We start from the raw sequence: 280,950 nt of genomic DNA on the forward strand, positions 1-280,950 counted from the left end.
ACTAAGCCCAAAAAAAACATCCTTTTAAGTGGTCCCAATTGGAGTATAATTAATAGATTCAAAAGTATATATTCAGCATTTTTCCGAGACCAATTCCATTTTAGAAAGAGTCAATTCAACTAACCAATCGGGACCAGCTCCAATGGCAGAACTATGACTTCAAATCACAAGCTAGCTGTGGACCACTGATTATTCACAATTTCTACTCCTCCTTGAGGTTGTCTTCCTTAATTAGCGCGCACTTAGGTCAAGTAATTACTTGGCATATGTGAAGGAAAAATTCTAAAATCAATTTAATGGACTAATAATAGTAAATATGTAAATGTATATTAAAAGGTATAAACAGTACATAAAAATATGTATTTTTAATCTTCTGGTGAATTGACAATAATAAGACCGATACGTGAAAAGGAGCCTACAAGTATCCACCCGATTAGTTGGAAAGAATTCTGGAACACCGTGAGGAAAGTTAGGTGTTAAGAAAAGGTCCCCACTCCCCACAATAAGGGAAAAAGGCTCCCACAACTAATGGGAAGCACCTGGATGGGAACTTGGGCCGTGTTAATAGCTTAATTATTTTGCACTTTTTTTTTTTGGGTTGGGGGGTGGGGAGGTGGCGTGTACACAATTATTTTGCACTTTCAATAGGAGTACTATTTTATTTGACTTTTGGAATAAATAATTAAGATCTAATCAAACAAGCTCATTGAAATTTGGTAAACTTTAGACAAATTACCCTCTTAAAAATGGTGCATGTCACAAGCAAGTCACACTATTAATTAATCAAAAGTGCTACACATATAATGGTCGTGTAAAACACAACATACAACCAATCTTTGGCCATTCATTGTCATAATAAATGGTCAGGATTCACTAGAATTCTTCCCCATAAAAGTTAGACTGTTCTTTGGAAGAGTTTTTCTAAAATCTAGACCGTTCAAATATATCTAGACAGTCAAAATTACGCACACAACCAACACAACGGTAGTACAAGTAGCATTTTTGTTAATTAAAATATTTAGCAACGCGTAGATTTCCATTTTCTCCCTCAATTCTCACGTGATCTTCTCTTACCTCTCTATCAATGTCAACAGTTTATAAAGCTCGAAAAATCAAAAACTTGTCGGCAGTGGAAAACATGTACTTATTTTTTATAATGAAAATTTATTTCTTGGGTTATTTGTTTCTCATAGGACGACACTATCCTTTATTGCACCAAGAATTTAATTTTTGGGTCCTAGATCTGGGTTTTTGCTCTTGAATCCGGCCGGCTTGGGCGACGATTTTTAAGCTCTCCAACGGAGACAGTAAAAGTGTCAAGATGCAGCCACTGGCACACGATAATTAATGCGGTGGGACCAGATTCAGTGACGACCATCCACCCACCTCCACAAGCGAGAGTAATGGGTCCGGCATCGAGATTGAACCACTTTTCTTGTATTTTTGTAAAACATTTCTTCAAGTAAGCACTCAATTCTCTACTCCCACATACTAAAGGTCCACACGGCCGACCGCGTCACACTAATTATTATTATTTTTTTAGTGAGATTCTATTAAAATAGTTAATTTAATATCGAGCAAGTTGACCCTTTATTAGATCTCTCTTAGTATTTTTTAATATGCAACGTTTGATGCATGTACGATTTCAACTATAATATATATTTTGGCATCTTACCCATTGCATGGAAAGTTCACTTCTTAACTGTATACCCTTTAAATTTCTTTTCCTTGTCTCCACTCCTACAAATAGACCTCCAAACACTCCATTTCTCCACACCAATCCACTCTTTCTCCGCCTCTACACATTCAAACTACTCTCTCTCTCTCTCTCTCTCTCTCTCTCTCTCTCTCTCTCTCTCTCTCTCAGAAGATAGACACTCTCCCTCTCTTGCTTGGTGATGGGGATAGAAGGAGTAGAGAAGAGGTATGCTCTACTGCTGGCATGTAAGGACTCAGAGTACGTGAAGGAGGTGTACGGAGGGTACTTCAAGGTGTTTGTGGCAACATTTGGGGAGGAAGGGGAGAGGTGGGATTTGTTCAGGGTTGTCGAAGGCGAATTCCCGGAGATGAACGAGCTCGAAAACTATGATGGGTTTGTGGTCAGTGGAAGCCCTTTCGATGCTTATGGGAACGAGTATTGGATTCTCAAGCTTTGCTTTCTCTTGCAAACCTTGGACGCCATGAGAAAGAAAGTCCTTGGTATTTGCTTTGGTCACCAGGTACGAGACTATTCGGTATCGTTTTTGTTTTCTTTTTTTTATTTGTATTTTCATATAATTTGTTTTTGGGTAATTTTTACGAAAACCCATTTTTTTTAGAAAACAAGAACTAACCTCGTATCGTTGTTGCATAGTATTTTTCGATTCTTAGAAAATCCCGAAACATCTGTTTTGGCCATCTGTTTTCCATTAATTTTCATGAAAATGACCGTTTTTTTGGAAAAGAAATATTAAAATTGTGTTTTCATTTGTAAAACAAATTAATAGTATCCAATAACAACAGCCGTTTTTTATTATTATTTTGCGTTGATAAGGATAGCATGAATGATGAGAAATGATTTTTAATTTTTTAATTTTTTAATTTTTTAATTTTTTTTGTGAATCATGTTTATATGTAGGTTTTGTGCAGAGCATTGGGAGGAAAAGTTGGGAAGGCTGGGAGTGGTTGGGACATTGGGCTAAGAAAAGTGAGAATTGTGAAAGACTTCTCCCCATGTGCCTTCCTTGATGACTTGGACGATTTCCCACCAGCCCTTTCTATCATCGAATGCCACCAAGATGAGGTTTCTCTCTCCTCCCTCTTTCTCTCTCCAAACTTACATTTATTTATTGTCATGTGTCTGAATCAAGACGCAAAATATGTTAAGATTCTAATATACTCTCTCTAACCCATAGCTTTAAATTGGAGACTCTAAGACCCCGTTCATTCGAGGTTTTAGGTTTTGGGTTTTAATCATTACCCTTTTTTTCTTCGGTCATTATTTCATTTTTCTTTTTATTCTTTCTAATCATTACCCCTATTTTCAATCATTACTATATTTCTATTTATTCTTATTACCTATAAATCTAAATTCAAAATCCCAAAACGAACGGAGTAAGTTTTTTTTTTAAGGCTCATGTGGTGTTTTGCCATCTCCAATAAACCTTCATCTCCAACTTAATTTGATGTCAAATTAAAAGTATTTTAAAGTACAAAACACATACATTTTGAATTTCAACATGCCAAGAACTAGATTTAGGGTGAGGAGACGAATTTGAGGAGATGGTGTGGAGCTGAATCCACGTTGAATTTGACACTCCACTTGAAATTATTAGAGTTGGATCAAAGGAGGATGTCAAATTAATTTCCCGTTTCTACATCAGATAAAATTTGAAGTCATGGGTTGAAAATGCACGCTAACATGTCAAATATAAGAAGCTAATAAGCAATGCTACTTAACGAGCCCTATAAACAGTGCTTTTTGGGGGGACTAAAATTCTATCACTAATGCAATTACAAATTTTCATAAAACACAGGTTTGGGAAGTGCCAGTGGGGGCTGAAGTGATAGCAATTTCAGACAAAACAGGAGTTGAGATGTTCACTATCGGAGACCACATCCTGGGTATCCAAGGTCACCCTGAGTACACCAAAGACATTCTTAACAATCTCATCGATCGCCTTCTCAACACTTCCTGCATAGAGGTAACCATTTTTATTTTTTTTTCTTTTTGTGTTTTTTCCATTTATGAATTTGTATTAGAAATTTTTGGATGCCGAACGGGTACTCGTCGGCAATCCCATTCGCGAGAGGGAAAATAGAGGGAATAAATCTGAACCGTCCAAAACATGTTTGAATGGCTGGGATCAGGGCCGGATCTGAGATTTTGGAGGCCTAAGACGATCTTCGAAAGTGAGGCCCTTAATAATTGTAAACGAAAATCAAATAAAAAGTCGATCACATTGAATAATTTTGATTTGGATATAGTATTTGTTTGTAATGAGAAGTACCGGTGTAGTAGCGTTTAAGGGGAAAAAAGATGCATATACATCTACCACACTGAATAATTTTGAAGGGCCTCAGAGATTTTTGGCGATCCTAGACCTTTTACTCCTCATTTTTGTTTTTTTTGTTTTCTTTTTTCCTACATTTCGTGTTCCATTTTTCTAGGCCATTGGGGCTTAAGTATAAAATGTCTTCTTGGGTTTGAAATTGGGCCCTAAAACAACACATATATAGTCTTAAAAATAAATGGAGGCCTCTTTTTTGACATTTTTTGGGGCTTAAGGCCCACGCCTCTTGGGCCTTAGCCCAGAACCGACAGTGACTGGGATCATCGATAGGGCACCACGTGTGTGTGGTACCTGCCGGCACTCAAAAATATTCTCAATTTGTATGTATATAATTTCGACCACAGATCCAGGAAGGGTGAGTCTCAAAACAATTATTAAAGTTTGGGAGATGGGATAGAACCGAAAGTTACGTGAAAATGAGATGACAACCAACTAACCGACTAGCGCGAGAAAATTTTCAATGCAACGGTTATTTGCAACGCCTCTTTCCGTTTCTGTTCTTTCTTGCTTAATTTTTTAGACTAATGTTCGGTAATTTAATTAATTACAGAAAGGATTCGCCGACGATGCAAGGTCGAAATTGCAGATAGCCGAACCGGACCGGAAATGCTGGGAAAGGATTTGCAAGATGTTTCTCAAGGGGAGATAGAACAACTTATTTTTTCCTCGCGCCGGGTTCCTAATTTTTCTTTTTCGATTCGACTACTCGAAGATGAGTTGTATTTTTTTGCCAAAAAAAGTTCATAATAGCGTATATTAGGATCTGATAGTGAAGTTATCAAAATGTATGAGCTAGCCTATGTACTGACTTTAGAAATGTGGAGAGAAATTGATCAAATCCGGGAAACTTCACTTTGTTTTTCCTTGAAGAAGATCGCAGTCGTTGATATAGAGAAGATCCGAGAATCGCGCCGAGCACCTTACTTAATCCAATAACTCCGCAAACAAACCCGAAAAGACTACTTAAGCGGGAAACTTCACTTTCAAGGACCACGTTTTTGGGCCAAGTTGGAAATGAGACACAAACTTCACTTTGAAGTATTTGCGGACTTGAATAAGCCACGAGAATCTTGGTATATCAACCATCGAAGGATAGCCGCAGTGGGCCAGTTAGCTGAGGTTTCAATGATGGATAATTGGATTTCATCGAGAAAAAATAATTATGGAAAATTGGGTGGCGAAAGGACTTGATGTTCGCAAAATGTGCGTGGATGATATATATTGGATAAATTTTATAGCAGAGTAGTATTTGACTTAATTCGGAAAATGGAGTTGATATCTTATTTGACGTTGTCTAACCAAATCAAACCGAGCTTTGTGTTCAAGTCAATTGGAACATAACTTTCATTAATTGGGGATTGGTTATTAAGATTTGTCATTATTATATATATCATAAAACTTCTTTTAAGGGCGCCTTTACCGTATTAAAGTGAGGACGCCTCTTTCCCGTTCAATTTGCGATGATTCGAGCCGTTCAATGTGTTCAGAACGTGATTTTAAGGGTACTCGCGCTGAAATCAGCAAAAAAATGACTGGCAATGGCTTCATCCGAGTATTTTTTGTTTGTTTTTTATCAAACGGTTCAAATAAAAATTGCTCAGATGAAGCGCTTTCCGGTCTTCTTTTTTTTTGCTGATTTTACGTGGGTACCCTTAAAATCACGTTCTGAACACATTGAGCGGCTTGGATCATCGAAATTTGATTGGAAAAGGAGAGAAAAAGGGACGTCCGCAACTTAACTAAAATAAGTGCGCCCTTGTGAGAAGCAAACTGTTATAGTACAGATCAGCACATATGAGCACAAGGATTATGGGTAGTACTTAAGATGATAGATAAGGGTTATTTCGTCTTCATATTACTAACTGATTGGAGAAGGTGAAATGAATATCTTGCAAATTGTGGGTCCTTTCATTTTGCTCTCGCTTTAAATGGGTCTCCGCTAGTGGACGGTAGAATTGATCTCCCAGATTTAATCGATACGTGTATAAATTGATTCGGATACCCGGTTATAAACAAAATAATACTTAGCATATAATGCATCCAAGTAGGTATCTCCAAATAGCTAGTTTAACTAATGCAAAAAGTAATTTTTTTTTTCTTCTAAAAAATGGTTATTTCTCAAAATACTTGAGTAAAAGTAAAAAGAATTTATTTTTCCAAATCCTCTCGTTGAGACAAATCGATAACCCAAAAAAATTTGACGCAAAATTAACAAATGCAAAAAAAATCAAATAAGGACAAAATTCTCATATTTAAGTTAAGCTCATAAGAATGCAACCTAAAAGTGAGTTGAATAATTTTGAGTTGTTATACATTTGTTGGGCTATGACTTAAATCCGAACATTCTAGAGCACAGCTGGATTCTCCAGTTGATTGGATGGTCATGATTATGCTATTTCAATCAGCCCAGCCCTGCCTTTATACTGAGCGGAAAGGAAATATTACTGAGAAGAATATGACTTTCATATATCTTAGCCGTCACCATACCTAATTGTGAGAAAATGAACAAGGAGGGAAAGATGTAGACATCGGGGTCAGAATTTGCTCTCAACACCAAATAATTATGTGCAGGAGATTTTGTCCATGGCACATACGTCAGGACCGGAATTAAAGTCTCATCACGTCATCACGTGTTATGAGTACAAAAGAGTATGTTAATTAGCTCCAACAAGCGGTTATATATGGAGATTTGAACGCAAACATTGAGCTAAAAACTTCCAAGTATTTACACATTAAACCAACCACTTTATCGTTCAAGGAGTTGATCAGAGGCAATTAGCTACCCTACCCTAACCTAACAGCTCCAACTGACAACCACCCAACTAACTGATAATTACTCTTTGTAAGCACTCCTCATTCTTAGAGTTGGGGTGCCAGCGATCATGTCACGACATAGTTTGGGTGGTGTTGATGGGCCACACTCGACGTTGATACTGCGATTCAAACCGTTCATATGAAGATACACGTTGATTGCCTAGAGCATTCACCAAAAGAATTCAATTAATAGGATTTTGTTATCTATGTGAATTGATCGCATTCGTTCTGTAGAAAACGAACGACCAATATAGTTTTAACCATTGATCGCGTTTTTCTTTTTTTAGGAAAAAAAACACACAAACGAATTGTTTAACTTAGATCACCTAACTCGAGAAAGTACCAAGCTATTAAGGAAATATCAAGAGTAGTGGATCCCGATTAAGATACAAGTACCGCATTTCTTCTATGCCCATAAACTTTTACGAAATTCCCTAAGAGCATGTACACCAGTGTGGAAGTAAATTACCTATGAACAGTTAACAATATTAGTTTTAGTTATCAACTTTTTTATTTGCCCCTACACCAACCGTGTCTATTTTGCCTAATTTCAATTAAAATATATATTTTTTTCACTCCACCCCTTCTACAGTCCCTCCTCTTTCCCTTGCCCGAAAACCCACCACTCCATGGCCATGGCCGTTCCCTGCGCACCATCCGCTCCAACCTCTACCGCACCCGCTCCTTCCCGTCGACCAACCCCCCTAATCAACCAATTTCTATCTCGAAATCGATTTTGTTCCTGATTTTAGGAGCCCAATCGAGTGTGTTCAAGTTCAATTTGTTGCTGCGAGCTTCGGTTTGTCGATTGTTGTTGTTGGGTGTTGTTTGTATCTACCTGAAATCACCCAATAATTACACCCCGGAAATGATCAATCATCAAACAAGAACTTGAAAACCCAGAACAAAAAAAGAGCAAATAAAAAAAAACCCACAACTTACTTCAACCTGGTACCGAATGATTCATGAAAACCCTTGAGCTTTTTGTTGAAAACATTATGGGTTTTGAGCGATTTCTTCATACTCAGCTTCAGCAGGAGGATAAGATTTCTTGTATTCGGGATTGGAGGAGTTGGGTTGCCCGCAGATGAAAAGGAGAAGTGAAGAACGGAAGAGAGAGAGAGGAGGAGGAGGAGGAGGAGGAGAGAGAATCAATAATTGTTTAAAGGATGGCTATGAACAGTTCCTCAGTAATAATACCGAACCATTCTATCAAAGCTATTTTACCTTTGGTTTTTGCTAATCTGGTGCAGGTCACTTTTGTAGCTTTCCCTCTCTATTTTACCTAATATTCCCTGTATAATTAGACTGGTGTACATGCCCTAATATGGAAGTCAATTTGGCTTATGACCAAATCAAAACCCTTTAACAAAAGTCAAAATTCTCCGTGAGAAAAGAAAGAAAAAGAAAAGATACTCAGAACATTGAATACTTCAAATCAACTGGAAGTCAAAATTTTGTCTGTTGATCTGTTCTACCAATTATTCAACTAGCAGAGGCCATTAAGAGCATCCGCAACGGTAATAATCAAAATATGTCATGTCAGCATTTGATTATCCATTTATTCCATAATCAAACTTAACAACCTTAACTTCTACATTAATTATTTTTGCATTCCTAACAAAAAAAAAACCCCACAATACACAATGCACATCTGTCCAATCGCAAATGAGTTCGAATCATTTATCCGACCACACCAAATTATATGTCTCGATAAAACGATTCCAATGTGGGGTCTTTTTGAGTTATTGAGTTTGGGTTATTGGTAAAAGTTGTTCGGTTTGGTTATGGAACGGGTGGAATTTGATTATTTGCTAAAAGACTTATAACTTTGTTTATTATATAATGTGGGGTGTTTTTTAAGCATTATTAAATTTGCTTATCTACACCCATTTACTTATTACAATGAATATGCTCTAACAGGCCCGATAAATAGAAGTTTTCTCTATCTAGTCTCGGGTTTGAAAACCTTGTAAAAGTGATATCAATTTCTATGTAGCAATGCATATAGATTTTGTCGAAACTTTTTTTAATAACTCTGTTGTCCGGAATTTTATCCAAACTTTCATTGCCCCCATATTATTGGATGGTGAGATTAATTAGGCTTCTAGGGAGCACTCGAAGTGCACACAAACTCTGACCGGGGACCTTGATTAGTATTTAAGAAAAGGTCAGCTAGTTTGAATTAGCGTTCTTTACAATCTGCACAGCGGCAGGTCAAATGCCATATGTTCGTTCAATGCCGGGTGGATACCACATGGTGTCCACTCGGTACATCCGAGCTATACAATGCAATTTTGAACGGCTCAGATTTAAAAAGAGAAAAAGAAGAGAGAAGAGAAGGGATGAGAGGAGAGAGAAGATTTTAATTTGAACCGTCTAAAAGTACATCGGACGGCTCGGTAAATTGATTGTATATATAATTGCAGATAATTATTGGTAATTCAATTTTTTCCTGTATAATACGTTTCATTTTTTCGATCACGTCTTTCATGTTTTTTTTTTATGTTTCTTTTTTTTAATGTAAGTAACTTGTCTTTCATTTTACTCCATCTAAATTCTTAGTAGCTAATCACTTTTAGCTTTTATAAACAAATTCTTCCACTGTAGCTTTTCAACGTTTATCCGTCTGAAATCCACCACACAAATATATACACATATGTGACCTGTTTGTTTGTTTTGGAAAGTAGAATATTCATCTTGATTATAACAAAATCAAATGGGCGTTGCACACCCTCTTGCCTTAATATTGCTCCCACTCGGCCAAAATCCTGACCCTACCACTGAATACAGTACGCATGAATCATTATACAGCAATTACATGTAAGAAGGGTATTTTGGCCCTTTGCCTCTTTTGTGTTCACTATTAAGAGGAATGTATTACAAAAAAACTAAGCTTCCTGAAATAAATTGCTCTCAGGAATTGCAGTTTGTTGATTTCTAAGCAAGCAGGTGATGATTGGTGTTCTCCGGCGTTTCGAACCCCAACAAATGTTGATCTTATCGATCTTTCTTTTAGTCCCGAGAAAACCTTGACAGTTTGGAGCAGCACAATGACAGATGACTTCAGGCCCGAATTGCACAAATCTACAAAGGCAAATATCACACAACTCTTATTCTTCCTCTGCAACATATGTTCCTCTGCAACTCCAGTTATAGGACACAATGAATTATAGAAACAGCTAAACCCTGTTGATCTATACATCTACTTCTCAACCAGTTACGAATTTAAGAGCAAAAACCATGTAAACCATAACAGAAATCGCAGGCCAAGATCTTTCTACGAATATCTTGGAACTAAACACTCATATGACTCATATCTAAGGAGAGAAGGCAACATGTAGTGAGCCGGAATGGCAGACCGTACCCATATTCTATTTAGACGGGCCTGTCAAACCAGGAAGGCCATCAGCCCAGTAGCTGAACCCAGGCAGCTGAAGGGCCATTCGGCCTGTCACGTAGTGGGCAGGGCAAAGTGTTGGGCTAAGGCGCTTGAGGCCAAACGCTACAAGATGATGTGCCACATCATGGCCAGGTGGCTCTGTTCAGCCACATCACACTTACCTACATGGCGTTCAGCAATCGTCATGCATGACGTCAAAGCGCAAGGCGGTTATTTGTGACGTCATAAGGTATGGATAGGTCATTAGCTAGATTCTCTTGTGGACATGATTTATAATAAATACATGTGATAAAAGAGAAACCCCTATTTTTGGTTTCTCTTGTGTGCAATAGACTCTTTATCCTCCCTGATTTTCTTTCTTCTACACTGATGATTTTTTGACACAGCAACCTCCACGACCATGTCGATAAGGTGGCATATAAGGATCAAATATATCAAATGCCATATTTTCTCTACATGCACATCGCGCATGCCCCATTACTTCTACCACAACACAATGAACTAATTAGAGGGATAAAAACGAGAAAATACACAACACTGTATGACCAACAAACAATAATAACTGGAGAGCAAAATTAGAGCATACCGGTAATCATATGTTAATGGTTCGCCAATTTTAATAGATCTACCAGCAAAGACACCAACACGTGTTTCACCCTCAACTTGCCTTCAGAAAGAACAAATATTATTGTCAAAACTTATTGATAAAAAAATGTTTTATGCCTCGACTGCAATAGACAGGCTAAATAGATACAATAAACTCACAAGAGAATGCAGATAGCAAGTCATTTAGGCTCACAGTAAATCTGTTACCAAAACCAGCAAGGTGACACTGTAAGGTCATTGTCAATCATCCAGAAAATGACATGAGACCGACAACCCATTTCAACGGTAATCCAATCTAGACTCACAAAAGTATTACAGTGAAAATGACATGAGACCGACAACCCATTTCAATGGTAGTCCAATCTAGACTCACAAAAGTACGACACTGTAAGGTCATATAAAACCAGGTTGCATTTCAATACTTATAGCATGGTAATACCTGTACAATGGAGTTAAGACCACCGGGAACTGGAAATGTGGTCGGATGAAGAATTGCAAATAGATAAGAAATGGTGGAACCATGGAACACAAAAAAAACACCCTTACTAAAGTGAGAAGCCAATGTCTTGTAAAAGATTTTATTGTTAAGCTATAGCTGACATCCATCTCCGAGAAAGAATAGGGTCCCCAAACAATTGATCTTCAAAAGTAGTTGTGAAGTTGTTAATACTAACCATTTTTCCAGCTTACAGTTGGGATCACAACTATGATTTAGAAAGCGAGAAGAATTCCCCTTGAAGGTTGCATCAATTGTGAAGTCTTTTCGAATTTCACACATGTAGAAATTCTGGACACCTCTGTACTTCATGTCCCAAAGCCTTTGTTCACACATAGCATCATCAATAACTGCCGCACAGATCAACATTTCAAGGCTCACAGAAGAACGACAAAAATTTAAATTTCAGCTTCAAAAGAATATCAGTAGCATTTCGTATTATCTGCAGTTCCGAATAAAATGGAAAAACATAAAAAGTGTGAACCAAAGGATTTTGTATCTGGTGAAGTTGAAGATACATAGTCAAGCCCTCGTGGATCTAAAGTTTGAAAATGATCTATACCAGAAGAGAACTATAGTACAGTTTGCCTAGTGAATGAGGGGCTCCCTTACAAAGCAGAATGCCGAGATTTAGTTTCACTGCTGCAAGCTGCAGCTTCACCTTGCAATGTTTCCTTCTCAGTTAATACCACTTATCAATGTTCTAAAAATTGCTAGGCGCTAGTCAAGCAGAAGAGGGCTTGCCTAGCGCCGAGGTGCCGACTAGTCAGCCGCCTAGCCGGGGACTACTCAGCCAACTTTTAGAACACTGCCACTTACTTTAAGTAAAAGCCAAGGTCCTCTGAAAAAAGCCAAGCCCGAAGTGAATTCATAACTTCACACAGGGCTTGAGTCGCCCACCCTTGTCAAAGTACTCGATTTGTGGCCAAAACAATGAACTCTTGGGTGCTTTAGTTATGAAAACTATCACGTACATATCTAGTACATTAAACATGGAGAAAGAAAAAAGTGTAGAAGAATCCTGACGACCAAATGAACAGTACAGAAAGTGAAGGAAAAAAAAAGAAAGAAAGACATGCATTGCATCTTTGACATTTTGGAAGCCTATACTAGCATGTTGTCAGGGGAAGGGGGAGATGATGCAGGGGATTGAATTGTTGACCCAACATGAGAGTCAAAGCCCATCCACTGGGACTGCTTTGGCTCCAGAAATGGCAACTCAGTATATCAAGCAAGAGTGAACAACGAAAGTGAAAGCATGATGCAGTGGTTAATGCCACATGGATACCTAAACGCTTATTAGATGAAAAAGGAGAGAAATTGAGATGCAAGACCATGAACATCTTAACCAAACTGAAGTAACTGAGGACGTGCTTATTCAACTATTACAGGAAACTTTGGGTTATGCTGATGTATCTTGAAATACCAGGTAAAGAAGGTACCTTCCCCAATATACTCTATGACAAAATCACCTTGATTTATGCATTCACCTGCCTCTACTCCCCAACCGCAAAATTCCGTCTGGGAAAAAATTCAAGCATGCCATTAATGAGATTAATTTACCCTATTCAAAAACTTTACAATGACAATTAATGTGATTATGGAGAATAGTTTATACCTTCACAATTTTGACTTTCTTCTCTTTGCGAAATGGTCTGTTTGTACACATTTCTGAGCAACGACAAGCCTTTGAGCAGCTTATACATTGAACCCTATTGGTGATGATATATGACATAAGACTCTCTATAACCCAAAAGACTTGAGGTTCATGTAAAATAATGTCAATATATGAGTTCATAAAACATAAATCGACCATAAAGGTCAAAAACCAAACAAATTACAGAAGAAAGGTTAAAGTACTAAACATAAAATGTGATAGAGTACTAGTGCCCTGGGATGGGTCTGTACCGCCATGTACTCTTCTGCTATCGCCTATCGCAATAAGATGATATGACTTTCAGATGCAATTACTGCTATTCTTAATGTAGTATTTATGTAGAACCGGCATTGTGTTGTAACACCTGTCCTGTCACCAGTCTAGATTCAAGAAAAAACTCATAGTTGCTTCATATTTTTTTCAAAGTTGTTATCAGTGATTTTATTGGATAGTTTAACCATATGCAGTCCGTATGTAGATTAGAAACAGCCATGGGACTAGGAAATCATCATCCAAATTTAAAAATTAAAGTAGTGGTCGATATCATTAAGATGATTCCTGAAAGGAACTAAACTTTAAGTAATCATTGACAGATGTGAATAATGGTCAAGTACGCGAATTTTGATAAGAGTCCCTATGTAATATTTTTTCCTTTCATCAAAAAAATAATAATAATAAAAGTGGACTTTTGAATCCTAATTTTTTAAGATGTAAAGGTCCCAAGAAACTAACTAGCAGAACAACTATTGCATAGATTACCAAATGTACTTCTCCAAGGAGACAAACTTTGGATGACTGTTAAATTTACATTACCTGCAAACACAGTCTTCAGAGCATTGAGTAGAATTGCAATGCGTGCAACCAATGTCCCCATCAACATCATTGCGCTTTTTCTTGATAAGGTACACATCTAATTCAGTCAAGGACAACAATATGGGAGAAAATAATACATACTCAATCTGAAGAAAATAAATTTAACCATCAAACTGTAGCAAAACCAATAGGCCCCATGCCAGATGTGAGAGAAACTCAATGCTTTTTCAGATCAAGCATAGTTAAAGGACTAATGTTGATATTGATCAAAGACAGCACGCTTTGGATACTGCGCCTGATGTGCACATATGGAGGTGGCTCCAGTCTAGTCTCCATCGCGTCTCTCCAAGTAAAGTCAATCTTGAACTCCTCTTCAATGTATGGTAGAGGCAAACGATAAAATATTTCCTAAATTTGAGCGATGAAAAAGTTAGCTTTTGCATCCAGGCATCAGTACCTTAAATTATGGAAGTAGAATAGTTGGTACTTGGTACCATTTTGTAGTTCATTTTCTCTACTCTGGTTGTCAAAAAATTTTGGAAAATGAAACAAAGAAGTTATATTTTTTTTCAGTTGGATACATTCTGGACACTCTAGGACACGTTGGGAACATTCCAAGGACATGTTCAAGGACACGTGAAGGACACATTAAGAAGTTAAAATGCAATCATGAAACTGGGCTCAAACTGAAAGTTTCCGTGGAGGTTTAATCACATTTTTTTGTATTTTGAAAGTGTGAGTACTATTTGTGTTTCTTATCTTAATACGATGGACATAATTTTGTCAATAGCATAATAATTCCTAGAAACACTAGAATATAAATACATGTTGTTGGCTTGTCTGTAACATGTTTGCGTCCTAATTATTTGAGATATGATGTCTCCGCTTGTCCTTTTTGTGTCCATGTCTTGTGTCCATATCCATGTTTCTTAAGTTACCTCCCTTCATACTCCGCTTCTCTGGCTACTTCTCGCCCCACTAGTTACCAAAGATGTTTTCTTGCTTTGGTTATAGAAACGTGTAAGCATACCAACCGTGTAATTTTGTTTGTTGAAGAGAAAAAAGTGAATATGTTTCTCTTATTTCTGCATACAAAAAGCAAAAACCTGGATTTGTTGTCAATCGCCAGTACGACTTGAAGGAAGTAGCAGTTATGCGTAAGAAAAGATGTTTCGTACGGGGATTAAACTTGAAATTCAAATACAACTGCTGATTAAATTCTGTAGGTTAAGTTATTTAATTTTGATATTTAAAGTAAAAGCAAAAAATAGCAATTTCCTCAAGCATTTTAATCTATACGTTGAAAAACAAATAGTGTCAGATTACTAAAACTCTGACCTCTATGCTGCTTGTTGGGGCTGCATGCTGCTCATTCAACAAGATAGATTAGTCCTGTCAGCCACTAGAATCAATAAAAGATGCGAAAAACGATAAACAAAAGAGAGATATGCAGTATCAAAGCTACAAGTAAGTGGCCATTGTGAACAGCGATTGGTTCTTCTGATCATGACCTCAAATACAAAGTTCAGCCAGTCATGAAGCAACCAGCAAGAGAACTTTTAAAATCACTAACCAATAATCATTTAATTGTTCAAAAGCAAAAGCTTGAGATAACAAACCTTGAACGTGTTGCCACAAGTAAATGACTAAATGCTTGAACTAATGCATAAGAATTAAGAAGCAATAATGCTTCATATGAAGAAAAAAAAAACCCTCAGCATTACGCTAATAAAAAGTGGCAGGGCAATTTCCATGATATAAAACAGTAACTACGAGAGTAAAATCCAGAAACTATCTAAGACAAAGAAAAACCATTCTGGTGAAGGAAAGAAGAGATTGACCTTCTCCAACCGCCAATCATCAGGATGTCGCCAGCAAACAGCTCGGCCAGGTTGATTATTCAGATGAACAACACCCTCTGGAAATGCAGCACACTTGTCATGTGATGCTACCATGCATCGGACACAACGCCAGAAGGACTTCTGTTTGCATAAGTAGCATGCCTATAGGAGAAAGATGTCAATGCGAGTGATACATCACAACATTAAAAGCACAGCAGTCGCAAAACATGGATTCACATTCAGAAACAATATAGGAAGGAACTTCATATGATGACCACAAAGAAACTTTATCACATAGACATAACTTGATGGAAACAGTATAACCACTTAAATTAGCAGTAATAAAATTCACTACAAGTTTTGACAAAAAAATTGACGATCAACCAAAAAGAGGACACATCAATAAGAATAACCCTGAAACAATAACCAATCAAGGCAGGAGCAAGCAATTTTGACAAAAAATTGAGGTCACAACATTCAAGCAGTACATGAACAAAGCAAACGCCGTGACTAGATAATGGAGCCTAAAAACTACAAGTAAAAGCTAGAAGCGGAATGGAGAGAACTTACATGCTGAAGACATGTAACTCTCTTCAAAGAGGATGACCAACATTTTTCTCTTGCACATGATGAGTGGAAAACAGCTTGACAACCATTAACGGAGCATAACACTTCCTCCCCAGGATGGATTGACAGTTGGCAAACCCGACACTCAACCTGCAATAGATTAACAACAACTTTCACGCACCATATTGTCAGCCCGAAACTGACCTACAACATAGAACAACGAAGTTTAAATAGGGATTAACACTGACTGGAAATGGATCTCTACTACGTAAGCATTGATGTAGAAAAATATAACAGAAAACATGGTACATAACAATTTCAATCTTAACACTTCTGCTATCCACGAGCCCGAGTTTGACGACAACATTCATGAAATTCACTTAATTCACTTCAGCATGAAATCCCCAACATTCAGAAGTATTCATCCAGCGTATGGGACATCTAAAAGCAGGCTTTTATGTTGTATTTGTTAAAAAGAGTTTGACTTTTTGCCAACCTGATTCCCGAGTTAAGCATTTTTTGCTTTCCTACTTCTTTACAAAGAACTGGGGGTAATAGGTTGGCTTTTAGCTTATCTGTTGGGGTTGTTTTAGGTGGATTTCAGCTACAATAGAGAAGTCGAACACGTGAACTTGTTGTTGCCCTTCCAAACTCTGTTAAACAAACGACCTGGGCAAGTGGCCTAGTGGTCATGTCGTGTAGTACCAGGTTCAAGCTTATGGAACACATTGGCACCCTAAGTTGAAATCAAACTAACCCATTAACCCTCAACCCACATCCAAAAAAAAACCTTCTTGAACAGATGTAAGACTTTCTTCTTCAAAAACAGAGTAACCCACAAAAAATTTAACATTTTTCAGCATTACACGACTTCATTGCCAAACAATACGTCACAAAGATTTCAAAAGACCATCAATGGGAAATAAGAATTTACCAGCCGCGGCGCGCCCATGAGGAACGGAAGGAAGCATTTCCGCTCAGCCACTCCAGACTCAACCTTATTTTCTACCCATGCCTTCACATAATCATCTAAACACTTATTATTATTTTCCACCGTCATCTTGCCGACTCCTCTGGTCTTCCTCGAAACCCTAACCTCATTCCCATTGCTCACTGGAAGGGGCAAATCGCAATCACCCTCTATGACTAGGGTTTTGACCGGTTTTGGGGTCATAGGGCTGGACGAATCGCGTTGATCGGAGACCGGTTTGAGGGTAGGGGTGAGAGGGAGAGGTAGGGGAGGGGAGTTGAAGAGAATGCCCAGGTCAGGCATTGTCGATTGGAAACCCTAGAAGCCCCTTTTAGTAGTTAGGGCTGGAGATAGGGCTGATTTGGGTTTCGGTACTTCAATCGCACTGAGAGAGAGAGAGAGAGAGAGAGAGAGAGAGAGAGAGAGAGAGAGAGAGAGAGAGGGAACGTTCGTGATGCACTGTACTGACTACTGAGAGAAATTAGGAGAGAGAGAAAGAGAGAGTGAAATGGGAGATCTCATTAAGGGCGCGCTTTGGCGGGAAAGATGAAATTTGTAGTTGCAGAGGCGCGGTGACGAAATTACTACTAACGTTCTCTCCGTAAACGGGACCAGGGGTACTGTAGTGCCCTGTACTGTACGTGTAGTGCAATCAATTTGGCCGTTCATTTCGGCAATGAACGGCTAGAATTTTCATTCGAATAATTGACGGTTAAGATTGGTAAGAGCTCGGATTAAATCCAAGTCATCTGTGCTGAGATGGATAGCCAGATGGGTTCACTACAACCCTTCCTATTCCCCATAAGTGAGCCAAGTTTTGTTAAGCTCGAGTTCGGCTCTTAATGAACTGAGCCACTAACGAATTGCGGTTAGTCATTTACAAAACAAGTTTCTTTAATCAAACTGAACCTCCTTAACGAGCCGAGCTTTTATCGAACAAGCTGAGCTTCACTCGACTCATTTACTATAAACGAGTTAAAAATTCGAGCTCGAGCTCGGTTAGTTTTACAGCCCTAGTGCTTTTGGGACACCTAAGACATGGTGTTTCGGGCCACATTTTCACTGCACGTTGTTGTGGTACCTAAGACTATATATGTGGAGTCCACATTAATGTGCGAAGAAAAATGAAAATAAGACTACATGTAGCACCACGTGGCCTCTTAAGACGAGTAATTATTCAATGCTTTGAGGCACCGCCGTATAGTGTTTTAGGGCCCTTCAGCACTACACGGATATGAGATTCGCCCACATTGTCATGAGTCCTGCATGAATGTGTAATTCTGAAGGTCCAAGGATACATATGGTGGTACCTTAGAGCAGCAGTGGTTCTAGAGTTTTAGTTTAACTGTACCAAAAACATTAAAAAAAAAAAAAAGAGAGATTTATATACAAAGCTCTATATGAAATGAATTTTTTTTATTATGATTGAAAATGAATTATGCTTAAATTATTTTGTTTTGTTGAGTTATATTATGTATGTACTCACAAATTGAAGTGAATTTTTCTTTTTACTTTGACTGCTCATGGACTAGTGTCGACAATATGAAAAAGTATGAAAGAAAAATCAGATTATAAATAAAAAAAAATACAAAATTTAAGTGCATTTTTCGAGTCCAGGGGTGGAGCCGCCCCTGCCCAAGAGCATTGGATGATTTTTCTCTCTAAATATTAGAGGCATATGGGACATTAGTTACATCTTCTCTGGAACATGTTTCTCTTGTCGTTCATCATCGCCATGACTTGTAAATAATTGACAGAGTGATCTTTCATGTCGAATATCTGATTCAATAGAGATTCCAAAGAAAATTTGGCGATTTTCTGGACTTGAGTTTCAGTAGCAATTTTAGGGTTTTCTGGACCTAAGTTTCACTGGGGTGAAATTTGGTTGGTCTGATAATTTTCCAGGCTGCTAATGTAATTTTATGTTTCAAGGGGGTGGCTTCCATTCTTTGGAATATACAAGTTTCTTGAAAATTTGGGAAGATGAAACTGTGTTGTTTGAGCTCTCTATAGTGGCGGCATTTTTTGAAATTCTATTGTTGGACTGAGCTTTGGAATGGTTAATTTACACATTTACAATGATAATTGTCTGTGCTATATATGGCTTGAAGCCAGTGGTCTGCTTGGGTGTTACAGGTGGTATCAGAGCCATCCATGTGCACGACCATGTGGGCCTTGGAGTTTGGTTTGATTTGGTTGTTGGTTTGATTTGTATTGGTGATTATAATGCTCAACCCCTCGCGAGGGCGCGAGGCTATAAAGTTGGGGAGATTGTAACACCCCGTCCCACATCGGAAGTCTACATGGATGATCTTGGGCATATAATAAATCTTGTGGGCTACTACTAGTACCTTGTGCTTAAGCTTTTGGGCCATGTGGTGTGGCTTGTGGATCAAAATCAAGGTATTGGGCCAATGGTCTGCTTGGGGTGTTACAAGTGGTATCAGAACCATCCATGTGCACGACCATGTGGGCCTTGGAGTTTGGTTTGATTTGGTTGTTAGTTTGATTTGTATTGGTGATTATAGTGCTCAACCCCTCGCGAGGGCGCGAGACTATAAAGTTGGGGAGATTGTAACACCCCGTCCCACATCGAAAGTCTACATGGATGATCTTGGGCATATAATAAATCTTGTGGGCTACTACTAATACCTTGTGCTTAAGCTTTTGGGCCATGTGGTGTGGCTTGTGGATCAAAATTAGGGTACTGGGCCAGTGGTCTGCTCGGGGCGTTACAAGTGGTATCAGAGCCATCCATGTGCACGACCATGTGGGCCTTGGAGTTTGGTTTGATTTGGTTGTTAGTTTGATTTGTATTGGTGATTATAGTACTCAACCTCGCGAGGCTATAAAGTTGGGGAGATTGTAACACCCCGTCCCACATCGGAAGTCTACATGGATGATCTTAGGCATATAACAAACCTTGTGGGCTACTACTAGTAGTACCTTGTGCTTAAGCTTTTGGGCCATGTGGTGTAGCTTGTGGATCAAAATCAAGTTACTGGACCAGTGATCTGCTTGGGGTGTTACAGCTGCAATGAAATTTGTTTGTTTTAGGAATCTCTTAATGTTAAATTGACCTGCGTAGGAGTAATGGAGTACTAATTGTTTGGCTTAAAAATGCAATGTCATGGTACTTTCTGTGCAATATTTCTCTAGCTAGAATGCTAGGAGAAGCTAGGTGTGAAGTCACTAAAAATGGTGCAACAACAGTTACCCCCGTCCCAACTGACCTACTAACTATTTGTCTAACTACGTGGCTCAAAAGTTATCAAGTTAAAACACAACCAAATCCCACTCCCCCACTTAACGCCCCAGGGCCAAAACAAGATGGATACCACACCCGCATTTTATATTAACGAAAAAGATAATCATAGCTCTAATAGCAATAATCAATTTCCGGCTTGTCGTGATCAATCGGACTAAAAGTTGGCTTCGCCTCCAGAGTCCCACTTGTTGGCCGGAATGAAGCCAGGAAATACTACAAGAGCATATGTCCAAAACAAAAAATATATATTAGAGCATGGGGGACCTAGCTTATTTGTCGTGTAGCTAGTGATGCTTGAAGAGATAAATGGTGCTCTGTGTATTAGAGCATCCGTGCACTACGAGCAGGGCCGGCCCAAGGTATTTAAGTGTTTAAGGCCTGTTCTAAGAATGGTGCCATTATTTGTCATGTAGCTAGTGATGCTTGAAGAGATAAATGGTGCTCTGTATATTAGAGCATCCATGCACTACGAGCAGGGCCGGCCCAAGGCATTTAAGTGTCTAAGGCTTGTTCTAAGAATGGTGCCATAAACACTTGACAATTTTTACGGGAAAAAAAAAAATCAGAGAAAGCCAAAACTATAGTATTAAATCCACTTTGCCAATTGAGTATTTTCTCTGTCGATGTGGGACAAACAAGTTGCAAAATAAAGCCTCCCACCTATAGTCTCACATCATTAGTTGAAGGAAACAATGAAGGTAAGAATCTTTTGTAAGTTAAAAGTCCTACTGCCTCGGTATTAATGTTTAAGAGACTAGGCCTTGCTTCTGAAACTTGGGCTGAACATTTCCTAAAAAGAGTCCTATCCAATCCAAATACTAAAAAAATTTGAGGTGCCCCAAAAATTAGACATCTTGGAGATGCTGAAGGCCCAGGCCTTGTGGGTCTTGTGCCTGGGCTTGGTGTGACTACGAGGAATTTAAAATAACTTTTTACATATTAAAGTGCCTCCACATAGCTAAATTTAGAGTTCATTTCACTTAGTTGAGGTGTAGTTAGGCAATAAACTCACGTGAAGTATTATGGGCTATATAGCTAAAAGTCTAATTAGTTACAAAAATTAAAATAATGAATTAATTTGTTGAAGGTCCACGCTTGCATGGCTAGAACGTAACACTTTAACATTAGCTAAATTTAGCTCATATATTAACATATACAAAATTGAGGTGGGACACGTCTTTGTACAATCTGAATTCTCCACTGTTGACAAGTTGAATGCGAACAAATTAAAATACCATGGGTCCATAAAACATTGCACAGGTCTAAGCTTCGTGCTTATCTGCAATATTGCATCAGTCCTTTTTATTTTTATTTTTATCTCCTTATTGTTTTGTTACTATTGGGATTCAAGGCTCGGTTTGGTTTGGTTTGATTTATTGTTTTGTTACTACAGTTGTATTATGCCCCCCGCCAGTGAATGGTGTTGAGGTGTGTGTATGATGGATCCATTGATTCATATTCTCATCAAAATTTTGTGGTTGCCCTAAATTGCGCGTGCGGGCAACCCTAGATTGCGCACGCGGGCAACCGATCACAAGTATAAATTTATACAAATTTAACTTCTTCATGTAGAAACTTTATATCTATCTCAAAATCAATTGGCAATGAGTGGAGAGATCTCAAATGTTATTAAGTAATCACTCATTCCACTCCCAAGCAATGTGAGACTCTATTTTCTTAACATCTCCCCTCACGTGTAGCCGCGTTTGAGTTCTGTCACGTGTGACCACTTTTGGGTCATATCATCGTGCAGCATTTTTTTGCTGGCCTGTCATCGTGAGGTGTGGATTGTGAATTTTATAAAATGTGGGGTGGAACGGGCCCCGCTCTGATACCATGTATAAACTTTATGTCCATCTCAAAACCAATTGGCAAAGAGTGGAGAGGTCCCAAATGTTATTAAATAATCACTCATTCCACTCCCAAGCAACGTGTTTCTACATGATATCAGAGCGGGGCCCGTTCCACCCCACATTTTATAAAATTCACAATCCACACCCACAATAACAAACCAGCAAAAAAAGGCTGCACGATGATAGGATCCAAAGTGGCCACACGTGACAGAACTCAAACGCGGCTGCACGTGAAGGGGGATGTTAAGAAAATAGAGTCCCACATTGCTTGGGTGTGGAATGGGTGATCACTTAATAACATTTGGGACCTCTCCACTCTTTGCCAATTGATTTTGAGATGGACATAAAGTTTCTACACAGTGTAGGTTGATCTCCACATTATGCTACCCTAGCAGTTTAGAGCCTGTTTGTTCACTGAATTAAATAAGAATGGTGGCTACATAGTCCATGAGATTAACTAATCCGGATGTATATGCCTACCAAACACAGGACCAGCTACTTCCAGATTAAGCAAATAATCTATCCAACCATGTACGTGCAGCAAACAATAGGCTCTAAGGGCTCGTTTGGATGCCACACTATGAAGGGGTATTTGTAACGCCCCCAATTTTGGGTACGTTAAAGAAGGCAATTTCATTGAAAATCTAAATAGAGTCTAGCTGAATATTACAACATAATTCTCTCAAGAGTACTTTATTAAACAAAAGGAGGGTAGACTAGGGTTCCTATCTACTGCTCCGCCTCTTCTTCCATTCTGGCCAGCGCCTCGGCTCCGAAAACTTCCAAGGTATAATGTTCACCCTGTCCATCTATGAGGTCTGACATATTATACCGGCGTCGCCACCAATATAATATGTCAGGGTCACCAAAGGTAACACCGTGAGCTTACAAAAGCTCAATAGAGTAAACCCTACCCACTAACTCATAACTTACAAACAGTAATCATATACGATGAATAGTAACAACCACACATCCACATTCACTATTCAAGTATCGTTGGTGTCCATATTTTTCTGTGTTTCTCCTACGCAATTTATCGTAGACCGTGTCTCCATTTTCACTTTTCATAACCAAATCAACATTTTCAAAATCCGTTTTTAACACACCCAACCTCGGTTCCGCCGTTTCGGGTTCCCGAGTATCCTCACAATGGTTCCGCCGCACCGGGTTCCCATTGGCACACATTTGCATTGGCTCCTCTCCGCGGATAACCAAGCCACACACCCAACCTCGGTTCTGCCGTTCCGGGTTCCCGAGTATCCTCACAATGGTTCCGCCGTCCCGGGTTTCCATTGGCACACAAACACACACCACACAATGGGTTACCATGTCCGGCCACATTGCGGTTTCCAAAATATTTTACCCTTTCAAAACACGCCTTTTCGTTAACCACACCTTAGGTGTCATGTTTCTAACTTTTTCGATTTCCGTGTCACGTTTTCATGCATAGATTCCGCGGTAGGACTTTTCACAAAAAAAAATAAGCATAAATCATTCATTGAAACTACACTAGCAAGATCATGTTGGGGATTCGAACGTCCAAACCCACAAGCAAACGCACACAATCGAAGAACAAATCAAGAACAGAAAACAATATAAAGTAAGAAAAGAACAAGACACAGAGATTACGTGGTTCCGACTTAAGCTGATTGCTTAATCGTACGTCCACGGGGTGCTGGGGTGTTTCACTATGATGAAAATATGTCAGAGTTACAAAAAAGAGGCAGCCCTAGCTTTGCTTTTATATGTGCAAACAAGCTAATACTAGAAAACCCTAAAAAACGCTAAAACCTGCGTTGGGCGGGACCCAAAACCTTCCGGGTCATTTTTACTGCGACTCTAAAATTGTCTTCACATCTCAACAATCTCCCACTTGAAGACATGATTAGACATCCAGCCAATCATCAACTATCATTAACACCACCAGCACCCAGCCTCCCACTCAAGCTTGGAGACCCACAGAAGCTGAACAAGACTTCAGCTTCTCCACAGTAACCACCTTCGTAAACATGTCTGCCGGATTATCCCTTGTGTGAATCTTCTCCAAAGTGAACTGCCCATCCTCCAATAAAGAGCGAATAAAGTGATACTTTATGTCAATATGCTTGGTCCTCGAATGAAAAGCTGCGTTCTTTGCCAGATGTATTGCACTCTGACTATCGCTAAACAATTTGCAATTGTCCTGTTCCTTACCCAACTCTTTCATGAAGCTCCTTAGCCATACCATCTCCTTGCATGCCTCCGTGGCTGCAACATACTCCGCCTCTGTTGTGGAAATAGTCACTATTTTCTGTAGCCGCGAGACCCAATCAACTGCTGCACTCCCCAGTGTAAAAACATACCCAGTAGTGCTCTTCCTGCTGTCAATGTCCCCTGCTAAATCCGAATCCACATATCCTTGCAAACAAATATCAGAACCTCCAAAACACAAAGCCAAATCAGAAGTACCTCTCAGATACCGCAAAATCCACTTGACTGCCTCCCAATGCTCCTTGCCTGGATTTGCCATAAACCTGCTGACAACTCCCACTGCTTGAGCAATGTCTGGCCTTGTGCTAACCATAGCATACATCAAGCTGCCTACCGCCGAGGCATATGGAACTTTGGCCATGTAGTTCTTTTCTTCATCAGTTACTGCCCCTTTTTCCCTTGAAAGCTTGAAGTGACTTGCCAACGGTGTGCTAACGGGCTTAGCACCTTCCATGTTGAACCTTTTGAGCACCTTTTCAACATATTCCTCCTGTGACAACTTCAACTTTCGGTTCACCCTGTCCCTACTGATTCGCATCCCAAGGATTTTCTTTGCAGAACCCAAATCCTTCATTGCAAACTCCCTGGACAGCTGTGCCTTGAGATTAGCAATCTCATCCATGCTTGAACCTGCAACAAGCATATCATCTACATACAACAAAAGTATGAGATACGATTTACCAAGCTTCTTAAAATAACAACAGTGATCCCCATGACATCTACTGAACCCCGTATTTGTCATAAAGGTATCAAACCTTTTATTCCACTGCCTAGGCGCCTGCTTCAACCCATACAGACTCCTTCGAAGCTTACATACCTGATCCTCTTTTCCATTGACAACAAAACCCTCTGGCTGATGCATATAAATATCCTCCTCCAAATCCCCATGAAGGAAAGCAGTTTTAACATCTAACTGCTCTAAGTGCAAATTCTCAACAGCCACAATATTAAGGACACATCTGATAGTACAAATCTTTACCACAGGAGAAAAGATTTCGGTGTAGTCAATACCTGGTTTCTGCTCAAAACCCTTTACTACCAACCTCGCCTTGTACCGTTTGCTCCCATCAGATTCTTCCTTAAGCCTGTATACCCATTTGTTGTGCAAAGCTCTCTTCCCCTTGGGCAACTGAACCAAGTCCCAAGTCTGGTTTGATGAGAGAGAATCCATCTCATCATCCATTGCTCGCTCCCACTCTCCCCTGGTCTCCACCTGTAATGCTTCCTTAAAACATTCTGGTTCACCACTATCAGTTAACAACAAATAGTGTAAAGCAGGAGAATAACGCATTGGTGGTTTAACGGTACGTGTAGACCTCCTGAGTGGAGGAGTCTGTGGATCTGCCTGTGGAGTAGGTTGTATATTAATATCCTGAGACTGTAAGACATTACTGTCAGGGATCCCCTCAAACTCTACAAAGTCTGAATTTTCTTTAGCCTCATCGGGTTGATTCTGTCTATTTCTATACAAAACAGACTCATTAAATACCACATCCATACTCCTGCGTGTTTTCCGATTTTCAAAATCATATAGCCTATACCCATAGCTATCAGTACCATAGCCTATGAACACGCACTTTCGAGACTTAGCATCAAGTTTACCCCTATCACTCGATTCAATATGCATATAGGCCATGCAACCAAATACTCGTAAATGAGATAAATTTACCTCTTTACCTGACCAAGTCTCCTCCGGCAATCCATTGTTCAAAGGAACTGAAGGTCCCCTGTTGATCAAATACGCCGCTGTATTTACTGCGTCAGCCCAGAATTGCTTAGGTAACCCAGCATGTAACCTCATGCTCCTTGCGCGCTCTAGGATCGTCCTATTCATGCGCTCAGCAACTCCATTCTGCCTTGGCTTCTTTGGGATCGTTTTCAACCTTCGAATCCCATTTGCAGCACAGTAAGCCTCAAACTCACCATCACAATACTCGCCGCCATTATCAGATTTCAGACACTTCAATTTCTTTCCTGTTTCATTCTCAACTAATGCTTTCCAATTCTTGAAAACACCAAACACATCAGATTTATGCTTGAGAAAATAAACCCATAATTTTCTAGTAGCATCATCAATGAAAGTAACAAAATAACATGAGCCACCAAGAGAAGATACCTGAGATGGTCCCCACACGTCTGTATGAACCAACTCCAACTTCTCTAATTTTAGAGTTTTTGCCACCTTTGTAAAGCTAACTTTCCTCTGTTTCCCGAAGATGCAATCCTCACAGAAGTCCAAGTCCAGCGACTTACAACCCGGCAATTTCCCTTTTGACAACATTACTTTCATCCCCTTTTCGCTCATGTGACCCAGCCTACGATGCCACGTAGTACAATTAACCACTGATGCTGCCACTGCGATGCTACAGTAAGTACCCGAAGATACATATAAGGTTCCTTCCTTTTTACCGCGAGCCACAACCAGTGCCCCTTTGCTCATCTTCCAAGCGTCTGATGTAAACGATGTGACCACTCCACCCTCTGACAACTGACCCACCGAAATAAGATTCCTTGTTAGACTAGGCACATGTCTAACATCCTTCAATTTCAGTACTGTCCCGTCTGTCTGAGTCATATACACATCCCCTTTCCCAATTATGTTGCAAGATTCATCATCACCCAGATAAACTTTTCCAAAGTTTCCCTGCACATAATTCTGTAGCACATCCATGCGTGAAGTAGCATGGAATGAGGCTCCCGAGTCTACAATCCAAGACTCATCGCGAGAATCCAGCGAACAAATCAAGGCTTCATTATCCGATTCCTCAGAAACATTTACAGTGTTCTTACCCCCCTGATTATTCCCGTTCTGCTGCTTTTTCGGTGGTGCCTTACAGTCTCGCTTCCAATGCCCCAACTGACCACAGTTCCAACAACCTTCAGGTTTCACTTCTCTAGTACGAGATTTACTCCTGCCCCTGTTCTTGGAACTCCCTCTTCCCTTGCCCTTGTTGCCTCCCCTATTTGCAGACCTGCCTCTGTCCTCTATACTAAGTGCTGAACCCGAAGCAACATCCTCACCTGATGCTCTCCTCCTAGCCTCTTCTCCTAATATCAATCCAGTAACATCCTCCAATTTAATTGTTGCAGACCCGGAGGAATTACTCACTGCCACGACAAGTCCATTCCAACTTTCTGGCAAACTCGATAGTAGAACAAGAGCTCTAATCTCATCATCAAAATTAATACCCACGGATTCTAACTGATTCGTGACCGTATTAAATTCATTCAGATGTTCAGCAACAATAGAGTTTTCAGGCATCTTTAGGTTAAACAATTTTTTCATAAGATATACCTTGTTCACCGCAGAAGGTTTCTCGTACATCTTTTCTAGGGCTTTGAACAAATCTGCTGTAGTCTTTTCTTTGGCAATATTCGACGCAACCGACGGCGCGAGGCTCAATCGCACAGTCCCCAAAGCTTTGCGATCCAAAATATCCCAATCTGCTTGCTTTATGCTTTCTGGTTTTGTGCCACTGATCGGATGATATAGATCCTTCTGATACAAAATATCCTCCATCTGCATCTTCCAGAAAGCATAGTTTGTACCATTGAACTTCTCGATCTTGTATTTTTCTTCAGCCATTGTGTAAACCCTTGACCTCCTAACCCGGAGCTCTGATACCAGTTGTTGGGGATTCGAACGTCCAAACCCACAAGCAAACGCACACAATCGAAGAACAAATCAAGAACAGAAAACAATATAAAGTAAGAAAAGAACAAGACACAGAGATTACGTGGTTCCGACTTAAGCTGATTGCTTAATCGTACGTCCACGGGGTGCTGGGGTGTTTCACTATGATGAAAATATGTCAGAGTTACAAAAAAGAGGCAGCCCTAGCTTTGCTTTTATATGTGCAAACAAGCTAATACTAGAAAACCCTAAAAAACGCTAAAACCTGCGTTGGGCGGGACCCAAAACCTTCCGGGTCATTTTTACTGCGACTCTAAAATTGTCTTCACATCTCAACAGATCATTCAACTCAATCTTACTAAGCATGCTCGAAGAGATCAAAATATGAATACTTCAAATCAAGCGTTAAAATCTTATCTTTTGAAAATCGTTCTTTCTTTCTTTTGTGGAAAGTTCAATACAACATATGTTTATTTAAGACAAAGTCATTTATCTAACATGCTCGTACTTCCATTAGCGAGATAAACTTATTCACAATCATGCATTTTAAACGATAGATAACTTTATCTACTTGAAACTAAACAATAGATAACTTTATCTACTTAAGGAAAACGATAAGAATATTGATACTTTGAATCAAGAACATTCTACTTTCTAACGTACGATTCTATGCTATACGTAGAGTTTAGGGGACAAGGGGTTCTACTTATACTTAGGGAAGTAAGTAGAGAAAATCTACCTTGATCCGAAACTAGTCGGGGCCGAATAAGCTAGTTGGAAGTTTTCTACGGGCGGTGAAACTCGCAAATGTGGACCAAACTTTGGATGGCAGTAACTCGGTCAATATTTGGCCGAATATGATTGTTCTTGGGTCGAAATTGAAGCTCTCGAAGTGCTCTACAACTTTTGTTGCCCCTAGGAGAGGATCTAGGCCATCTTTGACACTTTGGGCCGGTTCGTTTCTTTCTTTCATTTATCATTTGTGAACCCATTTGAGCCTCTCGCATGATATCTTTTTCTTGTTAAACTCCACCATCTATAATGTGTCTTGAGAAGGCTTAATTAATTATGTGGAGGTGAACTATTAACAAAAGATGGGGTAAGCGGAGTTGGTCATAGAGCTTTGTTTATGGTAGTCCTTCAAAAAGTATCAAAAATAAAAATAAAAATAAAAAAGGATATGAACCAGAAAAAAAAAATTGAATTGAAAAAAAAGAGGACACCAAGCTTATTGAAGAATGTGTAATTGATATTATTTTGAAAGGATGTTGAAGGATAGGAAAGAGAGATGTGGCGAAGTTGAAAAAAGAGAGAGAATGAGAAGAGGGCACTTTGTGAAAAAACATGCCCTAGCTGAGTTATTGTGAGCCTATTCTCAGACACTTGAATATTTTACCCTAGCCTTATTACATTTTCCCTTACCTAAAGCTACAACCAGAATTGAAAGTCCTATTTGATCCTAGGGGCAATGGGATGTGGATTGATGGAAAGAGAGAGTTTCTGATGCTTGCATTTCGTTCATGAGATCATGTGTCCAGTTTATAGAGCATTCTTTCGTGTCTTTGTGTGCGGAATACTTTGTTTTCATGTTGCATAACTTCCACCCGCACATGTTGAGAGTACATAATATGCACCTTGTTTCGAGTGAATTCATTTGTTGAGTGCATGACATGGTGAGATTTGAAGTCGAGACTCGGTCCTGAGAGAATTTTTAGTTGTTACTCACCTTGCGACCGAGGCCCTTATTCAGACACGTTAAGTGTAGGTGCCATGGCTTATTTTTATGATTTGATAGCCTCTAGAACTACTCTTGCCTGGTATGTTTCTGCGATGGTTTCATTTCCTTTGCTTGAGATATCAATGAGTTGTTTACAGGTTTTTGGGTCTTATGTGAAAAAGATTCACAGTGTTTGTGGGAGTTCATTGCTGTAAACCCTCACGAGACTACACTCGTCCTCTAGGGATCGCCTAGGGGTTTAAAAGGCTTGTTGCACGGGCAAAGTGCAATCGTGAATCCTACGAAAGTGGCGTAGTTCGAATTTATCTTAATTCTTTTCTTTGCTCGGGACTAGCAAAGTGTAAGTTGGGGGGTGTGATAAGTGCCAAAATATACATATTTTGGCCCTCCAAACTACATTTATTAGTCATCTATTCTTGTTATTTTATAATTATTTTGTTCATTTTTCTGTTTATAGATTGCTCGAGTTCGGTTTCCAAGATTTTGGATAAAAGCAGAAGTTAAGAGAAGTCTGGGGTTAAAGTGCAAAGTGCTTTAAAGTTGAATTACTGAATTCTATTACATATATAGCCCAATGGAGCTTTGTGTAATTATTGCATGTTTTACACTATATAAAGAATGCAACACTGACTACAGCAGCATTTTCGGAAGAACGGGGAATTGGGTTTCAACGTCAGCAGCAGCTTTGGCCGTGGAAAAGAAAACGTGGACGAGCGCAAGCTTTCAAGCCTACTGATCATGGAGATCACATTAGCGCCTTCCGATTCTCTTTTCCGTTCCATGAGCAACTAATTTTCTCTCTTAGGGTGTGATGAAACCCCAACCAAGTAACTATGTTTTTATGTTGATTTTGGATTTCGATTGCCGAAACGATGGTTGTATAACATTGAGACTTGTTTTTATGATTCACCGTTATTCTTCCAATCTAGTATTATGTATTTGTTTTCTGTGATTGCAAATACATAGTTATACACCGATATTCTTCGTGCATGAAATTGAGAATTAGAATAATCTATGCCTAGGAAAGACGAATCGTGCCTAGATTAATTAGTTATAAATCGAAGACGATTCGTGCCAACCGAAGATAGATTATGTCCGGTTTTCAATCACATGCAATTTTCTTGGCGATATCACTAGGGCTTGTAGCTTTTAGTGAATCAATGTCGTTTTGGTAGTCGGTTTCTTAAATTAATATAATCGTTTGGTTACGAAGTTAAGGTGGATTCGAAACCCTAAGACCTTTCCCATATTTGAAATCAAACATCTCTCTTGCTTTTAATTACTTAGATAACTTTAGTTAATCAAAATCCAATCACTCTTTCTTGAATTGAATTAGGAATTAATTTTAGAAATACAACAACTTAGCCTCTTGATCTCCGTGGTACGATACCTGGACTTAAACCACTATTCTATTTGAATTGAGGTTTTCGCTCAGTTTTAATTATTTATTTTTGGTGTGAAAAACGACCTACCAGGCTACAAGATACGTCCGGGTACAATCTAAATCCTCAAATGTCTGAGTCTGACAAGAAGCCAATAACGGCACCAGGGTGTTCACTCACAGCTGGGGGATTAATGAACCAAATTAAAGTGATAAACTCGCCTCCTTGTCTTAATTTCTGGAAGTGGCTATTTTTCTGACCATAACCTGTGTCAGCGTGAGTTAAATCGCGTAGCATCCTCAACCACGTCTGTTTGATTATTTCCCATCTCTCTGGCTTCTCCTTTTCCTTCAAACGGCTGGCAATGCCACTACTGATATGTCTACTTCTCAGCAGAAGACGGCAAGCCGTGTCTGCGTCACGTGCATTCCTTATATGATAACCCCGACGGGAGAGGGTATGCTCCTCCAAATTAAGAAGCGCTCCAACATTGGGCAACAGAGAATGGTGCATTGTAAGTAGATACATCATGTAGTCTGACAGAGCTTTGGACACTTCCCTGTTTTGCTTCCGCGACGATGAAGAGTCGGATCTTGAGGGATCATCTTCCACACCTCCATCCCATTCCTTTTCTTGACGGTAGCACATTTCTGTTGCCAAGTGCATGCTAGTAATTATCGGGGGAGAAGTATCCATGTGTAACATCCTCCAAATTTCGTCCGATTGACTGGTTATGTTGGCGGATGTTCTTGCATCAATAAAAGGAACAAAAATCTCTGAAAGCGCGTCGTATACCCGAGGATGTACAGAATATGCAGTCTTGTGTCGATATCTCTTCCACTTCTCCTCATACTTACGCCATAACACCGACCTGATTATTTTTGTACTGGGACTTTGAACATCAGTTGTTTGTCCAACTTTGAGCCAATAACCAATTAGATCAAATTGCCCCATCGTACGAGACCAGTTTTTCTTCTTGTTGAAAAGGCATGGAAATCTCTTACTCAACCACGTCACCCATTCCTTCTTACCCTGTGCAATTAGCCAAAGCATCATCCAATTGGAGGAAAATATTACAATGGCTGCATAAATCTCCAAAGCTACAGCTCCTACAATTAATACCCCTGTAATTGCAACATCAACCTCATGCCATTTCTCTTCTTCCCTGGTCTTTAAAAGCACAATCTGAATGGTTAATCCTACTAACACACTCACCGTACATCCAAAACTGATACAACGCATAATAAAACCTCCCTTACTGTATATTAATGTGGCCATTGTATATAACATATCATACATGGGTAAAATGGAGTGGAATAAGGCTACCATGCTAAGGCATTTGTGGGCTCTATGCAAAAAAGCTGATCTTCTTTGGGTAAAATGGGTCCACACCTATATCATAAAAGGTCAATGTTTATGGTCTATGGATATCCCTATTGATGCTTCTTGGACTATTAGGAAAGTGCTTGGCCTTAGAAGCGTTGGACAGCCTTTAATTCAATATAAGGTTGGCAATGGTCAAGGTACCTTCTTGTGGCTTGACAATTGGCACCCTCTTGGCCCTTTATTCAACAGATTTGGAGAGAGTGTTGTCTTTAACCTTGGCAGATCATTACATTCAAAGGTGTCTTCTATTGTTCATAATGGGGTCTGGAAATGGCCACGGCAGAGGAATAGGGTCACTCAAACTATCATGTCTCAGACTCCTAATTTCAAGCCAATTTGTGGAGAGGAGGATTCGGTTGTTTGGCTCCCTCACCCAACTGGGTATTCTGTCAACTCGGCTTGGGAAGCTATTCGGACTAAACTTCCTAAACAACAGTGGACTAAGATTGTTTGGTTTAGCAGGAACGTTCCTCGTTGGGCTTTTATTTTATGGTTAGCAATCCAGCATAAATTGAGTACAAAAGATAGACTGTTTAGTTGGGGCATGAATGTGGCTGTGGGCTGTGTTTTCTGTGCTACTGGATTGGAATCTCATCACCATCTTTTTTTCCAATGCCCTGTGTCTTGTTCTGTGTGGCATAGTATTTGGTGTAAGTCTTCTAATAGTCAAGTGCCCCGTTTGTTAGCTGATGTGATTGCTTGGTATATTCAGAATGTTCACAGTAATAGCTTCCGAAGTGTGATTTTGAAGACTTCTTTGGCTGCTACAGTATACAGTTTGTGGTTGGAACGGAATAAAAGAGTTTTTCAACACCAAGCCCTCCCTCAAGACCGGTTGCTTCTCCACATTATCAATTCTATAAGGAATTCTCTTAGCTCTAAGAGGGGTGTGAAGCCTACTCAGGAAAACAAGGTTTTATGTGATAGTTGGCAGCTTTCCGGAAATTTTTTTGATCTAGTTAGATGAATTGTTTTGTTTTGTTATGTCCTTGCTGTATAGATATAGTATAGTGATTTAGTGCATAGTGTGATTCTTTGTAAAAGTCAGTGTATAGCAGGGGTATGCCCCTAAGAGGTTGTAATGTGTTTCGTGCTTTTATGAAAGGAGTGCTTATCCAAAAAAAAAAAAAAAAACATATCATACATGAGTCCCATTGCAACCTCCATTGCATCCCACAAAATATTAGCTTCCATATGAAGAAGCACTCTGTCGTAAGTCACCCATTTAGTTAACCCCTCACGCTCCAAATAATCAGCCATAAAGTAATTCAGATGTTCATGAGCCACAACTAAAACCCTCACATAGTCATGACCCTGGGTTGGATATTTATCTCTAAGACTACCGAAGGGTCTTCTATGTAAGTATATTTCGTGGCTCACCGACATGAGAACCCACGTTCTCTCACTGTACTTGATAACTCCTGCTACTAACGCCGGAAGTGACATAAACGAGAACCATAAATTTTTCCACGACATTAGAATGACGTAAATTGCCACTGAAAGTTGAACCACTAACCCTAGTAGGTGCCTCAACCACAACTGATTATCTTCCAACGAATAAGCAGTTATGCTGTCAGGCCCACCAAGGTGTAATAGAAGCAACGGTGCCCATAAGGCCCACAATACGTTGATTTTTTCAGTATCGTCTAGAGCATCAGATAGTTTGCCAAGAGCAACCGTCGCTACCCAGTCTGCCATTAAATAGGTAGACCAAACAAGGACACTTATCCACACCGATGATATAGATTTTCTTCGGCTACCAAATATGGAAAGAATTATTTGTAGGGTGAAACTTAGTAGAACCAATACTCGAAGATCCCACGTGTCCCAGAGTCTCCGCACCCATGTTGGAATCGTATCCATCTCACCCTAACCGTTTGTCTTCCTCATCATGTCAACATACGGGAAACAAAAGTTAATTAAATGAGAGAAATCAGACCAATAATGTTTATTTTATTATTTTCAAATAGTTTACAAGATTCATTCTAAATTAATTAGCAAAATAAATTTAGAGGAATTAAATATTCATCCTTGTAAACCATACCACAACTCTTTGAACTTATGTTTTCATCCTCTTAGTGTGTGAATTACCTTTCTTACCATTTTTACTATGGTATACATAAAATGTATGGTATTGTATTTCCTAATGTAGTGGGATTTGAAGTATCGATATAGATACTTAAGGATATCTTCTAGACCATTCCTTTCTATATAATCCACTGTTTCAAACTATAAATTCCATTTCTCTTCCTCTTCATCCTTCTCCATCAATTTAAAATTTATCATAAATGCTGAAGCAATTTGCCATGACTACCGAATTGATTCAATTTGAATGGATTGATTCAATCAAGTCAAATCGATCATGTAGGCTTTTTTATAATTTACCATGAAATATGTTTTGGGTTAATGCATCATGAATACTGGTTTGACTCATATTTGAATTTAATATCGATTTTTTTTTTGCACATTTTAGGAAAATGTTTCTGCAAATATCCTAAGTTCAACATAACAACCATTTCGACCTAAATTTAGGCACAAAAAATCAGGTAACCAATGGATTGAAATAGACCATGTACTTACATGACAAATTTAGGCAAATATTCTATGATTTTCTAAGTTAAGCATAAAATTAGGCGCAACAAACAAGCAAATATTGTATTACTCGAATATATCATATTCTTCATGACACATTTTATGAAAATATTCCAAAATATTTCCATACAGCACAACAGCCATTTGTGAACAAATTTGAAAACAAAAAAATGGCAAACTATGCAGCCAAATATACCATCTATTTCATGACAAATTTTTGCAAATTAGTTTGACACGATTGACTAGATCATGTACCTTCAAATAGACCATGTACAAATTTATTCAAATATTCCATGATTTCCTAAGTTATGTATAACAATCATTTCGGCACTAAAGTAGGTGCAACATGAATACAAAAATCACACTATTCGAAAATGAAAAATAAAGAAGGGAAAGGGGAAAAAGAACAAAAAAAGCCCACATGCATTACTTGGATTCTGTTTCCTTTAATTTTCTTCAATCTAAACAAGTCTATAAAATAATCCGTTCCCACCCAAAAAATGCCGGTCACGCTTAATTTTTGGCGATCACACTATTCACAACACACCATGAATCGCGTTTAACGTCCAGTGAGTGGCTCTAAGGCTCCAGCGAGAGTTTTTGACGCTCGAGTCTCATCAACCATCCTCTTGTCCACCATTTTTCTATTTGTATATATCGTCTTCTTCTCCACCGTTTTTTGTCCTACTCAACAACAATGGAGGATTCGAAATGGGTCTTGGCGATGGAGGTTGGATAGAGGACGGCAACAGTGATGCAGGAGTTCATTGTTCACTGACGGAGGACGGTCGACGATGGAGGATGGACGAGTTGACTGTTCACTGGCGGAGGATGGAGGACAAACGGTGGAGGATGGAAGACAAAATCGACCGAGGACGAGAAATTCTAGGGTGTATTATCTAGAGGAAGTCTATATAGGCTGGTGGTCTTTCCATATGAACTTATAACAGTATTTGGAAAGCCTTAATTTTATGGATTTGATATCAGTTACAATTTGAAAAAGGAAGACTCAACCAAAAATCTCTCATATTTATATTTTTTGAGCTCAAGGAGAAACACTTTTGCAATCAAACATAAAGACAAATGTGCTCTATTAAAGTGCCTAAAACCTTAGGATACCCTATGAAAGTGCTTAAATCACTAAAATTCTATCATAGAAAGTACATTCTAAAACCTTATGAAAGTGCCTAAACATATTTTGGCTTTATGGCTAGAAAACTCAAAAAGTTGAAGGATCTCCATTGAAAATTATTTTACTGGCATTCTTCCTCTTAATAAAAACTATTTTACCGTCCTTATGGCTAATTTTCCCTTTGAAAAATCTTAATTAGGAACTCAATTAAAGTTTACTTTTAGATCCCAAATTTCTTTGTCTTATATAGTATCCAAATTATAGGGGAATTTAGTAAATGGAGGGTATATTTAGGTTTATTCAAATTTTGAGATGAAAACATAACCGTTTAAAATGACTGGGATGAAAATTTACGGCGCCCTATAAAAAAGGACCACTATTTATGTACCCCTAAATTTTTTTTTCACCTCAAATAATACTTTAAATCTCTTAAAAGTTACCCAATATACTTTTTTTACATGCTTATATTTAGCTTAATTAATGGGGTAATACCCATCTTTTAATTCTAAAAAACTCATAAGGTCGAACGACCCCGCAATTCAACACACAACGTGTCGCAAAGTTGAAAAAATATTTTATTATACTGGATTAAATATAATTTACTCGTGGTAAGGTGTGTGCCACCTTTTTTTAGACAAAAACAAAATTGAACCAAATTCGATTCATTCGGCCACTAACGTATGTTTTCAAGTTTTTTTTAAAATTTTATTTTACTAATGCACTGTGTCTCAAACCAGTTTACTCGCACTTCAAAGTAATCCATCACACGTGAGGGATGAGTTGATCTCAAGAGTTGATGGCAAAGAAATCAAACATGTGACCTTAAATTATGTTTGCATTGTCAATTCTCTTGGAATGTCTGGTCTATAATCTTGGATTGGTGGCATGTATCGTGGGTATGCCCGCTTTCGTTGTCAGACCTGGCCCTATGGTGGTTTGATTCCAGGTTTCGGAACTTAGAGAAAAGTGTGTGGGAAGTGTCTTTTTATGCTACGTTGTGATCCTTGTGGTTAGCTCGGAATAACTATGTGTTCAACAATGCTAACGCGAGTATTGAGGAGGTGGGGGAATTGGTAAAAACAAGAATCGCAATGTGGATGAAAGCTAAGTTTGCAATCAAGATTTATTCGGTGGAGGAGTTTAAGGTGTTTCTTGATGGTGTTCGTAGGCTAAAATTGTAGTTCTTGTTGAGGTTTGAGTTCATTCAACACTCTGTTGGATGGGCTTCTATGTTTGCTGTATTTTTGTATTTCCCTCGATGTACTCTTTCGAGCTTTAATAAAAGTTTCGTTTGCCGAGAAAAAAAAAATTATGTCTTCCAGTTATTGAGACACGTGGTGTGTGAAAATGACTATATATTTAATTTGCAAATAAAGCAATTAATGAGATCAAACTCCTACTTTCACTTTTGAAAACATTAAATATCGCTCCATAATATCATTTTTCAAAAAAAATAAAAAATTAACCACATCGTTTTAACGTTTAATTATCACATTTCCCATAGCTTGTTACAAATTCAAGTAAATCCCAATTTACATCTTTATATTCGGAAGTACCAAAAAAACAAACTCAAGTAAACTTAGAAATTCAGAATAATCACCACAAGTAAAGAGAGACTCGGAGTAAATATCTAGAGAAAGTGAAAGGATTATGAAAAAAACCTGATAATCCTTCAGTGCGACCAAATTAACAGTGGATTAATCCAATGGGGCTGTCAAATAAATTAAAAAAACAAAAACAAAACAACAATACCGTTAGTTATCTAGGAGCATCTCAACAAAAAAAAGTGAACAAAAATGTAACAAACAAGTACCAAATCTAAAACAAAAGTTAAGCTGGAACACTAATTTTCAAAAAAAAAATAAAAAAAAAATAATAATAATAATAACCAAAGGACTACTAGAGCAGCAATAAGTGATGTGCAAATTAGCAACTGGGACCAAATACTTGGTTTATTTTTCTTATTAAAAGAAATACTCAAAGCCCAAAACATCTTTGAATATTAATCGTACGGTAAGTAATTAACGAGCAACATATGTTGAAGTTTTTATTCCCACATTATAACCGATAATGTACAACATAATTTCAAAATTATTGTACGTCGTCTCTAACTCGAAGCAAAATGGAACGAATTTTTCTAATTCCAGTTATGATTGAACTATAGATTAGAATGACCTCAAAAGGAGGACTGCAAAATTTCATACTAAACATTATAATTTGTTTGTCAATATCACAATAATAAGGACAAAAGTTCAAATGAAAAAAATATGCGTTACTTACTAGACACATTACACTTTGGGCTCATCTAAGCCACCAAATTTAGTTAATATATTCTAGAGGCTACTTCATCTATATAGCTAATTGGTTTTAGGTTCAAACCCTCTAAGAAATTTAACAGATTAAATTACAACTTTCCAATATGGCAGTTATCGTTTTAAACTTTTCTAGATATCAAGTTAAGGCCATTCATTAGTTGAAAGGGTTTGAGAACAAATAATTAAATATTGTTATTGTGTAATACTTACAAGACAATCTCGAGGGATAGTTCAGTTAGTGATCGGTCAGGATGGAGGGGCTTTCTATCTCGAGATTTTAGATTCGACTCTCCTGTATTGCGAAAAAACCCTTGGGGTACTCAACCATGCGTAAAAATCCTTTGTATTAGCAAAGGCTGGTGGGGGCCCGTAGAGATTTAGTCCCATGATGCGCGCAAGCTGATTCAAATACACTCTGTGTTACCCCCCAAAAAATACTTACAAGCCTGACCCAAAACCAATCTGACACAGATGCGCACAAGTCGACCCAAACATATGAGTTATTAAAAAAAATAATAAATTGTGACCTCACCCGGCCTTGCATCCGAGCCCGCCCCCTCACCTAATTAATTGAAAACATAGCACATAAAATGCAAGCATATTACATACAATTAAGAACACGTATGGTGAGTACTTATTGAATTTGTTGCCCCGCTATTCGCAAGGAAGATTTGTAAGGAATCACACAAGGAAAAACGCGTTTAGACCCATTCCAGGTCTCGCAAAAATATAAAAAAATATCTATAAATTTTTGAATATTATTAAGTTCGCCCCTTACGAATCCAAAATTTATGGATATTTTTCTAGATTTTTGTGAGACCCGAAATAGGCCCAAATGTGCATGTTTTTCCTTGCGTGGTTCCCTACAAATCTTCCTTGCGATTAGAATTTTCGAACTCAAAAACATATACATAGTTAATACATAAGTCTCAGGGATATTCCAAGTGATCTGACGCTGCGGACGAATCCCACAGAATACGAAAATTGAAATTTTGAAGCAAGGAAATGCAAAAGTAAATGTCCAAAACAACGTAGTAATTCTTAATCATTAAGAAATAATATATATATACTCTATAAAAAGAAAAAAGAAGATGTTCCTCTTGGTAAAAATGTGGTACCTTGCTTGTCGTGTAGCTTGTGATGAATTGGAAAAGAATGTAAAGACCCGGTATTTTTAATAAATAATAATAATTTCCAAAACAAAATTAATATTTTGCTCGTAATTTTATTTAATGCAAAAAAATTATTTATGTCGTCACGCTAATTTTATTTCCGTAATCGATTGTGCGCACACGTATCCAACGAGTAATTTTCTTAGTGTGTGCATGAGTGGCACTGGATCATTTTTCCCAACCCAAATCAATACTCCATCACCCTCTCCCTCTGCCAGATTCGGCAGCCCCACTCCCCCGCCATGCCTCCTGTCCAATCCAACAACTTCAACACTCCACCTCCCACTCCACTTTTCTTTTTCTTGTTCCTATTATATACATACATACACTTGTACATAACTCACACACACATACACGAGACAGAGAGAAAGACAGCCATCTCCACCACCTTCGGCCAATCCCCTCCCCACCACCGGACTCCACCATAACCACCGCCCCACCTCTCCGCCACCTCCATTTTCCGTAGACCACCGAGCACCAACCGGGCCACTACCTCTATCGCCACCCGAGCATCACCACCGTAGTCCATCTCTTCACCACCGGAATCCCACCGCCACCGTACATCATCATCTCCATCAACCGGGTCACCATCAACCGAGCTCCGCCGTGGCTCCGACCGCCACCAAACCTCTTCGTAAATTTTCTCGCCGGACGAGAGGTAGTCCGAACTCACCTCCCTAAATATATATTATGTTTCGTATTGATTGTTTCATGTTTCGGTATGATAATAATCAAACCCACCGTTGTCGGTCGAGCCGGCCGAGATCCTCTGTTTTTCCGAAATGAAACAGTAGCTCGGGAAAACTTGGTTGAAAAATTAGTTGTAATAATTACAGTTTAGTCCCTCATGATTGAAGAGCTTACAAATCTATTTCGTGAGTAGTTAAAGTTAATATTAAGCCCCAAAGTTAATTAATTTTCGATTCCGACACTGCCGGCCGAACCGATCGAAACCCACTGTTTTTCCCAAAAATGGTAGCCTCTGGATTTGAAAAATTCTCAGAATATTTACAGTTTAGTCCCTCAAGTTAGATTAGTTTATAAATCTAACCCTTGAAAATTTAAGACTAAGATTATAAGTCCCGAGGTGATTAAGAGTAAATCGTAGACTTTAGTTTCAAAAAAAGAAAAGAGACAATAAAAGGAGTAACTTAATTTACATCGCAAGGTTAAATAGTTTTAGCATGTTAGTATGTTTAGTTGGATCACTGAATCGCATGATTAAATTAAACGTATGATAAATTAATATGTGTTTAGTTTTATTGCATGATTTGTTATTATCGCGAATTTAATTGTTGTTAGTCTGTGAGCATGTTTCGAAAAATGTTGAACTGTGAAATATTGTTATATTGATAGTTTGGACAAATAGGTTCCTGGGTTGGTTGCGATGTGCGGACTTATCATCTTAAACGTTGAAATAGGGTTAACTGAAAATGGAATAAAGTGAGAGGCTGTGATTGTGATTCCGGACAAGGAATCCGGGGATTGAATTGTGATTCCGGACAAGGAATCCGGGGATTAAATTGTTGGAGGTTGATTGGTGGTGATTTGTTGAAAGCGTTGATTTACGAACCCTGAGTACGACATGGTGGTGATCGGCTCTCGGATGTTTGGGACGGGACATAAGGGTGGTATTGTGCTTGTGTCACAACCCGGGCTTGAATGTGCTCGCGTGCGCATCCGGTGAAGTTTTATCCGAACTTATGGTCGCGGATGGGATACCGGGTATATAACTTAGGTATTTTTCATCCGGATCTGGAAAAGGGGAGTCGGACCACACCAGTGCCTTACGCCAGAGGTTATGGGTAGGAACGGATCTGTGGATAAGATCCGAGATTTTACTTAGGTTAAAGAATAGTGATGAAATAATGGATTTGTTATCTTCTAATGTTATTCTTATTGCATTGATGGTATTTTTATTGCATTCCTATTATATATCTTGTTGCTTGTAAGTTATGGGTTCGGGTGGGTTTTGGCTACTGAGTGTCATTGCTCACGGTACTATGTTGCCCTGGTAACTCGAATGCCAGGTAGCGAAGACGGAGCAGAAGTGTCGTACGATTCGATCGAGTTCAATCCTATTGTGAAAGAAGCTGAAAACCTTGGTTTCCGTGTGCATAGTCGCTCTGATTAATTTAAGTCGACTTTATTTTGGAAGCTTCTAAGTTTATTTGGAAATTGTAATATGTTGATTTATTCAAAACGATTGTAATATAATGACATATGCTTTTAAACTAGTGACGAAGTAAATTTATAAATTTCTTTTGTGAAAATAATCTTTTAAATATTTTTTAATGTCTTCGAATTTTCGGGGCGTTACAATTGGTATCAGAGCTTTAGGCTCAAAACCTCGGCCATGGGTAGAATGGGTAGAACCATAGGATATTGGTCCGTTGCACAAATGAGAATTGAGTTTAAGTTTACCGTCCCAAATTGGGTGGAATTCTTTCAAAACAATCTTCGGATTGAAGCAAGGCGCGGAATTGGCAGTACAGCCGAGCTGGGAATTTCCGAACAATTGGATGATGACTTAAATTAAGAATCGAATGTGGAACTTAGAAACTTGAAAATATTTTGGTGTTAGTAAACCTTTGCGGCCCGTCTTGGATAAATATTTTCTCACGCCTCTTAAGGGACGAGAGCGGAACCTAGCATCGAGTGCCGAATACAACCCCACTAGGCGCGGCAAAACCGCACCCTCCAAACTTCAAATTTCAAAATTTAAATTTCAAATCTTTTCCCTCCACAACACCCCCTTTTCCGCCTATATATATCACACCACCACTTCCATCTCTTCATCTCCCTCACCATCTTAACCCCTCCAAATCGCAATCCTATCGTACCGAGCCATGGCAACCCGACGACGAGGATTTCCGGAAGACGCCGTGTTCCGAGAAATCGAGCTAGCCGAACTAACCATAACAATCCAAACCCTTTGGATGCAACTCTTCATCCTCATCTTGTTTGGTGCGGTACTTACAATAGGCATGCCACGGTGGTTCGCCGAGAACAACCGTCTCAACACCTTCTGGTACTGGACTCTCGTCGTGGCCGTCGCACTCGCAGCGTTCATAAAGGAATACGAACGTCGTTTGCGCCAAGCTTTCGATGAAAGATGGTAGGAAATCTCGAGGAGGGCGAGACCGAAGACGCCAATTAGGCATATCTTAGGCCGACCTTGGAGCAATAGTAATCCTTCGGGATATAGGATGTCGGAAGCTAGGATCACTTCTGTTTAAGAATCTCCTAAGTTGTACTCTTTCTATGTTGATAATAAAAGCCTTATTGCGATTACTACTTGTTCTTATATGATATCTTTGGTATTAGGATATGGTCCTGATAGCCGTAGTTGTATTTGTGGCATTAGGGCAAAAAGGAACCTTTTGGTAGTAGTAAGTAGGATCTTTCCAACTTGTACTAAGAAAAACCTTATCCTTGTCCCTACTTGCCGTTGTAGTAGAATTCTATGCTTATGATTGTATCTCTCTTTTACCTATGAAAAGTTCGCTTTATTTTAAAGAGTACTGTTGCATATTACTTGGAAAACTACTTTCAATTCTAAAAGGAAAATGGAGTATTTGCATGTCATTGTATAGAAAAATTTAATTTTTTTTTTATTTTTGCAATTTCAAAATCCTTTGCTACGAATCCGTAGTAGAAACCCTTTAACAACTCCACATGAACACTACTGCCGACGACGCCCACGTTATCAACATGTTTACGCCAATCTCGAGGTTAACGCAACACGAAGCCCTATGTGATACCGAGTAACATGGAGGTCATGCAACTTCTACATGTGATTGACACATCGACTATTTTGACACCCCAACCTCCAACGTCGTACACCCCTCGAGAAAGTAGATAGATTGACGAATAAAAACATGATGTTGTCAGAGATTCGAAATCATCACCCAGCTATATACTATGCAAACTGAATTCAACAACGGCACCATCATAGTTCAAACAAACCAGGAAGAGCTCAAGGTCGTGAATATCTGAGAAAGCGGCAACCATTCTCTTGCAATGAAGTTCTATTTTTGTTTTAAGGGGGATAGACGAGCTATTGACGATTATTCATCTAAGTCTCCATTCTCACTCAATCGATTGTATCCTAATTGCCCGCTACCTTCAATCTCTCCTAGCTCTTCTTAAAATCACCTTCATTATGGCTTTCCATTGTTAGAGCTGCAACTTCAACTAAAGCTCAAATCGTTGAACTCTTTGTCTATTCCAAGCACCTAACTCTCGTGACATTTTCTTTTGTGAGTTGGGTATTCCTAAAGATCATTTTGTTCCAACCTTTCTTGATTTGATTGTGAAGTCAACAGTTTACTCAATTATGAGTATAACCTTTCTGATCCATTGAATACTGCATGTTTGGAGCACTCCTCGTTTATTTTGATCAGCGCACTATCAGCTATCTACAACCTTCAATTCTTTTAATATCACAATAAGATATGTGTCTGACCTTACAAAACTCTAATTCCGTAAACGTAGTTCAATTTTCAATGTTGGAGTTGTCAAATCCTCGGACGCACCTATTATTGTTATGCTTCACTTTCTTTGAGCTTTGTATCATGCCTTGAGCTAATACGATTCAATCATCGTTCTATTAGTGACTTTTTCTATTTTTGGATTCAAAAGTCATTGTTTACTCTTCACTCGTGCCCCTTATTTTTTTTCTTTCTTTTAAATAACTAGAGTTAGATGCTTGTTTTGGAAACACATTTGGCCAATGTGGTGCAAAATAAATATCTAGTTCGGTTTCATTGTCGGACCTTGTAATCCTTCAGAACTTATTGTGGTAGATCTAAATTTCTTAAGAGAACCCACCTTATTTATTCCATTGCAATGTTTTGAAGCCCAAGTACTTGTTTGTTTCACTCGCTTGTTAAATCTTTAATCAACATTATTAATTGCAATGATGGAACTTTTCAATTCCAAATCATTGAGTTACTTTGGTTAACTTAATCCTCATTGTCCTCATGTTCCAACTCCAACTCAAACCTAATTGAACCTCAATTCGTGGAAGATGAACTATTCGTACTTTCTATTTGGTGGTATGACCTTTGGACATTTGGCTCATGTTGAAACCTTTTGAACATTTCTGTAATCTTCTCATTCCTTTTGGAGAAAAGTATCATCCACCATCTAAGAGGTTAGGGAATCTTATAGTAGACTTTACATCAATGAGGTTATTCGATTGCACGAAGTGCTGGCATCTAAAGTTTCTAATCGACACCCCGTTTCACCTCAAACTTTTGGGGAAGCCTGCAGAAAGCATTGGGAACAGATATCCGCCTGAGCATAGCTTTTCACTCTCAAACTGATGAACAATTTGAGAGGACGATTCAAACCCTGGAGGACATGCTTCGAGTTTTTGTGTAGGATTTTAAAGGGAGTAAGGAGAAACACCTACCGCTGGTGGAGTTTGCCAATAACAACAGTTACCAAGTTAGTATCAGGATGGCCCCTTATGAAACACTGTACGAACGACCATGCTGATCGCCCATCTGTTGAATCAAGGTTAGAGAAGACGTTTTGCTTGGACCTGAACTAGTCCGAGAAACTATTGAGAAGGTAAAGGTGATCAGGGAGTGACTTTTGATCGCGCGGAACAGACAAAAGGGTTATGTTGATAAGAGAGTGAGGCCTTTGATGTTTAATGTGGGAGATCATGTGTTCCTGAAAATCAAGCCGCATCGTGGGATCATCTGATTTGTCAAGAAAGAGAAAATATTGCCTCGCTACATTGGTCCGTTCAAAATCTTGAAGCAAATTGGAGAAGTAACCTATCGCCTCGCTTTACCGCCACAGATCGCCAAAGTTCGCGACGTCTTTCATGTTTCTATGCTACAGAAGTATATGGCCCAGCCCACCCATGTGCTCAATTGGGCGGAAGTCACAGTACTGGATGAGAATACTACTTTTGAAGAACAATCGGTGGAAATTCAAAATCGTGGAGAAAAAGTTACCCGAGGGCGAACAATTGAATTAGTCAAAGTCTTATGGAGGCACCGAGGACTAGAGGAATCAATTTGGGAACGTGAGGACACAATGAAGGCAAACTACCTGTAGCTGTTTCAAATCGAAGCTACATCTTAATTTCGAGGACGAAATTGTTTTAAGGGGGATAGATTGTAAAGACCCGGTATTTTTAATAAATAATAATAATTTCCAAAACAAAATTAATATTTTGCTCGTAATTTTATTTAATGCAAAAAAATTATTTATGTCGTCACGCTAATTTTATTTCCGTAATCGATTGTGCGCACACGTATCCAACGAGTAATTTTCTTAGTGTGTGCATGAGTGGCACTGGATCATTTTTCCCAACCCAAATCAATACTCCATCACCCTCTCCCTCTGCCAGATTCGGCAGCCCCACTCCCCCGCCATGCCTCCTGTCCAATCCAACAACTTCAACACTCCACCTCCCACTCCACTTTTCTTTTTCTTGTTCCTATTATATACATACATACACTTGTACATAACTCACACACACATACACGAGACAGAGAGAAAGACAGCCATCTCCACCACCTTCGGCCAATCCCCTCCCCACCACCGGACTCCACCATAACCACCGCCCCACCTCTCCGCCACCTCCATTTTCCGTAGACCACCGAGCACCAACCGGGCCACTACCTCTATCGCCACCCGAGCATCACCACCGTAGTCCATCTCTTCACCACCGGAATCCCACCGCCACCGTACATCATCATCTCCATCAACCGGGTCACCATCAACCGAGCTCCGCCGTGGCTCCGACCGCCACCAAACCTCTTCGTAAATTTTCTCGCCGGACGAGAGGTAGTCCGAACTCACCTCCCTAAATATATATTATGTTTCGTATTGATTGTTTCATGTTTCGGTATGATAATAATCAAACCCACCGTTGTCGGTCGAGCCGGCCGAGATCCTCTGTTTTTCCGAAATGAAACAGTAGCTCGGGAAAACTTGGTTGAAAAATTAGTTGTAATAATTACAGTTTAGTCCCTCATGATTGAAGAGCTTACAAATCTATTTCGTGAGTAGTTAAAGTTAATATTAAGCCCCAAAGTTAATTAATTTTCGATTCCGACACTGCCGGCCGAACCGATCGAAACCCACTGTTTTTCCCAAAAATGGTAGCCTCTGGATTTGAAAAATTCTCAGAATATTTACAGTTTAGTCCCTCAAGTTAGATTAGTTTATAAATCTAACCCTTGAAAATTTAAGACTAAGATTATAAGTCCCGAGGTGATTAAGAGTAAATCGTAGACTTTAGTTTCAAAAAAAGAAAAGAGACAATAAAAGGAGTAACTTAATTTACATCGCAAGGTTAAATAGTTTTAGCATGTTAGTATGTTTAGTTGGATCACTGAATCGCATGATTAAATTAAACGTATGATAAATTAATATGTGTTTAGTTTTATTGCATGATTTGTTATTATCGCGAATTTAATTGTTGTTAGTCTGTGAGCATGTTTCGAAAAATGTTGAACTGTGAAATATTGTTATATTGATAGTTTGGACAAATAGGTTCCTGGGTTGGTTGCGATGTGCGGACTTATCATCTTAAACGTTGAAATAGGGTTAACTGAAAATGGAATAAAGTGAGAGGCTGTGATTGTGATTCCGGACAAGGAATCCGGGGATTGAATTGTGATTCCGGACAAGGAATCCGGGGATTAAATTGTTGGAGGTTGATTGGTGGTGATTTGTTGAAAGCGTTGATTTACGAACCCTGAGTACGACATGGTGGTGATCGGCTCTCGGATGTTTGGGACGGGACATAAGGGTGGTATTGTGCTTGTGTCACAACCCGGGCTTGAATGTGCTCGCGTGCGCATCCGGTGAAGTTTTATCCGAACTTATGGTCGCGGATGGGATACCGGGTATATAACTTAGGTATTTTTCATCCGGATCTGGAAAAGGGGAGTCGGACCACACCAGTGCCTTACGCCAGAGGTTATGGGTAGGAACGGATCTGTGGATAAGATCCGAGATTTCACTTAGGTTAAAGAATAGTGATGAAATAATGGATTTGTTATCTTCTAATGTTATTCTTATTGCATTGATGGTATTTTTATTGCATTCCTATTATATATCTTGTTGCTTGTAAGTTATGGGTTCGGGTGGGTTTTGGCTACTGAGTGTCATTGCTCACGGTACTATGTTGCCCTGGTAACTCGAATGCCAGGTAGCGAAGACGGAGCAAAAGTGTCGTACGATTCGATCGAGTTCAATCCTATTGTGAAAGAAGCTGAAAACCTTGGTTTCCGTGTGCATAGTCGCTCTGATTAATTTAAGTCGACTTTATTTTGGAAGCTTCTAAGTTTATTTGGAAATTGTAATATGTTGATTTATTCAAAACGATTGTAATATAATGACATATGCTTTTAAACTAGTGACGAAGTAAATTTATAAATTTCTTTTGTGAAAATAATCTTTTAAATATTTTTTAATTTCTTCGAATTTTCGGGGCGTTACAAAGAAAACATATAATATACGGTGCTCTGTATATTAGCTCCCACTACTATCACTATCATCATATTTATAGGATAAAAAATTACCGAAGAAGGAACAAAAGAAGGGAAAGAAGTGATTCCTTGCTTGGAATAGATTTAAAGTAAAGAAAAGAGAGAGAGAGAGAGAGAGAGAGAGAGAGAGAGAGAGAGAGAGAGAGAGAGAGAACAAATTACTTAACTAGTTTGGAATAGAATAAATCATTTGCTGGTTTGAAGACGGAAGATGGGCGGGACCCTTCTATGCGCAATAAAAAGCCAAAACGAAGAAACAAAATGTACGCAAATTAAAGCCAGCATCAATAAACTATGTCAAATGCTTCCCCCATTCCTGCGCAACTGTGGAATATCCATTTCTTGAGGGAGCATGCAACGGATCAAAAAAAATAAAAAAAAAGGGAGCACGCAAGTACCTCAAGTGTTTTTTTTGGTTCACTTATAACCGTCGAAAGCCAAGCAGGAACAACAGCTTTTCGCACGTTATGTTCAACCAGTATGCTTATTAGATTATTTGAAATGTACGAAAATTGTACAATCAAAGGTATTGCATCAATACTTTGCTACGAATATGAAATAGAAAAGCTACCTATATATGAACATAAATTCTTATTTTCACGCGAAATCGTCATTCTAAAGTAGTATTGTTTAAACACTACAGATACATTGGGATCGATTCTCGTTTCGCTTGAGACGCATGTAATTATCTTCCATGCACCACCGCACGTAATCTCACATTCCTTTTTGTTACAAACATAAATCATGTCCACAAATCGCATCAAAACATTGCAAACTTGGGCTTTCCCCAGGGTTGGCTCTGCATTGCCTGATCACAAGGATTCCCCACAGTTGTTCCGACAGGCTTTGAAACAAGGGGAGTTAATCCAACTCACTAACCGTTGCACAGAATTCTAATTGTTTCTTTCACCTCTCTAGGAGTTAAATGCCACTGGGCTATGTCCATTTCACTAAAAAAAAAATATTAGAGAGACCCGATTTCCCGATCTATTATATATATTCGCCAAAGAGCAGAGGACCGTACGGAACCCTAGCTTTAGCTGAATGATGGGGTGATCTACGAACAGGATTTACTGCAACCATTGGAGGAATATTCACAGGTGGGGCAATATCCCCACATGATCATTGAAATTTGAAACCCACCATTGGAACTGATCCAAACACTGGAATTGTGGATTGGGAAACGTTCATGAAGTTGGTTACTCAATTTCACCAAGCAGGGTCTCTCATTGAACTATATGACTTGCGATTTGTAGCAGTTGAGCGACATTTTGGAAAAGCTTCTTGCCATCCTTCGTCAGGCACTTCATCTTGCACAGTGTCACTTCATCTTGCACAGTGTCATCGTTTTGGTTCTTTGCCGTCCGATCCGCTAGAATTAAATCCAGTTTCACATCTTTAGATTCTGCGGACGAGGTACAGAACTACAGATTCGTCCTCTGTTCCAGAAATGTTCTCTTTGTTACTAGTGTTTTCTGAAACATGATTATTAGGTGATAATATTTCTTCCTTCTGATATTCACTAGAGTTGCTTATTCTCTCGAACACGTTTCTCTTACCGTTCAACATCTCCAGGACTTGTAAATGGTTGACATGGCGATCTTTCAGGGCGGATATTTGATCTGAGAGAGATTCCAAAGAAAATTTGGCGATTTTCTGGACCTAAGTTTCACTGGGGGGATACTTATGTAATTTTATGTTTCAAGGCGGTGGCTTCCATTTCTTTGGAATGTACAAGTTTCTTGACAATTTGGGAAGATGAAACTGTGTCGTTTGAGCTCTCTATAGTGGCGTTGTTTGAAATTCTATTGTTGGACTGAGCATTGGAATGGTTTAAGAATGAAATGTCCTGGTACTTTCTGTGCATTAATTAATCTCTCAAAAGGAAGACAAAGATTAAATGGATAAATAGTACAACAACATACGCCACGCGAGATTCAGAATATTAGGAAGGCAAGCCGCCAACCAATACAATAAGGACCAAAGGAATTAATAGGGATAAAAAATGCCCTATCCCAAACAATAAAACACTCAAATTAAGCTTCGAAACCCAACCAAAAAGCACTTACAAATGGAAAGATGCAACCTGAGAAAATCGATGCAAGACACAAATTTAAACACAACCAAATTCTACTTAATGACCAGAGCCAAAACAACCAACAAACAAAAGGACCGAAAATGGCTACAAGATACCACATCTGTATTTTATCGAAAAAATACCATAGCTACAATAACTTTAATCTCAGGGGCACATCTAATGGCAGTAATCAATTTCCCTACTCGTCGTGATCAATCGATGCAAGACACATGTTTGTTTGTTTTTTTTTGCCAATATTGTATAGTTTGCGGGGTTAGCGGGCCGGGCTGGACATGGTTGGACATGGCCATAAGTAGTTTTGCTGCGGAGAGGCTGTTTGGTCCATGAGATTAACTAATCCGGGTGAATGTGCCTACCAAACACCGGACCAGCTTTTTTCGCTGTAAATAATCTATCCAGCCACGTGCAACTAATAACAAATTGATGTTTGACACAGTGGAGAGAGTAAACTGAGCATATGCAAGAGACACTTTTCAACTCACAAAAAACTTTAAAATTCACAAATAACTAGTAACATTTGTGTGTATGAGAATTAAGAGTGCGAATGCAGAGCGAGAATTAAGAGCATAAGCGAAGGTCATTTTTGAAGAATTATGTGACTAACATTTGTGTGTGGGAGGGGAAGGAGGGAGATGGAGGCGGCGGCTTTTTTAGGGTTAGAGAGAGAGAGTTAAGGCGGAGTCGGTTTAATATATGGGGGATTAATGAACCAAATTAAAGTGAGAAGCTCGCCTCCTTGTCTTAATTGCTGGAAGTGGCAATTTGACCGAGCGAAACCCTTTAGACCGCGAGTTGCAGATTTTAGCATCCTCAACCACATTAGTTTGATAATTTCCCATCTCTTTGCCTTCTCATTTCCCTTCAAACGTTCGACAATCAAACTCCATACATCGTTGAGCCTCAGCAAATTACGGCAAGTCGCATTTACGTCATCTGCTGCATTCCCTGCAAGAATTAACTGATCGAAGAGGGTCCTCTCTAAAGCACGAACTGATCCAACATTGGGCAACAATGAAGGGTGCATCATAATTAGATACATCATGTAATCTGACAGAGCTTTGGACACTTCGCTGTTTTGCTTCCACAACAACGAGTCGGATCCATAGGGACCATCTTCACCACCTGCATCCCATTCCATTTCTAAACGGTAGCATATTTGTGTTGCCAAGTGCAAGCTCGTAATTTGCCTGACAAAATTACCCCGTGCATCATGTTCTGCTATCGTCCAAATTTCGCGCAATTCACTGGTTAAGCTATCGGAGATTAACCTAGGATCAATCTGAGGTTCATCATTATGACGAAGCTGTAAAATTGCGTTGTATAGCGAAGGATGTACAGCATATTCAGTCTTGTGTAGATATCTATTCCACTTCTCCTCATAATTATGCCCCAACACTGACCCGATTATTTTTCTAATTGGACTTTTTCTCTTAGGTGGTAAACTTCTAAATGGACTTTGAAAAACTTTGAGACAATAACTAAGTACATCAAATTGCCCAATCATAATTTCAGACCAGTTTTTCTTCTTGTTGAAAAGGCATGGAAATCTTTGACTCAACCACGTCACCCATTCCCCTCTACCCTGTTTAATTAGCCAAAGCATCATCCAATTGGAGGAAAATATCACAATGGCTGCATAAATCTCCAAAGCTAGAGCTCCTACAGTTAATACCCCTGTAATTGCAATATCAATCTCATGCCAATCATCATCTTCTTCTTCCCTGGTCTTTAAAAGTACAATCTGAATGGTTAATCCTAGAAACACATTCACCGTACATCCAAAGCTGATACATCGCATAAGAAAACCTTTCTTACGGTATATTACGGCGGCCTTTGTATACAACAAGTCGTACACGAGTCCCATTTGAACCCCCAGTGCATCCCACAAAATAATAGCTTCCATGCTATCCCAGTGGTTGGCCCATCGATCGTCTATCGCACCTAAAGTACCGCCCCCCTGATCCAAATACCACATAAACCGATCCAGATGTTCGTAAGCCATAACTAAAACCCGCACATAGTCATGACCCTCGGTTGGATATTTATCGCTAAGACTGCCGTAGGGTCTTCTATGTAAGTATTTCTCATCGCTCACCCTCTTGAGAACCAATGTTCTCTCCCCGTACTTGATAACTCCCGCTACTAACGCCGGAAGCGACATAAATGAGAACCATGAATTTTTCCACGACATTAGAATGACGTAAATCGCAGCAGAAAGTTGAACCACTAATCCCATAAGGTGCCTCAACCACAATTGATTATCTTCCAATGAATAAGCAGTTATGGTGTCTGGCCCACCAAGGTGTAACAGAAGCAAAGGTGCCCATAAGGTCCATAATACATTACTTTTTTGGCGATCACCTTGGACATTTGAAAGTTTGCCAAGAGCAACTGTTGCTATCCAGTCTGCCATTAAGTAGGCCGACCAAACAAGGACACTAATCCACACCGATGATATATATTTTCTCCGGCTGCCAAATATGGAAAGAATTATTTGTAGGATGAAACTAAGGAGAACCAGTACTCGAAGATCCCATATATCCCAGAGTCTCCGCACCCATGTTGGAATCGGATCCATGTCACCCTAACCGTTCTTCTTTCTCATCATAACAACACACGGGAAACAAAAAGTTAATTAAATGAGAGAAATCTGACCAATAATGTTTATTTTATTATTTTCAAATACTCCGTAATTTACAAGATTCACTCTAAACTAGTTAGAAAAATAATTTTTTGTTTCGCCTCAAATATTACTCTAAATTTCTAAAAGTTGCCCAATAGCCTATTTTTACATGCTTGTACTAATGCGCGCCCAATTCATCCAAGATTTGTGACTATAGGTAATATCCATTTTTTAGTTCTTGAAATCTAATAAGGTCAATGGACCTCGCAATTCAACACATATAACGTCAACACTGCCCGAAAAGTTGAAAAAAATATTTTATTGTATCAGATTAAAAATAAAGTATTCTGGGTACGGTGTGTGCCACATTTTTAAGACGTAAACAAAATTGAACCAAATTCGAGTCAGCAACTGGGAGCAAAATACTTGGTTTATTTCTTATAAAGAAATACTCAAAGCGAAAAACTTCTTTGAATATTAATCCGTAGGATAACAGATAGTTTGTTTGTCGATATCACAAGATAGTTTGTTTGTCGATATCACAATATTAATAAACACAAATGTTCAAAAAACAAAAAGGAATCCTAATATTTAAAATGTTTCAGCATAGCTTACATACAACCACAAATGAAAATATTACTGTATGTTTTATTAAACATAGACATTACACTGGAGTTTTAGGTTCCGTTTTTTTGTTTGCCTCACGGGTTTTGCTTAGGTTTTTAAATTTTTTGTGAATAGGTATTTGCTTTGCGGTTTGTTCAAATTTTCTTTCTGGTGTTTTGGTTTATGGTGTTGCTGCTGGGGGTTTGCCTTTTGGTCTTTGGGTTAGTTTGGTGCGGTGGGCGTCTTGCCTTCCTTTCGGTCTCGGGTGGCTTCATGCCAGTATGCCCTAGATCTGTTTAATCTTTGTAATCTTTTATAAGGATTTAATAAATCTTTTTTGCTGAGAAAAAGCATAGACATTACACTTTGGGCTGAAAAAAATACTCCACGGTCCACTGACTAGTTTCTAGAGCCCTTCCTAAAGGGCAATTGAGCACCTGCTCAACCAAGGCAAAAGGGATTGAAATGTGGGCTCAAATGGTTGAGATTTTTAAGCCCTTAATTTCCATAAATATGATGAACTTGAGCTAATTTTGAGTCTTGCTGGGAGAGAAATCTTTAGATGAAAGTGACCTCACCTGGCCTGGTGCATCCTTTTGGTCGTTGGATAATGATAAACTTAAGGATTTTGAATTTGGCACTACAAAATTTATTGTCGGCTCTCCAAAAGTAGTGTGCCAAAATCAATCCCTATTGTTAGAGACAAAGAGGAAATGGAATTGAAGAGGAAGGGGTCAAAGCCAGAGGGTCGCGTCTTATTATTTCGGTGCAGTATGTTGATGATTGGGAGCTGAATAGTTTTGTGGCTGCCATTCTATGTATGGCTGTATAAGTATATTGCAGGGGCATATTTAGCTAAGGTGCCGGTATAGGAGGGTCACGTGATCCTTCTGAAATTATCGCGGTTTTTTTTTTTTTTTTTTTTTTGTGTGAATCAAAAAAGAAAGTAATATACATAGAACTACCCAAAACATAAGAAGATCTATGTCTAGTTCAAGTGGTAAGATCTTGGGTTATAGCCTGAAGTGGAAAAAAAAAGTTTTTTCTAAACTTGCAGCTAATGAGGGTTGAAGAACTGTCCATCAAAAGCTTATATAGTTGTAGTACCACAAAATCAACACATACAATGCTACCATTTATACAAATAAAAATGTAATAAATGATCTAGTAAAACTACAGAAATACTAGTGCATTCATTTTTTGTTCTCGTTATATTTTTTTTGAACGCATGTTCTTGTTATATTGGATAGTGAGTATTTTTTATTAAGTTTATGCTCGAAAGGTGACCACTCTGTACAAAATTTTTGAATCCATCACTGTAAGTATGTATGTGCATGTCTTGTATGAGTGTGGGAAGAAGAGGGGAAAAAAGAGAGAGATCGAGCAGAGGGAAGAGTGAACCCCCCCCCCCCCCCCCCCCCCCCCCCCGGGATATATATGTACGTGTGTGCGAGAGTGAGGTGAATTGTAGTCGTAATTTGTGAGATTCATAAAAGTAGAGTTTGATGTTTGGTTGTGTGAATTCTCTCTTGATTCCTATCACATCCGAGCCCCCTACGTGAAAAACTTCAACCCGTATGTGGAGTCTTTCTTTCCCCCTCAAAGCATCTTCACTTCTTACTCAAATTTTTACTCAAGTAAAAACTTGATGTTGTGGTTGAACCAAATCTGGTGTTCCGACCACCATTAGCAAGCACCACCTGCTACCACTAGCAACCACCGCTTAGAAATTTGGTAAAGGATTTGAGTTCAAACCAAATTTGATGAAAATTTTGAGTACGTAAAACCCAAAATTGGTATGGGTTTGAGTAAGGAGTGGATGTGAATTTTGGGGGATTTTCACTCAAATTTGAGTTTTAGTAAGGATTTGGTGAAAGAGCAGAGATGCTCTATGTCCACCATTTCTCCACACCCCTCCTTTTTTTTTTTTTTTCACGGAAAACCAAACCAGTTCATAGAATCTCAAGATGCTGCCTCTCAAAAAAAAAAAAAAAAACTCAAGATGTCTATTTATAGACAACCAAACGGAGCATAAAAAACAAACATATCCCATACGATTAACAACACATATGGTGATCATTTATTGAATTTGTTGGATTCCACTCAAAACCTACAGATCCTAATACATCAGTCTCAAGTATATCCCGACTAAATCGAAATTTTGAAGCAAGGAAATACAAAAGTAAAAAATGTCAAAAGCACTAGTTATATATCCTTAATCATTAAAAACATATTAATTGCTCTGTATCCAAAAATAAAATAAAATATCATCTTGGAAGAATGTGGTACCTTGTCGTGCAGCTTGTAATGAATTGGAAAAGAGAAGAGATATATGGTGCTCTATATTACTACCTCCCGCTCCGGTCTCTATCCAATATTTATAGGATTAAAAAAAAAAAAACTGAAGAACCAACAAAGAAAGAGAAAGAAAGAAGTGATTCCTTGCTTTGCAATAGTATTAGGTCTCGTTTCACTAAGATTCTTATTTTTTAAGTATTTATTTTCGTTTTACGAGATATGTTATTTTTTCACAATACATCCCGGTTATCACCTTTAATTCAAAAAATAAATAAACACTTATTTCAGTTAGTAAAATCCACCCTCAAAGTAAGGATGTGTTTGGTTTGCAGTTTTGAGATAAAAAAGTTCTATAAGTTTGTGTATTTTTTTGTCTTTAGTAAATTTTTTTAACATTTTAACAAACTCTTTTACTTTTTGAATCGATGTACCCTATGTACATCTAAAAAGTAAAAAATAAGTAAAAAATTTGACAAAAAATCACTAAAGACGAAAAACCACGGATAATGAAACAGTCAAAAATTTTGAAGAAATTATTTTTGAGAAAAGAATCAAACAAAGTGACTCACTTAAAGTTTCAACAGAAAAGGAGAGCGAGGAGAGCAAATTACTTACTTCAAAACCAACTAGTTTGGAATATAATAAATTATTTGCGGACTGATAGGCTCCAATCATGTCACATCCTTTCATATCTTTGAACAAAGTTTTGATTTGGTTTTAATTTTCAGGTGTAAGCAATTTAGAGTACAAATTAGAGCTATATTCACTCCATCCCACTAATTTAACTCTTTGCTATCTCGCTTATTTGTTTGGAAACGTTATAGTCTAACGAGAATTCTTAGTTAAAATATTAGCAAGTTATGTTGGCCTAAGGAAATCTTATGTTAATCAAATTACGTTTCGTTTTTTTTTTTTTCCTCTTTTGTTTGTTTGACTGCTCTTAATAAGTGTTAGATGGTTTGTTGTCTTTGCTAATGAATGAAATCTACTAAAAAATTGTTTGCTTATTGTAACGATCTGCCCTTGCTAACCTGCTAATTATTCACCTAACCACGTGACTCAAAAGACTAATCTCAAATTATACAATAGCTGGTCGAAATCACTTAGAAACTAATTCCACTTTCATTTTCTTTCCGATGTGGGAGTTGGGCTCTCACAACTTAAACGTTCATATTTTTTTCGCTCCAATTATATTTGTTTCATGAATAGTTAATCAGATCCACTAGGGTCTATAGAAGCGAATGGACAGTTTATCAAGATTTATTTTGTGTTACGTCGCGGTGTGCCTTCAAGCACGAGCTCATTCACCGGTCCTACTTACATTCAGGAGGTCTTTTATGTTACAAAAATAGTACTCCAGTAAAAGTGGAAACAAGAAGTCAAAATTATATGGAGTATCTTACCTGAATGATGAGATCTCCTGTCCGACCCCATGCTGTGCTTTCTGAAAAGCCATCGGTAAATGCAAGAGATCTCCTGTCCAGCCCCTTTCCAGATAGGGGCTTGTTTGATCCCTCTCGACTGTTGATCTTGCACATTAACGATTGAAATGGACCGAGCATTTTTTGCTCCAAAACGACGTTGTTTTGAAAAGAAAGTGTTCGATCCATTTCAATCGTTGATTTGCAAGATCGACAGCCGAGAGAGGTAGAACAAACATCTGGAAGGGGGTCGGAGAGGGGATCCAGACTCGTAAATAGGCGGGCCCATCCAGCAAATTAAAGCCGGCAATGATAATCAAAACTTTTGTTTTTCATCGGTATGACCGAATGACTTCGTACGTACAAGGGAGCAATTTTGGACCAAAATGTGAATGAGTATGAAAAGATATTTTCGTTTGACTAAAAAAAAAAACATGAAAATTATCAGATTGACAGGTCACCTGTTGAACTGTGGTTGAACCGGAATCGAACTATAATGTCATAAATATTTATAATATTAAATAACAAGAATTTAAATATGAAAAGCACACATATATGTGAGAAGATGTTTGAAATGTATATAGCAATTGAACCATATCTTCAAGAAATGCACGTCTCCACGAGGGATAAAAAAATTTAAAGAATCAATGGAAACTCAATTTTTTAACAAAGACGAAAAAACTTAAAAGATTAGTTGTCCTTTTGATTTATAATTGTCGTTATTCAAAAAAAACTTGTGTTTCGTGTATAATTTTTTATTTGTTCGATTCTTCTCGTCGAGATGAATATTTTTTTGGAATATTTTTTTAGGTGAACTGAAATATTATAAAGCAAACCAACCGGTCTTGTCAATTTCAACGGTGAACTCAAATAGTATTATATCTTTTGGTAAAAAAATAAAAATAAAAAAAACAGAGATTGCCGCGTGGCTGCTCTTGTCTGGGAGGGTGTGTGGGAATTCCCTCTAGGGTTCATACTTCTTTCTCTTCGTTGCCTTCTTTTTTGGCTCAAATCCAACTGCCAATCTTCAGTTAGCCATAGGTCTGGCATTCCGTGGAAAGTTGTGTTCCCTTTTTGAAAAGTTTGAAAGAAGTTCTGTATATTTTCTTTATTTATGATGTACACTAAGATTATATACAGGAAAAGAGCCAATCAAGATCCCCTGATTGCAGTGATTTTTACAACAATTATAGACAGATTCCTGGGGAAAGGATTCCATAATTATTAGGCATGATTCCAGAATAAAAGATTTGCAATAAGTCAGCCACGATTTGAGGGATTCTGATCTTGGCTAGTCGAACACTTTTACTTGTGGAATATCTGGCTCCTTCGGAGTAGAACTCTTTTCCAGAGATGCCACCATCAAATCTTCCATTGCCCAATCGGTTGAATGGAATCACATCGCCATCCCATTTTCGTCATCCCGGAGTAGACGTACTATTCTTGTTAAGTGATGCCCGCCTTACACAGGCTGTTTTAAATTGAACACTGATAGTACCTGCAAGACAAATCTCAGTCAAGCTACGGGAGGAGGTCTTATCCGTGATTCTTATGGGACCTGGGTTATCGGCTTCCACTGCTCTTTGAGGCCAATGCATAGCTTGGAGGCAGAGTTGTGGGCTGTTAGGGATGGCTTGCAATTGGCCATCAACAATCAGTTTGCTCCAATTTGCGTGGAGATGGACGCTTTGGCGGCCATCCAACTCATCATGAGACCGACTCAATTGCGATACAGCCTGAGTAATATTATCTAGGTACTTGATGAGGTAGCTGGGAGTAGAAAAGATTGATCATGTTTACAGCGAAGGAAACAAGTGTGCGGACTTATTAGCTAATATGGATTTCAATGATGACTTAGACTTTCATGTTTTCGATGTTGCTCCAGATTGTATTATTTCGCATCTTTGCGATGACCGAAATGGGGTCGAGTATCCTAGACTATTGTATGATTCTTAATTAGTTTATGTTATGTTCATTGTTTACCCAAAAAAAAAAAACAGAGAAAGAAGAACAGAAGAAGGAAACGTAGTTAAAAAAAAAAAAAACAGAAGAAGAAACGTAGCAGAGAAATTAAGAAGAAAACAAAATAAGAACACGGAAAAGAAAACGTTAGATTTTTATGAAGTAAATGTAGCATATATTTTTCCCAGTAAACCTATCGCTGGCAAGTGAGTGCCAGCCCGTTGGTAGGGCAACTATACTCCGTGAATGAGAATGGGGTTGCATGAGCCCCACCTCCCCGACCCCTTCCCCCCCTTCACATTAACACTACCATCTAACATTCTCCTAAAAGGAGGCGGATTCTTTGCAGTTGAATTGTAGAGTATCTACAGTTCAATCACAGCCGTTCATCTTTGCATCCAAGAGTTCATTTTAAAAAAAAAAATTTGGAATTTTTCGACGAAAAAGTTTGTTTAGTATCGACCGTTAAAAATACCATTCGACGATTGCAAAAGTTCAACCGAGTCCAAACGTGGACTGCTGACAATCAACTTTATGCCTAGCAAGTTAACTTTCCGTCATGGGTTGTGACTTCCATAAGCCTTTTATAATGGCAGGAGCGAATATTCTACAATCACACCCAAATACACATTCTTTTACAAAATACAAGGATCCTACACACACTCACAAGGGTTTCACACATGCTGCACACATGATGCGTGTGGAACCCTTGTGTTTTGTGAGAGGATATTTATTTAGGTGTGTGATTTTGGTTATAATTGTAACATCTGTCGAGAGTTCCAAAAAAGTGGCTTACACTTCGCCTTAGCTGGATGAAAATGCCCCTGGTATGGTTTTTGGCACTAGGGGCTGAATTATACTCTTTCGCGCTTTATGGTGGTGGGCCGCATCCACCATTTAAGTTATTTACAAATTACTTTAACGGGTTATTGAACTTTAAAATTTTCCCTTTGTTACACTATTTTGTCTTGTAGTGCTGTTGTGTTTAAGGGCTTTTTGGCAAAAACGCGTGGCCATTCTAATGTGCCCACGAGAATTCCAGTTGGAATTCAAGAGCTGTGTCTCCAAATTGAACAGTGTTTCTCTGTCTCTCCCTGAAATGAAAACAAGGAAGAGTAGAATGGCAGATCATGAATTCAAGCCGGAATTCCCGTCTATGTCAAAGAAGGCCTCAACGAAGGCGGCGACAGCAAACACTGCCGTTGCTCGCTGATAGGTTCGGCGATGGAGAGGAGATCGAGCCGCCGCTGGCCATGCTCCTCTTGCACAAAAACTGCAAAGAGGAGATAAGTTTTCGCTCTCTCTCTCTCTCTCTAAAAATTACTGTAAACCTGACTGATGCTTGAACCCTAATTGCAGAGGAGATGCGACAAATTCTTCTTCGTACAGAGGAGCGTGAGGTGAATCTCTATCATTTGCCCTAATTTCTGTGAGTCCCCAAAGAATTGGCCGTTTAAATGTGATTTAATAGTTTAATGGGTGCCCGAAGTGGTTGCATTTCGAAATGATATCGAATGATATCCGATTAACTTGATTTTTGGTTAATGTTTAAGCTTTAACAGTAAATGGTTTCGATCATTGTTCTAGACCCGAAAAGGGCTCACAATTAGCTGAACCTGGACCAAACCACGCTAGACGGGAGCCTCCCCTATCAGAACCCTCACATCTGTATCAGAACCCTTGCTAATAATAAACTGGAGTACACAAGACGTTGACAACTTTACATGCCGAAAAGGAAAAAGAATTTGAGTAGTGAAATTTTCAGAAGGAAATCTATTATCTAATTAGTATTTTCAATCATGCTCTGAGTAGTGTCTCACACTAATGGCGGATCTCAAATGGAGTATTAATAATCAAACCAAGCAACATCGAGCCTTTTGTCCTAATCGATCGATTGAAATTGGCTACATAAATCTTTTTTTTCTATTAAGTTCTGTCAAGGCCACTTGTTCACTCAATGCCCAGAAAATGAAGTATTAATGAACCAAATTAAAGTGCGAAGCTCGCTTCCTTGTCTTAATTGCCGGAAGTGGCTATTTTTCTGACCAAAACCTGTTGGACCCCGAGTTGCAGTGAGTAGCGTCCTCAGCCACATTAGTTTGATTATTTCCCATCTCTTTGGCTTCTCCATTCTCCTCAAACGTAGGACCATACTACCATCTCCTTCTTCGCTCAGCAAATGACGGCAAGCTGCGTTTACGTTACGTGCATCCCCTAAAAGTCTTGTCGGCTACTCGATGCCGTCCTCCAAATCACGAAGTGATCCAACATTAGGCAACAGTGCAGGGTGCTTTATAAGTAGATACATCATGTAATCTGACAGAGTTTTGGACATTTCCTTGTTTTGCTTCCACAATAACGAAGAGTCGGATCCAGAGGGATCATCTTCACCACCTGTATACCATTCCCTTTCTAAACGGTAGCATATTTCTGTTGCCAAGTGCATGGACTTAATTAGCCAGAGAAAAGTATCCCTTGTGTCACGGTAATCTGCTATCGGTCGACAAATTGCATCCAATTCACTGGTTAAGCTGTGGGACATTAATCTTGGATCAATCAGAGGTTCACAATCACCACGAAGCTGTAAAATCGCATTACATAGTAGAGGATGTACATAATATTCAGTCTTGTGTTGATATCTATTCCATTTATCCTTGTAGTTACGCCCTAACACCGACCTAATTATTTTTCTATTTGGACTAATTTGAACATCAGGCTCGGTAAGCTTGAGATAATAACCACAAGTAGATCCAATTGCCCAATTATAAGATGAGACCAGTTTTTCTTCTTGTTGATAAGGCATGGAAATCTTTGACTCAACCATATCACCCATTCCCCTCTACCCTGTTTGATTAACCAGTTTTTCCTTCTTGCTGAGAGCTGTATCGATACCAGCATCTCTGGTCTGCCTCTGAATGTATCTGTATCGATATAGCATATCTGTATCTGTATCGATACCACCTCCATTAGTAGCCAATCTCGAGCGTTGCATGCACTTTTGGCACCCGACGCTCCAACGATGTCATCCAATGCCTCACGGCTCCACCTTGACATCCCACGGCGATGTCCAAACCAGCCTAAGGACCTTGCAATCCAATCTTGGCATAAATTCCGCCTTATTCCTGCGAAACTAACAAAAATACAAAAGCAAAATAAAGCACAGCATCAAGTGGAAAATGAGATAAAAAGCGCCTCTAACGCGCTAACTTGCCCACTTAGGTGCTTATATATATGATATTGCGCGCCTATCATTAAATTATTGCCTTATTGGGATTCCCGCGGTATTTTGTGGACTGGGAAACATGCGTGAAGTTGGTACTCAATTTCGCTAAGCTGGGTCTCATTGAACTAGAAGACTTGCGATTTGTAGTTGAGCGACCTTTTGGAAAAGCTTCTTGCCATCCTTTGTCAGACACTTCATCTTGCACAATGTCATCGTTTTCGTTCTTTGCCATCTGATCCGCTAGAATTAGATCCAGTTTCACATCTTTAGATTCTGCGAACGGAGGTACAGATTTGTCCTCCGTTCCAGATTTATTCTCTTTGTCACTAGTGTTTTCTGAAACAAGATTATTAGGTGATAATATTTCTTCCTTCTGAAATTCACTAGAGTTACTTCTTCTCTCGAACACATTTCTCTTATCGTTCATCATCTCCAGGACTTGTAAACGGTTGACATAGTGATCTTTCATGGCGGATATTTGATCTGAGCGAGATTCCAAGGAAAATTTGGCAATTTTCTGGTCGACGTCAGTTTCACCGGGGTGATATTTGGTTGGTCTAATAATTTAATTTCTAGGCTGCTTATGTGAATTTATGTTTCAAGGGGGTGGCTTCCATTCTTTGGAATGTACAAGTTTCTAGAAAATTTGGGAAGATGAAATTCTATTGTTGGACTGAGCATTGGAATGGTTAACACATTCACAATGAAAATTGTCTGTGCTATGGTTTGAAGCTGCAATGAAAATTATAATTGCTTGGTACTTTCTGTGCATTTCTCTTGCTAGAATGCTAGGAGAAGCTAGCTGCGGGCTCACTAAAAATGGATGGTCGAGATCGAGGATTGGAGGTGTGACTCCATACATATGAAAGGATTGTGGTATATGTAGTTAGATGAGTGATTCCATATTGTTGTAGAATGTTGTTTTTTTCCCTCGGCAAAAGGAATTCATTAATCTCTGAAACGAAGACAAAGATTAAATGGACAAGAGTGCAACAGCATATGTGACCCGATAGAGATCCAAAATACTAGGAAGGCAAGCCGCCAACCAATACAATAAGGACGAAAGGAATTAATAGGAAAAAAAAGCCCTATCCCAAACACCGAAAGCTTCGAAACCCAACAAAAAACGCCTACTCCTACAATGGAAAGATGCAACCTAAGAAAAATAAACGCACCCCGTAAAGTTGGCTTCGCCTCCAGAGTCCCACTTGTTGGAATGAAGCTAGGAAATACAGAAGTATATGTCCAAAACAAAAAACAATTACAGTAATATAAATTTGGTTATAATTAAAAAGTATTTCTCTTGAAAAAATGGGGGAGCTTATTGTCGTGTAGCTAGTGATGCTTGGAAACGAGAAGAGATAAATGGTGCTCTGTATATTAGAGCATCCACCATGAAGAAGATAACTTTTTACATGTTAAAGTGTCCACCTAGCTAAATTTAGAGTTCATTTCACTTAGTTTAAAGTACCTAATTTAGAGTATTATAGGCTAGCTAGCTAAAAGTCTAATTCGTTAAAAAATTTAAATAATGAAATAATTTGTTGAAGGTCCACTCTTGCATGGCTAGAAGGTAACACTTTTAACATTTGCTAAATTTAGCTTATATAATAACATATCCAATGTATGCTAAAAATGCCCAACTACTATCTAGAAATTTAACATCTCCTACTAACTCCTACTATTAACTAACTAGTTGACCCATCCGGGAGAGGTTGGCTCGTCTTAACGACGATGCTGTTTTTTTGGTGTTTTGTACGGCGATGGTGGCTGGTGTAGTTAGGGTTTGGGGATTGGTTTGGGTTGGCCGGTCCAGGTTTGGGTCGGGTTTGGGTGTTTGGGACTTTCACTGTTTATTTTGGGTATGAGTTGGGCTTTATTGTTCTTTTTTCGTGTGGACCCTGTAGACCCTCGGGTGTTTTGGGCGCCCTTATGATGTTCATCCAACGTTTTGTTAGATTCTCTTCCTCCTTTTTTCGGTTTTAATAAAATTTCATCTTTTGTCAAAAAAAAAAAACTAGTTGACCCATCCATAGTGGATGCTATTACCTTCCACCTTTGTATCAATCCTCATATGTAGTTAATTCACTCTATCTTGATCAGATATTACTAAATACTTGATCCCTTTACATTTGTCTTGAAACATTAGACCGTCAAAATTATGATCTTTTTGATTTTTCAAGAGAAATGTGAGCAGACGAATGCATTATAATATCTGATCAAAATAGCAATCCTAGTAATTTTTGTGAGAAAAAAAACTATAATAAAAATTCAATTTAGAAAATGAATGGATCAAACTACCAAATAAAACTAAGGTGAGACATGTCCGGGTACAATCTGAATCCTCAACTGTCGATAAGTTGAATGCGAACTAAAATAGCATGGGTCCATAAAATATTGCACAGTTCTAATTAAGCTTCGTGCTTACCTTGAAATATTGCATAGTTCTTTTTTTTTTTAAAATAATAATCTCATTCTTGTTTCATTACTACAGTTGTATTACACCCCGCTATTGAAAGGTGTCGAGATGTGTGTATGATGGACCCATTGATTCATATCTCATCAAGAATTGCTTTCGTATTATGATGGACCCATTAATTCAAATTCTCGTCAATATTTGTCATCAGAATTTAGTGGTTTTGCCCCAAATTACACGTGGGCAACCGATCACAAGTATAAATTTATACGAAGTTAACTTTTCACTGTGTAGGTTGATCTCCACATGGGTTTTTAGAGAATTTTGATGTTTGGGCTTAATTGTTTGGGTTTATTATCCTTTGTATTTGGACTTTTATGCCTTTAAGTGTTTGGGCTGTGTCCCATATGTTTTATGGGTTTGTCCATTTGGGTGTTTTCTTTGTTGGCATCATGCATGCCAATCAAGAGATTAGGTCTCGGACTTGACATTTTTTTGCCATCTCCTTGCCATTTCAAAGATTAATAAAATTTATTTTGCCGGTAAAAAAAAAAAAGAATGATGCTACCCAAGCAATTTAGATCCTATTTGTTAGCCGAATTAAATTTGGAGGATTAAAAAAGAATGGTGGATAATAGGAGGATATGGTAGAAGGAGAGATTATTCTATACTTGATTTGGTTGGTAGATTTTAATGATGCAAAAAGATTACTATGTTAACTTGCTTACCCTCCAAATTAAGTTCCTTTTAGAGGTTTTTTTTTTTTTTTTGTCTTTTATCTCCTAAACTATGCAATTTTTCTCTACTTCGTCCCTAAACTATCAATTTGGCGATTTCACACTCCCAACTATCTCTCCATTACCCACATGATCCAATCGATAACGGTTCTACCCATTTGGACGGAAAAAAGGCTCATGTGATAGTCACGTGGGATCCCAAGCCAGGAGCCAGGGGCAAAATAGACAATCTAGGTCTCACAATCCACTGGCGCCAACTACACATTTGTTTCCCTCCAAATGTGAAAAAAAAAAACAGAGTAAAGCCATCCCCTCTCTCTCTCTCTCTCTCTTGTCCATTACTTGTTCTTCCTCTGACCCATTATATGCATAATCTGCCATGAAAAAACAGAGTAAAGCTCTCTCTCTCTCTCTCTCTCCTTCTTCTTCTTCCTCTGCAACTACTCAATTATTGTAGTCAACGATTTTTTGTGCTTCATAACATGGACCAAGTATGCAACAAGTGTCCATAATTGCTTGGACAAAACCCGAATCAGTTGGTTGAAATTGCGGAACAAAAATACTAGGTTCTTTCTAGTGATGGCCAATAATAGGTTCAGGAGGAACATGGTGGAATCGATTAAGGCTAATGGAAGAGTGCTAAAAAATCCTAAGGATATCAAAGAAGCAGCGGTTGAATACTTCTGCACCAATTTCACAGAGGAACGAAGATTCAAACCTGTTTTGGGAGGAGTGTATACCAGGAAACTAAGTCCACTGGTATCTTCTTACTTGGAGATTCCATTTGAAGAGGGAGAGGTACTTGCAGCCATGAAAGGATGCAGTAGCCTCAAGGCACCGGGACCGGATGGATTTAACTTCTCATTTGTGAAGAAAGGGTGGGATTTCTTGAAGCCCTTGATACTTCAGTTCTTCTCTGAATTTCATGCTAACGGAAAGCTGACAAAAGGTACCAATTCTACTTTTGTTTCTCTGATCCCTAAGGTGGATTGCCCCAATTTGTTTAAAGAGTTTCGCCCCATTAGTATGGTGGGGTGGATCTATAAGATACTCTCAAAATTTTTGGCTAATTGACTCAAATTGCATCTACCCTCTTTAATCGGTGAGTCTCAAGCTGCTTTTATTGGGGGAAAACAGATTCTGGATGGAGTTCTTATTGCTAATGAAGTGATTCATAGCTAGAAAAATAGTTCTCAAGGTGGTCTAATTCTTAAAATTGATTTTGAAAGAGCATAGGATTGTGTTAATTGGGGTTTTTTTTATTGGATTTGCATGTGAAAATGGGATTTGGGGAAAAATGGTGTGGCTGTATTAAAGAGTGCATTTCTACTATGGCAATGTTTGTTCTAATTAATGGTTCAGCTACTAAGGAGTTTCAAACTCAAAAAGGTCTCAGACAAGGGGATCCTTTATCCCCATTTCTTTTCAATATTGTGGTTGAAGCTTTGAATATATTGTTGGAAAGAGCCAGAAGATTAAAAATAATCAAAGGAACACGGATTGGGGCAAATGGAGTTATCTTGTCGCATCTCCAATTTGCGGATGATACAATTCTCTTTTGTAACAATGATAGAGTGGAGTTGGCTAATATAAAAAGGGTGCTCAGATGTTTCCAGCTTATGTCAGGTTTGAAAATTAACTTCTCCAAAAGCTCTTTGTGTGGTGTTGAGATTTGTCAACAGGAGGTGAAAGATCTTGCTCAGGTGATGGGGTGTAAAATTGAGACTTTGCCAATCAAATACTTGGGGTTACCGTTGGGTGCTAATCCGAAGAGGATTAAAACATGGGAACCAGTTTTGGACAGGATGGGTAAGAAATTGAGCATATGGACAAGGAGATTTAATTCAACAAGAGGTAGACTCACTTTGTTGAACTCGAACTTTGGTCATCTACCAATTTATTATATGTCTTTATTCAAAATGCCTGTGGCTGTAGCACACTCTATTGAGAAATTGCAACAACGATTTTTTTGGGGTGATTCTGTGGACAAGAAGAATATGCATTTGGTGAAATGGGAGGTGATTACCAAGAAGAAAGAGAATGGAGGGTTGGGAGTGAAGAATCTACAGATTCAAAACCTAGCGCTGCTTGCAAAATGGTGGTGGTGACAAGGATTCTTTGTGGGTGAAAGTCATCCGAGGGAAGTACAATCTTGTTCAGGACTGCTAGCTTCCTCATCTCCCTGCTTCGGGTCAGATCACGAACTTATGGAGAGATATTTGCTCCATCGGGAATGTCTCTTCGCCTATTGGTCCTATAATTCAAGAGGGCTTTCAAATGCAAGTGGGCTCTGGACAGGAAACGAAATTCTGGGATCATGTTTGGCTCGGGGAGGTAGCACTCAAGGAAGTATATCCCAGACTCTTTTTAATCTCTTCTCAAAAAGAGCTCATGGTCAGCTATGAAGGAAGAGGGTGGGGCTGGTAGATGGAATCTTCTATTCGGAAGGCGTTTGTATGATTGGGAAAAATGCTAAGAAGAGGAGTTACAACAAAGATTGCAAGGTACGGTTTTGGACCCATCCAAACAGGACTCGCTGCAATGGAAATGGACAGTAAATAAGAGATTCTCGGTGAAATCGGTTTATGGACAATGGGAGCAAGCTGTTCAGGTGTGAGATGATGTGTTGGGATCATTATGGAGGAACCTTAGACCACCAAAGGTGGAAATTTTCTCCTGGTTGGCTCTACAAGGTAGGGTAGTTACTAGATTTGTTCTTGCTAACAAAAATGTGATTCCAGAGGGTCAAATGCTTCTCTGCCAGTTTTGCTCTTTGTATGAGGAAACACCGGATCGAGCATCTCCTTTTGCATTGTTCGTTTCCTTGGAACATTTGGTCGATACTTATGCAGTGGTGGAAGTTGGAATGGGTATGTCCCCCTTCTCTGGCAGTCTTAGCTACTTGGTGGTTTGGCAACAGGTTTCGAAATTTGGAACGACACATTTGGGAGGTGACTTTCTTTGCTACTTTGTGGTCTTTGTGGCTTGCGAGGAATGACCTCATGTTCAACAATGTATCAAGGTCCGCGAGTGAGGTAGGGGATCTAGTCAAAACAAGGGTGGCTATGTGGATGAAAACTAAGTTCGACATCAAGATGTACTCGGTGGAGGAGTTTAAGAGCATTCTAGGTGGAATCCGTACACTAAAGCTCTAAGTTTGGCCTTGTGGTGTTGTAACATCCAACCTTCGGTTGGATGCTCCCTTTTGTTTTTCTCCCTTTTTCTCCCTTGATGTACCCCTGTTCGAGTTTTATAAAACCATTTTCGTTTGCCGAGCCAAAAAAAAAATTGCTTGGACAAAACCCCCAAACATGGACCAAGTATTCAACAAGTGTCCGCAAGACTTATCCAAAAAACAAAAAAACAAAAAAAAAAAAACAAGTGTCCACATGTGTCCATAATTGCTTCATAACACAAAACTCCCCACACTGATTATTTTTTTTTATCGCCCAAAACCCTACACTAATTTCGGAAAAAACCCCAGACAAAACCCACACAAAACCCCACATTGATTTCCGATTTTGGAACAAACCCCAGACAAAACCCCCACACTGAATTATTATTATTGTTTTTTTGTTTTTTTCTCTTGGCCAAAACCCCACACGGATTTCAGAACATGCAGTCACAAACAAGTTTAATACCCAACACAATCGGAAATAAAAACAGTTTTTTGTACTTACAGTTGGGGATGGAGTCCTTGTCCCCTTGCCTCAACTCATCCATCATTCCTTGCCTTCCCAGTAAATGAACCGAGCAAGGATGGACCGAGAAAGGAGGGAATTGAACTGAGCAAGGATGAACGTAACCCTAAATGAATGGCATTTGATCGGATGAAGAGAGGGGAGATAGAGAGAACTCAAAAGCGTGTAGTTGTGGGGTGCCTGCATTGTGTACGTATGTGGAGAGAGAAGGTTGTGTGAAAAGGGGCCTTTGCTTTTTCACGAGGTGTGAGACATGAAATGTCTATCTTACCCCTGGCTTTTGGGCTAGACTGCACGTGATAGGCACATGTGCCTCTTTTCCGTCCAAATGGGTAGAACCGGTATTGATTGGATCACATGGGTAACGGAGAGATAGTTGAGGGGATGAAATCGCCAAATTGATAGTTTAAAGACGAAATAGTGAAAAGTTGCATAATTTAGAGAATAAAAGAAAAAAAAATACTCTTCCTTTTAATATCCAAGGTTGGGGTGGAGAGTAACAATTGGGTAATTGGGGAGAGGGGACTAATTATGGACATGGTTGGACATGACCATAAATAATCTTGCTGCAGAGAGGGTATTTAGTCCATGAGATTAAGCAAATAATCTATCTAACCACGTGCAGTTAACAACTAACAAGAGGCTCTCATGAGTTGTGCCACTGATGATTGACACACTTGAAAGAGTAAACTGAGCAAGAGACACTGCTCAACGCACAAACAACTAAAATTCACAAGTACAAAGATTCAGAGTGCGAACGAGCGTGAGAAGTGAGAACGGGAGGAAATACCATTTTGAAAAATTATATGTGACTAAGCTATGAGCATTGATAGTGTGCCGGGATCCTTGTGTTGAAATTCAGATGAATTCGACACATATCAGAACCCTGACATCTGTATCCTTGCTAATAAAGTAAAAGAAGACGACATTGAAAAGGAAATCCCTCTCTAATATTATACCTCGGTCAACTTTCCTTTCTTCTCCTTACAATAGACGAAAAATCCTTCTCTAATATGGCTCACATGAGTAGTGTCACTAAGGGTTATCGTATATGGGGGATTAATGAACCAAATTAAACTGAGAAGCTCGCCTCCCTGTCTTAATTGCTGGAAGTGGCTATTTTTCTGACCGAAACCTTTTTCACAGCGAGTTGCAGCGCATAGCATCCTCAACCACATTTGTTTGATTATTTCCCATCTCTTTGTCTTCTCATTTCCCTTCAAATATGTGGCAATCCTACTCCAACTCCGCCGAGATCCTTCAGAATCCATCAGCAAATTAAGGCAAGTCGCGTTTACGTCACATGCATCCCCTATAAGATGTCCCGGATTGTAGAGCTCGTCTTCCAAATCTCCAAGTGCTACAACATTGGGCAACAGTGAAGGATGTAGTATAAGTAGATACATCATGTAATCTGATAAAGCTTTGGACACTTCCCTGTTTTGCTTCCACGACGAAGAGTCGGATCCAGAGGGATCATCTTCACCTCCTGCATCCCATTCCATTTCTAAACAGTAGCATATTTCTGTTGCCAAGTGTGCGGTCTTAATTCGCTCGGAAAAAGCATCCTCCGTGGTGTCTTCTAATATCTCCCAAACTTCGTCCAATTCATCGATTAGGCTGTCTGATATTCTTGAATCAATAGGATCACAAAGCTCTAAAATTGCTTTGTATACCAGAGGATATACAGAACATGCCGTCGTGTGTCGATATCTATTCCACTTATCCTCGTAATTAAGCCCCAACACCGATCTGATTATTTTTCTACTTGGACACCTTCTTCCTTCTTTTTTTGATCCGCTTCTACTTGGACTTTGAACACCAGTTTCTCTGACTTTGAGAAAATAACCAACTAGATCAAATTGCCCCATAATTTGAGACCAGTACTTTTTCTGCTTGTTGAAAAGCCGCGGAAATCTTTGGCTTAACCATATCACCCATTCCTTTTTACCCTGTTCAATTAGCCAAAGCATCATCCAATTGGAGGAAAATAGTACAACGGCTGCATAAATCTCCAAAGCTACAGCTCCTACTATTAATACCCCTGTAATGGCAATATCAATCTCATGCCAATTCCCTTCGTCTTCTTCCCTTGTCTTTAAAAGTACAATCTCAATGGTTAATCCTACTAATACACTCACTGTACATCCGAAGCTGACACAGCGCATGATAAAACCTCTCTTACTGTAGATTATGGGGGCCTTTGTATATAACAATTCATACACGAGGCCCATTTGAAGCTCCAGTGCATCCCACTTAATATTAGTCTCTGTAATTTCCCAGGGGTTGTTATGATCCCCCACTTCGTACACACCGCCCCCCTTCTTCAAATACCACCCCATAAACTGACACAGATGTTCACGAGCCAGAAGTAAAAGCCGCACATAGTCATGACCCTCACTTGAGAACCAAGGTCTATTCATAATAGAATCGGATATTCTATTCAAGTATTTATCGTCGCTCACCCACTTGAGAACCGAGGTTCTTTCCCAGTACTTGATAACTCCCGCTACTAACGCCGGAAGCGACATGAACGAGAACCATGAATTTTTCCACGACATCAGAATGACGTAAATCGCAAGGAAAAGTTGAACGACTAATCCCAAAAGGTGCCTCATCCACAACTGATTATCTTCCAGCGAATAAGCAGTTATGGTGTCAGGCCCACCAAGGTGTAACAAGAGCAGCGGTGCCCATAAGGCCCATAGTAAGTTGCTTTTTTCGCGATCGCCTTGGACGTCCGAGAGTTTTCCAAGAGCAACCGTTGCTGCCCAGTCTGCCATTAAATAGGCTGACCAAACAAGCACACTAATCCACATCGAGGATATATATTTTCTTCGGCTGCCGAATAGGGAAAGAATTATTTGTAGGGTAAAACTAAGGAGAACCAGTACTCGAAGATCCCACGTGTTCCAAAGTGTCCGCACCCATGTTGGAATCGGATCCATCTCACCCTAACCGTTTGTCTTCCTCATCATATGGTCAACATACGGGAAACAAAAAGTTAAATAGATGAGAGAAATCTGACAAATAAAATTTATTTGATTATTTTCAAATCTTTGCAAGATTTCACTCTAAACTAGTTAGCAAAATAAATTCTTTTTGTTTCACCTCAAATAATACTCTAAATCAGCTTAATGTGGAATAATACTCTAAATCAGCTTAATCTTTTTACAAGATTTCACTCTAAACTAGTTAGCAAAATAAATTCTCTAAAAAGTTAACCAATATCCAATTTTTGCGTGCTTTTATTTAGCTTAATGTGGTCTAATGCGCAATTCATCCATCTTTTGGTTCTTAAAATCTCATTAAGGTCCAATGACCGCAATTCAACACATAACGTGTTGCAAATTTGAAAAATTACTTTATTATATCAGATTACAAATAAATTACTCGTGGTAAAGTGTGTGCCACATTTTTTAGACATAAATAAAATTGAGCCAAATTTGATTCATTCGGCCACTAACGTATGTTTCTAGTTCTTTTAAAATTTTAATTTAGTAATGCAAGTACCGTGTCTCAAATCAGTTTCTTCGCACTTCGAAATAATCCATCACACATGAGGGATGAGTTAATATCAAGAGTTGATGGCAAGAAAATCAAACCTAAGATCTTAAATATGTTTTCTAGTTATTGAGACACGTAGCGTGTAAAAATGACTATATATTTTGCAGAGAAAGCAATCAATGAAATCAAAACCCTACTTCCACTTTTGAAAAACATTAAATATCACTCAATAAAATCAATTTTTTTTTAAAAATAACCACATCGTATTTCCTATAGCTTGTTACAAATTCAAGTAAACTTAGATATTCAGATAATAATCACCACAAGTAAAGAGAGACTGTCAAATAAATTTAAGAAAAAACAAACAATATAGTAGTTAATTAGGAGCATCTCAAACGAAAAAGTGAACAAAAGTATAACAAACAAGTTCTAAATCTAAAACAAAAGTTAATTAAGCTGGAACACTAATCGATAATAAGTTTGTGCCTTGCGAGGTCAATCAAAATAAAAAAAAAATTAACGAGGAATAAGTGATGTGCAAATTAGCAACTGGGAGCAATATACTTGGTTTATTTCTTATTCAAAGAAATATTCAAAGCGAAAAACATCTTCGAATATTAATCCGTATGATAGCAATTAATTAACAAACAACATATATGTTGAATTTTTTATCCGATCCCTTTATAATCGATAATGTACAACGTAATTTCAAAAATATTATGACACGTTGTCTATAACTTGAAGCAAAATGTAACAAATTTCTCTAAATTCCAGTTATGATTGAACTATAGTTCAACCACAAAACGTTTTGCATATTGAGACACGCATGGCCGGCTCATAGGATAGACGAGAAAAGCGACCGCTTCTGGCCCTCGAATTTTGGTACAAAATTAAGGCTCCACTATAATGTAACTTACATATTAACATTAGAATGTTTTCAAATAAAAACACAGTTGTATCTAATTTTCTTCAAAAACTCTTGCAATCATATATATCTTTTTATATTTATATTATCATAAATGTATCCTTTTAGTTTGAATTTTTTTTATATTTCTTGTACTTTTATAATTTTTTTTCAGAAATTCATGAATATATAAAGGGCTCAATGTAGAGAATTCGCTTTGAACCACCAAAATATATGAGCCGACACTGGAGACACGTGGCATGTGGAAATAACTATACATTTTGCAGAGAAAGCAATCAATGAAATCAAAACCCTAGTTCCACTTTTGAAAACAATAAATATAGCTCAATAATAGTACTATCATTTTTTTTTAAAAATAACCGCATCGTATTTTCTACTGCTTGTTACAAATTCAAGTAAACTTAATTCAGACAATAATCACCACAAGTAAAGAGAGACTGGGAGTAAAATGTCTAGAGAAAGTGAAAGGATTATGAAAATACCTGATAACACTTTGATGCGATCAAATTAACAGTGGATTAATCCAATGGGGCTGTCAAATAAATTAAAAAAAAAACAAAACAACAATGCAGTTAGGAGCATCTCGAACAAAAAAGCAAAAAAAAATATAACAAACAAGTACTAAATCTAAAACAGGAGTTAAGCTGGAACATTATTCGATAATAAGTTTGTGCCTTTCGAGGTCATATAAAAATAAATAAAACAAAGGACTACTAGAGCAGCAGTACGCGATGTGCAAATTAGCAGCTGGAAGCAAAATACTTGGTTTTATTTCTTATTAAAAGAAATACTAAAAGCAAAAAACATCTTTGAATATTAATACGTAGGATAACAGGTGATTAATGAACAACATGTGTTGAATCTTTTATTCCCATTATGACCGATAACGTACAACATAATTTCAAAACTAACACTATTTGATTAGTAATAAATATTTCTCTTGGAAGAATGTGCAAGATTACTTGTTGTGTAGCTTGTGATGACTTGGAAACGAGAAGAGATATATTGGTGCTCTGTATGTTATAAATCCCACTCCTGTCTCTATCCTCGTATTTTTAGGGTAAACAAAATACTGAAGAACCATAAAAAAAAGGGAAGAAAATGAATATTCCTTGCTTGGAATAATGTTAAAGAAAATTAGTTAGAGAGAGAATAAATTACTTACTTCCAACCAACTCTATTAGAATAGAAGAAGAGATATATGGCTTGTGATGACTTCGAAACGAGAAGAGATATATGGTGCTCTGTATGTTATAAATCTCTCTCCTGTCTCTATCCTTGTATTTATAGGGTAAAAAGATGCCGAAGAACCAAAAAAAAAAAAAAAGGGAGAAAATCAATATTCCTTGCTTGGAATAATGTTAAAGAAAATTAGTTAGAGAGAGGATAAATTATTTACTTCCAACCAACTCTATTAAAATAGAATATATATATATTATTTGCTTGCAATATGGTTTGAAGACAAAAGATGGGCCCAACTCTTTTAACTAACTCACGTATAGAATGTATTATTTGCTTGAAATATGGTTTGAACTTTGAAAGACAAAAGATGGGCACTTCAAGCTCCTAAATAGTATTTATTTTTTGAATCAGAGTACTTTGGGTGTAATAACATATCGATCCATTAGTTTTTTCTCGTGACAGTTCAGAGTAACTATCATAGATTCTTCTGTGCATTTTGTTATAAAAGACTTTATCATGTTTTTTTTTTGGAAAAATGACGGTCAATGACGTATTTGATAATTAATATCCTTCAAGAACATTTTCAGTATTAACAAATGTTCGTAGTATGTCCTTGGCGGGTGTTAATTATCAAAACACGTCCTGAACCGTCATTTTCTCTTCTTTTTTTCCATCCACGACAGCAATGGGGATGATATTAATTCATTTAAACAAATAATACACTTAATTAAAACTCCCATTTACTTAAAGCACCCATGTATGATCGATTTATGTCACTCTCAAAGAACCTTTGTTCCACTAAAGACTGGTATCACATTTTCTTAGTAGGGCACATTCAAAGAATTCAAATCCTGTAAAACAGGGTTCTAGGACTCGGTAAATGAAGCCAAAAGCCATAACGAAGAAGCAAAATGGATGCAAATTTCCGCAATTGACGAAAATAGAAAGTCAATTAGACCACTCCAGCAACATTTTTCCCCTACGAACTAGCAAAAATTAAATTTATAGAAAAAGAGCTTCAGAGTTTCGTGCATTATCATCTTCCAAAACGCAGTACTTGATACAAAAACCTAGCGCGGGGCGCAATGTGAGTCATGTGACGCTTTATGGTGCATTTAGCAATCCTGTTATTCGATTGGGAAATTGCTTAATTAGCAATCCTGTTATTCGACTGGGAAATTGCCAACTTGCCTTAGAGATGGCCTGATAAAGCCAGCAACAATCAACTCATCAGTGAGATGGTTTCTCAATTCTTGCAACTGTGGAATAGCCACTTGATTGGGAGCACGCGAGTACTTGTGTTTTTTCGGTTCCCATGATAACCGTACGATCAAACCCCAAACAAAAATGAAAAAAATAAAATTGATCTTATTGGCCACGATAGTTTTTTGGATGTTATGTGTTCTACCAGTAAGCTTATTCGAAATGTTATACGAACATTTTTTTCTGCAAATTGGAAGAAACAGACTACCTAGCTAGGAGCAGAAATTCTTATTTTGCTTGACAACCAACAAATGATCTCAAGCAGAGAGGCAAGTAGATATCTTCCATGCACCGGCGCCGCACCAGCCTCCCTGCTCCTAAAGGATTCTCACTTAAAATCAAATCGCATTTGCGAATTGTATCAATAGCTCGCATTGCATGATCTCTAAAATTCATCGCAGTTGTTCAACAGCCTTTGAAATGAAGATGCTAGGGGGGTAGATATTCCAACTCACTAATAACTGCTGGACAAAATTTCACAAAATTCAAATTAACATTGTAACCTCAAAAACCTCGGCTTCACTGTCACTCATGTAATCCCCCCAGCACTTTTTTGGCTTCCCCTAGCTAGCTAGGTACTTCTACTTCATCACAACCTCCATTTTCCACAACCCCATCTCCAAACTCCGTCACAACATGATCTAGAGGGTTGCTCTAAGTCTGATATCACATATAAGATAAATAATATACACTGGTATATGCAGCAGAAATAAGATCAAACTAACCTCAAATCATTGTTTGTTCAAGTAAAACACCAAACACACACACACACACACACACACACACACTCTCTCTCTCTCTCTCTCTCTCTCTCTCTCTCTCTCTCTCTCTCTCTCTCTCTCTCTCTCTCTCTCTCTCTCTCTCTCTCAATTTAGACGTCTTCTAACCTATGCATTACTTGAGTCGCCATGATTGATGGATATCATAAGCCATATATAGATGGGCTTTTTGACCTTTTTGGTCCCCAAAGTATTTCCGCTGTGCCACTTTGGTTCCTAATATTCCAATTGCTAACATTGCATCCCCAAAGTATCAATTTTGTATTTAAATGGTCCCTACGGCTCACGCCGTTCATTCCCTCTGTCAAAACCAAGGGCAAAGTTGGTATTTCACCTCAAAACGGTGTCGTTTGGTTGGAAACGGCTTTTTTGGTCCCCAAAGTATTTCTGCCATGCCAATTTGGTCCCCAAAGTATTTCCGTCATGCCAATTTGGTCCCCAATAGTTCAATTGCCAACATTGCATCTCCAAAGTATCAATTTTGTGTTTAAATGCTCCCTGCGGCTCACGCCGTTCTTTCCCTCCGTCAAAACCAAGGGCAAGGTTGGTATTTTACCTCAAAACGGTGTCGTTTTGTTGGAAACATAGATTTTTCTTATTCATAATTCTCTTAGGGTTCTTATTGAAAACTTTAAAGTCAAAAAAATAATTATGACTCTTTAGGATAAAATGATCAAAAAATTAAGATCTTCGCACAAGTTCAAACAGATTGAAAATTTGAACACTTAATTTTTTTTTACCATATTTTTTAATATATAAACAACCTCAAAAAATCAAGTGTTTCAATTTTCAACCCGTTTGAACCGGTGCGAAATTTTAATTTTCTGATCATTTTATTCTAAAGGGTCATAAAAACCAAAACCTCGGTACCCAGAGGACTAAATTGACGGAGGGAAAGAACGGCGTGAGCCGCAGGGAGCATTTAAACACAAAATTGATACTTTGGAGATGAAATGTTGGCAATTTGAATATTGGGGACCAAATTGGCATGACGAAAATATTTTGGGGACCAAATTGGCATGGCGGAAATACTTTGGGGACCAAAAAAGTCAAAAAGCCGTTTCCAACCAAATGACACCGTTTTGAGGTGAAATACCAACTTTGCCCTTGGTTTTGACAGAGGGAATGAACGGCGTGAGCCGTAGGGACCATTTAAATACAAAATTGATACTTTGGGATGCAATGTTAGCAATTGGAATATTGGGGACCAAAGTGGCACAGCGGAAATACTTTAGGGACCAAAAAAGTCAAAAAGCCTATATAGATGCTAGGTTTGAGACCCTATATCTCTTCTTAAGACCTTCTAATTTCCTTCCATCAAAGAAACTAGCACAATGATGTAAACGGGAAAGCCAAAAGCTTCTTAAAACCATGCCACTTAATCAATAATGGAAGTGGGCACTTCCATTAATCACAATTTGATTAAGTGAGTCCTTAATTTTAATATTCAAGTTTGAGGTGGAGAGTAACAATTGGGTAATTGGGGAAGGGGGACTAATATGGACCAGCTTGTTCTGGATTAAGGAAATAATCTATCCAGCCACCTGCACAGCTAACAACAGGCTCTCAGTTGTGGCGCTGATGATTGACACACTTTAGAGAGTAAACTAAGCAAAGAGACACTGTTCAACACACAATCAACCAAAATTCACAAACAACCACAGAGCGTGATACAATCTTGGTTTTTCCCATTTAAAAAATAAATAAAACAAAGGACTACTAGAGCAGCAATAAGTGATGTGCAAATTAGCAATTGGGAGCAAAATACTTGGTTTATTTCTTATTAAAAGAAATACTCAAAGCGAAATTTTTTTTCGAATATCCATCCATATGATAACAGGTAATAAATAAACAACATATGTCAAGTTTTTTACTCCCATTATAACCGATAATGTACATACAACATAATTCAAAATTATTGCACGATTTCTCAGACTCAAACCAAAATGGGACGAATTTCTCTAATTCCAGTTATAATTGAACTATAGATTAGAACGATTACAAAAGGAGGACTACAAAGTTTCATATTAAAAAAGATATTTTGTTTGTCAATATCACAATAATAAACACAAATGTTAAAAAAAAAAAAAGAAAAGGAATACTAATACTAATATCTAAACGTTTCCGCATATAGCTTACCTGCATCCAGAAATACTAAAAAATAACGTATTACTATATATTAAACATAGACATTACACTTTGGCCAGAAAAAAATACTCAACGGTCCACTGACTAGTTTGATCACATGAAGATGGATTGAATTACAACTTTTCAATATGGCATGCAGTAATCGTTTAAAACTTGAACTTGTGGTCGTTATAGACTATTGATTTTTACTTTTAGATTGGTATAAATTAGGAAAATACTTTGTAAGAACAAACGGATTAGATGGAGCAGCTTGGGAAAATAAAACTCTAATAGGGTTGGACTTCTACATATCAAGTTATGGCCATTTATTAGTTGTACAGGTTTGGGAACATATATGTATGTGTTGTTATTGTGTGATACTTACAACCCTGGTCCAAAACCCCCAAAACTAATCTGACAGAGATGCGTGTAAGTTAGCTCGAATTCTTGAGTTATAAAAAAAAAGTTTGTGACCTCACCTAGCCTTGAATCCAAGCCCCTCCTCCCCTAAGTGAAAACATAGCACATAAAATGCAAAAATATCACGTAAACGAATTAGTTGGATTTAACTCAAAAACCTATACTTAATTAATACATAAGTCACAAGGATATCCCAAGTGAGCGGACCAAAACTCACACAATTAGTAAATTGAAATTTGAAGAAAGGAAATGCAAAATAAATGTCCAAAGCAATAGTAATTCTTAATCATTAACAAATATTACTCTTTATAAAAAAAGAAGAAGATGTTCCTCTTGGGAAAAATGTGGTACCTTGCTTGTGGTGTAGCTTGTGATGAATTGGAAAAGAGAACATATAATATATGGTGCTTTATATATTACGTCCAACATATGTCTCTATCCCCATATTTATAGGATAAAAAATACCGAACAACAAATGAAAGGAAGGGAAAGAAGTGATTCTTTGCTTGCAATAGATAAACAGTAAAGATTGTGGTACAGCAAAATGCTGTACAGCAGCGTGTACAGATGGGTTTTACGTCCGTCTCAGGTCCCGCAAAGATGATCGGAGCCGCTCATTTTGTTCAAAACATATTGTTTACAGTCCCTGTAAAAAATCATCTCAATCCGATATCGGTAAAGACGTTTACGAATCATCTAACTTTGCTTCAAAATTTAGGTGATTTTTTGGTGCTCTGTATGTTATAAATCCCACTCCTGTCTCTATCCTCGTATTTTTAGGGTAAACAAAATACTGAAGAACCAAAAAAGAAGAAGGAAGAAAATGAATATTCCTTGCTTGGAATAATGTTAAAGAAAATTAGTTAGAGAGAGAATAAATTACTTACTTCCAACCAACACTATTAGAATAGAAGAAGAGATATATGGCTTGTGATGACTTCGAAACGAGAAGAGATATATGGTGCTCTGTGTTATAAATTCCTCTTCTGTCTCTATCCTCGTATTTATAGGGTAAAAAAATACCGAAGAACCAAAAAAAAAAAAAAAGAAAGGGAGAAAATCCATAGGAAAATCCTATATGTACCGACCAAAAGTGTAGGGAAACCGTACCGACCGCCGCGCGCGGCCGTCTCCGGCCACCGAACGGCCGATCCGAGCCGTCCAAATTTTTTTTTAAAAAAAGCCGAGGGGCCCAACCAGGGAATAAATATATACACGAAAAATAGGGTGTTTAGATCAAGCACCCTACACACATCGGATGCCGTTTATTCCTGAGAAGGGCCCCTCGGTTTTTTTTTTTAAATTTTTGGATGGCTCGGATCGGCCGTCCGGTGGCCGGAGACGGCCGCACGCGGCCGTCGGTATGTTCCGATCGGTGCAAATAGCACCACTCAAATCAATATTCCTTGCTTGGAATAATTTTAAAGAAAATTAGTTAGAGAGAGGATAAATTACTTACTTCCAACCAACTCTATTAAAATAGAATATATATATTATTTGCTTGCAATATGGTTTGAAGACAAAAGATGGGCCCAACTCTTTTAACTAACTCACGTATAGAATGTATTATTTGCTTGCAATATGGTTTGAACTTTGAAAGACAAAAGATGGGCCTTCAAGCTCCTAAATAGTATTTATTTTTTGAATTAGAGTACTTGGGTGTAATAACATATCGATCCGTTAGTTTTTTCTCATGATAGTTCAGAGTAACTATCATAGATTCTTCTGTGCATGTCGTTATAAATGACTTTATCATGTTTTTTTTGGGAAAATGACAGCCAAGGACGTGTTTGATAATTAATACCTTCTAAGGACATTTTCAGGATTAACAAATGTTCTTAGCATGTTCTTGGCAGGTATTAATTATCAAAACACGTCCTGGACTGTCATTTTCCCTTTTTTTTTCCATCCACGACAGCAATGGGGATGATATTAATTCATTTAAACAAATAATACACTTAATTAAAACTCCCATTTACTTAAAAGCACCCATGTATGATCGATTTATGTCACCCTCAAAGAACCTTTGTTCCACTAAAGATTGGTATCACATTTTCTTAGTGGGGCACATTCAAAGAATTCAAATCCTATAAAACAAGGTTCTAGGACTCGGTAAATGAAGCCAAAAACGAAGAAACGAAATGAACGCAAATTTCCGCAATTGACAAAAAATGAGAAGTCAATTAGACCACTCCAGCAACATTTTTCCACTACGAACAAGCAAAAATTAAATTTATAGCAAAAGAGCTGCAGAGTTTCGTGCATTATCATCTTCCAAAACGCATTACTTGATACGAAAACGTAGCGCGTGGTGCAATGTGAGTCATGTGACGCTTTATGGTGCACTTAGCAATCCTGTTATTCGATTGGGAAATTGCTTGATTAGCAATCCTGTTATTCGACTGGGAAATTGCCAACGTGCCTTAGATGGCCTGATAAAGCCAGCAACAATCAACTCATCAGTGAAATGGTTTCTCAATTCTTGCAACTGTGGAATATTAGCCACTTGATAGGGAGCACGCGAGTACCTCAAGTGTTTTTTCGGTTCCCGTGATAACCGTACGATCAAACCCCAAACAAAAATGAAAAAAATAAAATTGATCTTATTGGCCACGATAGGTTTTTGGATGTTATGTGTTCTACCAGTAAGCTTATTCGAAATGTTATACGAACATTTTTTTCTGCAAATTGGAAGAAACAGACTACCTAGCTAGGAGCAGAAATTCTTATTTTGCTTGACAACCAACAAATGATCTCAAGCAGAGAGGCAAGTAGATATCTTCCATGCATCGGTGCCGCACCAGCCTCCCTGCTCCTAAGGATTCTCGCTTAAAATCAAATCGCATTTGCGAATTGTATCAATAGCTCGCGTTGCACGATCTTCAAAATTCATCGCAGTTGTCCTTTGAAAGAGGATGCTGGGGGGGGGGGGGGTGTTAATATTCCAACTCACTAATAACTGCCGGACAAAATTCAAATTAACGTTGTAACCTCAATAACCTCGGCTTCACTATGGAGACAAAAATCCAGATTTGGAATTTTGGAGATGTAAGGCTAAATCGGAATTTTGGAGACTTACTCGATTAACCGAATCACTATGGAGACAAAAATTCAGATTAAATTGGTTAAAGCTGGGTGACAAAAATACGAGGTATTTTCAGGTCATTGCCAATAATAGGTTCCGGAGGAATTTGGTGGGTTCAATCATGGCAAATGGTAGATTGACAGAAGATCCGTTAGAGATTAAGGAAGCTGCGGTTGAGCATTTCAGCAATAACTTTAAAGAAGATAAAGTAGTAAGACCTGTATTGGGGGGAATTTTTTTAAGGAGACTACTCCCTGAAGTGTCTACTCAACTTGGGAGGGTGTTTGAAGAGGGGGAGATTCTAGCTGCTCTGAAGAAGTGTAGCAACCTTAAGGCGCCAGGGCCGGATGGATTTAATTTTTCTTTTGTGAAGCAAGGCTGGGGCTTTATGAAGGGGTTGCTCATGCAATTTTTCTCGGAATTCCACTCCAATAGTAAACTCACAAAAGGTATTAACTCGACCTTTGTAGCTCCGATTCCAAAGGTTGACTGTCCTATGTCCTTTAAAGAATTTAGGCCCATTAGTATGGTGGGTTGGGTGTATAAGGTGTCGTCCAAAGTGCTAGCCAACAGAATCAAAGTGCACCTACCATTAGTAATAGGTGAATCCCAAGCTGCCTTTGTAGGGGGAAAACAGATTCTAGATGGAGTTCTTATTGCAAATGAGCTTATACACAGTTGGAAAAACAGTTCTCAAGGGGGCCTTCTTCTGAAAATTGACTTTGAAAGGGCCTACGATTGTGTCAATTGGGGTTTTTTGCTAGATCTCCTTGCAAAAATGGGCTTCGGAGAGAAATGGTGTGGATGGATTAAGGAATGTGTATCAACAGTGTCTATGTCAGTGCTGGTGAAGGGTTATGCTTCTAAGGAGTTTCAAATCCAAAGAGGCATTAGACAAGGTGACCCATTATCTCCCTTTTTATTCAATATCATAGTAGAAGGGCTCAACATTTTACTGGAAAGAGCGAGGGAACGGAGTATCCTTAAAGGAGTAAGAATAGGGGGCAACGGGGTTACGGTGTCTCATCTCCAGTTTGCGGATGATACAATACTTTTTTGTAGAAATGACATGGAGGAGCTGTCGAACATAAAGAGAATACTTAGATGCTTTCAACTCATGTCAGGGTTGAAGATTAACTTTTCCAAAAGCTCCTTGTGTGGTGTGAAAGTTCCCCATCAGGATATGATGTGATTGCCTTAGCGCAAGTTATGGGGTGCAAAGTCGAATCACTGCCAATTAAGTACTTAGGCGTGCCTTTGGGTGCTAACCCCAAAAGAATAAAGACATGGGATTCTGTGGTGGAGAAGATGGAAAAGAGGTTAAGTGTGTGGCGTAGTCGGTACAACTCTTCGGGGGGCAAACTCACGTTGATCAATTCTTCACTAGCAAACCAACCTATATACCTCATGTCTCTTTTCAAACTGCCAGTGTCAGTAGCAAAGACTTTAGAGAAAATCCAAAGAAGATTTTTTTGGGGGGACACGGTTGATAAGAGGAAACTTCACTTGATTAAATAGGAGGTGATATGCAAGAAGAAGGAATTTGGAGGGTTAGGAGTCAAGAATTTGATGATTCAAAATCTTTGTCTTCTAGCCAAGTGGTGGTGGAGGTTCTCTAAGGATTCAAACTCATTGTGGGTGAAGGTAATCTGAGGGAAGTATGATCTAGATCAGGGATGTTGGTTTCCACGTTTGCTAGCCTCGGGAAGGGCTTCAAGTATTTGGAGGGATATATGTGCTCTTGGGGACGTGTCCTCTTGTATCAGGTCTATCATCCGGGAGGGGTTTCGATTGCAGATTCGATCTGGACTAGAGATATCTTTCTGGAATCATGTCTGGTTGGGTGACACAACGCTTAAAGAGGAATATCCTCGTCTTCATTTAATTTCCACTCAAAAAGAGGAGACGGTCAGTGCTGTGTGGGGTGGCTTTGGAACTGAAAGATGGAACCTATGTTTTGGCCGAGACCTTCGTGATTGGGAGGCAATCCAAGTGACGGAACTAAAACAGAAGCTACTGCTAGTAACCTTGGACTCTTCCAGTCGTGATACAGTAGGTTGGGCATGGTCCTCTAATAATCTTTTTTTGGTGAAGTCAGTATACTTCCAGTGGGAAATATATCAGAATTTTAGAAACCCGAGTCTGGAAGCTCTCTGGAAAAATCTCAATCCAACTAAGGTGGAAATATTTGCGTAGATGGCTATTCAATCCAAGGTGACTACAAGATCGGTGTTATTGGACAGAAATTTGCTTCAGAGGGACAATCTCCCCTTTGCCCGCTTTGTGCTTCTCAGTTGGAAACTCCCCAACACTTGTTCTTGCATTGCCACTTCTCGTGGGGTGTTTGGTCGCAGATTCTGGATTGGTGGCATATGAGATGGGTGTGCCCTGCCTCTTTGGAAGCCCATTTCATTTGGTGGGAGGATAACCGGTTCAGAAATTTGGAGAAATGTGTGTGGGAAGTTACCTTTTTTGCTACTGTGTGGTCCTTGTGGCTAGTGAGAAATGATTATGTGTTCAACAATGTAGCAACGAGAGCTAGAGACGTTGGGGAGCAGGTTAAAACTCGAGTCGCCATGTGGATGAAGGCAAAATTCAATATTAAGGTGCATATGATGGAGGAATTTAAGGTGTTTTTGGATGGAATTAGATTGCTTAAATTGTAAATTATTTTCTAGCTGAGGGGGATCTCTTTAAGGGGGGCTCGCCAATTCCCTATTGGTGGGTTTTGTAGGGAGTTTTGGATTCCTTGTCTTCTTTCTTTTTACTTGATCGAGTAAGTTCTACTTACTTTGGTCAAGCCCTCGATGTATCCTTTCGAGTTGGAATAATTTATTTCGTTTTGCCGAGCAAAAAAAAAAAAACTCGGCTTCACTGTCACTCATGTAATCCCCCCCAGCATTTTTTTGGCTTCCCCTAGCTAGCTAGGTACTTCTAGTTCATCACAACCTCCATTTTCCACAACCCTATCTCCAAACTCCGTCACAACATGATCTAGAGGGTTGCTCTGAGTCTGATACCACATATAAGATGAATAATACACACTGGTATACGAAGCGGCAATAAGATCGAACTAACCTCAAATCATTGTTTGTTCAAGTAAAACACCACACACACACACACACACACACACACACACTCTCTCTCTCTCTCTCTCTCTCTCTCTCTCTCTCTCTCTCTCTCTCTCTCTCTCTCTCTCTCTCTCGATTTAGACGTCTTCTAACCTATGCATGACTTGAGTCGCCTTGATTGATGGATATCATAAGCTATATATAGATGCTAGGTTAGGTACCCTATATCTCTCCTTAAGACCTTCTAATTTCTTTTCATCAAAGAAACTAGTACAATGATGTAAACAGAAAAGCCAAAAGCTTCTTAAAACCATGCCACTTAATCTATAATGAAAGTGGGTACTTCCATTAATCACAATTTGATTAAGTGAGCCCTTAATTTTAATCTACAACTAGTGTCGAGGAGGTGGGGGAGATTGTTAAAACCAGAGTAGCAATGTGGATGAAGCCCAAGTTAGAGATTGAGTTTTACTCGGTGGAGGACTTTAGGCTGTTTTTGGATGGTATCCGAAAGTTCAAATTGTAGTTCTTTTCTTTAGGCATTGTTACTGTCCAACTTTTTGTTGGATGGTCTTGCGTTGTTTGTTTGTCTTTGTTTTCTCCCCTGGATGTACCCCTTTGAGTTTTTAATAAATTTCATTTGCCAAGCCAAAAAAAAAAAATTTTAATATCCAAGTTTGGGGTGGAGACTAACAATTGGGTACTTGGGGAAGGGGGACTAATCTGGACCAGCTTGTTCTGGATTAAGGAAATAATCTATCCAGCCACCTGCACAGCTAACAACAGGCTCTCAGTTGTGCCACTGATGATTGACACACTTTAGAGAGTAAACTATGCAAAGAGACATTGTAAGAACAAACGGATTAGATGGAGCTAGCAGCTTGGGAAAATAAAACTCTAATAGGGTTGGAGTTCTACATATCAAGTTAAGGCCATTTAATAGTTTTACGGGTTTGGGAACATATATGTGTTGTTATTGCCATTTATTAGTTTTACGGGTTTGGGAACATATATGTGTTGTTATTGTGTGATACTTACAACCCTGGTCCCAAACCCCCAAAACCAATCTGACAGAGATGCGCGCAGGTTAGCTCGAACTCTTGAGTTATAAAATAAATAAATAAATAAAAAAGTTTGTGACCTCACCTAGCCTTGCATCCGAGCCTCCCTCCCCTAAGTGAAAACATAGCACATAAAATGCAAACATATCACGTACAAGAATTTGTTGGATTTAACTCAAAAACCTATACTTAATTAATACATAAGTCACAGGGATATCCCAAGTGAGCGGACCAAAACCCACACAATAAGTAAATACCGAACAACAAATTAAAGGAAGGGAAAGAAGTGATTCTTTGCTTGCAATAGATAAAAGAGACAGTGTGTTTGAGGGAGAGAACAATTACTTACTTTTGAGAGAGAGAGAGAGAACAAATTAATTACTTCCGACAAACTACTAGTTTGGCATAGAATAAATTAGATATTTGCTTGCAATGTGGTTTGAACTTTGAAGACAGAAGATGGGCCCTTTGGGAAATGCTATCCAAGAACTTGACTTACTCCATTCATGACCCGAAAAAGTATCCAAGTAAGGCTTGTCTGCAGTTCACGTTTGGGCTACAGAGGTGCAGTTGGAGTGTTTGCAACTGTTGGATGGTGTTTTTAACGGTCGAGATTAAACAAAAAATCTAGGGAAAGTTAACTTTTCCCCTGAAAAGTAGTATTAAAATCTAAACCGTTGAATGCAAAAATGAACAGCTATGATACAACTGCACGGGCCTCTCTACAGTTGGACTGCAGAAAAGTCAGGTCTTTGTAAAGAATCGGGGACCTCAACCACAGGGGATCTTCCATATACACGCATCTTGTTTTGTAAAGAATATATGGCTCTACCATACAACCTAGCCCTTTGCCGGATTCTGTTTTGGTGTAGCAACATACGTACATTCAAGGAGGAGCCGTGAATACCGTATTCACGGAGGCACGTAATCTCATCCGTCCATTTCGGAGACCAATGGTCCAGATTTAAAAAAAACTTTTCCAGATAAGAGTTTAGTTCTTCTCAGATAAGTTTTCTTAAATTTCGGATTGCGATCGTGCAAACATTTTTGGACGTCCACGGTTGGGCTTTGTAAACGGAACCCTTCGTAAATAAGTTTTTCTGAATTAGATACTCGTGATTATTCAGAGTAACTGTCAGATTCTTTCATGCATATCGTTATATGTTTTTATCAAGTTTTTGCAGCATCAATGGAATGGAAGATGGAGTTCATTCATCTAGCCGAGTATAATAATACCTAAAACACCCATCTATCAGTCATCTCTGTTACTCTCAAATAACCTAGGTTCAACGAAAGACTGGTATAACATCTCTTCACAGAGCAAACTCAAAGAAATCAAACCTTGTAAAATCTAGTTCAGCAGGCTTCTATGGACAATAAAAAACCAAAACGAAGAAACTAAACGAATGCAAATTAAGCCAGCATCAATCAACTATGTGAAATGCTTCCTCAATTCCTGCAACCGTGGAATACCCATTTGATAGGGAGCACGCAACTACCTCAAGTGTTTTTTTGGTTCACTTGATAACCGTCGAAAGCCAAGCAGAAAAGAACACAAATTTGTCTAATTGGCCGCAATAGCTTTTCGCACGTTATGTTCAACTAGTATGCTTATTATTATTCGAATTGTACGAAAATTGTTCAATCTAGATGGGTGTGAGGCAGATGAGGGAGCTCTAAAAGGAGAGGAGGTCATGCTTCATGGCAAGAAAGGATCAATCCGAGAGGCGGAGCCAGACAAGGATTTGGAGAAGGTTTCAAAGGCAATGCATCTAAAAAGGTTAAGGGCCAGAAAGGCACTAAAGGGACAATTTTGGTTCTCGAATCGTTTAGATCGTTTTAAAGCCCAGAGAAAATATGGGAGTAATCATATGAAAATTTTGATATTTGGGAGTAGTGAAAGATTCTTTGTACTTGGGCTTGCCCCTTTAGATGTATGAGTTTTTTCCAATGGGTGTTTCTGGACTTGGCTCATTAGGTGTGGGCTTGTTCCAATTGGTGTCCCCTTGGTTGGCTTCTTGCTAATCTCGGATTTGGGTCTCGGATGGGCATAAGATTATTTTTAGCTTTGTAACTCAGATGGGTCGCAGGTTAGGAATATTATGCCATCATTCATTGTTCCTGTTAATCTCTGTAACAATTTAAATGATTAATAAAAAAAATTTGCCTTTCAAAAATAAAAACGGCATTACACCAACGTCATTTTGCGACAAATATGGAAGAGAAAAACTACCTACGAACAGAAATTCTCGTTTTCACGCAAAATCGTCATTCAAAAGTATTGTTTACATACTACGGATACCTTGGGTTTCTCGTTTCGCTTGACAACAAACAAAACTCAAGCAGAGACGCATGTACTAGTTATCTTCCATGCAATAAGCAATGTACAACTGGGAGCAAAATACTTGGTTTTATTTTCTCATTAAAAGAAATACTAAAAGCGAAAAACATCATTGAATATTAATCCGTAGGGTAACACATACATGTTTTGAATCTTTCATTCCCATTATGACCGATAACGTATAATATAATTTCAAAATTATTGCACGTTCTCTCTAACTCAAAGTAAAATGGAACGAATTTCTCTAATTCCAATTATTAGATTAGAACCACCAGAAAAGCAAGGCTACATAATTTCATACTCCAAACTATAGTAATTTGTTTGGCAAAATCACAATAATAATACTAAAAAGCCCCAATATGACAACAGCTAATCCCTTTTGTTAAAGAACAAAGATTCAGAAATCAGATTGAGATTTTCGCTCGAGAAGAGATCTATCTAGATATACCTTTGCCGGACATCATCAACCCACGCCGGTAGTCCTACGGGACGTCATCGATCCTTGCCGGAAGTCGACGACCCTCGCCGGAGAGGATAAGGGCGGATAGAGGTGGTGGTGGTTAGGGTTCGCCCATGTGCGGTTTGCGTTCTCCGTACGCTCCTTGGTTTAAGAGTTCGTTATGCGATTGAGAGAGATTTGGGGTTTGGGGCAATCGTGTGTTTTATTTGGCAAAATGAAAGATTTTAACCCACCAAAAAAAATTAGAACTTTTCATGCCCTGCCAATTCTCAAACCCATCGTACTCTGTTTTTGCGCTTAAAAAAAGGAATTTACATCGGGGCATACTAGGCAGAAGCCAAAAAAAAATATGTATTTGCCACCAATCATTTGCGATGACAATGTTGCAGACGCAAATGGATAACTTTTGAGACAAGATGTAATGCCGACGCAATTAAATAGATTTTGCAACGGCATTTTCTGCCAACGCAAATAGGTCGACGAAAAAAGCATATTCTCTTGTAGTAGCTCCTACAATGGAAAGATGCAACCTGAGAAAAATCAAAACCAAAACAACCGACAAACAAAAGGACTGAGAATGGCTACAAGATACCACATCCGCAATATTTTATCGAAAAATATACCATAGCTGCAATAACATCAATCCAAGGGGCAACTCTAATGGCGCCAGTAATCAATTTCCGTGCTTGTCATGATCAATCGGACTGAAAGTTGGCTTCGCCTCCAGAGTCCCACTTGTTGGAATGAAGTCATGAAATACAATAGTAAATGTCCAAAAAACAAAAACAATGTATGCTAGAAGGTAAACTCATGTGAAGTATTATGGGCAAGCTAAAAGTCTATTTATTCAAAAAAATTAAAATAATGAATTAATTTGTTGAAGGCCACTCTTTCATGTCTAGAAGGTAACACTTTAACATTTGCTAAATTTAGCTCATATAGTAATCTATCCAATGTATGCTTAAATTATTGCCCAGCTACTAGCTAGAAATTTAACATCTACAACTAACTTTACATGCGGAAAAGGAAAAAAAAAATATCAAGGCCGTTTATTCAACTGTGTTATCTACTTACAAGATAAAGAGCACCGGCAACGAGCGAAAACCTATAAAAGGTCTAAGGAGCAGAATATAGAGTACTGATCCTCACAACACAAAATACACAGGCCATTTATTCATCAACGGGGGATTGGAAAAATCCATATCTAATATGCCTCGGAGTAGTGTTACGACTGGACATCACATATGGGGGATTAATGAACCAAATTAAAGTGAGAAGTTCGCCTCCTTGTCTTAATTTCTGGAAGTGGCTATTTTTCTGACCATAACCCTTTTCACGGCGAGTTGCTTCGCATAGCATACTCAACCACATGTGTTTGATTATTTCCCATCTCTTTGCCTTCTCCTTTTCCTTCAAACGTTGGATAATCTCACTCCAACCCCAGTGAAGTCCTTCCACAATTTCCTCCAGCAAATAACTGCAAGCCGCGTTTACGTCACGTGCATCCCCTATTTGACTTGGCGGACTGCCGACCTCCAACCAATAAAGTAATCCAACATTGGGCAACAGTGAAGGGTGCATTGCAACTAGATACATCATGTAATCTGACAAAACTTTGGACACTTCCTTGTTTTGCTTCCACAATAACGAAGAGTCAGATCCAGAGGGATCATCTTCACCACCTGCATCCCATTCCATTTCTAAACGGTAGCATATTTCTGTTGCCAAGTGCGCGGTTTGAATTAGGGTGGAGAAAGCATTCCCTTGGTCTTTTAATATCGCCCAAACTTCGTCGAAGTCATGGATTAGGCTGTCGGATATTTTTGAATCAATATGAGGACCACAAAGCTCTAAAATTGCTTTGTATACCAGAGGATATACAGAACATGCCGTCTTGTGTCGATATCTATTCCACTTATTCTCGTAATTACGCCCTAACACCGACCTGATTATTTTTCTGCATGAACTCTTTTTTCCTTCTTTTTTTGATCCGCTTCTAAAATAACCAACTAGATCAAATTGCCCCATCATTTGAGACCAGTACTTTTTCTTCTTGTTGAAAAGGCATGGAAATCTTTGACTCAACCATATCACCCATTCCTTCTTACCATGTACAATTAGCCAAAGCATCATCCAATTGGAGGAAAATAGTACAACGGCTGCATAAATCTCCAAAGATACAGCTCCTACTATTAATACCCCTGTAATTACAATATCAATCTCATGCCAATTCTCTTCTTCCCCGGTCTTCAAAAGTACAATCTGAATGATTAATCCTAGTAGCACACTCACCGTACATCCAAAACTGATACAACGCATAATAAAACCTCTCTTACTGTATATCACGGGGGCCTTTGTATATAGCAATTCATACACGAGGCCCATTTGAACCTCCAGTGCATCCCAGTTAATATTAGTTTCTGTAATTTCCCAGGGATTGTTCGGGTACCCCACCTCGTTCACAACGCCCCCCATCACCAAATACGACCGCATAAACTCATACAGATGTTCACGAGCCAGAAGTAAAAGCCGCACATAGTCATGACCCTCGGTTGAACTTTTATCCATAGAACGATCGAAAGATATTCTACGTAAGTATTTATCGTCGCTCACCCACTTGAGAACCGAGGTTCTCTCCCAGTACTTGATAACTCCCGCTACTAACGCCGGAAGCGACATGAACGAGAACCATGAATTTTTCCACGACATCAGAATGACGTAAATCGCAACGAAAAGTTGAACGACTAATCCCAAAAGGTGCCTCATCCACAACTGATTATCTTCCAACGAATAAGCAGTTATGGTGTCAGGCCCGCCAAGGTGTAACAAGAGCAACGGTGCCCATATGGCCCACAAAAGGTTGCTTTTTTCGCGATTGGCTTGGACATCAGACAGTTTGCCAAGAGCAACCGTTGCTACCCAGTCTGCCATTAAATAGGCCGACCAAACAAGCACACTAATCCACACCGAGGATATATATTTTCTTCGGCTGCCGAATAGGGTAAGAATTAGTTGTAAGGTGAAACTAAGGAGAACCAGCACTCGGAGATCCCACGTGTCCCAGAGTGTCCGCACCCATGTTGGAATCGGATCCATCTCACCCTAACCGTTTGTCTTCCTCGTCATACGATCAACATACAGGAAACAAAAAGTTAATTAGATGAGAGAAATCTGACATTTGATTATTTTCAAATCTTTACAAGATTTCACTCTAAACTAGTTAGCAAAATAAATTCTTTTTGTTTCACCTCAAATAGTACTCTAAATCTCTAAAAAGTTAACAATATCCTATTTTTACGTGCTTTTATTTAGCTAAATGTGGTCTAATGCGCAATTCATCCAAGATTTGAGTGTATAGGTACTATCCATCTTGTATAAGCTCTTAAAATGCGCAATTCATCCAAAATTTGAGTGTATGGGTACTATCCATCTTTTAGTTCTTGAAATGTCATTAAGGTCCAATAACCCCTGCAATTCAACACATAACTTGTAGCAAATTTGAAAATTTACTTTATTATATCGGATCAAAAATAAATTACTCGTTGACATAAATAAAATTGAACCAAATTTGAGTCATTCGGCCACTAACGTATGTATTCTAGTTCTTTTTGATAGGCGCGTAAATGTTCACATTAGCGCCTCCTAATTTATCTTTGTTACGTCTCATTTATGTTATTATTTAAAGTTTAATGTTTAATTTGTGTATTGTAGGTATTTGGAGGATTTAGTGCAAGAAGTGCGAAATTAAAATATTATATGGTGATTGGAGGTGGTCCGTTTGAAGGTCAATACAGAGTCAAGAATTTTGCTATGAACTTAAGTAGTCCATGGGCATGACTACATAGGATAATAATGGCTTTTGGATCAATTGGGAATTAGGTCGGTCAGTGAAGTGTGGCCCCGACTTGGAATTAGAATTAAAAAAGGAGAGAAGGGTTGTTGGCTTAATATATATATATATACACACATGCCCACATATGAAAGGAGAAGATTTGGGGGCTGCCGAAATCAAAGAACAAGGCGGCGGAAAAGAATGAAGAAAGGGACTGCCGAGTGCCATTTTCTTTGGTTAGGATTTTATTTCGGCAGCAGCTTTAGCTTTTGGAAAAAATCGGCAGCAGCTTTTGAAAAAAAAGGGGCGGCTGTCAGCGGAAAAAAAATATAAAAGGGGGGACAGAGAGCTGCAAACAAAAGGGAAGGAGGCGACTACGGATCTTGATTCCGACGCACGCATAACAGAGGGAGCAGAACGGTGGCTGCCGAGGCTTTCGTTTGTCTTTCGAGTTCTCTTTTCTTTCTTTCATGTTTTGAAGCTTTGTTCAATTACTCACATTCCGGTAACTAGTTTCAATTTCTGTTTTTAATATAAGTTTTTCGTTGGTTCTTGTTTAACTTAGATTTTCTGTTTATTTTTCATCTCGCACAATAGCAGCATGTTTCAAATTTAGGGTTTCTTTTGTTTATTGCATAATGATTAGTGAGTAGTTATATAGGTAGGGTTGCGGGGTGATTAGCACGCCGTGATCAGTTCGGGTACTGCTCTTTTTATCAAACAATGTAAAAATGATTTAAGATTGGAAAAATACTTCCCGCGGACGAATCTGGGCATTGTCGGAGCCCTTGTGAACGGGGGAATGGGGGTCCAAAACCCATTCTCCGCTGCGCATGGGTATACGGCGACCCTAAGGTTTCGCATCTTGCGGGGTATCTTTTCAATCCAAAATTGAACGTTTTTAAGAATACCAAATTGAGCAAGTTGATTTGGACTGGTTACGAGTGCTATGAACCCTACGACTGTACCTCTTTTTAATTATTTGAAAAGAAAAAGTTATTTTTCTTAAGTTTTAGTTAATCTCAAACAAAACAATAAGGGGTGGCTACCTAAGAGCTAATTTTAATTCTACAACCCGAATTTTTAGTCAGCACACATCACCGTCTCTGTGGATTCGACTCCGGACTTACCGGATATTATGCTGCGTCGATCTCCGCCCTACGCTTGGGGCAACCCATTAATTTAGGACTAGGAAATTGGTCAAGCATTTTTGGCGCCGTTGCCGGGGACGGTAACGTGTGTTAAAGAATTCGGGTAGTTAGTTTTATTTTTTATTTTTATTTTTTCTTTTTAATTTTGTTTGAGCCATCATAGGTAGAGGTGCGCAATCCTCCATTGTAGGAACGCAATCACCACTAAAGCCTAAGTACTACCGAGACAATACCAGACGTCTCGTAGCCATTGAGAGAGAGCCGAAAGTAATCGTGGAGGGAGAGTCTTTTAGTGGTGATTCTTTTGATATCGGTGCTCTTTTTGTTGATTTAATAATTGAGCCACCAATAGCAGAGCCACCGATGTCGATGCGTGCACACATGCATCCTGAGAGGACCACTCCTCTCAGTCCAATAGTTTTACCAACCGAGACGGTGGAAGCACGTAATGCTTTCACCATTAAACCTGGTACACATAATGCCCTTCCCTTGTTTCATGGGAAGGAGAATGAGGATCCGTATGAGCACGTTCGTCATTTCGAGGGCTTGGTGCGCACCCTGGCCACCACTACTCAGTGGGAGAATGCTTGCCTTAAGCTTTTCCCAGCCTCGCTCAGGGACAATGCAGATAAGTGGCTGCGGATGCAGAAGCCACAATCTCTCACGACGTGGGCTGCTGTCCGAGATTTATTCTACAAGAAATATTTCTCGGAAAGTAAATCGAAGTACCTGACTCGCCAAATCCAATCGTATAAGCAGAAAGAGGGCGAGTCGTTTTTAAGGTGCTGGGAGCGGTTCAAGGACTTGTTGTCCTTACCACATCATGGTTTCATGAAACACCAGTTGGTGTCATTTTTCTATTTGGGCTTGAATGTTGCTACGGTCCAACAAATGGAGTACCTCTGTAAAGAGGAGGATTTTCTAGATAAGTCCCCGGACGATGCGTGGGACTTTCTCGAAGAGTTGGCCGAGAAGCACCGAAGTTGGGAACCTTCCGACCTCGGTGATAGGGCCATGGCTGCACAGGGACCCAGTGGGTCTGGCATTTTTCCTTCTAGTGTGCGAGAGCACAATGTCCAGTCTCAGCTGGACAAGATGGCTAAACAATTAGAGGACTTGAAGCTTAAGCAAGTCCATCAGGCGAATGAGGTGAAAGTCGAAGAGGTGTGTGCGTTATGTGAGTGTCCGGGGCATCTTGTCACTGCTTGCCCCGCATTTCCCATTGTCAAAGACGCATACCATAGTAACCAGGCTGAGGTGAACGCACTTAACCAGCGTTGGGATCCTTATTCAAATACCTACAATCCAGGGTGGGCCCAAAACCCACTTTTGAGTTGGAGGGATCAAAAAGCCCCGGTGCAACCCCAAGCACCACCTCAGCCACAAGTTCAGCAATTCCGGCCTCCTCAAGGCCAAATGACCCAATTTCGTTACCCACCTCAGCAGCAGCAGGGGTTCGGTCCTTCATCTTTTGGACCACCCCCAGGCATAAACCATCCCCCGCGGGATAAACAGACTGATGAGATGATGAAGGCTCTCATGCAGTCTCAGTTAAGCTTCACTGAACAAACCAAACAGGCAATTGGTGACATTAGGACCCAATTGACCCAGTTGACGGCGGCAGTTGGACAAATCCAACAGGAGAAGGGAAAGTTTCCTTCTCAACCTTTAGTCAATGCCGCTGGTACCCATTATGTGGGCGATTCTTCTGGCCCAAGTAATCCGAATCTCAGTCTGGAAGATGCTAAAGCGATCACCACTCTCAGAAGTGGGAAGGTGATTGACAAAGATTTGCCCCCAAAGCAGAAATCGGTGCCACCCTCGGTGCCGGTAGCTATTCCAGCAATCATTCCAAACTTGGGAAGTGTTCCTGAAGTAGAGAAAGAGGCGGAATCTCCTGAAGTGGTGGTGCCTGCAACTGCGGCCCCCACGACTCCAACACCACCCGTCGCTCCATATCCAAATCGCTTGGTGGCGAAGCCTAAGGTCAATGTGAACTTTCAAATGCTTGAATTATTCAAGAAAGTTCAGTTTCCTATTTCTTTGATGGAAGCCATTGACGCAATTCCTCAGTTTGCTAAAGTCTTGAAGGATTTGTGCACGTCGAAGCGGAGAACCAAGAGTCAGGACAAAGTGCTTCTGACGGAGCAAGTGAGCTCCATTCTCCAAACTGAGATCCCCACCAAGTGTAAGGACCCTGGTTGTCCCACCATCCCTATAGCGATTGTAGGCCAAAAGTTCGATAAGGCTTTACTAGATTTAGGAGCGAGTGTCAACCTGCTCCCCTATTCAGTATACTTGAAACTTGGCTTAAGCGATTTGAAAGCCACTCCAGTCACGCTACAGTTGGCTGACCGGAGTGTGAGAATTCCAAAGGGGGTGGTGGAGGATGTTCTAATTCAAGTGGGCGAGTTTCTTTTTCCAGTCGACTTCATTGTCCTGGATACATGCCCAATACCAGAGGTCTTTGAAAAGACTCCTATCATCCTAGGCCGTCCATTTTTAGCCACCTCCAGTGCTGTCATGAATTGCAAAACTGGACAAGTCCAATTGTCGTTTGGGGACTTGAAAATGGAGGTGAATGTTTTCAACGTGGATAGCCGGGTTGAGGATGATGAGGAGATATATGAGGTGAGTTTGATCGACACGCTGGTACAAGAGCATGTCGATAGTGTGTTATACAAGGATCCTCTGGAGATAACCTTAACCGCCGAGGAGGCGTCATTTTTAGATTCTCCAGAGGTAGGAAGTTTAATGGAGATGCTTGCAGTGGAGGATGTGTGTGGCGCCGCTTGGAACCCAGTTCTTGAGCCGCTGGGCGCCCCATTTCCTACAGCTTTCCCATCGTCTGTCCAGCCACCTAAACCAGAGCTAAAGCCTCTGCCGGACACACTTAAGTATGCCTTCCTTAAAGGCGATGATACTTTTCCGGTTGTGATCTCTTCATCCCTTGAGGAAGATCAAGAGGCTAAGTTGCTTACCATGTTGAGAAAGCACGTGGGTGCGATAGGCTGGACAATAGCAGATTTGCAGGGTATTAGTCCAACGGTGTGTACACACCGCATTTTTCTAGATGAGGATGTGAAGCCTACTAGGCAACCTCAGCGTCGTCTGAACCCCAATATGAAGGAGGTGGTTCGGGCTGAGGTGCTGAAGCTTTTAGATGCGGGTATTATTTACCCGATAGCCCATAGTGAGTGGGTGAGCCCAGTGCAGGTGGTGCCTAAGAAAGCAGGAGTGACCGTCGTGAGAAACGGCGAGGGCGAACTAGTGCCGACCCGTGTTCAAACCGGGTGGCGAGTTTGTATCGATTACCGGAAGCTCAATGCGAGCACCCGGAAAGACCATTTCCCTCTCCCATTCATTGATCAAATTTTGGAGAGGGTGGCTGGCCGGGCATTCTATTGCTTCCTGGATGGGTACTCTGGCTACAATCAGATTGAGATAGCCATGGAGGATCAGGAGAAGACCACCTTCACGTGCCCTTATGGTACGTTTGCCTACCGTCGCATGCCCTTTGGCTTGTGCAATGCTCCCGGAACCTTTTCAAGGTGCATGATGGGAATTTTTAGCGACATGGTAGAGAAGATCGTGGAGGTGTTTATGGATGACTTTTCAGTTTTCGGGGACTCGTTTGACGAATGCCTCGAGAACTTAGGAAAGGTCTTGCAACGGTGCGAGGAAAAGCAACTTGTGCTTAATTGGGAGAAGTGCCACTTCATGGTGACCCAAGGGATTGTGTTAGGACACATTGTCTCATCCAAGGGTATTGAGGTGGATAAGGCGAAGATTGATTTGATCGCAAATCTTCCCACTCCAAAGTCTGTAAAAGACATTCGATCTTTCCTCGGTCACGCCGGTTTCTATAGGCGTTTCATTAAGGGATTCAGTGCTATCTCCCGGCCGTTGTGCCATTTACTGTCAAAAGACACGCCCTTTGTATGGTCCGAGGCGTGTAAGGAGGCTTTTCAGACATTGAAGCGGAGTCTCACTACTCCGCCGATTGTTCAGCCTCCAGATTGGAGTTTGCCATTTGAGTTGATGTGTGACGCCTCCGACTATGCAGTCGGAGCGGTTTTAGGGCAGAGGCGAGGGAAAGAGCCATGCGTCGTTTATTACGCGAGCAAGACGCTAAATGAGGCACAGATGAACTACACCACTACCGAGAAGGAATTGCTCGCGGTGGTGTTTGCCTTAGACAAGTTTCGGTCCTACTTGGTGGGTTCGCAGATTGTGGTGTATACCGATCATGCGGCCTTGAAGTATTTGATGACCAAGCAGGATGCGAAGGCTCGCCTTATCCGGTGGATTCTTTTGCTGCAAGAATTCCACCTTGTGATTAAGGATAAGAAAGGGGTTGAGAATGTAGTAGCCGACCACCTGTCTCGTCTGGAGTTTGAGGACCCCACCTCTCATCTCCCCATTGTGGATTCTTTCCCTGACGAGCAGTTGTTCGCTGCTAATGTGTGCTCATGGTTTGCAGATATCGCCAATTATTTGGTGACTGGGCAAATTCCACCCCATTGGTCCACAGCTGAGAAGCAGCAATTTTTGAGAGAGGTCAGGCAATATATTTATGATGATCCATATGTGTTCAAGTATTGCGCGGACCAGATAGTGCGCCGGTGTGTCCCCGAAACTGATAAAAGGGGAATTTTAGAGTTTTGTCACACCGAGGCGTGCGGAGGTCATTTCTCCGCAAAGAAGACCGCCGCCAAGGTCAGTGAGTGTGGTTTCTTTTGGCCGAGTCTTTTTAAGGATGCATACGTCTTTTGTAAGTCGTGTGACCGGTGTCAGAAATTAGGCAAGGTTGGCCCGCGGAATATGATGCCCCTACAAAACATTTTTGTGATAGAGGTCTTCGATTGTTGGGGTATTGATTTCATGGGCCCGTTTCCGGTGTCATACGGTTATGAGTACATCCCCTGGCGGTGGATTACGTTTCCAAGTGGGTTGAGGCAATTCCCACTAAGACCAGCGATTCTAAGGTCGTGCTAGAGTTCTTGCGAACTAACATTTTGTCAAGGTTTGGCATGCCACGTGCCATTATCTCTGATCAGGGTACGCACTTTTGCAATAGGTCTTTTGGGGCGTTAATGAACAAGTATGGCATCTCTCACAAGGTGTCTACTGCCTATCACCCTCAAACCAACGGTCAAGCTGAGCTAGCAAATCGCGAGATTAAGGGGATTCTAGAGAAGACCGTGAACCCGAATAGGAAGGATTGGTCACTTCGGTTGACTGATACCTTGTGGGCCTACCGCACTGCTTACAAGACCGTGTTAGGTGCTTCACCCTACCGGCTTGTTTATGGTAAGGCCTGCCACTTGCCCGTTGAGATGGAGCATAAGGCCTATTGGGCCATTAAAACGCTAAATGCGCGTTTACCTGAGGCGGGTGCCCATAGGAAGCTCCAGTTGTGTGAGCTCGAGGAAATTAGGAATGATGCGTATGAAAGTGCGAGTATTTATAAGGCTAAGGTTAAAGCATATCATGATAGAAATATTCAGCGCAAAACCTTTAGTGTTGGTCAGAAAGTGTTACTGTATAACTCGCGCCTTCATTTATTTCCTGGTAAGTTGAGGTCCCGGTGGGACGGTCCCTACGTTGTGCATAAGGTTTATCCGAATGGGTCGGTAGATGTTTGTGACCCTAAGAATGGTAATATTTTCAAGGTTAATGGACAGCGTCTAAAACCATTTTTGGAATATGTAGAAGTAGGTGAACCAGATGAATTGTTGGTCGATCCTGTTTATTCGGATGACCATGTTGTGTAGCCGTTGGGCTACGTTCTGACGGGTAGCTTTCGCGTACCACTGTCTTCACTAAGAAGTGGACCCGGCTCCTAGCGATAGGGGTACCCATCATTGACTTGGGTTTTGGGAATAATCTTTGTACACTCGTTCTTTAATTTCTTGTTAAAAAAAAAAAACAAAAAAAAAAACAAAAAAAAAAACAAAAAAAACAAAAGGAAATTGGAAAAAGAAAAAAAAATTAGAATAATGGTTTGGTATAACCACCTAGTCGAAGCTATGTATGTAGTACTTAGGAGGTTGGGTCTGACGGCAGGCGCGTAGTTAGCAGCGAGAATTCTGTCCGAACCATCTGACTTCAATGTCCAAACTCTGTGGAGATTGCTTCACAAACGGAGTGGTGGGTAAGGAATCTGGCAGCCCCAGAGGGAGTGACAGCCTATTAGATGATGGTACCACTTCTCAAGATATCGTTGAATCCTATGCATACTGTCCTTCCAACAAATAGGGAAACACAGTCTTTAGCCTGGGAGAAAAGTAGTACTCATGTCTTTCGCGTGAAGAAAGTGGATGAGTTTTTTGTCTTTTATTTTATTTCTCGCATTGTTTATTTTTTATTTTTAGTTATTTTTCTTGCTGTCTTGGAGGCTCACATTTTGCAGGTTGTTCGATCTAAGTTGGGGGGTCTCCCTCTTTCTATAATTTTCTCTGCTTAGCCTCTCATTTTCGAGGTGATATCTCTCCTCTCTTTTACGTTTCTGTCTTATCTTTATTTTTCATACCTTCAATGCGGACATTGAATAGTTCAAGTTGGGGGGAGGAATCACTTTGTTCTTTATCTTGTTAAAAAAAAAAAATTTGAAAATTAAAAAAATACTTGTTGGATCCTGTTTGCTTGAGTCTCGGAGATTGTGATATCTACTTGTTGGTTGCTAGTGTTGAGAATTGTTGGGCATTAATTGAATATTGATATTGCATGGTAGTTCTTTTTGCTAACTTGGCGATAGGAATTTATCCTGGCATACACTCTTAGCATCTTTACATTGCACGTTTCTTGGACCTTGACTGCTTGTGAGTTGTGACTTGAGTGCTTTCAATGGCTAGATTGGTGGAGACTTATGCCCATGTGAGCTTTAGTGCCTTTCCTTTCTTTGGAGTGGTGTCACATAAATTCTTTGTTTGTCGTAAAAAAAAAATAAAAATAAAAATAAAATAAAAAAAAGGGCTTAATCGTTGTTGATCTCATTATCTTTTGTCGTCAAGTGTTGAGACTTAATACATGCCTGTTATCTTATTCTTTTGAATTGGATCGTTACTTGATTTTATTGCCCCTAGGAGAGGATAATAGGCCATCTTTGCTAATTGAGCCGGTTCGTTTCTTTTCCTTAAATATTTATCCTTGCAAGCCACATTGTGCCTTTTGCATGAGCCTTTTTCTTGTTAACCTTCACCAACCAAATTGTGTCTTGAGAATGGCGAGCTAATCATGTGAAAGTTAATTTTTTGAAGAGAATATGATAAGTGTTTCAAGAATGTTGTACTCGAGTTGCAGTATTCTTCCCCAAAAAAAAAAAAAAAAAAAAAAAAAAAGAAGAAGATAGATTGAAACTTGAATAAAATAAATAAAAAATAAAAAATAAAGATAAGGGGAAGACACCAATATACTTGTTACAAGAATGAAATAAGTTGTTTCATCTTGGAATTGTGTGAAGGGTGAAGAATATGAGGGATATGGCGGAGTTGAAAAGGGTTGAAAGAGGACGAACATTCTTATACTTGCCTATGTTATCTTGGCCTAATTTCAGACACTTGCTTATAATTTATCCTAACATTTGAAGCACTTTTCCTTGCCTACCGATATAACCGAATAAAAGTCCTATTTGATCTTAGGGGCAATGAGTTGTGGTTCGATGGATAGGTAGTCTTTAATACTTGACATTCCTTTCATGAGATCATGTGTCTACCTTAAAAAGCTTTCTTTTCGTGTCTAAGTGTGCGGGGTATTTTGGTTTCATATTGCATAACTTCTGCCCGCACACATTGAAAGTTTCATTAAATGCACCATGTTTCGAGCGTTTTCTTTTGTTGAGTGCATAACACGGTGAGAATTGAAGTCGAGACTCGGTCCGGAGAGAGTACTTAGTTGTGATTCACTTGTGGTTAAGGTCCTTACTCACACACGCTAAGTTTGGATGCCATGATTTATTTCTATGTTTTGATAGCCTTCAGAACTAGTTTTGCATGTGCTATATTCTTGGCATTGGCATATCAATGAGTCGCATTGCAGGTTTTTGAGTTACAAGTAAAGGGATCCGCGGTGTTTTGTGGATGATCACTGCTGAAAATCCTCACGAGACTTCACTCGTCCTACCGGGGCCACCCGGGGGTTTAAAAGATCTATCTCTTAATCAGTTGTTTTATAAATTTTTTTTTTTATTTTCTTTGCTCGAGGCTAGCAAAGTGTAAGTTGGGGGGGTGTGATAGGCGCGTAAATGTTCACATTAGCGCCTCCTAATTTATCTTTGTTACGTCTCATTTATGTTATTATTTAAAGTTTAATGTTTAATTTGTGTATTGTAGGTATTTGGAGGATTTAGTGCAAGAAGTGCGAAATTAAAATATTATATGGTGATTGGAGGTGGTCCGTTTGAAGGTCAATACAGAGTCAAGAATTTTGCTATGAACTTAAGTAGTCCATGGGCATGACTACATAGGATAATAATGGCTTTTGGATCAATTGGGAATTAGGTCGGTCAGTGAAGTGTGGCCCCGACTTGGAATTAGAATTAAAAAAGGAGAGAAGGGTTGTTGGCTTAATATATATATATATACACACATGCCCACATATGAAAGGAGAAGATTTGGGGGCTGCCGAAATCAAAGAACAAGGCGGCGGAAAAGAATGAAGAAAGGGACTGCCGAGTGCCATTTTCTTTGGTTAGGATTTTATTTCGGCAGCAGCTTTAGCTTTTGGAAAAAATCGGCAGCAGCTTTTGAAAAAAAAGGGGCGGCTGTCAGCGGAAAAAAAAATATAAAAGGGGGGGACAGAGAGCTGCAAACAAAAGGGAAGGAGGCGACTACGGATCTTGATTCCGACGCACGCATAACAGAGGGAGCAGAACGGTGGCTGCCGAGGCTTTCGTTTGTCTTTCGAGTTCTCTTTTCTTTCTTTCATGTTTTGAAGCTTTGTTCAATTACTCACATTCCGGTAACTAGTTTCAATTTCTGTTTTTAATATAAGTTTTTCGTTGGTTCTTGTTTAACTTAGATTTTCTGTTTATTTTTCATCTCGCACAATAGCAGCATGTTTCAAATTTAGGGTTTCTTTTGTTTATTGCATAATGATTAGTGAGTAGTTATATAGGTAGGGTCGCGGGGTGATTAGCACGCCGTGATCAGTTCGGGTACTGCTCTTTTTATCAAACAATGTAAAAATGATTTAAGATTGGAAAAATACTTCCCGCGGACGAATCTGGGCATTGTCGGAGCCCTTGTGAACGGGGGAATGGGGGTCCAAAACCCATTCTCCGCTGCGCATGGGTATACGGCGACCCTAAGGTTTCGCATCTTGCGGGGTATCTTTTCAATCCAAAATTGAACGTTTTTAAGAATACCAAATTGAGCAGGTTGATCTGGACTGGTTACGAGTGCTATGAACCCTACGACTGTACCTCTTTTTAATTATTTGAAAAGAAAAAGTTATTTTTCTTAAGTTTTAGTTAATCTCAAACAAAACAATAAGGGGTGGCTACCTAAGAGCTAATTTTAATTCTACAACCCGAATTTTTAGTCAGCACACATCACCGTCTCTGTGGATTCGACTCCGGACTTACCGGATATTATGCTGCGTCGATCTCCGCCCTACGCTTGGGGCAACCCATTAATTTAGGACTAGGAAATCGGTCAAGCACTTTTACAATTTTATTTTAGTAAAGCACCGTGTCACAAATAAGTTTGTTTGCACTTCGAAGTATTTCATCACACGTGAGGGATGAGTTGATCTCAAGAGTTGCAAGGAAATCAAACTGCGATCTTAATTATGTTTTCTAGTTATTGAGACACATCGTGTGTAAAAATGACTATATTGTTTGCAGAGAAAGCAATCAATGAAATCAAACCCTGCTTCACTTTTGAAAACATTAAATATAGCTCAATAATATCATTTAAAAAAACAACCATCTCGTATTTCCTATAGCTTGTTACAAATTCAAGTAAACTTATATATTTGGATAATAATCACTACAAGTAAAGAGAGACTGTCAAATAAATTTAAGAAAAAAATAACCAACAATAATGTAGTTAATTAGGAGCATCTCGAACAAAAAGTGAACAAAAATTTTAAGACAATTACTAAATCTAAACAAAAGTTAATTAAGCTCGAACACTAATCGATAATAAGTTTGTGCCTTGCGAGGTCAATCAAAATAAAAAAATTTGACGAGGAATAAGCGATGTGCAAATTAGCAACTGGGAGCAAAATAGTTGATTTATTTCTTATTAAAAGAAATATTCAAAACGAAAAACATCATTGAATATTAATCCGTATGATAACAGGTAATTAACGAACAACATATGTTGAATTTTTTATTCCCTTTATAATCGATAACATAGAACGTAACATTGTCTCTAACTTGAAGCAAAATGGAACAATTACTCTAATTCCAGTTATGATTGAACTATAGTTCAACCACAAAACATTTTGCTTATTGAGACACGTGGCGTGTGGAAATGACTACATTTTGTAGAGAAAGAAATCAATGAAATCGAAGCCCTAGTTCCACTTTTGAAAACATTAAATATACCTCCATAATATCATTTAAAAAAATAACCACATCGTATTTTCTATAGCTTGTTACAAGTAAACTTAATTCAAACAATAATCGCCATAAGTAAAGAGAAACTGGGAGTAAAATGTGTAGAGAAAGTGAAAGGACGTAAATACCTGATAACAATTTGATGTGACCAAATTAACAGTGGAATAATCCAATGGGGCTGTCAAACAAATTTAAAAAAAATGAACAATAATGCAGTTAATTAGGCATCTCGAACAAAAAAGCGAAAAAAATATAACAAACAAGTACCAAAATTTAAATAGGAGTTAAGCTGGAACACTAATCTCGATAATACTAAAAGTGAAAAACATCTTTGGATATTAATCCATAGGATAACAGGTAATTAACGAACAACATGTGTTGAATCTTTTGTTCCCATTATGACCAATAATGTACAACATAATTTCAAAATTATTGCACGTTGTCTCAAACTCAAAGCAAAATGGAACGAATTTCTCTAATTTCAGTTATGATTGAACTATATATAGATTAGAACCACCAGAAAAGCAGGGCTACAAAATTTCATACTCCTAAACAATATAGTAATTTGTTTGGCAATATCACAATAATAAACACAAATGTTTAACCAAAAACAAAAAAAAAAAAGAATACTAATTTTAAAAAAATTCGGCATAACAAAAAAAAAAGAATACTAATTAATTAAACACAAATGTTTAATTAATTAAGCAGCCGAAAACCTTCTCGTTTTTTCTCTCACCCTACATCTCTATTTATTTCCCACTAAGTCTACCATTTCTCCGCACACTTCCTAGAATCTCAAGATACCTACTCAGAGACAAAAGATGAGAGAAAAAATAACATATCACATATAGTTAGGGATGTAACCGAACCGAGCAGCTCGCGAGCTCGGATTGACTTGTTAAGGTTCGGCTCGGCTCGTTTACTAAATGAGCCGAGCTCGAGCTCAAGTTTTCGGCTAGTTTAGTAAATGAGCCAAGCGGCTCTTTTCACTAAAATTTGACTCGTTAAGGGTGGCTCAACTCGATTAAAGAGGCTCGTTTAGCAAAAGACTAAGCTCGGCTCGTTAAGGCTCGAGTCGAGCTCGTTTGGTAAACGAGCTAAGCTTGAACTCGACAAAACTCGGATCAGCTCATTTACAGCCCTACTGATATAGTTAAAAACACATATGTTAGATTCCGCACATTGAACACATGAGTACCTTAATACTATATAAGTCTCTGATATCCCAAGCTGGCGGACGAATCCCCCACAATAAGTAAATAGAAATTTGGAAGCAAGGAACTACAAAAGTAAATGTCCAAAACAAAATTCATGATAACAAATGTAATATTATTTGATTAGTAATAAATATTTCTCATGGAAGAATATGTGAGCTTACTTGTGTAGCTTTTGATGACTTCAAAACCAGAAGAGATATATGGCTTGTGATGACTTGGAAACGAAAAGAGATATATGGTGCTCTGTACGTTATAAATCCCACTCATGTCTCTCTCCTCATATTTATAGGGCAAAAAAAATATCAAAGAACAAAAAAAAAAAAGGAGGGAGAAAATGAATATTCCTTGCTTGGAATAATGTTAAAGAAAATTAATGAGATAAATTACTTACTTCCAACCAACACTGTTAGAATAGAATATATTATTTGCTTGCAATATGGTTTGAAGACAAAAGCTGGGCCATTTGGATTGAGTAACATGCAACTCTTTTAACTACATCACATATAGAATATATTATTTGCTTGCAATATGGTTTGAACTTTGAAAACAAAAGATGGGCCCTTCAAGCTCCTAACTCCTTGTAAAAGGACTTGGGCTGACGTGACGTTGAAGGTACAATTAAGAGTTTTTTTTTTTCTTGAAAATGATGGCCCAGGATTTGAATTTCGGCTTAATGACCGGTAAAGACATGATTTTCTGTTAATAACCGGTAAGGATTAGTGTGGTTTTCTTATTTTGGAAAGGGAACTTTAGCACTCCTATAGTGCGCTTTTATAGGATTTAGGGTGCACTTTCCTATTATATAGTTTTAATGGTTTAGGCACTTTCATAAGGTATTCTAAAGTTTTAGACACTTTTATATATAGGGTACTCTAGGATTTTAGACACTTTCATAAGGTACCTTAAGATTTTAGACACTTTCATAAAGTATCCTAGAGCTTGTAGTTGAGCTCAAAAAAAGAAAATATGAGAGATTTTTAGCTAAGTCTCCCTTTTGGAAATGGGCTCATATATCCTTCTTGGTAATTTGGGCCCCCAAAGTGTCCAGAGCCGTCATTTCCCTTTGTTTTTTTTTTTTTGGTCATTCAATTATCTTAAATCTATTAGTATATCTTGGAAGATTTTGGAAGGAGAATAGGTGCTTACGAGAATCGAATCATGCTCATGTGCATGAGAGCATAAAAAAGACACTAACTGTATACCACTCTACTTGCGTACAATTCAGAGTTAGTGGGACCAAGATTTCAAATTAGAGTAATATAGGTAAGTATATATCTTTTTAGCAAATAATTGATGAAATTATATAATCTTATAGAATGCTACAGTAACAATTACTTTGGGTTATGACAAATCGCATAGTACTACATTCCTAATTTGAAAGCGCCGCATGCTACCTCATTTGAAATTCTACTAGTACAACTGTAAAATATGTTTTCATCAACATAAGCAAGTAATCATTCGATCATTTGCGGATCTAGATGCGGTTATGAAGTCAATCCTTCACAATTTTCATAATAGAAATTTTTTTACATGACCACAAAAAATCAAGTTATCGTGTCATATAATACGTGATAGAGACTCTTCGTTCTAAAACCTTCTTAAAAAATAAGCAGCTTATTTCACATTTTTAAACTCAGAAATAATGTAAATGAAAAATAGTTTTTCAATTTTTTTTGCCTCGTATAAAAGATCTCGATAATATCTATCAAACAAGATTCACATTGCATATTTTTATATTTCAATGAGCCAATAATTTTTGAGGTTGAAATTGCCTTCTTAAAAAATAAGAGGTTTTTTTTCCGTTCTGGAATCCACTCTTACTCTTTTCAATTTATTCTTAGGGCAATTTCATAACTTTGGTAAGGGGGCCTGAGACGATATATGTTACCATTTTCGCGAGGTCAAATTTGTCTAACTCTTTTAACTCATAAAAATTACAATTGTAGAGGGGTAAAGTGACCACACTTGACCTTGCATGACTCCGTTCATGACCTGAAGAAGTACTCTAGTTCTCTAAAGGAGGGGAGGACCCCATCACCTCAAGCATGGTCGATTTACCATACAAGCTTTAAATTATGTAAATAAGTGCAAAGCTAGATCGATAGATCTAGTCTTGCCATTAATTTGAAGGATTCAATTCGGTGTAATAACATACCCATTAGTTTGTTCTCGTGATAGTTCAGAGTAACTATCATAGATTCTTTTGTGCATTTCGTTATTTATGACTTAATCAAGTTTAATTCCATCCATGGACCATGACCGGAATAGATGATAAAACAAATAATACACTTAATTAAAACACCCATGCATGATCCGTTTGTTACTCGCGAAGAACCTTTGTTCCCACTATAAATAGAGCACATTCAAATCCTAAACGAAGATACAAAATGAAAGCAAATTTCCCCAATTGACGAAAATGAGAAGTCAAGGCCACTCCATGCCAGCAACATTTTTCCCTACCAACAAGCAAAAATTAAAATTTTAAATTTATAGCAACAGAACTTCAGAGTTTCATGCATTATGATCATCTTCCAAAACGCATTACTTGATGCAAAAACGTAGCGCGTGGCGGAATGTGAGTCATGTGACGCTTTATGGTGAACTTAGCAATCCTGATTTTTTATATTTTTTATCGGCAAAAAAAGATTTCATTAAAATTGAAGTGCCAAAATTATTTTCTCAATGAAATATGGGACCAAGATGTGATCACGGGCTGACACCTCAGTTATCAGAGAAATTGTGTTCTCCAATATTTATGTGTGTATTACAATCTGTATACTAAACAACATGATCTAGAGGATTGCTCTAATACCACATGTAAGATAAACAATACACATGTACATACAAGTATACATAGCGGAAATAAGATTGAACTAACCTCAAATCATTGTTGTTCAAGTAAAACACTAAACACACACACACACGAGTATCTTATTTTTCGAACCGCCCATTATTTTTAGGGGAGTGATTTTGCCACTCCTATTTTTGTTAATGTCACTTCCCTTTGAGCCATTATTAGATGATTTTTTTTAGAGAAGTGGAGTGACATTAACAAAAATAGAGTAACAAAATCAATTCCCTATTTTGAAAATATTTTTTATGGAGCTCTGTAAACAGTGGCAAAGCCAGAAATACCATTCAGAGGGGCACTTATCACAGTAATCTAAAAAAATACAGGTAAAATATATTTTTATTAAAATATGCTAAAATTGATTTATTTGACTATTTTCTATATGTGTATTTAAGTGTTATCAAATATTTTTAATGAATATCTTAAAAAGTAACAATGTTATAGGATTTCTATAATATTACTACTATGTACTCCCACGCAGAATACATCTGTCCCTACTACAACTTTATGCCATGAAGACGTACATGAGGGCCTCTTCTCGCACCCCCACCCCCCCCCCCCCCCCCCCCCCCCCCCCCCGACACCACCCCCCTTCCCCAGCCCCACTGCCTTTCCCCCTTGCCCCTTCTTTTTCGGTTTTTTTTTTTTTTTTCATTTTGACTAGTTTTTTTTGGTTTTACTTTTAAAAGTAAATAATTACTGTTTTATTTTTTTTTACTTTTACTAATTTTTTTATACTTTTATAAGACTTTAATTACTGTTTTATTTTTTTTAATTTTTCCTAATTTTTTTTTGTTTACTTATAAAAAACTTTAATTACTGTTATTGTTTTTTTTTTTTTAAACTTTTACTAACTTTTTTTTGTTTTACTTTTAGTTATTTTTTGTTTTACTTTTAAAAGACTTCTTACTATAAAGAAATTTCAATAACATAAAGAAATTTACTCACATATGTAATATTAAATAATTTTAAAATACATATAAAGCGTAAAAAAATAAGTGTTCCAATTTTTAATTCGTTTGAACCGGTGCGAATATCTTATTTTTCTTATCATTTCATCCTAAATGGTCGTAATGAATTTTTGGCTCTAAGGCCTTTCAATGAGCACCCTAAGAGAGACCTGAAACTAAATAATAAGTCTTAGGGTACTTGTTGAAAGGCTTTCGAGCCAAAAATTCATTATGATCATTGAAGACAAAATGATAAAAAAAACAAGATCTTTGCATCAATTCAACCGGATTGAAATTTGGAACATTTAAATAATATTAAATAAATAAAAATGAAAAAAAATATAAAAGTTATTAAGTAAATAAATAAGAAATAAAAAAATGCCGTGGGTTGAATTATTGCCGGGTATAATATTAAATAATTTTAAAATACATATAAAGAGTAAAAAAATAAGTGTTCCGATTTTTAATTCGTTTGAACCGGTGCGAAGATCTTATTTTTCTTATCATTTCATCCTAAATGATCGTAATGAATTTTTGGCTCTAAGACCTTTCAATAAGCACCCTAAGAGAGACCTGAAACTAAATAATAAGTCTTAGGGTACTTGTTGAAAGGCCTTCGCGCCAAAAATTCATTATGATCATTGAAGACAAAATGATAAAAAAAACAAGATCTTTGCATCGATTCAACCGGATTGAAATTTGGAACACTTAAATAATATTAAATAAATAAAAATGAAAAAAGATATAAAAGTTATTAAGTAAATAAATAAAAAATAGTAAGAAAATGGCATGGGTTGAGTGGGTTGAATATTGCCGGGGGTAGTTTGGTCCGGGGGGTGGGGTCGGGCGGGGGGTGTGTCAGGGGGTGCGCAAAGAGATTTGCTGAAGACATTTAGCATACACGTGTCCAGTATTGCATGGCTATATAGTAAATATGAATCTGTGATAGGAGTAAAAAAAAAAATTGCAGCAGGTGATAGTTAAAAATCCAAGAGGGGCACGTGACCTCCTAGTCCTTCATTGTCTCCGCTCTTACCTGCAAAAATTATCAGCTCAACACAATATCGGTAAGAAAATTTTTCTGAATTCATAGGTGTGAAACTGAGCAGTTGCCTTGTTCTCTTCCCTTTTCAAAAAGAATTTTTTAAAAAATTCCCCCTACTTCCAACATTTCTCTCTCTATCTCTCTCCACTTATCACCCCTACTATTTTTCAAAACACTTTTCAAAACACAAACTAAATCATATTTAGAAAAAATTCTTACCGATATCAAGTTGAGCTAGTTTTTTACAGGGCTTCATATAAAAATATTTTAAAAATAATGGATGGTTTAAATAAAATTCGTGGGATCCGAGATGGATCCCACAAAATCCATATGTATATGGTATGTATAAACTCATATGTACCCATAGTTTTATTGTTTCCGAAAACATTTGGGTAAAAGTAAAGATTTTTTACTTTTCCGATTCGTCTTGAGATGAGACGAATCAATAATCCAAAAAAAATTAACGCAATCTAACGAACGCGAGCACAGAGTGAGAAATGAGAGTAGGAACGAAGGCCATTTTGAAGAATTATTTGACTTTAGTTATGAGTATTGATGGTGTGCCACCCAGGATCCTTGTTATGAAATTCAGATGAATTATGAGAACCCTAACACCTGTATCCCAGTTAATAGTAGTCAAGAGTAACGCGACATTGACGTTTAGGGCCGTAAACGAACCGAGTCGTTTGCGAGCGGCTCGCAGCTCAACTCGTTAGTGGCTCGTTCAAGCTCGGCTCGGAAGTTAAACGAACGAGTTCGAGCCAATTTTTTCAGCTTGTTTTGTAAACGAGCCGAGCTCGAGTTAGGATATGCTCGGCTCGAGTCGGCTCACGAGCCGGAATATATATACTTAAGATTAGAATTTTTATTATTATTTCATAATTTATTTTTTCCGTTTTCACTTTTTAGTCAACCAAGGGAAGTGAGAGTACACGCACACCAGTACACTCCCGCTCTATAGAAAAATGAAAGATATATATCTTCACAATCACAATATTTTTGGTTATATTAAGCCTATGCAAGGATATATATACATTTTTCGTTGGTCATTATGACTCGTGAACAAGCTCGAGTTTGAGTCAAGCCTAGGCCTACTCGGCTCGAGTTCAACTCGTTAAGTTTTTACTGAGCTCGAGCTCGTATTCGTTAAATACTTATTAAACAAGCTTGAACACCGTAAAGTTCGGCTCATTTGCAGCCCTATTGACGTTACAAAGACGTTCACAACTTTACATGCGGAAATGGAAAAAGAGTTTGAGTACAAAATTTTGAAAAGGAAATTGATGCAGGGCAGCCTCCTTTTACGAAACTATTTGCAAGAAGAGATCACGAACTTGCTTATGTTAAAGATTCTCTCTTTGAAACATAAACACAAATAGGTATGAACTAGAGGTACTCCCTCTTCGAACACACGATTTTGAGAAACTTCTCAAATTTTCATTAATAATTCATAAAACAATTCCATTTTAATGTCACCCTATAATTTATTTTATACTAAAAACCTAAGACCATAAAGGAATCAGCAAAACAGGAAGCTGAATCCCGGTGAATCACTATTTGACTCAATATTACCAAAATCAAAAGATTTGATCTCAAAATACTAAATATTAAAAGAAAACTTGCCAAAACAAATGGCACTTAAAGCAGAATATTCAAAAATAATTTATAACCAAAATAATAAAACTAAAAATCTATTTCTTAAATAATAAACCATTTCCATTCTGCATCATTCTCCCCGTCTTGAAGAAACTCGTCCTCGAGTTTATAAAGTTGGATTCGTCGTGACTTGTCTGCATCAATCTTGTACTTCAAATTAATTTTTCGGACCCCAAACTGTAAAGATGAGTCAGGAAAACTAAAAGCAATATTGTTTGCCACAATTTGCTCTAAGTATGCAATCCAAATATTCTTCGTCATAATAGCTTCAATACGTTCCCAAAAAGAATCCTCAAATTGATTACCCCAACCAATCTCACCACCTTCAAGCATGGTAAAAACTTTTTTTTCCAATATTTTTTGATTTTTTTCTTTTGTAATTTTCTCCGCCGGGTCTTCATCAAAAACTGGTGATTTACTCCAATCCACTACTGGATCTGGAATAATATTTACTGTGAATGGCCACTCAATAGTAGCTTCATTCACCATTGCCCTCCCCCTCATCTGATGATTATTAGCCAAAGATTTGGTGATAGAAACATCATCCGACACCTCCTCCTCTTTCGGAAACCAAGGTTGAACTGGACGATGGTGAGATGGGATCGCAACTTCAAAAGCCTCCATGCGTTGGGTAAGCAACCCAATCGCCGCCAAGACTTGCTGCAATCTTTCATCCATTCGAGCATCTCGAGCAACCTCATCTCGCTCATAGACTTCATCAACACTAGTTGTATGACCTCCTCTTCCACCTCGACCTCCAGCACGTCCTCCGGCCATAGTCAGGATTGAAACGAGAGCTTTGATACCAACTGATGCAGGGCAGCCTCCTTTTACGAAACTATTTGCAAGAAGAGATCACGAACTTGCTTATGTTAAAGATTCTCTCTTTGAAACATAAACACAAATAGGTATGAACTAGAGGTACTCCCTCTTCGAACACACGATTTTGAAAAACTTCTCAAATTTTCATTAATAATTCATAAAACAATTCCATTTTAATGTCACCCTATAATTTATTTTATACTAAAAACCTAAGACCATAAAGGAATCAGCAAAACAGGAAGCTGAATCCCGGTGAATCACTATTTGACTCAATATTACCAAAATCAAAAGATTTGATCTCAAAATACTAAATATTAAAAGAAAACTTGCCAAAACAAATGGCACTTAAAGCAGAATATTCAAAAATAATTTATAACCAAAATAATAAAACTAAAAATCTATTTCTTAAATAATAAATCATTTCCATTCTGCATCAGAAATCTATTACTGTATCTAATTATTTTCAAGCATCCACAGTGAGTCCTGTGAGAAAGATCGCATAGGCGGTGGCCGGTTGCCCGGCGGTCAAAAAGCAGTGGCCTGGCCGGTTGCCTGGCGGTTGTATACACGGTGGCTAGTCGCATAGGAGGTGGCAGGTCGCCTGGCGATCGCATAGGCGATCGGGTAGGATTTATGAACCAAATTAAAGTGAGAAGCTCACCTCCTTGTCTTAGTTTCTGGAAGTGGCCATCTTTCTAAGCAAAACCATTTGGACCGTGAGCTGCAGCATGCAGCGTCCTCAACCATATTAGTTTGATTATTTCCCATCTCTTTTGCTTCTCCTTTCCCTTCAAATGTTCGGCAATCATACTGTACTCTTCTTCACGCCTCAGCAAATAATGGCAAGCCCCGTTAATGTCACCTGCATCCCCAGCAAGACATCTCGGATCGCTGAGGTCCCTCTCCAAAGGAAAAAGTGGCCCGACGTTGGGTAACATTAAAGGGTTGCATTACAAGTAGATACATCATTTAATATGACAGAGCTTTGGAAGCTTCCCTATTTTCCATCCACTGATCCAAAACGCGGGATCGGATCCAGAGTGATGATCTGCATGGCTGCATCCCATTCTATTTCTAAACTGTAGCATATTTCTGTTGCCAAGTGTACCCACTTAATCAGCCAAAAAATGACCAGGAATGACTTGATTTGAACAGTTTTTATTGAACCGTTCAATAAAAACTGCTCTAATCAAGTTCTTTCCGGTTATTTTTTTTTGTCGATTTCTAGCGAGTACTCTTAAAATCACGTTCTGAACACTTTGAGTAGCTCGGATCATCTATATTTGATCGTGAAAGCGAGGTCCGCACGGTTTCACCGTGCGGGAACCCTCACTGGATAAGGACTATATATACATAGTCCAGCTAGGGTTTTTGTTTTGTCGAATCCTTCCCTTCCCTTCCCATCCGTTCAATTCAAGTGTGTTACATAGCTGCTAGGGTTTTATTTCTTTCTTTCTGTGATTGCATTCGTGGTGTCTAGGCGGAATGACAAACCCCTTCTATGAAGAGGCGATGTCCTGAAAGATGGCCGCTGTGGAGAGGGAGAGGGAGAGGGATGACGATCTTGCAAAACTATAAGCCTACTGGGATCAATGTGCTCAACGTGAGAAGAATATGAACCACACGGGGATAATATTCATGCCTCCTATGATGAATTTGTTCAATTCCTAGTTGTATTTCATTATTATTCGTTTTCAGATCCAGATCCTCTCTCTCTCTCTCTCTCTCTCTCTCTCTCTCTGTGTGTATGTGCGTGTTTGATTATTCCTTTTGAGATCGAGATCGTCTTTTGATTTGATACTCCTACTATAATATTTAGGTGTTTGAGGAACCGGTCGGACCACCTTTTCCTGATGAAGTTGATCAGGCTTATTCTGTGTACGGTGGAGTTTGTGAAATGGACTTGAGAAAAGAGAAGTGGTGGGGGTTGACTACGACAAGTGTACAAAACTTGCTGTTCACAAATACAACTCCTACTTTAAGGTCTGGTCTGCTATGTCTTATGATGACGACGACTCTCTCTAGTCAAGGTCCCCCTCCCCTCGGTGTTCAATCAATATTCTCTTGCTAGATTCAAACATTTATCGGCGTGCAGGGCTCACGTCTTGGTGAACTGGATTTCATCAAGACCTTGAAGGTGAGTTCTCAGATTGCCGCCGGGATGGTGTTCATCGTAACCTTTGAGGCCAAGCATCTTGCTGCTGTTGGAGGCAACGTTAGGACCTATCAAACAACGGTGTTAACCTATGGGCCTAGGACTACTTGGTGGGTGATGTCTCTTACGGTCGAACCACCTAGCAAGGATGGTGAACAAGGTAGATTAACCCCTTCCCCCCCTTAACTTTGCTTATCTAGCAATCAAGCCAGTAGCGCTTACTTAGGAATTTGAAATATGCAGGTGATTGTTGGATCTTTCCTTTTTTCGCCACAATATTGATTTTCTTTTATTTGGTCGGACCTTGCTGACTTAGTGATTTCTGTGACACATCACTTATTTTGAGTTTTATCGTTTTCCCTTTTGTCTTCCCATTTCAACAAGGTTCAGGCAAATTTCATGCACAATTTTTCTGGAACGAATAGGAGTTCCCCCCTTGTTACTGAGGACTTCCATTAGCAAGATTAGTATGTTTGAATCATCATATCGACACCCAACTTTAGTTGGTCCACTCATATTGATGTTTTCAGTACTTGGAATTTGAATGGATGATAATCCTTGTTCGATTTATTGGCTGTTGTACCCTTTCGGTTAGTTGAATGGATGATATTTTTGGATGCAATTTCCCGAGAATGCGTTCTCTAGCTTGCCACTTTGGGTTAAATAACGAGACATTCTCAATGTTTGTTTCATACATTTGACCGAGGATGTGTTTACCTTTTAAACTAGCGTGTCGTTGGAAACTCTTTTGCATCATATCGAAATCGTATGTGATGCGGAAGAAAACATAATGTATGATGCCTCAAGTTGTCGTCCTCCTTTATCTGATCAGCAAGTTTTGTTGCAATAATTGCCCTTCTTTTGGATGTACTCTGACTTTTCGATTATGTTATTTATTGTTATGTCCTCTTTCTACCAGAGTTTAGATTTACCGTGAACAAATTACAAAAAAACTTTGTATAAAATTAAGGGGAGTGATTTTCACATTTCCCTTTTTGAATTCAGAATTCGTCACCATAGGGGTAGGTTTAATTTAGCGGGGAAATTTCAAAATTTGTTGCCATAGACCAACTTTTTTTTATTAATTATTCTTTTATTTATAAAAATTAAAATTATTTATCATAATATATATATATATATATATATATATATATATATATATATATATATATATCGGGGCGGTTCCGGGAACCCTTAAAAAAAAACCTCTAAAAAAAACCTCCCAAGTTCCCGATCAAATTTTGATGATCCGAGCCGCTCAATGTAATCAGAACGTGATTTTAATAGTGCCCGCAACATATCAGCAAAAAAAATGACCGGGAAAGGTTTCATCCAAACAGTTTTTTATTGAACTTTATTGAATGGTTTAATAAAAAACTGCTCAAATCAAGCCCTTCCTGGTTATTTTTTTTGCTAATTTCTCTAAGGCACCTTTAAAATCACGTTCTAAACACTTTGAGCGGCTTGGATCATCAACGTTTGTTCGGGAACTATGAAATTAAGATTTGGGGAGTTTTTTTAGAGGTCCTCGGAACCGCCCCGATTATATATATATATATATACACACACACACATACACAGTTTAATATAAAATTAAATCATAAAAAGGGAATGTAGATTAAATTTAGGAGTATAGGTAACAAAGTATTAAGTTGCATAGTTGGTAGAGGTTGTTAAATGGATACCCAAGATCATCAGTTCGAGTGGTGGTAATTTTAAAGCACAATTTTTTTTTTTACGTTTTGGCTTTTAGCGACCAAAAAATTCGTCTGCAATAAGAATGCATTGACGACGAAAAAATTCGTCACCAATGAGGCCATCAACGACAATTTTTTTTTTTTTTTGTCGCCAGGTCTTTAATGACAAGGAACGACGAACGGGGGCAACAAATTTTTTCGTCGGCAATCATTTCGGCGACGAAAAACATGTAATTGGGGACGATTTTTTTCCAGCTTGTTTTGGATTAAGCAAATATGTTGAAATAAACAGTAAGCTTGATTTGGAACGTGTGAAACTATTGTTTTGGAGGCTTTGCCTAAGGTAAGTTGGTCAAATAAGCCTGCAAGAAGAACTATTGTTTTGGAGGCTATGATTGCCTAAGGTAAGTTGGTCAAATAAGCCTGCAAGAAGAGCAAGAACAAAAACGTGGGCATTGAATTTAAGCTTCCGTATTTCATTTGTGATCTTTGCAAAGTTATCTACTTGTCTGTTTAATTTGCCTATAAAAGAATGTATTCTGATTATGTAATATGTGTGAGTGGAGTAAGAGAATAAGAGAGTTACACAGAGAGAAATTCCTCCTCTTTGTATGTTATTTTTCAGATTGAATGAGTTCAATATATGTGAGTGTGTTTGTGCAATTCTCTTGTGAGTTTCATACATTATAAGTGTGTGATCAATACTCCTCCACCCAACAAAGTGGTATCAGAGCTCTTAGGCTAATCCCGGAAAAAAAAAAAAAATCTCTCTCACAAAACATACCTTCGCCCTGCTATTTTTTTCAAACAGACTCAAAATCAGTTTTTTTTTGGTGCTGCCCAGATTTTTGAGTGCGCCGAAAAAAAGTACCATCTGTCTTTTCCACCAGAAAAACAGAAGTGATCGACACTCAGTTTTTCGATTCCATAAACTGAATCGTCTCACGCCGACGAGTTCAGTCCCGGCAAGATCGAAGCCGTCCGACTGGAGGTGAAAGCGCAGCTATTCATCTTCCACAAGTCTGGTGAACCAAGCCGAATCATTGAGACGAAACCGGAGTGGTCACACCCGAAGCCAGACGGACAGTGTGTCTCTGTAGTTCCAGATTGAAGAAGCAATTTTTTCTTCTTTGGTTCCATCGTCAAAATCAAAGAAGAAAGGAGCAGGTGTCTTTGTTTTTTTTAAAAAAACAAAAGATTACATTTAATTTCACCACCAGACAAGTTGTCTGATCCAATTCCTCCTACCAAGCTACTTTCCATAAAAGCTGGTCCACCGAAGGTTCAATTGCAGTCTAACTCCTGTACTTTTGAAGTTATCTAGTCAAAGTTCAAAAGTTGCAAAGATTTCATTTTGACCCCAGTAAACTAGATTCCATCATTTCTAGTTTCGATGGCTAATGGAACATCCCAAGCTGTTATTCCAAAGCTCACCAAGGACAATTATGATAATTGGTCCATCCAAATGAGAGCACTGCTGGGTGCTCAAGATGTTATGGAGATGGTAGAAGAAGGTTACGATGAACCCGCCTCAAAAGAAGCTGAAACAGCTTTAAAGGAGGAACAGAAGACCACACTTCGTGCCGAGCGAAAGAAGGATTGCAAAGCCAAGTCCATCATCTATCAAGGACTTGACGAAGCCACATTCGAGATCATCGCTTCCGCCAAAACTTCCAAAGAAATTTGGGAGAAGCTGCAGAAGACCTACAGAGGTGCTGACAAAGTAAAGAGGATTCGCCTTCAAACACTACGAGGTGAATTCGAGTCTTTGCGAATGAAATCCTCAGAATCTATTTCTGAGTATTATGCTCGAATTATGGTGGTTTCAAATCAAATGAGGAGAAATGGCGAAACTCTCACCGACACGAGAGTTATAGAAAAGATCTTGCGATCTTTGGATCGCAAATTCGACTTCATCGTTGTTACATTAGAAGAACTTAAAGACGTTTCAACCATGTCTATTGAAGAGCTCGTGGGTTCGCTGCAAGCCCACGAACAGAAGTTGCACAGAGACGATGATAGAGCCCCGGAACAAGCTCTACAAATGAAGTTATCCCTCAATGAAGGAAGGTACGAGCAAGGGGGGACATCTCAGAGGGGACGAGGCTATGGTTCCCATGGAAGAGGCTCTAGAAATTCAAATTCCAGAGGCAGAGGTGGCAGAGGATTCTCCAGAGGAGGGAATCAAAATCATGCTCCAAGAGGAGGTGGTCGAGGACAACAAAATTATGCTCCAAGAGGAGGTGGACGAGGACAACAAGGTCATAATCCACGAGGAGGAGGACAAGGCAGAAGAGGCAGTTACAACAATCGTTCGAACGTTGACAAAAGTAACGTTCAGTGTTACAATTGCGAAAAGTATGGCCACTATAGCAATGAGTGCCGGGGAAGATCAGCATCAGATCAAGTTGGCGAAATAGCCAACTATGCAGACAAGGAGCCATCAGGAGGAGATTCAATGAGTCTCATGGCACACAGCCCAATCGAGCAGGATCAAGGTACATGGTTTCTTGATTCTGGAGCCAGTAATCATATGACTGGCTCAAGGCAGCTTTTTACTGAACTTGATGAAAAGGTTCAGGGAGATATTTCTTTTGGTGACCTCTCTAAAGTACCAGTTCGAGGGAGAGGTGATATTATAATCAAAAGGAAGAATGGAGATCATGCATTCATCTCTAACGTCTACTATGTTCCAGACATGAAGACTAATATTCTTAGTCTTGGACAATTCCTTGAGAAAGGCTATCAAATTAGCCTGAAGGATATGCAGCTGACGGTTGCGGATGCTCGAGGGAAGCTGATAACTCGAGTAATGATGGCGAAGAACAGGATGTTTCCGCTAACTGTTCTTCATGACACGCCAAAGTGCCTCAATGCCATTATCAATGACAAAGATTGGATATGGCATCTCAGATATGGGCACCTCAACTTTGAAAGCTTGAAGCTGTTGGCGAATAGGAAGATGGTTAAGGGCTTACCTCATATTCAACATCCAAATGAGGTATGCGAAAGCTGCATTCTTGGCAAACAACACCGCAATAACTTTGGAAAGCAAGTTGATTGGAAAGCATCTATGCCTCTCGAGCTAGTACACACAGATGTTTGTGGTCCATTAAAGCCAATCTCAAATGGTCAGAACAGATACTTCCTCACGTTTATCGACGACTATAGCAGAAAGACGTGGGTATACTTTCTGAAATTGAAGTCAGAAGTATTTGAACAGTTCAAAGAGTTCAAAGCTCTTGTTGAGAAAGGAAGCGGCTACCACATTAAGACATTGCGGTCAGACCAAGGAGGAGAGTACACTGGAGATCAATTTGAGGGATTCCTTAGGCAACAAGGAATCAGACACCAGTGCACACCTGCCTATACTCCTCAACTAAACGGTGTAGCTGAAAGGAAGAATCGCACCATTCTCAACATGGCTAGAAGCATGTTGAAAGATAAAGACATGCCCAAGAGATTTTGGGCCGAAGCAGTTCAGTGTGCAGTTTATCTACTGAACAGGTGTCCTACGAAGAATGTGCAGTCGAAGACACCACAAGAAGCATGGTCCACTCACAAGCCAGGTGTGGGTCATCTCAGAGTGTTTGGTTGTATTGCCTATGCTAAAGTTCCGGAGGCTAACAGAACCAAACTCGAAGACAAAGGAGTTAAGTGTATCCTTGTTGGATATGGTGACAGAACGATGGGATACAGGTTGTATAATCCCATCACTCAGAAAGTGATTTTCAGCAGAGATGTCATTTTCGAGGAAAATGAATCCTGGAGCTGGGGTCAAATAGAAGCTACCAAGAATATGGAGCTAACACTTGAAGATGAAGAACAGGTACAAACCAGAGATGTACCTGGTAGACCAGAAGATCAACCAGCATCTTCCCGTGGTTTCTCTTCACCACAACAAGGTGAACCATCCTCACCAGTTGAACGAGAAATTTCAGACATGAGGCCCAGAGGAATTCGGAACTTGAATGATCTGTATCAGAATACAGATCAGATGGATGCAGATTTTACCATGTTCTGTCTGCAAATCAGTTGTGATCCAGTTAGTTTCGAGGAAGCTACCCAAGAAGGAAAATGGAGGAAGGCTATGGATGAAGAGATTCAGTCCATAGAGAAGAACAAGACTTGGGAGCTAACCTGCCTCCCAAAAGGTCACAAGGCAATTGGAGTAAAGTGGATCTACAAAGCTAAGAAGAACGCTCAAGGAGAGGTTCAGAGATACAAGGCAAGGCTTGTAGCAAAAGGATACAAGCAAAGAGAAGGCATCGACTATGGCGAAGTATTCGCCCCTGTTGCCAGGATGGAGACAATCAGGCTAATAATCTCATTAGCTGCTCAGAAAAGATGGAAGATCTACCAATTGGATGTCAAGACAGCATTCCTGAATGGATTTCTAGAAGAAGAAATCTATATTGAGCAGCCATTTGGATATGTGAAGAAAGGTCATGAAGACAAAGTGTACAAATTGACGAAGGCGCTATACGGGCTGAAGCAAGCGCCTCGTGCATGGAATACCAGAATTGATAAGTACTTCCAAGAGAATGGATTCGAGAAGTGCCCTTACGAACATGCACTCTATATGAAGAAGGAGACTGATGGAAGCCAGTTGTATGCATGCCTCTATGTTGATGACTTGATTTTTACAGGCAACAATCCAGCCATGTTTGAAGCATTCAAGAAGACGATGTTTCAAGAGTTCGAAATGACGGACATCGGACTTATGGCTCACTTCCTAGGCATTGAAGTGACGCAAAGTGACGAAGGAATTTTTATCTCCCAAAGCAGGTATGCCATGGAGATACTGAAGAAGTACGGGATGAAGACATGCAATCCTGTGACGACTCCAGTCGACAGTGGACTGGAACTGAAGAAAAGTGATACTGGGAATGTTGATCCAACCTATTTCAAAAGCTTGGTTGGAAGTCTGCGATATCTAACCTGTACTAGGCCAGACATACTCTATGGTGTTGGGCTAGTCAGTCGATACATGGAGACGCCAGATCAGTTACACTTGTTCGCAGCAAAGCGGATTCTCCGCTACATCAAAGGAACTCATAATGACGGACTATTCTATCAGTCAGGCGGTGACCTGAATCTTTCCGGCTATTCAGATAGCGATTGGGGAAGAGACTTGGATGAAAGGAAGAGCACAACAGGGTTCGTTTTCTTCATTGGAGATACTGCCTTCACTTGGACATCCAAGAAGCAAGCGATTGTGACATTGTCATCTTGTGAAGCTGAGTATGTTGCCGCTAACTCAGCTGTCTGTCATGCTATATGGTTAAGGAATGTGCTGAAGCACTTGGGCTTTCTGCAAAAATTGCCCACAGAGATCTATGTTGACAACCGCTCTGCAGTTGCGCTTGCAAAGAACCCGACTCATCATGAAAGAAGCAAGCACATCGATACCCGCTACCACTTCATCAGAGAGCATGTAAAAGCAAAGGAAGTGGAGTTAGTTTCTTGCAGGACATATGATCAAGCAGCAGATATCTTTACGAAGCCCCTCAAACATGAAGCTTTCGTCAAAATGAAGACAATGCTTGGAATGAAGAATCTCTGAGAATCAAGCTTAAGGGGGGATGTTGAAATAAACAGTAAGCTTGATTTGGAACGTGTGAAACTATTGTTTTGGAGGCTTTGCCTAAGGTAAGTTGGTCAAATAAGCCTGCAAGAAGAACTATTGTTTTGGAGGCTATGATTGCCTAAGGTAAGTTGGTCAAATAAGCCTGCAAGAAGAGCAAGAACAAAAACGTGGGCATTGAATTTAAGCTTCCGTATTTCATTTGTGATCTTTGCAAAGTTATCTACTTGTCTGTTTAATTTGCCTATAAAAGAATGTATTCTGATTATGTAATATGTGTGAGTGGAGTAAGAGAATAAGAGAGTTACACAGAGAGAAATTCCTCCTCTTTGTATGTTATTTTTCAGATTGAATGAGTTCAATATATGTGAGTGTGTTTGTGCAATTCTCTTGTGAGTTTCATACATTATAAGTGTGTGATCAATACTCCTCCACCCAACAAAATAATCTAACCAATCTCGTGCACACCTAACAATAGGATCTTAGTTGTGTGCTTGACACAGTTGAGAGAGTAAACTGAGCAAGAGACATTTTTCAACACACAATCAACTAAAATTCACAAACCACCATAGAGGGTGTTCCACTAAGTAAACCTTCTGTCCTTATTCAAATTTGTTTTTATATTTATTAGTTCTGCGCTAAATTTTTATAGATTATTGATTCATCTGGTTCAAAAAAGTAAATTTTTTTTTTACATATTTTGAGAAATATACACTTTTGAGCTAAAAGGGCCACTTTTTGTTTTTTTTTGTTTTGTGTGCTCAAAAAGTGGATATTTCCTAAAACATTTGGGTAAAAGAAAATATTTTTTACTTGATAAATCAATAATCTATAAAAGTTTAACGCAAACTAACCAACGTGAATTTTTTTTAAATAAGGACGAAACTTCCAAATAGTGTTAAAAGTTAAGCAGAACGGATAAAATTTGTGAGCGCGAGGATTAAAAGCGTGAGCACAGAACGAGAAGTGAGAGTATGAACGAAAGCCATTTTCAAGAATTATTTGACTTTTAGTTATGAGTATCGATTGTGTGCCAAGATCTTTGTTATGAAATTCAGACGAATTATGAGAACCCTGACACCTGTATCCTAGTTAATACTAGTCAAAGAAGACCAGTAACGCGACTTTGACGTTATAAAGACGTTCACAACTTTACATGCGGAAATGGAAAAAGAGTTTGTATACAAAATTTTGAAAAGGAAATCTATTACTGTATCTAATTATTTTCAAGCATCCACTGTGAGTCCTGTGAGAAAGATCGCATAGGCAGTCATCGGTCGCCTGGCGGTCGCATAGGCGGTGACCTGGGTGGTCGTCGGTTGCCTGGCGGTCGAAAAGGCAGTGGCCTAGGCGGTCGTCGGTCGCCTGGTTGTCGCATAGGCGGTGGCAGGTCGTCTGGCGGTCGAATAGGCGGTGGCCTAGGTGGTCGCTGGTTGCCTGGCGGTCGAAAAGGCGGTGGTCTGGGCGGTCGTCGGTCGCCTGGCTGTAGCATAGGCGGTGGCAGGTCGTCTGGCGGTCGCATAGGCGGTCGGGAAGGATTAATGAACCAAATTAAAGTGAGAAGCTCGCCTCCTTGTCTAAGTTTCTGGAAGTGGCCATCTTTCTAAGCAAAACCATTTGGACCGTGAGCTGCAGCTTGTAGCATCCTCAACCATATTAGTTTGATTATTTGCCATCTCTTTGGCTTCTCCTTTCCCTTCAAATGTTCGGCTATCATTCTGTACTCTTCTTCACGACTCAGCAAATAATGGCAAGCCCCGTCCATGTCACCTGCATCCCCAGCAAGACATCTCGGATTATTGAGGTCCCTCTCCAAAGGAGAAAGTGGTCCGACATTGGGCAACAATGAAGGCTGCATTACGAGCAGATACATCATGTAATCTGACAGAGCTTTGGAAGCTTCCCTATCTTCCATCCACAACATTGTGGGATTGGATCCAGAGTGATGACCTGCATCCCATTCCCATTCCAAACGGTAGCATATTTCTGTTGCCAAGTGCAACCACTTAACTATAAAGAGAAAAGAACCCGGCATGTTAGGGTCGCCTACTGTCTCCCAAATCTCGTCCAATTCACGGGTTAAGCTGTCGGATATGCTTGAACCAATCCAAGGTTTATGAAAAAACTCTAAAATCGCATTGTATACCGGAGGATCTATAGAACATGTAGTCTTGTGTTGGGATTTATCCCACTTAACCTCATAATTATACCCTAACACCGACCTGATTAATTTCCTATTTGGACTAATTTGAACATCAGGCTCGCTATGCTTGAGACAATAACCAAGTAGATCAAATTGCCCAATCATTTGAGACCAGTACTTTTTCTCCCTCTTGAAAAGCCATGGAAATCTTTGACTCAACCATATCACCCATTCCCCTCTACCCTGTTTGATTAGCCAAAGCATCATCCAATTGGAGGAGAATATTTCAATGGCTGCATAAATCTCCAAAGCTACAGCTCCTACAGTCAATACAACTGTAATTGCAATATCCATCTCATGCCAATTCTCTTCAACATGGCCAACATGCTCTTCCCTGGTCTTTAAATGTACAATCTGAATGGTTAATCCTACTAACACAATCACCGTACATCCAAAGCTGATACAGCGCATTATAAAACCTCCCTTACTGTATATTATGGCAGCCTTTGTATATAGCAAATCATACATGAGTCCCGTTTTAACCTCCAGTGCATCCCTCAAAATGTTATCTTCCATATCACCCCAGTGGTCGTCCACCAAATCTATATCAATGCCCCAATCAACGTCGTCCACCGGATCTATATCAATGCCCCCATCAACGTCGTCCACCGAACCTAAACCAGGGCCCCCATCAACGTCCACGAGACCTAAACCAAGGCCCCCATCAACCAAATACCCCATAAACCGATGCAGATGTTCATAAGCCACAACTAAAACCCGCACATAGTCATGACCCTCGGTTAAATATTTATCTCTAAGACTACCGAAGGGTCTCCAGTGTAAGTATTTATCGTCGCTCACCGCCTTGAGAACCCATGTTCTCTCCCCGTACTTGATAACTCCCGCTAGAACCATGAATTTTTCCACGAACATCAGAATAACATAAATCGCTGCAGAAATTTGAACCAATAATCCTAGAAGATGCCTCAACCACAACTGATTATCTTCCAATGAATAAGCAGTTATGCTGTTAGGGCCACCGAGATGTAACAAAAGCAACGGTGCCCATATGGCCCATAATAAGTTGCTTTTTTCGAGATTGCCTTGGACATCTGAGAGTTTGCCAAGAGCAATCGTCGCTACCAAGTCTGCCATTAAATAGGCCGACCAAAGAAGGATGTTAATCCACATCGATGATATGTATTTTCTTCGGTCGCCAAATATGGATAGAATTATTTGTAGGGTGAAACTAAGTAGAACCAGTGCTCGAAGATCCCACGCATCCCAAAGTCTCCGCAACCATGGTGGAATTGGATCCATCCCACCCCAACCGTTTGTCTTCTTGATATATCAAAATATGAAAAACAAAAACTAATTAAAAGGATGCAAGCAAAACAACTGAAACATATATTGTCTATTTTCACATGCAACTAAGAGCATCTCCAATGGGAGATGTTAAATTCCTACGTGGACATTTTAACGGTAAAAATTGACATCAAAATTCAATCCAACCTAACAGCCTAATACACATGGATTTGAAGGCAAGTTTTCTCATGTCAACTTTGACAGCCACCCTTCTCCATTCCAAATTTCAAAAAATGAACATTCGTATTTTGACATAAGGGTTTGAGAGGGATAATTTGATCAGAAATGATATTGGTACCGACCTCCCGGTACCGAAATCGTACCGCCGGCCGCCGGTGGGCCGTCTCCGGCCACCGGACGGCCGATCCGAGCCGTCCAAAAATTTTAAAAAAAAAAAACGAGGGGGCGTACGCGGGAATCAACGGCATCCGAGGTGTGTAAGGTTCTTGATCCGAGCACCCTTTTTTCGTGTATATATGTATATTCCCGCGAATATACATATATACACGAAAAAAGGGTGCTCGGATCAAGAACCTTACACACCTCGGATGCCGTTGATTCCCGCGTAGGCCCCCTCGTTTTTTTTTTTTAAAATTTTTGGACGGCTCGGATCGGCCGTCCGGTGGCCGGAGACGGCCCACCGGCGGCCGGCGGTACGATTTCGGTACCGGGGAGGTCGGTACATGTAGCACTACTCTAATTTGATGTCAAATAAATAAAATTTGACATAAGGGTTGGAGAGGAGGTCCTGATGTCAAATTGGAAATGCCACATCAGCCTTAAAAAAAAAAATTGGCATTCCTAATTTGAAGTCAAGGGTTGGAGATGCTCTAAGGTGTAACGACTAACACGCACTCTTTAGTGGGCCAATAACTTGTCGGAGCGTAACAACATAGTCCAGAATGCTTAAACCCCAAGTTATTTGGTGGCAATGCACGAAGGTCTATCATATACTGGTTTCAACTCAAACAAAAGTCTAGTTAAGAGAATATAATTAACTGTCGCAAGGGTTAGTTCGGTTAGCTGCTCCCCACCCAGTTAACCATGGTTTCATTGTTTGTGTTATGCCGCATGCATGAAAATAATTTATTGTGAATTTTATAGTCTTGCACGGATGATCTGCCTTTGATTGAACTAGGGGAGGGGATAAGTCGAAGTGCATGTAATTTATCTAGTCATTGAAGACATCTGGTATGAAAAAGACGATATTATATTTAGGGAAAATGACGGCCAATGATGTGTTTTGATAATTAATACCCATCAAGAACATACTGAGAACATTTGTTAATGCTGAAAATGTCCTTAGCGGGTAATAATTATCAAAACACGTCCTGGACCGTCATTTTCCCTTATATTTAACTAAGGAATCAATGAAAGCCGACACCAATCCCACTTCTGAAAACGTAACAAGAAAATAGCTCCACGAATCACGATATTCTGTTTTTTTTTTTTAAACCCAGCTCGTCTTTGTTTATTTTATTTCTTAAGTTTTCCACAAAGTCAAGTAAAATCAAAATTAAAAGAAATTGATAAAACACTTTAAGGCCACCAAATTAAGGCTTTGTTTTTTTACAAGAAGGCTCTGTTTATTTCAACGTAAAACATTTTACATCATCAAATGATATATATGTAAATTATTTTTCACATCAAAAGGTTTCCGGCATTTGGGTGGCAAAAATTATTTGGAGAATAACCAAACAAGAGTGATAGGATACTGGAAAAGCCAAGAGAGAAGGGGAAGATAGTCAATTATTTGTGCCCAGCCTAATCAATAACGAATTTCTGGTGACATGGATTGGTATACCTCCCCGGCCAGGGGCCGAGACACTGGTGTTTGAAACTGCCAAAAATGACTTATGGACAATTTGAGAGGAAAACATTTTTGTTCGTATGTAAAATGTTTTAGGCACTTGCGCGCTTTATAACCAAACAATGGAAAAAAAGTGAACATCGACACGATGGAGCCTAATTGCAAATAAGTCCAACGGAGCTGTAAAAAGAAATATGCAAACGGATAACACAGCTTAGGAGTATCTTGAGCAGAAATGAAACCAAAAATCTGTCAAACAGATACAGAGATACTGAAGGCAAATTTGATTTTTTCCCTTGTGAGCTCACTCAATTTCTTCATCTTCATACAAGGAAGAGGAACAGGGAGCAGCGAGAATTCGTGGACTAGTATGTGATGTCAATGGGGTATTATTGGGTTCAATTTTAGAAATTAATTAATTTCCTAAAGACAAATGAGTATTATTTTGGTGTTAGCTTTTGTTTCTCTTGGTGTTAGCGGGTTTTCGGCTTTCGTTTTGGTTTGTGGTATTTTGGTGGCATATTGCCTTCGTGTGGTTTTGGTCCTCTGGTGGCATATGCTGGTGTGCTAGTGATCCTTTTAATCTTTGTTTTTTTTTTAAAAAAATTAATAAATTTTCTTTTTGCCATTTCAAAAAATTAATTAATAGGTTTAAAAAAGAGTCACATGGAGGCCAAAACATTTTAGACCATCACCCCTAGCACACGTGAATTTTTAATTTTAATACCTTAGTTCTCATTTGGTTATCTTATCTATACACTTGTAATAAAAGAACCAACAATGCTAAGCCAAGTCATGACTTGAATTTACGTTATTGGCCTCTGAAGTTTTCGTTCTTGTTTTGTCCTTGCATGTGTCGAGCTAGGGTTAGTTTTGGTATTTCGCCTTTTGTTTGGGAACGATGGCCTTTTGCTTGGGAAAGATTGAAAGCGAGAGAGTCGAGTTGGTTTTCCGGATTTCACTCAGCAGATTTGTACTCTCTTTACGGATTTCACTCAATTTCGGTACTTTGTGAGCCGATTCAACTGTACTATGTGATCATCACGGCACTGTTCTTACGGCTGTTACCCAGCAAACGATCGAAAGCGAGAGAGTCGAAGTCGATTTTCCGGATTTCACTCAGCAGATTTGTACTCTCTTTACGGATTTCACTCAATTTCGGTACTTTGTGAGCCGATTCAACTGTACTATGTGATCATCACGGCACTATTCTTACTACTGTTACCCAGCAAACTATCGAGAGTGAGAGAGTCAAAGTCGGTTCTCCGGATTTCATTCAGCAGATTTGTACTCTTTCCGGATTTCACTCAATTTCGGTACTTAGTGAGCCGATTGAACTGTACAATGTGATCATCACGACACTATTCTTACGGCTGTTGCCATCTTTAAAGGAGAGGCGTGATTGTGTTATTGCTTCACCTCATTTTGTTAGGGCTACAATCAAAGAAAAAGCGTGAGCAGAGGTAAATTCCCGTTCATTTTCACGTTTGGATTCGATTTCGCTTCGATTTGATGATGTAGGAAATACAGATTTGAATTTGTTAGAATCCCTTTGTCATCTTCTATGTGTGCACCATTCGAACAAGAGCCCTAGCTCTGGTATAGATGCTGGCTGTTGTCCTATCTGTTTGGTCAATTATCTTTTAAATCCGTTTAAAATATACACTTCTTCTAATATTTACGATCATTATATTCAGGTGGTTTCCCTTGAACCAGCTGAGACATGTGCAGCTTTCAAAGCATTAGCATATAATGCATTGTGCTGCAAACTAATCTTCTGCGCCAATGTACTGCAATGGTCCAATACATTTGTTTATGAGTATGGCAGCAATAGCAATTTAAACCAATGGCCTCATGGAATGAGTTTCTGATTTTTAATAACTTCAATGCATTGTATTCTTTGTGCACTATAGGTGTTTGATGAAAAGCCACATTTATTTCTTATGTCTAATTGTCCATAAAGTTGGTATGGTTCTCTGGAACAAGTGATTCATTGCTCATTTGTAATGTGTTTTTGATCATTCTTATAAATTCGTGGGCAATGACACAAAAGGGGAGGTAGCCTTTTCACGCTTTTTGTCATTAGGAGAAGTTGTTGCGAGCAAAATTTAGGAAACTACTTACACATTAGCTGCATTTGTTATCGATAAAGGGCTCTGTTTTAGGGGTTAACTTCTTCTTTTTTCCCCTCATAAGAGATGTGAGACCTGAGGCAGGTTCGATATAGAAAGACGACAATGTGTCTTCTATAGATTAAATGTCTATCCAATCAAAGAGTACATGGAATTCATAAACTGAATAGGCCAAGCTTTTTTTGGTTCTTGTGATTTTTGAAGTTTTAGGCGGAGATGACAGAAAATGAGTCTGATTTCATCGAGTTGCTCGAGGGTGAGCTCCAGAAGTTCAAGGATTTTTCGTAGAGAAATAGGGAGAGTACATCAGCGTCATCGTCATGTTGCATTAAGTTTTGGGCATAGGGACGCAAGTATTGTGTATCTTTATTATTGCTATAGGAACTATAGAAATTCTAATGCTTGTCTTTGAAACAGAAGTTGGGCAGTGGAAAATCACATTCTCATCAACCACATTTAACTTCTTGTTTAAGTTTGTCTCAGAATGCACATAATTGCCAATTGTCCACATGTATGGTAGTTTGATAATGCATTGTTGTTTCCACATCCTGATATGGCAATAGTTTTCTTCTTTACTTTAAGTTTGTAATTTTTTTGTTCCACATTTGACAAAATGATTGTTGAATTAGTCCATAAAAAGAAAGGAAAATTAGACCACATGATCATTGAGACTACAAAACAGTGGCTATATATTCACAGTTTTGCTAGATACATTGGACTTCTCCAGTTGACGTCGTAACATATATGCTATATATCAACTTTACAGGATTGACAAATCCGGCACCAATCGTTACTTTTTATGCAGAGGATCATATTTTTAATGACGTTAAGCTGCATGGTGTAGTCATTTTGGTTGATGCTAAACATGCTAATATTGATGTTAAGCCGAAAGGAGTGGTCAATGATGCAGTAGAGCAAATTGTATATGTTGATCGTATCTCAGTCAATGAGGTACACATTGTTTGTGTCTCTTAAATAAAAAGGTTAAACTTTAGGATTCTTGACTGACATAGTCTATGTAAATTGTGTTCTGATTTTATTTAACTCAGAGCCGTTTCTATACTGGTGGACCACTTAGTGCAGCTTCATCAAAGCTGAAACATTAGGTCTTCGGACCTTTGAAGACTGGTCTATCCATATCTTAATTTTTAGTTTGAATTTGGAGCCCATGGCTCTCCTCATGAATTGTTTTCATCTCCTTAAACCAACAATCTACCAAGTTCAGTTTTAGTATTCTTCTGCTTGGTGGTACCTAAACTATCATCATAGGAAGAGATCTGAGGTTTCGATAAGTTCAGGCAACTGAATGCCTTTTGTGCTGTCAATGCTGCTGTAGTATCTTGGTATCATGTAAATGGGAAGTTATCTATGTTAGATAGTGTATGATAGTTGAATAAAGCTTTGAGTTTCTAATTTATGTTTGCTGGTTTAAAACGTGGTTAATTTGGTCTTCCTTGTTGCTGGTAGACAGATCTTGTTGGCGAGTCCTAAGTTGCTTCTTTGATTCAACGAATAAAGGTATATTGTTCTGCAAATACTTCACCTGTCCTTCCTACTCTCCCTCGACGTATCGGTAATTAAGAACTTTTGCTGAAAACTTGTTCCGCATTACAATACCAATTGTGATTATTGAGAATAAGCAAATAAAATTCGTTGAAACTCATTCTTTTACAAACTATGGTTCTTTAATTTTGCAGAACTTGGAGTCTGATGTCACAGTCGACACTGTTCCAAACGTGGAGAAAGAACATGAAGATGTTGGTACATATTTTAGTCCCTCTTTTCAGAAATTATGAAACCGGAGAAGCATAATGTTTAATCCATACATGCGGTTTATTGGTTAAAAACCAAGGACCTTTAAGTGCTTTTGTTATATGTTTTTGCTATTTTGTCAATGAAGATAATATATCTTTTGCGACCTATATACTAATCAAACATTTGAACATTTTGTTATTCAAATTCCTCATATTCCAACATTGCTTAGCGAATAAATAATATTTTAACATTCACTAATTAAATTTGCCTATTTTGTGTGGGTATCTACAATTCATTTGGCTTTGGTGGGCATAATGTGGTGGTTGTTTTCGCTCCATTCAAGCCCTAGATAAAGATTAATCGAAGTAGCCTCCCTCTTCACCTTTTTCCTTTTGGAAAGATTTGATTTTGGTATCATATTAATTGTCCAAAGCATAACTACAAAACATTTGAGTATATCACGGTTTCATCATTTTATGATATTTGAGTGATGGCTGTTGAAGTTGAACCACTGAACGTACTCGAAAAGTATATAGTTGGTGGTATGAACAAAAATAACATGTGTATTAACTTTCCGACTAACAATTAAATCAATGAGCACGCAGAAACGTGCGAAACACGAGCATTACACTAGTGTCATAAAAAGGACAGAGTCTTTGCGGCTTTGCTTATTGCTCCAAAAAGATTAGTAGCTAGCCATTGGTCCTCCTAGTTTGGATCAACTTTGCATTTTTATATAAATGGTCCTTCTAGTTTCATTCGAGTATCATTTTTATTCTTCAAGTATCAATTATAACTCTTTTGACCTTCACGTTTGCTATTTGTTCCAAATACTTGGTTTATATTTCTTATTAAAAGAAATACCCAAAGCAAAATACATATTTGAATATTTATCTGTAGGATAACAGATACTCAACGAACAAAATATATATGTTGAATTTTTTATTTCCTTTATGACCGATGACGTACAATATAATTTCAAAATCTGTTTGCTGTTGCAAAAAAAAAAATACAACTTTTCAATATGGCAGTTATCACACGTTTGAAACTTGAACTTGTGGTCGTCGTTATAGTCTTATGGACTATTGATTTGTGCTTTTAGATTGGTGATTTGTGTGATACAGAGCGCATAAAATGCAAACATAGCACGTACTAGTACTTAATTATTGAATTTGTTGGATTCAACTCAAAAACCTATACATAGTTTCTATATTTTTTTTTTGGTAAATCGGAAATTTCCTATACATAGTTATCTCAGGGATATCCCAAGTGAGCGCGAGCGGACGAATCCCACACAACAAGTAAATTGAAATTTTGAAGCAATGAAATGCAAAAGTAAATGTCCAAAGCAATAGTAATTCTTAATCATTAACAAATATTACTCTTTATAAATAAAAAGATATTCCGCTTTGGAAAAATGTGGTACCTTGTCGTGTAGCTTGTGATGAATTGGAAAAGAGAACATATAATATCTATGGTGCTCTGTATATTATGTCTCGCTCCTATCTCTATATATCCTCATATTTAATTATAGGACAAAAGAATACAAAAAAAAAAGAAGAAGAAGGGAAAGAAGTGATTCCTTGCTTATCATATTATTAAAGTAAATAAAAGTGATAGAAGTGTGTGTGAGGGATAACAACTTTACTTACTTTCCACGGAATAAATTATTTGCCCCTTTGAAAGGAGTAACTATTCATTGCTTTGGACACTGGATGTCATATCTCCTTTACCCATTAGTGACTTTTTCTCGTGATTGTTCAGAGTAACTATCACAGATTCTTCTGTGCAAATTTAATTCCATCCATGACAATTAATTAAAACACCCATTTACTTAAAACACACATGTACGAGGCATTTATATGTTACTCTCAAATAACCTTTGTTCCACTAAAGGCACTTAGCAATCCAGTTAGTCGGGAAATTGCGCTTAGATTGCTATTATATGCACCCCCAACTTGCCTTAGATGGCCTGATAAAGCCGGCATCAATCAACTCAGTGAGATGGTTCCTTCAATCCTTGCAACATTAGAATAGCCACTCGATAAGGAGCACGCAAGAACCTCAAGTGTTTTTTCGGTTCCCTTGATAACCGATTGTCAGATTGCTTTTCCACCATATCTCCTAAAACTAATTGGTGTTAATGAGAGTTTTAATTAAATTTTTTATGTCATTCGACATCGTACTCGCAAGTCTGTTTTTAGAGAGGTCGCAGAGAGTGACATTATGTAACCAAATCCATAGGGGCACTTCAGGTGCAAGAATCTCTCCCTCACGATGGCACTGCAAGAATCTCTCCCTCACGATGGCACTCCCATGACCCGAACCCATGATTTTCTGGCTCTGATGTCACTTATCAAACTGTTTTTCTACCATCTCTCCTAAAATAAATTTTGGTGTTAGCGAGGGTTTCAATTAAGTCTTTTATGGCATTCGACATCGCACCCTCAAAGTTTGTTTTTAGGGTGGTCGCAATAGTTTTTTGCACACGGAGCCCAACACCGTCAAACCCCAAGCAAAATGAATACTAATTTTTTTTTTTTTTTTTATCTAATTGACCACAATAGGTTTTTGCACGTTATGTTCTACCAGTAAGCTTATTCGAAATGTTCTGAAATTGCACAATTAATCAACAGTATTACACCAACATTTTTCCACAAATATATATATTAGAAGACACAGACTACCTAGTACCTAGGAGCAGAAATTCACTGTCACTGTAATCCCCCGGAGCACTTTGTTTGGCTTTTGCTCGACCTCCACCTTCGTTGTCGCAACCTCTGTTTTCCTCGACTCGGCCCACCGGCTGACCTTATTCATTTAATTTGGGTCTATGTGCATGAAATACTCCAGAACTTGAATTGTTACCATTACCCATCGGTAATTTTACAACCGACAAGTGTACGTAGCCATTTCTTACACTTTTGAAAGGTCGCATCTGTTCAAAAAGTCATATTTGTTCCCAACAAATACAATCATTGCCCACAAATGGGATACGAGGGGCACGTAAGACGATAGTCAAAACCATATGCATATATACACGACACAAAAACACTGCTCCAACAGCAAATTATTACTGCCGCACTCCATCCTCCAAAACCATCGCAACTTTTCATGTACATATGCACCGAATAGCTGCCATTTTCACTATATAAGGTTTTTGTAATATCCCGAAGGGTGCCTTTGGCACCTGTCTTCCCCATATATCAAAACCACACCAGTGCCTTTCCATAAGGGAAATCAAATGATCAAAAATTTCCATTTTCTTGAAGATATCAAAGTTGCCACTAGTCCACAAAAGAATTAATGCACAGGAGTCACATATGGCACAATTTCTACTACACATATGCTGGGTCAATATCAGTGAAGAATAAAGTTTCAAGATCTTAAACCATAAAGCATTAGAGAGAAGACAAATTCAATCACTCAGTAAGCATGCATATATAAAGCCATGATCTTCTATTTCATATATAAAATTATTTTTCCGATTCTTGTCAACGAGAATAATCAATTAGTTAAAAAAATTTAAAGCAAAATTAACAAATACGGAAAAAATTTAAATAAAAATAAAAAAAAAAGTCATTTTGATCATAACTTTTTGAATAAAAATGAAAAAATTGATTCACAAAAGAATTAACAAAAAAAAAAAACAAATGTTAGAGAATGACGAAGCAAGTTACAGAAACAAAGATTGAGATGGAACAGGGTTCTATTTAGAGAGAGAGAGAGAGAGAGGGGGGGCGAATGTTGCTTCTCTGGACCAGTGTGGGTTTTGGACCAAAGACGGGAGCAATTAAAAAAAGTTTTGGACTAAAGGCGTGAGCAATTAAAAAAAAATAGGCCAACATAAATCTTTTCCGTTCAACCTTGAACTCATTTTCAACCCACGTAAACCCATATAAATATGGGTTGATATGAGTTGAACCCATATCAACCTATTATATAATATGGGTGGGTTAGGTTATAAATGGACAGATTTGGACGAATTAAAAAATATGAGTTGAGATTGTCACCTCTGCCTGTAACCTAGTTAATAGTAAAAAATAGGTACGGTATATAGTTGCTTCAAAATACTCCAAAGAAGAAGAGTAACGTGACATTGACGTTAAAACTAACAAGACGTTCATTCACAACTTTACCACGCGGAAAAGGAAAAAAGAGTTTGCGTACTGAAAATTTTGAAAAGGAAATCTAGTAATTATTTTCAAGCATCCTCTGAGAGCATAGCCACAGTAGAATAACCAAAAGTCGATAATCAAAAGTTGCAATATCATCTTTTAGTTATGCATTTAAGGGATTGCTAAAATTAGCAATGTAGATGTCCACAATGGTACAATCAAATTTGAATAATCAAAACTTGCCACATCACATTTTCAATTTATAAAAATTTAAAAATTGTGAACATAGAAAATAATTTTTTAAAAATAGGTTTCAAACTAATAAAAATAGGTTATTAGAAAAAGAGAAAATAGTTTTCTGAAAACTTTGGTTTAAAAAAAAACAGTTTTTGAATAAAAATAGCTTTTGAAAAAAAGAACAGTTTTTGAAAAAAAAGTTTTAATGGTGTACTTGATTGAGAAAATATGGGGACAACTAAATTTGAATATTGGCAAAAAGTTGCTAGTTTTGATTATCCAATGGCCAAAATTTGATGAGTTGTTAAGAGGTTGCTAAATTTGATTATTCCACTGTTAGCTCTTTTTTGAGCAAATGTTGTTCATCTTAGCAATATTTTAGTTTTGATTATACCACTGTGGATGCTATGAGAAACTAGTGTCGCATAATTCGGTAAAGGGGGGATTAATCAACCAAATTAAAGTGAGAAGCTCATCTCCCTGTCTTAATTGCTGCAAGTGTCTGTTTTTCTGACCAAAACCATTTTCACGGCGAGTTGCGGTGAGTAGCATCCGCAACCACGTTAGTTTGATTATTTCCCATCTCTTTGCCTTCTCCTTTCCCCTCAAATGTTGGACAATCGAACTACAATTCTCGTTAATGTCCCCCCTGCAGATCACGGCAAACCGTTTTTACGTCGCGTGCATAATTCCCTATGAAATGTTTCGGATAGTTGAGGTTCATCTCCAAACCAATAAGTGATCCAACATTGGGCAACAGTGAAGGCTGCATTATAACTAGGTACATCATGTAATTTGACAGAGCTTTGGACACTTCCCTGTTTTTCTTTCACGTTGAAGAGTCGGATATAGATGGATCATCTTCACCACCAGCTGCATCCCATTCTGTTTCTAAACAATAGCGAATTTCCGTTACCTTGTGCACGCGTGTAATTAGCGACGAGAAATCATCCCGTGTGTGGTTACGGTAATCTAATAACGCACAAATTTCGTGATCCAATTCACAGGTTAAGCTTCCGGACATTCTTGACAGTACCGGCCCCGACATTTGGGTTGCCCAAGCCCGACCTTCTGCTTGGTTGCCCGCTAGTGTTAAGTATATATAAAAAATAAAAAAAAAAGACATACAAGCAACAAAAAAAAAAAAGAACAAAAACAAGATTATATTGTCCATTTAGCTTGAATTACATCATCCGTCCCTTCTTGTTTTGGCTATAGCGTCCCTTTTCTTTTTTTTCTTCTTATCTAATAAGCCTCCTAATTTTCTCTCTTAATAATTTGCCCTCCTAAATTTTTTTTTATCTGTTATTTACCCTAGATATAGAAAACCTCTCTTTGCCCTCCTAATTTTTTTAAGTATCATAATTTTTTAAAGTGGGTGGAAACCATACATATTTACTTTTTTTTTAAAATTTTGTGCAAAATTTGCCCCTAAATATATTTTTTGCTGGATTTCTATTTTTTTTTTTGTATACAAACAAATTATTTTTTTTGGTTGCCCCTTGCCGGGGGTTGCCCGAGCCGGCCGGCTTGCGGGGCTTACCCCTGGCCGGCCTTGATTCTTGAATCAATATTAGAATCAGAAAGCCCTAAAATCGCGTTGTATACTAGACGATGTACAGAATATGCAGTCTTGTGTTGATATCTATTCCACTTTTCCTCATATTTACGCCCTAACACCGCCCTGATTATTTTTCTAGCTGGACTTGGAGCATCAGTCTCTCTAAATTTGAGATAATAACCAAGTAGATCAAATTGCCCCATCATTTGAGACCAGTTATTTTCTTGTCGAAAAGCCATGGAAATCTTTGACACAACCATATCACCCATTCCCCTCTACCCTGTTTAATTAGCCAAAGCATCATCCAATGGGAGGAAAATATTACAATAGCTGCATAAAACTCCAAAGCTACCGCTCCTACCATTAATACCCCTGTAATTGCAATATCAATCTCATGCCAATTGTCTTCATCATCTTCTTCCCTGGCCTTTAAAAGTACAATGTGAATGGTTAATCCTACTAACACAGTCACCGTACATCCAAAACTAATACAACGCATAACAAAACTTCGCGTACTGTATATTACGGCGGCCTTTGTATATAACAAATCATACATGAGTCCCATTTGAACCTCCAGTACATCCCAGAAACTACCCCATGTATCACCCTTGTAGGCGAACCTTAAAATCTTCATAGACTTGAGCTATTTGTCATTCTATTCGAACTAACTGAGCTCCAACAGCACTAAGATGTAAGTTAGTAAAATTATTCTGTTTGTAAATTTTCTCATAATTATCTCTTACTTCTACAGGTTTAACAAATGCTACAGTTTCTAAAACTAAAGAATCACATGCACGTCCTGAATCTAATTTCAAAGGAACGGTTGGAGGATGGATTGCTCTAATAATAGATCTTGTCATAGATTTCCAATTCCTATGATAATCTTCCATAACATTGATGGATTGATCTAATTCTGTAAAATATTTACCATAAAACCATTGAGTAAAAGAAATGATTTTCTTTGAATATTCAATCCAATCGTAAAATTCTTTTTTAAAAATCTGTAATTGATTTGCATCATATTTTGAGAAATACCATTTCCTATATTCCTTATATTTAGGAAAGAAAAATTCCTGATTAATATTTCTTCTAATATCAGGTGTACAGACTTCAACCATTAAAAGTAAAATTCATATCATGGAAAAGGGTCCTTGAACTAACAAATTCTGGAATGATTTACTCCATAATAGGCAGTTTCCCGATCAATTAACAGGATTGTTGAGTGCATCATAAAGCGTCATATGACTCACATTGCGCCACGCGCTATGTTTTTTTTTTCTTTTTTTATCAAGTATTGCATTTCGGATGATGATAATTAATGCACGAAACTCTGAAGTTATGTTGCTATAAATTTAAAATTTTAATTTTTGATTGTTGGTTGTCGTATAGGATTTGAATTCTTTAAGTGAATGTGCTCTATTAAGAAATGTGATGTAATACCAGTCTTTATTGGAACGACGGTTCTTTGAGAGTAACATAAATGCCTCATACATGTGTGTTTTAAGTAAATGGGTGTTTTAATTAAGTGTATTAGTATTTGTTTAAATGAATTATTATCATCCTCGTCATGGATGGATTTAAACTTGATAAAAGGCATAAATAACGACATGCCCAGAAGAAAAAATCAAAAAACTAATGGGTAAAAGAGATATGACATCCAGTGTCAAAAGCAATGAATAGTTACACCTTTCAAAGGGGCCCATCTTTTGTCTTCAAACCACATTGCAAGCAAATAATTTATACTGTGGAAAGTAAGTAAAAGTTGTTCTCCCTCACACACACTTCTTTCTCTTTTATTTACTTTAATAATAATATGATAAGCAAGGAATCACTTCTTTCCCTTCCTTTTGTTTGTTCTTGGGTACTCTTTTAAGTGCTCCGGGGGATTACAGTGACAGTGAATTTCTGCTCCTAGGTAGTCTGCGTCTTCTATAATTTGTGGAAAAATGTTGGTGTAATACTGTTGATTAATTGTGCAATTTCAGAACATGTCGAATAAGCTTACTGGTAGAACATAACGTGCAAAAACCTATTGTGGCCAATTAGACAAAAAAAAAAAAAAAAAAAATTAGTATTCATTTTGCTTGGGGTTTGACGGTGTTGGCTCGGAGTGCAAAAAACTATTGCGACCGCCCTAAAAACAAACATTGCGGGTGCGATGTCAAATGCCATAAAAGACTTAATTGAAACCCTCGCTAACACCAAAAATTTATTTTAGGGGAGATGGTAGAAAAGCAGTCTGATAAGTGGCATCAGAGCCAGAAAGTCATGGGTTCGAGTCACGGGAGTGTCATTGTGAGGGAGAGATTGTTGGGCTCGGAGTGCCCCCATGAATTTGGTTACACAATGTCACTCTCTGCGATCTCTCTAAAAACAGACTTGCGGGTGCGATGTCGAATAACATAAAAGACCTAATTAAAACTCTTATTAACACCAATTGATTTTAGGAGATATGGTGGAAAAGCGATCCGACAGACTGTTATCAAGGGAACCGAAAAACACTTGAGGTTCTTGCGTGCTCCTTATCGAGTGGCTATTCCAATGTTGCAAGGATTGAAGGAACCATCTCACTGAGTTGATTGATGCTGGCTTTATCAGGCCATCTAAGGCACGTTGGGGGTGCATATAATAGCAATCTAAGCGCAATTTCCCGACTAACTGGATTGCTAAGTGCCTTTAGTGAAACGAAGGTTATTTGAGAGTAACATAGATGCCTCATACATGCATGTGTGTTTTAAGTAAATGGTTGTTTTAATTAAGTGTATTATTTTTGTTTAAATGAATTGTTATCATCCCCGTCATGGATGGAATTAAATTTGATAAAGTCATAAATAACGACATATATGCACAGAAGAATCTGTGATAGTTACTCTGAACTATCACGAGAAAAAACCACAAATGGATAAAGGAGATATGACATCCAGTGTCCAAAGCAATGAATAGTTACACATTTCAAAGGGGCCCATCTTTTATCTTCAAACCACATTGCAAGCAAATAATTTATTCTGTGGAAAGTAAAAGTTGTTCTCCCTCACACACACTTCTATCTCTTTTATTTACTTTAGTAATATGATAAGCAAGGAATCACTTATTTCCCTTCCTTTTGTTTGTTCTTAGGTATTCTTTTGTCCTATAAATATGAGGATATATAGAGACAGGAATGCAACCTAAGATATAAAGCACCATATATTATATGTTCTCTTTTCCAATTCATCACAAGCTACACGGACAAGGTACCACATTTTTCCAAAGAGGAATATCTTTTTATTTATAAAGAGTAATATTTGTTAATATGTTCTCTTTTACAAGTAAGTACTTGTATGTGCTATGTTTACAAATTCAACTAATAAATGGCCTTAGCTTGATATTTAGAAGTCCAACCCTAGCTATTAGAGTTTTATTTTCCAAGCTGCTCCATCTAATTCGTTTGTTCTCTCACAAATCACCAATCTAAAAGCACAAATCAATAGTCTATAAGACTATAACGACCACAAGTTCAAGTTTAAAACGCGCGATAACTGTCATGCATATATATTGAAAAGTTGTATTTTTTTTTCTTTTTGACAAAAAATAAAAAGGAAAAGTTCCAACACAATCAATTGAACTACAAATGTGAAAACATACAGTTCAAGAGATTATATTTAGAGGAGGAGAAGAACAAAAAGGAGTACTTAACCCTTTGAGATGTGAAATGCATGTGTCATGGAGGAAATTGTTGGGTTTTTTCCACATTAAATATATGCAGTTTGAAAAGAAAAAAGAAAAAGTGAATAATGGGTTGTTGAGTATTTAATTGGCCCATGTAAATATGGTCATTAGAAATCCTCTTGAGTGGGTGCCGGCAATTCCAAGAGCATTTGTGATGCTTGGAATTTGAAGAGCCAAGTGTGTAGATCTTTCTCCAGGTATTTAAGTGAGGTGGTGCATGTGTGCTGTGTGTGCCGAGTGTGAGAAAAAGGAGAGGGCAGCCCCTTTGGGGGTTGCCGGATACACCAGCTGGGAGGTGAGAGGAGAGTAGATGTGAGGAAAAAATAGAGATGTTGGGGGTGAATGTAAAACATTGTATAGAGCCGTGTGTTAGGAGCTCGGGAGGGTTTTACATCTCACATTGTAATCTCTATTTTTCATATAGTGGAAGATTTCTCTCTCTCCTGTGGATGTACCCGAGTTTGGAGAATCGCGTATTTTGATTGTGTGTGTTCTCTTGTGTGTGATTTCGTTTTTTGTTTGTTTCACTTCCGTTGCGGGTGAGATTACCAGGCACAATCCCAACAGAAATAACATCTAAAGATTTCTCTCTCAGCTCCAGACTCAAAACACAACTTTGGTTTGCTTTGAAAAACCCTAAACTGTAACTAGAATATAATAAATATCAATTTTGTGAATTAGGGAGCGCCTTAACTTAAGGCAGATAATAGACTAGGGTGTTGTCCATGGCTTTTGTTTGGGACTATAACACTTTAAACATGACTGATACTCTATTGCGTATTTCGCCCTTGGTCTAATTTTATAATATTCCGAAGTATCAAAAAAAAAAAAAAAAAAAATATATATATATATATATATATATATATATATCGATTTTGTTCAAGTGTTTAAATTAGTAGCATAAACAAATGAATACAAGTACCATTCCGTTCGACCAAAAAAAAAAAAAATGAATACAAGTATAACATGTACCATGCAGGTCAAACCGGGCCGAGCTAAATCCAGATTAGCTCTCAAGTTCATCATATTTCTGGAAATTAAGGGCTTAAAAATCTCAACCATTTAAGCCCACATTTCAATCCCTTTTGCCATGTTTGAGCAGGTGCTTAATTGCCCTTTAGGAAGGGCTCTCGAAAATTTTAAATATTAGCATTCCTTTTTGTTTTGTTTTTTTTTTGTTTTTTGTTTTTTTTTTGAACATTTGTGTTTAGTAGTATGAATTGGAGAAGTTCATTCCATTTTGCTTTGAGTTAGCGACAACGTGGAATAATTTTGAAATTATATGTTGTTTTTGCAAGAGCAAAAAGATTTTGAAATTATATTGTACGTCATCGGTCATAATGGGAGTAAAAAATTTAACATATTTTGTTTGCTAAGTATCTGTTATCCTACGGATAAATATTCAAAGATGTTTTTCGTTTTGAGTAATTCTTTTAATAAAAAATAAACCAAGTATTTTGCTTCCATTTGCTAATTTGCACACTGCTTATTGCTGCTCTAATAGTCCTTTGCCAGACACAAACTTATATATTATCGATTAGCGTTCCAGCTTAACTTATTTTTTAGATTTAGTACTCCTACTTGTTTGTTATATTTCTGTTTGCGTTTTTGTTCGAGATGCTCCTAATCAACTGCGTTATTGTTTTTTTTTTTTTTTTTGATAGCCCCATTGAATTAATCCATTGTTAATTTGGACGCAGTGAAGTGTTATCAGGTACTTTCATAATCCTTTCACTTTCTTCAGACATTTTACTCTGAGTCTCTCAAGGAAATATGATGTGCTAATTATTATCCGAATTTCTAAGTTTACTTGAATTAATTTGTGACAACCAATAGGAAATATGATGTGGTTATTTTTTTTTAAATGAAATGATATTATGGAGGTATATTTAATTAATTTTTTCAAAAGTGGAAGTTGGGGTTTCTCTTTCAATCTTTTCTTTTGGCCTTCTTTTTGTCTCAAGTCTTCTCTCTTGAGCTTAGAGATTGGTTGCCTCAATGTACCCTCTCTCTTTTTTTTGCTCGGCAAAACAAAACTTTTATAAAAACTTCAAAAAATGTTACATCGAGGGGCTTGAACACGGAGAACACACATGCTTAAGCAAAACAAGAATAAAAATGACCATAAACAAAAGCCCTCCAACAGAAAATTGGATGGCAAAGCACCTTACCACCCAAACCAACTAAAAGTTTCAACACCCTAACTCCATCCAGAAAAATCCTAAAATCCTCCACCGAATACACCTTTATGTCAAATTTTGCCTTTACCCACATTGCAACTCTAGTTTTAATCAAATCAACCACTTCCCCAGAACTTGTTGTAGCATTATTGAAAACATACAAATTTCTAACCAGCCACAATGACCACAAAGTTGTGTAAAAAGTGGCTTCCCATAGGTGTTTCTCCAAATTTCTGAAACTACTATCATCCCACCAAATAAATAGATCTTCCACAGATGCAGGGCATACCCACTTTACATGCCACCAATCTAGAATCCTCGACCAAACGTCCCAAGAAAAATGGCAATGCAAGAATAAATGATGAGGTGATTCCAAGTACAGCGAGCAAAATGGGCATAACACAGATTGCCCCTCCGGTAGCATATTTCGACCCAATAACACGGTTCTAGTAGCCACCTTGGATTGGATAGCCATCCAAGCGAAAATTTCCACCTTTGGGGGGCATACATTCTTCCAAATGGCTTCCATCACCGAACTCCTAGTATGACCACCATTCTCCCATTGATTATACATGGATTTTATCGAGAATCGATTATCCGATGACCAATTCCAAAGCACTGAATCTGGCCTTGCCAAATCCAGTATTACAAGTTGCAATCTCCGTTTTAGATCCTCCACTTGAATGTTTTTCCAATCACGTAAACTTCTGGTAAAAGTCAGATTCCAGCAACCTTCATTGGCTCCACCCCGCATCACATTAATCACGGCATCTTTTTGAGAAGAAATTAAGCATAGCCGTGGGTACTCCTCTCTAAGAGTTGTATCCCCTAACCATACATGATTCCAAAGAGAAATCTCCATGCCCGAATGGACCTGTAATCTGAAACCCTCTTGGATGATATTACCGATATAAGAAGAAACATCCCCAAGAGTGCAAATGTCTTTCCAAATTTGAGAAGTCCTTCCAGAGGCCGGCAAACGAGGAAACCAACAACCATGATCCAAGTTATATTTTCCTCTTACGACCCACCCCCCAAGGGAATCACTGTCATTATGAAATCGCCACCATCACTTGGCCAAGAGGGCTAGATTTTGGACTCTCAAGTTCTTCACTCCTAACCCACCAAATTCCTTCTTCTTGCAAAGCACCTCCCATTTGACTAAGTGGAGTTTTCTCTTATCAATAGTGTCTTCCCAAAAAAATTTCCTCTGAATTTGCTCTATCTTCCTTGCTATAGTCGCTGGCATTTTGAATATGGATAAAAAATAAATGGCCTGGTTGGCCAGAGAAGAGTTTATTAACGTAAGTTTACCCCCAGACGAATTGTATCGACCACGCCACACATTTAGTCTCTCCTCCATCTTCTCCACTACAGAATCCCAAGTTTTAATCCTATTGGCACCCAAAGGCCAGCCCAAATACTTAATCGGCAACTTTTCCACTTTACATCCCATAACTTGCGCCAAGGATTGCACATCCTGATGGGGAACTTTAATACCACATAAAGAGCTTTTGGAATAATTGATTTTCAGCCCAAACATGAGTTGAAAACATCTAAGGATTCTTTTGATGCTAATCAGCTCCTCCATGTCATTGTTACAGAACAGAATTGTGTCATCTGCAAACTGAAGATGGGATACCACAACCCCATTAATCCCTATTCTTGCTCCTTTAATGACGTTTCGATCCCTAGCTCTTTCCAATAAAATGTTGAGTCCTTCAACCACAATATTAAAGAGGAAGGGGGATAACGGGTCGCTTTGTCTAATGCCTCTCTGGATCTGAAATTCCTTCGAGGCCGATCCATTAACCAGCACGAACATAGTCACCGAGGATACACACTCTTTTATCCACCCACACCATTTATCTCCGAAACCCATTTTTGCAAAAAGGTCTAGCAGAAAACCCCAATTCACACAATCATAAGCCCTTTCAAAATCAATTTTAAGAAGCAAACCCCCATGAGAACTATATTTCCAGCTGTGTATAACCTCATTTGCAATAAGAACTCCATCAAGAATTTGTTTTCCCCCTATAAATGCAGCTTGAGATTCTCCAATGACCAAAGGCAAAAAAGCTTTAATTCTATTGGCTAGCACTTTGGAAAGCACCTTATACACCCATCCAATCATACTAATGGATTTATATTCTTTAAACAACACAGGACAATCTACCTTAGGGATCAAAGCAACGAAAGTCGAGTTGATACCTTTTGTAAGCTTGCCATTGAAAGTCGAGTTGATACCTTTTGTAAGCCTCAATGTACCCTTTGTCGAGTTCTAATAAAATCTTGTTGCCTAAGGATCAAGTTTGGTGTGATGTTGTAGCAATGGATGTTTGCCATCTCCTGTTAGGGAGGCCATGACAATTTGATCGCAGGGTAATTCATGACGGGGGCGCCAATACTTATTCTCTCATTCCGGGGGTACCAAGATTGTTTTGCTACCTTCGAAGGAGATTGTATCTAAGCCACAGGCTGGGGAGGGTACCAATTTTCAGACAAGGGCGTAGTTTGAAGGTGAAATTTCGATGACAAATGTGGTGTTTGTTCTCGTTGGAAAGGAAAGCCTGCGAGTGTAGACACCCCAATCCGAACCTCAGAGGTTCTTTGAACATCCCGATGATGAAATAAAGGAAACGATACCTTTGAAAGCTTGAATAAAGGACTTCCTTAGCCTAAAAGCCCAAAAAATCCAAAAACCAGATAAGCCCAAGAAGCCCTAGACTGAACTTAGAATACCGCACGGAACACTTCTACACCGCATGGCGTAATAAAACTTATTATGCTGCACGTAGTCATGAGGTTAACTGCACGGCATTTTGTGGAAAAGTTCTGACTGGCTCAGTAAGCTATCGGCCACGCCTGTATTAAGTCACAGCTGCAAAATGGCTTAGCTGAAAAAGCACTTCTAGCCCGGCCAGAAAATACCTCCCTCATTTGAATTCAAAATTCTTGGCTCTTGCCTATAAATACATCCCTCCACTCAAGAGGAGGGTGTCCTGAATTTTCTTTCTCTCTCATCATGCTTTCACACCCCTTCTTTGCTTCCAAGTCTTAAGAAAGTTGCTTTCAAGACATTCTCCAGGCACTTTCTTTCTCAAAATGCCTCATTGTTCTCCCCACCACTAAAGTGAGTCTTTTACTCACTTTGAAATCTTACCTACCAAAACATCCAATAACCATTCTTACCCACACACATATATATTTTCTCAACTGATCTTGTCCACACTCATCTATCATCATCCGTCCTCATTCAAGCTCAAGACCAAAGGTAAAAACCAAGTTTACTTGGAATAGGCCATGTCCTGATCCCTGAAAGAACTTTCCTGTAGTCAGGTTTAACCCCTTTTGGTTAAAGACTGACTTAAAAACTATTTTCAAAAACAAAAACAATCATTGTGCTGGACATACCGCATCGTGCGGCATTCTGATGCGTCGCACGGCGTAATATGTTCAGGAAAATGGTCTTTTATTAGTTGTTGTTCGTTTGTTTAAATAGTCTAGATCTTCGTCATCTTTCATCAAGCCTGTTTGTATTGTTGAAATACTGTCATCAATACTTATCAGGATGAGACCATATCTACAAACTATGTTTTATGTCCAAAAAAGATTTTCTTGATCATCCTAGGTGATCAAATACACTGAAAATTATTTTTATGTTCATGGCTTGAAGAGATGGTACTGTTTCAAGACGGATCAGCGGTTGTGCGTCACCTGATATCTTTAGGGAATAACGCACGAAATATATAACATGTCGCGCACTATTCTGGGGTATTGATGATTAGTCTAACAGCAAAGCAGGTAGATCGCACGGCATACCATAAGACCGTGCGCGGTATTATGCTAAGCCGTGTGAGGATGGATCTGATCTAGACAATTTATTGGATAGTTATTTTGTCTCACAACATCATATTCTTATCACTTCTGTACAGGCAACACCACGTGCACACCAATGTGATATATTCCCCCATGACCCTTCCCCCTTTGCTTGTTTATTAAAGAGTTTTATTCTCCAAAAGATATACGAAATTTTTCCCCTTTGAAAATGTTTATTAGAGACCGGTTTTGCCAAGCAAATGGGGTGCTTTCAACAAAACCTTTCCCGTTTGTAACGTGACTCCCGAACCCAAAGTCTCGAAGGTTTTCACTAGATCAAATGCCTTTTTCAAACAAGTTCTCGGTTTCTCGGATCCTCCATCTCAAAAATCCGGGTGGTGACTCTTTGAGCGTGCGCCAGTCGGAGAGCCCACAGCGAGTAATGCTTGATCAGAATGTTCCAGCTATTATCCAGCCCCTTCTGAAGGAATTTCAGGACATGTTTCTGCTGGAGTTGTTGGATGGGCTTCCACCCCTGCGAGAGATCCAATATCAGATTGACTTAGTTCCAAGTTCCAGCTTGCCAAACCGTCCCCATTATTGGATGAGTCCGAGGGAGCATGAAAAGTTGCAAAGGCAAGTGGAAGAGCTACTTTCTAAAGGCTTCATTAGAGAAAGCACTCTGCACAAGGACCAAGGACCTATTGTGGACCAAGGTCCGGATGTGCTGTGCGGGTACCACATGAGATATATCCACCCGACACTGAAAAATTCCTCACACAAGGGAATATTTTTCAGTGCCAGGTGAGTACCGTGTGGTGCCTACTCAACGCATCGGAGCCATCCATCACATTTTTGGACAGCTAGGATTTGGAGAGAAAAAAAAAAGAGAGAAAGTGTTGGAGTGAAAGGAGAGAAAAAGTTTCAATCCAATCCGTCTAAAAGTATATTGGACAGACCGGATGTGCCGAGCAGGTACCACATGGGATTCTTGGACACCCATATTGAGGCGGCATTCTTATGAGTTTAACTTAAACTTAACTTAAATTTGAGAATTTTGTCCTTATTTGAATTTCGCATTTGTTAGTTTTGCACCAAATTTTTTTGAGTTATTGATTTGTCTCGACGAGAGAAATCGGAAAAGTAAAAAAAAAAAAAACTTTTACCCAAGTATTTGGGGAAATAATCACTTTTAGCCGAAAAAAAATCATTTTTTTTGGGATAAAAAATGGTTATTTCTCAAAATACTTTGGTAAAAGTAAAAGAATTTTACTTTTTTGATTTCTCTTGTTAAGACGAATCAATAACCCACAAAAGTTTGCCGCAAAACTAACAAATGCGAAAAAAATTCAAATAAGTACAAAACTTCAGAATTTAAGTTAAGTTTAAGTTAAGGTCACAAGAACACAGCCTGAAAAGCAAACATGTGCTGAGGACAGACTGTCCTCACTCGAAAAAGCCTAGGCTTCAAACGAAGTTGAGGGGAATTTAAGATTGATTGGATTGGAAGCAAGGAATTTCAGCCCACTCTTTAATTGATTCCATTTCCCATGCTACAAATAGGGAATACCAGATTACAACAAGAAAACGCAAGCTCTCTCTCCTGCGTATATTCTCTATACATTACAACTGCAAATTCCCTAGCTAGACCTGCCCGCTACGAATGGGCAAGTTTGCAGGATCGGGGAGGACTTCAACAGTTCCGAAGACTACTTCAGGATCGGAGAGGACTTCAACAGTACCGAAGACTACTTCGAAACAGCAACTTTTCAAGAGTCATCACCAAAGCATGTTCGCGGCATCCAGTCGCAGCGATTTGATGTTGAGGCAGATTAAGATTACCCATAATCCCGCGGGCCTTGAAGTCGATGTCAGACCCATTCTCTACTATGTCGAGGATATCTTCAGTCGTATCACTATGGCCGTCCGTAGCAACATACCAGTACGTGTGTGTAATCAATCCTTCATTAATTCTCCTCTTTCATGAACATATTATGCAGCATATCTATTCCTCTAACTAGTTTCTTTTTTTCTCATCAAAAAGCGGGAATACTGCATTCGTGGTGGACGAGGGCCTACACTCTACGTACCAAGATGAATGCTTGTTTTGCTGATTCAATGGTGATCTTATTGCAGGGCGTCCACGGACATGCACAGAAGACGGAGGACAAAGCTCTACACGCCGGTTACATTATGCTTCATGCGCTATCAGAAATGATCACAAGAATTTCCTCCGAGGTTAAAAAGCAGATTTTTTCTCTCTTTTTGGTGAAACACAGATTATGTTCTGTTATGAACCAAGAATACTACTCCATGCACAAAAATAACGGAAAAACTGAACCAATGTATCTAGTTCATACCAGGGCCGGCCCTGATATTTGAGTGGCCCAAACCCGACCTCAAGCTTGGTTGCCCATATATTCGCTATTAAACAATAAAAAGTAATAAGACATAAAAGCTATAAAAAAAAAAAAATCAAATTATGACTTTGATTATATTGCTTTATGATTAGCACGACTTGATTCAAAGAAAACAACTTATCCTTGCATTTTTTGAAACAATGTATGATTTACTTTTCTTCCTAAGGCCAAAATAAAAGTTTTTTTTTAATGTCCCTTTTTTTTTTTTGGTTGTATTTTTTACTTTTTGCACTTCTCTCATCGAGATAAATGATGTATTCAAAATAACGGGAATCTAAGAAAAAACAGAAATTTTTTCTAGGAAAATTGAATTTACCTCGGAAAATTGAATTTTCAGATAGCATTCAAGTGTGAGGTTGGTGAAGACAGACACCAAACAACATTCTCTCTACTAAACATGTTATCAATCTACCCATGGGAAGCTAAGTTGGTGCTAACCCTAGCAGCCTTCGCAGTACACTACGGCAAGTTCTGGCTCCTAGCACCACAAAGCTACCCGTCAAAGCAGCTCCCTATTCCGATGGGTAATTCCCTCAAGCAACTAAAGTACTTCCGCCCATTGAAACCGGACGTCGTTGAAGCCCTTAACAATCTCTTTGGGGCCATGTTGGACTTGACTAGGTGCATGGTTGCATTCAAGGAGCTACCTTCTGCGTATGTTGCTAATGATGTTCCGGCGTTCACTGCAGCTAAGGATACTACTCCAACTGTTGTTTATTGGACACTGAGAGGAGTCGTGGTTTGCATGGCTCAGATCAGTGGGCTCAGTAGCACAGGCTATGAGTATGTTACCATTCATGTGTTTTCTATACTATCTCATTCAATAATCAGATCGATTTTTGTATGTCATGGATTAGAGAATTTTAGAAATCAAGAACTCAGAAGACCAATATTGATAGGCACACAAAACAAGTACATAGAAAGCTTGAATGGAATTTTATGGTTGAGTTATCATGAGTCTATGACTAATCATCGTAAAATAGAAAAATCCAACTAGATGTACATTTTAACTGCAGAAATACTACAGCTAATAGACACCAAATTAACTTGAAGATGTCATAGTTCCCTTGTTGGACTTACTATGAGCATACATGTTGCCGTACCGGGTACTAGATGCAGCTTTGTGTTTGGACAATGATAAGAAATGGGGCCGATTAGGTCTCTCACCTAACCAAAAATCCATAACTAATAATCTTATGAGCCTAGACAGGGCAGGCCCAAGGGATTTGAACGTCCAAAGCTAGATTATAATGCATGCTAATTGTTCTGTTACCAGCAGCCAAAGTGGTTGGCTTGAATTCTACTTGACTTAGTTTCGAAACCTGGCAATTACAATAGCATTATTTTTGAAAAAAAAAACATTTCAAATGAAAAAAACTACCCAAAAGACTCGAACTCGGATACTCCACACAGACTAAAATCAACTTTTCACTAAGCTAGCAAAGACATTTGTGTTATAAAATGAACAAATAATATATATACAAATTTACAAAAAATATTGGAGTGCCCCTAGAATTCAAAATTCTTTAACTCCAGATCTATATATGCATTTATAAAAGGAGATATATTGAGGAGCATAATGACTAGTAATTAGTTGAGCATGTATATGTAGCTATTTATGAATAAAAGCTGTTACAAATGACATGTCTTCTTCACATATACATTATGATTTCAGGGACCCAAATAGCTTCGCTCAAATGCTCAACAAATGTCATGAGCATCTTAAGGAGCAATTGGATATTTGCAACCAAATCATAGGTACGTATGCCCACTAATGAACCAGCTGTTCGAATGAATTAAAGGAATATTAATGTATTTAATTAACGATATGGACAATATGGACAATGCATTTATTGCCTATCAGCTCAAGGAACAAGAATGATGTGGAGGACTTTGAATCCATTGTGGAGGAGTCGGTGACTTTGGGGGCAGGTGAACCTTTACTTCACGCCAACTTGTTGGGCCAAAGCTGTACTGAGGTTAATTTAGATGGGCCTAAACTATTAAAAGAAAGGTGTGTGGCCCAAGCCCTCTTGTTGGGCCAAAGTAGCAAAGTGGCTGAATTATGTGAGCCTCGAATAATGAAAGAAGGGTGTAAGTTGGGAGCGGAGAACTCTATACTGTCAGAGGAGTCTTGTTCAGATCCCTCAAACCAGTTGGTAGGGTGTACGCCTCAAACTGTCCAAAGCTCCCAACACATCGTTGATGAGAGAACTACACCTCCGAATTTGCAGAGCTCAATCCCAAGGGCTCTTGAGGCAGCCCACCCTTCCCAAATTCCTAGCATCAACCTTATGGTGGACCTCAACAGTAAAGAGTGTAGAAGGAGAAGACGAAGACAAATGGCAAACCTCATACAGATCCAGGAAGAACTGGCGAGCGTCCAGGAGGAGGAGGTTTCCGATTCCATTTCCTCTACTGATTTCAGTCAAAGCTCTCAACGCATCGTCGATGAGGTAAGGGCAACCATGGCTGTCGGCTCTTTATTAAATGTTAAATTTTTACAACACGATGAACGGGTTTTAGAAAAGATGATAGAGGCCGAATTTAAGGAGGATGCTCTCATGCATGAGAGAGAAGGAGAAGTGTAACTGATCCTCGGAACCAATTGCGGTGACTATTATGGGTTTGTTTTGTTTTTATGTTGATGTTATCTTGGAATATTAGAGGTATGGGAAGTGTGGTAAAAAAGAGATTTCTTTCGAAAATTATTAAGAAAAGGAAGCCAGATATTTTGTTTATACAGGAGACTAAGCTGGATTCAGTGGATCGTTCTGGTTTACAGAAAATTTGGGGTGCTAGTAACATGGATTTTGCGTGCTCCAATTCTGTGGGTGCCTCTGGGGGATTGCTTATTATGTGGAAAGATTCTTTTTTCAAAGCTTCTAGTGCGAGTGTTCATAGATCCTTCATTTTGATACAAGGGCATATCAACGATTTCCCCTGTACCTTAGTGAATATCTATGCGCCAAATGTAGTCGTTTCTCGTAGAGAGCTTTGGGAGGAACTATTGGTCCTTAAAGCAAATGATCAGAATCCGTGGTGCATTGGGGGTGATTTTAACGATATTATGGATGTATCTGAAAGGGTGGGCTGCATAGAAGTGGATAGAGGTATGAGAGATTTTATAGAGTTTTGTAATATTATGGAAATTCTGGATTTACCTATGATGGGCAGGAAGTTTACTTGGACTAATTTCCAAAATCAAGCCATCCATAGCAGATTGGATAGGTTTTTGCTGTCTCAAACCTTCCTTGACAAGTTTAAGGTTCTACAATGGGGTCTTCCTAGACCCATATCGGATCATTGCCCAATTATGCTATTGGATGATAATAGGGATTGGGGTCCAAAACCATTTAGGTTCATGGACATGTGGCTTTCCCACCCGAATTGTTTGAAGATAGCAAAAGCAACATGGGATGAGGTTCAGGTTAGTGGTTGGGCTGGCTTTACAATTGTTCAAAAACTGAGAGCTATCAAAGATAGATTGAGAGTATGGAATAAAGAAGAGTTTGGAAACATCAATTGTGCCCTCGAAGATACCGAAGCCAAACTCCATCATTTTGATACCCTAGCTGAAGAAAGGCATCTAAATGAGGAGGAAAAAGCCCTTCGATGTTCAGTAAAGGCAGAATTTTGGAGACTTTCCAAGCTGTCCGAAACTCTTTGGAGACAAAAATCAAGAGTGAAATGGCTGAAGTTAGGAGATAGGAATACCAGATTTTTTCAAGTAACAGCAAACAACAGATTTAAGAGGAACTTGGTGGGGTCTGTGATCGTCAATGGGGTAATGGTGGAGGATCCAGGAATGATCAAAGATGCTGCAGTGGAGTTTTTTGGCAATAACTTTAAGGAAGAGAGAAGGATCAGGCCTATGTTGGAGGGAGGGTTTACCAGGAAATTAGAAACGGGAGTGGCAAGGCTTCTGGAGAAACAGTTTGAGGAAAAGGAAATATTGGCAGCTCTAAAAGGTTGCTGCAGTTTCAAAGCTCCTGGGCCCGACGGTTTTAACTTCTCTTTTGTCAAGAGAGGGTGGGACTTCTTAAAGGACACAGTTTTTAAATTCTTTTCAGAGTTCCATTCTAATGGAAAGCTAACCAAAGGTATCAATTCCACGTTTGTTGCTTTAATTCCTAAGGTAGCTTGTCCATTATCATTTAAAGAGTATAGACCTATTAGCTTGATTGGGTGGGCATACAAGTTGCTCTCTAAGGTCTTGGCTAATAGAATCAAAGAGCATATGCCTTCAATTATTGGGGAGGCTCAAGCAGCTTTCATTGGAGGAAAACAGATTCTAGATGGGGTCCTCATAGCCAATGAGGTTATCCATAGTTGGAAAACTAGTGCGCGAGGGGGCTTTATCTTAAAGCTCGATTTTGAAAGGGCATATGATTGTGTTAATTGGAGTTTTTTGGTTGATATGCTTTCAAAGGTTGGTTTTGGGGACAAATGGTGTAGATGGATTTTAGAGTGTTGCTCCTCAGTCTCTATGTCGATTTTGATCAACGGTTCAGCTACCAAGGAATTTCATTTGCAAAAGGGACTGCGTCAAGGAGATCCACTCTCGCCTTTCCTATTTAACATAGTGGCAGAGGGCCTCAATATAATGCTAGAGAGAGCAAAAGGAAGGAATATCATCAGAGGAACAACAATGGGAAGGGAAGGGGTATGTATATCCCATTTACAATTTGCGGACGATACCATTCTTTTCTGCAACAACGACCCAGAGGAGATGGCCAATATTAAAAGAATTCTAAGATGTTTCCAACTTATGTCTGGCTTGAAAATCAACTTTTCTAAAAGTTCTCTTTGCGGTGTAAATGTTCCATCTGAGGAAGCAATCTCGTTAGCTCGAATTATGGGGTGCAAATTGGAAAAGCTTCCTATCAAATATCTTGGGCTACCATTGGGAGCAAATCCAGGAAGGATCAAAACATGGCAGCCTGTTATCGACAAGTTTGAAAAGCTAATGACGATTTGGAGATCTCGTTTCATCTCGAAAGGGGGAAAGCTTACGCTCATCAACTCAAACACCGGGAATGTTCCTGTCTACTTTATGTCTCTATTTAAAATGCCGATTGCAGTAGCCGGAAAGCTAGAGAAATTACAGCGACAATTCTTCTGGGGAGACTCCGTTGACAAAAGGAAAATGCATTTGGTTAGTTGGGATGAGATAGGGAGGAAGAAAGATAATGGAGGCTTGGGGGTGAAGAGAATATTACAACAGAATCAAGCTCTCTTGGCCAAATGGTGGTGGAGATTTGGTAAGAATAAAGAGGCATTGTGGGTGAAAGTAATCGTCGGTAAATATGCGTTGGATTCAAATTGTTGGCTTCCATATGCTCGTGGCTCAGGCTCAGTGTCGAAAATTTGGGCAAATATTTGCTCTTTGGAGAATACATCCTCTCACTTGGGCTATTCTATCCGAGACAGTTTTAGAGTTCAAGTCAACTCAGGCAATACCACTCTTTTTTGGGAACATACCTGGCTGGGTGAAACATGCTTAAGAGAGAAGTACCCTAGACTATTCTCATTATCCACTCAAAGGGAGGCGAAGGTCAGTACCTTGTGGGGACATTCGAATGGGGGGTGTTGGGAGCTATTGTTTAGGAGAAGGCCGTTTGGGAGGGAGGATCAGGAGATGGAGAACTTGAAGCGCAGACTACGGGATGTGACCTTAAACCCAACCAAGCCTGATATATTACAGTGGAGATGGGCGATGGACGGGAATTTTTCTGTGAAATCAGCGTATGATCATTGGGAACTGACATCCCATTCAAACAATGCTCTCTTGGGTTCCATTTGGAAGAATCTAAGTCCCCCAAAGGTGGAAATCTTTGCATGGCTAGCTATAAAGGAGAAAGTGGCAACCCGCTCTTTGCTTCTAAGTAGAAATTTGTTACATGAAGTCCACCAAGCTCTCTGCCCTCTCTGTGCCGAATACATTGAATCACACCAACATTTGTTTCTCCATTGCAGATTCTCTTGGGCTGTATGGTCAGTAATTATGAAATGGTGGGATGTCAAATGGGTGTGCCCTTATACGGTTCTAGACTTAGCTAATTGGTGGTTCAGTCTTGGGTTCGACAATCTGGAAAGACACATATGGGAAGCTTGTTTCTTTGCTACTCTGTGGTCGTTATGGTTGGTTCGGAATGATTACGTTTTTAATAATGCATCAACTCAGGCTTGGGAGGTGGGGGACCTAATCAAAACAAGGGTCGCGATGTGGATGAAAGCAAAATTCGATATCAAAGTGTACTCTGTGGAGGATTTTAAGGTGTTTTTAGATGGTATTCGGAAAGTAAAATTGTAACATAATCCGTATGGGCGTCTTTCAACATTTTGTTGGAAGATTTGTTTTTTTCTTATGGTTGTGCTGGTTGTCTTTGGCTCCTTGAGCAAAGATATTTTGTCCTCGATGTTCCCCTTCGAGATATATAAAATCGTTCGTTTGCCGAGCAAAAAAAAAAAAACGATATGGACAATATTCAAAGTTATAACTAAATCTTGCCTTTACTTGTAGATGAGAAGAGGAATAATGAATCCTACGAGAAACTGCTCAAAACCTTTGAAATGATCCATATTGATAACATGGAAGTTCTCAAGGCCCTGATTTATGCCGGGGATGATCAACCACCTCTCTTTGATGGTTCTTCTAAGACAAGGGTTTGAACATGAACTCCTTATATATAGCTGAATACATTGCGCAAAAGATTCACCTGATTCCGCCTTCAAAACAATATATTTTACCTGCAAATCTTGGGACAAAAGAGAGAAGTAGAATGAGCCAGTAACCAGTAATATCCCGAGCACTTTTAAATAACCCCTAGACCGCATAAATAATCATTACACAAACACTACAGGGAAAAATTCTTTTGGCGATGCAATCTAAATTCGTCGCCAAAAATGATACCTTTTGGCAAGTAAATACTTCAGATTCCGTCGCCAAATTAGACATATTTCGCGACAAAATGAAAACAAGTAATTTTTGCTAGGCCTTTACCCATTTTTTAGGTTCATTAGGATTCTTATTGGTTGGAGCTACCAGTTATCTTGGTAGAAATTTGATATCTTTATTTCCGCCTCAACAAATCTTTTTTTTTTTTTTCTTAAGGGCTTGTAATGTCTTTCTATGGGATCTGGTCGAATTTCATCGTCAAATCGGACCAATTTGGCAAGGAAATGAGATTTTGTTAACAAAAGGTACCATTTGGCAAGAAAATATGGATTTCGTCACCAAAAGGTACCAGTTTCGACGATGAAATCACATTCTCCATCGCAAGGATTTCCGGCAATGAAAACACGGCGACAACTTTTCGTCGCCTATAAATTTAGCAACGAATTTTGTTACTCTAGTGACAGTTTTTTCGTCGCAATTGAACGTTTTTGTAGTAGTTAAAGAGAAACCTTACCTGATAAATCAAGTCCAAACTACCCAATAACAAATGGGTATGATAACTTATTGCATCACAATTTGGGTTGAATTCTAGACACAACTCAAAATACTTGTAAGTACTTATCCTCACAAGCATACGTGGTGAAGAAAAAAGTGTTGGGACACCACGTAGGGCGCGGTGCCCCAAAGGCCAAGACCATTGAATAATTTCAATACTTCTACTTGAGTGCAGACCTCATTAAGGAAGAATACAATGTCGTTTCCACAAAATAAATAAATAAATAAAATTGCGGGAAGCGGCCATAGGTTCGAACCCTTTTCACTAATTTACCGTCTCTATGGAAAAAACAGGCTAATCTTGACATTCTAAGGAGGAAAAATGTGTTATTGCTAATATCAAGCCTAGACATCTCCCCAGACGAGCTGTCAATTCTGAAACAAATCTACAACGAGTCCCGACAACGTGCGACAAGGTCGGACAACCTGTACGAGGTGGTTTGGGTCCCAATTCTGGATCGCTCTGTGCAACAGTGGACCGACCAGATGCAAAAAAAGTTTGAGACCCTACAACACACTATGCCATGGTACACAGTGCACCACCCTTCACTGATCGATCGTGTGGTGATTAGGTTCGTGAAGGAGAGGGGGCATTTTCGTAATAACCCTATCCTTGTGGTGTTGGACCCAAAAGGAAGGGTGGCGAGCCCCAATGCAATTCACATGATGTGGATTTGGAGGAGCAATGCTTTGCCTTTCACTAGCTCTCGAGAGAAGATTTTGTGGGAGGGAGAGACTTGGAAGCTTGACTTGCTTGTGAATGGTATTGACCAAACAGTCCTGGATTGGGTACGTAATTTTTCCCAACAAATATAGATAGTGGTAATCAAACACTATTTATGCATGCATATATACATATGTTACTCCGTAAATACTCCATCAATCTCGATTCTATTGTCCTTTTTGGAGTACGTGTCACTTTTTAATTGATTATATCTTGCAATCTATATTGTTTTAGGTGATTTTGAAAATTTTGTTTAAAAGAGCACATTGAGATCTATCAAATAGAACCCATATTGCATGTAAAAAATACTACCAATTAAAATTTATAATCAATTTTCAATTTGGTTAGAAGAGAATTAGAGACAATAGAATCGGGACGGAGGGAGTAATAGTTTCAGGACATGTTATGGAAACAGTGGCAATCAAAATATCAAATGATATGTGACAGGAATCAGTTGTGTTATACTTTATCCCACATTATTCATCTTAACCACTCAAGCTTGATTAATAAAACGTAGAGGCTACTTTACTTATTGCCAATCAGAGTATAGCAGAATTGAAACGGGATATAGCATTTATGTAACGGGGTATAGCAGAATTGAAACGAAATGCAACGTAATGCAAGATATTTAAATCCTTGTTAGGGAAATAATTTCCTAATAGGTAGGTTACGTTGTAGGTTGTTTTAGTAGCTCTAATTGGACTTGCTCTGACATCAACACGGAAATTTTCCATTTTATCAGATAAGGAATAGTTGGAGTACTTGCTCTAACACAACATGGAATTTTTCATTTTATCAGATAAGCGATGAGAAACACATTTTCGTTTACGGAGGGGATGACATCGAGTGGATTCGAAGATTCACCAAGACAGCACGATTCGTTGCCCAATCGGCTCACATCCCTCTAGAGATGGTCTACGTCGGAAAGAGCAGCATGAAAGAAAAAGTTCGTACAATCATCACCGCCATCACAAATGAAAAGCTCAGCCACGCATGGCCAGAGCCCATGATATGGTGCTTCTGGACTCGATTGGAAAGCATGTTGTTTTCCAAGATCCAGATAGGTCGAATAGACGGCGACCACGACCCCATGGTGCAAGAAATCATGAAACTGCTGAGCTATGACAAGAGTACTGGAGGCTGGGCCGTGCTGGGTCGGGGGTCGCAAGTGGTGGTGAATGGACACGGGACCAAAGTGATGGATACTTTGTTGAAGTACGACGTATGGAAGGAACATGTGGCCACTAAAGGGTTTGAACGGTCGTTCAAGGATCATCACGACATGCTTCATGCAACTGAGCACCCGTTTTTCCGGTATGAGTTTTTGAGAACCAGTACCGGGAGGATGCCGGAGAGTATGAAGTGTCCGGAGTGCCTTCGTGCTATTGAGATGTCTATGGCTTTTCTTGCTGCCATGATGAAAATCCTACTGTCACACTCTAATGAAGGTTAATTCAAGCTACTTGGCAATGGCATGTGTGGTTTTATCATTATTTTTTTCTTTTTGTTTAACAAGATGAGGCAAATAATGTGATGTTTAGGTCACATGTGGAATTTGATGATAAGGTTGGTCCTCTAATGTGACACACACAGGAATTTATCTCTAATAGAGACTAATAGCGAACTAATCCAAACGAAGTAAAACTCGAATCCACAAGAAGAGAGAAGACGCTGATATTATTATTGATGAAAAAAACTAAATAAAACATAGGTCATAAGGCCAAACCCTAAAAACCGTAGAAAATAGACTAAAAAGGTAAAAATAAAGAATTCCAAAAATTGTAGAAACTGCCAAAATTGAAAACGGGAAGGAAAAAATAAGATTTTCCCAACTGAAACCAACTTCTTCGGAATTATACGCTAAGAGTTATTAATGATTTAAAACTTTTCTAGAAAGGAAAAATGTTAAATTGAAGGCCTAAACGAAGAAATTAGGCTGAAATCCATCACATTCCGAGATCGTCCAAAATTTGGGCACATTCCAAGTTCGTCCGAAATTTGCCAATTCGGGAAATCTATAATTAAAAGTTTCTTCGGCTTCTGACTTTTCGACCAGTCCAATTGATCATGAAATTGGGTCGCCACATATTCTACATCAAAATGATTGATAAAAAAATTCCAGCTGGTGTCAAATAATGTTTGCAAGGTTGTTTTTTTTCCCATGGTTAGAAGATAATCTGTATACATTCAATAATCTGTATACATCAGAGACCTGCACTTACTATGTTCAACTCTTTAATTCAGGATTTCAACCAAAAAATTCTACTCCCAGCAATTAAAAAGCACATTCTAATTGCTTATCTATGTTAATAGCAAACAAAAAGTAGCTTTCACCATCATACAGCAATTCCTGCACCTAATGCATATCTCCTGTTCCTAAAACATCACTTAGCAGCATTCAAAATCCGTTTCAACAAATAAAATCATTTTTAGCATTGAACAACAATTTTCTGCACTTAATCCGTATTTGAAGCCCTGTACTTCACTGTTTTAGTAAATCGCAGCAACAAAATTTCTATTTCCAGCCATTAGAATAACTTTTTTGCAGCACTTTATCTATGTTTAGCAAACAAAATATATTTTTCGGTGTTTTAACATCAAGATCCAGCACCTAGTCCATATCTATAGTTCTGTACTTGACAGTTTCCACACAATCTCAACTGTCAAAAATATTTGTAGTTTTTTTGATGAACAAGCTCAATGCGTTATATTAAAACACAATATTACAAGTTCAACAAAGCTGCCCTTGCTTTTACATGAGCAGCCTGCACTACTTGCCTATCCACCTTAACAACTTTAACTACATTAAAACGAGTACATAAGGAACAAAAATATTTGTAGTTATAGGAGAGGGCTCCCCATTTTTGCTTTCTACTGTCAAAACATCCCCTTCAAGCCTGTATAAGGTACCCATCAACTTTCCATCCAACACCACCTTTTCTCCCTTGAGAACCTCAAAAACTCTACCACTTGATTGGAACTTGCAACCTCTTGAAACAAGCGTTCCCAACGAAATTAAATTTGTTTTGAGACCTGGCACGTATCTAACCCTAGTTAATGTCACCTCGTGTCCATCAACCATGCAAAACCTCACTGTCCCAACACCCACAACTTTGTTAGCCATCCTCACCGTATTTCCGCCACAAGCTTCATATGTATCAAAAAACGTCTTCTTTGAACACATGTGAAAAGAACACCCAGAGTCCAAAACCCAATCTAATTTTTTGGTACCTAAAGTGACTGGGAGCACGTCACATTCAATATAAGAATCCTCCTCAGTTGCTGCATTCGCTGAACTTTCCTTAGGTTTGTCCTCCTTACGCTTTCGACAATCTTTGATTACATGTCCCTCTTCGTTGCACCAATAGCACCTCCTCTTATCACCCCTTGACTGTGAACGTCCTCTCAACTTGGAACCATTTCCTCTCTCAACCTCCCAACCTCTGAAACCGCCACCAAAGCCCCACCAATGGAGTCTTTTTCATTATCCTTCTTCCGCATTGACTCATGCGAAATCAGGGTAGCCACAACAACATCAAGCTCAATGGTATCCTTGCCGTATATCAGAGTAGTTTTGAGATGTTCATACAAAGGAGCGAGACAAGGAAACCAACAAGATGATAGCCTTATCTTCCTCCTCAATCTTCGCACCAATGGCTTCCAACTCAGTCACCAACTTGTTAATCTCCTCCAGATGGTCCATGAAATTCACACCCTCTAACATCTGTAGTGCGTACAACTGCTTCTTCAAAGACAACCGATTTGTCAATGATTTGGACTAGTATATACTCTTCAACTTTGCCCAAAGTTCTACCGGATCCGTTTCATTGATGGCTTCTTGGAGAGTGCTATTTCCAAGATACAATTGAATTGTATTATTTGCCAACTCTCTCGTCTCCTCCCATTTGTCATCATTCATCCCTTAATTTCGGCTTCTCTGATTTCTTCTTGAGAGCTTTCACCAACCCTCTCTTGTCAATATATTTTTCACCTTTTGTTGCCAAAGAGTAAAATTATTGCGCCCATTGAAAAGCATAACTACAAATCCTGTGCCTTTCCCATAGGGATGGCATCGGGGCGGATTGATGAGCACAAAATATTACACTTAAAGACCCAATTATCATATGTTGCTAGTTATTAATTGTGTTTAATTGGTTATTGTTATTATCTTTTCGGATTGTTCACCTTAAATTATTAATTTGCAGGAAAAAGATGATAATAATAAATATTTCAGCCGTTGGATTTGATTAATGTTGAGTTGATTCGGAAGATTTCCCTGTGAAGAAATTGCTCACATCTTGAAGTATGCATGATGACTTACACGCGGTCATCAAATTTGGAAAGTAATTAATTAGATTCTATTGGGTTGCTAGTTGCTACTACTGGAAGATTAGAGTTAGAATTGAGGAAGGAAATAAATTCTTCTTTTCTAATAAATAAGATGATATATTTCGTAAATATTCTGGATATGAGTTCAATCATGTTTTTCTCATGATTTGGAATTGTCTTTAACATTGAACTCTGATTTTTCATTGTTAACTATAAAACTGGATATTTGTTGTGATTTGTTTAAAGCAGATACAATAAATGATTTGGTTCTATACTTGCGAGCGGAGAGGAGCAAACATTAGACTTCTTAACGAGCTTTTACGATGATATTTTCCATGGTAACAAAATTAGCTTTCAGATTATCATGAAGAAATTTCAGATAAAGTCAATAATCACAAATATATAATGATACTAGTTAAAGGGTGTGGATTTCGAAACCTTAGTATTTTTTCTTTTGGTTAAAAAGAAACTTTAATTTTCTCGTCTTTGATAGTTAAGTTCATTGATTTTACTTTTCACTTTTAGTTTAAAAATCAATCACAACTTTTGTCAAGTAGGTTGCAGATATTGACATATCCGTCCCCGATCCCCGAAATCAAAACCGAACCCATATCTGCCCCAATTCCCGAACGGGGAGATCAGTGAACCATAACCAAACCAAACGGGATTCAGGTAATCCCCGAACTGATCGAGTAACCGAATTGCTATGCAGAAATTTGTTTGCACATTTTACCCAATTCGAACCAAACCGAAATAATATTAGTCACAAATTTTCATTTTCTTACAAAAACAAAACCAACAAAAGCATTAATTAAACACTAACATTTTTTTCCAAACTTTAAAATTAAGAGCACAATGTTCTGGGCAGTGTTCTAAAATGCGGGATTAATCGCCGATTAACCGGCGATGAATCAGAATTTTGTCATCTCCGGTGAGATTAATAGCTCGGCAATTGGATTTGGCAATCGGGAGGTTAATCGGCTTTAGTCAGCGATTAACCGGCGATTAGCCAATTAAACGGTTAAAAGGCGATTAATAGCGGTAAAATCAGTATTTTTTGAAAATGAAGGGGCGTAACTATTATTTTTTGAAAACCAGTTTAAAGGGGCTTCGAATACAAATTTAGATTAGGGCTTTGTTACTCGGCCAATCACTGCAGACGATTGATCGATCTCGAGTGAAGTCGCCGCCGTCTGCCATTGCCGTCACCTGTAATTTCTCTCTCTCGATCTCTCGATTCCCCTCTCTCTCGTATGATCTCTCTCACAGTTTCTCTCTCTCTCTCTCTCTCTCTCTCTCTCTCTCTCTCTCTCTCATGATCTCTCTAGTGGATTTTTTGCTGTCGAAAAGTTTTTATTTTGAAAGTCCTGGGTATATGGCCACGTCTGGACACTGTGGAGTGTGGACAGTGGCCAAAATGTAGTCTTTTTTTTTTTTTTAATCTTAAAACAAATTAACAAAGTGTAGTATTGTTTGGTGTTATCAGTTAACACAAAGTGTAAAATCTTAACTTATAATCATGTTAACACTTAACAGTTTCTTGACTTTTTTCTCTGTTTTTTTTTTTTTTTTTGGTGCACAGTAGTAATCTATAGTGATATCAATTATCAAATGTCAATGGATCCCACTCATATTTCATCTTCAGAGGCCTTTAATTCTACGCCGCTATTGAAAAGAAATTCGGTTGATGTTGGATGGGATTATGGAGTTATTGTGGATCCTAGCAATAAGGACCGCTTACAATGCCTTTTGTGTGGGAATCAGTATACTGGAGGGGTTAGTAGGATGAAAAGACACGTAACTCAAATTAGGGGAGATGTTGCCTCATGCACTAAGGCAAGCAAGGAATATATAATAAAGTGTAAGAAAGCAATTGATGATAATGCAGCTAAGAAGAAAAATAAGAAGAAAGCAGCCATGGAAATTAGGGAGGAAGTGAATATAGTAGGTGATGAATCCGAAGGTGATGAGATTGAAAATGTAGCAGTGGGATCAAAGAAGAGGCCCTATGTTCTTGGTCCCATGGATAGATATACAAATATCAATCCCGATTCTTCTGACACGAGTGGATTTAAGAAGACAAGACAACCAAACATAAATGATGTAATTTGGAAGGAGAAGAGTCATAAAGTGAGTCAATACTTGGCTCGATGGGTGTACGAAGCCGGCATTCCATTTCATGCCATAGACAATGATAGCTTCAAACGTTTTGTTGAAGCGGTTGGTCTATTTGGCCCTGGATACCAACCTCCAAGCCAATACCAACTAAGGGAACTATTGTTGAAGGAGGAGGTGGAGAGAACCAAAACATTCCTCAAAAAGCAAGAAGAAGAGTTGGCTTTGACAGGTTGCTCTATCATGACCGATGCTTGGACCGACCGAAAAAGGAGAAGCATTATGAACTAGTGCGTTAATTGTAAGCAAGGGACTTATTTTCTTTCTTCAAAGGAAGATTCGGAGGCGTCACACACGGGGGTGTATATCTTTGACTATGTTGACAAGTTCATTGAAGATATTGGGGCACAAAATGTAGTTCAAGTAGTGACGGACAATGCATCCAACAATATGGCCGCAGCGCATGCTTGAAGGAATTGGTAAGCAATCCAAGTTTAAAGCAACTATTGATAAGGCCAAAGCATTCACTATATTTGTTTATGCTTATTATAATACATTGGCGATGATGAGAAAATATACGAAGAAGAGAGACATAGTGAGGCCGGGTGTTACTCGATCTGCTACATCATTCTTGACTTTACAAAGCTTGATAGAAAAGAAACAAGAATTGCGAGCAATGTTTAGTAGCAATGCATGGGGTGAGAGTAAATGGGCTAAGAGCCCAAAGGGAAACACGGCATATGCTACCGTGATGAGTCAAGCATTTTGGAATGGCGTAACCTTATGCTTGAAAGTGTTTGGTCTGTTGGTGATGGTTCTTCAACTTGTTGATGGGGATCGAAAGCCCTCAATGGGCTTTGTATATGGAAAGCTCACAAAAGCAAAAAAAGAGATCAAAACGGCATACAAGCAAGTTGAGACTAACTACCGGCCAATACTAGATGTCATTGATGGGAAAGCTAAGGGTCGGCTAGATAGTGCATTGCATTTGACAGCTTACTTTTTGAATCCTTTTTACTTCTTCAACAATTCTACCATTCAAGATGATCCTATCATTATGGATGGGGTTCTCACTTGTGTTGAAGCTTTCTTTCCCGATGATGTCAATGTTCAAGATGAAGTCATCAATAGAGAGTTGTTGAAGTACAAGAACAAAGAAGGTGGATTTGGAAGACGATTAGCCAATGATCCGGGTAAATAAGTAGTTACTTTCCTTCTTAGTATTATTTTTTTTGCTAAGTTACTTAGTTACTTAGTACTATTTTTTTGTGTGCTTTATTTCATGACTAGTTGGATGGTGGTCTAACTATGGCAATCATACACCCAATTTGAAAAGAATGGCCACTCGAATTCTCTCTTTGACTTCAAGTTCATCGGGGTGTGAGAGAAATTCGAGCACTTTTGAGGGAGTAAGTACATACTCTCTCTCTTTCTTTGTAAATAAATGCATAAGAAATTATATTGACTTAAGATTTTTTTTTTTTTTTTGTATAGATACATACAAAGAAAAGGAATAGACTAGATGCAACAAGGTTGAACAATCTAGTCTATGTCCAATTCAATGCCAAACTCATCAACAATAAAAGAAAGGGGAAGGATGTATTACTGATAGGAGCGTAAATGTTCTCATTAACGCTTCCTAATTTATCTTTGTTAAGTCTTTTTAATATTGTTACTCGAAATTTTAATACTTAATTTTTATATTGTAGGTATTTGGACAATTTGATACAAAAAGTGCGAAGTTGGAATTCTGAATGGTGCTCAAAGTTGGGCTGGTTGAGTTTAATCCGAAGTGCAAAATGGAATATTGATTTACAACTCAATTGGCCTAGGAATTATTGTACTGTTCACTGAAAGTAAGAGAATAGGACGTGGACTTTTGTTTACCACGTGGGCCCGTTGGTTCACAATTTATTTTTACTAAGTGATGGGCCAAGGAAGAAAGGGGCCACGGCTGGGAATTAAAAAAAAGAAAACAAGGGTTTCGGAGGATGAGATCAGCAGCTTATAAAAGCTGCATCATTCTTTTAATTCGGGAGAGATAGAAAACGGAGAAAAAGGGTTTCGAACGAAACAGGAAAAACAAGAAAAAAAGCTGCTGCTTCTGACTGCCGTGGAACATAATTAAGGGAGGCGATCGGTTTCGGCACTGGGGCTCCCATCTTTTGGTTCGCATTTTGTTCATTTTTCTTCTGCGTATTTTTCCTTTTCAAGTTTTGTTTAGATCTTCGCACTCCGGTAATTCGTATTGATTTCTGTTTTTTTTATTAAAGTTGTTCGTTGATCCTTATTTAACTTAGATCTTTTATTTATTTTTTTACTTCCAGTGAAAAGCTTGATGCAAGTTAAGGTTTATTTTACTTTTTGTTTAATAATGTGTGAGTAGTCTTATAGGTAGGGTCGCGGGGTGATTAGCACACCGTGGCTGATTCGGGCACTGCTCCTTTTATCAAACTATTAAATTAAACGATTTTCGATTGAAAAATACTTCCTGCGGACGAATCCGGGCATCGTCGGAGCCCATGTGAACGGGGGTATGGGGGTCCAAAACCCATTCTTCGCTGCGCATGGGTATACGGCGACCATAGGGTCTCGCATCTTGCGGGGTATCTTTTTCAATCTAAAATTAAACGTTTTTAAGAACTCCAAACAGAGCAGGTTAACCCGGATTAGTTACAAGTGCTATGAACCCTACGATTTTACCTCCTTTTAATTTTCTTAAAAAGCACATTCAATTTTCTTGTTTTAGTTAATCTCTCAATCAAATCGAAAAAGGGTGGCTACCTAAGAGCCCATTAAACTAGTTAAGCCCGAGTTTTAAGTTAGCACACATCACCGTCTCTGTGGATTCGATTCCGGACTTACCGGATATTGTGCTACGTCGGTTTCAGCCCTACGCTTGGGGCAACCCATTAATTTAGGACTAGGAAATCGTCAAGCATTTTTGGCGCCGTTGCCGGGGACGGTAACGTGTGTTAAAGAATTCGGGTAGTTAGTTTTATTTTTGTTTTTCTTTTTAGTTTTGTTTAAGCCATCATAGGTAGAGGTGCGCAATCCTCCATCGTAGGAAAGCAATCACCTCTAAAGCCTAAGTACTACCGAGACAATACCAGACGTCTCGTAGCCATTGAGAGAGAGACGAGAGTAATCGTGGAGGGAGAGTCTTTTAGTGGTGATTCTTTTGATATCGGTGCCCTTTTTGTTGATTTAATAATTGAGCCACCAATAGCAGAACCACCGATGTCAATGCGTGCACACATGCATCCTGAGAGGACCACTCCTCTCAGTCCAATTGTTCTACCAACCGAGACGGTGGAAGCACGTAATGCTTTCACCATTAAACCTGGTACGCATAATGCCCTTCCCCTGTTTTGTGGGAAGGAGAATGAGGATCCGTATGAGCACGTCCGTCATTTCGAGGGCTTGGTGCACACCCTGGCCACCACTACTCAGTGGGAGAATGCTTGCCTTAAGCTTTTCCCAGCCTCGCTCAGGGACAATGCAGATAAGTGGCTGCGGATGCAGAAGCCACAATCTCTCACGACGTGGGCTGCTGTCCGAGATTTATTCTACAAGAATTATTTCTCGGAAAGTAAATCGAAATACCTGACTCGCCAAGTCCAATCGTATAAGCAGAAAGAGGGCGAGTCATTTTTAAGGTGCTGGGAGCGGTTCAAGGACTTGCTGTTGTCCTTACCGCATCATGGTTTCGTGAAACACCAGTTGGTGTCATTTTTCTATTTGGGCTTGAATGTTGCTACGGTCCAACAAATGGAGTACCTCTGTAAAGAGGAGGATTTTCTAGATAAGTCCCCGGAAGATGCGTGGGACTTTCTCGATGAGTTGGCCGAGAAACACCGAAGTTGGGAACCTTCCGACCTCGGTGATAGGGCCATGGCTGCACAGGGACCCAGTGGGTCTGGCATTTTTCCTTCTAGTGTGCGAGAGCACAATGTCCAGTCTCAGCTGGACAAGATGGCTAAACAATTAGAGGACTTGAAGCTTAAGCAAGTCCATCAGGCGAATGAGGTGAGAGTCGAAGAGGTGTGTGCGTTATGTGAGTGTCCGGGGCATCTTGTCACTGCTTGCCCCGCATTTCCCATTGTCAAAGACGCATACCATAGTAACCAGGCTGAGGTGAACGCACTTAACCAGCGTTGGGATCCTTATTCAAATACCTACAATCCAGGGTGGGCCCAAAACCCACTTTTGAGTTGGAGGGATCAAAAAGCCCCGGTGCAACCCCAAGCACCACCTCAGCCACAAGTTCAGCAACTCCGGCCTCCTCAAGGCCAAATGACCCAATTGCGTTACCCACCTCAGCAGCAGCAGGGGTTCGGTCCTTCATCTTTTGGACCACCCCCAGGCATAAACCATCCCCCGCGGGATAAGCAGACTGATGAGATGATGAAGGCTCTCATGCAGTCTCAATTAAGCTTCACTGAACAAACCAAACAGGCAATTGGTGACATTAGGACCCAATTGACCCAGTTGACGGCGGCAGTTGGACAAGTTCAACAAGAGAAGGGAAAGTTTCCTTCTCAACCTTTAGTCAATGCCGCTGGTACCCATTATGTGGGCGATTCTTCTGGCCCAAGTAATCCGAATCTCAGTCTGGAAGATGCTAAGGCGATCACCACTCTCAGAAGTGGGAAGGTGATTGACAAAGATTTGCTCCCAAAGCAGAAATCGGTGCCACCCCCGGTGCCGGTAGCTATTCCAGCAGTCGTTCCAGACTTGGGAAATGTTCCTGAGGTAGAGAAAGAGGCGGAGTCTCCTGAAGTGGTGGTGCCTGCAACTGCGGCCCCCGTGACTCCAACGCCACCCATTGCTCCATATCCAAATCGCTTGGTGGCGAAACCTAAGGTCAATGTGAACTTTCAAATGCTTGAATTATTCAAGAAAGTTCAGTTTCCAATCTCTTTGATGGAAGCCATTGACGCAATTCCTCAGTTTGCTAAGGTTTTGAAGGATTTGTGTACATCAAAGCGGAGAACTAAGAGTCAGGACAAAGTGCTTCTGACGGAGCAAGTGAGCTCCATTCTCCAAACTGAGATCCCCACCAAGTGTAAGGACCCTGGTTGTCCCACCATCCCTATAGCGATCGTAGGCCAAAAGTTTGATAAGGCTTTGCTGGATTTAGGAGCGAGTGTCAACCTGCTCCCCTATTCAGTATACTTAAAGCTTGGCTTAGGCGATTTGAAAGCCACTCCAGTCACGCTACAGTTGGCTGACCAGAGTGTGAGAATTCCAAAGGGGGTGGTGGAGGATGTTCTAATTCAAGTGGGCGAGTTTCTTTTTCCAGTCGACTTCATTGTCCTGGATACATGCCCAATACCAGAGGTCTTTGAAAAGACTCCTATCATCCTAGGCCGTCCATTTTTAGCCACCTCCAGTGCTGTCATGAATTGCAAAACTGGACAAGTCCAATTGTCGTTTGGGGACTTGAAAATGGAGGTGAATGTTTTCAACGTGGATAGCCGGGTTGAGGATGATGAGGAGATATATGAGGTGAGTTTGATCGACACGCTGGTACAAGAGCATGTCGATAGTGTGTTATACAAGGATCCTCTGGAGATAACCTTAACCGCCGAGGAGGCGTCATTCTTAGATTCTCCAGAGGTAGGAAGTTTAATGGAGATGCTTGCAGTGGAGGATGTGTGTGGCGCCGCTTGGAACCCAGTTCTTGAGCCGCTGGGCACCCCACTTCCTACAGCTCTCCCATCGTCTGTCCAGCCACCTAAACCAGAGCTAAAGCCTCTGCCGGACACACTTAAGTATGCCTTCCTTAAAGGCGATGATACTTTTCCGGTTGTGATCTCTTCATCCCTTGAGGTAGATCAAGAGGCTAAGTTGCTTACCATGTTGAGAAAGCACGTGGGTGCGATAGGCTGGACAATAGCAGATTTGCAGGGTATTAGTCCAACGGTGTGTACACACCGCATTTTTCTAGATGAGGATGTGAAGCCTACTAGGCAACCTCAGCGTCGTCTGAACCCCAATATGAAGGAGGTGGTTCGGGCTGAGGTGCTGAAGCTTTTAGATGCGGGTATTATTTACCCGATAGCCCATAGTGAGTGGGTGAGCCCAGTGCAGGTGGTGCCTAAGAAGGCAGGAGTGACCGTCGTGAGAAACGGCGAGGGCGAACTAGTGCCGACCCGTGTTCAAACCGGGTGGCGAGTTTGTATCGATTACCGGAAGCTCAATGCGAGCACCCGAAAAGACCACTTTCCTCTCCCATTCATTGATCAAATTCTGGAGAGGGTGGCTGGCCGGGCATTCTATTGCTTCCTGGATGGGTACTCTGGCTACAATCAGATTGAGGTAGCCATGGAGGATCAGGAGAAGACCACCTTCACGTGTCCTTATGGCACGTTTGCCTACCGTCGCATGCCGTTTGGCTTGTGCAATGCTCCCGGAACCTTTTCAAGGTGCATGATGGGAATATTTAGCGACATGGTAGAGAAGATCGTGGAGGTGTTTATGGATGACTTTTCAGTTTTTGGGGATTCGTTTGACGAATGCCTCGAGAATTTAGGAAAGGTCTTGCAACGGTGCGAGGAGAAGCAACTTGTGCTTAATTGGGAGAAGTGTCACTTCATGGTTACCCAAGGGATTGTGTTGGGACACATTGTCTCATCCAAGGGTATTGAGGTGGATAAGGCGAAGATTGATTTGATCGCAAATCTTCCCACTCCAAAGTCTGTAAAAGACATTCGGTCTTTCCTCGGTCACGCCGGTTTCTACCGGCGTTTCATTAAGGGATTTAGTGCTATCTCCCGGCCGTTGTGCCATTTACTGTCAAAAGACACGCCCTTTGTATGGTCCGAGGCATGTGAGGAGGCTTTTCAAACGTTGAAGCGGAGTCTCACTACTCCGCCGATCGTGCAGCCTCCGGATTGGAGTTTGCCCTTTGAGTTGATGTGCGACGCCTCTGACTATGCTGTCGGGGCAGTTTTAGGGCAACGACGAGGAAAGGATCCCTGCGTCGTGTACTATGCGAGCAAGACATTGAACGAGGCACAGATGAACTACACCACTACCGAGAAGGAATTGCTTGCGGTGGTGTTTGCCTTAGACAAGTTCCGGTCCTACTTGGTGGGTTCGCAGATTGTGGTGTATACCGATCATGCGGCCTTGAAGTATCTGATGACCAAGCAGGATGCGAAGGCTCGCCTTATCCGGTGGATTCTTTTGCTGCAAGAATTCCACCTCGTGATTAAGGATAAGAAAGGGGTTGAGAATGTAGTGGCCGACCACCTGTCCCGTCTGGAGTTTGAGGACCCCACCTCTCATCTCCCCATTGTGGATTCTTTCCCTGACGAGCAGTTGTTCACTGCTAATGTGTGCCCATGGTTTGCAGATATCGCCAATTATTTGGTGACTGGGCAAATTCCACCCCATTGGTCCACAGCTGAGAAGCAGCGATTTTTGAGAGAGGTCCGGCAATATATTTATGATGATCCATATGTGTTCAAGTATTGCGCGGACCAGATAGTGCGCCGGTGTGTCCCCGAAACTGATCAAAGGGGAATTTTAGAGTTTTGTCACACCGAGGCGTGCGGAGGTCATTTCTCCGCAAAGAAGACCGCCGCCAAGGTCAGTGAGTGTGGTTTCTTTTGGCCGAGTCTTTTTAAGGATGCGTACATCTTTTGTAAGTCGTGTGACCGGTGTCAGAAATTAGGTAAAATTGGCTCGCGGAATATGATGCCCCTCCAGAACATTTTTGTGATAGAGGTCTTCGATTGTTGGGGCATTGATTTCATGGGCCCGTTTCCAGGGTCATACGGTTATGAGTACATCCTCCTGGCGGTGGATTACGTTTCCAAGTGGGTTGAGGCAATTCCCACTAAGACCAGCGATTCTAAGGTCGTGCTAGAGTTCTTGCGAACTAACATTTTGTCAAGATTTGGCATGCCACGTGCCATTATCTCTGATCAAGGCACACACTTTTGTAATAGGTCTTTTGGGGCATTAATGAGCAAGTATGGCATCTCTCACAAGGTGTCTACTGCCTATCACCCTCAAACCAACGGTCAGGCTGAGCTAGCAAATCGCGAGATTAAGGGGATTCTAGAAAAGACCGTGAACCCGAATAGGAAGGATTGGTCACTTCGGTTGACCGATGCCTTGTGGGCCTACCGCACTGCTTACAAGACCGTGTTGGGTGCTTCACCCTACCGGCTCGTTTATGGTAAGGCCTGCCACTTGCCCGTTGAGATGGAGCATAAGGCCTATTGGGCCATTAAAACGCTAAATGCGCGTTTACCTGAGGCGGGTGCCCATAGGAAGCTCCAGTTGTGTGAGCTCGAGGAAATTAGGAATGACGCGTATGAGAGTGCGAGTATTTATAAGGCTAAGGTTAAGGCATATCATGATAGGAACATTCAGCGCAAAACCTTTACTATTGGTCAGAAAGTGTTACTGTATAACTCGCGTCTTCATTTATTTCCCGGTAAGTTAAGGTCCCGGTGGGACGGTCCCTACGTTGTGCATAAGGATGAGACCATATCTACAAACTATGTTTTATGTCCAAAAAAGATTTTCTTGATCATCCTAGGTGATCAAATACACTGAAAATTATTTTTATGTTCATGGCTTGAAGAGATGGTACTGTTTCAAGACGGATCAGCGGTTGTGCGTCACCTGATATCTTTAGGGAATAACGCACGAAATATATAACATGTCGCGCACTATTCTGGGGTATTGATGATTAGTCTAACAGCAAAGCAGGTAGATCGCACGGCATACCATAAGACCGTGCGCGGTATTATGCTAAGCCGTGTGAGGATGGATCTGATCTAGACAATTTATTGGATAGTTATTTTGTCTCACAACATCATATTCTTATCACTTCTGTACAGGCAACACCACGTGCACACCAATGTGATATATTCCCCCATGACCCTTCCCCCTTTGCTTGTTTATTAAAGAGTTTTATTCTCCAAAAGATATACGAAATTTTTCCCCTTTGAAAATGTTTATTAGAGACCGGTTTTGCCAAGCAAATGGGGTGCTTTCAACAAAACCTTTCCCGTTTGTAACGTGACTCCCGAACCCAAAGTCTCGAAGGTTTTCACTAGATCAAATGCCTTTTTCAAACAAGTTCTCGGTTTCTCGGATCCTCCATCTCAAAAATCCGGGTGGTGACTCTTTGAGCGTGCGCCAGTCGGAGAGCCCACAGCGAGTAATGCTTGATCAGAATGTTCCAGCTATTATCCAGCCCCTTCTGAAGGAATTTCAGGACATGTTTCTGCTGGAGTTGTTGGATGGGCTTCCACCCCTGCGAGAGATCCAATATCAGATTGACTTAGTTCCAAGTTCCAGCTTGCCAAACCGTCCCCATTATTGGATGAGTCCGAGGGAGCATGAAAAGTTGCAAAGGCAAGTGGAAGAGCTACTTTCTAAAGGCTTCATTAGAGAAAGCACTCTGCACAAGGACCAAGGACCTATTGTGGACCAAGGTCCGGATGTGCTGTGCGGGTACCACATGAGATATATCCACCCGACACTGAAAAATTCCTCACACAAGGGAATATTTTTCAGTGCCAGGTGAGTACCGTGTGGTGCCTACTCAACGCATCGGAGCCATCCATCACATTTTTGGACAGCTAGGATTTGGAGAGAAAAAAAAAAGAGAGAAAGTGTTGGAGTGAAAGGAGAGAAAAAGTTTCAATCCAATCCGTCTAAAAGTATATTGGACAGACCGGATGTGCCGAGCAGGTACCACATGGGATTCTTGGACACCCATATTGAGGCGGCATTCTTATGAGTTTAACTTAAACTTAACTTAAATTTGAGAATTTTGTCCTTATTTGAATTTCGCATTTGTTAGTTTTGCACCAAATTTTTTTGAGTTATTGATTTGTCTCGACGAGAGAAATCGGAAAAGTAAAAAAAAAAAAAACTTTTACCCAAGTATTTGGGGAAATAATCACTTTTAGCCGAAAAAAAATCATTTTTTTTGGGATAAAAAATGGTTATTTCTCAAAATACTTTGGTAAAAGTAAAAGAATTTTACTTTTTTGATTTCTCTTGTTAAGACGAATCAATAACCCACAAAAGTTTGCCGCAAAACTAACAAATGCGAAAAAAATTCAAATAAGTACAAAACTTCAGAATTTAAGTTAAGTTTAAGTTAAGGTCACAAGAACACAGCCTGAAAAGCAAACATGTGCTGAGGACAGACTGTCCTCACTCGAAAAAGCCTAGGCTTCAAACGAAGTTGAGGGGAATTTAAGATTGATTGGATTGGAAGCAAGGAATTTCAGCCCACTCTTTAATTGATTCCATTTCCCATGCTACAAATAGGGAATACCAGATTACAACAAGAAAACGCAAGCTCTCTCTCCTGCGTATATTCTCTATACATTACAACTGCAAATTCCCTAGCTAGACCTGCCCGCTACGAATGGGCAAGTTTGCAGGATCGGGGAGGACTTCAACAGTTCCGAAGACTACTTCAGGATCGGAGAGGACTTCAACAGTACCGAAGACTACTTCGAAACAGCAACTTTTCAAGAGTCATCACCAAAGCATGTTCGCGGCATCCAGTCGCAGCGATTTGATGTTGAGGCAGATTAAGATTACCCATAATCCCGCGGGCCTTGAAGTCGATGTCAGACCCATTCTCTACTATGTCGAGGATATCTTCAGTCGTATCACTATGGCCGTCCGTAGCAACATACCAGTACGTGTGTGTAATCAATCCTTCATTAATTCTCCTCTTTCATGAACATATTATGCAGCATATCTATTCCTCTAACTAGTTTCTTTTTTTCTCATCAAAAAGCGGGAATACTGCATTCGTGGTGGACGAGGGCCTACACTCTACGTACCAAGATGAATGCTTGTTTTGCTGATTCAATGGTGATCTTATTGCAGGGCGTCCACGGACATGCACAGAAGACGGAGGACAAAGCTCTACACGCCGGTTACATTATGCTTCATGCGCTATCAGAAATGATCACAAGAATTTCCTCCGAGGTTAAAAAGCAGATTTTTTCTCTCTTTTTGGTGAAACACAGATTATGTTCTGTTATGAACCAAGAATACTACTCCATGCACAAAAATAACGGAAAAACTGAACCAATGTATCTAGTTCATACCAGGGCCGGCCCTGATATTTGAGTGGCCCAAACCCGACCTCAAGCTTGGTTGCCCATATATTCGCTATTAAACAATAAAAAGTAATAAGACATAAAAGCTATAAAAAAAAAAAAATCAAATTATGACTTTGATTATATTGCTTTATGATTAGCACGACTTGATTCAAAGAAAACAACTTATCCTTGCATTTTTTGAAACAATGTATGATTTACTTTTCTTCCTAAGGCCAAAATAAAAGTTTTTTTTTAATGTCCCTTTTTTTTTTTTGGTTGTATTTTTTACTTTTTGCACTTCTCTCATCGAGATAAATGATGTATTCAAAATAACGGGAATCTAAGAAAAAACAGAAATTTTTTCTAGGAAAATTGAATTTACCTCGGAAAATTGAATTTTCAGATAGCATTCAAGTGTGAGGTTGGTGAAGACAGACACCAAACAACATTCTCTCTACTAAACATGTTATCAATCTACCCATGGGAAGCTAAGTTGGTGCTAACCCTAGCAGCCTTCGCAGTACACTACGGCAAGTTCTGGCTCCTAGCACCACAAAGCTACCCGTCAAAGCAGCTCCCTATTCCGATGGGTAATTCCCTCAAGCAACTAAAGTACTTCCGCCCATTGAAACCGGACGTCGTTGAAGCCCTTAACAATCTCTTTGGGGCCATGTTGGACTTGACTAGGTGCATGGTTGCATTCAAGGAGCTACCTTCTGCGTATGTTGCTAATGATGTTCCGGCGTTCACTGCAGCTAAGGATACTACTCCAACTGTTGTTTATTGGACACTGAGAGGAGTCGTGGTTTGCATGGCTCAGATCAGTGGGCTCAGTAGCACAGGCTATGAGTATGTTACCATTCATGTGTTTTCTATACTATCTCATTCAATAATCAGATCGATTTTTGTATGTCATGGATTAGAGAATTTTAGAAATCAAGAACTCAGAAGACCAATATTGATAGGCACACAAAACAAGTACATAGAAAGCTTGAATGGAATTTTATGGTTGAGTTATCATGAGTCTATGACTAATCATCGTAAAATAGAAAAATCCAACTAGATGTACATTTTAACTGCAGAAATACTACAGCTAATAGACACCAAATTAACTTGAAGATGTCATAGTTCCCTTGTTGGACTTACTATGAGCATACATGTTGCCGTACCGGGTACTAGATGCAGCTTTGTGTTTGGACAATGATAAGAAATGGGGCCGATTAGGTCTCTCACCTAACCAAAAATCCATAACTAATAATCTTATGAGCCTAGACAGGGCAGGCCCAAGGGATTTGAACGTCCAAAGCTAGATTATAATGCATGCTAATTGTTCTGTTACCAGCAGCCAAAGTGGTTGGCTTGAATTCTACTTGACTTAGTTTCGAAACCTGGCAATTACAATAGCATTATTTTTGAAAAAAAAAACATTTCAAATGAAAAAAACTACCCAAAAGACTCGAACTCGGATACTCCACACAGACTAAAATCAACTTTTCACTAAGCTAGCAAAGACATTTGTGTTATAAAATGAACAAATAATATATATACAAATTTACAAAAAATATTGGAGTGCCCCTAGAATTCAAAATTCTTTAACTCCAGATCTATATATGCATTTATAAAAGGAGATATATTGAGGAGCATAATGACTAGTAATTAGTTGAGCATGTATATGTAGCTATTTATGAATAAAAGCTGTTACAAATGACATGTCTTCTTCACATATACATTATGATTTCAGGGACCCAAATAGCTTCGCTCAAATGCTCAACAAATGTCATGAGCATCTTAAGGAGCAATTGGATATTTGCAACCAAATCATAGGTACGTATGCCCACTAATGAACCAGCTGTTCGAATGAATTAAAGGAATATTAATGTATTTAATTAACGATATGGACAATATTCAAAGTTATAACTAAATCTTGCCTTTACTTGTAGATGAGAAGAGGAATAATGAATCCTACGAGAAACTGCTCAAAACCTTTGAAATGATCCATATTGATAACATGGAAGTTCTCAAGGCCCTGATTTATGCCGGGGATGATCAACCACCTCTCTTTGATGGTTCTTCTAAGACAAGGGTTTGAACATGAACTCCTTATATATAGCTGAATACATTGCGCAAAAGATTCACCTGATTCCGCCTTCAAAACAATATATTTTACCTGCAAATCTTGGGACAAAAGAGAGAAGTAGAATGAGCCAGTAACCAGTAATATCCCGAGCACTTTTAAATAACCCCTAGACCGCATAAATAATCATTACACAAACACTACAGGGAAAAATTCTTTTGGCGATGCAATCTAAATTCGTCGCCAAAAATGATACCTTTTGGCAAGTAAATACTTCAGATTCCGTCGCCAAATTAGACATATTTCGCGACAAAATGAAAACAAGTAATTTTTGCTAGGCCTTTACCCATTTTTTAGGTTCATTAGGATTCTTATTGGTTGGAGCTACCAGTTATCTTGGTAGAAATTTGATATCTTTATTTCCGCCTCAACAAATCTTTTTTTTTTTTTTCTTAAGGGCTTGTAATGTCTTTCTATGGGATCTGGTCGAATTTCATCGTCAAATCGGACCAATTTGGCAAGGAAATGAGATTTTGTTAACAAAAGGTACCATTTGGCAAGAAAATATGGATTTCGTCACCAAAAGGTACCAGTTTCGACGATGAAATCACATTCTCCATCGCAAGGATTTCCGGCAATGAAAACACGGCGACAACTTTTCGTCGCCTATAAATTTAGCAACGAATTTTGTTACTCTAGTGACAGTTTTTTCGTCGCAATTGAACGTTTTTGTAGTAGTTAAAGAGAAACCTTACCTGATAAATCAAGTCCAAACTACCCAATAACAAATGGGTATGATAACTTATTGCATCACAATTTGGGTTGAATTCTAGACACAACTCAAAATACTTGTAAGTACTTATCCTCACAAGCATACGTGGTGAAGAAAAAAGTGTTGGGACACCACGTAGGGCGCGGTGCCCCAAAGGCCAAGACCATTGAATAATTTCAATACTTCTACTTGAGTGCAGACCTCATTAAGGAAGAATACAATGTCGTTTCCACAAAATAAATAAATAAATAAAATTGCGGGAAGCGGCCATAGGTTCGAACCCTTTTCACTAATTTACCGTCTCTATGGAAAAAACAGGCTAATCTTGACATTCTAAGGAGGAAAAATGTGTTATTGCTAATATCAAGCCTAGACATCTCCCCAGACGAGCTGTCAATTCTGAAACAAATCTACAACGAGTCCCGACAACGTGCGACAAGGTCGGACAACCTGTACGAGGTGGTTTGGGTCCCAATTCTGGATCGCTCTGTGCAACAGTGGACCGACCAGATGCAAAAAAAGTTTGAGACCCTACAACACACTATGCCATGGTACACAGTGCACCACCCTTCACTGATCGATCGTGTGGTGATTAGGTTCGTGAAGGAGAGGGGGCATTTTCGTAATAACCCTATCCTTGTGGTGTTGGACCCAAAAGGAAGGGTGGCGAGCCCCAATGCAATTCACATGATGTGGATTTGGAGGAGCAATGCTTTGCCTTTCACTAGCTCTCGAGAGAAGATTTTGTGGGAGGGAGAGACTTGGAAGCTTGACTTGCTTGTGAATGGTATTGACCAAACAGTCCTGGATTGGGTACGTAATTTTTCCCAACAAATATAGATAGTGGTAATCAAACACTATTTATGCATGCATATATACATATGTTACTCCGTAAATACTCCATCAATCTCGATTCTATTGTCCTTTTTGGAGTACGTGTCACTTTTTAATTGATTATATCTTGCAATCTATATTGTTTTAGGTGATTTTGAAAATTTTGTTTAAAAGAGCACATTGAGATCTATCAAATAGAACCCATATTGCATGTAAAAAATACTACCAATTAAAATTTATAATCAATTTTCAATTTGGTTAGAAGAGAATTAGAGACAATAGAATCGGGACGGAGGGAGTAATAGTTTCAGGACATGTTATGGAAACAGTGGCAATCAAAATATCAAATGATATGTGACAGGAATCAGTTGTGTTATACTTTATCCCACATTATTCATCTTAACCACTCAAGCTTGATTAATAAAACGTAGAGGCTACTTTACTTATTGCCAATCAGAGTATAGCAGAATTGAAACGGGATATAGCATTTATGTAACGGGGTATAGCAGAATTGAAACGAAATGCAACGTAATGCAAGATATTTAAATCCTTGTTAGGGAAATAATTTCCTAATAGGTAGGTTACGTTGTAGGTTGTTTTAGTAGCTCTAATTGGACTTGCTCTGACATCAACACGGAAATTTTCCATTTTATCAGATAAGGAATAGTTGGAGTACTTGCTCTAACACAACATGGAATTTTTCATTTTATCAGATAAGCGATGAGAAACACATTTTCGTTTACGGAGGGGATGACATCGAGTGGATTCGAAGATTCACCAAGACAGCACGATTCGTTGCCCAATCGGCTCACATCCCTCTAGAGATGGTCTACGTCGGAAAGAGCAGCATGAAAGAAAAAGTTCGTACAATCATCACCGCCATCACAAATGAAAAGCTCAGCCACGCATGGCCAGAGCCCATGATATGGTGCTTCTGGACTCGATTGGAAAGCATGTTGTTTTCCAAGATCCAGATAGGTCGAATAGACGGCGACCACGACCCCATGGTGCAAGAAATCATGAAACTGCTGAGCTATGACAAGAGTACTGGAGGCTGGGCCGTGCTGGGTCGGGGGTCGCAAGTGGTGGTGAATGGACACGGGACCAAAGTGATGGATACTTTGTTGAAGTACGACGTATGGAAGGAACATGTGGCCACTAAAGGGTTTGAACGGTCGTTCAAGGATCATCACGACATGCTTCATGCAACTGAGCACCCGTTTTTCCGGTATGAGTTTTTGAGAACCAGTACCGGGAGGATGCCGGAGAGTATGAAGTGTCCGGAGTGCCTTCGTGCTATTGAGATGTCTATGGCTTTTCTTGCTGCCATGATGAAAATCCTACTGTCACACTCTAATGAAGGTTAATTCAAGCTACTTGGCAATGGCATGTGTGGTTTTATCATTATTTTTTTCTTTTTGTTTAACAAGATGAGGCAAATAATGTGATGTTTAGGTCACATGTGGAATTTGATGATAAGGTTGGTCCTCTAATGTGACACACACAGGAATTTATCTCTAATAGAGACTAATAGCGAACTAATCCAAACGAAGTAAAACTCGAATCCACAAGAAGAGAGAAGACGCTGATATTATTATTGATGAAAAAAACTAAATAAAACATAGGTCATAAGGCCAAACCCTAAAAACCGTAGAAAATAGACTAAAAAGGTAAAAATAAAGAATTCCAAAAATTGTAGAAACTGCCAAAATTGAAAACGGGAAGGAAAAAATAAGATTTTCCCAACTGAAACCAACTTCTTCGGAATTATACGCTAAGAGTTATTAATGATTTAAAACTTTTCTAGAAAGGAAAAATGTTAAATTGAAGGCCTAAACGAAGAAATTAGGCTGAAATCCATCACATTCCGAGATCGTCCAAAATTTGGGCACATTCCAAGTTCGTCCGAAATTTGCCAATTCGGGAAATCTATAATTAAAAGTTTCTTCGGCTTCTGACTTTTCGACCAGTCCAATTGATCATGAAATTGGGTCGCCACATATTCTACATCAAAATGATTGATAAAAAAATTCCAGCTGGTGTCAAATAATGTTTGCAAGGTTGTTTTTTTTCCCATGGTTAGAAGATAATCTGTATACATTCAATAATCTGTATACATCAGAGACCTGCACTTACTATGTTCAACTCTTTAATTCAGGATTTCAACCAAAAAATTCTACTCCCAGCAATTAAAAAGCACATTCTAATTGCTTATCTATGTTAATAGCAAACAAAAAGTAGCTTTCACCATCATACAGCAATTCCTGCACCTAATGCATATCTCCTGTTCCTAAAACATCACTTAGCAGCATTCAAAATCCGTTTCAACAAATAAAATCATTTTTAGCATTGAACAACAATTTTCTGCACTTAATCCGTATTTGAAGCCCTGTACTTCACTGTTTTAGTAAATCGCAGCAACAAAATTTCTATTTCCAGCCATTAGAATAACTTTTTTGCAGCACTTTATCTATGTTTAGCAAACAAAATATATTTTTCGGTGTTTTAACATCAAGATCCAGCACCTAGTCCATATCTATAGTTCTGTACTTGACAGTTTCCACACAATCTCAACTGTCAAAAATATTTGTAGTTTTTTTGATGAACAAGCTCAATGCGTTATATTAAAACACAATATTACAAGTTCAACAAAGCTGCCCTTGCTTTTACATGAGCAGCCTGCACTACTTGCCTATCCACCTTAACAACTTTAACTACATTAAAACGAGTACATAAGGAACAAAAATATTTGTAGTTATAGGAGAGGGCTCCCCATTTTTGCTTTCTACTGTCAAAACATCCCCTTCAAGCCTGTATAAGGTACCCATCAACTTTCCATCCAACACCACCTTTTCTCCCTTGAGAACCTCAAAAACTCTACCACTTGATTGGAACTTGCAACCTCTTGAAACAAGCGTTCCCAACGAAATTAAATTTGTTTTGAGACCTGGCACGTATCTAACCCTAGTTAATGTCACCTCGTGTCCATCAACCATGCAAAACCTCACTGTCCCAACACCCACAACTTTGTTAGCCATCCTCACCGTATTTCCGCCACAAGCTTCATATGTATCAAAAAACGTCTTCTTTGAACACATGTGAAAAGAACACCCAGAGTCCAAAACCCAATCTAATTTTTTGGTACCTAAAGTGACTGGGAGCACGTCACATTCAATATAAGAATCCTCCTCAGTTGCTGCATTCGCTGAACTTTCCTTAGGTTTGTCCTCCTTACGCTTTCGACAATCTTTGATTACATGTCCCTCTTCGTTGCACCAATAGCACCTCCTCTTATCACCCCTTGACTGTGAACGTCCTCTCAACTTGGAACCATTTCCTCTCTCAACCTCCCAACCTCTGAAACCGCCACCAAAGCCCCACCAATGGAGTCTTTTTCATTATCCTTCTTCCGCATTGACTCATGCGAAATCAGGGTAGCCACAACAACATCAAGCTCAATGGTATCCTTGCCGTATATCAGAGTAGTTTTGAGATGTTCATACAAAGGAGCGAGACAAGGAAACCAACAAGATGATAGCCTTATCTTCCTCCTCAATCTTCGCACCAATGGCTTCCAACTCAGTCACCAACTTGTTAATCTCCTCCAGATGGTCCATGAAATTCACACCCTCTAACATCTGTAGTGCGTACAACTGCTTCTTCAAAGACAACCGATTTGTCAATGATTTGGACTAGTATATACTCTTCAACTTTGCCCAAAGTTCTACCGGATCCGTTTCATTGATGGCTTCTTGGAGAGTGCTATTTCCAAGATACAATTGAATTGTATTATTTGCCAACTCTCTCGTCTCCTCCCATTTGTCATCATTCATCCCTTAATTTCGGCTTCTCTGATTTCTTCTTGAGAGCTTTCACCAACCCTCTCTTGTCAATATATTTTTCACCTTTTGTTGCCAAAGAGTAAAATTATTGCGCCCATTGAAAAGCATAACTACAAATCCTGTGCCTTTCCCATAGGGATGGCATCGGGGCGGATTGATGAGCACAAAATATTACACTTAAAGACCCAATTATCATATGTTGCTAGTTATTAATTGTGTTTAATTGGTTATTGTTATTATCTTTTCGGATTGTTCACCTTAAATTATTAATTTGCAGGAAAAAGATGATAATAATAAATATTTCAGCCGTTGGATTTGATTAATGTTGAGTTGATTCGGAAGATTTCCCTGTGAAGAAATTGCTCACATCTTGAAGTATGCATGATGACTTACACGCGGTCATCAAATTTGGAAAGTAATTAATTAGATTCTATTGGGTTGCTAGTTGCTACTACTGGAAGATTAGAGTTAGAATTGAGGAAGGAAATAAATTCTTCTTTTCTAATAAATAAGATGATATATTTCGTAAATATTCTGGATATGAGTTCAATCATGTTTTTCTCATGATTTGGAATTGTCTTTAACATTGAACTCTGATTTTTCATTGTTAACTATAAAACTGGATATTTGTTGTGATTTGTTTAAAGCAGATACAATAAATGATTTGGTTCTATACTTGCGAGCGGAGAGGAGCAAACATTAGACTTCTTAACGAGCTTTTACGATGATATTTTCCATGGTAACAAAATTAGCTTTCAGATTATCATGAAGAAATTTCAGATAAAGTCAATAATCACAAATATATAATGATACTAGTTAAAGGGTGTGGATTTCGAAACCTTAGTATTTTTTCTTTTGGTTAAAAAGAAACTTTAATTTTCTCGTCTTTGATAGTTAAGTTCATTGATTTTACTTTTCACTTTTAGTTTAAAAATCAATCACAACTTTTGTCAAGTAGGTTGCAGATATTGACATATCCGTCCCCGATCCCCGAAATCAAAACCGAACCCATATCTGCCCCAATTCCCGAACGGGGAGATCAGTGAACCATAACCAAACCAAACGGGATTCAGGTAATCCCCGAACTGATCGAGTAACCGAATTGCTATGCAGAAATTTGTTTGCACATTTTACCCAATTCGAACCAAACCGAAATAATATTAGTCACAAATTTTCATTTTCTTACAAAAACAAAACCAACAAAAGCATTAATTAAACACTAACATTTTTTTCCAAACTTTAAAATTAAGAGCACAATGTTCTGGGCAGTGTTCTAAAATGCGGGATTAATCGCCGATTAACCGGCGATGAATCAGAATTTTGTCATCTCCGGTGAGATTAATAGCTCGGCAATTGGATTTGGCAATCGGGAGGTTAATCGGCTTTAGTCAGCGATTAACCGGCGATTAGCCAATTAAACGGTTAAAAGGCGATTAATAGCGGTAAAATCAGTATTTTTTGAAAATGAAGGGGCGTAACTATTATTTTTTGAAAACCAGTTTAAAGGGGCTTCGAATACAAATTTAGATTAGGGCTTTGTTACTCGGCCAATCACTGCAGACGATTGATCGATCTCGAGTGAAGTCGCCGCCGTCTGCCATTGCCGTCACCTGTAATTTCTCTCTCTCGATCTCTCGATTCCCCTCTCTCTCGTATGATCTCTCTCACAGTTTCTCTCTCTCTCTCTCTCTCTCTCTCTCTCTCTCTCTCTCTCTCATGATCTCTCTAGTGGATTTTTTGCTGTCGAAAAGTTTTTATTTTGAAAGTCCTGGGTATATGGCCACGTCTGGACACTGTGGAGTGTGGACAGTGGCCAAAATGTAGTCTTTTTTTTTTTTTTAATCTTAAAACAAATTAACAAAGTGTAGTATTGTTTGGTGTTATCAGTTAACACAAAGTGTAAAATCTTAACTTATAATCATGTTAACACTTAACAGTTTCTTGACTTTTTTCTCTGTTTTTTTTTTTTTTTTTGGTGCACAGTAGTAATCTATAGTGATATCAATTATCAAATGTCAATGGATCCCACTCATATTTCATCTTCAGAGGCCTTTAATTCTACGCCGCTATTGAAAAGAAATTCGGTTGATGTTGGATGGGATTATGGAGTTATTGTGGATCCTAGCAATAAGGACCGCTTACAATGCCTTTTGTGTGGGAATCAGTATACTGGAGGGGTTAGTAGGATGAAAAGACACGTAACTCAAATTAGGGGAGATGTTGCCTCATGCACTAAGGCAAGCAAGGAATATATAATAAAGTGTAAGAAAGCAATTGATGATAATGCAGCTAAGAAGAAAAATAAGAAGAAAGCAGCCATGGAAATTAGGGAGGAAGTGAATATAGTAGGTGATGAATCCGAAGGTGATGAGATTGAAAATGTAGCAGTGGGATCAAAGAAGAGGCCCTATGTTCTTGGTCCCATGGATAGATATACAAATATCAATCCCGATTCTTCTGACACGAGTGGATTTAAGAAGACAAGACAACCAAACATAAATGATGTAATTTGGAAGGAGAAGAGTCATAAAGTGAGTCAATACTTGGCTCGATGGGTGTACGAAGCCGGCATTCCATTTCATGCCATAGACAATGATAGCTTCAAACGTTTTGTTGAAGCGGTTGGTCTATTTGGCCCTGGATACCAACCTCCAAGCCAATACCAACTAAGGGAACTATTGTTGAAGGAGGAGGTGGAGAGAACCAAAACATTCCTCAAAAAGCAAGAAGAAGAGTTGGCTTTGACAGGTTGCTCTATCATGACCGATGCTTGGACCGACCGAAAAAGGAGAAGCATTATGAACTAGTGCGTTAATTGTAAGCAAGGGACTTATTTTCTTTCTTCAAAGGAAGATTCGGAGGCGTCACACACGGGGGTGTATATCTTTGACTATGTTGACAAGTTCATTGAAGATATTGGGGCACAAAATGTAGTTCAAGTAGTGACGGACAATGCATCCAACAATATGGCCGCAGCGCATGCTTGAAGGAATTGGTAAGCAATCCAAGTTTAAAGCAACTATTGATAAGGCCAAAGCATTCACTATATTTGTTTATGCTTATTATAATACATTGGCGATGATGAGAAAATATACGAAGAAGAGAGACATAGTGAGGCCGGGTGTTACTCGATCTGCTACATCATTCTTGACTTTACAAAGCTTGATAGAAAAGAAACAAGAATTGCGAGCAATGTTTAGTAGCAATGCATGGGGTGAGAGTAAATGGGCTAAGAGCCCAAAGGGAAACACGGCATATGCTACCGTGATGAGTCAAGCATTTTGGAATGGCGTAACCTTATGCTTGAAAGTGTTTGGTCTGTTGGTGATGGTTCTTCAACTTGTTGATGGGGATCGAAAGCCCTCAATGGGCTTTGTATATGGAAAGCTCACAAAAGCAAAAAAAGAGATCAAAACGGCATACAAGCAAGTTGAGACTAACTACCGGCCAATACTAGATGTCATTGATGGGAAAGCTAAGGGTCGGCTAGATAGTGCATTGCATTTGACAGCTTACTTTTTGAATCCTTTTTACTTCTTCAACAATTCTACCATTCAAGATGATCCTATCATTATGGATGGGGTTCTCACTTGTGTTGAAGCTTTCTTTCCCGATGATGTCAATGTTCAAGATGAAGTCATCAATAGAGAGTTGTTGAAGTACAAGAACAAAGAAGGTGGATTTGGAAGACGATTAGCCAATGATCCGGGTAAATAAGTAGTTACTTTCCTTCTTAGTATTATTTTTTTTGCTAAGTTACTTAGTTACTTAGTACTATTTTTTTGTGTGCTTTATTTCATGACTAGTTGGATGGTGGTCTAACTATGGCAATCATACACCCAATTTGAAAAGAATGGCCACTCGAATTCTCTCTTTGACTTCAAGTTCATCGGGGTGTGAGAGAAATTCGAGCACTTTTGAGGGAGTAAGTACATACTCTCTCTCTTTCTTTGTAAATAAATGCATAAGAAATTATATTGACTTAAGATTTTTTTTTTTTTTTTGTATAGATACATACAAAGAAAAGGAATAGACTAGATGCAACAAGGTTGAACAATCTAGTCTATGTCCAATTCAATGCCAAACTCATCAACAATAAAAGAAAGGGGAAGGATGTATTACTGATAGGAGCGTAAATGTTCTCATTAACGCTTCCTAATTTATCTTTGTTAAGTCTTTTTAATATTGTTACTCGAAATTTTAATACTTAATTTTTATATTGTAGGTATTTGGACAATTTGATACAAAAAGTGCGAAGTTGGAATTCTGAATGGTGCTCAAAGTTGGGCTGGTTGAGTTTAATCCGAAGTGCAAAATGGAATATTGATTTACAACTCAATTGGCCTAGGAATTATTGTACTGTTCACTGAAAGTAAGAGAATAGGACGTGGACTTTTGTTTACCACGTGGGCCCGTTGGTTCACAATTTATTTTTACTAAGTGATGGGCCAAGGAAGAAAGGGGCCACGGCTGGGAATTAAAAAAAAGAAAACAAGGGTTTCGGAGGATGAGATCAGCAGCTTATAAAAGCTGCATCATTCTTTTAATTCGGGAGAGATAGAAAACGGAGAAAAAGGGTTTCGAACGAAACAGGAAAAACAAGAAAAAAAGCTGCTGCTTCTGACTGCCGTGGAACATAATTAAGGGAGGCGATCGGTTTCGGCACTGGGGCTCCCATCTTTTGGTTCGCATTTTGTTCATTTTTCTTCTGCGTATTTTTCCTTTTCAAGTTTTGTTTAGATCTTCGCACTCCGGTAATTCGTATTGATTTCTGTTTTTTTTATTAAAGTTGTTCGTTGATCCTTATTTAACTTAGATCTTTTATTTATTTTTTTACTTCCAGTGAAAAGCTTGATGCAAGTTAAGGTTTATTTTACTTTTTGTTTAATAATGTGTGAGTAGTCTTATAGGTAGGGTCGCGGGGTGATTAGCACACCGTGGCTGATTCGGGCACTGCTCCTTTTATCAAACTATTAAATTAAACGATTTTCGATTGAAAAATACTTCCTGCGGACGAATCCGGGCATCGTCGGAGCCCATGTGAACGGGGGTATGGGGGTCCAAAACCCATTCTTCGCTGCGCATGGGTATACGGCGACCATAGGGTCTCGCATCTTGCGGGGTATCTTTTTCAATCTAAAATTAAACGTTTTTAAGAACTCCAAACAGAGCAGGTTAACCCGGATTAGTTACAAGTGCTATGAACCCTACGATTTTACCTCCTTTTAATTTTCTTAAAAAGCACATTCAATTTTCTTGTTTTAGTTAATCTCTCAATCAAATCGAAAAAGGGTGGCTACCTAAGAGCCCATTAAACTAGTTAAGCCCGAGTTTTAAGTTAGCACACATCACCGTCTCTGTGGATTCGATTCCGGACTTACCGGATATTGTGCTACGTCGGTTTCAGCCCTACGCTTGGGGCAACCCATTAATTTAGGACTAGGAAATCGTCAAGCATTTTTGGCGCCGTTGCCGGGGACGGTAACGTGTGTTAAAGAATTCGGGTAGTTAGTTTTATTTTTGTTTTTCTTTTTAGTTTTGTTTAAGCCATCATAGGTAGAGGTGCGCAATCCTCCATCGTAGGAAAGCAATCACCTCTAAAGCCTAAGTACTACCGAGACAATACCAGACGTCTCGTAGCCATTGAGAGAGAGACGAGAGTAATCGTGGAGGGAGAGTCTTTTAGTGGTGATTCTTTTGATATCGGTGCCCTTTTTGTTGATTTAATAATTGAGCCACCAATAGCAGAACCACCGATGTCAATGCGTGCACACATGCATCCTGAGAGGACCACTCCTCTCAGTCCAATTGTTCTACCAACCGAGACGGTGGAAGCACGTAATGCTTTCACCATTAAACCTGGTACGCATAATGCCCTTCCCCTGTTTTGTGGGAAGGAGAATGAGGATCCGTATGAGCACGTCCGTCATTTCGAGGGCTTGGTGCACACCCTGGCCACCACTACTCAGTGGGAGAATGCTTGCCTTAAGCTTTTCCCAGCCTCGCTCAGGGACAATGCAGATAAGTGGCTGCGGATGCAGAAGCCACAATCTCTCACGACGTGGGCTGCTGTCCGAGATTTATTCTACAAGAATTATTTCTCGGAAAGTAAATCGAAATACCTGACTCGCCAAGTCCAATCGTATAAGCAGAAAGAGGGCGAGTCATTTTTAAGGTGCTGGGAGCGGTTCAAGGACTTGCTGTTGTCCTTACCGCATCATGGTTTCGTGAAACACCAGTTGGTGTCATTTTTCTATTTGGGCTTGAATGTTGCTACGGTCCAACAAATGGAGTACCTCTGTAAAGAGGAGGATTTTCTAGATAAGTCCCCGGAAGATGCGTGGGACTTTCTCGATGAGTTGGCCGAGAAACACCGAAGTTGGGAACCTTCCGACCTCGGTGATAGGGCCATGGCTGCACAGGGACCCAGTGGGTCTGGCATTTTTCCTTCTAGTGTGCGAGAGCACAATGTCCAGTCTCAGCTGGACAAGATGGCTAAACAATTAGAGGACTTGAAGCTTAAGCAAGTCCATCAGGCGAATGAGGTGAGAGTCGAAGAGGTGTGTGCGTTATGTGAGTGTCCGGGGCATCTTGTCACTGCTTGCCCCGCATTTCCCATTGTCAAAGACGCATACCATAGTAACCAGGCTGAGGTGAACGCACTTAACCAGCGTTGGGATCCTTATTCAAATACCTACAATCCAGGGTGGGCCCAAAACCCACTTTTGAGTTGGAGGGATCAAAAAGCCCCGGTGCAACCCCAAGCACCACCTCAGCCACAAGTTCAGCAACTCCGGCCTCCTCAAGGCCAAATGACCCAATTGCGTTACCCACCTCAGCAGCAGCAGGGGTTCGGTCCTTCATCTTTTGGACCACCCCCAGGCATAAACCATCCCCCGCGGGATAAGCAGACTGATGAGATGATGAAGGCTCTCATGCAGTCTCAATTAAGCTTCACTGAACAAACCAAACAGGCAATTGGTGACATTAGGACCCAATTGACCCAGTTGACGGCGGCAGTTGGACAAGTTCAACAAGAGAAGGGAAAGTTTCCTTCTCAACCTTTAGTCAATGCCGCTGGTACCCATTATGTGGGCGATTCTTCTGGCCCAAGTAATCCGAATCTCAGTCTGGAAGATGCTAAGGCGATCACCACTCTCAGAAGTGGGAAGGTGATTGACAAAGATTTGCTCCCAAAGCAGAAATCGGTGCCACCCCCGGTGCCGGTAGCTATTCCAGCAGTCGTTCCAGACTTGGGAAATGTTCCTGAGGTAGAGAAAGAGGCGGAGTCTCCTGAAGTGGTGGTGCCTGCAACTGCGGCCCCCGTGACTCCAACGCCACCCATTGCTCCATATCCAAATCGCTTGGTGGCGAAACCTAAGGTCAATGTGAACTTTCAAATGCTTGAATTATTCAAGAAAGTTCAGTTTCCAATCTCTTTGATGGAAGCCATTGACGCAATTCCTCAGTTTGCTAAGGTTTTGAAGGATTTGTGTACATCAAAGCGGAGAACTAAGAGTCAGGACAAAGTGCTTCTGACGGAGCAAGTGAGCTCCATTCTCCAAACTGAGATCCCCACCAAGTGTAAGGACCCTGGTTGTCCCACCATCCCTATAGCGATCGTAGGCCAAAAGTTTGATAAGGCTTTGCTGGATTTAGGAGCGAGTGTCAACCTGCTCCCCTATTCAGTATACTTAAAGCTTGGCTTAGGCGATTTGAAAGCCACTCCAGTCACGCTACAGTTGGCTGACCAGAGTGTGAGAATTCCAAAGGGGGTGGTGGAGGATGTTCTAATTCAAGTGGGCGAGTTTCTTTTTCCAGTCGACTTCATTGTCCTGGATACATGCCCAATACCAGAGGTCTTTGAAAAGACTCCTATCATCCTAGGCCGTCCATTTTTAGCCACCTCCAGTGCTGTCATGAATTGCAAAACTGGACAAGTCCAATTGTCGTTTGGGGACTTGAAAATGGAGGTGAATGTTTTCAACGTGGATAGCCGGGTTGAGGATGATGAGGAGATATATGAGGTGAGTTTGATCGACACGCTGGTACAAGAGCATGTCGATAGTGTGTTATACAAGGATCCTCTGGAGATAACCTTAACCGCCGAGGAGGCGTCATTCTTAGATTCTCCAGAGGTAGGAAGTTTAATGGAGATGCTTGCAGTGGAGGATGTGTGTGGCGCCGCTTGGAACCCAGTTCTTGAGCCGCTGGGCACCCCACTTCCTACAGCTCTCCCATCGTCTGTCCAGCCACCTAAACCAGAGCTAAAGCCTCTGCCGGACACACTTAAGTATGCCTTCCTTAAAGGCGATGATACTTTTCCGGTTGTGATCTCTTCATCCCTTGAGGTAGATCAAGAGGCTAAGTTGCTTACCATGTTGAGAAAGCACGTGGGTGCGATAGGCTGGACAATAGCAGATTTGCAGGGTATTAGTCCAACGGTGTGTACACACCGCATTTTTCTAGATGAGGATGTGAAGCCTACTAGGCAACCTCAGCGTCGTCTGAACCCCAATATGAAGGAGGTGGTTCGGGCTGAGGTGCTGAAGCTTTTAGATGCGGGTATTATTTACCCGATAGCCCATAGTGAGTGGGTGAGCCCAGTGCAGGTGGTGCCTAAGAAGGCAGGAGTGACCGTCGTGAGAAACGGCGAGGGCGAACTAGTGCCGACCCGTGTTCAAACCGGGTGGCGAGTTTGTATCGATTACCGGAAGCTCAATGCGAGCACCCGAAAAGACCACTTTCCTCTCCCATTCATTGATCAAATTCTGGAGAGGGTGGCTGGCCGGGCATTCTATTGCTTCCTGGATGGGTACTCTGGCTACAATCAGATTGAGGTAGCCATGGAGGATCAGGAGAAGACCACCTTCACGTGTCCTTATGGCACGTTTGCCTACCGTCGCATGCCGTTTGGCTTGTGCAATGCTCCCGGAACCTTTTCAAGGTGCATGATGGGAATATTTAGCGACATGGTAGAGAAGATCGTGGAGGTGTTTATGGATGACTTTTCAGTTTTTGGGGATTCGTTTGACGAATGCCTCGAGAATTTAGGAAAGGTCTTGCAACGGTGCGAGGAGAAGCAACTTGTGCTTAATTGGGAGAAGTGTCACTTCATGGTTACCCAAGGGATTGTGTTGGGACACATTGTCTCATCCAAGGGTATTGAGGTGGATAAGGCGAAGATTGATTTGATCGCAAATCTTCCCACTCCAAAGTCTGTAAAAGACATTCGGTCTTTCCTCGGTCACGCCGGTTTCTACCGGCGTTTCATTAAGGGATTTAGTGCTATCTCCCGGCCGTTGTGCCATTTACTGTCAAAAGACACGCCCTTTGTATGGTCCGAGGCGTGTGAGGAGGCTTTTCAAACGTTGAAGCGGAGTCTCACTACTCCGCCGATCGTGCAGCCTCCGGATTGGAGTTTGCCCTTTGAGTTGATGTGCGACGCCTCTGACTATGCTGTCGGGGCAGTTTTAGGGCAACGACGAGGAAAGGATCCCTGCGTCGTGTACTATGCGAGCAAGACATTGAACGAGGCACAGATGAACTACACCACTACCGAGAAGGAATTGCTTGCGGTGGTGTTTGCCTTAGACAAGTTCCGGTCCTACTTGGTGGGTTCGCAGATTGTGGTGTATACCGATCATGCGGCCTTGAAGTATCTGATGACCAAGCAGGATGCGAAGGCTCGCCTTATCCGGTGGATTCTTTTGCTGCAAGAATTCCACCTCGTGATTAAGGATAAGAAAGGGGTTGAGAATGTAGTGGCCGACCACCTGTCCCGTCTGGAGTTTGAGGACCCCACCTCTCATCTCCCCATTGTGGATTCTTTCCCTGACGAGCAGTTGTTCACTGCTAATGTGTGCCCATGGTTTGCAGATATCGCCAATTATTTGGTGACTGGGCAAATTCCACCCCATTGGTCCACAGCTGAGAAGCAGCGATTTTTGAGAGAGGTCCGGCAATATATTTATGATGATCCATATGTGTTCAAGTATTGCGCGGACCAGATAGTGCGCCGGTGTGTCCCCGAAACTGATCAAAGGGGAATTTTAGAGTTTTGTCACACCGAGGCGTGCGGAGGTCATTTCTCCGCAAAGAAGACCGCCGCCAAGGTCAGTGAGTGTGGTTTCTTTTGGCCGAGTCTTTTTAAGGATGCGTACATCTTTTGTAAGTCGTGTGACCGGTGTCAGAAATTAGGTAAAATTGGCTCGCGGAATATGATGCCCCTCCAGAACATTTTTGTGATAGAGGTCTTCGATTGTTGGGGCATTGATTTCATGGGCCCGTTTCCAGGGTCATACGGTTATGAGTACATCCTCCTGGCGGTGGATTACGTTTCCAAGTGGGTTGAGGCAATTCCCACTAAGACCAGCGATTCTAAGGTCGTGCTAGAGTTCTTGCGAACTAACATTTTGTCAAGATTTGGCATGCCACGTGCCATTATCTCTGATCAAGGCACACACTTTTGTAATAGGTCTTTTGGGGCATTAATGAGCAAGTATGGCATCTCTCACAAGGTGTCTACTGCCTATCACCCTCAAACCAACGGTCAGGCTGAGCTAGCAAATCGCGAGATTAAGGGGATTCTAGAAAAGACCGTGAACCCGAATAGGAAGGATTGGTCACTTCGGTTGACCGATGCCTTGTGGGCCTACCGCACTGCTTACAAGACCGTGTTGGGTGCTTCACCCTACCGGCTCGTTTATGGTAAGGCCTGCCACTTGCCCGTTGAGATGGAGCATAAGGCCTATTGGGCCATTAAAACGCTAAATGCGCGTTTACCTGAGGCGGGTGCCCATAGGAAGCTCCAGTTGTGTGAGCTCGAGGAAATTAGGAATGACGCGTATGAGAGTGCGAGTATTTATAAGGCTAAGGTTAAGGCATATCATGATAGGAACATTCAGCGCAAAACCTTTACTATTGGTCAGAAAGTGTTACTGTATAACTCGCGTCTTCATTTATTTCCCGGTAAGTTAAGGTCCCGGTGGGACGGTCCCTACGTTGTGCATAAGGTTTATCCGAATGGGTCGGTAGATGTTTGTGACCCTAAGAATGGTAATGTTTCCAAGGTTAATGGGCAGCGTCTAAAACCATTTTTGGAATATGTAGAAGTAGGTGAACCAGATGAGATGTTGGTCGATCCTGTTTATTCGGATGACCCTGTTGTGTAGCCGTTGGGCTACGTTCCGACGGGTAGCTTTCGCGTACCACTGTCTTCACTAAGAAGTGGACCCGGTCCCTAGCAATAGGGGTACCCATCATTGACTTGGGTTTTGGGCACAATATTTGTATACTTGTTCTTTTATTTCTTGTTAAGCTCTAAAAAAAAAAAAAGAAAAGTAAATTGAAAACAGGAAAAAAATTAGCATAATGGTCTGGTATAGCCGTCTGGTCGAAGCTATGTATGTAGTACTTAGGAGGTTGGGTCTGGCGGCAGGCGCGTAGTTAGCAGCGAGAATTCTGTCTGAACCATCTGACTTTAATGTCCAAACTCTGTGGAGATTGCTTCACAAACGGAGTGGTGGGTAAGGAATCTGGCAGCACCAGAGGGAGTGACAGCCTATTAGAGATGGTACCACTTCTCAAGATATCGTTGAATCCTATGCATACTGTCCTTCCAACAAATAAGGAAACACAGTCTTTGACCAGGGAGAAAAGTAGTACCCGTGTCTTTCGCGTGAAGAAGGTGGATGATTTAATTTTTTTTTTTTTTATTTCATTTTATTTCTTTTAGTTATTTTTCTTGCTGTCTTGGAGGCTAACATTTTGCAGGTTATTCGATCTAAGTTGGGGGGTCTCCCTCTCTCTATAGTTTACTCTGCTTAGCCCCACTTTTTCAAGGTGATATCTATCCTCTCTTTTATGTTTCTGTCCTATCTTTATTTTTCATGCTTTCAATGCGGACATTGAATAGTTCAAGTTGGGGGGAAGGATCACTTTGTTCTTTTACTTTTATTTTGTTAAAAAAAAAAAATTGAAAAAATAATGGATTTCTTTTTGCATGAAACTTGAAAGCTGTTGAGATTGGCTTGCGATTGATTGAGATATGGTAGTCATTCTTTTAATATTGTGGTGGCATTGTAGTTCTTTTTACTAGCTTGTCGCGAAGAATTTGTCATGGCATTTATTTTTAGCACATTTGCACTTCACATCTGTTTGGGCTTTGGTTGCTTGTGAGCTGTGACTTGATTATTCTTGATGGCTTGTTTAGTGGAGACTTATGCCCCATGTGAGTTTAGAGCCTTATCTTTTCTTGGAGTGGTGTCAAATAAACTCTTGTTTGTCATGAAAAAAGTAAATTCGTTGTTGATCTCATTATTTTTGTCGTCAAGTGTTGGAAATGTTTTGAATTGCCTACTTATCTCTTGGATTTGGAAAGTTGCATGGTTGTGTTGCCCATTGGAGAGGATTATAGGCCATCTTTGCTATTTAGAGCCGGTTCGTTTCTTCATTCACACATTTATCACTTATGAACCAATTTGAGCCTAGTGCATACAGCCTTTTTCTTGTTGAGCTCCACCATCTATATTGTGTCTTGAGAATGGTTAGTTAATGATGTGAAGGTGAATTTTTGAGAAGGCGATGAATAGAGTTGTGAATTGAGTTTTGATTGACTGGTGATCTTTTCCATTCAAAAAAAAAAAAAGAGAAGAAAAAGAAAAAAAAATAAAATAAAAGAGCAAAAAGGGAAGACACCATATTATTGTGGAAAATAGTACTTGTTCTAAGTGTGAGTTTGTGTTAAAGGTAGGAAAGAGAGATGTGGCGGAGTTGAAAAAAAAAAGAAGAGAAGAAAACGAGGGCATGCATCGTTATATTTGCCCTACGTGAGTTGTGGTTAGCCTATTTTCGGACACTTGAATTTTTACCTAGCCTTGAAACATTTTCCCTTACCTGACATTATAACCCAAATGAAAGTCCTATTTGATCCTAGGGGCAATGGGCTGTGAATTGGTGGATAGAGAGAGTTTCCAATACTTGGCATTCTGTTCATGAGATTGTGTGTCCACTTTGTAAAGCCTTCTTTTCGTGTCAACTTATGCAGGATACTTTGCTTTCATTTACATAATTTCCGCCTGCATATATTGAGAGTAATATGCACCTTGTTTTGAGTGATTTCATTTGTTGAGTGCATGACACAGTGAGATTTGAAGTCGAGACTCGGTCCAGAGAGAACTTTTGGTTATTTTTCACTTGTGACCGAAGCCCTTGTTCGCACACGCTGAGTATAGGTGCCATGACTTATGTTTCTGACTTGATAGTATCTAGAACTGCTTATGCCTGTTATCTCATTACGATGGCTTCATGTTCTTTGTTTGGGTATCATTAAGCTGTCTTACGGTTTTCGAATTTCATGTGAAAGGATTCTTAGTGTTTTGTGGGTAATCACTACTGAAAACCCTCACGAGACTTCACTCGTCCTACCGGGGCCGCCTGGGGGTTTAAAAGAACTATTTTTTTTAATTTGTTTTCTTCAGTTGCATTTTGTTTTCTTTGCTCGGGACTAGCAAAGTGTAAGTTGGGGGGTGTGATAGGAGCGTAAATGTTCTCATTAACGCTTCCTAATTTATCTTTGTTAAGTCTTTTTAATATTGTTACTCGAAATTTTAATACTTAATTTTTATATTGTAGGTATTTGGACAATTTGATACAAAAAGTGCGAAGTTGGAATTCTGAATGGTGCTCAAAGTTGGGCTGGTTGAGTTTAATCCGAAGTGCAAAATGGAATATTGATTTACAACTCAATTGGCCTAGGAATTATTGTACTGTTCACTGAAAGTAAGAGAATAGGACGTGGACTTTTGTTTACCACGTGGGCCCGTTGGTTCACAATTTATTTTTACTAAGTGATGGGCCAAGGAAGAAAGGGGCCACGGCTGGGAATTAAAAAAAAGAAAACAAGGGTTTCGGAGGATGAGATCAGCAGCTTATAAAAGCTGCATCATTCTTTTAATTCGGGAGAGATAGAAAACGGAGAAAAAGGGTTTCGAACGAAACAGGAAAAACAAGAAAAAAAGCTGCTGCTTCTGACTGCCGTGGAACATAATTAAGGGAGGCGATCGGTTTCGGCACTGGGGCTCCCATCTTTTGGTTCGCATTTTGTTCATTTTTCTTCTGCGTATTTTTCCTTTTCAAGTTTTGTTTAGATCTTCGCACTCCGGTAATTCGTATTGATTTCTGTTTTTTTTATTAAAGTTGTTCGTTGATCCTTATTTAACTTAGATCTTTTATTTATTTTTTTACTTCCAGTGAAAAGCTTGATGCAAGTTAAGGTTTATTTTACTTTTTGTTTAATAATGTGTGAGTAGTCTTATAGGTAGGGTCGCGGGGTGATTAGCACACCGTGGCTGATTCGGGCACTGCTCCTTTTATCAAACTATTAAATTAAACGATTTTCGATTGAAAAATACTTCCTGCGGACGAATCCGGGCATCGTCGGAGCCCATGTGAACGGGGGTATGGGGGTCCAAAACCCATTCTTCGCTGCGCATGGGTATACGGCGACCATAGGGTCTCGCATCTTGCGGGGTATCTTTTTCAATCTAAAATTAAACGTTTTTAAGAACTCCAAACAGAGCAGGTTAACCCGGATTAGTTACAAGTGCTATGAACCCTACGATTTTACCTCCTTTTAATTTTCTTAAAAAGCACATTCAATTTTCTTGTTTTAGTTAATCTCTCAATCAAATCGAAAAAGGGTGGCTACCTAAGAGCCCATTAAACTAGTTAAGCCCGAGTTTTAAGTTAGCACACATCACCGTCTCTGTGGATTCGATTCCGGACTTACCGGATATTGTGCTACGTCGGTTTCAGCCCTACGCTTGGGGCAACCCATTAATTTAGGACTAGGAAATCGTCAAGCAATTACGTACTAAAGAATCAACAAATGCACAAGGATGGCTGGTTGAAGGTGGTGACGAGGAAGTTGACCCGGTTTCGGGACTTATATGGGAGGTAATTGGGGAAGCTATGGGAGCGGATGAAGTCCTTCAACCTAGAAGGACTACTAGAAATATTGGAGTACGAGAACTACATGAGGAAGATTTTGTGTCGGAGGATGATACTGAAGAGGAGGTAGATGAGGATTTTGAGTGAGTCCAATGGAGACGAAGTTATGCATGGATATGGAGAAGAAGAGGATGAGTAATTGACTAATAATTCCGTACTTGATTTCATTTGGTTTGAACGTTGAAGTTTGTAATTGACTAGTAATTTTCCTTTGTAATTGACTACGGAGTAGTAATTTTCCGTACTTGGTTTTATTTGGTTTGAACTATAAATATTGAACTTCTATGTCTCCATATTTGAAATGTGGAGAAGTGTTAACATTGAGTATCCGATAGCCAAAGAGAACTAAGAAATTTTTTGGGAGAGAAGATATATCACATCAACTAGAAAAACTGTGATTATTAATGGTAGGGACTCTGGGAGGTTGTAGAATATTTTTTAAAAAAAAAAAACCCAACTAATTGCTAAAAGGCGATTAATGGCCGATTAATATGTCTCAAAGCTTGAAGGTGGTCGGCCGCCCGCCTAGCGCCGAGCGCTTTTTAGAACATTGGTTCTGGGATATAAGAGACCCCTTGCATCATCTGCCAATTAGGAACAGAAACATAAAAACTACCATTAGAAGATCACGTATTCTGATCTTGATCCTTCCTGCCCCAATCCTTCCTGTCCCATAAAAACATAGTTCAAGCACACCCAACAAACATACCTACATACAGTCTATATTACAAACGACAAGCACACTCACATACAGTCTTTATTACAAACCACAAACACACTCAAGAAACACCCACCACACTAGTTCAATTACTAGTTCAAGCATCATAAAGATTAAAAAAAAACAAAACATAAGTGAATCAAGCTTCATTTCCAGCTTCAAATGCCAACTCCATTTGTCATAAACAGTTAAATGGACCAAAAAAAATTCAATTAATATGAGCAATATGCAATATTAAAACCAAAAAAAAATGTGATTTAGACGATTCAGAGTCTCAGACATGATTTAAGCTAAAATTACATATTCAAGCTATCAGATTCAGAAAATTCAAGCTACAATTATCTACACATTTCTGATCATAAACAGATACTATGATGTTGAGAAAGAAACAAACGGGGATGCAGATTATTCAGACGTCTCAGCGATAGATGCAACAAATTCAAACCGGCCATTTTCGAGCACATTTATCTAAATATGCAGCCATTTTCGAACACACACACATGCAACAAATTAAAACCAGCAACAGAGAGAGAACCGGAGATGCACGCTCGCACACACAGAGAGAGAGAGAGAGAGAAACCAGAGATGAATGATGATAACAGTCGACTGGTTCAAATGGGCCCGAAGAGTGTCGACTACGGACTGCTTCAATCGATTTCCTGCAAAAACAGAGTCACGGAGACGATTACAGACGATATCGAGAGAGAGAGAGAGAGACAGAGAGACAGAGAGAGATCTCACAATAGCTCAACCTGCAAAAACAGAGTTACGATCGAGAGAGAGACTGAGAGTCCAGATCAAGAGAGAGTCCAGATCGAGAGAGAGAAGAACGCAGAGCAGATCGCCTCTCTCGGCCCCTGTTGTAACCTAGAGTGGCTGAGTTTGAAAATGAGAGTGAGGATAAAACCGTAACACCCGTTTGGATAGAGGATTTGATTTTTGGTGGATATGTAATGAGGGTTAATATGTAACGAAAGGTGATATGTAATGAGGGTGACCCCACTTCTTAAGAAGTGTGGATTTATAATAAGGTGTTTGGATGATTTTTTTAATAAAGATGATTTGAATGGTGGATATAATGAAATTAGATGTCAAATGATTGAATCACCCTCCTTGATTTTGTAATGCTCCAAATTGGTTTATTTCATTAATTAGAAAAAATTATTATTTACCATTAATTTGAGGATAAAATAAATTTATATTTAATTTATAAATGTTTAAACCATATATTTAATAAACAATTACTTTCCAAAAAGAAAAAGCAATAGGAAAGAGGGAAAAAAAAAAAAACCAAAGCTGTTCATATGTGTATATTAGTATCAGTATATGTATATATACATATACATATATATACACACAGATCCATTTCAAAAAATCCCACCGACTATCCACCATCGCCTCCCCCCAACCCCCTCCTCAACCTCCACTCCGACGAGCGGCGACCTCCTTCTTCTTTGACGATCGGCAACCCCTCCTCCTAAGATCGGAAACCTCCTTCTTCTCTGGCGCCGACGATCTCTGCGGAGTATCACTCATTCTCCTCCTCCTCCTCTATCTTCTTCAGTTTGGTTTCTGCGCTCCACAAACGTGTGATGACAAAAAGAAAGGGTGAAATGGTCATTACACAGCCCCGCATAACCAACGATAGGGGTACCCCTGTCGTTAGCTAATCCTGCCACAGGTGGATTTGTAGTCCGAAGTCCCTAAATCAGGGGGCAAATCGGGGTGGGCTTTTTCGCTTCCAAAGATCGGAGAAGAGGAGAGCCCGGACTTCATCTCCAGCTGCATCACAAATCCGGGGCCATATCCACCAGCCAAACAGGCTGTAACAGCGTGTAAGTGTACATATATGTAGGGGTATTTTTGTAAATATATTATTTCGGTTCGGTTCGGGGATCGGTTTGGTTATCAGTTGAACCATAACCGAACCAAACCAGTTCGATTATCTCCCACCATCCACCATATCCGCACCAATGAAGATTATTTTGGTTATTGTTCGGGGGAAAAAATCGATTACGGTTCGAGTACCCATCGGTTCGGTTGAAATTGTCATTCCTACTTTCCCATCCATCTCGTGTCTTTCTCGCGCGTGTAAATTTTGTGCTCCAACCTTTCACTCTGATACCTGTTGTTGAGATTTTTAGTCCCTCGCAACAACGGAAGCACGCCACTTTAGACACCCCAGTTTGGACTTATTAATTATCTTGAACTTGTGCCCTTGAGGCTCTCCAATGATGAAAAAAGATTGAAACGGGCTTCGAACAAGCTTGAACGATGCTTCTTGGACTTTTACAAACCAAAACTACCTTTTTCCCATGACACACTGAGGGTAAAATGAGAACACATTTGAATGTATAAAATATTTTTGAATGAAACCAATTGGGTTAAAAAAATGACTCGACTAGCTTTCCAACGCATTAAAAAATACCCGAATCCGAGTTCGGGAGTATCCGAGGTGGCCCTACAAAGTTTGGTCTGTTGTGCAGCCACTCCTGAGTACGCAGGACCACTCCTAAGCACCCAGTAGTGCCACTTCTAAGCGCTCAAGACCACTGTCACACCCAATGGGTGAAGAAGTCTTCCACTCATCCCATTTTTTTCATTCAACGTTCAAACCTGGTCACCTGAGTATGCAGGTCTGGTAGATCATCTCATGATGCCATAATTCCCCCAAAAATATTTCTTTTTTTTATTTTATTTTCAAATTCAAACCCTAATTTTGGCTTGCCTATATATACCCCATGTTCTACCTTACAAAGGGCCACGAAATTTCTCTGTAACTCCCCCTTGTTTGCAAACCATCCCTAATCTTTATCCCCTCTCAAACATTTTCTAAAAGTCTATCATTTTCTCAAGTATTTTTCTAAGAAAAATTCAAGAAAATCACAAAAATATTTTCAGTCTTAGATACATTTAAGGCTCTATTTTCTACTATTTTTCCATCTATTTCCAAGCCTTCAATTCAATCTAAGTAGTAAAGTCTAAGCTTGAAAAGGTATAACCACCTCCATAGGCTACTATTTTTCCACTTCTGAGGGAAATTAAGGGCTCACACTAATTCCTCATACCGGTTATAAGTCCATTTGATCTTAATTTCACCACAAGAGCAAGAGGAATACAAGAAAAAAAATTGATTTTCATCACTGGGGCCACATTGGAGCGCTCAAGACCACTCTTGAGCGTCCAAGAGTTCTATTTTTCTGTTGTAATCTATTTAATCTCCTGTGTTGCTTTCCATGCGAGTTTCTAAGTACTGAGTGTGCACTGGTCCCTCTGGAGTCCAGGTAGTTTTATTTTCAATTGCATTGAAGCAAGGTTTGAATGGTTAGGACCAGTTCTTAGCTGTTTAAGCCTCTTACTGAGTACATTTGTACGTTAATATCTTTATGTTTTTGTTGACAGTATTAGAATATGTTTGGATCTAACCAAATTTGCAGGGTGGCTTGACAGCACTCCTGAGCACCCAAGAGTGTTACAGTAGCAGTAGTTTATTTTCTGATATTGCCCATTTCATGTCGTTTCATTATCACATATTGTACGCATGTACTTTTTTTTCACAGAAAACCAAACCAGTTCATTCAGCGTACACCATATGGCATCTACAGATAAGTCAGAATAGACCAAGACGCAAGAAGAAAAAATAGAGCAGGTACATAAAATAAGAGCATCTCCAGCCTTGACCCATTTTAAGACTCAAATTTAAAAATAGGGCAAAAATCACAAAAATCTCTCCCCAATCTTTGACCCAAACCCTTTCTCATTTTGAGTTTTACCCATTTCTTTGCCTATATTTGAGACAACTTTTGCCTTGACCCATTTTTCTAACGGCTAGTTAGAGAGAGAGAGACAGATGGAGGAGGGAGAGAGAGAACCTCGTCGGCAGTGGCGGCAGGCCGAGGGCCGGCGGTCTGAGAGGTGATGTAGAAAGTGGCAGTGGCTTTGTGACCTCTAGGCCGTCTTGAGTCCCCCAGAGTTGTCGTTATCTTCTGGCCTCCGATGATGATGATGAACGAGTTTCAGAGTTGTCTTTTGTCGTTGTGTCTGATTCTGGATTTTGTGTGAAAAAAAAATTGTGTTTGATTCTCGGGGGGAGAGAGACGGAGATGGAGAGAGAAAAATACCAAGCCTCTTCATTTGGATTTGATTGTTTTACCTTATTTACTATTATGCCATTAAGAATAAAATATATATACATTTGGATAAAATTTGGGTTTGATGGCTGAAAATGTGTCTACCCAAAATGAGTTTTTATCTAAAATTTGACTTAAATTTGAGAAAAAATATGGATGAAGACTGGAGATGCTCTAACCAGATCAAATCTGAGGCGACTCCGTCAAACTCCTGAGGTTACTCCAAACTTGAGCCAAAACCCATCTCAGAGCCATGCCTCTGCACGAGCCACTACCTGCTACACACCGACAAATACATGGATCAGCAGACACAAACGCCTCGTGTAACACGTATCCAGACAACATACGTCTCGGGATAGTGGTCTTCCATACCAATTGTAAGCCCTTCTCCTCCGCAACCAGTAACCTCCAAGTCCACCCAGTCCAGACCGCTGGCGATCGCCACACGCCGACGCAACAAGAGGAGGCCGCCTGTCAAAACCCCAACAGAGCCCACCAAGCCGGACCGGCTCTACATCGGATCTGTTGGAACACGGCACCACGGACCCACCCCGCGCCGACCTCGATAGTCCCCACCTAGCTGTTAAGCCATTCCGATTAAGCCCAAGAACAAAACCGGCAAGGGACGCACAACCTCATCTCGACCGAACCACCCTCGCCGTTGAGCAAAACCGATTTACCCGTAATCGGCGGGTGGTCGGCGTAGACCGAGATGAAGAAGAAAACAGGAGAACGGCGACAAGGGGTCGGGGGGAGAGATACCTGCAAAAAAGAAGAAAGGGAGAAGGAAAAAAAAAAAATCGGAGAGGGCGCGAGAGGGAAAGATTAGAGAGGGGGGGGGGGGGGGGGGGGGCGGGGGAGCGAGAGAGAGAGAGAGCTCTGGCTGGGTTATAGGAGAGAGAGGGAGAGACAGATGGGAGGAACCTAGCAGAGACATGTACTTGCATACAATATACACCCACGGACATTGAGTAGAGAAGTGTTTTCATAGAACAAAATATTTTTAGTAAATTCCACGGACATTGAGTAGAGACCGATCTTGTATCGGGCAAAAGGGGCCGTAAAATCATTCCTTTTTTGTAATCTGACTTCCGAACCCAAAAGAATCTCTAGTTTTCAATTTCAAACAATCATTTTCAAAAAAGACGGTTTCTCAAATGGAAAACTTTAAATCCGAGTGGCGACTTTTCAATTTTTCTAAATGCATTCATCGGGCCACCCGGAAGATTGCGGGCGCAGTAGCCCACAGCCACAAAATCAAACTTGCACAAAGAAAAATAAAGAACACAAAATTTATGTAGTTCGGCCTCGATACCTACTTCACGCGACAAAACAGAATTTTACTATATTGATCTAGTACAATGAGATAGAAAATTAAAAATCCCCAAGCCCGCGCTCATTAATATTTTTTTATCTCTAGCTCCCTCACTCTCACAATATATTTTCTTTTTGTGCTCTCACCAAATGTGTTTCTTTCACACACGTACTAAATCCCGAATATGCCTCGGTATTTATAGAGTTGCCTTTTTTGATCGGAGAAAACCCTAGCCTTGACGCCCAAGGCTGCCCCGTAATTCCTTTTCCGTAAGAACTTTATTTAGTCCTATAAAAATGCTACTCACATAATAATTCAAACACAATCTCTCACATACATGTGGACCTCACATATACTACTATGTATGGATCTCATATCTATGTGAGAGGTTGTGTTTGATGTTTTATTTGAATTGTTATGTGAAAGGAGTTCTAGTCCTAGCTCACCTTTTATTTCCAAAATGAATTCTTCTTTAGTAGGATTCTGCCAAAGAATATCTCAAATGCAAATAAGGCTTCCAAATATTAATGGCCCAAAATCACGTGAAATACTATATTCCAAAGCATGGGAAAATTATTCAACGTGGGTGAAGCACAAAAGAATGCACAAGCTTGTCCAAGTAACTAGTTATTTAAAAAAAAAAAAAAACTTTAGATAATTGTGCTTCATTGGTCCCCCCAATCCACCACCGAAGAGAGCCAAATGAAAGTGAGAAGCTCGCCTCCTTGTCTTAAATGTTGAAAGTGACCATCTTTCTGACCAAATCCTGTTGCTTCGTCAGTTGCAGTTTGTAGCATCTTCAACCACATTAGTGTCACTAGGTCCCATCTCTCTCGCTTCCCCTTTCCCTTCAAGTGTTTGGCAACCCTACTCCAAGCAAATGATTCTGATTCCAGAAAACGATTGCAAGCCGCGTTTACTTCCCCTGCATCCCCTATAAGAAGTCTTGGATCTTTGAGTTCCTGCTCCAAAACACCGCGTGATCCAACATTGGGCAACAACGAAGGGTGCATTATAAGTAGATACATCATGTAATCTGACAGAGCTTTCGACACTTCCTTGATTTCTTCAATACTATAATCGGATCCAGTACTAGAGGGATCTTCATGACCATCTGCACCCCATTCCCTATCTAAACGGTAGCATATTTCTGTTGCGAGGTGCGCGCACTTAATTTGCAGCAGAAAGCTACCCCTCGAGTTACTGCCATATGCTCTCTCCCAAATTTTCTTCAATTCTGGACTCTCCTGTAACCTGGCGGATGACATCCAATAATCCGAAATCACATTGTATATCAAGCCGGGCTTCCCAACAGTTTGTATAGAATACGAAGTCGTGTGTAGATATCTATTCCACTGCTCCTCATAATTACGCCCTACCAGTGACCTGATTATTTCTCTACTTGGACTTTGAACGTCAGGCTTGTGAACTTTGAGATAATAACCAAGTAGATCAAATTGCCCCATCGTTTTCGACCAGTTCTTTTTCTTGTTGAAAAGGCTTGGAAACTTTTCACTCAATTTTTCCACCCATTCCTTTTTGCCATGTTTAATTAACCAAAGCATTACCCAATTAGAGGAAAATATTGCAATGGCTGCATAAATCTCTAAAGCCAGAGCTCCTACTATTAATACACCTGTAATTGCAATATCAATCTCACGCCAATATTTCTGATCTTCACGATCATCTTCTTCCATCGTCTCTAAATGTAGGATCTGAAAGATTAATCCTACTAACACAGCCACCGTAGAACCAAAGCTGATACAACGCATAGTAAAACCTTCCTTGCTATATATTACGGGGACCTTGGTATATAACAAGTCGTACATGAGTCCCATTTCGACCTCCACAGCATCACACATATTACTAGCTTCAATATTTGGGAAATCATTCACACTCAAATAATGGCCCTCATTCGCCAAATACGTCATAAATTCCTTTAGACGTGTATGGCCCACAATCAAATCACGCACATATTCATGGTCCCCGTCGCTATACTCGTCTTTGAGACAAGTTAGATAACCGAAGGGTATAGTATCTTTGTAATTGTCAGGGCTCACCAACTTGAGAACCCTAGTTCTCTCCCCGTACTTGATAATTCCCGCTACCAACGCCGGAAATGACATATACGACAACCATAAATTTTTCCACGACATCAGAATAACATAAATCGCCACAAAAAGGTGAACCACTAATCCCATGAAGTGCCTCATCCACAACTGATTATCTTGTAAAGCGTAAGCAGTTATGCTATCGGGCCCGCCAAGGTGTAGCAAAAGTAATGGTGCCCATATGGCCCATAATACGTTGCTTTTTTCACGATTGCCTTGGGCATTAGAGAGTTTGGCTAGAGCAACCGTTGCTACCTAGTCTGCCATTAAATAGGCCAACCAAACAAGAACGATAATCGGCACCGATGATTTATATTTTCTCCGGTTCCCAAGTACAGAAAGAATTATTTGTAAGGTTAAACTGAGCAGAACCAGTACTCGAAGATTCCACGCATCCCAAAGTGTCAATAATGTTGGAATCGGATCCATCTCACCCTAACTGTTTGTCTTCTTGATACATCAAAATATGGGGGGGGGGGGGGGGGGGGGAACAAAATTAATTAAAAGGATGAAAGAATAACAGCCGACATATGAATACAACCGTGCTACTTGCACATGTGTTTTTCACATATCTTGCACATACATTTTTGTGGGTTCTATATCGGGGTACCACTAAATGATCCAAACCGCACAACTTTTTAAAAATATTTTTTGGAGGGTTCCTGTAAAAAATCAGCTCCAACGGATATCGGTAAGAGCTTTCTTAGAATTCGTAGGGAAAAACAGAATGATTCGTACTACGATTTCTGAGAAAACCCTTACCAATATCCGTTGGAGCTGATTTTTTACAGAAACCCTCTAACAAATATTTTAAAAAAGATGAACAGTTCGGATCATTTTGTGGAACCCCGATATGGGCCCCACAAAAATGTATGTACAAGATATGTGCAAAAAACATATGTGTGAGAATCATTACCGTAACTTGTTGGAGCGTAACAACATGGTTCAAAATACTTAAGCCCAAATTATTTAGCAGCAATAAAACGTATTATATACTGGTTTCAAACAATGGTCTACAAGTATGTAATTAAATTAAGGACAAAGTCCACTTTGACCCATATGGTTTTGGTCAGGTGCGAATAGAACCCCTATGGTTAAAAAATATGCACATAGTCACTGTGATTTTAAAAATGTGAGGATAAACCCCCATGCCGTCATGTTTTTCAATCATATTAAAAGACCGATATGCCCTCATCCTTTCATTTGATTCTTCTTCTTTCTTAAATCTAATCAATCGATCCATCCCCTATACCAAAAATTGGATCCGAACCGTTGATATTAGAGAGTTTGACGAGTACTACATCCATGCCAAAATTCAAGTTGATCAAAAAATGAAAATCTCATGGTCGAATCGAATTTATTATGAAATTAAATTTTCAAATTTGATTTTACCAAGAATTAGATCACTTGGTTATTGATACCCGATTGAGATGTTTTTTTTTTTACAGAGATACTATATTCTTTATTTAATACATTATGAACGGCTTAGATTAGATTCTAGAGGTGTGTGAGATACATTTCTGTTAATATCGATGAAAAATATAACAGTATGGGGTCTATTCGCACATTTTTAAAATCACAGCGGGTTATGTGCACACTTTTAAACTATAAGGAGTGTATCCGCACATGGCCCAAACCACGAGGGGTGAAAGTAGACTTTGCCCTTAAATTAACTAACCCAATATCCTATATTTGCATGTTGACTTCATTAATTTGAGACAATGTATAAGAATCAAAATCAACCTATACACGTATGCGATATGGAGAAGTATGACATAACGAATTCTCTTTCGTGACTCTCAAACAGCTAGAATGAAAAAAATTACGAAGATGGTAGTGAGCCACAACTAAAACCCGCACATGTGGTCATGACCCTCGGTTGGATATTTATCTCTAAGATCACCCAAGGGTATTCTATGTAAGTGTTTATCGTCGCTTACCGATTTGAGAACCCACGTTCTTGATAACTCCCGCTACTAACGCCGGAAGCAACATTAACGAGAACCATGAATTTTTTCACGGCATGAGAACAACATAAATCACCACCAAAAGTTGAACCGCTAATCCCATAAGGTGTCTCATCCATAACTAATTATTTTTCAAAGAGTAAGCAATTATGTTGTCGAGGCTGCCAAAGTATAGCAAAAGCAACGGTGCCCATATGGCCCATAATACGTTGCTAGTGTTATGGTCACCTTGGGTGTCTAGGAGCCCGTCGAGAGCAACATTCGCCACCCAATCGACCAGTAAGTAGCCCGACCAAACTAGGACAATATTAATCCATCGTGACAAGATATACCATCTACGACCTACATATATGGAAAGGATGACTTGTAAAGTGAGACTGAGTAGAACAAGTATGCGAAGGTTCCAGAGTCTCCGCACTCATATTGGGATCGGATCAATGTTTATTTGATTATTTTCAAATCCTTGCAAGATTCACTTTGAATTAGTTATCAAAATATTTTTTTGCTTCACCTCTAAAACTTACACAATATCCTATTTTTACAGGACCCTATATTTTGCTTAATGGGGTCTAATGCGCTATTCATCCAATATTTGGGACTATAGGTAATAGCCATCTTTTAGTTCTTAAAATCTCATAAGGTCAAGCGACCTCGTAATTCAACACATAACGTTGACACTGTTGGCAAAGTTGAAAAAATATTTTATTATACCAAATTAAAAACTAATTACTCGTGGTAAAGGTGTGTGCCGCATTGTTCAGAAATAAACAAAATTGAAGACACGTGGCGTGTGAAAATGACTACTATATATTTTGCGGAGAAAACAATCAATGAAATTAATCCAACCCCTACTTCCCCTTTTGGAAACATTAAATATAGCTCCATAATATTTTTTTTTTTTAAATAACCGCTTCGTATTTCCTATAGCTTGTTACAAATTCAAGTAAACTAGAAAATTCGGATAATAAACACAGCAATTAAAGAGAGATTGGGAGTAAAATGTCTAGAGAAAGTAAAAGGATTATGAAAAAAACCTGATAACACTTCACTGCAACCAAATTAATAGTGGATTAATCCAATGGGGCTGTCAAATAAATTAGAAAAACAAACAATAATGCAGTTAATTAGGAGCATCCCTAACAAAAAAGAGAACAAAAATATAACAAACAAGTACCTAAAACAGAAGTTAAGCTGGGACACTAATCGATAATAAGTTTGTGCCTTGAGAGGTCAATCGATCAAAAAAAAAAAGTGGGCTCAAATGGTGCATTATAGGTGCAATTCAAAACGTCCACGTATACTCCTACCGACCACTCCTTTCTCACATATGTGTAGCCGACTACACAATTAAATATTTGGAGCTGACACATATGTGAGAAATAACCACTTTTTAACATTAAAAACAAAGAGCAAATGTGGGCTCAAATGGTTGAGATTTTAAGCCCTTTCCATAAATATGATGAACTTGAGAACTAATCTTATATTTAGCTCGGCCCGGTTTGACATGCATATTACATGTTTTTATGTTTATCGGCAACAAGATTATATTAAAACTCGACAAATGATACGTCGAGGGGAGGACCAAATACTAGCCACAAAGATTGAAGCGTAGTATGAGGCCAAGGGAGAAAACAAAAGAAAAGAAAAAAAGAAAAGGAAAAGGCATCCAATGAAAAATTAAATTGGTCCAAAAGAGAGAACAAACTAAGGCTCCAACACACTTGTATTCATTTGTTTACGCTACTAATTTAAATACTTAAACAAAATCGATACTATATATTATTTCCCAGTTACAGTTTAGGGTTTTTCAAAGCAAACAAAAGTTGTGTTTTGAGTCTGGAGCTGAGAGAGAAATCTTTAGAAGTTAAGGCCATTTATTAGTTGAATGGATTTGGGAACATATAGGTGTTGTTATTGTGTAATACTTACAACCATGGCCCAAAACCAATCTGACAGAGATACGCGTAAGTTGGCCCAGACACTTAAGTTATAAAAAAAAAATGTGACCTCACCCGGCCTAAGTGAAAAAATAGCACATAAAATGCAACATATCACGTACAATTAAAATCATAAATGTTGAGTACTAAATGAATTTGTTGTATTCGACTCAAAAAGTCCTATTAATACATTGAGCGGATGCTGGGGACGAATAAATTGAAATTTTGAAGCAAGGAAATGCAAAGGTAAATGTCCAAAACAATGTAGTAATTCTTAATCGTTAAGAAATATTACTCTTTATAAAATAAAATAAAATAAAAAGATATTCCTCTTGGGAAAAATGTGGTACCTTGCTTGTGGTGTAGCTTGTGATGAATTGGAAAAGAGAACATATAATACATGGTGCTCGATCTATATATTACGTCCAACTCCTATCTCTAAGAACTGTTGGTTATGGAGAGAGTTAGAGAGAGAGAGGGTGAGAGAGGGTCAAAAAATGTTATCTGGAAGAACGGAGACACAGATGGTGGGTGGATTCCGGTTATCCGAAATCGTAGGAAGGCGTCTACTGCAAAGATAGGAGACAATGACATTGTCACCTTGTTTGTGGATAACATCCCTGATCACAAAGATCAGGTTTGGTTGCAGAGAACTTTCAATAAGTTTGGTGTGGTTAAGGATGCCTTTATTCCAAGAAAAAGGAGCAAACGCACGGGTCATAAATTTGGATTTGTTAGGTATGACTGTCATGTGTCTGCTAATGTGGCAGTCTCTCGGATGAACGGAGTATGGGTGGATAATGACAGATTGTTTGTTAAAGAGGCATGTTTTGGTTATTATGATGTCAAACCCAACGTGCAGATGCCAAGATTTCAGGGTGGGAAGGAGCAGATGGCCTCGGATAAGGGGATTTTACGTAACAAGTTTAGAACAGGGGAGCTGGTGGAGAAAGGCAGTCCAGATATTTTTGGGGCTAAGCGGAATCATGGGTGTTCCTTTGCTCAAGTTCTGAAAGGGGAATCCTCTAAACAGGTGGAGGAACAGAGTATCAAACTGCAACTAAACCCTGGTGGCAATGGGTGGCTGATTAGGAGTGCGGTAGCAGTCATGCATAGAGTTGTTTCTATGATGACTCTAAAAGTTAACTTTAGCTTGGAAACTGATAAAGTTGCTCAGTTCAGATCATTAGGAGGGAGGTCGGTGTTGATAACATTCCATAACCAAGAGTGCAGGGATGCCCTCATTCTGCAACCGTGGATGAAGCTATGGTTCGAATCCGTGACACCGTGGAGCGGTGAGCCGGCGAGCCTTGAACGGTTTGTTTGGTTGAACTGCAGAGGAGTTCCCCTTAACGGGTGGAATGCTGAGACGTTTAAGCAAATAGGAGAGATTTGGGGGTTCTTTATCAAGATGGATGAGGCTACTCTGAAAGACTTATCTTTTGCAAAAGGTAGAGTGCTGATTGCTACAAAAGAAAATCATCCCATTCACAGATGGATTCAACTGGAGGCTGAGGGGAGAATTTATGATGTGGAAGTTTCAGAGGATTCCACATTTGTTAATCCAGACGAAGTGGAAGTTTTTGCTTCTAGGGTGAATCACTATCAAGAAAAACCTCGGAGGGAAGCTTCCATGGAGTCTGGTTCAAACGTAGGAAAGGATGAAGACGATGACGTGGAAAGGTGTAAAGTAGTCACAGCCAATAGAAAAGAGGGCGTTGGTGGCGGGGACAGTCTGCATGGGCAGGATAAAGAGCATGGGTTCGGGGGCTCCAAGTCTGTATTTGCAGGCAAGCATTTAATGCTTGAGAAGTCAAGGACGCAAGCTATGTCGGTGGATTTTGAATCCCAAGTGGAGGATTCAGTGGGCCCTGTTGAGGTAGATGTGGGCATGGGCCTTTTAGCCCACTCTATGGCCCAGGTAGCAGATGAAAAGGGAGAGCAAAATCTGGTTAAGGGGGTTGGGCCTATTGAGCCGTCTACTAAGCTTAGTCAGGAGGAGGGGGTAGAGGCCCATGAATCCCATGTTTCTGAGTCTCTTATTTCCCCTATTCTTGCTCAATTGGGTGGTGATGGGAACTCAGTGCAAGGAGACAATACCCCGATGGTGAGGTTATCGCAGATTCCTAGTATTAATCTGTTGGTAGACCTCAATAAAGCTGACTGTAGGAGAAGGAGAAGAAGGCAGATGTCCAATTTGCTGATTCTACGAGAGGAGGTGGACCGATCGCTTAACCACGAGGAGAGCTTCTCATCATCATCGGAGGATACAATTCAAAGTGACTCTGAAATTTACAGAGAGGTTCGAGCGACTATGGCGATTGGAGGTCAGTTAGATGTTAATTTCTTACCTCAAGATGAAGTGATTCTGAATAAAATGATAGAGATGGAAGCCCAGGAGTACTCTCTCATGCTTGAGAGAGAGGCTAAGGGTTAATTTTCTCTCTTTCTCTGTGGAGTTTTTGTTGGGTAGGTCAGTCTTAATGCAAATTCTTACCTGGAATATAAGGGGTTTGGGCAGCTCAGTAAAGAAAAGATTTTTGTCCAAGCTCATTAAAAAGAGGAAGCCTAGTATGGTGTGTGTTCAGGAGACAAAGTTAGAGCAGGTGGATAGAACCGTGATTCAGAGGGTTTGGGGTAATGCGGATCTGGATTTTGCTAGCTCAAGTGCTGTTGGGGCATCAGGGGGTTTGTTAACCATTTGGAATAAAGAATTTTTTATAGCAGATTCTGTCATCTCTCATAGATATTTCATTTTGGTGCAAGGGGTCGTGAACGAGGTCTTCCCGTGCATCTTTGTTAATGTTTATGCTCCTAATGATGTGGTTGGTAGGAGAGTGTTATGGGAAGAGCTGCTAGGCCTAAAGAGGAACTCTCAGGTACCATGGTGTGTGGGGGGGATTTTAATGAAATTAAAGCTCCCTGTGAAAGGGTGGGATGCCTGAGAATGGAAAGGGGAATGAGGGATTTCGTGGACTTCTGCAACAATATGGAATTGGTGGATCTTCCAATGATTGGCAGAAAATACACTTGGACGAACTACCAAGACCAAGCTATCCTTAGCCGTTTGGATAGATTTCTGTTATCTCATCAATGGCTTAACGAGTTTAAGGTTCACCAGTGGGGGCTAGAACGACCAATATCTGACCATTGTCCAGTTGTGATTATGGACGATAGTAGGGATTGGGGCCCCAGGCCGTTTAAATTTATGGACATTTGGTTATCTCATCCGAACTGCATGAAGATAGCCAAAGAAACATGGGAGAATAATCAGGTAAATGGTTGGGCAGGTTTCATTTTATTGCAGAAACTGAAGGCCGTTAAAGCTAAGCTGAAAATGTGGAATAAAGAAGAATTTGGGAATGTAAATTCAGCCTTACTTGCAATTGAAGCTGAACTCCACCAGTTTGATTTACTGGCCGAAGATAGGCAGCTATCTTCAGATGAGAAAGCAGCAAAGTGTAGAGCGAAAACTGAGTTTTGGAGGCTTTCCCGTTTAACTGAGTCGTTATGGAGACAGAAGTCCAGAGGGAATTGGTTGAAGCTGGGTGATAAGAACACAAGATTTTTCCAAGCCTTGGCTAATAATAGGTACAGGAGGAACATGGTGGGTTCTATCAATGCAGGCGGTAGAGTTGTGGAAGATCCAACTGAAATCAAGGATGCGGCTGTCGAGCATTTCAGTAATAATTTTTTGGAGGAGAGATTTTCTAGACCTGGTTTGGGGGGTTTATTTCTCAGAAAATTGAATCCGGATATCTCCCTCCTTCTTGAGAAACAGTTCGATGAGAGGGAGATTGTGGCAGCGTTGAAGGATTGCGACAATCTCAAGGCGCCGGGCCCCGACGGCTTTAATTTCTCCTTCGTTAAGAAGGGCTGGGAATTCATGAAAAGTACGATTCTCTGCTTCTTCTCAGAGTTTCATGCCAATGGAAAGCTTACTAAAGGTATTAATTCAACCTTTGTATCTTTAATTCCTAAGGTGAACTGCCCGTTATCTTTTAGAGAATATAGACCTATTAGTATGGTGGGTTGGGTTTATAAACTGCTTTCTAAAGTCTTGGTGAATAGAATCAAAATCCACTTTCCTTCAGTCATTGGTGAGTCTCAAGCTGCCTTTATTGGAGGCAAACAAATATTGGATGGGGTTTTGATAGCTAATGAGGTCATTCACAGTTGGAAAAAGAGTAATCAAGGGGGTCTTATTCTTAAAATTGATTTTGAAAGAGCTTATGATTGTGTTAACTGGGGTTTTTTGCTGGATTTACTTGCTAAAATGGGTTTTGGGGCGAAATGGTGTAAATGGATTAAGGAGTGTTGCTCTTCTATTTCCATGTCGATATTGGTCAATGGCTCTGCTTCTAAAGAGTTTCAATCTCAGAAAGGCCTCAGACAAGGGGACCCTTTATCCCCTTTCCTCTTTAACATCGTTGTTGAAGCTCTTAACATTATGTTGGAAAGAGCAAGGGAGCTAAATATAATTAAAGGAGTTAAGGTTGGTACTAATGGGGTTACTGTATCTCACCTCCAGTTTGCTGATGATACTATCCTCTTTTGTAATAATGATAGAGAGGAGATGGCAAATATTAAAAGGATTCTCAGATGTTTTCAACTAATGTCAGGATTGAAAATTAATTTTTCCAAGAGTTCGTTATGTGGAGTCAATGTTCCACATCAGGCTGTGATATCTCTTGCTCAGGTTATGGGGTGCAAAACTGAATCTTTGCCGATCAAATACCTAGGATTGCCTTTGGGAGCCAATCCTAGAAGGATCAAGACGTGGGATCCAGTCTTGGAAAAGATGGAGAAAAGGCTTAATGTGTGGAGGAGGAGAATTAACTCTTCTGGTGGTAGACTTACTTTGATTAATTCTTCTTTTAGTCATCTCCCCACCTATTTCATGTCTATTTTCAAGATGCCGTTGGCCGTGGCAAAGGCTATGGAGAAACTTCAGAGACAATTTTTTTGGGGCGATACTTCGGAAAAGAAAAAATTGCATTTAGTCAAGTGGGAAACAATTGCAACAAAGAAGGAGTTTGGTGGGCTGGGAGTGAGGAGAATGATGCAACAAAACCTTGCTCTTCTATCCAAGTGGTGGTGGAGATTTAATAAGGATAAAGACTCTCTTTGGGTCAAGGTTATTAGAGGCAAGTATAACTTGTCGCAAGAGGCTTGGCTACCATACTTGCCAAGAGCAGGTAATGTTACCATCATTTGGAGGGACATTTGCTCCTTAGGGGATCCTCTTTCCAATTTGGGTTCTATTATCAATGAGGGCTTCAGAATTCAAGTCAATTCCGGGCACAAAACTTCTTTTTGGAACAATATATGGTTGGGGGATGGTACTCTCAAAGAGGCTTTTCCGAGACTCTTTCTAATTTCTTCTCAAAAGGAAGACACGATTAGCACAGTGAAGGGGGGTTCTGGGGATGAGCTTTGGAATCTACAATTTAGGAAGACCCTGCGGGTACGGGAGAACCAACTTCTGGACGAATTGCTTCAGAGGCTGCAACAGGTTACTCTAGACCTATCTAAGGAGGATGTGTTGCAGTGGAAGTGGTCTTCTGACAAACAATTCTCAGTTAAATCAGCGTATAACCAATGGGAGCAAATCGGTCAATCCAAGAACCAAGTTTTGGGCTCTATTTGGAAGAATCTTTGCCCTCCTAAGGTGGAAATCTTCTCGTGGTTGGCAGTTCAAGAAAAGGTAGCCACTAGATCAACGTTATTAAGAAGGAATTTGATCCAGGAGGATCAGCCGTTATCATGCCCTCTGTGTTCCTTGCAATTAGAAACCCCCAATCATTTGTTTCTACACTGTCAGTTTTCTTGGAGTATTTGGTCATTGATTCTCGACTGGTGGCATGTTGTGTGGGTATGCCCTTCATCCTTGGCAGACCTAACTTTATGGTGGTTCGACAGCAGGTTTGGAAATGTGGAGAAAAAGTTATGGGAAGCTTCTTTTTATGCTACACTCTGGTCCTTGTGGTTAGTTCGGAATGACTACGTGTTCAACAACGCTACAACTAGTGTCGAGGAGGTGGGGGAGATTGTTAAAACCAGAGTAGCAATGTGGATGAAGCCCAAGTTAGAGATTAAGTTTTACTCGGTGGAGGACTTTAGGCTGTTTTTGGATGGTATCCGAAAGCTCAAATTGTAGTTCTTTTCTTTAGGCTTTGTAACTGTCCAACTTTCTGTTGGATGGTCTTGCGTTGTTTGTTTGTCTTTGTTTTCTCCCCTCGATGTACCCCTTCGAGTTTTTAATAAATTTCGTTTGCCGAGCAAAAAAAAAAAAAAAAAAACTCCTATCTCTAAGAATTGAAGCATGAATTCGAGTTATATTTTCTATTTCACAACTATGTAACGATAATTAGGACCGACTCTTTAGTGGGCTAATAACTTGTCAGGAGCATAACAACATAGTCCAAAATACTGAAGCCTAAGTTCTTAAGTAGCAATGCACGGCGGTATCATATACTGGTTTCAATTCAAACAATACAAAAAGAATGTAATTAACAGCCACAAAGACTATTCTTGTGAATTCTTTAGTCTCGCATGGAAGGCCTGCCTTTGATTGAACCGGGGGAGGGGATTAATCGAGGTGCGCATACGCTGGCCCGGACACTCCTGACCATCGAACCAAAATAAAAAGTACGTAATTATCTAGTCTAGCCCAATATTCCATTTTGCACATTTTTATTTAATGTAATGGGTCATATAAGCAATTTCTCAAACTTATAAATATACGCTATATTCATCGTTATTTCTTAAATACCGGTAGCTTAAATTGACCCCACAATTGAACAAGTAGCGTCGGAAAGAATGCTCCTAAAGTTGCGAAAATAAGTTTATTTGAGCTTGCTCCCCTTGAGCTCCTCCGATCCATCTATGAGGTGATGAGTTCGACCCCCGCCAACGCCGCCCCCATACCCCGTTAGAACTAGGTTAGTGTAGGATTTTCTATGTTAAAAAAATAAATAAATACAAAGAACAAAATTGAACCAAATTCGACCATCAATGCAGTTTTTCCAGTAACTGAAGACATCTGGTATGAGAAGGACGATATTATCTTCAAACAAAGCAATCAATGAAAGCAAACACCAATCCAAGTCACTTCTGAAAACATAACAAGAAAATAACTCCACGATATTAAGTTATTTTAAAAAAAAAAACTAATAATTTGGGTTGAACCCATATGAATCCATATATAACAAAACAGATATCACATACAGTTAAAAAAATGCACGTATGATGAGTATTTACCGATCGAATTTGTTGTATTCCACACGAAAACATATATATGAGGAGTACTTAATACATAAGATATCTCACACAACAAGGAATTAAATAGAAATTTGGAAGCAAGGAATTAACTACGAAAGCAAATGTGTCCAAAACAAAAATCATAAAACTAATACTCTTGCTATCTGATGAGTGATAAGTATTTCTCTAATCTTGGAAGAATGTGCGAGCTTACTTGTTGTGTAGCTTGTGATGCCTTGGAAACGAGAAGAGATATATGGTGCTATGTATGTTGCAACGTACTACGACCCCTGCTTTTGTCCTCATATTTATAGGGTAAAAAAATACTAAAGAAAAAGAAACAAAAAGGGAAAGGGAGAAAAGGAATATTGTTTTGCTTGGAATAATGTTAAAGAATATGATAGAGAGAACAAATTGCTTACTTCTAACCGGCTACTTTGTTAGAATAGAAAATGAATTATTTGCTTGCAATATGGTTTGAAGACAAAAGGACCGAGAATGGCTACAAGATAGCACATCCGCATTTATCGAAAAAGATACCATAGCTGCAATAACATTAATCTCAGGGGAAAGTTTACAATACATACTCTTAAAAGGATGTACCATATGCACTTATTTTATGGTTCATTCATAACATTTTAGAAATGTTTCGTACCTTTTGTTCTAGAATTCATAACTTTTCAGAAGTACGATTCGTAACATTTTCATTATGATTCATAACATTTTGGTGTATCTCATAGCCTTTATACGATTTGTAACTTTTTAACAATACGATTCGTAATATTTTCTTTATAATTTATAACATTTTTGGGGTACATATGATACACACCCAAATAAAAGGTGTGTATTGTAGTCTTTTCCTTTTCTCAGGGGCACATCTAATGGCACTAATCAATTTCCCTTGCTCGTCATGATCAATCGGACTGAAAGTTGGCTTCGCCTCCGGAGTCCCCCTTGTTGGAATGAAACCAGGAAATACAAAAAAGAATATGTGCAAAAATATATATATATATATATATATATATATATAAATTTGGTTATAATTAAAAAGTATTTCTCTTGAAAAATGGGGGACCTTGTCGTGTAGCTAGCGATGCATGCTTGAAGAGATAAATGGTGCTATGTATATTAGAGCATCCACTGCGAGGAACACAACATTTTACGTGTGAAAGTGTCCACATGGCTAAATTTAGAGTTCATTTCACTTAGTTAAGGGGTAGTTAGGCAATTATAAACTCATGTGAAGTATAATGGGCTAGTTAAAAGTGTAATTAGTTAAAAAAAAATTAAAATAATGAATTAAAATTTTGAAGGTCCACTCTTGCATGGCTAGAAGGTAACACTTTACGATTTTCTAAATTTAGCTTATATATTAACATATCCAATTTGTGCTAAAAATGCCCAACTGTCGAGAAGTTGAATGCGAACTAAAATACCATGGGTCCATAAAAAATTGCAGAGGTCTAAGCTTCGTGTGCTTTCCTGCAATATTGCATAATTCTTTTTTTTTTTTTTGAATCTCATTATTGTTTCGTTACTACAATTGTACAACACCCCCGCTAGTGAACGGTGTTGAGGTGTGTGTACGATGGACCAATTGATTCATATCTCATCAAAAATTGCTTTTGTATTATGACGGACCTATTAATTCATATTTGTCCTCAAAATTTCGTGTTTGCTCAAAATTGCACGGGCAACCGATCGCAAGTCTAAATTTATACAATAACTTCTTCACTTGTGTAGGTTGATCTCCACATTATGCTACCCAAGCAATATAGAGCCTGTTTGCTAGCCGAATTAAATTTGGAGGATTAAATAAGAATTGTGGATAATAGGAGGATATGATAGGAAGGAGAGATTATTTTATTTTTGGTTTGGCTGGTTGCTTTTAATTGTGCAAAAAGTTTTTTTTTTTTTTTTTTTTTTGAACACATTCAATTCATTTCATAACAAAGCCCGAAGGCAATACAGATTTCATCAAAAAATACAAGAATGAGTCAAAACTATCCAGACTTCGACACAGGCACCCTCTGCAGAAGCAAGACCGGCGAAATCGCCAAATGAGAACCAATCAAGGCCTAGATAGTAGAGAATCCCAAACGGACCGGATCCCAACTCAAACCCGAGAAGCGCATATGAAATCTGGACGGCAAGAGTCGTTCACCGGAGCAGAAGTCAGCCGGATGAACCTCAACCCACCAACAACCACAAACAACCCCAATTTCGGACGATCCTCAAAAGGCGCCGGATTATTTGCCCACCTCCTCTTCCGCACCAGATTTGGGGAAGCCAAACTGGTACCAAACCGGACTGATTTGGGGGAAACCCAAGTCAGCCGGTAGAAAGCAAATTAAAAAAAAACAGACAGAAAACCAAAAAACCCCAAAACACTCCAACCCCCATTATTCATACCCAAAAACCCCGGAAATCGCCACCAACAGCCGCCTATCACCGGAGCTTCCTCGCCGAACCAGATCAGAGGAAACACGGGGGCAAAGCCACACAACATTCCATCCTGACTGAGGGTGAGATGAAGCCAAAAACCGAAACAGTGGGATAGAAGGGAGAGAACCGAAGAAAAGGGTAGAGGGAGGGGAGGAGAAGGAGGGGGGAAAGAGGGAGGGGGAGAGGCGGCGGAGGCAGGGCCTCCCCCCAGAAAACCTATCTGTTGAAAGTTTCTAGAGAGAGAGAGTCTTTTTTCTAGAGAGAGAGGGAGTTGTAAGCAGAGTGCAATCTATATTGTGCAAAAAGTTTGAGCACTGGCTTTTTGCATAATTAAAAGCTACGTTCCCTCACCAACTCCTATCAATTACACTGGCTTCTCCATGACCCCCTCGCGACGGCCAGTAAGGCCTGCGTTTCCCATCGCCTCCCGCCCATAGTACGAGTTGTCTGATTCCACATGGTAAGCATTCCCAAACGGATGTTGTAGTAAAAAATTATTGCACTTAAGATGTTTGATGAATTGCTTCTTTCGGCATTGAAAATTATCCTAACATGTTTCACACGTACGTATTTTCCTTTTCCGCCTCTCTGATGGTTAGGAATATGATAGGCTAGGAATGTGAGAGTTTTGTAAAGAAGCTATTACATCTTCTTCTTTTTTTGGGTAAATGATGCATTTTATAACCAACCAACCAAAAACCACGGGAATAACCCCACTACACAGGAAAAAAACTGTACAAAGAAAAACCTGTTACAAACTACAAAAGAATCAAACCACTCTTAACAAGTGGTAATACCCAGAATTCGAGGAGAGATATTCCAAAGATGACAAAATCTTTGGTTTTCCATTGAATTAGGAATATGTTTCCAAGAGCTGACTCGAAGTCTCAAATTGTCTTCTATGCGAGCAAAAATCACATTGGAATTCATTGGCCTTCCCCCAAACACCCTAGAGTTTCTCTCAAGCCAAATATAACACCCCTGCAGCTAAAGACAGCTTGAAGAGGAGTGCTCGAAAGGAATTATCTTTACAGTAACCCATAGCCCATATAAGTTCGTCATCCCAATTTCCTTGCCTTCTGTGAACTTCAAATCGGCTTAGAATTGAACGCCAAACCTGTCTGGAGAAATTACATTGAAAGAATAGATGATTGGCTGATTCATCATGCTGAGAACAAAGACTACAGAGGGGGTCAATAGGCCATCCCCACCTTCTAAGTCTATCTTTAGTGGCAAGCTTCCTTAAGCAAGCAATCCACAAAATAAATGCCCACTTGGAGACGTTTTTTGAGAACCAAACAAGTGAAGACCAACACACTTTGGGTCTCCTATTTCTCAGAGCTTCTCAAGTGTGCTTAGATGAATAACTGCCAGTAGGGGAGATAATCCAAGTAATAACTGCTATTACATCTTGTTCTTCACTAACACTTGAAATATCAAACCCACCCGTATTATTACCACAATCATCCGTTTTGAATCTTTTCCAAAAGACACCAAAATGCAAAAAGATGCAACGCCCACTCTCGCGCCTCCTAAAAGAAGCAACGTTCTGAAGTCTGAACCTTCGTGTTTGATGTAACAAAGCAGTAGCTTGGGAAGACATTGTAAATGATATGATTAGTTGTTCTTCTGGAAAATGACAGGCACAAAACACATGTTGGAGCAAAGTTAATTTATACTATTATTTCCCGGATGTATTCTAAAATTGAATTACCACGTCAGACCTTGTATTATTTATCTCGTCTTTTATCAATTTCTTGGTCTTTGCCTACTGAACTAATTCAGAGATTGCAAGAAGTAGAGAAAAAAGAAAAAGCATATTGGGAAATCTTAAACTTGTCAACAGCCCAGTTGATGTTTAGTACCCTTAGATGAAAGATAATGGAAACAAAATTGCATCAAAATGTGTTAGGCACATAAAGCTGGCTTTATTTTGTTCTTAATTATGTTTTTTTGTCTAAATTAACTGCTTTGGTGCAGTGACGATAATAACATGGAACTTTTTTCCCCATTTACTTGCTTTGAACAAAAAACATACCAAAATGTTAAAAAGTTATAGATAAAATGTTACGAATCGTATTGTTAAAAAGTTACGAATCATGTAAAGGTTACGAGATACACCAAAATGTTATGAATCATAATGAAAATGTTACGAATCGTACTGCTGAAAAGTTATGAATTCTAGAACAAAAGTTACGAAATACTCTAAAATGTTATGAATGAATCACAAAATAAATGTATATGGTACACCTTTTTAAGGGGGTGTGTATTGTAGACTTTCTCTAAATTAAATATGTTATGAGGTAATGCATTTGGTCAGTATGACTTTTTCTCCTTCATCAGAGAAAACATCATCAAGGTATGAGGGACGTTGGGAGCATTTGGAACCAATAACAAAGCTCCAGCCAAATATTTGCATGAAGAATTTTGAGACACTACTACAAGCTTCGGTGGCAAAATTGGTACGTATTTTTTACTTGCATATTTAGTAGGGGTGTCAAATGGGCGGGTTTAGGTCAAATTGGATAAGTTATGAGTGGGTTGGGTCATTAATAGGTCATTGACTCATTTAGACCCAATTAATTAGAAATCCGATTACCCATACCTAACCCAACCCATTTATTTAAAATCAGACCCAACCCGCCCATTAACCCAATTACAATTAAAAAGTCTTGTATAATTAAGCTCGGCTCCAGCGACTACAAATTCGCAGTGCTTTTCCAGCGATTTTCCCAAAATTCACAGTGCATTTTCCGGCAGCTTTCACAGAATTCGCAGTTTTTTTTTTCCGGCGATCACAAAATTCGCAGTGGGACTTGAGAATGTGCTTGACGTTGGAAGGGTTGGCCGTGAAGATCTAGGTGCAGTGGAGGTGGTCACGGCGGTAGTGCCGGTGCAGTACCGAATAGACAAGGAGATATGGGCCAAGAAAAAAAGTCTTCAATTCGGCGATGCGGATGATTTCTCGATGGAGCTGAAAGTGGAGTGAGAGATTGGAATTTAATGAGGAGAGAGAAATGCCAGAGCTTAAGGTTATTATTGTCAAAGACCCAAAATTTTTGAGTTCAAACTTAAGTTCCAGGCTCGTACAGTAAGTGAGTCGAACTCAACACTCTAAATCCTCGGCTTGTTTTGTATAAGCTCAGCTCGAACCGGACTTGGCTCGTTTACAAACAAACAAAGTTTGAGTTTGAATTTTTGGTTCATTTAGTGTATGAGTTCACTACAAAACTCGGCTCAACTTGGCTTGTACTGTAACTGGAATTCGTAACATGAAACTGTTCGAACCGAGTCACCAGTTCTCAATTTGACCAAGAAAAAGGTTTGCTTCACGTAACATGTTTACTTTTGTTTTTTTAATTTCTGTGGTAGTTCTATTTTTTTGTTGGGTAATGTTCATGACCTATTGGGCATTTAAGTTGACCCAATTGAAACTCAATTAAGACCCAATAATAAATGGGTTAGATGAATTTGGACCCATTCTAACCAATTAATAAATGGGTTGAGTTGGGTCTATTTTTTAATAGATGAATTTGAGTTTCTTGATGGGTCTGGGTTCAATTTGCCACCTCTAATATTTAATGGTTATGTTTTGAGTAAAGTTTGCTCTAACCTATTGTGATTTAAGGCTTGTGTGGATCGCCTCCTTGTCTTTGAAACTTGACCGCTTAACCTCTTTGTAGTTTCTGGACTATATGTATAGTCATATTTTCTGTTCTAATTAACAAACAAAATATGCATAGTCACATTTCCCTGCGTGAAAAGACAGACTTGAGTAGGATAACACGTAAGATTTGAAAGAGTAAGAGAAGCATTTGTTGCATGTCACTAGAATTAAGGGAAGGTACGCAGGGGCGGAGCCAAATATTTTGGTTAGTGGGGTCAAAAATTAGATTCATATGCAATATATTTTTTCTATGCACAAGTCCAAAAACTAAAGTAAGAACATCCACAGTGGTATAATCAAAACTAAAATGTTGCTAAGATTAGCAACATTTGCTCAAAAAAGAGCACACAGTGGAATAATCAGATTTAGCAAGCTCTTAACAACTCATCAAATTTTGGCTCTTGGATAATCAAAACTAGCAACTTTTTGTCAATAATCAAATTTAGTTGTCCCCATATTTTCTCAATCAAGTACACCATCATTACACAAAAACATTCTCTCTCTTCCATTTTCAACATATTTCAAAGAAAAATACTTTTAAAAAAAAACTGTTTTTTTTTCAAAACTTTTTTTTTGCGAAAACTATTTTTTTATTATTATTTTTTGCAAAAATAGTTTTTTTATTAAAACTTTTTTTTTCAAAAACTGTTCTTTTTTCAAAAAAAAAAAAATTTTCAAAAACTTTTTTTTTTATTACTTTTTCGCGAAAACTGTTTTTTTTTAAATCAAAGTTTTCAAAAAACTATTTTCTCTTTTTCTAATAATCTGTTTTTATTAGTTTGAAACCTATTTTTAAAAAATTGTTTTCTATGTTCACAATTTTTAAATTTTTATAAATTGAAAATGCAATGTGGCAAGTTTTGATTATTCAAATTTGATTGTACCATTGTGGACCTCTACATTACTAGCTTTAGCAACCCCTTAAATGCATAACCAAAAGATAAGATGACAACTTTTGATTATTGACTTTTAGTTATTCCACTGTGGATGGTCTAAGAGGTTAATTATAAGATTGATATGCCTACGAATGCTGTGCACATATGCTATTGCTTCATACAAATACAATGGCTTTGGTGTTACTCCGTAAAGCGCACAATGGTTATTCCATTTCCCTTGCTAATGAAGCTGAAGCAGCTAGAATGGCATTGGGTGGAAGAAGCAGCTTGGAATTACGTTGATTTTCAGGGAGATGCTCAACTCTCTATCAAATTTGCTTGGGGGATATTCAGTACACTCGCAAATTGATCGCTGCTTATCTCCAAGATAATAAACCAGTTCTATAGCCTTCATTCCTAGACATGCTAATTGGTGGTAAATGAGATGGCATTTCGGGTTTTAAGTGAGAAGTCCTCAGCTACCTTGTAAGCAGATGAAATTTTTTTTGGGTAGATAAGCCTATGAAGCTCCTTGTCAAGTGTATTGGTGCAAATGATTTGGATATCAGTGATCATGGGAGATTGTGTTTTTCATTTGCTGCTTTGGTATTTATTTCTTTTACTAGTAATTCTAAAAGAAGACAGAGTAATGTGACATTGACGTTAGACGTTCACAACTTTACGTGCAGAAAAGGAAGAAGAGTTTGTGTACGTACTGAAAATTTGAAAAGGGAATCTATTAACCCTCATCTACATAAGGATTAATGAACCAAATTAAAGTGAGAAGCTCGCCTCCTTATTTTAATTGCTGCAAGTGGCTATTTTTCTGACAGAAACCGGCTGCACCGCTAGTTGTTTCGTGTAGCGTCGTCAACCACTTTAGTTTGATTATTTCCCATCTCTTCGGCTTTTCCAGTCCCTCCAAACATTCGACAAGCAATTTCCATCGATAGCTGGTGTCTCTACTCAGCAAATAACGGCAACCCGCGTTTATGTCACGTGCATCCCCTATAAAACGTTTCAGATCACAGAGGTCCTCTCCAATTCACTAAGTGATCAAATTACAATGGTCAACAGTGAAGGCTAGGGTGCATTATAACTAGATACATCATGTAATCTGACAAAGCTTTTGACACTTCCCTGTTTTGCTTCTACAACGAAGAGTCGGATCCAGAGAGATCATCTAAACAGTAGCATATTTCTGTTGCCATGTGCATGTAACAAATTCGCCCGACATAAGAATTCCACTCGTTATTGCTTGCTTCCGCCCAAACATTGGCCAAGTCAAAGGGACTTTCTTGAAAAAACTAGAAACCGAGACGAGTCATGAAAAAACTCTAAGATCGCATTGTATACCAGAGGATGTACAGAACATGAGGTCTTGTGTCGATATCTATTCCATATTTCCTCATAATTACGCCCTAAAACCCACCTGATAAGTGTTCTACTTCGACTTTGAACATGAGCTGGCTCTTCAACTTTGAGACAATAACCAAGTAAATCAAATTGCCCAATCATATAAGACCAGTTTTTCTTCTTGTTGAAAAGGCATGGAAATCTCTTGACTCAACCACGTCCCCATTCCTTCTTGCCTTGTGAAATTAGCCAAAGCATTCCCCAATTAGAGGATAATATTACAATGGCTGCATAAATCTCCAAAGCTAGAGCTCCTACTGTTAATATCCCTGTAATTGCAATATCAATCTCATGCCAAGTACTCTCTTCATCATCTTCTTCCCTGGTCTTTAAAATTACAATCTGAATGGTTGATCCTACTAACACACTCACCGTACGTCCAAAGCTGATACATCGCATAACAAAACCTCTCTTATTGTATATTACTGCGGCCTTTGTATATAACAAGTCAGACATGAGACCCATTTGAACCTCCAGTGCATACCGCAAAATATTACTAGTTTCCATATTACCCCAGTGGTACCCCCCACGTGAGCCCTCACTCTCTAAATACTCCATAAAGTTCTTCAGATGTTCATGAGCCACAACTAAAACCCGCACATAGTCATGACCCTCGGTTGGATATTTATCTTTAAGACTACCGAAGGGTATTCTATGTATGTATTTATCGTCGCTCACCGACTTGAGAACCCAAGTTCTCTCCCCGTACTTTATAATTCCCGCTACTAACGCCGGAATTGACATGAACGAGAACCATGAATTTTTCCACGACATTAGAAAGACATAAATCGCAACGAAAATTTGAACCGCTAATCCCATCAGGTGCCTCATCCATAACTGATTATCTTCCAAAGAGTAAGCAGTTATGCTGTCGGGGCTACCAAGGTGTAGCAAAAGCAGCGGTGCCCATATGGCCCATAATACGTTGCTTTTTTCCTGATTGCCTTGGGCGTCCGAGAGCTTGACGAGAGCAACAGTCGCCACCCAATCGGCCATTAAGTAGGCTGACCAAACTAGGACACTATTAATCCAAAGTGACGATATATGCTTTCTACGACCTCCAAATATGGAAAGAATGACCTGTAAAGTAAAGCTACGTAGAACCAGTACTCGAAGATCCCATGTGTCCCAGAGTCTCTGCACCCATGTTGGAATCGGATCCATCTCACCCTAACCGTTTGTCTTCCTCATCATAACAACATACGGGAAACAAAAAGTTAATTAAGTGAGAGAAATCTGACCAATAATGTTTATTTGACTATTTTCAAATCTTTACAAGATTCCTCTAAACTAGTTAGCAAAACAAATTTTTGTTTCACCTCAAATAATATTCTAAATCTAAAAATTAAGTTACACAATATAATATTCTATTTTTACATGCTTTTATTTAGCTTAATGGGGTCTAATGCGTAATTCATCCAAGATTTGGGACTATAGGTAATATATATCCATCTTTCAGTTCTTCAAATCTCATAAGGTCAAATCACCTCGCAATTCAACACATAACGTCGACACTGTTCGCAAAGTTGAAAACGTTAAATATAGCTCAATAATATCATTTTAAAAACATTAAATATAGCTTAATAATATCATTTTAAAAACATTAAATATAGCTTAATAATATCATTTAAAAAAAACAACCACATCGTATTTCCTATAGCTTGTTACAAATTCAGGTAAACTTAGCCATTCAGATTATAATAATCACAAGTAAAGAGCGACTTGGAGTAAAATGTCTAGAGAGAGTGAAACGATTATGAAAAAATCTGATAACATTTTGATGCGACCAAATTAAAAGTGGATTAATCCAATGGGGCTGTCAAACAAATTTTTAAAAAAAAAAAACAAAGAACAAAACAACAATGCAGTTAATTAGGGCATCTCGAACATGGTTAACTTAAACACACACACACTCTAGAAACTCAAAAGACAAGGTGGTCTCCGGCGCCCAAAAGAGGGGTATTTTAGACTAGCACTTTTCCGTCCAACCTATGGGTTTTCCGTTAGATTCATGGATGGAAAACTTGAATTGGACTTAGTAAGTATGCAATTGGTAGTTTAAGGGGCAAGTGTGTGCAATTGGCAGTTTAAAGACAAAGTAAATAAAATTTGGATAGTTTAAGGGGCAAATACATATTTTACCCAATTTTATTGCACGTTGTCTCTAACTCAAAGCAAAATGGGACGAATTTCTCTAATTCCAGTTATGATTGAACTATAGATTAGAACCACCACAAAAGGAGGGCTACAAAATTCCCTTCTTTTTCTTCTTCTCCTCCTCCAAATATAATCTCTTGAATTTTATGGTTTCACATTTGTAGTTCAATTGAATGTGTTGGAACTTTTCCTTTTTATTCTTTGATCACATGAAGATGGATTGAATTACAACTTTTCAATATGGCAGGTATTGTTTTAAATTAAACTCGAACTTGTGGTCGTTATAGACTATTGATTTGTACATATAGATTGGTATGAATTAAGAAAATACTTCGTAAGAACAAACGGATTAGATGGAGCAACTTGGAAAACAAAACTCTAATAGTGGCCCAAAATCCCCAAAAACAATTTGACAGAGATGCGCGTAAGATAATCCGGACACGTGGGTTGTAAGAAGAAAAAAATGTGACCTCACCCGGCCTTCCATCCGAGCAAGGAAATGCAAAAGTAAATGTCCAATACAATGTAGTAATTCTTAATCATTGAGAAATATTACTCTATAAAGAAAAAGATGTTCCTCTTGGAAAAAATTGTGGTACCTTACTTGTTGTCTTGTCGTGTAGCTTGTGATGAATGGGAAAAGAGAACATATAAAAGAGAAGGGAAAGAAGTGATTCCTTACTTGCAAAAGTAGTAAAGTAAATAAAAGAGACAGAGTGTGTGCGAGAGAGAGAACAAATTACTACTTTCTTTTGACAGAAAGGAGAGAGAGAGAGAGAGAGAGAGAGAGAGAGCAAATTACTTAGAATAAATGATTTGCTTGCAATGTGGTTTGAAGACAGAAGAACCCTTCCTCTTCAAAAATTAATAAAATCTTTTAGCTTTTCAAAAAAAAAATGACAGTAGAAACCTCCTTTGGAAGGTATGGAATGGAATAAATTTTTTGCTTGCAATGTGGCTTGAAGACAGAGTCACAGAAGAGCCCTCGTTTGGAAGGAGTAACAACTGTATTCATTGCTTTGGAAACCGGATGTCATATGTCCTTTACCACAACATATTATTATGGGACTCATGAATTTAGTCTGTCATATTCCTTTATCATTTTCATGGGCTCAATTTGTTAGAATTTGTGGCTCATATTATGAGAGGTACGGAGAAGTTTAAGAATAAAGGCCAGTTGCGAGCATAGTGGAATGGAGCGAGTGGAGCAAAACGCAATGAAGCAGAATGGAACGGAGCGAATAGAGGAGTTATGGTATGGTGTTATTTGGGTAGAAATAAATGAGGTATAAATATGGGAAAATGACGGCCAATGACATTTTCAGTATTAACAAATGTTCTCAGCATGTCCTTGGCGGGTATTAATTATCAAAACACGTCTTGGGCCGTCATTTTCTCTATAAATATTGCTCTATTGTAAAACTCTATGTACTGTGATCATCAATAAAAAGACTGATCTCTCGATTCTGTTGACGTACCCAGCTTTGGAGAACCACGTATATTACTATGTCGATTTCTTTACTATTTATACTCATGAATCATGTGTGTGTTTCGATCCTAAGACAATTTGTCTAATAAATCTTAAACTCCTGTAAAAAAAAAAAAAAATATATATATATATATATATATATATATATATATATATATATATATATATATATATATATATATTGAATTGTAGAGGAATCAGTGTGTTAAATGAACTTGACCTGCTCCGTTCGTGACCCGAAGGGGTATCCAAGTTCGGTAAAGAATGAAGGACCCCAACCACAGGGGATCTACCATACACGTATCAAGTTATGTAAAGAATGGCGAGTTTATATGGCTCTACATTAATACAACCTATCCCTTTGCCGGATTCTAGTTGGGTGTAGCTGTTGGAAAGCGGAAGCGACACAAATTCGTGCACTAAATAAACTCAACTTTTACTGATTTCTAACACAAATATTTTTACAAAATTACACCTCTCTCATTCACACCTTACAACTCTATTTCTCACATCCACCGGTGAGGGGGGAGTCCCCCGCGGGGGCTCCCTGATCATGCGCGTGCGCGCGCTCTCTCTCTCAATGCAACCTGTATCTTATAGAGGGACTCCTGCAATTGTTCATAGCCATGCGAAGCTTCCAAGTCTTCGTCTTTTCACATATGGGGACACGCTCCAATAATTAAAGATTAAATCCAAGGCAATGTACCTCTAAGTCCAAAAAATATAAAGTAATTTCCATCAAGTCTCTTCTAATTAACAAAACACTAAAATCCTATGAAAATGCCTAAAACCCTAAATACTGAAAGTGTCTAATCCCTAGGGCACCCTATGAAAGTGTCTTAACCTCATGGTACCCTAAAAAAATGGCTAAACTCCTAGGGTACCCTATGAAATAGCTTAAAACTCCTATGAAAGTGCTTAAACTGCTAAAACCCTATAATAGAAAAATGCACCCTAAAACTCCTATGAAAATGTCTAAACCTAAACCCTATGGCTCTATGAAAGCGCCTAAATCTAAACCCTAAGGTACCTTAAACCTCCTAAAACCTAAAATCATCCAGTAACTATTTAGCTTCAACTAAAGATTGGTATAACATCTCTTCACAGAGCAAATTCAAAGAGATCGATCAAACCTTATAAAATCTAGTTCAACACAATCTAGCTTCTATGGACAATAAAAAGCCAAAATGAAGAAACAAAATATATGCAAATTAAAGCCAGCATTAATCAACTATGTGAAATGCTTCCTCAATTCCTGCAACTGTGGAATATCCTTTTGATAGGAGCACGCAGTATCTCAAGTGTTTTTTTTTTTTTTGGTTCACTTGATAACTGTCGAAAGCCAAGCAGAAAATTAAGAACACAAATTTGTCTAATTGGCCACAATAGCTTTTCGCACCTTATTTTCAACCAGTATTGCTTATTAGATTATTCAAAATGTACGAAAATTGTACAATCAACGGTATTACACCAACATTTTGCTACGTATAAATATGGAAACAGAAATTCTGGTTTTCACGCAAAAACATCATTCAAAAGAATTGTTTAAATACTATAGATACCTCCTTCTTCTTCTTCTTCTAAAAAAAAAAAAAAATGCTACAGATACATAGGGTTTCTCGTTTCGATTGACAACCAACAAAACTCAAGAAGAGACGCATGTAGTTATCTTCAATGCATCACCGCATCAGCCACCCTTTCTAATAGATTCTCAGTTATAATCTCACATTCCTTTTTGTTACAAACATAAATCATGTCCACAAATCACATCAAAACATTGCAATGATTCCATCAAACATAAATTATGACTTGATAGCATCTAGATCTATTGGAAATATACCTTGAATTTGGGATGGTCGAAAAGATATTTGATTTCCTAAAAGATTTGTTTCCTTGTTGGTTTAGACTTTGGGTACAAGAAATTTTGGGCAAGTATTGGTTTTAGGAAGGACTCTGTGGCCATAAATATAGTCTTATTCTCCTCATTAGGTTTTGGACTTCTTGAGTGAATCCCTTTGGAGAGGCCCCTAAGGGGTCTCTCATGTTGAAGATTAGATATTAGGGTTTTGGTTTATGCTCTATTGGGTTCCAGTCCACCTAGGGTTTTAGTATCCCTATCTAGTTCCGCCAGAGATTTGTCCTTAGATATCTGTAATTGTATGCTTCAACGAGAGTTACGGGTATAGCCGGTTTTGTGTGTTATCTCCTCATTTATAGTCCATCCTCTTGCTCTTCTCCCATAGACGTACCAAATTTGGGGAACCACGTAAATCTTGTGTTCTTGATTTTCGCTTGTTGTTTTGTTTCTATTCTCAATTTCTTTTTCAGCACAACAAGAACTGCGATTGACTATTATGTATGTGGGACGACTTCATATTCTTTGCTTGATATATCATTGAGCTGTCTTACAAATTCTTGAGTTCCATGTCGAAAGAATTCACGATTGTTAAAATATGAGAGAATAAATATTTTATTGCATTCGATAATAAAATTGTATAATGAGGCATTTATTTAGACAAGGGGAAGGAGCCTAACTATGGAAGGGAATCATCCAATTATAATAAAATCGTAATCAATAACAATCAAGTTACAATCTCAATATCAATATCACGATATTATTTAGTATATGCAAGGATTTTAACAACGATGTTTGTGGGTGTGAATTGCTGATAGCCCTCGAGAGTTCATTTTATTTGGTTGCATTCTATTTTCTTTGCTCAAGAACTAGCAAAGTGTAAATTGGTGTGTGTGATAATTAAAGTATCGAAATACTGATATTTTGGTCCTCCAAACTACATTTATTAGTCTTTTATATTTGTAACTTGATATTTATTTTACCTTTTTGTGCTTATAGGTTGTTTGGCTCATTTTCCAAAATTTTGGATAAAACGTGATTTAAAAGAACTGCAGGGTCAAAATATGGAGTTACTCAAAGTTGGCTTGTGATTTGCGAGATTTCAAAACACGTCGGTGGCACTTTGACAGATTGTTAAACTACTTTTCCTCTATTTTGATTGATATTAATCTTGAAAATTGTATTTTGACTTATCCTTTAACTATGGAATGCAAGGATATTGCTAATTTTTTTTACTTATTTGTTGAGTAAGGCACAAGACATAGAAATACATTTTACGTTGAATCTTTTCAGTTATAACTCGGTCCCCGATTTTTAATCCTAGCTAGCCCCGCCCACTGTTGCTTGTCGTGATCAATCGAACTGAAATTGGCTTCGCCTCTAGAAGCCAGGAAATACAAAAGTATTTGTCCAAAACAAAAACAATTAAATATAAATTCGGGTATAATTAAAAGGTATTTCTCATGGAAAAACAGGGGATCTTACTTCTCGTGTAGCTAGTGATGCTTGAAGATATAAATGGTGCTTCGTATGTTAGAGCATCCACTACGAGGAAGATAACTTTTTATATGTTAAAATTTGCTAAATTTAGCTCATATAATTACATATCTAATGTATGCTAAAAGAAATAAAAGAAGACGAGAAACGTGACATTGACGTTACAAGTCGTTCACAACTTTACATCCGGACAAGGAAATCTAGTTATTTTCAAGCATCCTATGATCTGATTCCTATGAGAAAAAAATATTATATCGCGGTCGCCTGGGAGGCCTAGTCGTATATGGGGGATTAATTAACCAAATTAAAGTAAGAAGCTCGCCTCCTTGTCTTAATTGTTGGAAGTGGCTATTTCTCTGACTATAACCTTTCTCGCTGCGAGTTGCATTGCGCAGCATCCACAACCACAATAGTTTGATTGTTTCCCATCTCTTTGGCTTTTCCTTTCCCTTCAAACGTTCGACAATCCCACTCCAACTCCACTCATATCCTTCCGTGCTCAGCAAATTACGGCAAGCCGCGTTTATGTCACGTGCATCCCTTGTAAGACGTCTCGGTTCGTCGAAGTAAAGCTCCAAAACATGAAGTGATCCAACATTGGGCAACAATGAAGGGTGCATCACAAGTAGATACATCATGTAATCCGACAGAGCTTTCGACACTTCCCTGTTTTGATTCCACAACGAGGAATCGGATCCGGAGGGATCATCTTCACCACTTGCATCCCATTCCATTTCTAAACGGTAGCATATTTCTGTTGCCATGTGCACGCACAAAGTTGGCTCGAAAAAAGTTTCCCCCGTGTCGTTACGGCCTTTTAGTATCGCCCAATCTTCATCCAATTCACGGTCAAGCTGTCGGATATTCTTGAATCAATATAAGGATCACAAAGCTCTGAAATCGCATTGTATACCAGAGGATGTACAGAATATGCAGTCTTGTGTCGATATCTATTCCACTTATCCTCATAATTACGCCCTAACACCTTCCAGGCTATTTTACCACTTGGACTTCGAACCTCGCGGTCGCGAATTTCGATTAAATAACCAAGTAGATCAAATTGCCCCATCATTCGAGACCAGTTTTTCTTCTTGTTGAAAAACCATGGAAATCTATCTCTCAACCATATCACCCATTCCCCTCTACCCTGTTTAATCAGCCAAAGCATCATCCAATTGGAGGAAAATATCACAATGGCTGCATAAATCTCCAAAGCTACAGCTCCTCCTATTAATACCCCTGTAATTGCAATATCAATCTCATGCCAATTCCCTTCATCATCTTCTCCCTTGGTCTTTAAATGTACAGTCTGAACGGTTAATCCTACTAACACAGTCAAGTAGTCAACATACATCCGAAGCTGATACAACGCATAATAAAACCCCTCTTACTGTATATTACAGCGGCCTTTGTATATAGCAAATCATACATGAGTCCCATTTCAACCTCCAGCGCATCCCACTTAGTCTTAGTTTCCGCAACAACCCAGGGGTTGGGCGGCGTCCCCAGCACGTACAAACCGCCGCTCCCCACCAAATAATTCATAAACTGATCCGGATGTTTATAAGCCAGAACTAAAACCCGCACATATTCATGACGCTCGGTTGAATGTCTATACATAAGAGGATCGATGGATATTCTATGTATGTATTTATCGTCACTCACCCACTTGAGAACCCACGTTCTCTCCCCCTACTTGATAACTCCCGCTACTAACGCCGGAACCGACATGAACGAGAACCATGAATTTTTCCACGACATCAATATGATGTAAACCGCCACAGAAAGTTGAACCGCTAATCCTAAAAGGTGCCTCATCCACAACTGAGTATCTTCCGATGAATAGGCAGTTATGGTGTCGGGCCCACCAAGGTGTAGCAAAAGCAACGGTGCCCATATGGCCCATAATCCGTTGCTTTTTTCGCGATCCCCTTGGGCATCTGAGAGTTTGCCTAGAGCAACCGTTGCTACCCAGTCTGCCATTAAATAGGCCGACCAAATAAGGGCACTAATCCACACTGATGATATATATTTTCTTCGGTTGCCAAATAGGGAAAGAATTATTTGTAGGGTGAAACTAAGTAAAACCAGTACTCGAAGATCCCACTCGTCCCAAAGTCTCCGCACCCATGCTAGAATCGGATCCATCTCACCCTAACCGTTTGTCTTCCTCATCATAACAACATATATACAGGAAACAAAAAAGTTAATTAAATAGCAATGACAAAATACATTTGGCGACGAAACGCAACCTTCTTAAATTTTCTTACCAAAGGTACCCATTTGGCGACGAAATACATTTTCATCACCGAACGCGCCCTATTTGGTGCTGAATATTTTTTGTAGAATGGTTGAGAGTGAGAGAGACAAACGAGAATGGAGGAAGGAGTTTTAGAAATCAATTGTGTCATTTATTTATGGGTATCGCGCGCAGAGTCGATTAAGGGGTAAGCAGTTTTCTTTCTTTCTCAATGTACCCATTAATTATCGAGTTTCTAATAAAAAAAATTAACCTATAAAAAAAAAAGGGGTAGGCGGTTTTCAACTTTTTTATATAAGAGTTTTCATCTCAGTCCAAATTCAAAAACGTGATGTGTTCTCAAATTTATGATCTCAGTTCCTAGATGACTGAGATTAAAATCTCAGTTTTTCTGAAATGAGATATATTATTTTATATACAATCTCAGTTTTTTGAAAACGAGATCTATCTTTAAGTTACAATCTCACTTTTTAAATTACTGAGAATAAAAAATCTTTCGATCTCAGTTTTTTCGTATAAATGAGATTAAAACGATAGTCCATAAGTAATATGTTATTACGCTTTTAAAAAAAGAGATCTTCTTAGTTTTTGGACCGTGATCTTTATGCCATGTTGTAGTACTGAGCTTGTTACAAATACAAGTAAACTTAGAAATTCAGATAATAATCTCCACAAGTAAAGAGAGATTGGGAGCAAAATGTCTAGAGAAAGTGAAAGGATTATGAAAAAACCTGATAACACTTCAATGCGACCAAATTAACAATGGATTAATTCAATGGGGCTGTCAAATAAATTAAAAAAAATAATGCAGTTAATTAGGAACATCTCGAACGGAAAAGTGAACAATAATATAACAAACAAGTACTAAACATAGACATTACACTTTGGGCTGGGAAAAATACTTCACGGTCGACTGACTAGTTTCAAGAGCCATTAGTAAAGGGTATGATGCAAAATGGAAATTAAAATAATTTAATAAATAGCATTCTTTAATTTTCCTTATTTTGAATTTGTTGGATTCAACTCAGAAACCTATACATTGTTAATACACAAGTCTCGGCCGGGGATATCCCAAGTGAGCGGACGAATCCTACACAAGAAGTAAATTGAAATTTTGAAGCAACGAATTAAATGCAAAAGTAAATGACCAAAACAATAGTACTCCAATTCTTAATCATTAATTAGTTAAGAAATATTACTGATCAATAAATTTTAAAAATGTTCCTCTTGGGAAAAATGTGGTACCTTACTAGTTGTGGTGTAGCTTGTGATGAATTGGAAAAGAGAACATATACTCCTATATGGTGCTCTGTATATTACGTCCTACTCCTGTCTCTATCCTCATATTTATAGAAAAAATAAAAAAAGGAGAAGGGAAAGAAGTGATTCCTTGCTTGAAATATAGTATTATAAAGTAAATAAAAGAGACAGATTGTGTTTGAGAGAGAGAGAATAAATTACTTTACTTTCGATAGAAAAAGAGAGAGTATGTGAGAGGGAGAGAGAGAATAAATTAATTACTTACTTCCGGCATAATACTTTTCAAAAGAATGACATAATATTTTTATCTTTATTATTATGGTGTCTCACTAAAAAAAAAGTTATGTATTATTATGATATCCCCTCAAAATGGCATAATATGATCACTCAAAGGCATAACTATACAGACAGAGACGGAGCCTGGATTTTGCCCTAACAGTGGCGAAATGTATGCTAAAAAAAATAAAAAGATGCATTGTAATATGTGTTTAACACTTTGTTCAATACTTCCCTTTTCTTAAAGAGCGAGTCAATTATTTTCTTGACCATGATTACCTACCACGTTAGTTAGTTTACACAAATCAATAAACTGCTATATTTCTATCATATGGCGCAAATACCATCTATTTCTCATTACAAACTCAATAAGGAATTTGTAAGGTCCATATTTTGGCAAATCCCATGACAAAAATCTGTTTTGATTTGTAGCTCGTTAGTTGAGTTGTAATTTATTGTGTTTCCTTTCTAGAGCATTTGTTTTAGGCTAGAGCATTTGTTTTAGGAAGTATATTGTGTAATTGAGAAGTAGAGATTATTAAGGCAATTAGAGTGTAATGAAATCAAGGTGTCAAGAGGATTTCGTGCAATCAACAGCTTGATAAGGAAATGCATTGGAAGGAAATCGTCGGAATTTCGTCATTATGCGAGACTTTATGGAAAGGGGATCAACGGAAGCAGCATTAGAAAAACATGGGCACATGCAATGTTTTTGGTTGCTCGAGCAACTCCGGACAAGCCTTCACGTATGGTTGAGCAAATTGGTAGATTTTATTCAACTATTTATAGATGGCTCTTTTGGGTTTTCTGGGTCACTAATAGGAGAGCTGATTCCCTCTGCCTTCAACACTGAGAAAATACCGAAAGGAGAGTGGAGATTATCTCTTGGAGTAACACATGATCCGGTGATCATCAATCTTTCTGAAAAACTCCAAGAGTTTCTTTTCAACATTATTTCAACTACTTGAAATATTCTTCCGATGGATTCTGGAAGTATATTGGAGGACTTGTGGATTCAAAGCGTGCGGCAATTAACCACTTGGTGCGGTGTACGTGGATTCGGCAACTCGATCTTCAGTCAGTCGGTGAGGATTCACGGTTGTTTTAGTTAAGATCGTTTTGTAATTGCACAATGATTATTTTTAGTGGTTTGATTTCCTCCCATGGTTTTTACCCTTTTTAAGGGGTTTTCCACGTATATCTGTGTGTTCATCGTTTATTATTTTACAATTCCTATTATTCTGCTTCTTGAGTATTTAGATAGCGAAAAAGGAATTTCAGAATTCAAAACATTCAATAATTTCTCGAACTTCAATATTGAAAAATTAAAAAAGACTAACCTTTTTCCAATGGAGTTTGAAAATCCACACAAAATGCTCAACGATAAATGATATTTTAATTTTTGGAAATTCCACTACTGCACTGCACAGTGCCGATATTGGAAATTTGAAATCTAGGAGTGCATCCACTATTGCCGAGTCATGCACAGTGTCGATTGTTTTGGTTAACTTGTTCAATTGTTTAGGTTAAAGAGTGGAGTTTTTTTCCTTAATTAGACCTCATCATTTACATTATTTCACTTTCACCCATTGAATTTAGTTTTGGAATACTATTTTGGGTCTCCTTTCTTGAAAAAAAAATAGACGTTTTTAGGACTAGTATATAACAAAAAATAAGGGAAAAGAAATCTTGCTGTGACGAAATCCATATAAGTTGGGGATAATATTTTTTTATATATATAATAATTGCATTTTCTAAAATTCTTGCCGTGACGGCCACCCCTACTAGACCCCCTGACTCCATTACAGTGAAAAACTACCTACGAACAGACTAGTTGGCTCGTTCTTGTATTTCATTTTGAAACCATTTCATTTTAAATGTCTTGTTTTTTTTTATCATCGTCAATATTTTAAGAGGCAAAAGTAAGGACTGTTAGGATGCGTTCTTATGAACTTAACTTAAATCTGAAAATTGTTCTTATTTGAATTTTTTTCGCATTTGTTAGTTTTGGGCCAAACTTTTATGGATTATTGATTCGTCTTGGCGAGAGGAATCAAAAAAGTAACATTTTTTTACTTTTACCCAAGTATTTTGAAAAATAACCACGTTTTAACACAAAAAATGTTGTATTGAAAAGTGGTTACCCAAGTATTTGTAGAAATAACCACATTTTAACGCAAAAAGTTTTGCATTAAAAAATGGTTATTTCTCAAAATACTTGGGTAAAAGTAAAAAAAAAAATTTATTTTTCCGATTCCTCTCGTCAAGACGAATCAATAACCTACAAAAATTTGGCGCAAAACTAACAAATACAAAAAAAAATCAAATAAAGACAAAATTCTCATATTTAAGTTAAGTTCACTTGATCAGCCACCAGAGTTTGTGTTTGGAGTGAGAATACAGGGGTAGGAATGACAAGTGAAAGGAGATAGATGGCCTCCTATTCGGACTTTCGCTTCAGACCTTAAATATCTTTGAGTCAGTACTGAACCCAGACCTCCACTAAAGAAGGCTATGGATGATGCCAATTGAGCTATAAGAGCTGATTTGCCGTTACCTGGGATTCACCTAGGTATATATTAATATAAGATATATAGTTTGACATTAATTATCTGGACAACATTGGTTTGTGAGATTCCATTATCGCATTACATGAAAAAGCAGCAAAAGCAAAAGGCAAGAGAGGCATCAGAATAAAAAAACTGCCGTACGTAGAAGAGTGCATCAGAATAAAATTTACTCTATTACAATAAATCTCAGTTTGTGCATCTGAATTGGGTAATTTCCTTCATTATTAGAAGTCATAAAAAACTGCCTTGAAGACTTCCATGTGATCAGCCTCTAAGCATATAACCAAAGACAAACTCCCATCCCCAGTTGGGCTTGCTAATATGTATACACGTTCCCTTCGAGAGGTACATCGGCAGGGCCCATATGAACGGGCCGGCCCCACCCGAAATCAGCATCATGTACAGGCAGCCTGATCCAACTCACAACATTGAGGTTTGGGCACTTGAATGTATGGGCTCCTCGGACCAGAGCCGTTGGATCGGGCTGCAAGACGAGATAGTCTAGAGCCGACCTCAAATAATTGTCGTCCATTCAGGATAAAGCTTCGCGTATTTTTGTCATGGTCGAGTTCAACGGCTTTGATCGAAGATCACTGCTTGACGGATTCCTAGTCCTAAAATAATGGGTTGCCCCAAGCGTAGGGCGGAGACCGACGCAGCATAATATCCGGTAAGTCCGGAATCGAATCCACAGAGACGGTGATGTGTGCTAACTTAAAATTCGGGCTTAACTAGTTTAATGGGCTCTTAGGTAGCCACCCTTTTCCGATTTGAGTGAGAGATTAACTAAAACAAGAAAATTGAATGTGCTTTTTAAGAAAATTAAAAGGAGGTAAAATCGTAGGGTTCATAGCACTTGTAACCAATCCGGGTTAACCTGCTCTGTTTGAAGTTTTTAAAAACGTTTAATTTTAGATTGAAAAAGATACCCCGCAAGATGCGAGACTTTAGGGTCGCCGTATACCCATGCGTAACGAAGAATGGGTTTTGGACCCCCATTCCCCCGTTCACATAGGCTCCGACAATGCCCGGGTTCGTCCACGGGAAGTATTTTTCAATCTAAAATCGCTTTTTTTTTATCATTTGAAAATAGGAGCAGTGCCCGAACTGGCCACGGCGTGCTAATCACCCCGCGACCCTACCTATACGACTACTCACTCATCATTAAACAATAAACAAAAGAAACCTTAGAATTAATCATGTTTTTAAAACGCGAGATAAAAACAAATAAGAGATAACAACTAATTGAATAGAAACAAATAACTTAAATTAAGAACAAAAGTTGAAACGAATTATCAAAGTTCAAGTAATTGAACAAAACTTTAAAAGCTTGAAAGGAAAAGAGAATACTAAACAATATTGACTTCGGCAGCCCTTGTTCTTCGTGACCACGGCAGCCCCGTTCTAGGTTCTCGGCAGCCCCGTTCGAAAAGATAAGACCTCTCCGTGGGAAGAAGTTCTGTTCGTGGTAAAACAGTGATCTCCGCAGCCCCGTTCTCCTCTGTTTGCTTTTCTATTATTCCGTAACCCTTTTTTCCTCCCTTCTGGCAGTCCTATTTTTCCTTCTTTTAAACCAATAAAGTAGTGCCCTAGTACCTCATGGGCCCACTCGTGGGCCCACCTAAGTAAAACCTGCCAATTCTTTTAATTCTTTCCATTGTAAAGTCAGTGGGCCCTTTTTGTTGTAAATGTCGAAGACAAATATTTGTCACAATTATGGATCGGTCCATAGGTTGCCAAATTACAATTCCCATTTTTACTGATTAGCCATGAAGCTGAACCATATTATTATTCTTCGCGTTTTAGCTTCAAATATTATCCAGCGGCTCCGTGGGTCCTGAAACAAGAAAAACGAATATCAAACTCCAAATTATAAAATAAATAGACATAACAAGAGTAAATTAGGGTGCGTAATTGGGTACATTTACGCACCTATCACACCCCCCAACTTATACTTTGCTAGTCCCGAGCAAAGAAAATAAAATGCAACTAAAGAAAACTAATTAAAACCAATAGTTCTTTTAAACCTCCAGGCGGCCCCGGTAGGACGAGTGAAGTCTCGTGAGGGTTTTCAGGAGTGATCACCCGCAAAACACCAAGAATCCATTCACATGAAATCCGAAAAACCGTAAGACAGCTCAATGATACCCAAACAAAGAACATGTAGCCATCGTAAAGAAATCACGGGCATAAGCAGTTCTAGATACTATCAAGTCATAAAAATTTGCCATGACACCTATACTCAGCATGTGTGAATAAGAGCTTCGGTTACAAGTGAAAAATAACCAAAAGTTCTTTCCGGACCGAGTCTCGACTTCAAATCTCACCGTGTCATGCACTCAACAAATGAAATCACTCGAAACTAGGTGCATATTATCTCAATATGTGCAGGTGGAATTTATGTAAATAAAAGTAAAATATCCTGCACAAGTTGACACGAAAAGAAAGCTTTATATAGTGGACACACGATCTCATGAACATAATGCTAAGTATTGGAAACTCTCTTTATCCACCAATTCACAACCCATTGCCCCTAGGATCAAATAGGACTTCAATTCCGGTTATAACATCAGGTTAGAGAAAGCATTTCAAGGTTCGGGTAAAACATTCAAGTGTCTGAGAATAGGCTACCACAACTCACATAGGGCAAATATAACGATGCGTGCCCTCTTTTTTTTTCTTTTTTTTTTCTTTTCAACTCCACCATATCTCTCTTTCCTACCTTTAACACAATCCCACATTAAGAACAAGTATTTCTCTTTTCCACAATAATTTGGTGTCTTCCCTTTTGCTTTTCTTCTTCTTTTTTTTTCTTTTTCTATAGGAAAGATCACCAAACAATAAAACTTAATTCTCACTACATTTACTCTCTCTCTTCTAAAAATTTACCTCCATACCATTATCCAAACCTTCTCAAGACACAATATAGATGGATGAGCTCAACAAGAAAAGGGTATCATGCGAGAGGCTCAAATGGGCTCACAAGAGATAAATGTATGAAAGAAAGAAATGAACCGGCTCAAAATAGCAAAGATGGCCTATAATCCTCTCCAAGGAGCAATACAACCATGCAATTTCCAAACCCAAGAGATAAGTAGGCAATATTCCCAACACTCGACGACAAAAATAATGAGATCCACAATAAATTTGCTCTTTTGTGACAATAAGAGTTTATTTGACACCACTCCAAGAAAAGATAAGGTTCTAAACTCACATGGGTAAAAGTCTCCACTAAACTAGCCATCGAGAATAATCAAGTTACAGCTCACAAGCAACCAAAGCCCAAACAGACGTGAAGTGCAAATGTGCTAAAAATAAATGCCATGACAAATTCTTCACGACAGGCTAGCAAAAAGAACTACTATGCCACCACAATATCAAAACAATGACTATCACATTACAAACTCAATCAACTAAGAGCTAATCTCAACAGCCTTCAAGTCTCATGCAAAAAGAATCCTACTATTTTTATTTTTGCAACTTTTTTTTTTTTAACAAAATAAAGAAACAAAGTGATCTCTCCCCCCAACTTGAACTATTCAATGTCCACATTGAAAACATGAAAAATAAAGATAGGACATAAATATAAAAGAGAGAATAGATATCACCTCGAAAAAGAAGGGCTAAGCAGCGTAAACTATAGATAGAGGGAGACCCCCCAACTTGGATCGAACAATCTGCAAAAAATTAGCCTCCAGACAACAAGAAAAATAACTAAAAGAAATAAATAAGGCAAGAAATAAAAAGAAAGACATGAAATTAAACCATCCACTTTCTTCACGCGAAAGACACGGGTACTACTTTTCTCCCTGGCCAAAGACTGTGTTTCCCTATTTGTTGGAAGGACAATATGCATAGGATTCAACGATATCTTGAGAAGTGGTACCATCATCTAATAGGCTGTCACTCCCTCTGGGGCTTCCAGATTCCTTACCCACCACTCCGTTTGTGAAGCAATCTCCACAGAGTTTGAACATTAAAGTCAGATGGTTCAGACAGAATTCTCGCTGCTAACTACGCGCCTGCCGCCAGACCCAACCTCCGAAGTACTACATACATAGCTTCGACCAGGCGGCTATACCAGACCATTATGCTAATTTTTTTCCTTTTCCAATTTCCTTTTGTTTTTTTTTTTGGATTTTAAGATTAACAATAAATAAAAGAACAAGTGTACAAAGATTGTTCCCAAAATCCAAGTCAATGATGGGTACCCCTATTGCTAGGGGCCGGGTCCACTTCTTAGTGAAGACAGTGGTACACGAAAGCTACCCGTCGGAACGTAGCCCAACGGCTACACAACAGGGTCATCCGAATAAACAGGATCGACCAACACCTCATCTGGTTCACCTACTTCTACATATTCCAAAAATGGTTTTAGACGCTGCCCATTAACCTTGGAAACATTACCATTCTTAGGGTCACAAACATCTACTGACCCAATCGGATAAACCTTATGCACAACGTAGGGACCGTCTCACCGGGACCTTAACTTACCGGAAAATAAATGAAGGCGCGAGTTATACAGTAACACTTTCTGACCAATAGTAAAGGTTTTGCGTTGAATGTTCCTATCATGATATGCCTTAACCTTAGCCTTATAAATACTCGCACTCTCATACGCGTCATTCCTAATTTCCTCGAGCTCACACAACTGGAGCTTCCTATGGGCACCCGCCTCAGGTAAACGCGCATTTAGCGTTTTAATGGCCCAATAGGCCTTATGCTCCATCTCAACGGGCAAGTGGCAGGCCTTACCATAAACGAGCCGATAGGGTGAAGCACCTAACACGGTCTTGTAAGCAGTGCGGTAGGCCCACAAGGCATCAGTCAACCGAAGTGACCAATCTTTCCTATTCGGGTTCACGGTCTTCTCTAGAATCCCCTAAATCTCACGATTCGCTAGCTCAGCCTGACCGTTGGTTTGAGGGTGATAAGCAGTAGACACCTTGTGAGAGATGTCATACTTGTTCATTAACGCCCCAAAAGACCTATTGCAAAAGTGTGTGCCCTGATCAGAGATAATGGCACGTGGCATGCCAAACCTTGACAAAATATTAGTTCGTAAGAACTCTAGCACGACCTTAGAATCACTGGTCTTAGTGGGGACTGCCTCAACCCACTTGGAAACATAATCCACCGCCAAGAGGATGTACTCATAACCGTATGACACCGGAAATGGGCCCATGAAATCAATACCCCAACAATCGAAGACCTCTATCACAAAAATGTTCTGTAGGGGCATCATATTCCGCGGGCCAACCTTGCCTAATTTCTGACACCGGTCACACGACTTACAAAAGACGTACGCATCCTTAAAAAGACTCGGCCAAAAGAAACCACACTCACTGACCTTGGCGGCGGTCTTCTTTGCGGAGAAATGACCTCCGCACGCCTCGGTGTGACAAAACTCTAAAATTCCCCTTTGATCAGTTTCGGGGACACACCGGCGCACTATCTGGTCCGCGCAATACTTGAACACATATGGATCATCATAAATATATTGCCGGACCTCTCTAAAAAATCGCTGCTTCTCAGCTGTGGACCAATGGGGTGGAATTTGCCCAGTCACCAAATAATTGGCGATATCTGCAAACCATGGGCACACATTAGCAGCGAACAACTGCTCGTCAGGAAAAGAATCCACAATGGGGAGATGAGAGGTGGGGTCCTCAAACTCCAGACGAGACAGGTGGTCGGCCACTACATTCTCAACCCCTTTCTTATCCTTAATCACAAGGTGGAATTCTTGCAGCAAAAGAATCCATCTGATAAGGCGAGCCTTCGCATCCTGCTTGGTCATCAGATACTTCAATGCCGCATGATCGGTATACACCACAATCTGCGAACCCACCAAGTAGGACCGAAACTTGTCTAAGGCAAACACCACCGCGAACAATTCCTTCTCGGTAGTGGTGTAGTTCATCTGTGCCTCATTCAATGTCTTGCTCGCGTAGTACACGACGCAGGGATCCTTCCCTCGCCGTTGCCCTAAAACTGCCCCGACAGCATAGTCAGAAGCGTCGCACATCAACTCAAAGGGCAAACTCCAATCTGGAGGCTGAACAATCGGCGGAGTAGTGAGACTCCGCTTCAACGTCTGAAAAGCCTCCTCACACGCCTCGGACCATACAAAGGGCGTGTCTTTTGACAGTAAATGGCACAACGGCCGGGAGATAGCACTAAATCCCTTAATGAAACGCCGGTAGAAACCGGCGTGACCGAGGAAAGACCGAATGTCTTTTACAGACTTTGGAGTGGGAAGATTTGCAATCAAATCAATCTTCGCCTTATCCACCTCAATACCCTTGGATGAAACAATGTGTCCCAACACAATCCCTTGGGTCACCATGAAGTGGCACTTCTCCCAATTAAGCACAAGTTGCTTTTCCTCGCACCGTTGCAAGACCTTTCCTAAATTCTCGAGGCATTCGTCAAACGAATCCCCAAAAACTGAAAAGTCATCCATAAACACCTCCACTATCTTCTCTCTCATGTCGCTAAATATTCCCATCATGCACCTTGAAAAGGTTCCGGGAGCATTGCACAAGCCAAAGGGCATGCGACGGTAGGCAAACGTACCATAAGGGCACGTGAAGGTGGTCTTCTCCTGATCCTCCATGGCTACCTCAATCTGATTGTAGCCAGAGTACCCATCCAGGAAGCAATAGAATGCCCGGCCAGCCACCCTCTCCAAAATTTGATCAATGAATGGGAGAGGGAAATGGTCTTTCCGGGTGCTCGCATTGAGCTTCCGGTAATCGATACAAACTCGCCACCCGGTTTGAACACGGGTCGGCACTAGTTCGCCCTCGCCGTTTCTCACGACGGTCACTCCTGCCTTCTTAGGCACCACCTGCACTGGGCTCACCCACTCACTATGGGCTATCGGGTAAATAATACCCGCATCTAAAAGCTTCAGCACCTCAGCCCGAACCACCTCCTTCATATTGGGGTTCATGCGACGCTGAGGTTGCCTAGAAGGCTTCACATCCTCATCTAGAAAAATGCGGTGTGTACACACCGTTGGACTAATTCCCTGTAAATCCGCTATTGTCCAGCCTATTGCGCCTACGTGCTTTCTCAACAAGGCAAGCAACTTAGCCTCTTGATCCTCCTCAAGGGATGAAGAGATCACAACCGGAAAAGTATCATCGCCTTTAAGGAAGGCATACTTAAGTGTGTCCGGCAGAGGCTTTAACTCTGGTTTAGGTGGCTGGACAGGCGATGGGAGAGCTGTAGGAAGTGGAGCACCCAGCGGCTCAAGAACTGGGTTCCAAGCAGCGCCACACACATCCTCCACTGCAAGCATCTCCATTAAACTTCCTACCTCTGGAGAATCTAAAAATGACGCCTCCTCGGCGGTTAAGGTTATCTCCAGAGGATCCTTGTATAACACACTATCGACATGCTCTTGCACGAGCGTGTCGATCAAACTCACCTCATATATCTCCTCATCATCCTCAACCCGGCTATCCATGTTGAAAACATTCACCTCCATTTTCAAGTCCCCAAACGACAATTGGACTTGTCCAGTTTTGCAATTCATGACAGCACTGGAGGTGGCTAAAAATGGACGGCCTAGGATGATAGGAGTCTTTTCAAAGACCTCTGGTATTGGGCATGTATCCAGGACAATGAAGTCGACTGGAAAAAGAAACTCGCCCACTTGAATTAGAACATCCTCCACCACCCCCTTTGGAATTCTCACACTCCGGTCAGCCAACTGTAGCGTGACTGGAGTGGCTTTCAAATCGCCTAAGCCAAGCTTTAAGTATACTGAATAGGGGAGCAGGTTGACACTCGCTCCTAAATCCAGCAAAGCCTTATCAAACTTTTGGCCTACGATCGCTATAGGGATGGTGGGACAACCAGGGTCCTTACACTTGGTGGGGATCTCAGTTTGGAGAATGGAGCTCACTTGCTCCGTCAGAAGCACTTTGTCCTGACTCTTAGTTCTCCGCTTTGATGTACACAAATCCTTCAAAACCTTAGCAAACTGAGGAATTGCGTCAATGGCTTCCATCAAAGAGATTGGAAACTGAACTTTCTTGAATAATTCAAGCATTTGAAAGTTCACATTGACCTTAGGTTTCGCCACCAAGCGATTTGGATATGGAGCAATGGGTGGCGTTGGAGTCACGGGGGCCGCAGTTGCAAGCACCACCACTTCAGGAGACTCCGCCTCTTTCTCTACCTCAGGAACACTTCCCAAGTCTGGAACGACTGCTGGAATAGCTACCGGCACCGGGGGTGGCACCGATTTCTGCTTTGGGAGCAAATCTTTGTCAATCACCTTCCCACTTCTGAGAGTGGTGATCGCCTTAGCATCTTCCAGACTGAGATTCGGATTACTTGGGCCAGAAGAATCGCCCACATAATGGGTACCAGCGGCATTGACTAAAGGTTGAGAAGGAAACTTTCCCTTCTCTTGTTGAACTTGTCCAACTGCCGCCGTCAACTGGGTCAATTGGGTCCTAATGTCACCAATTGCCTGTTTGGTTTGTTCAGTGAAGCTTAATTGAGACTGCATGAGAGCCTTCATCATCTCATCAGTCTGCTTATCCCGCGGGGGATGGTTTATGCCTGGGGGTGGTCCAAAAGATGAAGGACCGAACCCCTGCTGCTGCTGAGGTGGGTAACGCAATTGGGTCATTTGGCCTTGAGGAGGCCGGAATTGCTGAACTTGTGGCTGAGGTGGTGCTTGGGGTTGCACCGGGGCTTTTTGATCCCTCCAACTCAAAAGTGGGTTTTGGGCCCACCCTGGATTGTAGGTATTTGAATAAGGATCCCAACGCTGGTTAAGTGCATTCACCTCAGCCTGGTTACTATGGTATGCGTCTTTGACAATGGAAAATGCGGGGCAAGCAGTGACAAGATGCCCCGGACACTCACATAACGCACACACCTCTTCGACTCTCACCTCATTCGCCTGATGGACTTGCTTAAGCTTCAAGTCCTCTAATTGTTTAGCCATCTTGTCCAGCTGAGACTGGACATTGTGCTCTCGCACACTAGAAGGAAAAATGCCAGACCCACTGGGTCCCTGTGCAGCCATGGCCCTATCACCGAGGTCGGAAGGTTCCCAACTTCGGTGTTTCTCGGCCAACTCATCGAGAAAGTCCCACGCATCTTCCGGGGACTTATCTAGAAAATCCTCCTCTTTACAGAGGTACTCCATTTGTTGGACCGTAGCAACATTCAAGCCCAAATAGAAAAATGACACCAACTGGTGTTTCACGAAACCATGATGCGGTAAGGACAACAGCAAGTCCTTGAACCGCTCCCAGCACCTTAAAAATGACTCGCCCTCTTTCTGCTTATACGATTGGACTTGGCGAGTCAGGTATTTCGATTTACTTTCCGAGAAATAATTCTTGTAGAATAAATCTCGGACAGCAGCCCACGTCGTGAGAGATTGTGGCTTCTGCATCCGCAGCCACTTATCTGCATTGTCCCTGAGCGAGGCTGGGAAAAGCTTAAGGCAAGCATTCTCCCACTGAGTAGTGGTGGCCAGGGTGTGCACCAAGCCCTCGAAATGACGGACGTGCTCATACGGATCCTCATTCTCCTTCCCACAAAACAGGGGAAGGGCATTATGCGTACCAGGTTTAATGGTGAAAGCATTACGTGCTTCCACCGTCTCGGTTGGTAGAACAATTGGACTGAGAGGAGTGGTCCTCTCAGGATGCATGTGTGCACGCATTGACATCGGTGGTTCTGCTATTGGTGGCTCAATTATTAAATCAACAAAAAGGGCACCGATATCAAAAGAATCACCACTAAAAGACTCTCCCTCCACGATTACTCTCGTCTCTCTCTCAATGGCTACGAGACGTCTGGTATTGTCTCGGTAGTACTTAGGCTTTAGAGGTGATTGCTTTCCTACGATGGAGGATTGCGCACCTCTACCTATGATGGCTTAAACAAAACTAAAAAGAAAAACAAAAATAAAACTAACTACCCGAATTCTTTAACACACGTTACCGTCCCCGGCAACGGCGCCAAAAATGCTTGACGGATTCCTAGTCCTAATATAATGGGTTGCCCCAAGCGTAGGGCGGAGACCGACGCAGCATAATATCCGGTAAGTCCGGAATCGAATCCACAGAGACGGTGATGTGTGCTAACTTAAAACTCGGGCTTAACTAGTTTAATGGGCTCTTAGGTAGCCACCCTTTTCCGATTTGAGTGAAAGATTAACTAAAACAAGAAAATTGAATGTGCTTTTTAAGAAAATTAAAAGGAGGTAAAATCGTAGGGTTCATAGCACTTGTAACCAATCCGGGTTAACCTGCTCTGTTTGAAGTTTTTAAAAACGTTTAATTTTAGATTGAAAAAGATACCCCGCAAGATGCGAGACTTTAGGGTCGCCGTATACCCATGCGTAACGAAGAATGGATTTTGGACCCTCATTCCCCCGTTCACATAGGCTCCGACAATGCCCGGGTTCGTCCACGGGAAGTATTTTTCAATCTAAAATCGCTTTTTTTTTATCATTTGAAAATAGGAGCAGTGCCCGAACTGGCCACGGCGTGCTAATCACCCCGCGACCCTACCTATACGACTACTCACTCATCATTAAATAATAAACAAAAGAAACCTTAGAATTAATCATGCTTTTAAAACGCGAGATAAAAACAAATAAGAGATAACAACTAATTGAATAGAAACAAATAACTTAAATTAAGAACAAAAGTTGAAACGAATTATCAAAGTTCAAGTAATTGAACAAAACTTTAAAAGCTTGAAAGGAAAAGAGAATACTAAACAATATTGACTTCGGCAGCCCTTGTTCTTCGTGACCACGGCAGCCCCGTTCTAGGTTCTCGGCAGCCCCGTTCGAAAAGATAAGACCTCTCCGTGGGAAGAAGTTCTGTTCGTGGTAAAACAGTGATCTCCGCAGCCCCGTTCTCCTCTGTTTGCTTTTCTATTATTCCGTAACCCTTTTTTCCTCCCTTCTGGCAGTCCTATTTTTCCTTCTTTTAAACCAATAAAGTAGTGCCCTAGTACCTCATGGGCCCACTCGTGGGCCCACCTAAGTAAAACCTGCCAATTCTTTTAATTCTTTCCATTGTAAAGTCAGTGGGCCCTTTTTGTTGTAAATGTCGAAGACAAATATTTGTCACAATTATGGATCGGTCCATAGGTTGCCAAATTACAATTCCCATTTTTACTGATTAGCCATGAAGCTGAACCATATTATTATTCTTCGCGTTTTAGCTTCAAATATTATCCAGCGGCTCCGTGGGTCCTGAAACAAGAAAAACGAATATCAAACTCCAAATTATAAAATAAATAGACATAACAAGAGTAAATTAGGGTGCGTAATTGGGTACATTTACGCACCTATCAATCACCGGATAAGGCTAGTGATGTGGCAGTGAAGATTACGTTGCCAAAATAGCTAGGTGGGAGAGGAGGATGCAATCTGGACCGTCCATCGGTGGAGATGTACATTTTGGTGGCTTGATCATCACCAAGGCCACGTGCTACGCATGAGCATCGCCACACGTGCGCATGCAGCAAGTGTCTCGTAGGTGCTGTACCTTTCATGGTTTTTATCATCCTTTGAATTGGCTTTGAGGGTGTTGAGCTGATCACGTGTGATCCTAATAATGGCAGTGGAAGTGAGTTTGGGACTTGTTTGGTATTCTTGGGTTACGACAGGGTCGTTCATGGAAGGCGGTGAGTCGTATTCAACGTGGTGGTATGTATGTGAAGGTGGGTCCCGGCCGCTGAGTATCTCCACCGGTTGATGAACGGTGGGATGCTGACGATGAGGCCACGTGTCATGTTGGACCATGCGTTGATGAAGTTGAGGGCTGAAATTCCATCTCTATTTGTTTTCCTACTGAGCAATGGCAGAGTCAGGATTTCATTTCAAAGGCGGCACCAAAAATCAATGTATCCTCTCTGTCTCACAAAGATAATCTCTTAAGATAACATATCACATATACAGTTAAAAACACATATGTTGAGTATTTATCGAATTTGTTGGATTCCACAAGTAAAAATATGGCATATGAGTAGTTAATACATAATTTTCAGATGTCTCGAGCAGGTGGACGAATCCCACACAATATATAAATAGTAGAAATTTGGAAGCAAGGAACTATAAAAGTAAAATGTCCAAAATGAAAATCATAAAAAAAAATATTTATACTATTTGAGTAGCAATAAATATTTTCTCTTGGAAGAATGTGCGAGCTTACTTGTTATGTAACTTGTGAATCTGTGATGACTTGGAAACGAGAAGAGATTACAAATATATGATGCTCTGTATGCACCTCCCACTCCTGTCTCGGTCCTCATATTTATAGGGTAAAAAAGTACCAAAGAAAAAAAAAAGGGAAGGGAGAATAGGAATATTTCTTTGCTTGGAATAATGCTAAAGAAAATGATAGAGGGAGAACAAATTACTTACTTCTAACCAACTACGCACTATGTACCATGTTAGAATAGAATAAATTATTTGCTTGTAATATGGTTTGAAGACAAAACATGAGCTCTTTGAAATGGTAATTGTTCTTTGGTTTTGGAACACTGCAACGAGAAGTCATATATATGTCTTTACCACCAACATATCATTGTGTGTTCCTTATATTTTTAGTGCGGAGCCATCCATTGATGTGGTGGTTAAAGGGTTTGGCGCAGAACGTGATGATGCTCCAAAAAACATTGAATAATTTTTCCTTTAAAATGCGAATTACCTTTTGGTTATTCCTCAAGATGGGGGAAATGCTTCAATAATTTGGGGTTTAAGACCTTTCTTTTTCTTTAATATTTTTAATTTTTTTTGGTAATAAGGAACAGTATATATGAGTTAACTACATCCTATAACTCACATATAGATAATAGAATCTTCAAGTATAACATTATTCTGTGTCGGTGGGGATATTATGCAACGGTGCCCCATAACACTTTTCCACACATAGTGGTGGAGCTAGTCCAAGGCAAAGTGCATGGACTCCACTCCAAGTCTACAATGTATGGGACAAAATGGTCCCGAGGGAATGTGGTGGTGCCCCAAGAGCTCTCAATAATCACTCTCTTCAACGTCCTAATTAATATCCTTGTATTCATTATCATTTCCCTTGAAGAAATGGGTGGTGGTAATGCCACGAACCTAATTTTTACTGCCACGACATTCAACTTTGATCGACTATTATGCCCTCTTAGAGCATCTCCAATCCATCCAAAATAGAGGATGGATGTAACACATTGAGGGGAGATTTTGTAATTTATTCCATTTTTTCTTCACTTTTTGTACTTTTTGGGAGAATCTTTGAGGGACCCATCGTCCTTTTTAGAGTTTTGGAGGAATTTTGTACTCCAAATTTACTTTTGATCCTCCATTTTTAGAGGACCAAATTTACTTTTAGAGAACCAAACTCTAAAAAGGACGGTGGGTCCCTCAAAAATTCTCCCAAAAATTACAAAAAGTGAAGAAAAAAGAGAATAAATTATAAAATCTCCCCTCAATGTGTCACATCCATCCTCTATTTTGGAGAAATAGAGATGGATTGGAGATGCTTATAACAGAGAGAAAGGGAAAGTTTGCTTCGTTGTCGTTGCCTCTCATTCCTCTCCCAATTTGCAAATACAGAGCAACCCAAATGTACTCTCTCTCTCTCTCTCTCTCTCTCTCTCTCTCTCTCTCTCTCTCCAGAGCCGGCTCATAAGTTTTAGAGGTCGGAAGCGAACTTCTTGAATAAGACCTCCCTATATTTTTCATACCAAAGTTGATCTACAAAGAGTTTCATAAAAAAAACAATTACAAAAGATGATTTACCATTATAAAATATAAGCATATAGTTATTCCAAAAAAATACAATCCTTACAATATCTCAAAATCCATCATTTGAAAATTAATCTTTTCAATTTCATTCCATTCCCATTCCATTGTTTATTCCATTCAATCGAACCAAACGTACCCTAATGGGTTATGGCCTATGAAAGTTGATAATCAGTGTATTCTACCGTTGAGCCAATGTTGTGGCTCCTAAATTTCAATCGGGCATATTTTGTGTAAATGAGACTTAGAGCAATTTTTTTGAGGAGCTATATATACATACATATATATATAAGGGTCTTAAAATTTTTTGAGCCCTCATTTTTAGCCTTTTTTTGAGACCCAAATCGCATGCTTCTCTCGCCTATCTTCTAAGCCAGCCCCCTCTCTCTCTCTCCAATCACCATCACCGACACAATGATTCACATTTCGGATCCATCTCTCTCTCTCCAATCACCATTACAATGATTCACATTTCGGATCCATTTCCTCCTCCCTTATGACCCGTTCTACTCCGCCATTTGCAAACCTGATTTCTCTTCATCTTCCTCTTAACATCATCTCGTTAGAAACGAGCTACTGCCGATCCACCGCCTCCTTCCGTTTTCCTTCGATTGCTACCATCGATCCTTCGTAACCCATGCAAAATTCGATGTCTTAACCAAGGATCCATGCAGTATCTAGATAATATACAGAGCCATATATAACTACTTTCGGCTATTTAAAACAAAATGAAGACCTCCCCCCATTTTTTCCATTTCAGTCTCCCTCTCAATTGATCGCCCCATGTAGATTTATGTAGAATTGGACAATAGATATGGGTATACTTAATTCAAAGATCACACAACAACTATCACCGTCATAGAGAAATGAATTAAGGGACATCAATCTGTAACAGCTGGGTCCATACAACAAGCGGGGACAAAAAGTTCGGTCTGGATACAAGAATGGCCGCGAACCAAATATTGAGATTTCTCTATCAAATCTATGGCCCTCTTTGACAATCGTACAGAAACTAGGAATTACTGGAATGAGAGAGTAAAAATGAGGGAGAAGAGAGTTGTAGAGAGAAGTGGGTTTGGAGTCGGAGACGAAGCTGAAGAAAGCACGTACAGAATAGTCAAGGGCATAAGTGGAAGACTTGGTTAAGGGATCGTGGCACTAAACAAAATGCTCGTGGCATTATCACTGTCAGAATTACATAATCTTATTGAATGCTAACAATTACTTTTATTTTAAATTGCACGCATATTACTTTTCCTAATATGTAAGCGCTGCCTTACCTCATTTGAAATTCACGTCAATGTCTTTTCATTAACACAAGCAAGTGATCATTCATTTGCGTTCATAAACAACATAGCTTTCATTTATATACCACTAAACATTCTTGGCATGGGGAGAGAAAAGAATTGATTGTATCATCTTAATTAATTTATCAACATGACACTTTCAACTAGGGAACCTCAACCTATTTTGTCAGTATCTTCTTTGTTTTTTTGCTTTTTCTTGTGCACTGTTGAAGAATTTGGCATAACTCTTGACTTGTACGGAGAATCCTATCGTACACTCCATTTTTCAATGCACATCTATTGTCTGGTTATAATTTGAGTGGTCTTGTTTATGATATAATACTAGTTAGGTGTTTAATTAGCCCCAATATTATGAGTAAACATATTATGAAATGGAAGTCATGATTGATTTGATATTACTATTGATAGAACTCTCCCTTCATTATATATACCTCCCAAGTCTCAGGCCCACAAGAAGGAACCATCTTCATTGATCTCGACACCTCCCCCTACAATTTGAACCGCGACCATGAAAGCCATGACTACAATAATGAACTATAACAAACCAACGTAAGAAGGAACTAAAGCTTCAAAGAAGATAAAAGAAAGAGAGAGAAAAACAAAGGATTAAAGACACCGGGCATAAGAAAGAGCAAGTGAATGACGGTAAAAAAATACCGATCAAATTAACAACTAAGAGCATGAGACTCCGTGCACGCACGGAGCCTCCCCTAGGAAAACATAATAAAATTAAGAAGACAAGTAACATGACATTTTACGTTAAGAGGTTCACAACATTACAAGTGCAAACAGAAATTTTGAAAAGGAAATCTACTGATCATCTAAACTTCCAAGGGTTTCCTGTTCGATCCTCCCCTCTGTTAATTTCCATGCACTTACGGGGAATAATAGAACCAAATGAAAGTGAGAAGCTCGCCTCCTTGACTTAATCCCTGGAAGTGGGCATCTTTCTGACGAATGCCTCCTATTTTTGGATCGCTAGCTGCAGTCTGTAGCATCCTCCACCACATTAGCTTCATTATTTCCCATCTCGTTTCCTGTTCATTAATTCTTTCCAATCTTGTAACCAAACTTCTAACAACTCCACACCATGCACTTGACCCATGCGTCAGCAAATGATCGCAAGCCCCGCGTACTTCCCCTGTATTCCCTATAAGAGAATCCAGATAGTCGATATTCCCGACCAACGTTTCTGATCCATCATTGGGAAATAGTGAAGGATTCATTGAGAACACGTCTGATCCATCAATGGGATACAGTGAAGGGTTCACTATGAGTAGATACATCATGTAATCTGACAGAGCTTTGGACACTTTCCTGTTTTGCTTCCACGGGGAATTGGATCCATCATTTGTTTCCGTTTCTCTGTGGCAGCATATTGTCGTTGTGAGGTGCAAGCACATGATTTTCGCCTGAAACGCCCCGCCAAAAGTGTTACTTTGGTTTAATATATTCCAAATGGCTCTCAGTTGACCATCATGATCATCATCATCGCGTAAGAAGAACAATCGTCTATAACTACTCTGAGGATTCCAAAGATGTAAAATCGCGTTATATGCCAAAGGACGTACAGGAATTGCAGTCTTGTGTAGATATATATTCCACTTCTCCTCATATTCATGCCCGAACACCGACCTGATTATTCTCCCTACCACCAAACTGATTCTCTTTGATCTACTTAGACCTCGAACATCAGTCTCTCTAACTTTGAGGCTGAGCCAATAACCAAGTAGATCAAACTGCCCCATCATGTTAGACCAGTTCTTTCCCTTATTGAAAGGCCATGAAGGTATTTTATTACTCCACCATATCACCAAATCCCGACCACCTACCTTAATTAGCCAAAGCGTCATCCAATTATTGGAGCAATACATTACAGTGACTGCATAAGTCTCCAAAATTAGAGCTCCTACCATTAATACCCACGTGACCACAACGTCCATCTTATCGAAGTTAGTGTGTGCGAGGTGAATCCATAAACCATGTTTTCTTACGTGCAACTGATCCCATAGAGCTATCAACACAATCTCCGTACATGCAAAGCTGAAAAAACGGAAAATCAAACCCCACTTACCGTATACTCGGCTTGCCTTTGTGTATAACAAATCATACATGAGTCCCATTTTAACCTCCACTGCATCCCACATGATTCTACTAGCAACATTCATACGGGGGGAAAGCATCGACAGATGTTCGTTTTGAGTGCCCCGATGCTTCAGAAATTTCATGAATGCCTTCAGATGTTCATGAGCCACGACTAAAACATGCACGTATTCATTATCACGCTGGGTGAAATAATTATTATCTCCAAGATGATCTACGGGTAAATTATCTATGTATTTATTGCCACTCACCCACCTGAGAACCCATGTTCTACCCCAGTACCTGGCGATTCCCGCTACGAATGCCGTAAGCGAAACAAACGATCGGTATGAATTATTCCACGACATTCCAATAACGTAAATCGCCACAAACATTTGGACCACGAATCCCATAAGTTGTCTCATCCACAACTGATTATCTTCCAAAGAATAAACAGTTATGCTCTCGGTGCCGCCAAGATGTAGCAAAAGCAATGTGGCCCATGTGGCCCATAACTTGTTACCTTCAGCATCTGAGATCTTGCTGAGGGCAATAGTTGCCACCCAATCCGCATTCAAGTACGCCACCCAAACTAGGACACTGATCCATAATGACGTTGTATACTTTCTATGATTTCCAAATAAAGAAAGAATGACTTGTAAAACAAAACTTAGTAGAACCAGTATCCGAACAGCCCATGCATCCCAGAACCTCCACGCCCATGTTAGATTCATCTCACTCCAGTAGTTTGTCTTCCTTATCATATCAACGTGTAGGCAACAAAAAGTTAATTTTTTTAAAAAAAGTTAAGAAAGAATAGACCAATAATTAAAGGCTATAGGATTTCTGTAATTATGTGATTTTTTTTCAAATAGCAGCTACTTTACAAGATTAATCGCTCTAAGCTACTCCAGTAAGCAAAATAATTGCTAATTTGTTTCACCTCAAATAGTACTCTGAACATCTATAAACTGACCCAATATCCTGTTTTTACATGTTTTTATTTAGCATAGTGGGGTCTAATGACATAGTTAGGATGTGGATTTTTTCTAGTTTCTTAATTCTATTTTTGTCATGCAGGGGGTCCCAAGTTAGCTTGTGCAGTACCTCAGATTAATCCATACAATTTTCTCATAGAGGTTCAGACATGTATACATATGGAATTATGAGGTGGCCTCAACGGTTGATGGCAAAGAAAGTTGGCCATGGGACCCGCCTTAGTTATGTTTCCTAGTTATTGAAGACAGCACTTTAGAAAATTATTGTACATTTTGTAGAGAAAGCAATCAAATCCAATTTCGTATCTCGTCTTAATCAAATCCAATTTCCTATAGGTTGTTAAAAATTGAAGTAAACTTATTAGATAATAATCACCACAAGTAAAAAGAGACGGGGAGTAAGCCGCTTAGAGAGAGTGAACCGATCTTTAAAAAACCCTGATAACACTTCAATGCTACCAAATTAACTGCAGACTAATGCAACTGGGCTTTAAAATAAACTGAAAAAACAAACAATAATGGAGCTAACTAGGAGCATCTCAAACAAACAATAAATTGATAATAATAAGTTTGTAATTTGTGAGGTCGGTTAAAAATATTTTTTGCGAGGAACATGGACGGTGCTTCGCCGGAATTCTAGTCCTAAATTACCGGGTTGCCCCAAGCGTATGGTTGAGATCGACGTAACATGATATCCGGTAAGTCCGAGGTCGAATCTACAGAGACGGTGATGTGTGCTGATCAAAAACTCATATTGTTACTTATTTAAACTGGCTCTTAGATAGCCACCCCGTTGATTGGTTGAGATTAACTAAAAACTAAGAAATTGATTGTACTCTGTCAAGTAATTAAAAAGAGGCACGGTCGTAAGGTTTATAGCACTCGTAACCAGACCTAGACTTATCTGTTTCATTTGGTGTTCTTAAAAACGTTTGACTTTAGACAGAAAAAGCTACCTTGAAAGATGTGAACCTTTATGGTCGCTGTTTACCTATGCGTGGCGGAGAACGAGTTTTGGTCTCCCGTTTCCCCCACTCATGGGCTCCGGCAATGCCCGGGTTTATCTAATGAAAGTTCTTTACGAACCTAAAATTACAAAATACAAGAGCAGAACGTGTCCGACCTGACCACGTTGTGCTAATCACTCTGCGACTGTACCTATACGACAACCTCTCCATTGACAAAGGACTTGCCAAGGAAAGGTTAGAAACAACTAAAAACATAATTAATTATTATTTAGGTGATTATGAAAGATCGATACTAGTGCGCACCAGAAAGATGTATACAGTGGAGTAGACCAAAGGTTCTCCACTCTCAACCTTTAAGGGAATCGCACTAATATTAACCTTAGATTTAAGTTTGGCATGAGAAACAGCCGAGTAGTTTGCGAATACTCACAACCAAATCTCAATCTTTACTTTTTTTTAAGCTAGGCATTTAACATACTAGAAATATAAAATAAATAAATAAATAAAAATAAAAAATAAAAAACAGAATTGAAACAAGGTATTAAAAACTACAAATCTATACAAGCAACATAATACAAATTACAAAGGGAAGCAAGTTTACCGAAAGGAAAAGATGTAGAGGGAAGTGTGTCTCGCATATTTGGCTGGAGAAAAAGAAAAGTAAAGAGAGAGAGAGAGAGAGAGAGAGAGAGAGAGTGTGTGTCTCGCATATTTGGCTGGAGAAAAAGAAAAGTAAAGAGAGAGAGAGAGAGAGAGAAGGGTTTTTATTGAAGAGAAAATGAGAGCTTTGCTCTCGGCCTTTTGGCTTGGGAGAGAGAGAACGGAGAAGAAAGAGAGAGGAGGTTTTTTATTCCCTAAGTACTGACTACTCTCCTTCTGCAGCAAGGGCAACATTTATATAGGCAGAGAATGCCACTTGTATAGTGGAATGGTGGCCTTTGTCCTCATCAGCCACCACTCAGTCCTAATAAATCCAATGAGATTAACCAAAAATCAACTTTGGACCAACATAAATATGCAAATCACTACTTCTCATAGTATTGAATCTAATGAAACCTTTAGCATAGGTACCATTGTACTCTTTTTCTGCAATAATCTCTTTCCCTTTCTTGATCTCCTCATCACATCTTAAACAAAAATAATTCTCAAATTTCTGCCTCACTTAAACTTCCTCTTCTCCTTCCATAATTTCTTCTTCTTCTTGAATCCTTCTTTCAATTTGAGATGTCATTTTCCCTTTCTTCAATCTCGCAGTCACCATATTAACTTCCACCAAAGGAAAATGATCAAAATCAATACCCGTCACTTCTTTATTTCCCTTAGCATACTGTAACAGCCCCTTCTGGATTAGGTCCTGCACACAATTTTGAAATGTAACACAATTGTTAGTATTGTGTCTAAAAGAATTATGGCACTTACAGTAATCTTTTCATTTTCTATCCTTTTCAGGAGGAATCATATGCCCTGGTGACAAAGTTAAGAACTTTTGATTAATTAGTTCATCAAATAGTTGATCAGTTTTGGACAAATCAAATGCGGAAAAGATATCTGCACCGACGGTTTCCATAGGGAAACCGTACCGACGGCCACGCGCGGCCGTCTCCGGCCACCGTACGGCCGATCCGAGCCGTTCAAAATTTTTTTTTAAAAAAAACGAGGGAGCCTTCGCGGGAATCAACGGCATCCAAGGTGTGTAAGGTGCTTGATCATATACACGAAAAAAGGGTGCTCGGATCAAGCACCTTACACACCTCGGATGCCGTTGATTCTCGCGTAAGCCCCCTCGTTTTTTTTTTTTAAATTTTTGGACGGCTCGGATCGGCCGTCCGGTGGCCGGAGACGGCCGCGCGTGGCCGTCGGTACGGTTTCCCTACGGAAACCGTCGGTGCAAGTAGCAGTACTCAATCAAATGAGTATTGTCTATAATTTGCTTGATTTCTCCTATTTGGATGAGATGAAGGCATATTCACAGGCTTCTCAGCCTTTGTTAAAGTGTCACATACAATTGGTGCTTTTCCAATTACTTAGGCAACATCAATCTCTACGTCCCCCTCTATATCTTGGTAATATGTACCAAATGATTTACTTTTCCTGTATTCCCCTTCCATAAGAATAGCCTCATATCCTATGGCTTTAGAAGTAAAATCAAATAAATCTCTGAATTCAGTTCCAGTAAAGTGTTTCTTAAAATCATAATCAAGCCCTTTCTGGGCTATCTTCACTATTTCAGACTCGGGGATGTAAAAATGACACCGATTCCTAATCTTTTTGAATCTGTTCATATATTGTTCAACAGACTCTGAAGGCTTTTGTTTGATTTTAGCCAAGTCTGCTACTGAAATTTCTGGTGCATGCCTAAAGAATTGAGTATGAAACTGTTCTTCCATTTCTCTTCAAGAATGAACAGAATTTGAAGGCAAACTAATAAACCAAGAAAAAGCAGTTCTAGTAAGAGAATGAGGAAACAGCTTTAATTTTAAAGTCTCATCCAAATCTGCTTCACCTATTTGTAGGCAAATTCTCCCAACATGCTCTATGGTCGACTGATTTTTCTCTCCATTGAAAAGAACTAAATCTGGAATTCTATAATGCCTAGGAAAAGGCACATTATCAACCCAATTTGGATACGGTTTCTTAAACATAGGTTTTTCAATTCTCCGTAATCCAGGACCATACATGTCTTGCATAATATTCGTGAGTTGAGCCCTTAAATAAGGCTCCTGAATCCTTCCGGTTTTATTTGGAGGAAAAATGATTTCAGGTCTAATATCATACCCATATGGATAATCTTGTCTTCTTATGTTTGGTGGATCGTACCCATAAAGATTTGGATCACCATTAGCCCTATTTGGAATGTTCCTGTTATCATTCCTAAAAATGTTTGCACAAATATTTTGCCCTCCATGGGCATTATTTCCAGTCTTTGTTCCCATAGAAACAGTAGTTGGTATACTTTGATAAAAACTCTGATTTTGACCATTGCTAATATTATTTGGGACTCTATTCATACCAGTAAAAATAGTTTCAAAAGTTGGATTATCAAATACCTGTGTAGAAGGTACTTCAGTACTACGGTTGGTATATCCACTAGTCTGTCCAGGGTTAACGTTTACGTTAACTGGGACTTCCACCATTGGTTGATTTCGTGCCACTGCTGCCTTAAACATAACCATCAAAGTTTTGGCTACTTCACTTTCTGGATCATTTAAAACTCTTGCAAATTGTTGGACCAAATCAAATGACTCGATCTCTGGACCATTTGGTTGGCCACCTTTTGGACTCCTCTGGTCCGGATTCATAGTATTGATTCCATTTGCATCACTTCCACCATTAGCATTGGCAGAATTGTTGTCATTGTTGCCATCTGTTGGCAATTGATTCCTAGTCTTTGGTGCCATTGCTCACTTCCAAATTAGTAACGCGCCCTCCTTCTAGCGCCAAAATTGTTACCAAAATTTCTTGTTTCCTTTCCAATCGATGGAGAATCGACGAAAAATCGTATCGTAAGCTTGCTGGAATGTGGGTGTGAAAAGTGGAGTTTGGTTCCTTGCCGTATTTCAGGACTTCTTTGGAAACAAACAATGAAGTGGATGAAGATTAACAAAATGGACTTTATTAACCCTCAAAGTAGAAGAACAATCAATCGAGATGATCGAGTGAACAATTACAAGTCAACTCTACTCCGAAAAAAGAAAAGATAAAGGCCTGATTGGCGTTGTTTGTGTGTGTTGAAACTGCTACTAACTTGTATTTAAATAGGCCTCCCTGAATTTGAATTCAAATCTTTCCTCCAAAGTAGCAGTTGAAAACTCCTTCGAATTCTGATGAAGAATCCTCTCCAACTGCCGATCATGCCCACGTCAGGAAAACTGTTTTGTTAATTGCGGTTAACATCCTCTTTAATCGTGGAATCATGAGACTTAATTCCTTTTGACACTTGTCACCTAATCGACAGTCCAAAGGGCCATAGGAATACGCCACGTGTAGGCCAATCGACGGACAAGACTTTTTATAGTTTCATCATCGATTTACTTCCATTCTAAATTATTAAGGTGAGTCCATTCTATTCTTTTACTTTGCCCATATTTACCCTTGCCACGTGTCGTCCAATCGACGGGTAAAAAGGAACTCTCAGTTATGGTACAAACACCGGGGATATCCCAAGTGAGCGGACGAATCCCACACAAGAAGTAAATTGAAATTTTGAAGCAACGAATTAAATGCAAAAGTAAATGACCAAAACAATAGTACTCCAATTCTTAATCATTAATTAATTAAGAAATATTACTGATCAATAAATTTTAAAAATGTTCCTCTTGGGAAAATGTGGTACCTTACTAGTTGTGGTGTAGCTTGTGATGAATTGGAAAAGAGAACATATACTCCTATATGGTGCTCTGTATATTACGTCCTACTCCTGTCTCTATCCTCATATTTATAGAAGAAAAAAAAAAAGGAAGGGAAAGAAGTGATTCCTTGCTTGAAATATAGTATTATAAAGTAAATAAAAGAGACAGATTGTGTTTGAGAGAGAGAGAACAAATTACTTTACTTTCGATAGAAAAAGAAAGAGTATGTGAGAGGGAGAGAGAGAACAAATTAATTACTTACTTCCGGCATAATACTTTTCAAAAGAATGACATAATATTTTTATCTTTATTATTATGGTGTCTCACTAAAAAAAAAGTTATGCTAGGAGTATTATTATGATATCCCCTCAAAATGGCATAATATGATCACTCAAAGGCATAACTATACAGACAGCGACGGAGCCAGGATTTTGCCCTAGCAGTGGCGAAATGTATGCTAAAAAAAATAAAAAGATGCATTGCAATATGTGTTTAACACTTTGTTCAATAATTCCCTTTTTTTAAAGAGCGAGTCAATTATTTTCTTGACCATGATTACCTACCACGTTAGTTTACACAAATTAATAAACTGCTATATTTCTATCATATGGCGCAAATACCATCTATTTCTCATTACAAACTCAATAAGGAATTCAAAACATTCAATAATTTCTCGAACTTCAATATTGAAAAATTAAAAAAGACTAACCTTTTTCCAATGGGGTTTGAGAAATCCACGCAAAATGCTCAACGATAAATGATATTTTAATTTTTGGAAATTCCACTACTGCACTGCACAATGCCGATATTGGAAATTTGAAAATCTAGGAGTCCATCCACTATTGCCGAGTCATGCACAGTGTCGATTGTTTTGGTTAACTTGTTCAATTGTTTAGGTTAAGTTGTTTTAGGTTAAAGAGTGGAGTTTTTTTCCTTAATTAGACCTCATCCTTTACATTATATCACTTTGACCCATTGAATTTAGTTTTGGAATACTATTTTGGGTCTTCTTTCTTGAAAAAAAAATAGACGTTTTTAGGACTAGTATATAACAAAAAATAAGGGAAAAGAAATCTTGCTGTGGCAAAATCCATATAAGTTGGGGATAATATTTTTATATATATATAATAATTACATTTTTTAAAATTCTTGCCGTGACGGCCACCCCTACTAGACCTCCTGACTCCATTACAGTGAAAAACTACCTACGAACAGACTAGTTGGCTCGTTCTTGTATTTCATTTTGAAACCATTTCATTTTAAATGTCTTGTTTTTTTTTTATCATCGTCAATGTTTTAAGAGGCAAAAGTAAGGACTGTTAGGATGCGTTCTTATGAACTTAACTTAAATCTGAAAATTGTCCTTATTTGAATTTTTTTCCCATTTGTTAGTTTTGGGCCAAACTTTTATGGATTATTGATTCGTCTTGACGAGAGGAATAAAAAAAGTAACATTTTTTTACTTTTACCCAAGTATTTTGAAAAATAACCACGTTTTAACACAAAAAATGTTGTATTGAAAAGTGGTTACCCAAGTATTTGTAGAAATAACCACATTTTAACGCAAAAAGTTTTGCATTAAAAAATGGTTATTTCTCAAAATACTTGGGTAAAAGTAAAAAAAAAAAATTATTTTTCCGATTCCTCTCGTCAAGACGAATCAATAACCTACAAAAATTTGGCGCAAAACTAACAAATACAAAAAAAAAATCAAATAAAGACAAAATTCTCATATTTAAGTTAAGTTCACTTGATCAGCCACCAGAGTTTGTGTTTGGAGTGAGAATACAGGGGTAGGAATGACAAGTGAAAGGAGATAGATGGCCCCCTATTCGAACTTTCGCTTCAGACCTTAAATATCTTTGAGTCAGTACTGAACCCAGACCTCCACTAAAGAAGGCGATGGATGATGCCAATTGAGCTATAAGAGCTGATTTGCCGTTACCTGGGATTCACCTAGGTATATATTAATATAAGATATATAGTTTGACATTAATTATCTGGACAACATTGGTTTGTGAGATTCCATTATCGCATTACATGAAAAAGCAGCAAAAGCAAAAGGCAAGAGAGGCATCAGAATAAAAAAACTGCCGTACGTAGAAGAGTGCATCAGAATAAAATTTACTCTATTACAATAAATCTCAGTTTGTGCATCTGAATTGGGTAATTTCCTTCATTATTAGAAGTCATAAAAAACTGCCTTGAAGACTTCCATGTGATCAGCCTCTAAGGAATCAGGAGGTCTCTTACTTACAAAAATAGTACTCCAGTAAAAGTGGAAACAAGAAGTCAAAATTATATGGAGTTTCTTCCCTGAATGATGAGTTGTACTCAACCATGTTGTGCTTTCTGAAAAGCCATGGGAAAATGCACAAGATCCCCTGTCCAACCCCCCTCCGGACAGGGGCTTGTTTGACCCTCTCTCGGTCATTGATCTCGCAAATTAACGGTTGAAATGGATCGAATACTTTTTGTTCCAAAACGACGTCGTTTTGAGAAAAAAGTGTTCGGCCCATCTTAACCATTAATTTGCCAGATCAACGGCCGAGAGGGATGAGACAAATACTTGTCTGGAAGAGAGTCCGACAGGGGATCCGGACTTGTAAATAGGCCGGCGACATCCGGCAAATTAATAAAGCAGGCAATGACAATCAAAACTCTTGTTTTTCATCGGAATGACCGAATGACTTCGTACGTACAAGGAAGCAATGTTCGAGTCTTTTGACCAAGGAAAATGTTGGACATGAAAACAATGAATGAAAGTGTCCATGGAAGGACAATGGACGGTCCAAATTCATTTAAAAGTGAATTTGGACTGTCCATTGTCATTTTATGTACACTTTCAATGAATCTGACCATCCATTGTTCTTCCATGGACACTTTCATGAATTGTTTTTATGGACCCTATCAAACTCCTTTGACCAAAATGTGAATGAACATGAAAAGATATTTCCGTTTGACCAAAAAAAAAAGACATGAAAATGACTGGATTGACGGGTCACTGGTTCAACTGCGGTTGAACCGGAATCGAATTGTAATGTCATAAATATTTATAATATTAGATAACAAGAATTTAAATATGAAAGCAAACATATATGTGAGAAGATGTTTGAAATGTATATAGCAATTGAACCATATCTTCAAGAAATGCACGTCTCGACGAGGGATAAAAAAATGTAAAGAATCAATGAAAACTCAATTTTTTTAGCAAAGACGAAAAAACTCAAAAGATTAGTTGTCCTTTTGATTTATAATTGTCCTTATTCAAATAATTTTGTGTTTTGTATGTAATTTTTTATTTGTTCGATTCTTCTCGTCGAAATGAATATTTTTTTGAGACTTTTTTTTGAGGTGAACTGAAATATCATAAAGCAAACCAATCGGTCCTTGTCAATTTCAACGGTGAACTCAAATAGTATTATATCTATTGGTAAAAAAAAAAAAAAAACAGAGATTGCCCTGTGGCTGCTCTTGTCTGGGAGGGTGTGTGGGAATTCCCTCTAGGGGGCTCGTTTCAGAACCGGAATAAGAACTTATTTTTTGTCTAATAATAAGGTGTGTTTCATAAAAGGGTGAATAAGTACTTATTTTTTAAAAAGATAATTTTAAGCTCAAAAATCATGTGCTTACGTAAATAATTTTCCTATCACTATAGATCTTGTTTGATAGATCTCATTGAGATTTTTAATACGGTGCAAAAAAAATTGAAAAATTATTTTTCATTTACATTATTTTTGAGTTTGAAAATATGAAAATAAGCTGCTTATTTAAATTTTGTGAAACAAAGCTCCGAAATAAATATTTATAAAATAAGATGGTTTCTCTTCTTTGCCTTCTCTTTAGCTCAAATCCAACTGCCAATCTTCAGTTAGCCATAGGTCTGGCATTCCGTGGAAAGTTGTGTTCCCTTTATTAAAAGTTTGAAAGAAGTTCAGTATAATTTCATTATGATGTACATCAAGATAATATATACAGGAAAAGAGCCAATCAAGATCCCTTGATTGCAGTGATTTACAACAATTATGAACAGTTTCCTGGGGAAAGGATTCTACAGTTAGAGCATCCACAATGTAATAATCAAAGCTAAAAGGTTGCTAAAGTTAACAATGTTTACTCAAAAAAGTGCTTACATTGTAATAACCAAATTTAGCAACCTCTTAGCAACTCATCAAATTTTGACCTTTGTATAACCAAACTTAACAACTTTTACTAATAACTAAAACTCAATAACCAAATTCAAAACTAAAAAATTACAAAATACCTCACATTAGAATCGTCTCATCGAGACGAATAATTTGGTGTGGTCGGGTGCGTGATTGAAACTCGTTTGCAATTGGACATAGATGCATTGCGTATTGTGGGGTTTTTTTTTATAGGAATACAAAAATAACCAATGTAGAGATCAAGTTTGTTAGGTTTGATTATGAACTAAATGGATAATCAAATGCTGATGTGGCACATTTTGATTATCGATTTTGATTATTCCCATTGCGGATGCTCTTATTAGGCATGATTCCAGAATAAAAGATTGCAATAAGTCAGCCGCGATTTGAGGGATTCTGATCTTGGCTAGTCTAACACTTTTACTTGTGGAACATCTGGCTCTTAAGGAATAGAACTCTTTTCCAGAGATGCCACAATCAAATCTTCCATTGCCCAATCGGTTGAATGGAATCACATCGCCATCCCATTTTCGTCACCTAAGAGTAGACATACTATTCTTGTTAAGTGGTGCCCGCCTCACACAGGCTGTTTTAAATTGAACACTGATGGTGTCTGCAAGACAAACCTTAGTTAAGCTACGGGAGGAGGTCTTATCTGTGATTCTTATGGGACCTGGGTTATTGGCTTCCACCGCTCTTTGAGGCCAATGCATAGCTTGGAGGCAGAGTTGTGGGCTATTAGGGATGGCTTGCAATTGGCCATCAACAATCAGTTTGCTCCAATTTGCGTGGAGATGGATGCTTTGGCAGCCATCCAACTCATCATGGAACTGATGCAACCGCGGCACAGTCTGAGTAATATTATCCAGGTATTTGATGAGGCAGTTGGGAGTAGAAAGGATTGATCATGTTTACCGCAAAGGAAACAAGCTAGTGTGCGGACTTATAAGCTAATATCGATTTCAATGATAGCTTAGACTTTCATACTTTCGATGTTGCTCCAGATTGTATTATTTTGCATATTTGCGATGACCGAAATGGGGTCGAGTACCCTAGACTATTGTATGATTCTTAATTAGTTTATGGTATGTTCATGGTTTACCAAAAAAAAAAACCAGAGAAAGAAGAAACAGAAGAAGGAAACGTAGGTAAAAAAAACAGAAGAAGAAACGTAGTAGAGAAATTAAGAAGAAAATGGAATAAGAAAACGGAATAAGGAAACGTTAGATTTTTATGAAGTAAAACGTAGCATATATTTTTCCCAGTAAACCTTTCAGTGGCAAGTGAGTGCTAGCCCCGTTGGTAGGGCAACTATACTCCTTGAATGAGAGTGGGGTTGCATAAAGCCCCACCTCCCCGTCCCCTTCCCCACTTCACATTAACACTAACATCTAACATTTTCCTAAAAGGAGGTGGATTCTCTGCAGTCTAACTGTAAAGAGTCACTGCAGTTCAATCACAGCCGTTCATTCAAAATTGATACAACACATAATAAAACCTCCCTTATTGTATATTACGGCGGCATTTGTATATATTAATATGACAAGTCATACATGAGTTCCATTTGAACCCCTAGTGCATCCCACTTGATATTAGCTTCCATATTAACCCAGTGGTCGGCCCATTGGTCTAACGCTGCACCTAAACTCTCGCCCCTCCTAGCCAAATACAGCTAAAACCATTCCAGATGGTGATGACTCGTAACCCAAGAATACCAAACAAGTCCCAAACTCACTTCCACTGCCATTATTAGGATCACACGTGATCAGCTCAACACCCTCAAAGCCAATTCAAAGGATGATAAAAACCATGAAAGGTACAGCACCTACGAGACACTTGCTGCATGCGCACGTGTGGCGATGCTCATGCGTAGCACGTGGCCTTGGTGATGATCAAGCCACCAAAATGTACATCTCCACCGATGGACGGCCCAGATTGCATCCTCCTCTCCCACCTGGCTATTTTGGCAACGTAATCTTCACTGCCACATCACTAGCCTTATCCGGTGATCTTCGATCAAAGCCGTTGAACTCGACCACGACAAAAATACGCGAAGCTTTATCCTGAATGGACGACAATTATTTGAGGTCGGCTCTAGACTATCTCGTCTTGCAGCCCGATCCAACGGCTCTGGTCCGAGGAGCCCATACATTCAAGTGCCCAAACCTCAATGTTGTGAGTTGGATCAGGCTGCCTGTACATGATGCTGATTTCGGGTGGGGCCGGCCCGTTCATATGGGCCCTGCCGATGTACCTCTCGAAGGGAACGTGTATACATATTACCAAGCCCAACTGGGGATGGGAGTTTGTCTCTTTGTTATATGCTTAGACTGATGAACCGCAACTAAAACCCGCACAGATTCATGACCCTCGATTAGATATTTATCTCTAGGAGTATTACAGAAGGGTACACGATGCAAGTATTTATCTCCACTCACCCACTTCAGAACTCATGCATGTTCTCTCCCCATACTTGATAACTCCCGCTACTAAGGCCGGAAGCAACATAAACGAGAACTATGAATTTTTCAACGACATTAGAGTGACGTAAATTGCCACAGAAATTTGAATCACTAATCCCATAAGGTGCCTCAACCACAACTGATCATCTTCCAATGAATAAGCAGTTATGCTGTCAGGCCCACCAAGGAGTAACAAAAGCAACGGTACCCATAAGGCTCATAATACGTTGCTTTTTTCGCGGTCACCTTGGACATCAGAGAGTTTGCCAAGAGCATCCGTTGCCACCGAGTCTGACATTAAATAGGCTGACCAAATAAGGACACTAATCCACAGCGATGATATATATTTTCTTCGGCTGCCAAATAGGGAAAGAATTATTTGTAGGGTGAAACTGAGTAGAACCAGTACTCGGAGATCCCATGCATCCCAGAGTCTCCGCACCCATGTTGGAATCGGATCCATCTAACCCTAACCGTTTGTCTTCCTCATCATATCAACATACGGGAAACAAAAAGTAATTAGATGAGAGAAATCAGACCAATAATATTTATTTGATTATTTTCAAATCTTTACAAGATTCAGTACTCTAAATTAACTAGTTAGCAAAATAAATGTTTTTTTTTTTGTTTCACCTCAAATAATACTCTAAATCTCTAAAAAGTTAACCAATATCCTAATTTACATGCTTTTATTTATCTTAATGGGGTCTAATGCGTAATTCATCCAAGATTTCAGACTATAGGTAATATATATCCATCTTTCAGTTCTTAAAATCTCATAAGGTCAAATGACCTCGCAATTCCACACCTAACGTCGAAACTGTTCGCAAATTTGAAAACAATATTTCCTTATATCAGATTAAAAATAAATTACTCTTGGAAAGGTGTGTGCCATATTTTTTAGACATAAATAAAATTGAACCAAATTCGAGTCATTTGGCCACTAACGTATGTTTTGTAGTTTTTTTTTTTTATTATTTTGTTTTAGTAATGCATTGTGCATATCTCAGACCAGTTTGTTTGCACTTTGAAGTAATTCATTACACGTGCAAACTTGGGGGCTTAATTATGTTTTCTAGTTATTGAGACACGTATGTTGCATGTGAAAATCATGATATATTTTGGAGATAAAGCAATCAATGAAATCAAACCCCTACTTCCACTTTTGAAAAGAATAAATATCGCTCCATAATATCATTTATAAAAAAAAACCACATCGTATTTCCTATAGCTTGTTACAAATTAAAGTAAACTTTGAAATTTAGATAATAATCACAAGTAAAGAGAATTGGGAGTAAAATGTCTAGAGAAAGTGAAAGGATTATGAAAAAACTTGATAACACTTCAATGCGACCAAATTAAATTAACAATGGATTAATCCAATGGGGCTGTCAAATAAAATAAAAAAACGAACAATAATGCAGTTAATTAGGAGCATCTCGAACAAAAAATATAACAAACAACAAAAAAATATAACAAACAAGTACTAAATCTAAAACAGAAGTTAAGCTGTAACACAAAATCGATAATACGTGTAGTGCGGTGCACTACAACGTTTTTCATTCCTGTGCCTTGCGAGGTCAATTAAAAAAAATAAAACAAAGGACAACTAGAGCAGCAATAAACGATTTGCAAATTAGCAACTGGAAGCAAAATACTTGGTTTATTTCTTATTAAAAGAAATACTCAAAGCAAAAAACATCTTCGAATCCGTCCATACGATAACAGGTAATTAATAAACAACATATGTCGAATTTTTTACACCCATGATAACCAATAATGTACATACAACATAATTTCAAAATTATTGCACGTTGTCTCTTAACTCAAAGCAAAATGGGACGAATTTCTCTAATTCCAGTCATGATTGAACTACAGATTAGAACGACTACAAAATTTCATACTAAACAAGATAACTCGGGTTACTTCTATTTAAACGGGCTCTTAGGTAGCCACCCATTGTCGATTGGTCGAGATTAACTAAAACCTAGAGGATAATTAATTCTTTTAGAAAATTAAAAAAGAGGTACGGTTGTAGGGTTCATAGCACTCACAGCCAGACCGAACTTATCTGCTCCATTCGATGTTCTTAAAAACGTTTGACTTTAGAGAGAAAAAATTATCCCGAAAGATGCGAACCTTTATGGTTGCCGTTTACCCATGCGCAGCGGAGAACAAGTTTTGGTCCCCCGTTCCCCGCCACTCATGGGCTCCGACAATGCCCGGGTTCGTCTAACGGAAATGCTTTACTAACCTAAAATTGCCTTTTCATGATTATTTTGAAACAAGAGCAAGATCCGACTTGGCCATGGCGTGCTAATCACCCTGTGACCCCACCTATAAGACTACTCACTCATCATTAAGCAAGAAACTCTAATTTGAAATATGGTTCTAAATATGAAATAAACAAAAGATATGAATTAAACAAGTACCAAAGAACAACTTTATTAAAGTACGAAAATTGATACGAGTTACCGAAGTATGAAAACTTGAATGAATCGTCGAGAACTTGAAAGAAAAGAGCTCTGAAGAAAATAACGTATGTCTGAGTTGTAAAATAAAATTCGGAACCCTAAAAATGAAGTTGAAAGGGGTATTTATATAGAACCCCTAAGAATCCGGAATTAAAAATGTCGAACTAATTTTTTTCCCGTTGTTGCACTCAGTATCGATACAGCTGAGAGTTGTATCGATACTAGCATCACTGGTCTGCCTCTAAACATATCTGTATTGATACATCTATGAGCTGTATCGATACCGTCTCCATTAATGGCCAATCTCGAGCCCTGCATGCACTTTTGGCACCTGACGCTCCAACGACGTCACCCAATGCCTCACGCCTCCGCCTTGACTTCCCATGGCAACGTCCAAACCTGCCTCAAGACCTCGTAATCCAATCTTGGCGTAAGATCCGCTTTATTCCTGCGAAACTAATAAAAATACAAAAGCAAGACAAAACACGGCATCAAGTGGAAAATGAGATAAAAGGCGTCTCTAACGCGCTAACTTGCCCTACTTAGGCGCTTATATCTACGATATTGCGCGCCTATCATTAAATTATTGCCTTATTGGGCTTCCCGCGGTATTTTGTGGACTGGGAAACGTGCGTGAAGTTGGTACTCAATTTCGCTAAGGTGGGTCTCATTGAACTAGAAGACTTGCGATTTGTAGTTGAGCGACCTTTTGGAAAAGCTTCTTGCCATCCTTCATCAGGCACTTCATCTTGCACAATGTCATCGTTTTGGTTCTTTGCCATCCGATCCGCTAGAATTAGATCCAGTTTCACATCTTTAGATTCTGCGAACGGAGGTACAGAATTGTCCTCTGTTCCAGATTTATTCTCTGTCACTAGTGTTTTCTGAAACAAGATTATTAGGTGATAATATTTCTTCCTTCTGATATTCACTAGAGTTACTTCTTCTCTCGAACACGTTTCTCTTATCGTTCATCATCTCCAGGACTTGTAAATGGTTGACATAGTGATCTTTCATGGCGGATATTTGATCTGAGCTAGATTCCAAAGAAAATTTGGCGATTTTCTGGACCTAAGTTTCACCGGGGTGATATTTGGTTGGTCTAATAATAATTCTCTAGGCTGCTTATGTAAATTTATGTTTCAAGGGGGTGGCTTCCGTTCTTTGGAATGTACAAGTTTCTAGAAAATTTGAGAAGATGAAATTCTATTGTTGGACTGAGCATTGGAATGGTTTACACATTCACAATGATAATTGTCTGTGCTATGGTTTCAAACCATTCCCCTGTGTACTTTCTGTGCATTTCTCTTGCTAGAATGCTAGGAGAAGCTAGCTGCGAGCTCACTAAAAATGGATGGCCGAGATCGAGGATTGGAGGTGCGACTCCATACATGAAAGGATTGTGGTATATGTAGTTAACTGAGTGATTCCATATTGTTGTAGAATGTTGTTTTTTTCCCTCGGCAAAAGGAATTCATTAATCTTTGAAAAGAAGACAAAGATTAAACAGACAAGAGCACAACAGCATATGTGACCCGATAGTGATCGGGAATACTAGGAAGGCAAGCCACCAACCAATACAATAAGGACAAAAGGAATTAATAGGAAAAAAAATGCCCTATACCAAACACCGAAAGCTTCGAAACCCAACAAAAAACCCCTACTCCTACAATGGAAAGATGCAACCTGAGAAAAATAAATGCACCCCGTAAAGTTGGCTTCGCCTTCAGAGTCCCACTTGCTGGAATGAAGCCAGGAAATACATAAGTATATGTCCAAAACAAAAACAATAACAGTAATATAAATTTGGCTATAATTAAAAAGTATTTTGCTTGAAAAAATGGGGGAGTTACTTGTCGTGTAGCTAGTGATGCTTGGAAACGAGAAGAGATAAATGGTGCTCTAGCTGTATATTAGAGCATCCACCATGAGGAAGATAACTTTTTACATGTTAAAGTGTCCACCTAGCTAAATTTAGAGTTCATTTCACTTAGTTAAATTACCTAATTTAGAGTATTATGGGCTAGCTAAAAGTCTAATTCGTTAAAAAATTTAAATAATGAAATAATTTGTTGAAGTTCCACTCTTGCATGGCTAGAAGGTAACACTTTTAACATTTGCCAAATTTAGCTCATATAATAACATATCCAATGTATATGCTAAAAATGCCCACCTTTGTATCAATCCTCATTTGTAGTTAATTCACTCAACAGATTATCTTGATCAGATATTACTAAAATACTTGATCCCCTTACATTTGTCTTGAAACATTAATAGACCGTCAAAATTATGATCTTTTAGATTTTTCAAGAGAAATGTGAGCAGACGAATGCATTATAATATCTGATCAAAATAGCAATCCTAGTAATTTTTGTGAGAAACAAACTATAATAAAAATTCAATTCTGAAATGAACGGATCAAACTACCTAATAAAACTAAGGTGGGTCACGTCCGGGTACAATCTGAATCCTCAATTGTCGATAAGTTGAATGCGAACTAAAATACCATGGGTCCATAAAATATTGCATAGTTTTTTTTTTGAACAGCAAAGAAAATTTATTAATCTTTGAAAACAGATTACAAAGATTAAAAGGATCTATAGCACGAGGCATCAAAATAGAGCAAAGAGAACTCCGACAATCATATGCCATGTTGTTAAGAACCAGAAAGAAAAATAAAGACCCATGGATGGCAAGAAGCCAACCCGGCCCAAAAAACCAAAAAAAAGATAAACACACCCAAGACCCAACCACCTGCCCCTGAGGCATATTTCTAATTAAGCTTGGTGCTTACCCTGCAATATTGCATAGTTCTTTTTTATTTATTTTTATTTTTTAGAATCTCATTATTGTTTCGTTACTACATTTGTATTACACCCCACTAGTGAAAGGTGTTGAGATGTGTGTATGATGGACCCATTGATTCATATCTCATCAAGAATTGCTTTTGTATTAGAAAAATTGCTTTCGTATTATGATGGACCTATTAATTCAAATTCTCGTCGATATTTGTCATCAGAATTTTGTGGTTTTGCCCCAAATTGCGCGCGGGCAACCGATCACAAGTATAAATTTATACGAAGTTAACTTTTCACTGTGTAGGTTGATCTCCACATGGGTTTTTAGAGAATTTAGATGTTTGGGCTTAATTGTTTGGGTTTATTATCCCTTGTATTTGGACTTTTATGCTTTTAGGTGTTTGGATTGTGTCCCATATGTTTTATGGGTTTGTCCATTTGGATGTTTTCTTTGTTGGCATCTTGCATGCCAATCAAGAGATTAGGTCTCGGACTTGGCATTTTTTTGCCGTCTCCTTGCCCTTTTAGTGTTTATAACAACTTCAAAGATTAATAAAATTCATTTTGCCGTTAAAAAAAAAAAAGAATGATGCTACCCAAGCAATTTAGATCCTATTTGTTAGCCGAATTAAATTTGGAGGATTAAAAAAGAATGGTGGATAATGGGAGGATATGATAGAAGGAGAGATTGTTCTATACTTGGTTTGGTTGGTAGATTTTAATGATGCAAAAAGATTACTATGTTAACTTGCTTACCCTCCAAATTAAGTTCCATTTAGAGGTTGTTTTTTTTCTTTTATCCCCTAAACTATGCAATTTTTCTCTATTTCGTCCCTAAACTATTAATTTGGCGATTTCATCCTCCCAACTATCTCTCCATTACCCACATGATCCAATCGATAACGGTTCTACCCATTTGGATGGAAAAAAGGCTCATGTGATAGTCATGTGGGATCCCAACCTAGGAGCCAAGGGCAAAATAGACAATCTAGGTCTCACAATCCACTGGCGCCAACTACACATCTGTTTCCTTCCAAATGTGAAAAAAAAAAACAGAGTAAAGCCATCCCCTCTCTCTTGTCCATTATTTGCTCTTCCTCTGACCCATTATATGCATAATCTGCCATGAAAAAACAGAGTAAAGCAACCCAGATATCTCTCTATTTCTCTCTCTCTCTTCCACGGCTTCTTCTTCCGCTGCAACTACTCAATTATTGTAGTCAACGATTTTTTGTGCTTCATAACATGGGCCAAGTATGCAACAAGTGTCCATAATTGCTTGGCCAAAACCCCCAAACATGGACCAAGTATTCAACAAGTGTCCACAAGACTTATCCAAAAAAAAAAAAAAAAAGCAAGTTTCCATAATTGCTTCATAACACAAAACTCCCACACTGATTTCTTTTTTAGAAAATTAAAGGCCGGTCCCCATTTTCAGGTTCGGTTTGATCCCAACCCTGAAATTTTTTCCCGGAGCTAGAGGCTCGTTTATGTTGTGTGATGGATGTTTTTACCCCAAATCCCAACAGAGGAAATAAAACTGCTCACAACCCAGACAAGGTGCAATCGGTCCCAAATTCATCCCCCCCCCCCCGTTCTCCTCGTTGCAACCTGATGCCCAACCTCGTTGCCACCAACCACCCTAGGTCCACCGTGTTCCTCACTTCCAGCCCATAATCCTCCCTCAACTTATTAACATCTTTTTCAATCCCAACACCGACAAAGGTGCAATCGGCGTCGGCGAGACAGCCTATTGAACTCATAGCGAAGGGGCGACAAAGGGCTGTTCAAGGGGAAAAAAGTGGATGACAACAGATTGAAATGAGCTGTTCAATTATCCAGATCCAAGTGAAAAAGTTATATCAAGCGACGGTGTGGATGTTTGTGTGAGGTGGAGACAACGATGGCGGCGTTCTTCCTTTTTCGGCATGCATGGAGGTTGAGCCATGGACGGAGTATTGATCAGTTAACTGCATTCTTCCTTTTCTAGCGGCGTTCTTCTTTTTCGGAATCTAAACCTCAACTCACATTTTTTGATAAGTAAGTGTTAAAATGATGCGCAAATTGAAATTATGAACGGAGAACAATTCATATTTGGTTTGGACTTGAATCTTGTATGGAATTCAAGTTAAAAATGTATTTCAAACACTGATTTTTTTTTTTTTTGTTAAATGTCAGATTTGTGTATTTCAACCTCTCATAATTTGATTTTGATTACTTTTTTTTTTCAATTTTTGTTCGTGTGTGTTTTTTTTATGAGAACTGTTATTGTCCATAATGATAGTTTATGAAAATTGTGTGTTTTTCTATGAGAATTATGTATTTTCTATGAGAACTGTGTATTTTAATGTGTAATAAGGCTATTTGAACAGTGTATTTTTCAGTTTATATAGCCATTTTACATGACAACTGTATATGAGAACTGTGTTTTTTTTTTTTTACGAAAATTGAGTTTTTTTCTATGAGAACTGTTATTGTCCATGATGATTGTCTATGAGAACTGTATATTTTCTATAGAAACTGTCTATGAGAATTGTGTATTTTTTATAGGAACTGTGTATTTTCTATGAGAATATGTATTTTCTGTGAGAACTCTCTATGAGAACTCTTATTTTATATAAGAACTGTATATTTTTTATGAGAACTGGTTATGAGAAGTATGTTTTTTCTATAAGAACTATTATTGTTCATGATGATTGTCTAAGAGAATTGTGTTTTTTATATGAAAAACGGTGTTTTTTTCTTTGAGAACTGTTATTGTCCATGATGATTATCTATGAGAACTGTGTATTTTCTATGAGAACTCCCTATGAGAACTGTATATTTTATATAAAAACTGTATATTTTTTATGAGAACTGTCTATGAAATTTTTTATTTATTTATGAAAACTGTGTTTTTTTTAATGAGAACTGTTATTGTCTATGATAATTGTCTATGAGAACTATGTATTTTTTCTATGACAATTATGTATTTCCTACGAGAACTGTATATTTTAGTGTGTAATGGGCTATTTGAACTGTGTATTTTTCAATTCACATAGCCATTTCACATGAGAACTGTCTATGAGAACTCTGTTTTTTCCATGAAAACTGTGTTTTTTTTTATGAGAACTGTATTTTTTTTTCTATGAGAACTGTTAGTGTCCATGATGATTGTGTATGAGAACTGCGTATTTTTCTATAAGTACTATGTATTTTTCTATAAGAACTATGTATTTTCTATGAAAACTATGTATTTTAGTGTGTGGTGAAGCTATTTGAACTGTATATTTTCCAATTCACATAGCTATTTCACATAGTTCTCATAGAACTAACTATGAGAATTGGCAGTCCAGTTCACAGAACCAAGGGTATTTTTGTACGAAATAATATGGGTCAGAAATTGATTCTAAAAATATAAATTTTACTAAAAATGGACACGTAGACAAAAAGTTAAGAAGAATAGACAAAATAGTAAAAATGCATGAAAAGTCAAAAGAAATGACTAAAATAAAGAAGAATTATTGTTGTCAGGACTATTTAAAGTCCGAACCTAGAAAACGGGGCCAGCCTAAAAATTCCCCTCTTTTTTTTTTTTTATCGGCCAAAACCCTACACTAATTTCGGAAAAAACCCCAGACAAAACCTCACATGGATTTCCGATTTTGGAACAAACCCCAGACAAACCACACTGAATTATTATTATTATTATTATTTTGTTTTTTTTGCTTGGCCAAAACCCCACACAGATTTTGGAACACGCAGTCACAAACAAGTTTAATACCCAACACAATCGGAAATGAAAACAGTTTTTTGTACTTATAGTTGGGGATGGAGTCCTTGTCCCCTTGCCTCAACTCATCCATCATTCCTTGCCTTCCCAGTAAATGACCGAGCAAGGATGGACCGAGAAAGGATGGAATCGAACTGAGCAAGGATGAACGTAACCCTAAATGTATGGCATTTGATCGGAGGAAGAGAGGAGAGATAGAGAGAACTCAAAAGCGTGTAATTGTGGGGTGCCTGTATTGTGAAAAGGGGCCTTTTCTTTTTCACGAGGTGTGGGACATGAAATGTCTATCTTACCCCTAGCTTTTGGGCTAGACTGCACGTGATAGGCACATGGTAGATCGTTTTTCACACCAAAAATAAATAATTAAAACTGAGCGAAAACCTCAATTCAAATAGAATAGTGGTTTAAGTCCAGGTATCGTACCACGGAGATCAAGAGACTAAGTTGTTGTATTTCTAAAATTAATTCCTAATTCAATACAAGAAAGAGCGATTGGATTTTGATTAACTAAAGTTTTCTAAGTAATTAAAAGCAAGAGAGATGTTGAATTCAAATATGGAAAAAAGGTCTTAGGGTTTCAAATCCACTCTAACTTCGTAACCAAACGATTATGTTAATTTAAGAAACCGACTACCAAAACGACATTGATTCACTAAAAGCTACAAGCCCTAGTGATATCGCCAAAAGAACTGCATGTGATTGAAAATCGGACATAATCTATCTTCGGTTGGCACGAATCGTCTTCGATTCTACAACTAATTAATCTAAGCATGACTCGTTTTTTCTAGGCATAGATTATTCTAATTCTCAATTTCATGCACAAAGAATACCGTTGCATAACTATGTATTTGTAATCATAGAAAACAAACACATATAACTAGATTGGAAAAATAAGTTCGAATCAAAAAACAAATCTCAATGCTATACAACCATCGTTTCGGCAATCGAAATCCAAAATCAATATAAAAACATAGTTACTTGGTTAGGGTTTCATCACACCCTAAGAGAGATGATTAGTTGCTCATGGAGAGAAGAGAATCGGAAGGCGCTGATATGATCTCCATGTACTGCCTTCGCCGCACGTCAGTCCGAAGCTGTTGTCCACGACTTCACGTAAACCTCGTCCACGGCCAAAAGCTGCTGCCGACTTCGAGCACGTCCAGTCACTTATATAGCAGTAGGGCTTTTAATGCATTTTTACATAAAGGGTCCATAAAACTTTAGGTAATAACCAATCAACAATTCCACTTTAAACTCTTTGCACTTTAACCCCAAACTTCTCTTAACTTCTGCTTTTATCCAAAATCTCGGACATCGGGTTCGAGCAACCTATAAACATAAAAATGACAAAATAATTATCAAGTAACTAAAATAAATGACTAATAAATGTAGTTTGGAGGGCCAAAATATGTATATTTTGGCACTTATCAGCACATGTGCCTCTTTTCCGTCCAAATGGGTAGAACCGTTATTGATTGGATCACGTGGGTAACGGAGAGATAGTTGAGGGGATGAAATCGCCAAATTGATAGTTTAGAGACGAAAGAGAGAAAAGTTGCATAGTTTAGAGGATAAAAGAAAAAAAAATACTCTTCCTTTTAATATCCAAGGTTGGGGTGGAGAATAACAATTGGGTAATTGGGGAGAGGGGACTAATTATGGACATGGTTGGACATGACCATAAATAATCTTGCTGCAGAGAGGCTATTTAGTCCATGAGATTAAGCAAATAATCTATCTTACCACGTGCAGTTAACAACT

The 280,950-nt window shown here is 39.1% G+C and overlaps 10 protein-coding genes, 2 long non-coding RNA genes and 2 pseudogenes across 15 annotated transcripts; 7 read left to right on the forward strand and 7 right to left on the reverse strand.

Moving 5' to 3' along the window:
* The first annotated feature begins 1,732 nt into the window (after positions 1 to 1,732).
* On the forward strand, positions 1,733 to 4,890 carry LOC131325453 (gamma-glutamyl peptidase 3-like). Of its 2 annotated transcripts, XM_058357742.1 has the most exons (4): positions 1,835 to 2,219; positions 2,618 to 2,782; positions 3,516 to 3,683; positions 4,603 to 4,890. In XM_058357742.1, the coding sequence occupies exons 1-4, from the start codon at positions 1,899 to 1,901 to the stop codon at positions 4,699 to 4,701; spliced, it is 753 nt and encodes a 250-aa protein (XP_058213725.1). In that variant the 5' UTR covers positions 1,835 to 1,898; the 3' UTR covers positions 4,702 to 4,890. The 2 variants fall into 2 exon arrangements, with proteins under 2 accessions (XP_058213719.1, XP_058213725.1); XM_058357736.1 differs by having other exon boundaries at positions 1,733 to 2,219; positions 3,516 to 4,890.
* Positions 4,891 to 7,414: 2,524 nt separating this feature from the next.
* LOC131325463 (uncharacterized) lies at positions 7,415 to 7,990 on the reverse strand. Its single transcript, XR_009199716.1, has 2 exons — positions 7,809 to 7,990; positions 7,415 to 7,704 (listed from the first exon to the last, which is right to left on the reverse strand). It is a non-coding gene; the product is annotated as an uncharacterized LOC131325463 (long non-coding RNA).
* Positions 7,991 to 9,578: 1,588 nt separating this feature from the next.
* On the reverse strand, positions 9,579 to 17,706 carry LOC131325466 (histone-lysine N-methyltransferase ASHR3). 2 transcript variants are annotated; one of them, XR_009199720.1, is made up of 12 exons: positions 17,184 to 17,706; positions 16,253 to 16,399; positions 15,683 to 15,844; positions 15,180 to 15,206; positions 14,132 to 14,249; positions 13,842 to 13,938; positions 12,990 to 13,083; positions 12,814 to 12,892; positions 11,550 to 11,721; positions 11,035 to 11,075; positions 10,856 to 10,936; positions 9,895 to 9,953 (listed from the first exon to the last, which is right to left on the reverse strand). XR_009199720.1 is itself a non-coding variant. In XM_058357759.1 (11 exons), the coding sequence occupies exons 1-11, from the start codon at positions 17,520 to 17,522 to the stop codon at positions 9,758 to 9,760; spliced, it is 1,512 nt and encodes a 503-aa protein (XP_058213742.1). In that variant the 5' UTR covers positions 17,523 to 17,706; the 3' UTR covers positions 9,579 to 9,757. The 2 variants fall into 2 exon arrangements, 1 of the variants encoding a protein (XP_058213742.1); XM_058357759.1 differs by lacking the exon at positions 11,035 to 11,075 and having other exon boundaries at positions 9,579 to 9,953.
* A 14,935-nt stretch (positions 17,707 to 32,641) lies between these two features.
* LOC131317546 (uncharacterized) lies at positions 32,642 to 33,697 on the forward strand. The gene has a single exon (XM_058347090.1). It carries the CDS (start codon positions 32,642 to 32,644, stop codon positions 33,695 to 33,697), a length of 1,056 nt encoding a protein of 351 aa, XP_058203073.1.
* Positions 33,698 to 51,234: 17,537 nt separating this feature from the next.
* LOC131317576 (uncharacterized) lies at positions 51,235 to 52,977 on the reverse strand. Its single transcript, XM_058347116.1, has one exon. The coding sequence runs from the start codon at positions 52,975 to 52,977 to the stop codon at positions 51,235 to 51,237; it is 1,743 nt and encodes a 580-aa protein (XP_058203099.1).
* Positions 52,978 to 70,504: 17,527 nt separating this feature from the next.
* On the reverse strand, positions 70,505 to 75,040 carry LOC131317598 (uncharacterized). Its single transcript, XM_058347135.1, has 3 exons — positions 74,946 to 75,040; positions 74,466 to 74,515; positions 70,505 to 72,517 (listed from the first exon to the last, which is right to left on the reverse strand). The coding sequence occupies exon 3, from the start codon at positions 72,497 to 72,499 to the stop codon at positions 70,505 to 70,507; it is 1,995 nt and encodes a 664-aa protein (XP_058203118.1). The 5' UTR covers positions 72,500 to 72,517; positions 74,466 to 74,515; positions 74,946 to 75,040.
* Positions 75,041 to 90,942: 15,902 nt separating this feature from the next.
* LOC131317612 (uncharacterized) lies at positions 90,943 to 105,875 on the reverse strand. The gene is made up of 2 exons (XM_058347147.1): positions 105,451 to 105,875; positions 90,943 to 92,886 (listed from the first exon to the last, which is right to left on the reverse strand). Exon 2 carries the CDS (start codon positions 92,866 to 92,868, stop codon positions 90,943 to 90,945), a length of 1,926 nt encoding a protein of 641 aa, XP_058203130.1. The 5' UTR covers positions 92,869 to 92,886; positions 105,451 to 105,875.
* Positions 93,089 to 195,124, forward strand: LOC131317623 (uncharacterized; annotated as a pseudogene).
* On the forward strand, positions 129,410 to 132,715 carry LOC131325511 (uncharacterized). 2 transcript variants are annotated; one of them, XR_009199725.1, is made up of 4 exons: positions 129,410 to 130,219; positions 130,318 to 131,703; positions 132,224 to 132,270; positions 132,450 to 132,700. It is a non-coding gene; the product is annotated as an uncharacterized LOC131325511 (long non-coding RNA). The 2 variants fall into 2 exon arrangements; XR_009199724.1 differs by having other exon boundaries at positions 129,410 to 131,703; positions 132,450 to 132,715.
* On the forward strand, positions 157,080 to 160,272 carry LOC131325503 (protein SIEVE ELEMENT OCCLUSION B-like). The gene is made up of 3 exons (XM_058357807.1): positions 157,080 to 157,796; positions 158,301 to 158,795; positions 159,530 to 160,272. Exons 2-3 carry the CDS (start codon positions 158,493 to 158,495, stop codon positions 160,181 to 160,183), a joined length of 957 nt encoding a protein of 318 aa, XP_058213790.1. The 5' UTR covers positions 157,080 to 157,796; positions 158,301 to 158,492; the 3' UTR covers positions 160,184 to 160,272.
* Positions 175,174 to 181,393, forward strand: LOC131325495 (protein SIEVE ELEMENT OCCLUSION B-like). Its single transcript, XM_058357794.1, has 7 exons — positions 175,174 to 175,864; positions 176,059 to 176,160; positions 176,680 to 177,125; positions 178,018 to 178,100; positions 178,217 to 178,359; positions 179,441 to 179,935; positions 180,670 to 181,393. Exons 1-7 carry the CDS (start codon positions 175,586 to 175,588, stop codon positions 181,321 to 181,323), a joined length of 2,202 nt encoding a protein of 733 aa, XP_058213777.1. The 5' UTR covers positions 175,174 to 175,585; the 3' UTR covers positions 181,324 to 181,393.
* A 30,962-nt stretch (positions 195,125 to 226,086) lies between the features above and the next one.
* LOC131318235 (uncharacterized) lies at positions 226,087 to 227,818 on the reverse strand. Its single transcript, XM_058348049.1, has 3 exons — positions 226,831 to 227,818; positions 226,595 to 226,716; positions 226,087 to 226,200 (listed from the first exon to the last, which is right to left on the reverse strand). The coding sequence occupies exons 1-3, from the start codon at positions 227,816 to 227,818 to the stop codon at positions 226,087 to 226,089; spliced, it is 1,224 nt and encodes a 407-aa protein (XP_058204032.1).
* Positions 227,819 to 255,995: 28,177 nt separating this feature from the next.
* LOC131318267 (uncharacterized) lies at positions 255,996 to 257,966 on the reverse strand. The gene has a single exon (XM_058348051.1). It carries the CDS (start codon positions 257,964 to 257,966, stop codon positions 255,996 to 255,998), a length of 1,971 nt encoding a protein of 656 aa, XP_058204034.1.
* A 10,424-nt stretch (positions 257,967 to 268,390) lies between these two features.
* On the forward strand, positions 268,391 to 270,031 carry LOC131318283 (shikimate O-hydroxycinnamoyltransferase-like; annotated as a pseudogene).
* The last annotated feature ends 10,919 nt before the right edge of the window (positions 270,032 to 280,950 follow it).

Source organism: Rhododendron vialii, chromosome 1a, assembly GCF_030253575.1.
Source record: "Rhododendron vialii isolate Sample 1 chromosome 1a, ASM3025357v1".
Classification (NCBI taxonomy): domain Eukaryota; kingdom Viridiplantae; phylum Streptophyta; class Magnoliopsida; order Ericales; family Ericaceae; genus Rhododendron; species Rhododendron vialii.

What these genes read in the sequence shown, in the direction of transcription:
- LOC131325453 (XM_058357736.1), top strand. Translation starts at nt 1,899, where the DNA reads ATGGGGATAGAAGGAGTAGAGAAGAGGTATGCTCTACTGCTGGCATGT. An exon ending in GTATTTGCTTTGGTCACCAG is followed by an intron (nt 2,220 to 2,617) that starts GTACGAGACTAT and finishes GTTTATATGTAG; the next exon opens with GTTTTGTGCAGAGCATTGGG. An exon ending in TCGAATGCCACCAAGATGAG is followed by an intron (nt 2,783 to 3,515) that starts GTTTCTCTCTCC and finishes CATAAAACACAG; the next exon opens with GTTTGGGAAGTGCCAGTGGG.
- LOC131325466 (XM_058357759.1), bottom strand. Translation starts at nt 17,522, where the DNA reads ATGCCTGACCTGGGCATTCTCTTCAACTCCCCTCCCCTACCTCTCCCT. An exon ending in AGAAAGTCAAAATTGTGAAG is followed by an intron (nt 12,893 to 12,989) that starts GTATAAACTATT and finishes ATTTTTTCCCAG; the next exon opens with ACGGAATTTTGCGGTTGGGG. An exon ending in CATAGAGTATATTGGGGAAG is followed by an intron (nt 11,722 to 12,813) that starts GTACCTTCTTTA and finishes TCTGTGCGGCAG; the next exon opens with TTATTGATGATGCTATGTGT.
- LOC131317546 (XM_058347090.1), top strand. Translation starts at nt 32,642, where the DNA reads ATGGGTAAAATGGAGTGGAATAAGGCTACCATGCTAAGGCATTTGTGG.
- LOC131317576 (XM_058347116.1), bottom strand. Translation starts at nt 52,977, where the DNA reads ATGGCAGACTGGATAGCAACAGTTGCTCTTGGCAAACTTTCAAATGTC.
- LOC131317598 (XM_058347135.1), bottom strand. Translation starts at nt 72,499, where the DNA reads ATGGATCCGATTCCAACATGGGTGCGGACACTTTGGAACACGTGGGAT.
- LOC131317612 (XM_058347147.1), bottom strand. Translation starts at nt 92,868, where the DNA reads ATGGATCCGATTCCAACATGGGTGCGGACACTCTGGGACACGTGGGAT.
- LOC131325503 (XM_058357807.1), top strand. Translation starts at nt 158,493, where the DNA reads ATGCAAAAAAAGTTTGAGACCCTACAACACACTATGCCATGGTACACA. An exon ending in ACCAAACAGTCCTGGATTGG is followed by an intron (nt 158,796 to 159,529) that starts GTACGTAATTTT and finishes TCATTTTATCAG; the next exon opens with ATAAGCGATGAGAAACACAT.
- LOC131325495 (XM_058357794.1), top strand. Translation starts at nt 175,586, where the DNA reads ATGGGCAAGTTTGCAGGATCGGGGAGGACTTCAACAGTTCCGAAGACT. An exon ending in TATTTGCAACCAAATCATAG is followed by an intron (nt 178,101 to 178,216) that starts GTACGTATGCCC and finishes CTTTACTTGTAG; the next exon opens with ATGAGAAGAGGAATAATGAA. An exon ending in ATGGTTCTTCTAAGACAAGG is followed by an intron (nt 178,360 to 179,440) that starts GTTTGAACATGA and finishes TGGAAAAAACAG; the next exon opens with GCTAATCTTGACATTCTAAG.
- LOC131318235 (XM_058348049.1), bottom strand. Translation starts at nt 227,818, where the DNA reads ATGGATCCGATTCCAACATGGGTGCAGAGACTCTGGGACACATGGGAT. An exon ending in GCTTTGGCTAATTTCACAAG is followed by an intron (nt 226,717 to 226,830) that starts GCAAGAAGGAAT and finishes ATTGTCTCAAAG; the next exon opens with TTGAAGAGCCAGCTCATGTT. An exon ending in CATGTTCTGTACATCCTCTG is followed by an intron (nt 226,201 to 226,594) that starts GTATACAATGCG and finishes TTTGCTGAGTAG; the next exon opens with AGACACCAGCTATCGATGGA.
- LOC131318267 (XM_058348051.1), bottom strand. Translation starts at nt 257,966, where the DNA reads ATGATAAGGAAGACAAACTACTGGAGTGAGATGAATCTAACATGGGCG.